This window comes from Sinohyriopsis cumingii, chromosome 13, assembly GCF_028554795.1.
Source record: "Sinohyriopsis cumingii isolate HCF-2022 chromosome 13, ASM2855479v2, whole genome shotgun sequence".
Lineage (NCBI taxonomy): Eukaryota > Metazoa > Mollusca > Bivalvia > Unionida > Unionidae > Sinohyriopsis > Sinohyriopsis cumingii.
In genome coordinates this window covers 78,971,114-79,259,471 of record NC_142973.1, presented here as the reverse complement: position 1 = coordinate 79,259,471, position 288,358 = coordinate 78,971,114, and the positions used below count along the sequence as shown (strand labels likewise).

Below are 288,358 nucleotides of genomic sequence, written 5' to 3'. Positions count from 1 at the left end.
AAAAGTACACCTCTCCCTTGATAAATCATGCACAACAGGGTCCACAATATAAGCAAGACGCGAGTTACAGAGGGACCTCCAAGAAATGAAAAAGAATCGCTTTGACATTGAGAAAACCAAGGGGGGAAGCAGCATTAGGGAACTGGGCTGTTTATTGAATGAATCCTCATTTTACAATCACGTTGATAATACTTGGTCAAATTCTGTTGAGCAGTTTACGAGATACTGTCAAAGGTTTCTCTATTATAGCAATGGCAGTCTATCTGATGATGGATTTTATATCACTGGATCAAATCTTCAAGACTTCCATAACAGGATACTTTGTCAAATTCTTCTGGGGCAGAGTTTAGAAGTGACTATAAGATTGATCTGTTTTTAGCCGCAGAGGAGATACTGGATGATGGATAAAATTTGAAAGGCACTGATGCCAGAAAGATCTCAGTAAAATCTTGTGCAATTTGGTCAGTCAGTTATTTTAGACTCAATTGTAATTAGTAACTATAAACACAGCACATGACGGACAAAGGACCATACCATCAACTAACATGGCCTAACATTCAGGTGCTATAGAAATACAGAAACCTACCACCAATGGAACTTGTAATAAAGATGACAATTCATCCTGATCCTCTATCTTGGTTTTGGGATGAACCTAAAAAACAAATACAGACACACAAATTATACTACTCAGAAAGGAAATTTTATAACAAACTATAGCATAAGAGATAGAGAAGTCAGTTTTTAAAAGATGGCCCCATGCTTACCCACCAGTGACAATTAAACCCCATGGCCAAATCCCTAAGCATTACGTTTGATCCAGGGGTCACTGTTAGAAACGTACTTGTATTTTCTTTTTCATGTTCAGTATATGGTTATAGACATGGTGCTCTTTTATAGTTTGCGATTACCATAATGGCCAATGGGCCAAGTCCTTAGGGGCTAAAAGTAGACCCAGGATCCAATAGCAGTTGCATTATGTAAAGTCAACTTTTCAAGCCATACAAGTACAAACCACACACACAGACACACATGGTTAAAGGGTGATATCTGAATAATTTCCAAGACATAACCCAGGATCCAAGTTCACAGGGGGTAAGGAAAGACCCAGGGCCAATATTAATTGTACATTTGAATTTCTATCTATAAGCCAGGTAAGTGTATATATAGTTATAGGGTGGGGAACTTAATAGTTTAAAAGTTATGACCCACTACCATAATTTGTACCCATGGAACTATGTCAGTTGCACAAGTATAAATATGGCTATAGAGTGGGGATCTCAATATGTTTCTAGTTAAGACAAAGAGTCTGGAGTAAGGGCAGACCCATGGGCCAATGCTGAAGTCATATTTCATGTCCGAAAAATTGTCTCCATGATTGTCAGTTCCATATACATAATGTATTTACCCCCTAACCATATCTATAACCATTCTTACTGATGAAGTGACCCATTACTCCACTATTTAATTTTGGGATACGAGGAAAAACATTTGTGCTGGCACTATGGATCATGAATGGTGATAACAATATTCAAGTGGCAATTCAGGGCCTGCATGTCAAGCCATTATCAAAGCATATGATCAAGATGCCAAGGTCCAAAGAATGGCACTGTATGATGTCTTAACATCATAATGATACATTAAAATTATGAGCACAATTCATCAAGAGCTTTATGAAATAAAACTCTAACCAAACCTTAACACCAATCTTCTATGACTGGGACCTGGATCCCAAGGTTAAATGGACAAGAGTTAGGAAATATAAGGAAATGAAAAAACACTCTTGAACTAAAAAAATTTAAAAACTACTGATGACAACAGAAGTGTTTTTTCTCACTTCTCATGAATGTAGGCTCAATAATAATAACATATCATATGATTAAAGATTTATGGAATATTTTTGCCTTGAAGTAGCTGACCATCATTAGCAAAAGATATTTTTAATATTGCATAAATGTTATAAAAGACTTACAATAAAAATGCAAAACAAGTCAATAAAATCACAATGTATGCAAAACTTTAGTGAAAGGGGGGAATTAAATCAAAATACATGTCAATTAAAGTTAATTACTAAAAATGTATCAGAATCCGATCCAGCATGGAAAATTTCAGAGTACAGCCCTTCCATGGCACACTAAATAATCAAATATAATCAGTATTTTTCTGGGGTCAATTTGTTGACTACTTGTGAAATTCAAGTGCCAACCTGGAAAATAGGTAAATAAAATCTACTCATGCTATCATGTGCAGCTTTCTTATTTTTGTTCCCTCTAAAATGCTAAAAAGTACCATTTGCTGTTCCTTTATTAGATATTTTCTTACTATAAATGATTAAGAAAATGAGATAATAATAATAATAATAATAATGAGGACTTTGTATAGCGCCTGATCTTTAGAAGTTCTAAGCGTTTTACAACATTTGACAACACCTATAACATAAAAAACATATATAATGATATTATTACAGAAAAGAAACACCATGAAATTAGAAAAGATAAAAACATGCTGTAAATATTTAAGGTAGGGAACATTATTAGGTCTTTAAGTTTGTTCTTGCAGTTGAAATAAGTGAGTTTTAAGAGTACTCTTGAACGGATCATGGTGTCCTTGTGTCTAAGATCAGTGGGCAATTCATTCCATGTTGCTGGGCCCTGGTATTCAAAAGAACGTTGTCCATATGACTTCATTTTCGTAGTGGGAATAATGAGTATATGATTGTCAGAAGAGGAGTGTAAGTATCTTGCTGGTGTGTACACATGGGTGAGGTCGGATAGGCATATTAGACTGGAGTCCGTCAGTGAAACGTAGCACAGAGACACATTTTGTGTTTGATTCTGAATCGAATGGATAGCTAGTGTAGGGTACAGAACAACGGGGAGGTGTCTTCTGATCGTGGTACTCTAAGTATGATCCGAGCAGCTGTGTTTTGAACCTTTTGAAGTTTCTGAAGTAGATACTGAGATGAACCAGACAGAATTGAGTTACAATAGTCCAGTCTTGAAAGTACTAATGAACATACAAGTGTTTTAGAGGCATCAACTGAAAGATATTTGCGAATGGAGCTGATGCGTCTCAGCTCAAGATATGCAGCCTTGCATATGTTCATGACATGTTGGTGCAACGTGTGAGTACTGTCCCGAGTGACACCGAGGTTTCGTACTGACTGTGAATTTAAAGTTGGTGTTACTAGACACATTAGACAGATTAAGCATTCTGGCAGTCATGATTATTGTACTATGCACAGGTAACTTACCAGTCCTCCTTGGTTACTCAAAGCACAATAACTGCCAACTAAGACATTATCAGCAATTGTCTGTCGGAAAACTTCTACATTTAATATATCTGTTATTATTTCTTCTGTTTCCTGCAAAACAGAAAATGTTCACAATGAGTAAATGCTCTAATAAAAAACATTTTTGGTTCAAGTGTGTATGTAATATGGTCATTCATGTACTTTGCAGTATGAAAACAGAAACTAAAGTTTTAATGCGAGAAATTGGAAAACTAGCACCTTCACAGACTATTTCCCTACAAACTGTTTGGAAGGTTGCATCCTGGTTATTGCTGCAAGCCACAGGTAATAATTAATTCTATTCCTTTATCACCTATGATCACAAGAGGGAAAATGTCCTTATTTCTTGTGAATATGAACATCTACTTAGCCAAACACTGCGAAGATGAGTAAATTTCCATGCAATTGTAAACCTACATGACTTTTCATGTTGTTTGAATCAGCCAATCAAAATGTCTCTTCCAAGCACAATCACTCAATAAAATAGGCACTTTCTTTGATGTATAAGAGATTGTTACACTGTATTGTTGATATTTTGTTTATGTGTACTAGTGAAAAACGAGGAAATCTCAGCATAGGCAGCCACTGCTGATAAAAGAAGATAAAGTTCTTAAGTGGCTTGTGACTACGTATTTTGGTTAATTTTGACATCTTAGCAGTTAGCCAGATGTTAGTCACTATTGAACTCAGCCTCAATTTGGTTCTTATACATAATTAACCCATCAAAAGACAATAATTAGCTCATCTGAGTCATTAGCTTATTATTTTACAGCTCCAATTCCTTCTAACACAGTAATCCAAATCCATAACACAAACACCAACTCCATGTAACACTGTAATCAGGAGTCCATAACGCCACATCTTTATAACACAGTATTCAGAGTCCACACCTCTCATTAACACTAATCAGTCCATAACTGCCACATCTCTATAACACAGTAACCTGTCCATAACTGCCAACTCTATAAAATAATAATGAGTCCACAACTGTCACCTCTCAAACTTACACCACCCTAAAACAGTGATCAGTCTATAACTGCCACCTCTGTATAATACAGTAATCATAGTCAACAAATGCCAGCTCTCTAAAACACAGTAATCAATCCATAATGGCCTCCTCTCTATTAACACAGTAACCAGTCCATAACTGCAGACTCTATGAATCTATCTGTCCATAACTGTCACATCTCTACAACACAGTAATCAGAGTCCATAAATGCCAGCTCTCTATAACACAGTAATCAGTCCATAACTGCCACCTCTATAACAGCAGTCAATCCATAGCTGCCAGCTCTCTAAAAGACAATAACCAACGCTCCAGTGGCCTAGTGGTTAGAGTGTCTGCCTCGGAAGCAGGAGGTCGTAGGTTTGAACCCCGGCTGAGTTACACCAAAGACTAATAAAAATGGTACTTACAGCTACCTCGCTTGGCACTTGGCATTAAGAGGTTATTGTTAGGACTGGTCTACCTGGTGTCAGGATAATGTAACTGGGTGGGACATTATGCTACATGACTGCTGCATGATGCCCCAGTGTTAGACATTCCTATACACTGTCACACTGCAGACATTGTAGCGACATGACAAAAAAAATGTTAAAGCTGCACTAAAATATCCAAAATAAAATAATAATCAGTCCATAACTGTCACTTCTCTACAAACAGTAATCCAAGTCCATAATTGTATTTTGCAATTATTTATAGATTTTTGCAAGATTCATTCTAGGCTATGCCCTTGTGCAAATGTTCTTTATTTGTTGCACACTGATCAAGAAATTTCCTTCAATGATGCCCATAGGGCTCATAAAAAGTCCCAAGCAAACAGAGATAAAAGATCATTATGGTTGATTTTAGACTGAATTGAGTTTATCTCATGCCTAATGAATAGAATGTTCTCATTGCCAAAGAAGCTTAAGTCAATCAATTTCATTGGCTGACTGAAATGTCTTATTGATTGGATTTGCATGAATTCCGGTTACATCCTAGGGGCTAAAACTATGTAACAAGATTAGGTAAAACATAATGATCATTCAATTTTCCAAAATAAACTTATTTCCCTAAAACATAAAATCAAACAAAGTGAAAGAATTAAAAAATAACTTACAGTATGTATGAATTCCTATATTTCTAAATGTACTATCAACTTCACAGTATTCTGGAAACAATCCAAAGGTATTCAGAATGAAGGTTTTAATGTGCTTATGTGCTATGCTAGCACCACGAAAAATCAGTTCTAAATCCAAAATACTTTTTTTACTTAAAGGTAATCCAGTGAAAGATGCATATCACTAAAGTCTGAGTGTTTCACATAATCCAATGAAATTATGAAAAAATCCCAGCCCTTGAATAATTTCACAGTAGCATAGCAAGGTACTATTTAGAATAAATGCTATTTCCGCTCTGCAATTTCAATGAACAAATTATAAATATATAAAATTTCCTCTCATGAACTGGAAAATAATGGAAGAATAAGAATGCGGTAATTTAGTTCTCTTATACAGTCACCTAATGTGCACTGAATCAACAACTCAGAACAACCAGAAAAGATTCCAGGTATTTAAATTATTTTTCCCTTGCTGAATTCCCTTGTGAAACACCTTCATTGTCAACAATACTTTTCAAAATTATTATTATCTAATCAGTGTCTAGGGCAGTCACGACATATCCAAGTACAAATGTACTCCCCCGATCACACTATGCTGACACGACCTCCATTCAACTAATGCATGGTGTACTGTTATGTATATTTAATTTGCTTTGTTTGTTAATTTTTTTAAAATTTCTTTCTATGCTACTATAATGTAACATCGTGTGTTGGACTTAACATTATCCAAAATCAAGTTTATTTTCTACCTGACCTGAATTATCGATTTTTAAAATTTTATTCTGGAAACAACTAGTACATAGCTAAAATATTCTGTGTATGGGTTTAATCTCAGGATCATTATAAATAGAAATAAATGTTTATTTGGGTATAGGTCTAGGTTACTGGAATTGCCCTACAGTTTACCTGGTGTACCTGATCTTGTCCAGGTTGTATATTATAAAGATTTTCTAATAATAACAAATATTTTATTTTGTAAACATTAAGAACTTTCTAGAAGGTTATTTTCCATTAGGAAATGTTTTTCTTTACATGCCATCACTTTTCATAAAATCAATAAATATATGCATTTGTCACAATAACTACTTTTCTTCTATCATTTTGTGCATAAATCTTTGTGTTTTTCTTTTATTTTCATATTCATATTTAAAATTATGTCTGTCTGAGGTATGTAAAGGGCATAATTTGTGCAATGGCAATTCATCTGAACATTTTGTTTCACATACATGTTTATTGCAAGGCTTGGGATTATGCATGGTATTTCCCATGTAACTATATTTAGCAATGCAAAGCTGAGAGAATGACCTACATTTTAACATCTTTATTGTGTAAATCGGTGTAGTTTTTGCTTGAAACTATACACTAAGATAACTTAAAAAGGACAATTTTTTTGGTAAATCTCAATTTTAAAATACAAATTTGATATCATTTTAAAGAGTGTTCATTATACTTTATTTCTGTATAAACAGTGGAATTTTCTGTGACATCACACAAGATCGCAGCGATTTTTAAAGTATGCTGGGAATAACCATATGCAATGGCTGGCCTTATGCCACATGACTTGATGTAAATCCAAGATGTATTATGACCTCTGATATTCCATCCATGGATTATTTATCGCTAGTTTGTAAGTAAAATGATTTGTTTTTAATGTTTTATATTTTTTTGGTCTTTATATCTGTATTTTGAGTAACTGAAGTCATTAATTGGAGGTCCTATTCTATGGTTCAAGGAAAACTTTTCAAATCCAATTTCCTCAGCTGTCATTTTTACACATGAAATATGCATGCAAAAATGGCCCCGGATGAAGCTTGGCATGTTATTTTACGTATTTAAAGTAAATTTGTTCATGTAATTTGTTTTTCTTCTTGTATGTGAATAGACTGAACTGGACAGTGATAAAATAAAATTTTGATCTTTCTGTCTGCAAACATGATTCACCAAAAGGAATATGGGCTCTGTTATCCGTCTTTATTTCTTTTCATTTTTTTTTTTTGGTTTTTAATTTTGAGCAAGGTGCAAAATTTAGGATAAGTGTTTATTAAAGATGAAAGGGCATTGTAAATCTGGCTACAGACTGGCATTTTAAGACATTAAAACTAAAAGACCTATCTGCAATTTCCAATTTTTATATATCTACATGGCATTTCTAATTTTTCCAGTCTGTAAAAACTCTGCAAATCTTCAGGTCAGCATCATTAAATGTAGCTAAAAGTACCTAATTCATTTTAAATACTTCATGTGAATTGAATTCATTTAGCCTCATTTAGGAAATCAAAGATCAAGCAGTGCTCAACCACAAAACAGGACCATTTTTAAAAACAAAATACTATTTTGGGCAAACAATTATTCTATACAAATTTATTTAAATTATTTTACTTCTTATTTTTCTTTTGCTTTGTTGCATATTCATCAGTTCAAGTGCATCTGACTTAACTCTTTCTAACCTTATACACTTCAGGTTTATGAGTGGATTAAGAAACTGTTCTGAGACATCCTATCCTCATACTGCTTCACATGGGTAGCTGTGTATTACGATGACCAATATTACACTGGAAAAGTGTTGGAAGTACACCAACCTGATCTGACCTCACAGTTTTTATGGATGGTAACAACAGCTTAGTGCTTTTAACTGTATTTGCTGATGCCCTTAAAATGATTGGAATACCTACTAAAATACGATTGAACACTAGCCAACTAACAGAGGATAAGTAGTCTGACACTAACCATTGGGGTATTGGTGGTCCAACACTAGCCAACTGTTTGGGATATGGGTGGTCTGAGGAAACACTTGGATTTATGTAAAGTAAGTCAATTTACTTAAAACAGGGGACAATATATAAATAAAATGAGCAATAGAAATATCAGAAGTGAAAAGAGGGTCTTCTCTACCTTGTCAATATCTGGATGGACCAAGGCAACATAGTCATTGCATGCTATGACATTTCCAAGGGCAGACAATCTTTCTTCTATTCTCTGTACTTTGACAGAGTCTGGCAATGCATTGCGAATATGTTGTAGCTCCTGATCAGTTGTGCTTATTGGGACTAAGAGACCATTTCTGTTGCCTGAAAAAGTAAAAATATGTGTTAATCATAAAGGGAAAAAAGGGGACAAGAGAGAGAGATAGAGGGAGAGCATTCCAAGTTCCCAGTCTGCAAATTAGGAACTCTTAACTTTGATATTTTGTTTCAACCAATCGTAAATGATGTTACTTTGAAAGGCTGCCCTTCTAAGAAAGTAAGGAGGTCAAGAAGCATTGGGCAGTGGGCATTTCTGTGTTCCTGATCTGAAGAGCTTGTGAGAACTATATGGCCATTTCCAATGCCTGTAAGAAAGTACAACCTTTTCATCTGTTACAAATAGTGAGTGTATTTAATGTTGTTTCTTTCATCAGGGTTCATACAGAATTCTGAATGATAAGTTCAAAGACTTTCCCCAAACTTTCAAAGACCACAAACATAGATTTCCAAGACCTCTATTTTTGCTAAGATTTTTTAAACTAGTTATGTTACATGAGAAAACAAATACAAAATACTACAATATTATTTAATGATGATATTCAAACTATTATTAATTTCCTAAAATTGCTTTGCAATGACTGGAAGATAGGTTAACATTCAGAAATATGTAACTTATGCATCAGATTTAATACAAAATAAATTGTTCTCTTAACAGACATCAGCACTACTTTAAATGCATTATTATAGTTGCTGTTTTTTCTCATCAATCATTTTGGTATTAGAAGCCAAGTTGATCGTCTTTTTACACAATGTACAAAACACATTTCATTTACATCTTTTATCCTTTTTCAGCCGTTCCTTGTATTTCTCTTTTTCAAGCCAGATATCGCTGAAAGAGCAAAGACTTGGCATTTTTATACATGAGGTTAAATAAAACTGAATAGATTTTGAATAGTGAGCGCTTGTTCAATGTAACCTAAATTCAATTGGTTGGGGGGTGGGGTGAAAACTATTATTTCACATCTGTTCAAATAACAACTTACTGTTGGTTGTTGATAGGTGAAGACTGGTCAATTACACCTACAAATAAAATGTTAATTTTCTTTTCTCAGCTTCCTCAGATTAAAAATTTAATATAACAATAAGTCTTACCAACACACATACGGCCAATAATTCTGCAGCCTGCCAGACTAGCATGGATAACTGGTATTGTGTCTGCCAAGTCACCTTCAAATACACTGAAAAAGAAAGCAAACTATCCAACTGTATATGGGGACAGATCCTGAGGGTAGTTCTGGGGAAGGTTGTCTTTCAAGCGGCAAGCCCCGTCTATGTTTCTGAAAAATGGGGAAAGTTGGCCATTTGAAGCAAAATTAACAGTCCTATTATAAATCAGATCCACACCATAAAAAGGTTGGACTTGCCTTAGTATATAATACAAGGCCTTTAAAATAGAATGTAGAGACATCTATTGACCCTTTTAATTCTTGTATAAAAGCAACCTGAAATTTAGAAGTGTAACAGCTTATGTCCCCACAGCAAAGCAAATCAATACCTCAGCTTGCAGCAATTATAGTATCGAAGTAATTCTGTACTAGCTTTAAATCAAGTGACAACTGCTATCAGATGATCTTTCACAAAAAATTGCGTGCGTGTGTGTGTCTGTTACATTTAAACAGTGGCTTAACGTACCAACTAAAGGTAAAACTCAAAATGTGAATTTATTTTCAATAAAGTTAAACTGTTTTTCATTTAGTGTAAATATTATTTTATACTTTTTTCTCCAATAACTTTCCAGCGTCAGAATCGTGCAGCATTTTATGATACTGAACACAATGATACTGCACACACACACGCATGTCATGTGTTCCTATAAATAGTATAGTGTATTAGGAACTACACTGTAAACAAACCATGTACACTCATGTAGTAGATGCTGTAGGTTTTAATTCATTAGATTTGTTTATGGAGAACTAAAGCTATTTGAAAGAAGAGATGATAAAGTGAACAATGTGGATGAGTTTACTGATTCACAAATGAATGAACGTGATATTTGCAATACACACAACAAACACGTGATGCTATAATGAAAATACCATTCTCGTCATTTAAACAATGAGAAATGTTCGTAACTTTTCATTAATGGAATTGTTTGGACTATGACCATTGCTCTCTGTTGTATACAGAAATAGCATAGAAAAGCATATTAAGCGCAAGGGATATTGCATACCTATCTGATACATATCATTTTATAAGTGAAAATACCAAGTTCATGGCAAAAAAAAATATGCTTCTTAAGGTTTCAGTAGAAAAGTAAGGACCTCAGAGCCAAAAAACCAAGGCGACAAAGAATTCTTATTTCTGCTGGCTAAATGGACTGTCACACACCAATAATTTGCAATTTTCCGCATTGACTTTGTTCATACAATGTTTCAGATTTATGCTAGTGATAGCCGCCATACAGGTCATAACATAGATGGGGTCCCTACAAAGGGCATGCAAGTGACCAAGCAAAGACATGTCTTCTTTAGATGGTAATAAGAATGGCAAAAAATATATACAGTACTTACATTTTTGCACCTTGAATTACCTCAAAATGTACTTTCTTAGTTATGCAAATCCTAATTACACGAGCTATGTCACAGGTTATAAAGCCTGAATGCACACAACTGTACTATAATTTCAACTTCATTTCCAACTGCAATAATATTCTCCATACTGCACTCAAAATGAAATGAATGTGATATTCCATGCGTTTTTTTTTATAATTACACTTCAAAGAGTTCATAATTTTCCCACATTATGATTCCAAACATTCAATGACAGAACAGAAAGACATATGCAGCTGAGCTGCAAGTCAAGATTTGTTCCTCCCCTCTGAAATCTCAGACACGTATTTTGTGAGGAACTGAAATCCTGTCCACAATCAGCAGAATTAACAAAAATAAAACCAAAATCCATTCATTCCAGACCAACTGGAAAATATGTTGCAATGCACATTCATTCATAATATGAATCTAAATTTCAAGTATACCAAAATGACAATTCTTTTTTAAACTGATGTTGACACAGGTGCTCAATGCAAGCTCGATGTTGAGAAAAAAATCAAAAACAATAATCTAAACGAGAAAAACATACAGAGTGACAAAAATACCTTAGATTACCCCCATGATCTGTTCTGACATAGGACCCTCTCTATCATAATATAAAAGAGAGAAGGTACAGAACTTCCAAATACTTCGTTCCACCCATGACCCTTGATTTCCTTCTGCTATTTATGTCTTTAAAGGCACATGTAAATACTCTATGGCTTGTTTTACTCCTGAGATATTTTTCTATCCATAAAGCCATCACTGACTTTTCTGCGTTGTACCAAACTGAAGTTACGGGCTCCAAAGCATGAAATTTTTGCGAATCTTTGATTTTTGGACAAGTGCATGCACATGTGAAAACTGGTGAAAAGAGCTATATGTACCATGTTTCAGCTCTATGGTGCATCACTTCTTGAATTACAGAACAGTGGTAGAGGCAAAAGTAAGTTTTTACTTACCATTAACTCGATTCAACTTTAGGAATCCTGTTCCATGCAAGAATTAGACATTGTCGTCTTCACCACACATGCATTGTATACATGAGACTATTTTCAAAATAGGTAAACTATGCGGCACACACGTCAATGGCGAAATATGATTGGGTCAAAAGGTTATATTTTATTATCACATGAGCTCGGACTTGTCTCAAGAGTAAAAAATCACACGTTTTGGAGCCCGTTACTTCAGATTGGTACATCGCAAAAAAGTCAATACTGGCTTGATGAATAGAAAAATATCTTAGGAGTAAAACAAGCCATATAGTATGGGTGTGTGTTTTAAAAAACGGAAATAGCAAAAGGAAATCGAGGGTCATGGGTGGAACAAAGTATTTGGAAGTTCTGTACTTTCTCTTTTATATATTATGATAGAGAGGGTCCTATGTCAGAACGGATCATGGGGGTAATCTAAGGTATTTTTGTCACTCTGTATGATTTTTTTCCTTTAATGGTTTTTTCCCTCAACATCAAGCTCGCGTTGAGCACCTTTGGATGTCGGGGTGCAACCAAGCTCAAAGGTCACTGTGCAGTACACCACTCCTTCGACAACTCGCGCCCTGATTACTTGCAAACCAGTTTATAATGCAGTGCCAGGTGTGGATCCCATTTTTAAATCAGAAAATATCACAAAAGTTATCCCTATTTGTTGAACTTTAAGAAAATCACAATCAAAATTGGTAACAAAAATTTTGTCATATCACTCATTTTATTGCTGAAAACGGTAGATAGGACCTGGAAATTTTAATTAACATTATGAAATATCAACTTTAAAAAGAAGTCATTAAACTTGTTACATTTTCCTTTCAAAACGACATTCTAAGTACACTTTAATTGATGATATTAAGGGAAATTTCAATCAATGAAAATGTCACTTACGCCTAGTGGATGCAGTACTTTAATAAATAAAAAAATACAAATTAAATATTTTTTTTATAAACTGAAATTTGTTTTGTAGTTCTATCTTGTAGCTCTTTTAAAGTGTAATCATCATAAAAGTATAATCATCATAAGTGCAATGTGTCCTTTTGTAATTAAATGTAAAATATGTCAATTTACATTGACAGCTATGTCCAAGAGCATTTCTCTGAGAACCTAATTAAGTGCCAACCGTGTATTGATATCGGACTAGCTGAAGCATTTATTGGCGCTGTGTGGCATGTTTTGATGTTGACTAACGTCGCTACGAAGTCAAATTTTCAGGAATATCTCACACAACTGGTAGCCAATAATGACACTTTTCTACAAAGTCATAATGTATTAGTCGGACTTGACTTAACTCTGACAACTTTCTCTAATTCAAATTCCAATTATCACAGAAGAAATAGACCCATTTTCAAGTTTCGGTGGCCTACATTTCAGTAGGCTGGAAAGCAATGAAAGCGGGGGAATGCCGAAATCAGGTTAAGTTGAAATACTGTTCTTTAACGAAATGAATAAAAATATATTATGCCTATTGGAACTGTAAGCAATGTTTCATTTCATTCCCCACATGAACCTACTTCAGCACACCTCGACTACCATTGCATTTCAACAAATTCATAAGTACAACAACAGAACATGAAAATGTGTCCATTTCCTAGTGTCAGGGTTTGATTCCACCAGGATAAAAACTGCACAGTAAGTATATTATTTACTTATCAATCTGTGGAAGAGTGTTGATATGGGCTGCCAAGTGTGTGAGATATTCCTGAAACTTTGACTACTCATTCCTATGTCAGCCGAAAAAGGAACACACTATACAAGGCCGTTATTTGGGTAGTAGGGCATAGCACTAAAACATAATGTGTCGATTCTTACATTGTAGTAGGACTAATGCTGTAGGACTAATTTAAAAATAATCTGGATTGAATAGACTTTGGTTAACAATATTAGTATTACATTTTAGGATGACAATATTATCTTTAAAAAGAGTAAATTTGCCTACATGATCAGAGTGACATACACACATACACAACATTATTTATCTAGGATGCAAGACCCTAGTCCTACAATGTAAGACATAGCACATGTTGGTTTTGCTTTAGTGCTATGTCTTACTATCCAAATAACAGCCTTGTATAGCATGTCGTTGACATCGAAACAGTAGTCAAAGTTTTAAAAATATCTCACATCTGGCAGCATATGTCGATACTCTTCCACTAATTTATGTGTAATTAATATACCTACTGTGCTGTCTTTATCCTGGTGGAACGAAAATGTGACACTAGCAAATGGATGCATTTTCATGATCCGTTGACATACATTTCAATTTGTTGCAATGTGACAGTAGTCGAGGTATACCGAAGTATGTTTCAGTGGGTTCATGTGGCAGATGTGTTTCTTGAACGAAACGAAACGTTGCTTTACAGTTCCAAAAGGCATAATATATTTTTATTCGTTTAGTTAAAGAATAATATTTCAACCTAACCCGATTTCAGCATTCCCAGCATTTATCACTTTTCAGCCAACTGAAATGAAGGCCAATGAAACTTGAAAACAGGTCCAATTCTTTTGTGAGAATTTGAATTTATTAGTGAAAAGACATCAGGGTAAGTAAGTCTGACAAAAACATTACAACTTTACTTTGTAGGAAAGCGTCGTTATTGGTTGCCAGTTGTGTGGGATATTTCTGAAAATTTGACTTTAGTTATACTGTTAGTTGACAGCAAAACATGCTACACAGCGCCGTTATTTAGTAGTAAGACCTATCACCCTCCAAAACAAAACTATCGGGTGATGTGTCTTACGTTGTAGGACTAGCAAGACCATAGTCCTACCTGTAAGACCCGACGCTGATATTTATGTTGTGGGTGTCAGGGTCTTACAGCCTAACTAATGGCGCTGTGTAGTGTGTTTTGATGTCGACTAACATCATTACAAAAGTAAATTTTTCAGAAATATTTCACACAACTGACAACTAAAATAATGACACTTTTCTACAAAGTAAAGTTATAATGTTTTAGTCAGACTTTACTTACTATGATGCCTTTTCTCTAATAAATTCTAATTCTCACAAAAGAAATGGACCCGTTTTCAAGTTTCTTTGGCCTACTTTTCAGTTGGATGGAATGGGATGAAAGCCGAGAATGCCAAAATCGGATAAAAAATATATTATGTCTACTGGAAACTATTAGCAATGGTTTGTTTCATTCAAGAAACAAATCCCAAACATCAACCTACTTGAACTTACTTTGGCATACTTCGACTACCGTTGCATTGCAACAAATTCAAATGTATGTCAACGGAAAGTGAAAATACACACTTTTGCTAGTGTCATATTTTCATTCCACCAGGATAAAGACAGCACAGTAAGTATATTAATTACCCATAAATTAGTGGAAAAATGTCGATATAGGCTGCCAAATGTGTGAGATGTTTCTGAAACTTTGATTCCTCATTCCGATGTCAACGACATCGGAACACACTATACAAGACCGTTATTTGGATAGTAAGACATAGCACCTCAACAAAATCAAAATGTACTATGTCTTACATGTAGGACTAGCAAGACCCAAACAACACATCACGGGCGTTTTAAATTCTTATACTAAGTGGCAAATGAAAGTACTCAAGAATATTGGACGCTCCTTTGCATACAAGCAAAATCTAAAATGGGAAGATGACAGCTGAAAACAAGAAAGAAAGAAGAAAAAAAAAAAACAGGCTACACTACCCTACTGTCATTCCAATTCAAATCCGTGAACTGTAGTGTACCTGTAGAAATTTTCTGATCCACCGATAGCCACGAGGCAGTAAGCGTTTGTCAGTTTTGCGAAGACACCAACATCATTCTGTCCCTCAAACTGTGCACGAACGGCCATAACTTTCTTCCGAAGGGGCTAGAGTAATACTACTTATACAAATTTACAGTTCTTGCAAAACCACGTGAACTCGTGCAATTTCACAATGCTATGGTTGAAGCCTTAGTGAAATACGTCACATTTTCTGTGTAGACGTCACAGAAAACTATGTAGTGTAAAATAATCAACCAAAATCAGATACGGGAACGAATTCTGAGATTATGCCACTAATTTAGACAAACGACAAATTAATTACAGCTATGGAACGTTTTTTTTAATGAAAAATGTATTTATACACAACATATTCATTGTCTAAACATTACTACTTTCCGATATGATGTGCAGACTTCTTTAACGGCTGTGCTTTCGTCCTTATATGATGTGCAAACTTCGTCTTTATATGAAACTTTTTTATAATGAGAAGCGGAACTTACACAGGCGCGCGAAGGGGCCAAACAGTCTTTCGACAAAGGAAATTTGGTCGACTTAAACTGAGTAATCAAATTTAGACTCTGTTATCATCACCCTGTCAAATAGATTACACACTACTTATAATTTAAACTGTGATCGCCACCAGGTTTTGTAACAAGATATCTACACACATGAGGAAAGAAAGTATATGTGCAATCACGAGAGAGAGAGAGAGAGAGAGAGAGAAAGTCTTTTAATGACAGTAGTTAAGTGGGGCGATATAGCGACAATGGGAATTAGCATTAAAAACTACCCTGGGCCTGTATAGCGACTATGTAAATTTAACATTAACCACCCTGGGCCTGTATAGCGACTATGTAAATTAAACATGGACGAAAAATCGTGGGCCTGTATAGCGACAAGGGGAATTAACATGGGGAATATATTTTGGGCCTGTATAGCGACAAGGGGAATTAACATGGGAATAAATTGTCGGTTTGTATAGGGACAATGGGAATAAATCGTGGGCTTGTATAGAGACAAGGGAAAATTAACATGGGATTTTTTTTTTTTAAAAAGAATTTTAAAAAAGGGAGGGCAATGGAAAGTCAATCTCTTTTCGAGACCTATGAGTGGCCCTGAAAAGGGCCTTTGGATTTATGTTAATATGCCCTTAACATAAAGGGCATCTGCGGCATCTTCTTGTCCTCAAGCTGCGTCTTACTCGAGGGCCATAAATCAGTGTCCTCTTGAGGCAACCTTGTCTCTCCACGTACACTCTTTCTATCCACAGACTGGTGTCTGACTTGTGGACAACTGTCCACTTGGATCGGACATACATTAGCATGTCCGTCCTAAACATCATTGAAGAAACAAGGGTGGATGATTCGACTGTGGTCCACATCTTGAGGCGACGAGAACAGGTGAATCAAAGCAGTGAACTGCGCTTATCTATAGGGGTAGGAAGGATTGAAATGGGTTGAGTTCATTGACCAATCCAAACACGCGTTACAAAATTCAGTCAGCCCGCATCCAATCCGAAGAGAACAGTCTGTGACGTCACGTGGTCTATATAGATTCGCTAGCGCCTGTGTGCAGTCAATCTATGCGACAGTGATTCAACATGACGGAAACTCAGAAAACGATTAACTGGGGTGCACCAGCAGTGGAGACCGCCCAAGGGAACCCGGACTTACTTTCAGAAGAGGTAAATTGGGATTTTGTGGATTTTCTTACCTCGCAAGAATTTGTTCCGGAACCTTCGTCTCCTTCTTCATTACCGCAATTGGAGAATTTTAGACAGAGACAGAAAGAAGAATTGGAGAAATTTATACAACGACAAAAGGAAGCGGAACAAGCTTTTCTCCTACAGCAACAGCAGCAAGAAGAAGAGGTAAGAAAAAACAACAAGAAGAAGTAGCAGCAAAGAAACAAGAGGGTGAAAATCAAACGGTCACGGTACTGTTGGACATTTTAGCGGAGTTAAGAAGTCTGAAACAAATGTATCAGACTTCTTTATTACGACCGAAGAGAATACGACCTTCCCGAGCTAAACACGTCAACCCTGTGACTAAGCCTACCGTACCACCCTTAGTGATTTCAACCAAATCATCATCATCAACAGTACGCAGTCCAGAAGTAGGCCTTGGCCGTGGCAAAGGCTTAAGGCAGTTAAAGTTGATTGCTTAAACTCACCCCAACACCAAAAAAAGGCCCTTTTCAGGGCCACCCACGTCTCTCGAAAAGAGAAAGACTTTCAATTGCCAATAATTAAAAAAAACAAAACATTTTACCCCTATAGTACGTGTATATGAGTGCGTGAGTGTACGTTCTTATTTTAAAATCAAAACTCAAAGACACTTACCTTATATAATTAATTTATTCTTTTATCAATAGTTACAATCCAATTCACAATTCACAACAGAACACTTTAGAAAAGTTCATGGACTTCTTCTGTCTCACTGTTTAGTCACTCTTTTCTTTCAATTTCTTCACCTTCACAGTATTTTCCTCTTCTTCCTCCTTCCTTTCTTCCCTTCTTCTTTTCTTCTCCTGTTTCTTTTTCTTCACCTGGCTGCTTTCTTCCTCTGAAGAATCCCTCTCTTCCTCTGAAGAATCCCTCTCTTCTTCTGAAGAATCCCTCTTTTCTTCCGACTCCTCTTGTTTCTTTTTTGGGCAATCTGGAGACCAATGTCCTTTTTCTTGACAATAATAACAGGTATCTTGACTTTTGTCTTTTCTAGCCCCTGTTTTTTTTTCTTTTGACGGTCTGGACACTCTGAAGACCAATGCCCTTTCTTTTGACAGATATAGCAAGTATCTTGACTTTTATCTCGAAAAGAAGGAGAGTATTCCGTCGGCTGTCTGAAGAGAATTTTCTAATGACCCCTCGCAAAGCTCTGATGAAACGTTCGATTTGGTTAGTCTCTTCCATCGTTGTGCTCGGTTTGAGAGTGAAATGAATAGTGAAAGGACAAGACACACACCCTTATACGCTGGTCTGCCATGACTATAAAATAGTCTATGGTGTTTAAACTTGAGTCATTTGATGTTTTGCACTCAAGATGAAACGATCCAATTCATTTGAGAAGAAAGAAGAAGAAGAAAGTAAGAGGCAGAAACGTGATCTATCGCCTCGTACCAGGGCTGAAGTCTTCGCACAAATTCATGCCAGTGATTTTGAAGAGGACATGAGTGAACCAGAATCCGAACCCTCTAAACAAAGTTCACCACTCTTAGTCAACCCTGAAAAGTACTATTCCATTCGAGAGACGGAAAAGCGCTCCTCTAGAAAATTTAGAACCACGGCTTACAAATACACGGTGAAGTTTAAAGATTTCAAGGCTGAAGTACCGTTAGAGAAAGCAGAAGGGTTCATCACTGGGGTGTGGGATTCTTTGCTCACCACACTCAAGCGACAATGTCAACCCAAAGAAGACGATCGCTTGAGACTTTCCATACAACACGATGGTTTGAAATCCCCTGTTTGGATCGAGTTTAGCAGACCCGCAGAACTAACTGCTTCCAAAGTCATGGACAAGATTCAACACGTGCAACAATCTAATAACCAGTTTGACATCACCGATGGAAAAGCCACACTGGACATGACCCACGTCTCTCCTCCTCAAGGGACCGGACAATGCAATAAGGTGTTATTGGTAAACGACCTTCGCAGCATTAAGCGTAGCCTCGTCCAAATTAACAACCCTCAAGACCAGATGTGTTTAGCCCGAGCCATCGTGGTGGGACGAACCTATGCCAACAAGAACGACACGGTAGAATGGAAAAGAACCTGGAAAACTATTCAACGGTCCGACCGGGCCAAACAACGAAATGAAGCAGAACTCCTGTTACAACAAGCCGGACTGTCCAAAGACACATCTTGTGGCATTCCTGAAATGCAAAAATTGTAAGATGCCCTGGCTCCACTCTACACCTTGAAAGTGCACCCTCAAGAAGTGCGCGGACCTCTGTTGTTTCGAGGGAAAGATTTTAAGGATGGAAAATACATTCATGTCTATTATCACGATGACCATTTTGATACCATTACCGCCATCCCCGGATTCCTGAGATACAGTTATTACTGTGAGAAATGTGACTATGGCTATAACAATCGAGAGCAACACAAACATTGCGGATTGAAATGCTCAGGATGTTTGGCCTCTCCACCCTGTCTGAGCGAAGGACAAGAAAGAGTACATTGTCCTGCTTGTCTGCGTACGTTTGTCAGCCCTGCCTGTTACCAACAACATCTGAAGACGCAAGGGTCACAGCAGAAATGTGCTTGTCAACTCCTGAGATTGTGCCCTACGTGTGGACAAGGCCTACGTACCAATAATGCCAAGGCACACGTATGTTCAGGAAAGAAAAAATGTCACATTTATCACCACATAGTGGACATGGAACACGAATGCTACTTGCAAAAATACCAACCCCCACCAGAGAAAGAGGACGGTCACAAGAAGAAAGGCAATTTCATCTTTTTCGATTTCGAATGCATGCAAGAGACCGGTATTCACATTCCTAATTTCTGCGTGGCTAGTAGTATATGGGGTGAGATTAGCGACAATGGGAATTAGCATTAAAAACACCCCCTGGGTAAGATTAGCGACAATGGAAATTTAACATTAACCACCCTGGGTAAGATTAGCGACAATGGAAATTTAACATGGGCAAAAAACCCTGGGTAAGATTAGCGACAATGGAATTTAACATTGGAGAAAGGAAAAAAAAGGAAATATCCATTCTAGCGACAAAGGCATTCGAACAATGGAAAAAAAATATCGATTCTAGGGACAAAGGCAATTGAACATGGGGAATAGAGTTTGGGTCAGTCTAGGGACAAGGGGAATTGAACATGGGAATAGAGTTTGGGTTTGTCTAGGGACAAAGGGGGATTGAACATGTTAGAAAAAAAAAACTACTTTCGGGACAAGGGGAATTGAACATGGGATTTTTTTTTAAAAAAAAAAATTAAAAAAGGGGTAGGCAATGGAAAGTCAGTCTCTTTTCGAGAAATGTGGGTGGCCCTGAAAAGGGCCTTTGATTTTATGTTAATATTAACATAGACGGCATCTGTCACATCTTCTTCTTCTTAAACTCCTTCTAACTGCAGGTCCATACACAAGTACCCTCTTGAGGCATCCTTGTCTTTCTATGTAAACTCTTCTCATCCATAGACTAGTATCTGTCCTATCGACAACAGTCCACTTGGATCGGACATACATGGGTATGTCCGTCCTGAACATCATTGTTGACACAAGGGTGGAAGATTGAGCGTCGATCCACATCTTGAGGCTCCGAGAACAGGTGAGTGATTGCACTGAACTGCGCTTATTTATAGGGAGAGGAAGGATTGAAACGGATTGAGTTCATTGACCAATCCAAACACGCGTGACAAAATTCAGTCAGCCCGCATCCAATCCGAAGAGAGCAGTCTGTGACGTCACGTGGTCTATATAGATTCGCTAGCGCCTGTGTGCAGTCAATATATGCGAGACAGTGATTCAACATGACGGAAATTCAGAAAACGATTCACTGGGGTGCACCAGCAGTGGAGACCGCCCAAGGGAACCCGGACTTACTTTCAGAAGAGGTACATTGGGATTTTGTGGATTTTCTTACCTCGCAAGAATTTGTTCCGGAACCTTCGTCTCATTCTTCATTACCGCAATTGGAGAATTTTAGACAGAGACAGAAAGAAGAATTGGAGAAATTTATGCAACGACAAAAGGAAGCGGAACAAGCTTTTCTCCTACAGCAACAACAACAAGAAGAGGTAAGAAAAAAACAACAAGAAGAAGAAGTAGCAGCAAAGAAACAAGAGGGTGAAAATCAAACGGCCACGGTACTGTTGGACATTTTAGCGGAGTTAAGAAGTCTGAAACAAATGTATCAGACTTCTTTATCACGACCGAAGAGAATACGACCTTCCCGAGCTAAACACGTCAACCCTGTGACTAAGCCTATCGTACCACCCTTAGTGATTTCAACCCAATCATCATCATCAGAAGTAGGCCTTGGCCGTGGGAAAGGCTTAAGGCAGTTAAAGTTGATTGCTTAAACTCACCCCTACACCAGAGAAGGCCCTTTTCAGGGCCACCCACTTATCTCGAAAAGAGATAGCCTTTCAATTTGCCAATAACTCAAAAATCAACAAAAAAAACCATTTTACCCTTATAGTACATGTCTGTGAATGAGTGCGTGAGTGTAGCTTCTTATTTAAAATCAAAACTCAAAGACACTTACCTTATATAATTAATTTATTCTTTTATCCATAGTTACAATCCAATTCACAATTCACAACAGAACACTTTATAAATTACATTCACTTCTTCTGTTTCTTTTTTTTACTCTCTCTTTTTTTTAATTTCTTCACCGTCACAGTCTTTTCCTCCTCTTCCTCCTCACTTTCTTCCCTTCTTCTTTTCTTCTCCTGTTTCTTTTTCTTCACCTGGCTGCTTTCTTCCTCTGAAGAATCTCTCTCTTCTTCTGAAGAATCCCTCTTTTCTTCCGACTCCTCTTGTTTCTTTTTTGGGCAGTCTGGAGACCAATGTCCTTTTTCTTGACAATAATAACAGGTATCTTGACTTTTGTCTTTTCTAGCCCCTGTTTTTGTTCTTTTTTGACGGTCTGGACACTCTGAAGACCAATGCCCTTTCTTCTGACAGATATAGCAAGTATCTTGACTTTTATCTCAAAAGAAAGGAGAGTAGTTCGTCGGCTGGTCTGAAGAGAATTTTCTAATGACCCCTCGAAAAGCTCTGATGAAACCTTCCATCTGGGTAGTCTCTTCCATCGTTGTGCTCGGTTTGAGAGTGAAATGAATAGTGAAAGGACAAGACACACACCCTTTTTATATACGCTGGTTTGCCATGACTATAAATTAGTCTATGGTGTTTAAACTTGAGTCATTTGACGTTTTGCACTCAAGATGAAACGATCCTATTCATTCGAGAAGAAAGAAGAAGAAAGTAAGAGGCAGAAACGTGATCTATCGCCTCGTACCAGAGTTGAAGTCTTGGCACAAATTCATGCCAGTGATTTTGAAGAGGACATGAGTGAACCAGAATCCGAACCCTCTAAACAAAGTTCACCACCCTTAGTCAACCCTGAAAAGTACTATTCCATTCGAGAGACGGAAAAGCGCCCCTCTAGAAAATTTAGAACTACGGCTTACACCTACACAGTGAAGTTTAAAGATTTCGAGTCCGACGTACCATTGGAGAAAGCAGAATGGTTTATCACCGAGATGTGGGATTCTTTGCTCAACGCACACAAGCGACAATGTCAACCCAAAGAAGACGATCGCTTGACACTATCCATAGATCACGACAGCTTGAAATCCCCTGTTTGGATCGAGTTTAGCAGACCCGCAGAACTAACCCCTTCCAAAGTCATGGACAAGATTCAACACGTACAACAATCTAATGACCAGTTTGACATCACCGATGGTAAAGCCACACTGAAAATGGCCCACGTCTCTCCTCCTCAAGGGACCGGACAACGCAATAAGGTGTTATTGGTGAACGACCTTCGCAACACCAAAAAGAGTCTCGTCCAAATTCACAATTCTCAAGACCAGATGTGTTTAGCCCGAGCCATCGTTGTGGGACGAACCTATGCCAACAAGAACGACACTGTAGAATGGAAAAGAGCCTGGAAAACTATTCAACGATCCGACCGAGCCAAACAACGAAACGAAGCAGAACTCCTGTTACAACAAACCGGACTGTCCAAAGACACATCCTGTGGCATTCCTGAGATGCAGAAATTGCAAGATGTCCTAGCTCCACTCTACACCTTGAAAGTGCACCCTCAAGAAATGCGCGGACCTCTGTTGTTTCGAGGGAAAGACTTTAAGGATGGAAAATACATTCATGTCTATTATCATGATGACCATTTCGATACCATTACCACTATCACTGGATTCCTGGGATACAGTTATTACTGTGAGAAATGTGACTATGGCTATAACAATCGAGAGCAACACAAACATTGCGGATGGAAATGCCCAGGATGTTTGGCCTCTCCACCCTGTCTGAGCGAAGGACAAGAAAGAGTACATTGTCCTGCTTGTCTGCGCACGTTTGTCAGCCCTGCCTGTTACCAACAACATCTGAAGACGCAAGGTTCACAGCAGAAATGTGCTTGTCAACTGCTGAGATTGTGCCCTACGTGTCGACAAGGCCTACGTACGAACAGTACCAAGACACACGTATGTTCAGGAAAAAAAAATGTCACATTTGTCACTACATCGTGGACCTGCAACACGAATGCTACGTGCAAAAATACCAACCCCAACCAGAGAAAGAGGACGGTCACAAGAAGAAAGGCAATTTCATCTTTTTCGATTTCGAATGCATGCAAGAGACTGGCATTCACATTCCTAATTTCTGCGTGGCTCATCGAGCGTGCGAGAAGTGCATTCAAGAACCTATCTTCAGTCATTGCCCTCACTGCAGCAAGATTCCCGGAGGGCGTGAAAAAATCTTTCGAGGACCGAACACGTTAGCCGATTTTGTCCAATGGGTCTTAGATCCCATCGACAAGACGTGGAGCCAAGAGGACATCGAACGTTACGGAGATTGTCATTGTCATGCCACAGTGATGGCTCACAATTTCTCCGGATACGATGGACAGTTTCTTCTCAGATACTATACGGAACAAGGCACCGAACGTCCTAAAGTCACTTTGAACGGAGCCAAAATCATTTTCATGCAAGTGGGACAAGTGCAGCTTAAAGATTCGATGAGCTATTTGGCCATGCCTTTGAGTCGAATGCCTAAAACGTTTGGAATGACAGAAATGGCTAAAGGGTACTTTCCACACTTTTTCAATACGGAAGCCAATCAACACGCCGTTCTACCCCATTTACCTGAGGCTCGCTATTACGACCCCGACAACATGCGTACCGAACAACGAGAAGCTTTCTACGCTTGGTACCAGACTCACGCCTCCGACCCTTTCGACTTTCAGGAAGAAATGCTAAAGTATTGTCGTTCCGACGTGGACATTTTACGGCGTTGCTGTGGAAAATTTCGAGAACTGTTCATGGAACACGGAGGGGTCGATCCTTTGAAAGAAGCTTGCACCATTGCCAAAGCGTGTTCCTTAGTGTATCGACAACGATTCATGTCTGAAAACACCGTGGCTGTCATCAATCCTCAAACGACTCACTATGTCAAACGTCAATACTCGGTCAAAGCCCTACGTTGGTTACATTACTTGTGCGACAAGGAAGACAAATGGATTCAGCATGACCGCAACGGAGGAGGCGAAAAGACCATCAGAACGTATTCGGTCGATGGCTGGGACTTAGAAAACCCCAAGATCGTGTACGAGTTTAACGGTTGCTTATTTCACGGATGTCTCGTCTGTTACCCTGATCGTAGCACTAAAAATCAGTTTTTACAACGAACCATGGAAGACTTGTACCAGGACACTTGTCAGCGACGCCTAAAGTTAGAACAGGAAGGATACCAAGTGGTGGAAATGTGGGAACACGAGTACGATCACCGTATGAAAACCGATCCCGAGTTTAAACGTGCCGTGGAAAGTTACAAGCTGATGGACCCCCTAAACCCGAGGGATAGTTTGTACGGAGGAAGGAACAATGCCACATGTTTGCTGTACCAAGCCGACGAAGAGAAAGGAGAAGAAATCAAATATTTGGACGTGTGTTCGCTGTATCCTTACGTGTGCAAATATTGTCGCTTTCCTGCAGGGCACCCACAATTGTTCACGGAACACATCGACCTGAAAAACATTCGACAATACGAAGGCTTGATCAAGTGCAAAGTTTTGCCTCCCACGAACCTATACCATTCCGTCTTACCTCACCATTGCCAAGGCAAACTGATGTTTCCTTTGTGCCGTACTTGTGCCGAAACGTGCCACCAAGACCAACCTTGTCAGCACACCCAGGAAGAACGTGCCTTGACGGGAACCTGGGTCAGCGTAGAATTGTTCAAAGCTCTGGACATGGGATACCAACTGTTAGAAGTGTACGAAATTTGCCACTTTCCCAAGACACAACAATACCACAAGGGTGACCCCAGTCAGAAAGGCATTTTCGCCGACTACGTGGATGCCTTTTTGAAACTGAAGCAAGAAGCCAGCGGCTATCCTTCCGGGTGTCACACTTCCGAAGACGAAAAGACATTCAAAGATAAATACTATGAACAAGAAGGCATCTCTTTAGACCACATCGAGAAAAACGAAGGCAGGCGGTCGTTTGCCAAAGTGATGTTAAATTGCTTGTGGGGTAAAATGGCACAACGACCGTGTTTACCCAAGACGGAATATTTGACAGAACCTTCCCGCTACTTTCAGATGATTCACGACAAAACCAAATACATGAAACACGTGGACGTTGTTCGCGAGGATTTCATCTTGGTCAATTACGAAGAAGATCTGGACTTTGTACAAGACGACCCTTTTGGAAATGTCATCATTGCGGCTTACGTGACAGCTCATGCTCGATTAAAATTGTACGAAGCTTTAGAACTGTTAAGGGAATGTGTCCTGTACTTTGACACGGACAGTTGCATTTACATCCATCACCCGAGTCAACAGCACCCTGTCATCGAAGGAGACCGTTTAGGAGCCTGGACAGACGAACATCCCGACGACAAGATTCTAAGTTTCGTCAGTGGCGGTCCAAAAAATTACGGCTACGAATACCTGGACCCACAAGGACAAGTGCACACGACGTGCAAAGTGAAAGGATTGACTCTGAATTATCGTACCAGTCGTGCGGTCAACTTTGGGGTATTGAAGAAGCCTTGCAATCCGGAGAGGATGAACACTTTAAAGTGACCACCTATCAACCGAACAAGATTGTACGTTTACCCACTCACCACATCGTCAGTCGACCCTTGGAAAAAGTGTATCAAATCGTGTACCAGAAGCGAGTGCGACTGCCCAATCATGTCACTTTGCCGTATGGACACGTTGGTATAAAACTTTGGTTGTAAGCGGATAGCCACCCACTAGAAGGATGACTTCGCCACAGCAAGAATCGAGTGAGAAACCCGATGAGAACTCCAAGTTCAAACCCTACCATTTTCCAGTCTTCTTACCTGACTATTGTGATTGTGCCCGTCGATTGGACACGTTTCAAGCATGGCCTACGGATAGGAAAGGATTACCTTCTTCGCATATTTTAGCTAGAACAGGATTTGTCTACTTGGGACCTGAGTCAGGATTGGGATATGAAGTACAGTGTTTCGCTTGTGGCCTGAAGTTACGAATGGATCTATGTATCTATAAAGATTCAGCTGTTCTGGAACATACTCGATGGTCTCCGCACTGCCCTTACCTTTCTATGGCCTTTCCACCCATGACATTACGGTACAATGATGACGGTACCTTAGAGACGGTACCTTCCAAAACAAGACATAAAAAACATAAAAAAAGGAACGATGTACAAGCTTGAGACTGCATTGCGACTAGTATAAAAAGGGGCTATGGTCAAGATCGATAGTTCATTGGAACTACCAAGACCGAGCGAACAAGATGAATACTTTCAGAGAAACACAAAACAAGTTTAGACAGGCACAATTCAAGTGTGGGGCTTCGGAAGTGGAATGCGATTGTGAGCCTTGCGATGGGTACGATGCTGTACGTTGTGACCTGAGCGATGCCGTAAAGCATCATGGGAACTTTGTTCTCACTACCCCTATCATAGAAAGTGATGATGTGCGTGTCAAACCTGAGGGATGCGAAAGCGATGCCGCTCGTCCTCTTGGACATTTTACTGGGTTTCGTTTTAAAGGGGGATGTTCACCTTCACGTTTACCTCCCTACGGATGTCATCCAGCCCTGAGCAAACTCCTGTCCATGTCACCCAACCCTCATCGAAACGAACCTGTGAAAGACGAATATTCGTTTCCTGTGCGTTTGTCGGAATACTGCGACTTTGAAAATCATCTTCAATCGTTCAAAGGAAAATGGCCTAAGTATCTGGGAGGACCGACCCCCGAAGAATTAGCCAGAGCCGGATTTTTCTACTTGGGCGAAGGAGATAAAGTCAAGTGCTTCAGTTGCGGTGTGTCACTTCACCACTGGGAACCGCAAGATTCGGCCTACGTAGAACATGCTCGATGGTCACCGAATTGTCATTACTTACCCTTAGTGGGACCGAGACATTGAAGTAATTTACCATAATCTGTTTATGGATACATTACAAGAGAACATTCGCACTTTGCCTGTGGAGTTGAGAGAAAGGATTTACCGAGAGCTGGTCAAAATACAAGTGAAACGTAAAGAACAATTGCATCCGTTACGTCACCGGTGTTTGAACCACTGGTACCTGAATACTATACAAGGACTGATTCAGTTGAAAGTGTTCCATTGGACAGACATTGATCAACGATCCCCTAGTTTTAAAAAGGATTGGTTTGCTATTGATGATTCTATCTACTACATTGTAAACTTACTGCATCGAATTCCAGAGGAAGAGTTAACGAATTACCGACATCTTGTACACAATGGCAACTTAGTGAAAGAGGAAACTTCTGAACGAATTGTAATGTGTAAATTAGTGACTAAACGATTTAAATTCGACACTGAAGTAAAACCATGTCTGTGCAAACGGTACATTTTTTATGTCAGAAAGAGGATTTAGTATGACCTATTCATGGATACTTTACAAGAGAACATTCGTGCTTTGCCTGTGGAGTTGAGAAGACGCATTTACCGAGAGCTGGTCAAAATACAAGTCAAACGTAAAGAACAGTTGCATCCGTTACGTCACCAGATCTTTAACCACTGGTACCTGAATGGTATAAGAGAACTGATTCGTCAGAAATTGTTTCAGTGGTCAGACCTTGTTCAATACTTTCATGACCCCGATGATCCACGTGTTGATTATTTTGGTTACTTCGAGATTCACCTACAGCAATACATTGAGGAAGACAAGGTAAAGGATTACAGACATATTTTACGTGGAATCTACTTAGCGGAAGAGGAAACTTCTAAACGATCTCTGACGTTTCGGTTACAGTATGCAACATTTAAATTCCCCACTGGAAAACGAAGATCTCTGGCTAGAAAGTACGTGTATTCTTTCCGAAACAAAGAGACTATAAAAACAGGCTGCCATGCCACGACTTTTATCACATGTAATCCAACAGATTCCGTGGAAGGAACTCAATGACCATATTCAAACCGTGGATCATTATCATCAATTATTACAAGAACTGTATCCATTCAATTTGGGTCGACAAGTGGTATGTGTCTTAGTGACTTGTTTTCTGGGATTTCGTTTATCAGCCGATTCCTTGTGGACTCTTTACGAACAATATTTACCACCCCATTCAACATGAAAGTGGTGCCTTTAAATGTTCACGAGAGACTCCTTTTGCTCAAAGCCTTACGTTTTCATCTGGATACTTCTCGACCTCTACGGGAAAAAAGATTCGTGAACTTTTAGCTACCCAAGACGTGTATGACGATGTGTGTGTAGCTTATGACTTACACCCCCATTGGACAGATGTCCGTGAGTGGAAAAAATGGGATTTTGAGGCTTGGACCCAAGAAGTGGCCCAGTATGCTCCAGAGTTGTAATCCTTCCTTTCAACGTCCAAAGAAAAAAGTTACTTTTCAACCTGTGTTAGTGACGGTGCCAGAAGAACCCGTCACCCAGGACAGGACTGTCGTGGACAGGCCTGAAAGACCCTTTCGGGAGGACACTTGTGTGACCTTACCCCCTATAGAACTGGTCAGAACATTACCCAAAACATGTTGTACAGAGAATTGTTTCTATTCCACGTTAATGATTTTCATGTGAATGTTATCCTTGTACTTAAGCCTTTGGCTTTTATGTAGTTTTGTCTTTCGTATTCATGTTTAAAACATTCAATAAACGTGTTCTGAAAAAAGTATATAAACTCTCGTCTTGTTTGTTTTCGTGTCACAAGTGACATTCCTGACACTATGGCTATTTCTGCTGTCTCTGCTCCCTCTTCCTCCACTGTCAAAGTCATCGACGAACACTTAGATCGTGCCAGTTGGGAGGCTTTGTATCTTCGTCATCCCTTTAACATGCTCATTGCTGGACCTAGCGGTTCAGGCAAAACCGAATTCGTCAAACGTTTGATCGAACATAAACATCATTTGATCGATCGGCCACCTCAGCGGATCGTGTGGTGTTACAAAGAGTGGCAATCGGCGTACAGCCTCTTGCGAGAAAGTCAAGGCGATTCCATCGTGTTTGTGGAAGGCATTCCTAAAGAAGACGACGGCATCGTCTCTGACTCCCGTCAAACCTATTTGGTCATTTTTGACGACATGTTAGGAGAAGACGAAGAAGAAATTAAACTGTGGTTCACGCGCAAAGGGCATCACCGTAATGCCAGTGTCGTTTACATCACCCAAAATTTGTTTCAACAAATTAAAGCCCATCGCACCATCAGTCTCAATGCACATTACGTGGTCTTGTTTAAAAGCCCTCGAGATAAATCGCAAGTGCAAGTCTTAGCCAAACAGTTAGGAACGCCTTGGCTGACTCAGGCGTACGACCATGCCACTCAGACTCCACACGCCTATTTACTCGTCGATTTGAAACCTACGACCCCCGAGGATTTGCGATTTCGTACCCACTTGTTTCACCACTGGTGCCAAGACGGAGGGCCTGTCCTGTACACGTCTCCGTCCTGGAGTTAATTTCACTCCACATAAAAAAATCTATAAAAACCTCAGACCCTTTTCGTCTGTCTCACAGACATTTTGAACATGACGTCCCTTCAGTCGCATCTTCCCGTCAAATTGATTCGTGCCTTGTATGGCATCAGTCGAGAAAAAAATCCACAAATACGAGCTCGTGTCTTAGAAGCTAGTCTCAAAGAAGTGTTACGATGGTTCACGGTGACGGCACGTCAATTACTCCAAGGGATCATTCAGATTCCTCATCAAACCAAACGCTTTTTTGATCGAAACAAAGTCGCTTTGACCCAACTGGCCGATCCCCGCATCGACACTCAAACCAAAAAACAAATCATTTTGAAACCTGGAGGGAGCGGTACTCTAGGAGGGGTCATCATTCGCTCTCTCTTAAGATGGGATCCTAATGCCCCCAAAGTTATCCCCAAGAAAAAAGTCAAACGAAGCTCCAAGAAGAAGGAAAAGACCAGGTCCCCAAGGAGAACTTCTCCAGTGGCGGGACCCTCCTCTTACCAGACACCACCCCGGAAAAAGGAAAGAAGCCCCCAGAAAAAGAAACAGAGATAAAGTCCCCAGAAAAAGAAAAACCCACAGAAGAAAACTAGTCGCAAGAGAGGCACTTCGGCCAGGACGCAACCTTACACTCGCAAACCACGACCTGCCACGGCGGTGACCGCGTCTCCGGCAGCCTCACGTTCATCCACTTCTCCGTTGATGACACCAAGAACTGAAGAGTACTTGGAGACGTTGATCACACCAAGAACTTCTCCGTTGATGACCCCAAGAACTTCCCCAGTGGCAGGACCCTCCAGTTTAGTGGCAGTGGCTGCTGCTCACAAAGTACCTTCTCCCAAAATCAAAGTCCAAGAAAGATCGCGCATGTTACAAAGTTTACTGGATTTGTCCAAGCAAGAACTGGCTAGATTTAGTCCGTTGCGTACCCCTACACGACGTGTCATGCCTGTCCTCAAATTGATACGACGTAAAGACAATCAGTGGCGACGCGTCCCAGTATAAAAAAGGCCTGTGACCAAGTCGGGGTATTAGTGTTTTTGGTGCTGAAGACTCAAAGATGTCACCCTCCAGAAAACATCCCTCTTCTAAACAGCCCCAAGGAAAGAAAAGAAAAGGACTGCCTAGTCGTTTAGTCAAACATGGGGACATGTTATCTGTCCTGTCCAAAGCTTCTCCACCTCTACGAAAAAAACGCATTCAATCTGCCTCCAAAGAGGTCATCGATACCGTGTGCGAATGTTGTTTGAACGTCTTGAAAGGCACGATCCCTTTGTCCAAACACCAGAAACAATGCTTAAGCAAACATCGTCACGTTCTTCGCCAAATGGTTCAAAAGAAAATTCCCATTCGTCAAAAGAAGAAGATGTTGGTCCAGCGTGGAGGCATTTTACCCCTCTTGTTAGGTCCCTTGCTGAAAGGAGTCTTGGGAACCATGTTGGGAGGACTGGTGGGAGCAAGATAAAAAGGCCCTCGGAAGTCCCAAGATCTCAGAATCGACCCCTGACAACCCCATGGAAGGACGAAAACTAGCTTTAGTGCCTTACAAACGATGGATGGAATACCATCGTTGACAAGAACAACGCACCTCGCATTTACCTCCCAATCCCAATTTGAGCGAGATGTCCCAGTTACAACACGAATTGCAGTCCTTGGTGGATCGCCAAGATTTGTCCGAAACAGAAAAATCGCAAAAGTACGGTTAACTCTTGCAACGACTGCAACTCTTTCACCAGAAAGCTTTAGACGAAACAGCTCTACCCACTCTGAAAGATTTTAAGACCTTGATGAAAAGTCCAGCACCATCACCAGTACCAATACCACCACTACCAGTGACCAAGACAGAAAAAGGAGAAGAAGAAGAAGAGGGTTTCAAACTCCACCAGAAAAAGTACGCAAGTTAACAACACCACCTACCTCCAGAACTGGATGGATTAAAAAGATGATGGCCACCCCTTCTTCATCACAAGAGAAAAAGAAAGTGAAGACAGAAGTGAAGTCAGAAGTTAAACAAGAACCGATATCCCCTCTTCACACATCCTCCTCCTCGACACGTATTGCCGGTCGCACACGCAAAGCATTGCAATCCAAGAAAATACCCCAAGAGAAAAAGAGTAGCATCCTCCAAGAGTGGGTGTCTTATTAACACACAAACACAAAAGATGGAAAAAGTCTTAGCCAGCATTTACTACGATCCCTCGCATCCTGCAGGTTACGCAGGAGTTCAAAAATTGTATCGTGCTGCCAAAATGCGACTGAAAAGTCTCCGTTTACCTCAAGTGCAACGATGGTTACAAGAACAAGCTACTTACACTTTACACGAACCCATTCGACGCAAGTTTTCCAGAAGTCGCACCCGAGTGGAAGGCATCGATCATCAATGGCAAGCCGATTTAGCCGATGTCTCTCATTTGGCCAGCTACAATCGTGGCTACAAATATTTGTTTTGTGTCATCGACGTCTTTTCCAAATTTGCCTGGGTCGTGCCCTTGACTTCCAAATCGAGCAGCGAGTTAGTGCGAGCCCTGAAACAAAGCGGTCGTCGCCCTCTTCGATGGCAAACGGACAAAGGCACCGAATTTCTGAACCAAGCTTTCCAAAAAGAATTAAAGAAACGTGACATTCATTTTTTTACCACCGAGAATCCCGAAACCAAAGCCAGCATCGTGGAACGTTTTCAACGCACTTTGAAAGAACGCATGTGGAAATATTTTACGCATCACCACACTCTGAAGTACATCGACATCTTACCGCACCTGGTGCAAGCGTACAACCAATCTTACCATCGAAGCATCGGACGTGTCCCGCAAGAAGTGACTCCCGAGAACGAAGTGTTGGTGTTTGAGCGCCTGTGTGGTACGTCCCCGACGAGGGCTGTCCCCGAGAAAAGTGGAGAGTTGTCCGTAGGAGATTGGGTGCGCATTGGCAAAACCAAACGCACTTTTGACAAAGGTTACTTACCTAACTGGACGACCGAATTGTTTCGTGTCACTGGACGAGTGCATGGCCGTCATCCTGCCGTCTATAAATTGGAAGACATGAACGGAGAAGTGCTCAAAGGAACGTTTTATTTGCCCGAGTTACAACGTGTGACCAAAAAAGAAGACGACGTGTACGATATCGAAAGCATTCTCGAACGCAGAACCCGTAAAGTAGGCAAACGACGTGTCAAAGAAGTCAAAGTACGTTGGAAAGGATATCCACCCAGTTTTGATTCTTGGATCGACGCTTCGCAAGTCATCGACTATAAAAAGAAGTGACCATCATGCCCTTTCACACAGACGCAGCTACGTCGACCACTCCTTCACCCAGTTCTTCTCTGCAAGATTTACAAAAACAACCCTTGTGGGTTTGGTGTGGAGAACGTGTGCCTAAAACGCAAATCGTCTTTTTCTGCCAAATCTTCGTGGTGTATTGTGCCATCGGGGCAGCCATTGCCAATTTGAGTTTGCAACAAGGAGACAAACAATTGTGGACCATTTTATTGAGCAGTTGCATCGGTTACCTGCTTCCCAATCCCTCCCTGAAATTCTCCTCGAACGGGAACCACGGAAACCTTGTGTCCAGTGCCAGTGCCAGTCACCACTCCAACAACAACCACAACCAGAACCCCATTTTGAGCGGAGACACGCCTCTGACGTCCAGTAACCCCTCCGACAGCCACAGAACTCTGGAATTATGAGTCACCAAAACCAATTTTACTTAACCTTACCCAGTGACAGTTCCATGGAGGTGTTTCCCCACAACACAAAGTGCTGTTACACGGCCAAATTACCTCAGGCCATCCCGTTAGATCACGAAGCCCATTGGGAAGTGGCTTTGGTAGAAATGATTTACCCAACACAAATCAAAAACATCACTGAAACTCAACATCACTGACGTCGAAATTCTGGACCCAACAGTGCAGCAAACCATGATGACCACTTCTCAACATAAATCACTTCCCAAGACCCCAATACCCCGCAGCAGCAGTGACACTTCTCCTCCTTTTTACGTTTATCACTTTAAAATTAACTCAGGTCATTATTTTAGTGGTCAACATCTGGTGGAGGCCATCGCTGACAAATTCTATGCAGCATTTGACAAAGTTCTGACCAAACTAAATAAACGTGTCACCATTGAGTACCATCAAGTGTCTCACCGTCTACTCATCAAATTTGAAAGTGAGGAAAAAAGTATACGTATTAAATTTTGCCCTGAATTGTATGACATTTTGGGTGGAGACCTCAATTTGGTCACGGATAAGCAGACCAAGAAGATTCACATGGCAGACATTGACATCAACGGGCATTTTGCAAGGTATTTTCGTTTCCCGGTAGAACTGAACCAGGGACTGAATTTGATGTTTGTGTACTCCGATGTGGTGGAGTACAACGTGGTGGGACACACCTCTGTCCCGTTACTGCGTGTCATTCCTTTCAAAGTGGATAGTGGCACAACCAATGACCAGGAAGGTGGAAACACTTATCACGTCCACCGCGAATTTGTACATCCTCACTATTTGCCTGTCAGCAAGTTGTATTTGGACACGGTTAACATTGCTATAAAAGGAGATTTGGGACAAAATATTCCATTCACCAAAGGAAAAGTCACGGTGAAACTCCATTTTCGAAAACGGTTCTCTCACGATTCGTAAGTCATGTATCCAGTGTACCGAGGGGTTGCTCGATAGCGAGGACACGGTTTAGGAGATATGTTAAAATCGGTCTTTCGTTCGGTGGCCCCAGTGTTGAAACCGATGGTGACACGCGGATTGCATGCCTTGAAAGATGCGGCACTGACACAAGGCAAAGAATTTCTCCAAAATGTCATCATCGACAAACAAAACCCCAAAGAAGCCTTCATGAGAGCAGGCAAAAATGTCTTGCTACAAACGGGTAAAGACCTTTTCGGCCGACGAGACACACCTATAAATGCCCTGCACGCTACCGAGTCAAGCATTTAGCAAGGACAAGGCAGAAAGAGACGACGAAGAAAACACCCTTTCACCAGACTTCACACGTCTAAAGCTAGAAAGGCAAAGAAAAGAACCGTTCGAGACTTAGACGTTTTCGATTATTGAGACACAGAAAAAAATGATGCACCGAGAGCCTTGCGCCTGTTCCAAGTCGGAACTGGATCTGTTTGCCATGCCCCCCCACCATGATGACGATGCAAGAATCCCAGTGGGTGGAATTTCACCCCGTCTCCTCACTGACCGATTCCGCTCCCATCGAGTTTGAAATCAAAGGACAGCCCGAAGATTATATCGATCTGAATAGCAGTTACTTGTACTTGAAAGTCAAAGTTCTAGATAAGGATAATAGTGGAATAGATGCCACTGCTGAGAATATAGCTCCCGTCAACAATTTCATGCATTCCTTGTTCAGCTCAGTGAACTTGTACTTGAATAACAAACTGGTCAGCAGCAGCATGGATACTTACCCTTACCGTGCCTACCTGGAAAATCTCTTGACGTACGGAATAGATGCCAAGAATACTCATCTCAATGCTTGTGTGCTATGGGAACCTGACGAAGCGACCAAGTTTCACATAATAAGTAAAGACAATGACGGGTTTGAGGAAAGACGAAACAAAATCAAAGATGGAAAGAGTTTAGCACTGATGGATCGTTTGCATTTGGACATGTGGTTGCACGAGAAATATTTGCTGAACGGGGTAAATGTTCGCTTGAGACTGAATCGCAGCAGTACCGCTTTCCATTTGTTGGCTGATGCTGATGCTACTAAGACTGGCAATCCTAAAAGCAAAATCGAGGAGGTCAAACTCTACGTACGACGCGTGGAAGTGTTACCCAAAGTGGGAAACGACATCAGTCAGACATTGAGCAGAACGTCCGCCAAATATCCCATACGGCGCGTGGAAGTGAAAACCTTCATCATTCCCACTGGACATCATTCCATGATCGAAGATCATCTGTTTCAAGGACAGTTACCCAAACGTTTAGTCCTTGGTATGGTCAAGAATTCAACCTTCAACGGAGACTTCACTAAAAATCCTTTTAAGTTTAAACACTTTAAGGTGAAGAAAATCAAAGTCAGTCGCGATGGCTAGACCTTGTGTACCCGACCTTTCGAACCTGACTTTAGTGACACGAAGATGAATTACTTGAGATCGTACTTGTCCCTGTACGAAGCCACCGGCCAGTTAGGAACCAACACCAGTCACGGCATTACGTACGACGATTACGCAGGAGGCTATGCTTTGTGGGCTTTCGATTTCACTCCAGACTAAGGCAGTGACGAGGGACATTTCCACCCTATAAAATCCGGCCAGATTCGTGTGGAAATTCAGTTTGCAGAAGAAGTGAAAGAGACAGTGAACGTCATTCTGTATGCAGAATTCGATAATACGATAGAAATCAACAGTTTGAGAGAAGTCATTCTACACTATTAGAAGCTATGGAAGACTGTCATCCCTCTATACCTAGTTTAGAAACTTTGGACATGGAATGTGAGGAGACCGTGGAAGGAGAATCCCAAGACAAAGACGAAGAAGTTGTCATGATGAAGTCGAGATGGCCAGAACAAGAAGCCCATTTAGTCTCCTGTTTTGCCAAACACTTGGTCGAAAAAATGACGGAATTGATCAAGAAAGATTGCTATGGATGTCAAAACGATCATCCCAGTCAAATTCAACACGATAAATGCCTGATGCTGAGTCAAGAAGAAAAATTGGACGAGTATCTGGATGAAGCTTGGAGTCTCATCTCGGACGAGTGTCGTGTTGCACCAGTGGTATAAAGACTTGCGTGAACATTCTTGTCCACCATTAACCACTCAAGAGATCGATCGTATCGAAGCTCTCCTGAATCAAATTAAGGAGACGAAACAAAGAAACGGTTATTTGTCAGACATTTTCAAGCAAAAAGTCAGGATCGAATTGATGACTTATTATTACCTGTGAAGAAGAAAAAAAACACACAAAACATGGATACCTGGGAACTTTATTACCTTTTGAACCACAGTTCGTATACGGCTTCTTGGAACCCTGTCGTCTGTGCTAAAGATGAACTCCCTCATCGCAAACCTCAAGACCATCTAGCTTATGTGATCAACACGGACGACAGTCATCTCCCAGGAACCCACTGGGTAGCCGTTTACTTTCCTCAAGAAGGATGTGTGGAATATTTCGATTCGTGCGGATTGCCTCCTTTGGAAGACGATATCATCGACTTTATGAGAAGAAATGCTCAGACCACTCGATTCAATAATGTGAAATTACAAGACACAGATTCCTTGGTGTGTGGACAATATTGTGTGTATTTTCTGCGTCATCGCAGCCTGGGCTATTCCTTAGAACATTTAGTGACTCATTTTGATCCTCGTTCTTCTTCTAGAAACGATGTGAAAGTAGATCAATGGTTTTGTGACCATTATGCTTATCTTTTGTCTCAAGCTAGGAAACGTAGTGTCCATCAATGGCCTAATGATTTCCAACAGTGGAAATCACAATTTCATTCACAACGTTGTCAGCCCTGTTTAAAGTAGAGTGTTAATTGAAAAAAATGTTTGATGTTATATTGTTGGATTATTGTTAAAAATGTTAGAGTTGTTGGTTAGTGTTAAGTGATTTTGAATAAAAAATGTTGTGTTTTGAAAAAAAAATGCCTTTGTCTTTTGTTTGGCAATAAGAATGTTGATTCATGCTCTTTGACTTCTTACTATCCCACTCATGACACTCATTGTACGTTGCGGCTCGAAAACCGTAGAGGGATGTTTTCCTTCACGTCCGCGCTTTGACTTTAAGAACCGGGGGAGTTTCCAGTCTAACCATCCGTTGTCGACTCATCCTCCTACGAAGATGCGCTCCAAACTAGCTAAGTTAACGAAGCCTACGTGAATTTGCATAGGGTCAGACACAGTCTGATACCGAAGCCAGAAGAGATAGAGAATGTGAGAATGTTAAAAGTCACTGAAGACCTGATAGAAGAGCTCTTCAGAGAAAAAGTGAACAGGGAGAAAGAAGAATGGACAGAGAAGTACAGACTTCAGAGACACCAGCAGCAGCAACAACAACAACAACAGCAGCATCAGCAGGAACCTGAACCTGACAGAGGCTTTGTCGATTGTCGTATCGACACCAAAGAGTTCTTCTTCTCTTTCCAAAGAAGCAGACCTATCGTCAGAAAGTCTATCCTCAGAGGACGTCGCATTCTTAGAAACTGAAAGATTGCCATAGCAAACAAAAAAAAAAACCCAGCCCTTTTCAGGGCTACCCAATACTCTAGAAAAGAAATAACAATCGATTTGCCAATGTGTGTATGTAGAGTAGTGTGAATATAAACACTCTTTTTTTTTTATAGTGTGAGTGTATGTGTTTGTGTATAGGATTGTGTGTTTGTAAGTGCTCACGTACGTTGGTGTGGATAGTAGATTAAGATCATGTTTTTGGCTGTTGGAGGTGTGGGGAGAGTAGATTTGGGGTTTGATTGGATTGCTTTGCGTATGTGAATAGTATATTGAAGTGATTAATGAAAATTTTTTAGAATAGTGACGGGCAGTATAAAAAAGTGAGTGTTTCTTTTAGGTCCGCGCGTTGTTTGGTCATGATCTAGGTAAGATCAATTTTGTTTTAGGGGGATGTTTTCCATCACGTCCGCGCTTTCACTATAAATTGAAACACGCTGGGCAGTCTAGCTACCCTGTTCATTCGTTGACAAGACAATGAATACCAGAACTGTGAAACTGCTAGAACTCCAGATGCACCTGGAATATGTCAGGCGCATACTAAATGAACTGGCCGCGGAGGCCATTGTCGAAGAGGGAAGGATGAAAGAGGAGGAGGAAAGAAGAAAAAAGGAAGAGGAGGAAAAGGAGAGAAGAAATTTCAGAATCCCAGAAACAGAAAATTGGGATTCTTAAGCCACTTATCCCTCCTCTGCACTCCCAAGAAAAAAGGTAAAAGGAGACTGGGGAAGAAGATGTGTGTGTGGTGCCAGGCCTGGAAGGTGCCATCATTAACCAGGTGTCACTGGAGTTCAAAAACAAACAGCCCTTTTCAGGGCTACCCAAACCTTTAGAAAAGAAATAGTAATCAATTTGCCAATGTGTGTGTGTGTGTGTGTGTGTGTGTGTGTGTGTGTGTGTGTGTGTGTAGGTAGAGTAGTGTGAATATAAACACTGACTCTTTTTTTATAGTGTTTGTGTTTGTGTTTGTAAGCGCTGACGTAGGTTCGTGTGGATGGTAGATTTGGGGTTTAATTTTAATGCTTTGCGTGTGTAAATAGTAGATTAGGGGTTTGTTTATTGATGCTTCACGTATGTTGATAGTAGATCATATGAAATGAGAAAAGTAGGGGATGTTTTCCTTCACGTCCGCGCGTTTTAAGTGATAATATAGGTAATATCAATTTTGTTTTAGGGGGATGTTTTCCATCCCGTCCGCGCTTTCACTATAAGAACCCACAGTATTCGTCGTTCGCACCATTCTAAGGAATAAACAAAGAAGATGGAGGTGACAAAATTATTTAACGATTTGAAACATAGCTATTTTTGGATCATGGATGGGATATATGTAGTAGAAAGATTGAATAAGGAAGGAAGATTTGAAGGTAGCCTGAACAATGTGAAGAGTCTTGGAGTAGCAAAAGATCAAATAGGGGGAATGATTGAGGAAGAAGTAGAAAGAATCAGAGGATTCATTGACCCACCTTACGTGAGAGTAGGTACTTTAAAGGAAGCCTTGGATCATATCACAGAAGTCAGGAGCTTCCTAGAAAATAGCTTTCATTGGACTGACTGGTGGTACGTAAAGTGGGGGTTGTAACCAGTTGATAAAAGCAGAAGAACTAATTAGAGAGGTAATGAAAGTAGAAGTGATGAAGATAAAAGAAAAATGGAGCAAAGAGAGAAAGGAAGAAGAGAATAAGAAGAAACTAGAGTTTGAAAGATTAAATAACAACTGGATGAAGATCCAACAGTAATTTAGAGAGATGGGCCATCCTGACTGGATAACAGAGGAGGAGAAGAAGAGGAAGAAGAAAGGAATTTTGGGAAAGATAAGGGGATGGTGGAAGAAGTGGAGGAGTTAGAAGAAGAAACCCAAGGCCCTTTTCAGGGCCACTCATAGGTCTCGAAAAGAGATTGACTTTCCATTGCCCTCCCTTTTTAAAAATTTTTTGTTTTTAAAAAAAAAATAAATCCCATGTTAATTTTCCCCTTGTCTCTATAGAAGCCCACGATTTATTCCCATTGTCCCTATACAAGCCCACAATTTATTCCCGTGTTAATTCCCCTTGTCGCTATACAGGCCCAAAATATATTCCCCATGTTAATTCCCCTTGTCGCTATACAGGCCCAAAATATATTCCCCATGTTAATTCCCCTTGTCGCTATACAGGCCCACGATTTTTCGTCCATGTTAAATTTACATAGTCGCTATACAGGTCCAGGGTGGTTAATGTTAAATTTACATAGTCGCTATACAGGCCCAGGGTAGTTTTTAATGCTAATTCCCATTGTCGCTATATCGCCCCACTTAACTACTAATGACGAAGGTATCTTAGTACTGATAATAATTATCGTAAAATATATTCTCAATGAATATCATTTAATTGCATATCAATCTTTGGTTAAATGAGAACCTTACCGACATTTTTAAATATTTGACTCGGGGAGACGTGACTTTTGTTTGAAGACCTTATAAATATGACTAAAAAATATTTAATTCAGTGTCCCATGTACTAGCCATAAGATTGGTGAACATATAACCTTCTGAATATGTGAAGACTTTATATGGAGTATTCCATGTGTGTATATTTTCTTCGGCTTGAATATATTTATACTTTGTTTTCTGTGACACCAAAGAGTCTTAAGTGATGATATCTATCATACCCTTGCGAAACAGGCTACGCAGTTCTGCGAATCATTACACTTTTCTTCATTGGTAGTGTAACCAGATTCCTCCCCACCAGGGACACCGGCAGAAATATTTTCGGAATGGGTGGGGGCATACATGTAGTGGTCAGTCATAATGTTTTACGCATGTAGACCAAATCATGTTTAGCGGTGACATCAGGGGGTGGGGCAAGTGCACCCCCCTTGCCACTATGTGCAGGCGCCCATGCTCCCCACATGAGGATCAAATGTCTGTATTTATTAATAATTTTCAAATCATTCAATGTAGAGAGGAAGCTCACGAACATTGCTAATTAAATCAATTGGTGTTCACCGATGTATGGACAAAAGTCAGTCTATGTAATCAACTTAATAGTTACACTGGATAAATATCATTAATTCGCTGTTTAATTTCGATTTATTTTAAGCTCTTGTACCACCCATTTGGTGTCAAATGTTCATTCTTGTATGTGCCACTAGTCCCACAGCTTTTTTCATCCAATTGGTGTCAAATGTTCATTTTTGTATGTGCAAACTAATCCCATATCATGTTATCACCCATTTGGTGTTAAATGTTGATTCTGTATGTGTAACTGGCATCACAGCTTTTTATCACTTTTAAGTGCTACATGTAGATTCTTTTATGGTCAAGTAATCCACAGTCTTTTATCACCTACTGTTCTTTATTTATAGAAAATATGTTGAGAAATTTCTTGCTTAAATAACACAAATGCTAACGTATGAACTTGGATTATATATATATATCGTTATGTTCTTATGTAAACTCATAATAGTTGTGTCGACTGCCGTTTCATCTCATTTTGTCTTGCATGGCCAAATTATTGATCAGAGTATCTCTCTATCTTTCTCATGTCTATCTGCTATAACAACATCATGTCTATGCGCTATACCAAGACCAGTCCGAGCTATACCAAAGTCGACTGCCACTTTGATCGAATTGATAACTGTGTAGTTGATGCAATAGTGTGCATTCATGAAATCCTGAATCTCTTTTGAGAGAGAGTTGTTGTTGCTGTTGTGGGGTTTAACGCCATTTTTCAGCACACGATAGGCTATACATGGCGGCCAGTATTAATGGTGGAGGAAGAACCCGGGAAAACCCCGGAAAGAACCACCGACCCGCGAGAAGCTACTGGCAAGCTTTCTCACATACCAACATTGGCCTAATCCAAGACTCGAACCCACGCAGATAGAGGTGAGATGGCAGTGATCCGTAATGGAGAGCGCTTTAGACCACTCGGCCACTCGGGGCCCCCTTTTGAGAGAGACAGAAAGAGAGAGAGAGAGCAGGCCATATTGACTATCTCCGGATTCTTGTTTTGCTCCACATACTAGCCATATGGATGATTTTATTTACAACAAATTAAAATCTCACTAAAGTGGTAAACATATGACCCTATGTGTCGGTGAAGATTTATAACAAGTCTTCCACCTGTATATATTTTCTTCTGTTTGAATATATTCTACTTTATTTCTCTGTGGCACAAAGAAAGTCTCAAGTGATGATGACTATCATCCTCTTGTCAAATAGTTTACACGGTTCTGCGAATCTAAACACTTTTCTACATTAGTATTGGAACCACATGGGGATAAAATGTCTGTATTTCTTAATAATGTTCAGGCATTCAAAACAGATTGAGACACAAAGAATTTATAAAGAGGGCCGTATTGTCGTCCTGAAAATAATTGTTGCAAAAATAATTATTTTAATGTTAAATTGATTCAATTGTTTAATAATGTCAGGTCAAGGGAAACATACTTTACTAATGCACGGTTGTTAATCGATGTATGGGCAGATTTCAAAGATATATGATAGTATAAACTTTGGAGTGGGGGTGGCGCAAAAAAAAAATAATAGAAAGGCGATTTCATTTTCTTGTTTCAGAGAAATTGTACCTACATTGACGATATAGATGTTGAATCAGCAATCGTACTAGCGGTCATTTCGTATAGTTTTATTGTATATCGAGTTGAAAAGATCAACGCCAAAATGGATGTGACTAAAAGTAAAATGACAAAAATTGACCCAGAATTTAAACTAAAATGGATAAATCTAGTAACTATTTATAATCTCATCTTGTAGGAAAGTCATATGAACTAACCTCATATCTATTTATAGCTACAACCTGTTGAAATTCCTATGAAATCCCACTATCTATTTATAGCTACAACCTATGGAAATTCCTATGAAAAACCCACTGTCTATTTATAGCCTCAACTTGTGTGAGGATCGTGGATAAACACCCACGTATCTATTTATAGCTATAACCTGATGAAATTCCTATGAAATCCCACTATCTATTTATAGCTGCAACTTGTGGGAAATTCCTTTGGATAAACACACTATATTTCTAGCCTCAACTTGTGTGACGTTCCTGTTTAAAAACCCTAATATCTATTTATAGCTTCAACCTGTGGAAAAACCCAAGTCTATATTTATAGTCTCAAAATCTCCAGCTTCAATGTCGTCACTGACTGAATACTAGGGGAATAATGGCAACAGTGTTGCGAGTGGCCGACCTGAACACCCGCTACTGTAGGTAGTTAGGTAGGTAAAATGTATTTGATAAGGATAAAGGGGGTTTTACAGAGACAAACAAAGACAAATACATACACAAACAAACAAACATACGCGCGCATACATACACACAAACGCAGAGACACATACATATACACACACATGGAAGAAGAAGAAAAAAAGCCAAAATATGCTACCCAAACATAAGAGAAGGGGAAAATAGACCTAATATCTACTATCAAAAATACCCAAATTTACTATCAAAAAAACCAATATCTACTAACCACACAAACGTACGCGCACGCATACAAACACACACTCTACTATCCACACAGAACGGAATAGTAAAAAACCCAATATCTTCTATAAAAAAATACCCTAATATCTACTATTCACACAAATGTACGCGAACGCATACAAACACACACTCTACTAGCCATACAAACCCAAATATACTATTCACACAATGTACACGCACGCATACAAACCCAAAGTGTACTATCTACACACGGAAAGAAGAAAAAAATATACTATCCACACAAACGTTCGCGCACGCGTACAAACACACATACTACTATCCACACAAATACACACTCTTCTATCCACACAAACACACACTCTACTATCCACACAAACACACACTCTACTATCCACACAAACCCAACTATACTATGCACACAAAGTACGCGCACACATACATGCCCCAACTATACTATCCACACACGGGAAGGAGAAACAAAAAACCCAAATATGCTACTATCCACACAAACGTACGCTCACGCATACAAACACACATTCTACTATCCACACAAACAGACTCAACTATCCACACAAACGTACGCTTATGCATACAAACACACAAATACACACACACACACACACATAGGGAAGAAGAAGAAAAAGAACCAAAAATATACTATCCACACAGAGGGAAGAGGAATAAAACACACTCTACTATCCAAACAAACCCAACTATACTATGCACACAAAGTACGCGCACGCATACAAACTCCAAATATACTATCCACACACGGAAAGAAGAAACAAACAAACCCAAATATACTATCCACACACGGAAAGAAGAAACAAACAAACCCAAATATACTATCCACACAAACGTACGCGCACGCACACAAACACACACTCTACTATCCACACAAAGGTACGCGCATGCATCCCAATACACACACACACTACACAGATCGAAGAAGAAAAAACAAACCCAAAATCTACTATCCACACAGAGGGAAGAGGAAAAAAAAAACACAATCTACTATCCACACAAATCCAAATATACTATCCACACAACGTACGCATACGCATACAAACACGATATCTACTATCCACAAAAACGTACGCGAACGCATACAGACACACTCTCTACTATCCACACAAACGTGCGCATGTATACAAAATAACAAATACACACACACTACACACAGAGAAAAAACAAACCCAAAATATACCATCCACACAGAGGAAAGAGGAAAAACACACACTCTACTATCATCACAAACCCAAATATACTATGCACACAACGTACGTGCACGGATACGAACAAACAATCTACTGTTTCATCAAACACACGCTCTATTATTAGCACAAACACACACTCTACCATCCACACAAACTCAAATATAATATTCACACAACGTACTCCCAACATACAAACCCCAAATATACTATCCACACACGGGAAGAAGACCCCCCTAATATACTATCCACACAGAGGGAAGAGGGAAACCAAAATTTAGGCATGAAAGCAAATCTTTTCGAGACATATGAATGGCTCTGAAAAGGGTATTTGTTTTTTGTTGTTTACATCATTCCGTTAACATAGAGAACATCTCATAGGCCTTCTTCTCTTCCTCAAACTTCTTCTGACTTTTAGACCGTAGACGAGGACTCTATTCAGAACGCCTTGTCTCTCCACGTGTATTCTTCTTTTCCAAACGCTCGTTTCGGTGATACAGAGATTGTCTTTGATGATCTCACATGAATGAAGTAAACGGGATTTTTATAGTGGAAGAGAGGATCGAAACCGATTGACCTCTTTCATTAATCTTAACACGCGTTACAAAATTCAGTCACAGTGTGGAGTCTGTCTTCCAATTCGAAAAGAGCTGCCTGTCACGTTGCATTCCCTATATAGATGAGATAGCGTCTGTCCGCAGTGAATCAAAGTCTTCAAACATAACGGAAACTAAGATGTCGATAAATTGGGGTGCACCGGTCGTGGAGATGAGAAGCGATGTTATATCAGTGGATACCAAAGTCAACAAAGTCTTACTTCCAGAAGAGACCGATTTTAATTGGAATTTAGTGGATTTTCTCTCTTCTTTGCAAGAATTTGTTCCGGTACCAGCACCTTCGCCACCTTGCCTTTCTTTACCACACGCCGAGGATTTTAAACAGAGACAGAAAGACGAATTGGAGACATTTTTATAACAGCAGAAACAAGCAGAAGAAGCTTTTCCCCTTCAACAGCAACAGCAACAGAGAGAAGAAGAGACAGAAAGAAGGAAACGACAGGAAGAAACAAGCATCAGCAGCAGAGAAAAAACAGGGTCTAGGGGAGAAGGAGGACAGTGACTGTCAAACGGTGACAGTACTCCTAGACATTTTGTCTGAGTTAAGGGGTATTAGACTTCTTTAATACGACCCAAGAGATAAAAACCTTCCCGGGCAAAACAACACAACTCTGTTACTACACCTGAGATACCAGTGATTTCTACTAAATCATCATCGACAAGAGCAAGCCCGGAAGTAGGCTTTGGCCGAGTTGTGTGTGCTGTGATGTGATTTGGCTGTTTTAACGTAGCTTTAACAATTTTTCAGTCATATCGCTACGATGTCTGCAATGTGGCAGTTTATAGTGATGTCTAGCACTGGGGCATCATGCTGCAGACGTGTAGCATGATGTCTCACCCAGTCGCATTATTCTGACTCCAGGCCAACCAGTCCAAGAACGACACGGCAGAATGTAAAAGAGTCTGGAAAATTATTCAACGATCGGACCGAACCAAACAATGAAAAGAAGCAGAACTCCTGTTACAGCAAGCGGATATATCCAAAGACACACCATGTGGCATTCCTGAAATGCAAATATTGCAAGACCTCTTGGCTCCACGCCCCACCTTGAAAGTGTACCCTCAAGAAGTGCGCGGACCTCTGTTGTTTCGAGGCAAAAATTTCAAAGACGGAAATACATTCATGTCTATCATCACGATGAACATTTTGATACCATCACCAGTATCACTGCATTCCTGGGATACCGTTATTATTATGAGAAATGTGACTATAGTTATAACAATCGAGAGCGACACAAGCATTGTGGATCGAAATGCTCAGGATGTTTGGTTTCTCAACACTGTCTTGACGAAGGACAATATCGAGTGCATTGCCCAGCTTGTCAGCGAATGTTTGACAGCCCTACATGTTACCAACAACATATGAAGACGCAAGGTTCACAACAGAAAAGTGCTTGTCAACTCCTGAGAGTGTGCCCTACTTGTGGACAAGGCATACGTACCTATAGTGCCAAGACATGCGTTTGTCGAGGAAAGAAACGATGTCACATTTGTTACCAAATCGTGCACATGGAACACGAAGGTTTCATTCAGAAATGTCGTTCCAAACATTATGAGCAAGAAGATGACCAGAAGAAGAGATGCATGCAAGAGAATATCATTCACATTTCTAAAATTTGTGTGGCTCATCAAGCGTGCGAGAAGTGCATCCATGAGCCTAACTTTAGTCATTGCCCTCACTTCAGCAGGATTCCTGGAGGACTTGAAAAAATCTTTCGGAGTTCTAACACGCTAGACGATTTTGACCGATCGATCGAGGTTTCTACGCTTGGTACCACACTCACGCCTCAGACCCCTTCGACTTTCAGGAAGAAATGTTAAAGTGTTGTCGTTCCGAAATGGACATTTTACGGCGTTGCTGCGAAACATGTCGAGAATTATTCATGGAACACAGAGGGTTCGATCCTTTGAAAGAAGCATGCACCATCGCCAAAGCGTGTCCCTTAGTATATCGCCAACGATTCATGCCCCAAAACACCCTGGCTGTCATCAGCCCTCAAACGACCAACTTTGTCAAACGTCGATACTCGGTTAAAGCCATATACTGGCTACATTACTTGTGCAACAAGGAAAACGAATGGATTCAACATGCCCGAAACGGAGGAGGAGAAAAGACCATCGGACTGTATTCTGTGGATGGCTGGGACTTAGAAAACCCCACGATAGTGTACGGGTTTAACGGGTGGTTATTTCACGGATGTCCCCTCTGCTACCCTCAAAATGACACTAAAATCAGTTTTTAGAACGTACCATGGAAAACTTGTAACAGGCCACTTGTCAGCGACGCTTGAAGTTAGAACGGCAAGGATACCAAGTGGTGGAAATATGGGAACACGAGTATGATCACCGTTTGAAAACAGATCCCGAGTTTAAACGTATCGTGGAAAGTTACAAGCTGGTACACCCTCTGAATCAGCGGAATAGTTTGTACGAAGGACGGACCAATGCCACCTGTTTGCTGTACCACGCCGACGAGGAGAAGAGAAAAGAAATCAAACACTTGGAGGTATGTTCGCTGTATCTTACGTGTGCAAGTATTGTCACTTTCCGCAGGGCACCCGCAATTGCTGACCGAACACATCGACGTGGAAAACATTCGACAATATGAAGGATTGATTAAATGCAAAGTCTTGCCTCCAACAGACTTGTACCATCCCGTTTTACCTCACCATTGCCAAGGAAAACTGATGTTTCCCTTGTGCCATACTTGTGCCGAAACGTGCCACCAAGACCGACCTTGTCAGCACAACCAGGAAGTTCGCGTGGAATTGTTCAAAGCTCTGGATCTGGGATGCTAATTGTTAGAAGTGTGCGAAATTTACCACTTTCCCAAGACACAAAAATACCACAAAGCCAATGAGACTCAGAAAGGCATTTTCGCAGACTATGTGGATGCCTTTTTGAAACTGAAACAAGAAGCCAGCGGCTATACTTCCTGGTGGCAACCTCCCGAAGACCAAAATAAATTCAAAGAGAAATACTGGGAGCAAAAAGGCATCGCTTTAGACCACGTGGAGTAAAACGAAGGAAGGTGATCGTTTGCCAAAGTGATGTTAATTGATTGTGGCGAAGAATTGCACAACGACCGCCTTTACCCAAGATGGAATATTTGACAGAACCTTCCCGCTACTTCCAGATGGTTCACGACAAAACAAAATGCATGAAACACATGGACGTCCTTCGGGAGGACTTGATCTTAGTCAATTACGAAGAAGAACTGGACTTTGTAGAAGCCTACGAATTTGGAAATGTCATCATTGCGGCTTACCTGACAGCTCATGCTCGCTTAAAATTGTGCGAAGCTTTAGAACTGTTAGGAGATCGATTCTGTATTTGACATGGAGAGTTGCAACTACATCGATCGCATGGGTTAACGTTACCCCTACATCGAAGGAGACCGTTTAGGAGCCTGGACAGACTAGTACCCCGACGACAAGATTCTACGTTTTGCTAGTGTCGGTCCTAAACATTAAGGCTACGATTATCGAGACCAACAAGGAGAAGTGCACACCGAGTGTAAAGTGAAAGGATTGACTCTCAATTATCGCACCAGTCGAGTAGTTAACTTTAGCGTACTGAAAGAAGCATTGACGTCTGGACATGATGAAAACTTTAAAGTAACCACATACCAAATGCACAAGATTGTACGTTTACCCACACACCAAATCGCCAGTTGACCTTTACAAAAATTGTATCAAATCGTGTACCAGAAGCGAGTACGGCTTCCCAACCACTTCACTCTGCCGTACGGACACGCCGATATTGGCCAGCATGTAAAGGGGATGATGTCCAATGTAATTTAATGTAGTGTGCAAGAAAATGGCATTCTTTTATGAAATGTAAATCTAAGCGTTGTATATGAAGTGAAGATATGAATGGTAATTTTTAAAAATACTTTTCTAGGACCAAGAACTGTGTTTTTAAAACAAATAGGGGATATATCTAAGTGATAATTTTTAGGCTTTTTGGTCATTGTCCGGTTAGCTTCCTTGGAATTAACAAGGAATGGATTGGAGTGAACGTTCCATTACGTGATAGGAATGTAACTAGTGACTAGATTGCAAAGAAATAAACCGGACAGTTGGTGTCATCAAGAGGGATAGAGACGGTACTGTGCCGCTAGGACACGCACGTACTCCAGAAAACCACGCTACTCGACTTCAGTGTCTCATTCTCTCTGTCACGTTTACTTTGTCGTTGATCACAATGTCTACCAACCCTGTGTTCAAGACTAGCCAAGCTGAACGAAGCTTACATGAATTTACATCGTGTCAGGCAAAGTCTGATACCCAGACCTGAAGATATAAAGTAAGTCAGAATGTTAAAAGTGACCAAAGACCTGATATAAGAGCTCTTCAGAGAGGAAATCAAAAAAGGAGAAAGAAGAATAGACGGAGAAGTACATACTTCAGAAGCAAAGAGAGCAAAGATAACAGCAGCATCAGCAGCAGCAGGAACCAGACAGAGGATTTGTCGACTGCCGTGTAGACACGAAAGAATTCTCCTTCTCTTTCCGGAGAAGCAGACCCTATCCTGTGGGAAAGACTGCCACTAGACGGGGACGCAATCATAGACGATGAAAGATTGCCATTACTCCATGTTCACAAAATAGCCCTTTTCAGGGATACCCCAATACTCTAGAAAATATATACTAGTTCAATTGCCAATCATGATATTTTGTGTGTCTATAAGCACTTTGTTTATTTGCTTTATGTCCAAAATATAGAAGTGCGTCTATCAACACTTCCTTTCCCTGTCTTGTCAAATAGTCAGCGTGTTTTTGTTTGCAGTTTGTGAATATAGGTAAAATGTGAGCGATGGTTTCTTTTAGGTACGCGCTTTCCTTGTTTTTTGGTAATGATAAGGGTCTTGCAAGTTTTGGCATCATATGATGTTTTCCTTCACGTCCGTGCTTGACAAATATAAATACAAGCGCTCGTCAGACTGGCTACACAGCATTTACTCGTTAATATTCAAGATGAGTAGAATCAGCAAATTAATGGAGGTTCAGATGCACCTGGAGAATGCCAGGCGTCTCCTGGACAAGCTGATCATGGAGGCAGTTCAGAAAAGTTCCAGGCTTGAAGAAGAGGAGGAGAAGAAAAAGAAAGAAGGGGACAAGGAAAATAAATAAATTATCCTGCCTCACCTGATGCTAAGACAGAGCTGTGAAGTCAAATCGATGGTGAGGACATCTCCACAGAGACGAACACCACAGCCACTACCAGCACAGAGACCCATGGTCCCACAAATTGAGAACTAGGACCAAGAATTGGAGAGACAGAGGCAAGAGCTGGAGCCTCAGGGTCCACAGGAGGTAAGGAGGCAATATTCACGGGTGTGGAATAGGAGAAGGAGGGAAGTCTTCACGATCCCTCAAAGTGAAATCTGGGATGATGAGGCTACTCAAGCTGCCTCTGCGCTCCCAAGAACAGCTGTGAATTGGGAGCAAGATTGGAGCCGCCGTTGTATCTGTGGTGTCCGGCCTGGGAGATGTCATCATTAATCGGGTGCATCTGAAGTTTAAAAAAGAAAACACAGCCCTTCTCAGGGCTAACCAGAACTCTAGAAAAGAGACTATTCAAGTTGCCAATTTTTGTGAGTGTGGAGTAGTGTGACTATAAGCACTAACTCCTTTAATGATATGTGTGTGTGTGTTTGTGTTTGCATAAGTTCACGTAAGTTTGTGCGTTTGTGTGTGTGCGTGTGTGTATGCGTCGGGTACGTATATGTGGATAGTAAACTTGAGGTTTGTACGCGTGTGCGTACGTTTGTGTGGATAGTAGAGTGTGTGTTTGTATGCGTGCGCGTACGTTTGTGTGGATAGTATATTGTTTTAAATAGTAAATATTGGGGTATTTTCGATAGTAGATATTAGGTTTATTTTTCCCTTCCCGTATGAGTAGGTAGTATATTTTGGGGTTTTTTCTTCTTCCATGTGTGTGTGCGTTTGTGTGTATGTATGCGCGATTATGTTTGTGTTTGTATGTATTGGTCTTTGTCTCTATAAAACTGCCTTTATCCCTATCAAATACATTTCACCTACCTACAGTAGCGCGTATTCAGGTCAGCCACTTGCAACACTGTTGTCATTATTCCCTTAGTGTTCGGTCAGTGACGTAATTGAAGTTGGAAATGTTCAGACTATAAATATAGACTTGGGTTTTTCCACAGGTTGTAGCTATAAATATATACAAAGGTTTTTAAACAGGAACGTCGCACAAAGAATTTCACACATATTGCACCTACACCATTCCTTCGATAACTCGCGCCCGCTTATAACGTGGGGTCAGGGGTGGATCCCATTTTTTATACCAGAAAATACCCCAAAATCGATCCTTATTTGTTGAACTTGAAGAAAATCGCGATTAAAATTGGTAACGGAAACTTTGATGTATCGCTTGTTTTATCGTCGAAAACGGTAGATAGGACCTGGAACTTTTAATCAACACTTTGAAATATCACATTTAAAATAGGTCATCCAATTTTTTACATTTTCTTTTCCAATAGACATTCCTAGTACACCGCAATTAACAACATGTAAAGTGTTAAACGGGGGGAGTGATTGTCCATCCGTATTTGATTTTCGTTATCTAGGGGTTGACCGCCCTCGATGTTATTGCCCGGTTCGAGTAATTGTAAATATAAGTGGTGAAACTTATAGGTGAAATAGATAGAGATCTGAGCAGGTATATAGAACAAACCAACACGAGCCCCCGTACATGTAAACAAACAATTTAATCAATTACATACAAACACTGTGAAAATTCATTACATCAGGAATGTACTCTGCTTTTAGAAATTTAACTTTCACCGAAATACAAAGAAAACGCAAATAGATCTAAATAAGATAGCCGATCTGTTACTGATAGATTTAGTTCATCATAGGATCGAGTGAACAATCGAAGTCAAGGTCTTGTACGATTTCATAACCTGCTCGTCCTCAGTCTGTTTTTGCTTCCTCTGTCGCTGTTCAGACCCTTGAATCTCAGGATGATACTTTCTACCATCCGTCTCAGGATATTCTCAAAATACTTCTTCAGAAATTAATACGTCGCAGGATTGCGTCACAGGATTATACGTCTCACTGCACTCTTCTCTATACTTGTCCGTATAGGTCTCAGAATAACATCCCTCATTCGTTCCATACGTCTCTGGAGCTATTTTCTCCCTTTGCTTTCAGCGTTCCCCCCTCTAATCGGTAAATTAGTTCGTCGGTTCCTTTCGACAATCGTCCCCTTTTTGGACAACAGTTTTACGGAAATTTCTTGCAAATTCCCGGAGTCGTCCATTTGGGTCCCCTCTTGTAGGAAAAGCTTAGACTGACTAAAATTCGATGCGGGCGATATTAAAACCATGAAATTTTGTGTTGGAACACGCCCTCTCATTTAACGTAACCAATCAGAATCAAATATCTCTGCCGCCTTTTTCCAGAGGCGCCAAAGTCAGGGTCAACTTGACCTGGTAGTTTGAGTAACAGAGTTTCTGCGTTCTCTCAGTTGTGACAACTTTACCAGGAAAATGAAGTTTTCCTTGTCCTAAATTTTCCGCCTGGCTGCTGTATAAACAAATGTTTAATTAGGAACGGAATTCTCCCTCTAAAGGACATTACAGTACACGGTAGTATGGCGATATGATACGCGCCTGTCTCAATAAATCTAATTAATGGTTGTCTGGTCTCAACTAATGTATTCTTGTTTAGATCGACATAAAATTTGCCACTTCACATAAAGAAATTTCGATCAATGAAAATGTCACTTACGCAGAGTGGAGGCAGTATTTTAATAAATGGATACAAATTAAAAAATTTTTTATCAATTGAAATTTGTGTTCTAGTTCTATCTTTTAGTTTCTTTTAAGTGTAATCGTCATAAATGCAATGTGTTTTCTTGAAATTAAAAGTAAAATGCGCAAATCTACTGTAACAGCTATGTCCGCGAGCGTTTCTCTGAGAACCTAATTAAGTGCCAACCGTGTTTTGATAACTGACTTCCATAAGTATTTGTTGTATTTTTGCACCGAATTCAAAACTGACCTCCTTTGTATCACGTTAATTTTATCTTTTGAATAACATAAAGGAGGTGGAATAAAAGAAAAGTTAAAAGACACGAAAACCCAGCATACTTAAAGACTAGAGGCCCCGGTCGTATGTCGGGTGAACTCACTTCATTTGATCAATCGAACACTTGCAAATGTTATTGTGTATGTAATAAAAACTACCTTAAATTAACCGACTCTTCCACAACTGTGATGAAAGATAACAAAGCAGCCAAGCGAAATTAATACTTTGTAAAATAAAGAGCTTGATTTCACAGATACGGACCATTGTGGGCAAGCGACTTTCAGAGAATTCTTGAAGTGGCACATAGAGATATCCTCAAGGATGATAAGAAGTTTCATTATTACTTCCAATGTAATCACGACATCAATATTGAACTAATTGAACATTACAAAAATTTAGTTTCGACGTAGACGATTGTCTAACGAAATAAATTTCGTGTGTTTTTCAAACAAATAAATCTTGTTTTGTGGTGTATCAACAGTTAGTCTAGTTTCCTGCATGGGGACTCGCGATTTGGCAGGATAATATTTTAAGACCACTACGGGAACCAGACTCTTCAAGAAAACAAAAAGCAGTGACGTAATACTCATATTTTTGTGCACATGTGATGGTTGTTGCAACCAGTTGGAACGATCTTTCATATGTTGGACATTTTGAAAGTCAATGTTATTTAAACAGAACAACGAACAACTTCATTGGAAAAAGCACGTTATTACAAATTATTATCGACGTGAGTGTAAAATGAGGATTCAGTTAATAAATAACCCAGTTCCCTAATGGTGCTTCCCCCCACACACGGTTTTCTCGATGTCAAAGCGATTTTTTCCCAATTTTTGGAGGTCCATCGGTAACTCGCGCCTCGCTTATAGTGCGTTCTATGTTTGTGAGAGAGAGGTGTATAAGTAGATAGTGGGATTTCATAGGAATTTCAGCAGGTTATAGTTATAAATAGATACATGGGTGTTTATCCACGATCGTCACACAAGTTGAGGCTATAAATAGAAAGTGGGTTTTTCATAGGAATTTCCACAGGTTGTAGCTATAAATAGATAGCGGGATTTCATGGGATTTTCAACGGGTTATAACTATGAATATATACTAGGTTAGTTCATATGACTTTCCTACAAGATGAGATTATAAATAGTTACTAGGTTTATGCATTTTAGTTTAAAATCTGGGACAATTTCATTATTTTAGCGTTACTTTAGTTACATCAATTTCGGTGCTGATCTTTTCAATGATTATAGTTATTTGTAGCATCATTACAATTATGCAAATTTATGAACACCGCCAACATAATTTCAGGTCTAGGTAATGTTTATTATATATAAATCCCGGGCTTGTATTAGTATATGTCTGTCTCTGTCTCTGTTGTGTTTGGCCCATCTACCATCCTTGTCCCTAAACAATTTCCCCATTGTCCCTAGACAGGCCCATCCATGTTCAAGGTCCCCTTGTCCCTACATAGTCCCATGTTCAATTCTCATTGTCACTAGACAGTCCTAATCCAATGTCTCTATACATTCTCTATTTCGATTCCCCTTGTCCCTATATATTCCAAACCGATGTTAAATTTTCCCTTGTCCCGCTATAGTCCCACTCATGTTAAATTTCCTCATATTAAATTCTCCTTGTCCCAATACGTTCCCAGGGTGTTTTCCCATATATGTTCTCATTTGCCCTACGGTATGACTCTATGTATATGTGTTGTATGTGTTATATATGTCTTTATCTCTCCTGTATTTAACTCTCCTTAGGGTAGCGCCTATTCAGGTCAGCCTCTTGCAACATTGTTACCAATGTTCAGTACCGTGACGTCACCTCACGCCCATTTCTATTATCCCTACACAACAACCACACTTTCCCTTGTCGCTCAACAGTCCCAATATTCCCCAAACTCAATTCCCCTTGTCGCTATATCGTCCCAGTGTGATCCTAAAAGTCTTGTCGCTAGATCGTCTCAGGGGGTCTGTAATGTATTTTCCCATTGTCGTTATATCGTACCCATACACTACTAACATATAACACCAAAGGGTAATAACATGGTGTGGGATTAGCTCGCACATACAAGAATAAACATTTGACACCAAATGGATGAAAAAGGTTGTGGGACTAGTGGCACATATAAGAATGAATATTTAACACCAAATGGGTGACAAAAGAGCTGAACATAAATCGAAATTAAACAGCGAATCAATGTAACTGTTATGCTGGTTACATAGTTTGCACTTTGTCCATATATCGACGAAAACCATATAATTTAATTAGCAATGTCTGCAAGGTCCCTCTTTACTTTGAATGATTTTAAAATTATTAATAAACACAGACATTTCATCTTCACGTGGGGAGCTTGGGCGCCCACACATAGTGGCAAGGGTGGGGGTGCACTTGGCCCCCCCCCCTTCCGATTTTGCCTCTAAGCATAGTTTGTTCTACATCCGTAAAACCACTACATATTTGCCCCCACCCATTCCGAAAATATTTTTGGTGGGGAGGAATCTGGTCACAATACCAATGAGGAAAAATGTACAGATTCGCAAAACCGAGTAGCTTATTTGAGATGGGGGTGGGGTGATCGGTATCATCAATTGGGTGTTTTTGGTGCCACAGAAAACAAAGTATGTTGAAGCGGAAGAAAATATACACAGATGGAAGACTTGATATAAAATATTCACTTACTCAGAGGGTTATATGTTCACCAATATTATGGGTAGCAGTGCATGGGACATTCAATGACATATTCTAGTCATATGTAAAGGGTATTCAAATAAAATCATTTCTGCCACAAATTAAATGAATAAGATTGTCGGTAAGGTTCTCTTTTAACCAAAGATTGTTATGTGATGAAATTTATTTATTGGGAATATATTTTGCGATAATTATTATCAGTACCAAGATACGTTCGTTATCATTAACTCTCTCTCTCTCTCTCTCTCTCTCTCTCTCTCTCTCTCTCTCTCTGAAATGGATCCAGCACGCCCGAAACAAGGATGTAAAAAGACCATTCGAAGGTATTCGGTGGATGGTTGGGACCTAGAAAACCCCAAGATCGTGTACGAGTTTAACGGGTGCTTTTTCACAGATGTCCCATCTTCTACCCTCACCGTGACACTAAAAATCAGTTTTCACAACGTACCATAGAAGACTTGTACCAGGCCACTTGTCAGCGACGCTTGAAGTTAGAACGGCAAGGATACCAAGTGATGGAAATGTGGGACCACGAGTACGATCACCGTTTCAAAATCAATCCCGAGTTTATACGTATCGTGGAAAGTTAAAAGTTGGTGGACCCTCTCTACGCACGGGACAGTTTGTACGGAGGACGGACGAATGTCACCTGTTTGCTGTACCACGCTGACGAGAAGAAAGGAAAAGAAATCAAATACTTGGACGTGTGTTCGCTGTATCCTTACGTGTGCAAATATTGTCACTTTCTCGCAGGGCACCCGCAATTGCTGACTGTACACATCGACGTGGAAAACATTCGACAATACGAAGGATTGATCAAGTGCAAAGTCTTGCCTCCCACGGACTTGTACCATCCCTTTTTACCTCATCGATGCCAAGGAAAACTGATGTTTCCCTTGTGTCGTACTTGTGTCGAAACGTGCAATCAAGACCAGCCTTGTCAGCACACCCAGGAAGAGCGCGCCAGGAACGTGGTTCAGTGGTTAATTGTTCAAAGCTCTGGACCTGGGATACCAGTTGTTAGAAGTGTACGAAAGTTACCACTTTCCCCAAGACAGTAAAATACCACAAGGGCGACCAAATTGAAAAAGGCATTTTCTCAGACTAAATTGAAGCCGTTTTAAAACTAAAACAAGAAGGCAGCGGCTATCCTTCCTGGTGGCAACCTCCCGAAGACCAAAAGAAATTCAAAGAGAAATACTGGGAGCAAGAATTCATCATTTTAGACAACGTGGAGAAAAACGAAGGAAGGCGATTGTTTTGCCAAAGTGATGTTAAATTTCTTGTGGGGTAAAGTGGCACAACGACCATGTTTACTCAAGACGAAGTATTTGTCCGATCCATTCCGCTACTTCCAGATGATTCACGGCAAAACCAAACACATGAAACACGTGGACGTCTTTCGTGAGGACTTGATCTTAGTCAATTCCGACGAAAACTGGACTTTGTCGAAGCTGATGAATTGGGAAATGTGATCATTACAGCTTATGTAACAGCCCATGCTTGCTGAAAATTGTACGAAGCTTTAGAACTGCTAGGAGATCGCGTCCTGTATTTTGACACGAACAGTTACATCTACATCGATCGGCTGGGTCACCGGCACCCTGACATCGAGGGAGACAGTTTAGGAGCCTGGACGGACGATCACCCCGACGACAAGATTATACGTTTTGCTAATGACGGTCCTATAAATTACGACTACGAATACCGGGACCCACAAGAAAGCGTGAACACGGAGTGTAAAGTGAAAGGATTTGCTCTCAATTATCGCACCAGTCGAGTGGTGAACTTTGGCGCATTGAAAGAAGCCTTGCTGTCTGGACAGGATGGAAACTTTAAAGTGACCACCTGCGAACCACACAAGACTGTACGTTTACCCACACACCAAAATCGTCAATCGACCTTTGGAAAAAGTGTATCAAATCGTGTACCAGAAGCGAGTTTGACTTTCCACTCACTTCACTTTACTATAAGGACACGTCGACATTGGTCAGCATAAAAAAAGGGAAAACGTCCAACACCGATAGTTCCTTGTAACTACAAAGACCAAGCGAGAAAGATGAATACTTTTAAACAGACATCATTCAAGTTGGGGGATTCTCAAGTGGAGTGCGATGATGTACCTTGTGGTTGCAGGGATGCCGTGTCTGACGCCAGTCAAACTCATCTGGTCATTTTCAACGACATGTTAGGAGAAGACGAATAAGAAATTAAACTGTGGTTTATGCGCAAAGGGCATCATCATAATGTCAGTGTAATTTACATCACTCAAAATGTGTTTCAACAAAGTAAAGCCCATCTCACAATTAGTCACAATGCTCTCAGTGCTTATTACGCGGACTTTTTTAAAAGATAAATCACAAGTGCAAGTCTTAGCCAAACAGTTAGGAACGCCTTGGCAGACTCATGCGTACGACAATGCCATTCAAACCCCACACGACTATTTACTCGTGTATTTAAAACCCACCTATTATTTGCGATTTCGTACCGATCTGTTTCAGCAATGGTGCCAAGACGGAGGGCCTGTCGTTTACACGTCCCCGTCGTCGGCTTAATAACAACAACAAAACATCTTTAAAAACCGCGGTCACTTTGAGTCTGTCTCACGCAGTGTAAACATGACGTCCCTTCATTACAGTTTACTAGATTTGTCCAAGCAAGAACGGTCCCGATTTAGTCCGTTGCGAACCGCTACACGACGTGTGATGCCTCTCATCAAGTTGATACGACGTAAAGACAATCAGTGGCGACGCATTCTTGTATAAAAAAGGCCTGCGGTAAAGGATGGGGATCAGTGTTATTTTGCTCATGAACCAAGAAGACGTCTTCTAAAAGAAGTGAACACAACTCTCTAGCTAAAAATGGAAAGAATAGGAAAGGACTTCCTCCTCGTTTAGCCAAACATTGGGACATGTTGTCTGTCCTTTCCAAAGCTACTTCAACTATGCGAAAACAACTCATTCAAATAGCCTCCAAAGATGTCATCGATACCGTGAGCGAATGTTGTCTGATTGTCTGAATGTCTTGAAAGGAACGATACCTTTGCCAAAACACCAGAAAGATTGTTTAGCATCGACACGTTCTTCGCCAAATGGTCTAAAAGAAAATACACATCCGTCAAAAGAAAAAGATGATGGTGGAACGCGGAGGATTGTTTTAGGACCTTTTGTCAAGGAATAGCGGGGGCAATGCTGGGAGGACTGTTGGGAGGTGTTGTATCCATGGGTCCAAGATAATAGGGCCAAAAAGAAAAGATAAAACCTCTGGAGTCAAAACATCTCAGACGTGACCTTTCGAATCGAATGGAAGAACGAACAATGGCTTTAGTGCCTTACACACGATGGAATGAATACCATTGTTGGCAAGAACAACGGACCTCGCATTTGCCTTCCAATCCTCAATTGACCTAGATATCCCAGTTACAACACGAATTTCAATCGTTGATAGATCTCAACGACTTGTCCGAAACAGAGAAGTCGCAAAGGGACGGTCAGCTATAGCAACGACTGCAACTCTTTCACCAGAAAGCTGTGGACGAAACAGCTCTACCTACTCTGGAATATTTTAACACCCTCATGAAAAGTTCACCACCACCACTACCCCCAGTAACCAAGACAGAAAAAGGAGAAGAAAAAGAGTTTCAAACTCCACAAGAAAATGCAGGCAAGTTAACAACACTACGAGAGAAAGTACGCAAGTTAACAACACCACCTACATCCAGAAATGGATGGATTAAAAAGATGATGGCCACCCATAATTCCACAGAAGAGAAAAAGGAGGTGAAGACAGATGTGAATCAAGAACCGGTTACCCCTGTTCAGACACACTCCTCCTCCTCGACACCTATCGCTCGTCGGACACGCAAAGCATTACAATCCAGGAAAATACCACAACGAAAATAAGAGTAGCGTCAGTAAAGAGTGGGTGACTTATTAACAAAAATGGAGAAGGTGTTAGCCAGCATTTACTACGATCCTTCTCATACTGAGGAATACGGAAGAGTTCAGAAGCTGTATCGTGCTGCCAAAACCCATCTGAAAAGTCTCCATTTACTCAAACCCATCCGACGAAAATTTTCCAGAAGTCGCACCCGAGTGGAAGGCATCGATCATCAATGGCAAGCCGATTTAGCCGATGTCTCTCATTTGGCTATCTACAGTCGTGGCTACAAATATTTGTGTTGTGTCATCGGCATATTTACCAAATTTACCTGGTGCGTGCCATTGACTTCCAAATAGAGCAGTGAGTTAATGCGAGCCCTCAAACTGGTGTGAAAACAAAGCTGTCGTCACCCTCTTCGATGGCAAACCGACAAAGGCACCGAATATCTGAATCAAGCTATCCAAAAAGAAGTATAGGAACGTGACATTCATTTTTTCACCACCGAGAATCCCGAAACCAACGTCAGTCACCACTGCAGCAGTCACCACCCAACAACAACATTTTGGGCGGAGACACTCTGACTTCGAGTGACACCTCGGACATCAGCAGAACTCTGGAATTATGAACAACAGTAATCAACATTACTTAACATTACCCAGTGACAGTTCCATTGAGGTGTTTCCCAACAATAGTTTGTGTTGTTACACGACGAAATTACCTCAGGCCATCCAATTAGATCATGAAGCCCATTAGGAAGTGGCATTGGTGGAAATAATTTACCCTACACAAATAAAAAATATCACTGAATCTCAAAACACTTTCCAGGTAGAAATCACGAACGTCCAATTGCAAGAAGAGATGAATAAAATCTGGTTTTCAGGTGATACAAAGTCAGCAAGCAATCCGTTATTAAGCATCTGTACTGTGAAAATTCCGGCAGGCTATTATTTTCGTGGTGAATATTTGTTGGACACAAATGCTGACAGGTTCGAGGCAGCATTTGGCAAAGCTCTGAACAGAGCCAACAAAAGTGTTAAGATTGAGTACCATAAAGTGGCTCGTCTCCTTCTGATGAAATTTCAGGACACCGAAACGTTGTCCATCAGGTTTAATGGTACTTTGTTTAAAATTTTGGATGGGCATCCGCAGTTGGTTGCACAGAATTTGATCCCGAAGATAAACAGTAGTATGGCTTTTTACAGGGCTTTTGGATCCCCTGTAGAACTGAACGAAGGACTCAATTTGATCTTTGTGTACTGTGTGTCATTCCTTTCACAGTGAATTCTACCATGGTCACTGACGAGAAAGGTGGAAACACCTCTCACGTTCACAACGAATTTGTACATCCTTACTATTTGTCCGTCATTAAGTCATATTTCGCCACTGTTAACATTTTTGTAAAAGGAGATGTGGGACTAAATATTCCTTTCTCCAAAGGGTAAGTCTTGGGTAAGCTCCATTTTCGAAAACAATTCTCTAACTAGTTGTAAGTCATGTATCCAGTTTACCGAGGAGTCGCTCGACAGCGAGGACGTGGTTTAGGAGATATGCTAAAATCAGCCCTTAGTTTGATGTCTACCGTTTTGAAACCAGTGGTGACACAAGGATTGCACGTCTTGGAAGATGTTGCAAGAATTTCTACAAAATGTCATCATCGACAAACAAAACCCTAAAAAAAAGCTTCTTGAGAGCAGGCAAAAATCTCTTGCTTCAAAAACGGGTAAAGAGATTTTGTGTCGGAGAGAAACTCAAATAAATGCCATGGACGGCGCCGAGTCAGGCATTCCTGCTTCCCTGACGCCACAGTAAGGACAAGGCAGAAAGAGACTACGAAGACATCCTTGCAGAGGACTTCACACCCCCAGAGCTAGAAAGACTTAGAAAAGAAGATACATCCGAGACTTAGACGTTTTTGATTATTAAAAAAATCACATAGAAAGAAAGAAAGACGATGCACCGAGAGTCTTGCGCTGTTCCAAGTCGGAACTTAATCTGTTTGCCATGCCACTCATTATGATGACGATGCAAGAATCCCAAAGGGTCGAATTTCATCCCAGCTCCTCTTTGACTGCCTCGTCTTCCATCGAGTTTGAAATCAAAGGAAAGCCCGAAGATTACATCGATCTGAATAGCAGTTACTTGTATTTGAAAGTTAAAGTGAACGATACGGATGGTAGCGAACTAGATTCCGATGAGGCAGTAGCTCCCGTCAACAATTTCATGCATTCCTTGTTCAGCGAAGTCGATTTGTACTTGAATAACATACTGGTCAGCAGCGGAATGGATACTTACCCTTATCGAGCGTACATGGAAAATCTCATGACGTACGGAAAAGAAGCTAAAACCACCCATCTGGATGCTTGCGTGGTATGGAAACCTGACTCCGCGGGAAAGTTCGACGAGGTGGCAGATAAAGATTACACCAATAATGGATTCGACTCACGTCAAAAAACATTTTTGGAAGCCGGAGTTTAGAACTGATGAACCGCTTGCATTTGGACATGTGGTTGCAAGAGAAGTATTTGCTGAACGGCGTTGATGTTCGCCTGAGACTGAATCTCAGCAGTACCGCTTTCCATTTGATGGCTGGTGTTGCCGATTACAAAAACTACATCGAGGAAGTCAGACTCTACGTGCGACGCGTGGAAGTGTTACCTAAAGTGGGAAACGACACCAGTCACACTTTGAGCAGAACGACCGCCAAGTATCCGATACGACGAGTGGAAATGAAAACCTTCACATTGCCATTGGACTCCGATCGAAGATCAAAGATTATCTGTTGCAAGGACAGTTACTCAAGCGATTAATCATTGATATCGTGAGCAATGCATCCTTTAACGGAGCCCCCAATGAAAATCTTTTCGAGTTACAGCACTACAACGTGTTCAAGATGGAAGTCAGTCGCGATGGCAAGACCTTGTGTACCTGACCCTTCGAATCTGACTATAGTGTCAAGATGAATTACTTGAGATCGTACTTATCAGTGTACGATGCCACCGGACATTTAGGAACCAACACCAGCACGCATTGCGTACGAAGATTATGCAGGAGGCTACGCTTTGTGGGCTTTTGATTTCGCTCCACACCAAGGTAGCGACGAGGGTTATTTCCACCCTATAAAATCCGGCCAGATTCGTGTGGAAGTTCAGTTTGCTAAAGCTCTACCTGAGACGGTGAACTTCATCCTGTGTGCTGAATTTGATAATACGATAGAAATGAACAGTTTGAGAGAAGTCACTCTAAACTATAAGAAGCAATGGAAGACAGTAATCCCTCTTTGAATGGTGGAGAATCTATCGAAATGGAATGGGATGAAACCGTGGAAGTAGAACCCAAAGACAAAGACGAATAGGATACTATGATGAAGTCCAGATGTCCAGAACAAAAACAACATTTAGTCTCCTATTTTTCCAAATACCCGGCAAAACAAAATTGCGGAATGAATGAAGAAAGGTTGTTATGGATGTCAAAACGATTATCCCAGTCAAATTCAACAGGATAAATGTCGGATGCTGAGTCAAGAAGAAAAATTGGATGAGTACCTGGACGATGTTTGGAGTCTCATCTCGGAAGACGCCGTGTTGCATCAGTGGTATAAGAACTTGCGTGATCATTCCTCGCATCCATTGATGGCTCTAGAGATCCATCAGATCGAATCTCTCTTGGCTCAGTGTGCAGAGACGAAGAGAAGAGAGGTTACTTGTCAGAGATTTTCAAGCAAAATGTTCGGATTGAATTGATGACTTATCATTACCTGTGGAGAAAAAAAACAACACAAAAACAAAACAACACAGAAAAGGGATACCTGGGAACTTTATTGCCTTTTGAACAACAGTTCGTACACTGCTTCCTGCCGTGTGTGCTAAAGATGAACTACCTCATCGCAAACCTCAAGACCGTCAAGCTTATGTCATCAACACGGACGACAGTCATCTCCCAGGAACCCACTCGGTAGCCGTCTACTTTGCTAAAGAAGGTTGTGTGGAATATCTTGATTCGTATGGATTGCCACCTTTTGAAGACGGCATCATCGACTTTATGAGAAGAAATGCCCAGACGACACGATTCAATAATGTGACATTAAAAGGCACAGATTCCATGGTGTGTGGACACCATCGTGTGCATTTTCTTCATCAACGCAGTCTTGGATATTCTTTAGAACATATAGTGACTTATTTTGATCGTCACTCTTCTAGAAACGATGACAAAGTAGATCGATGGTTTTGTGACCATTATGGCTATCCTTTGTCTTGAGCTAGGAAACGTAGTGTACATCAATGGCCCAATGACTTCCATCAGTGGAAGTCTCACTTGACTTCACAGCGTTGTCAACGTTGTCAAAAATAGTTTGTTTGTATTATTGTTAATTTTTGGTTGTTTGAATAAAAAATTGTTGTCTTTTGAAAAAATGTGTCTGTCGTTTGTTTTCAATTTTTATCATTGCACATGCTCTTTGAATTTTCTCTTTCCCTCATCCTAAAATCAACTATCATAGCGTTCGACCCAACAAAAGTCATCTTGATGTTTTCTATCGCGAACCATATAAAGCAAGGCATTCTCCAGTATGTCCATCGATTGTTGACTCATCCTCCTATGAAGATGTGTTCAATACTAACCAAGCTGAACGAAGCTTACGTGAATTTAAAGCTTGATACCGAAGCCTAAAGAGACAGAGAATGTCGGAATGTTGAAAGTGTTGAAGACCTGATAGAAGATCTGTTTAAAGAGGAAGTCAAGAAAGAACAAGAAGAGTGGACGGAGAGGTACAGACTTCAGAAGCAAAGAGAGCAAAGAGAACAGCAGCAGCAACAGCAGCAGGAGCCAGACAGAGGATTTATCGACTGCCGTATGGCCACGAAGAAGTTCTCCTTCTCTTTCCGAAGAAGCAGACTTTATTCTGTGGGAAAGCATGTCGCCAGACGGGGATACAATCTTAGACCATAAAAGGTTGCCAAAACTCCCCGTCCACAAAACAGCCCTTTTCAGGGATACCCCAATACTCTAGAAAAGAGATACTAATTCAATTGCCAATTTGTGTGAATATGGAGTAGTGTGATTATAAATACTCACTCCTTTGCTGAATTGATTGTGTGTGTGTGTGTGTGTGTGTGTGTGTTTGTTAGTATGCCTGCGCATACGTTGTGTGGATAGTATATTTGGGTTTGTTTTTTCTTCTTCCCGTGCGTTGATAGGAGAATGTGTGTTTGTTTGTATGTGTTTGCGTACATTTGTGTGGATAGTATATTTGGGTTTGTTTCTTCTTCTTCCCGTGCGTGGATAGTGGAGTGTGTGTTTGTATGTGTTCGCGTACGTTTGTGTGGATAGTATATTTTTTTCCCGCTTCCGTGTGTGGATAGTATAATTTTTTTTTCTCCCCCTCTTCTCGTGTGTGGATAGTAGATGTTGGGGTTTGCTTTTTCTCCTCTTCCCGTGTGTGGATAGTATATTTGTGTATTTTTTCTCCTCTTCCCGTGTGTGGATAGTATACTTGGGTTTATTTTTTATTCTCTTCCCGTGTGTGGATAGTATATTTGGGGTTTGTTAAGAAAGTAGGAGAAATATTAAGAAGTATGTGGAGAAAAAGAAGAAATTAAAATAACAAAAGAAGAAATGCAAAGGCCTTTTTTCAGGGCCACTCATATACCTCGGAAAGATATTTGTTCTCTTTGCCTAAATTTTTTAAAGTCGATTTTATAGATTAGGGGTTGTATATATTTTATATGTCTATGTCTATATCCCGTCAGTTCCGCCCCCGCCAAGCGTTGTTTTATTGGTATAGTTTATGAACTTGCTGAATTTGCCCGCCACCCGCTACCGCTGCACTAGCTGAACTTACCCGCTACCCTATACAACAACCCAACTTTCCCTTGACGCTATACAGACCCAGTAAATCCCCATGTTCAATTTCCTTTGTCGCTAAACGTGCCCAGTGTGTGCTAAAAAGTGTTGTCGCTAAACGTGCCGAAGGGGGAACTATAATGTATTTTCCCATTGTCGCTAAACAGCCCCCATTAACTACGTGTGTGTGTGTGTGTGTGTGTAAAGGCTTTATTATACCGACCATCGTCCAATACTGTAAAATTTTCACACTTTGTGTATGCCTAAATGTTTAGGTGTAACAAAGTATTTACCACCTTAAAAAAGAGAACCGATTTTGAATAATATAAGCGCTAAATTAAAAAAAAAAACATTTCCGCTCAAGAAATCTTTCTTTTACTTGACAATAAATAGGTAATGGCTTGCACTGCATGTATTCAACCTTGGGAGAAAAGAAAATATGAACAAATCGGTCTTCTAGACTAAGTCAGATATACCAATGTATGAAACTTAATTTTTTTTGTTGCAAGTTGATGTCAAATTGCCAACAGATTAAGACATGTTCTTTTTAATATAATGTTCTCGATCAGCTATCATAAAGAGAATTTTGTAACACTGTGATTTTCTGCAGGCGTGCGCAGCTAAACATGACATCTTCACATTTTGAGACATACAGCAAATGCTGCTGCAGTCATTAGACAATAACTATAACATACAAAAAAAAAAAAAAAAAAAAAAAAAACCAAAAAAAAAACAACAATACAACCTGATGAAGGAATTAAATTGACAACGAACATTTTTCACATAAAATTTATAGTTGTCTCCATAAACTCATATAATTGGTTACCATTCTGTTTGAACTAAACCATAGGGGTTTTGGAATTTTTTACCGTGTTCATTTGATAATTATTGTACTTTGCTCACAGTAACTATTCATGTAACTGGGTCAGAACGACCTATGTGAGTGACAGTAAACTTTAGCCACCAATGGCGCCCGCACAATTTGGCAAGATGATGCTACTCGAAAAACGTTCCAGTATTCCTTTTCTTTGCATCGTTTAAAATAAAATAAAATGAAAATGTATGAGAAATGTTATTTCCCTTTAATGTGTTACAAGTTCTCTCCCCTGGATAGGATTTCCTATTTGTATGATCGATATCGCAAGCGGCATATTTAGTTTAGAGATGAACATGGCGCAGACCGGTGAGGGTGATTCTTCAAAGACGGATACAAACTTTCTTTCATTACAGGATGTACTTCATGGATTTAATAGCAGTATCAACGAGGAGCAGGCTTGGGCAGTGTGTTATCAGTGTTCAGTTTACTTTTTGTCAGTTGAGTCACATGATAAATACAAGGAAATATATTATTATGGAAATGTTGCCATTCAAGTTCGCAAGGACGGCGAAGTGTTCATTGACAGTGCCCCAAACACAGGTTCTGGAAAAGGCCCGCCTCGTAAGTAGATTTTCATTGAAATAAGAAATATTAATACCATTGTTGTTGTTTGTTTTTTTTTTGGTGGGGGGGAATACTTATTTTCATCCAAATGTCACCGACCATGGAACACAAGAAACGGAACGGTTAGATCTTTGACTATTCGCGGCTAAAGGTACCGAATGCAATTTTGATACTGAAATGGATCAAAATTATGAAGACAATGAATTTGAAACCTGTTAATAAAGGAACAGTTTGATAAATATATAGTTTTTTGTTACATATTATCAAAATGTTGTAATTCCGCTGTCTTCGTTCTGAGTATAACAGTATTGTCATGATATTGATACACTTCAGAACCAAGCTTGTCACACAGTGAGCTACTAGAAAGCAAGAGAAGCTAAATAGTCTATCATCCTATTCGGGTGTCTCTTTTCATAATGGGTACATTCGCATTCCGCTTAAAGGTGCAACACAAGCGATGCACTGGATGCTCGTTTTATATATATAAGTAAAAGCTAATTTTGTAAAATAAAAAAAAAAAATGGATTTAAAAAAAAAAACGCGCATAATATCGATTAGTATGAGTTGCCTCTTACCATTCCCACCGTTGATGATGCCAAAATACATCATCTAGGTTTTGGGTGGTTACTTTTTGCAGAATAGAACCCAGATTGGAGGATATAATTTTATTCTTTCTTAGGTGTTGACACTAGGTAATATATTCCTAACAACGGTTATTTTTCATATTGCTCACTTGAAACTTTGTAGATCTATAAAAGCATGGATTACTGCCAGTGATTTTCTGCCAGTAGTGTGACTTCGTTGATCGCTCGAAAAATACATTGTAGACATTCTTTTGAAACCGACAGGTTGTTTGCCAACGACTTTTTCTTTTCTTTCTCAGCTGCATTGGCAGATAGAAATACTATAATACTAGTAACTGCACATAGGTTTTAAAGATAAAGGTATCAATCTTAGGTGACGACAGTGGTATTGGCAGCAAGTGTTGAGTGTATTCTACCATGATTTGAAAGTAAAATTGACGGTTTTTCTTCATTGGCAAGACATTGGATTTTTTAACCCTGTTTACATTTTTTAGATAATAAAGGCTTGTTTCATATACTACATGAACAGCTAGATGTAACAGCAATACTAGTAACTATAATGTGTTTGTAAAATACATACTCCCATGCTAAGTTGTTCTCAATGACATCTCATTCTACTTCTTGCTATAAACATTGGCTGAATCTCTGAATTTATTGGTTCATTCCCAATTTGGTAATTAATTTTAATATCTGTACCCATTAATTTTTCTATGCACATATTTTTAAAATTAGTAATAATTTTAATAGTATATAAAATTTTTGGATAACATTTATATTAAAAAATTTTACAATAGATATTGGAAGAAAAATAAAGGAATGCATTACATGTTCTCAAAAACAACAACTGAACTATATGTAATCATCAGAAATGTTTCATGGAGAACTAGTTATCCCCATTTGAACAAACTGATGCACAGATAATGATTATGTCATAGTGTCCCTTTTTAGCCCGTAAATTCATCTGTTATCATGTCTCCTGTGTGGTCAAACATACCATTTTAAAACAGGGTATTATAGGGGCTGTTCTGTAGATCTGCACAGTGGTTTTAAATTTGAGTGTGCCCTTGGAGTGTGGCTGGTGGTTGGGGAGTTGGGTTTTTTAAACACTCTAAAAATTTCTTAGATATATGATGCAATCTGAAGAAGAAAAAAAATGAGAGTATTGTAATCAAGGTTTGGGCTGCAACATATATAATAGGATTTTATATTAAACACTCACTGGCTGATATGAAATGTTGTTCCTGGGTCATAATGTGGAAACTATTGAGGTCACCACCCTATAATGAATTTAGATTTGAAAGACACAAGGAAACAATGTCAGTCATATATCCAGTACAGGTCCTGGTTCATGCTCATGGGCAGGGGACTTTTTCCTGGACTGTACATTTGATCCCCACCCATTAACCTTATATAGCTTTGATGGTCATGTCAGGCCTACAAGAAAATTAGCCTTTTCCAGTTTCCAGACTATGTTTAAAAATCTACCAATACATGAAGTTTTCCTAGCCATGCAAATTATGGAATTTGTTAACACATAATTTGTTTCTAAAAGTATTTTAAATCACTCTCATTTGGATGCTTGTTAGTTTCAAAATATTTTTTAAGCACCTAACTGACATACTAGAAAACATTATTCACTTATGGCTGCTTATGCATGCTGCTTGTTACCAAACTTTGTTGGCACCTTGCCTTTGGTATAAGGATAAAGTCTATTGATTTTGGCAACAAAATGTCAAGATCACTTTGACTTACAGAAGAAAAATGAATTTCCACATGACAACTTTTGTATCTTGTATGGCTGCTAAACTTTGTGGATGGCCTGCACTCGGGGTAAGGAAGAACCTTTTTGATTTCAGGATCAAAAGCTCCAAGATCAAAATCACTCTGACTGAAAGAATACAAAATGATTTCTGCACAGTAACATTATTTCTACATCATACAACTGGACAAAACTTGTACAGGTAGCTTGTACTTTGTGTAAGACCAGTAGCTTCTCGTAGGTCGATGGTTCTTTCCAGGGTTTTCCTGGGTTCTTTCTCCACCATTAATACTGGCTACCATGTATAGCATATCTTGTGCTGAAAATGGCATTAATTAAACCCCACAACAACAACAATAACAACAACAGCTTTGTGTAAGGAATAGTCATATTGATTTTGGGGTCAAAAGCTAAAAGGCCAAGATCACTGCAACTTAAAGAAAAAAAAACAATGATTTGATTACAAGAGCAATAGATTTCATTGCAGACCTGGACCAAAATTTATGGATGGCTTACACTTTGAGTAAGGAAGAAACCTATTGATTTTGGGATTCAAAAGGTCATAGGTTTTCAAATTTGTACAGATGATACCAATCCTCAATCAACTATGACTGCTATTTCTAAGTAGAAAAAACCTGTAAATGACATTTTTTAAAGTCACTAAGCAGAATTTGATCAGTTTGACAGAAATTATCTTGGCTTTGAGGTCATTCAGATTTGCTTTCATATATAGTTACAAATTATGCTAATGCATCATCAGATATGGCCACCATTAATAAAGACAGAATTATTTAACCACTTGTCCTCGGTAAAGATTGTACAGAATTTGGCCAAATTTGATAAAGTATTATGGCATGAACAGCTTTAAAGTTTATACATATGATGTAAATTCACTATCAGATATTGCCACAGAAAATCATTTGAATAACTTTATCTCAAAACCTGCTGAACAAAATTTGACAAACTTGAAATACAGCAGCCTGGCTTAAAGACCTTTTAATATTTCATAAATATTTCTGGTATTGCCATAAAATCTGGATGAAGATACAAAAATAAAGAACCTTGAAATAATTGATTATATAAGATATGCAGTCAGCAGCATTGGAAAGACATTTCTGCCAAAAGCATCCTTTTGACCCAGAATTGCTAAGTGCTTTTATGTATGTCTGTTAGGCAGATGTTTGCCAGGTGAGTGATCTTTGGCACATTTGTGTCTCTTGTCTGTAATAGCTTGTGAAGATGATAGCAAAAAACAAGTATGAATTAATTTGTGTCAATTTATGTTGATATAATTAAAAAAACACTTGAAATGATATATCAACTCAGTAACTTGGGTTTAAAGGAAATAAATATTGATTTAACCAAACTATATCTACTACACTTATCATTAGAACATGTCATTTAAGGAAACATTTGTTCTTTCCAGATTTGTGTGTGATTTGGATTTTTAACATAGTTTTAACAATATATTCCGGTTTGGTAAGTTGAAGTTTCTCAAGGATATCTGAGATTGTTGCAGAACTCAACAGTTGAAGAAAATAAAAGTACATAGGAAATAGATATAACATGTCATCCTGCTAAAATTGTTTGGCTAGTAGTGCATAGTATCATTGAGGTACTCTAGTTTTTAAGGAAGTTTATTTCTTCTTTCTACAGAAATGTCATGATATTTGTTATTTCCATGGCCAGACACTAAATCAGTGATTCCCAATCCCCAGGTTGTCATCTAAATCAGGGTCACATGGATGTTCAGGATTTATTAGGGTTTATTATTATTATTATTATTATTATTATTATTATAACAAAACTTATGAAAATGTGGAAACAGAGTCACGAGGGTCATAAAAAGTGGTCTTTTAGGGTTGTGGCCATATATGGTGGGAAGCCACTGCTCTAAATAAGCATCATGAGCATGATTGTACAAGTTGCATTGTTTTACTTGATTTATACCTTGAAAGATTTTATACTGGCAAGCCAGTGCTGAGTAATTCAAACATGGCAGACACAATTTTCAATTTACTGTGCTGTCAATGTTGTCCTTTTCATGAGGCAGTCTACAGATATGTCAACAATGACAGTCTGTGTGTGCTTCAAGTCTCCCAGGGTTTCCCCTGCTACCTGATTGTATCAAAAAGCATTCTCCAATCCATTCACACCTTGAATAGGTAAGTAATAATTTGCTGAAAAAGTAAATACAGTTACCTGACAAAACAGGTACAGGTAAAATAATTGCTGACCAGAGGCCTTTAGGCTCCTGCCAAGTGTGTCTTTCTGTCAGTTTCCACTTAAGGTTTGCTGTAAAATAGGACAAATTTTGTCACATAAATCACTTTACTGATCATAGATCTAATTATTTTATTCATTGGGCAAACCGTTTTCTCATGTTTATTTAAAAAGAAAAAGAAACAAGTTTAAAAAAAATAGGGTAGATGTGATTAATTTGTTCTTTATGTTACTATAGACAACAGATGGAATATTAAATTGAAGCAGACCAAATCTATAAATTTGATAAAAGATTTGAAGAAAAAAAAACATTTTTTTCAGAATCTTAATTTTTTAAAATTGTTTTATTTTGATAAAAAGGCATCTGTAACACTTTGATTGGACTTTGGAGTAGTTTAGAGAATTGGAAAACATCCAGGCTTCACTAAACCCCCAGTCTGTTTAAAGTGTCTTAGAAGTGTGATAATGTCTGATTGGTTTGAATCCCCTCACTTTGAAAAATGGAGGGGAGAATTTCCCTCCTCACTGTTTATTTGTAGAACAGACAATTGATCCATATAATATTGACCGTGACCCCCACGTTTTGTGTGTTTGTCATTTGCTTGTATGAACATTTGTTGAGGTAAGTAATTAATTAGTAATAATGCTGTAACTTTGTTCTTAGTCACTTTATTTGTGTGATTAAAATATGCCATTTAGTCAGACAGAAAAAACTTCTTGATATTCAGTTTGATAGACTTGGATGTATCTATCCTTCATCCATTTGCTTATCCCAGACATGAATTGGAACATATGTATTTTTAAAAGTATGCAGAAAGAGATTTAATATTTGTGGAGTCAGAGAGAGAAGGAGGGGATATATCAAAAGAGCATTTAAATTATAGAGTGGGTGTTCCTGTGATTAAATAGTTAATTTACAATAGCAATAATCTGATAGGCATCCTGTCAAAACAAGCCTCACACTAAAGGAATTTTAGTCATTCCACTTTGCATGACCATTAGACCAAGTCAAACAAATTATTGTACCGTACCTGTTGAAATAGCTTCAGTTAAAATCAGTTATATAAATTTCCAAGTGAAGCACACCATTTTACCCAATTGCACAATTACATAAAACTTGTAAGAGTTGTAGAGTTGAAGATCACATATAAATCAAATTGTTCATCATACTGAAATTAACAGGGACTTGTACATCAATTATTAAAATTTCCCACACTTTATAGAAAAGGTGGGGATTATGGTATTTGATCCTGTCATGTGTGGAGACATTCTAATATTTGCAGTGTCATGCAACTTCTTGCACATTATTCAAGATATAGATTTCTGACTTTGATATACAATTGTAGGTAGTCTGTTTTAATGTTTTTGTGTACAGTGAAGTGTTACAGCTTGAGGGAGCCATAGAGGCATTCCCCCACCCAGGCTGTCATTGTACATGTAAATGTAACACATGCCCAGACTATCATCAGTATAAGGGGATAGAGTTTTATTCATGTATATTCAATGAATTACAGACAACTGACCCTAAGTGAAATATTGTAGTGTGTGTGTGTGTAGATAACTCAGAAATGTGTTGTGCTGCAGAATTCTGTTTCACTATTGGAAAGTTTTATCCTCTTTCTTGAGGTCAAGATCACCATTACATGTAATAATGATTTATTTCCAATTTTTCTGATTTATATAGCTTTGGTTCCTTTTAGCCTACCAGATTTTTAAATATTTTGGAAGTTTAAACCTGTGAATAGGACATTGTAGTTGGTCATGCTAGAGCATTTGTATGTGTGTAACTGGCGGTCTGTTTTTAATATCATCATTTATGTAAGGGGTCACAATTGATTCAGGGGGCCCAGGGTTGCAGAGAAGTTGAAGATTATCACCTTTACAGCTCACATATTCCACCTGTTTCCATATGGGATTGAGTCTTGGCTCAACCAAAATGGATATGTGAGAAAGCTTGCCAGTAGCTTCCGATGGGTCGGGGGCAGTGATTCTTTTAGGGTTCTCACCAGGTTGTTCTTTCATCAAATGTATATTGGTCACAATGCGTATCCTACCATGTGTTAATAAACAGCATTAAACTCAGACTAATCAATTACTTTAAGGTATACACCAGAATGATTGTGGTTTTCCTGTTTACCCAACTGGGAGATACTTAATGTAGATAGGTATAATACCATTAGCACCTTAATGTGGTTGTTCATACCAATGGTATTACCATATACATATTAGTTATGATTTATGTTAGCAAAATGCTTCTTACAATGCATCCTGTCAGTGTTTGTGCCAGACTTGTGACCAGAATGGTACAGATTTGAATCTTTAGTTGCCTTGGTGTTTCTTTGAGTCAGGCACTTTATTGTTATGGCAAGAAATGACCAATTTTTTTATTAAAATTTTATAAAATTGTATCAAATGTTTATATTGGCTTATTGCTCCATATCATGGTCAGGAGTATATATCAGAAAGGATCTCTGTCCAAAGTGGTAAACCTTTTAAATTATTGTATCATGAATGTGCAGACAGCATTTGCTGATTTTCTCTTGCATCAGTTCCATTTGGCTAAGAGGTGTCAGTCATAAACTGGGGCAGAATAAAATTGTTACATCTGTAATTTTTGGCATTTATACAACAATGTGATGTCAGTCTACATTGTAACTGAGAAAATTCAAAGCATTTTGTCCAACGATTATTAAATTCACTTCATCTGAATCAGAAGAATTTAGAAATATAACTAATCACTTGACAATAGGTACTTAATGTTAAGTTGACATGTAGGGGAGGCATCGTATGATAACACTGACATGTCCAAGTACAGGTCTCACAAAACTGTTTGAATTTATTCTCTTTTATCAGGTAATATATTTCAAAATAAGAGACAGTCTTTATAGAATCCTCTTTTACCTCAGATTTCATAGGTTTTTTAAATATATAAATTGGCAAAGAGAGGATTGTATCTTGTGCAATACTTAAATGAAATTGTAGCATCTTCAAATGATCACAATAAAAAATGGATGTAAACATGGTACAGGAAGTGAATTTTCACACTTAGCTTTAAGGTACCTGTTAGGTAGCAGTGTTGTACATTAATATAAATATGTGACAGAGCATACTTTTTTTTGTTGGTTAGTTGGTCTGGGCGTGTATCAAAACACAAGTTGTGGATTCTGAGTCAGGCGCTCCACCATTTAGGCTTCTGTGGCTCCCCATTGCATGAAAAAGTTCTTGTTGATTCCTTGGCTTAGTGGCACACTGAACAAAAGAATGGGTGCTAATTTTTATCAGCCATGTTTGAAGGGTCACCAGGAAAATGTGTTGTATTAGCTGCATCATAGGAAAAAGCACCTGTGTTTGACTATCATTAGGCAAGATGTACTTTGCAAAATTCTTTGTTTGGGAAGAAACCCAATCTGGGCACTGACATTTCTTGATCTGTTTATTTCTTTGGTCTTAGAAATACAATAACGTTTAACAACAGTGAGAATAAAAATAATTCCCACACTTGCTCACCATGAAAAGAAAATTTCATCTTAAAATAGTGTACATGACTTCTGCCCATTGTGATTCAGAATTTTTAGAAATTCTTTCTCGACCAAACAATGAAGTTTTGTTAATTCTTCATTAAGCTAATAATGGTATCTGCCAAGGTTCTCATTTGCTAACCCTGTCTACCAACACCTTGGCAGATCAATCAGATATTTGAGTGCTTTGGAACAGCGACATCTGTTGGATTTCATGAGTTGTCTCCCTCAGTATGTAATGCCAACTAATCAATAGCTTATGCAGTGCATTGTGACTTTGTAAGAATACTTTGTAAGTTTAACATCGAAGTATGACTTTGTACCAGAGAGAAGCCATTGCAGGTGCATTTGAGGGAAAAGATGTAGTTGTACAAACATGAACCAGTAGTGGGAAAGTGCTTATTTATCAGTCTATTCCATATGTGTGTTGCCCTTGTATCTATCTACAGTGTTCCGATTTGAACAACTTGATTTTGATTGGATGCGGTTGTCTGCTGCCGCATCCAATGAAATTCACAGACCCAAAACACAGAATTATCTGTTTGATCTGCCAAGATGTAGATACATGAACTGTTAACACATCGAAGCTTGCAAAGATATGATTTATGATTCTTAATATGTTACAGTTTTGGACTAATTTAAAAATTAAATAGAATTCTGTATGTATAATATGCACACACCCCACTTTACAGTTTAGAACGTTGCTCCAAAATATAAGACTCTTGCATAGGTCCATGAAGGAATGGACTGCCCCAGAGGCATATGTCAGTTGGGTATGTGCATTGGTTTCTTCATGCCCATTAAGTGTGTGTGTGTGAGTGTATATATATATATATATATATATGTGTGTGTGTGTGTGTGTGTGTGTGTGTGTGTGTGTGTGTTTTAAGATCAGAATCGGTGATCTGGATATATATTAACTGCCTCTTGTACACTATTTCGTCATAAAATTAGTTTGAAACTGTAAGTGATCCAGTAGGCCTAACAGGAAATAATGGCAGATTTCGCTAAGTCTGGGATGTACCAGTTTATTAGATTGTCTGTTTTCTTAAATCATCTGGCAAATATTTTCAGAAAAATATACAAATCATTGAAAGCAAAACCAATGTATTAGTTTATTAAAGATTTAGCTTTAAAATGCAAATTATGTCGGTCAGAAACGTATATGGGACAAAGCTATTTTGTGGAATTCGTGAGATGTGCTTTAAGGTCTTAGTTGTTTTCTGACTTGACACGTGTTTGTGAAAATACAGGGACAAAACAGCAAATCAGATACTATTTAACCATTGCTTAAAATTACTACAAGGACGTAGACTAATAAATAAACCATATATTTGCAATCCTGTCAATGGACTGTTGTAATGAAGCTATATTAAAGTGAGTGATTACATTACGAAAACCTCTCCATCTAAAAATAGATGCACTCATGTCTATTGATTCTGTAGGAAAGAAGGGACTGCAACTTTTGATGATGGGACTCCTATTTTTACCACAAAAAAAAAAATATATATATATATATATATATATATATATATATATATATATATCTGAAATGGGAGCAAAGTGGCTTTCACAATGGTAGCTAAGTCTGGCGACCCATTCTGGACTGGGTTTGTATCAAACCTATGACCCATGGACCAATGATGCTGGCGTGGTTCCCTATGTACATGTTTAGTTTCATATGTTGGAATCTCTATAATTATGTGGCTGAGGTTCATTGTTATTTCAATTTTTTTTTGGGATTGGACTGCAGGGTTTTAAATTGGTCTTTTTGTGTCCAGAAAGTGCATATATGTTTATAGTGTGAGTACTTGTGGCATAGAGGGTCCAGTCCTTGGGTTACCAGAGTCATTTATCATTTGCATGCATCAGTTTGTCGTTTTATGCTCAGTAAGAGTTCTGTGTGAGGGAGTGTGCGTGTGTATAAGGTGGGGATCTTAATACTGTACTGTATAGTTCCTAAGTGACTGCCCAGGGATCACGTTCAAGGCAGTAGGGATGGACTTGGTAGTTAATGTCATTGACTCATTAGGATGCATTCCTTTTTCATGCGCAGTTAGATTGTACTATGTTGGCACTAAAATTTCCCAAGTAGTCCCCACATTTTACACTTAAAACACTGACATGTACAATTAGTTCATGTATCAGAAAAGGAATTTTCCATTCAGGATTGCTCTTATTGTAGTTTAGACCTAATCCATTATCTACTAAGGTGTTCTTCAGTTCGTTTTTAATTATTTTTTTTTAAAACCTGATATGCATTAGATTTTTTGTAGAATTGTAGAATTATGTATTTCAGCAAGATTTTCTTAAGGTATCGTGTTTGATTGGAATGAGTTACAATAGAAATACTTTGGATATTTCATTAGTTTCTGTGACATGATTGACAGTGGTTGGTAGGGATGGATCAGTGGGACAAGACTCAGGGATCCTGGTATGATGACTTGGGTCATTGATTACACGTCAGTTCTCAGACATGTTAGACATACAACTCCAGAGTTAAAATTTATGTAAAATTATCCCCAAACTCCCCCTTGCCCCCAGAAATGGCTGGCACAATCTACAATCATTAACCAAAGTCACATGTAACTTTAACTCTTAACAAAGTTAAAGAGGTCACATACATGTACACCTGACCATATATATTACATTATTGCAGATGGATGGATAAACTTATTACAGTATGAGTGTGTAAGTGGTTCCGTACATAGCAAAATGTCTAAATGTGTGCACCTTTACAGTATTTGAAATCATGCAGTTTGATCAAAACAATTTGAAACCAAACTTTCCTCCCATCTGTCTGCTAGACTTACTGAACAGCTGACAGCTATCAGAATGTGTATGCTATACCATTGGCAAACATCCATTTGATGTGTAGTCTTTCCCTTCTAGGTCAGAATTCATTTTGTTAGACTGTTTTTAGTGTGGAATATATCTGACAATTTCAGTAAAATATCCCTGGTAGTTTCCTGGTGAAACAATCTATAATGGAACCAGATCTACTGCTTGGATATGTGCATTGGGTGCTATCTTGGGATCTACAGTTACTAAGAAACTTTGTATTGGCTTACAAACTTGAAATTGCTTTCTTTAAAAAAAATGTTGCTAGTTAAATGTTCTGTTAAGAAACATGTTGTTTAATAGTTATTGTCAGCTTCTGTTTTTTTTTTTTCAAGTGATACCACATTTGGTTTAAAAATTACCATATATGCTCACGTATAAGTCCATTCACGTATAAGCCTACCCCGAAACTGAACAGGTATAAATACTAAAAAGTGCATGACCCATGTATAAGCCAAATTACAACTCCGAGGCGTCTCAAGATGCATGAGGTAGGTTCTAAATGTATTTATTTAGGCAAACTTGATTTTAAAAAAATTACATGTATACTTATGTAGAGGATGGCGTGCATGATTATTAAAAAGAAATGGTATAAACTTGTTTGACAAGTAATTTATTTAATTTTCTGTTTTCTTATGAAGTTTTGGAAATAATGCTTTGAAAATTATGCTAATACCGTAAAAGCTGAGTTGTAGTTTGCTTTGATGTAAGCGACCTTCACGCAACTTTCACGCCGAGAGGAGAAAAAACGATTTTTGCAGAGAACTCCTGATTATTACATTATGTCTTCGATTTTCATTTCTTCTAAACAAGAAAAGTCCTACATGTTCTGTTGTATCACCTGTAATTTATTGTTGTGACAAAATAATTATTTTAGTATAAAGCATTCGCTTCTTCACTAAACAGAATGTTAAGTTTAAACATTATTGACGTAAATTAATTATTATTTTTACATCTACAATAATAAAAAAATAAAAAATTAAACCAGAACAAAAAGATACACCACAACAATAAAATCATCCACAATTAATTTCAATCAGAAGAATGATCAATACAAATGCTTTAACTCCATATTATATCGCACTGCTCCCACAAAAGAAACATGCGAGTGAACACCTGGCATTTTTATACCGTATATAACAATGTTAAACTGGTGTAGTTACCGGTCAAAATTCCCTCTTATCACAAGCCAGTTTCAGGGTTTAATGATTAACTGGCCTGTACTGCTGTCACAAAATGAAAGACAAATTTGCCAACTTAACATAGATGACACCGAAACATCAAGCTTTCCATTGTGTGGAAAGTTATGTTTGTTCAGCTAAAACACAAAACTAAAATTGATTGACGTTGATCTTAGTTGATCTCTATGAGAATTTTAGCCTTTATTATTAACACTTTTCGTGAACATGTAAATTATGATGATTATGTGCCTTGCACAAATAAACATGCATACCTTTTTAAAAATATTACCTCAATTTGTAGGATCGTTTATATCATTGAAAACAAGTAACTCGTGAGTGCATGATTCAACGTAAATGAAACAGCAATTAAGGGCTAGCTGAAATGTTATCTGAAAGAATGCAATTTGGTCGAAACAATGAATAAGGCAAAATCTGCATCTATGTTTGGGAATAAGTAAGGATTTAAGTGATGCTATGCAAGCTTTAGACTGTGTAAATACTGTACATTATAGATCAGCATGGTTTCTCTGGTAAACTCAACCGACCTGCGAATTATGAAGTCTGTATATACCTTTATTTAACTTTGTGTTGGAGAAATCATAAAATATGCACATGCAAAATAATAACAAAATCAATCATAGTACTTTATAACAGTTTAATAATTGTCGGGTCACAGAAAGTTACTTTTTTTTTACAAGTCTATGTCCTAGGACACTGAAAAAATTATTGTTTCGTGTCCCAAGATTTACAGCCATTAAAGTAGTCAACAAAAAGACCTAAAAGCATTCAAGTTTACACATTGGCTTGCGGAGAAGCCGATCGCCTTTTCCAGGCCTTGTTTTTTTCCTGAATTTTTCAGATTATACATGAGTATATACGGTATAAATTGCTGCTTTAAGAAAATAATTGACATTAAAGTCCTACTAAATAGTCCTCTTTAGCAGAGATTTACAATGATGTAATTTAATTGGAATGGGGAGTTAATTTAATTGAAACTGGGAGTTCCTTCCTCAATAACAGCTGCATGCATGTTCATTTACATGTTTACCAGTTTTTTAAATCATTAACAGGCAGTAAATTAAGTTACATGCGTAAACCTTGCAGCCTTGTCCCCGCATTTCTTTTGAAAGCATGGACATAATTACAGTAACTCAGTTCATTCTTTTGTACATCGACATGCATTGGTGTGTAGGTATAGATTTTATTGATCATTATCAATACAAATTTGGTTCTTGATCATGATATCTGGGGTCACATGAATAACCTTATTGATATTTATGCTGCATGCCTGAGTTACCAAATGATTTAGCAGTTCTTGAGCAATGGTCAATGTAACTTCATCGGGGCTCATAAAATGTGTAGAGATTTACTTCGTCCACTGTACAAAAACAGTGTTGATGGAATAAATTGTGAATTTAGTATAGCAAAGACAAAATATGTTTAGTTATTTCACCCCATGAGTTTCAAGGAAGTATATTTTACAATAATCATACCATTATGTAGAGGAAGACAATCATTTTCAAGAACCATGTGTTGATAAGTTTAACTGCCATTATAAAATTAAAATGTATCCATTTTGTGAAATGCTTTAGTGAAAACATTTTATTCTTTACTTTTATTTAGCATTGTTGGGGCATATGAACATTGTCTTAAGTGAGAATTGAAATCTAGCCATGCAGAGATGGACAGTGCCTACTGTTTCCGGGTAGACAGGACACTTCTTCTGCAGTGCTGAAGTTGGTTGTAATGTTCGTGGTTCTCAACAAGAGTCATTTGACCTTGACCCCAAAAATATCAAGTGTCAAAATCAAAAGTCTCAAGAGTCAAAACTGAATTCTTATGAGTCATTTGTTTTTTCAGTTGTGAGCTTTTAGCAGGGATTGTTTATAATTCATGGAGCAAACTGATGTTTAAGAGTTCTTGTCTCATTGAATAACAAGGAATAGATCATTTTCATATGCTATTTTTAGCTGGCCCAACCTTTCCCATAGCCGCATTCGGTACAGCCATGCACATTTGACACATGGCAACTCAAGTGACCTACACTTCTTACATGAATAGAACACTTGTCATTATAGATCGCTGCAGATAGTAGTAAACAATAATATGCCAGCACACAAGTATATTAGTTGAAATGTACGTATTCATCAAGTATTTTTAACAATAAATGAGTATATATTGCTTTATGTTACTGCATCATGACACTCATCTAAACTCCGCCCCCGCCCTCTCTTATGACTGCATGGTAATAAATAATCCGAAAATAAACAACTTGTCTAATTAGCAGTAAACAATGAACACCAAAGGCGGCACATCACATATTAAGCAGATTCCTCAAAGATTTGCCATTTAGTTGATAGATTAAATGGGAATGAATGTGGATCCCAAAACTGCTTATGATACATTGGATTGGCTAAGGAATTTATTCTCTTTCTCTCTCTCTCTCTCTCTCTCTTTCTCTCTCTCTCTCTCTCTCTCTCTCCTTAGTTTGCTAACTCCATGAAAAAATATGGATAACTCATCCTGCGATACATTGCAATGGCCAGTTGCTACAGTATTGTGTAACTCATGTGGCTTCTCGGATTGGGCTTGAGATCTGGTTATGCTGGCATTGCTAATACTGTGTTCACCAGTATGCATCCATCCACTATGAAATTAATTATATGCAACAGAGAGATTTTTAAGTCCTCATGCTTTCGCAAGTATATAGTCTTGAAGAGTCATCTAAATACACATAGATTTGTACAAATTGTAATTCTGGTCACATATGAAAATTGTCCACCCACCCCTTTACTTTCAGAAATGGATCATACAACTTTGTAAGACCTGTCCAGGACTGCAGATGGAGTAGGACAAATTCCCCGGGACCACAACGGTCAGGGGGTCCACCATTGTTTCAATTTGTGATTCATTGGGGCCTATTGGATAATTTTTTCCTAGGGCCCACAAATCCTGTCTGCTGCCCTGGTCCTCTTTGATGCTTTTTGTGCTTATGTCTGCTTTTCTGTTTTAGGCAGGTTACTGAACTATTTACTCATGATTTTTAAACACACTATTTCTGTGAAGTTTGTACAGATGTCAAACCTTTAAACATTTGTTTGAAACTTTCTTTACGAACATCACTATGTTCATGACAATCGCTTAAATGTTGCCGTACGTTGATTGTGCATGCGTTAAATATTGGTGTGGAAAACCCAATATTCAACTTCCTGAAAAAGGTCTATGCTAGTACCATATTTTGTAAGAAAATGACAAGTACTGGCAGACTGAAATTGTCATTACTGACTGACTGTTTAGTATGACTATATATATTTAGTATATTAAACAGAGAAAGATTATTTTATAATTTTTTTATATTTCTAACTGCAAAGAATATTTCATTTTTATCCCCTCAAATTATTTTAAGTCCAAAAATATTCCCAATCAACTATAAAAGTTTTATATGAAGTAAATATTTAATTTCATTATGCATCAAACTAATGCATACATGAACAAGGCATTACCAAGTATAATCATTGCACATCAAAACAACATGAACAAGGCATTACCAAGGAAAATCATTGCACATCAAAACAACATGAACAGGGCATTACCAAGTATAATCATTGCACATCAAAACAACATGAACAAGGTATTACCAAGGAAAATCATTGCACATCAAAACAACATGAACAGGACATTACCAAGTATAATCATTGCACATCAAAACGACATGAACAAGGCATTACCAAGGAAAATCATTGCACATCAAAACAACATGAACAAGGCATTACCAAGGATAATCATTGCACATCAAAACAACATGAACAAGGCATTACCAAGGAAAATCATTGCACATCAAAACAACATGAACAAGGCATTACCAAGTATAATCATTGCACATCAAAACAACATGAACAAGGCATTACCAAGGAAAATCATTGCACATCAAAACAACATGAACAAGGCATTACCAAGGATGATCATTGCACATCAAAACAACATGAACAAGGCATTACCAAGGAAAATCATTGCACATCAAAACAACATGAACAAGGCATTACCAAGGAAAATCATTGCACATCAAAACAACATGAACAAGGCATTACCAAGGATGATCATTGCACATCAAAACAGCATGAAGAAGGCATTAACAAGGATAATAATTGCACATCAAAACAACATGAATAAGGCATTATCAAGGATGATCATTGCACATGACAGTTACCAAGGATAATCATTGCACATGAAAACAACATGAACAAGGCATTACCAAGAATAATCATTGCACATCAAAACAACATGAATAAAGCATTACCAAGGATAATCATCATGCATCCAACAACATGAACAAGGCATTATCATGGATGATCATTGCACATCAAAACAACATGAACAAGGCATTATCAAGGATAATCATCATGCATCCAACAACATGAACAAGGCATTACCAAGGATGATCATCATGCATCTAACAACATGAACAAAGCATTACCAAGGATGATCATCATGCATCTAACAACATGAACAAGGCATTACCAAGGATGATCATCATGCATCTAACAACATGAACAAGGCATTACCAAGGATGATCATCATGCATCTAACAACATGAACAAAGCATTATCAAGGATGATCATCATGCATCCAACATGAACAAGGCATTACCAAGGATGACCATCATGCATCAAAGAACATGAATAAGGCATTACCAAAGATGATCATCATGCATCCAACAACATGAACAAGGCATTACCAAGGATGATCATAATGCATCCAACTATATGAACAAGGCATTATCAAGGATGATCATCATGTATCAAAGAACATGAACAAAGCATTACCAAGGATGATATCATGCATCCAACAACACGAACAAAGCATTACCAAGGATGATCATCATGCATCCAACAACATGAACAAGGCATTATCAAGGATGATCATCATGTATCAAAGACCATGAACAAATCATTACCAAGGATGATCATCATGCATCTAACAACATGATCAAGGCATTACCAAGGATGATCATCATGCATCTAACAACATGAACAAAGCATTATCAAGGATGATCATCATGCATCCAACATGAACAAGGCATTACCAAGGATGACCATCATGCATCAAAGAACATGAATAAGGCATTACCAAAGATGATCATCATGCATCCAACAACATGAACAAGGCATTACCAAGGATGATCATGATGCATCCAACTATATGAACAAGGCATTATCAAGGATGATCATCATGTATCAAAGAACATGAACAAAGCATTACCAAGGATGATATCATGCATCCAACGACACAAACAAAGCATTACCAAGGATGATCATCATGCATCCAACAACATGAACAAGGCATTATCAAGGATGATCATCATGTATCAAAGACCATGAACAAATCATTACCAAGGATGATCATCATGCATCTAACAACATGAACAAGGCATTACCAAGGATGACCATCATGCATCTAACAACATGAACAAGGCATTATCAAGGATGATCATCATGCATCTAACAACATGAACAAGGCATTATCAAGGATGATCATCATGCATCTAACAACATGAACAAGGCATTATCAAGGATGATCATCATGCGTCAAACAACATGAACAAGGCATTACCAAGGATGATCATCATGCATCAAACAACATGAACAAAGCATTACCAAGGATGATCATCATGCATCTAACAGCATGAACAAGGCATTATCAAGGATGATCGTCACAGTTGGTGACTTTGTATATTTGGAAGTCATTTGTTAACAGAAGGTGTCAGCTAATTATTTCTTCCTATTTTTACTCTGTATAATATTAGCAACAACAATCTCTGCATCCAAGTTTTTGACTGATGGACCTTCGTTGCATATCTTAATGAGTTTTATTAACTTCTATAAACAAGTTTGTGTGATACCCTTGTTTTCAAATGATTCTGGCTAGACCCACAAGTCACACTTGCAAGAGGTGCTGTCAGATGGCCAGTACAAAATAATCTGGAAACATGTCACTGTATTTGTCAATTAGTTCCCAACACACACAATTCTTTGATTTTATATCGAGTACAACTTTTAAAAAGGTCATGTTTAATTCTGTCGGTGTCAGCATGTCCATTATGGTCTTCCTTAGGCCCAAGCCAGTCACAAATAATTATGATCTCCCTTCGGCCCAAGCCAGTCACAGATAATTATGGTCTCCCTTTGGCCCAATCCATTCACAGATAATCGTCAAGTGCTGCTGTCCATGAGCTTCTTTAGGCCTTTCTGATATAACAGTTTACAAATGCATCAAATATATAAAAATATTTCCATCTCATTATACAGTCTCATGTAATTCAAAAGCATGAAATCAATCACTGAGCATAATGTCTGGTAAACTGTAATGAATGATACTTTCGTTGAAACATAAGATTTTTTAAAACCATTCTGCAGATTGAAGCAAAGTAATAGCCCATAAAACATTTAAAGTTTGTCCACATAACTTTGAGAATTGGCTTTGCAAGCTGCCATAATTTACACCACTTTTTCTAATCGATTAACAGTTGATGGGAATAAAACCGATGCTGACATTTAATCAAAAGTTAATCCAACCAAGTCATAATTGATTCCCTCTTCCTATAATATAAACATTAAAGATAATCTCAATACAAACAATCTAATCATGATTCAGTTATGCACACCTAAGCATGACGCCAGTGACCTGTTAACTCCACCCACATCATACTGAATTTACATTTGTGCAATATTATTGGCCTATAGGGTGTAAGTAGTAGTCTTGCAAAAGTGGTCAAGATTAAATTTGTTATGGACAGTGTGCAATAAGTAGGAAATTGTACCAGAGGCAAATCAGGGTTAGCTAAGACTGATGCTCTGGCCATAAAAATGCACAGCTTGGAATTTCCATGTATCAGAAATGCAGTTAATTTAAATTTCAAATATCAAAACCCAAGGGTACATGCCTACGAAGGTCCCTGATGTCAAAATAATACCCTATACTTTGACCTTTATAGACTCCTCATGTGCCAGTTTTAAATTGGGCATATTCAGTTAAGGTATTGTCCCTCTCCATTCATTCATTAACATTTGTTTGTCCAACCCATTTGATAAAAGTTGGGCAAAGCTTTAAAAACATTTCCTAAGTTATCATCAAGCTTCTGGATGAATTTGATTCTGAGCAAGAGATTGTGCATATTAATTATGACTTCGGAAATTTTAAAAAATCAGACTGTCATGAAAATGGGAATCAGTGTGATGTTTGCCATATACTTTACACAGGATTGTGATCTTGTAGTACAGAAGTCTGCTTAGTGTAATTGGTAGTTATTAAGTTATGAAAGCCAGGTGACTGATATCAGACTCTTTTGGGCCTCTTGTTTAGCAATTTAATACTTTTATGTGCAATTTAAATAATGAGTGTAAAATGACATTACAAAATTCTGTCTCCATCCAGCCAATTGTCATGTGACACTGTCCACACTCTTCCACTTACACAGAATGGATAAACATTCAGTTCTCAATAGAATAAGATGTTTATAATGGGTTTAATTTTGAAGATAGTCTAGCCTAATGTAGAGAAGTCAAAGTTTCTTCATCTCTCTCTTTCTCTGTCTCTACACACACAGACACACACACACACACATATATATATATATATGAAATCTGTGTGGGTTGTAATTTGTACAATATTTTTGCCAAAATAGCTTTCTTATGATTTGTGAATGAGGCTCATCCTACTTTATGATTTGGCCTGTTGGAGCTGATAGCTCACAGTGTAAGCTGTCTACTGATAATCACATTCCAGAATGACTTTTATGTATCACACAAAAAGAATGATAGTTATTCCCATTGTCATGAATAATAAATAATTTTTTACAGGTTACACTCAATTAGTACAAGACTATTTTCTTTAAGGCATTCTCTATAATGTTATATATATATATATATATATATATATATATATATGCAATAAACTGGCAACAGTGCAAAACTAGTATCAAACTAGCCTGAGCATTTTGACTCTTAATGAGTCTTTTTCAAAGGCAAATACAAAACATAGACAAGACAAACAAATCAAACAGATAATAATGTTTTGTTTGCAAAACTATACGTGAATTTTTCTGTTTCATTTGTTTGTCTTGTGTACATTTTGTATCTGCCTTTGAAAAAGACTCATTAAGAGTCAAAAGCTCTTAGGCTAGTACAATACTAGGTTTGCACTGTTCATTGTCAGTTCATTGCATTTATCTTAATCAATCCCAGAAACACATGATCCCTTGCTAGATAAGTGCACTTGAAAGGACTGTTATTCGCCATATGATTTGTATTCTTTATATATATGGCCTACGTCCAGTTTTAAGCTAATCGAACTTTTCATTAAGGAAAGAGGTAGCTTTCATCAAGAAAGCAAATAGATGAGAGAAAACCTGAACAATTACATGTTTAAATGAAGGGAATAATTTTCAAAATGGCAGTTAAATAATGACAGATGAAAGAAAAAACCCCACTTAAAAACAGTCCTAAAGTGAGCAAACTATCTATTTTGTTATTGTCTGAATGGCAATAGTTAAAGATTCAGGGATCAGTGTAATTCCGTATTCATACTACAGAGAACCAATTCCATATTTATACTTGAGAACCAATTCCATATTTATACTAGAGAACCAATTCCATATTTATACTACAAAGAGACTGCTCCAGTGGCCTAGTGGTTAGAGCGTCCACCTCAGAAGTGGGAGGTCATGGGTTTGATCCCCGGTCGAGTCATACCAAATACTTACAAAAATGGTACTAACAGCTGCTTTGCTTGGTGCTCAGCATTAAGAGGTTAGTATTAGAACTGGTCGGCCTGGTATCAGGATATGACTGAAAAATTGTTAAAACTACGTTAAAAATCCAAATCACACACACACATGCTACAAAGAACCAATTCCATATTTATACTACCGTGAACCAATTCCAAAATTATACTTGAGAACCAATTCCATATATATATATATATATATATATATATATATATATATATATATACTAGAGAACCATTTCACTATTTATACAGAAACCAATTCCATATACTAAAGAGAACCAAATTGTTTAGGCCTGATTCCAGACTATGTATATTGACACTTGAATATTAAACAGAGAGGAAAGCCCTTATACATGTACCTAGATCCCACATTCATTGTTTGGATATATGATTCTACCTGATAAATTTAAATGGAATAATATGATACCAATATAATTACACCTGTGCTCAAGTCATGGCATGCATTGCCTACCTCTCATGTACCAGAGCCCAAACCCACTCTTATTACCTCTGGAAAGGACAGAACAAGGTTAAATTTCAAGATGTGGTGGACAAGAACTTGCTTGCTCTGCAAGTCAAAATTGACACTTTATTTGCACCAACCCATTTGATTTCAGCTGAGAAATGCAAGGTATCTGCATGAAATTATAAATTGACACCTATATATCATAGATGAAAGTGGGCCGCTCCAGTGACCTAGTGGTTAGAACATCCACCTCAGATGCAGAAGGTTGTGGGCTCAATCCCTGGCTGAGTCATACCAAAGACTTTTAAAAATGGTACTAACAGCTGCCTCGCTTGGCACTCAGCATTAAGAGGTTATTGTTAGGACTGGTCGGCCTGGTGTCAGGATGATATGACTGGGTGGGATTTCATGCTACATGTCTGCAGCATGATGCCCCAGTGCTAGACATCACTATAAACTGCCACACTGCAGACATCGTAGCGATATGACTGAAAAATTATTAAAGCCATGTTAAAAATCCAAATCACACACACTCATAGATGAAAGTGTATGTGTGGTACAGTTCAACATGATTTCTTAGAAAGACATGCATCTGGCTGCATAAAATGGTAAAATATGAATGGATAAATAACATTGGCATATAATACTCTGTGTTATTATAAGTTGTTGTTGATGTTGTTACAGGGTTTAATGTCATTTTTCAGCACAAGATAGGCAATACATGGCGGCCAGTATAAACGGTATAGGAAGAACCTGGGATAAACCCCAGAAAGAACCAACATCCCACGAGAAGCTAATGGCAAGCTTTCTCACATACCCACATTGGCCGAGCCCAAGACTAGAACACGCACAGACAGAGGTGAGATGGCACTGATCTGTAACACTGAGTACTTTAGACCACTCAGCCATTCGGGGCCCCCGGTATTGCAAGTAAACAACAATATAGAGTATAGTATGCAAGTTATTGATCAGTTGCTATTGCATGTCAATACCAGTATGTACAGTAGTGTACAAGTGATTGATCTGTATTACATGCAAATATCAGAATGCACTGTGGTATGCAAGTGATTAATCTCTCTGTATTGCAGATGTTATGACTCTCTGGTCTAATTAACCTAAATTAGAAAGTTAAAAATTAAAAATAACTTACAGTTTGGTGAGTAAAGTTCTAAATAGTCCTAAAAGTTCTATCACAAGTCTAAATGTACTGAGTAATCCATAAGAGTTCCATTATGGTAGTCCAAATGAAGTCCACTATTGTACTGATGTGCCAATAGTCTTAATGTACCATAGTGATATAATCCAAAATGTTTTAAAATGAAATCACATTAATTCACTACAGCTTTTACATCTGAAAAGTCTGTTGACTTCATAATTTCAATGAATAATTTAAATAAATCCACTAAAATGATTGCAGCTATTTGTCTCTTCTAAGATTGATGATAATGCTATATTATTCACATACCCTTCCATTTGCTTGCACCCCCCGACTGATTCTAAAAATAAAAGCATCAGTGATATAAAAAAGGCACAAAACTTAGTCATTTGTTTCAATGAATTATAATTTCTAACCTGATTGTTGCCAACTGGTCCCCAACACTTTCATATTACATTTATGTATTGGTGTTGCATTGCAAATGGAAGCTCCCATTGTAAACAAGCACACCGACTGCTTGCTTTCCATATCTGGTTTTTAGAATAGACAATTTCTGTAAAAACTCTCACTGCATCCAATATTTGCAATATCTAGTTTTAACATTTCTAGTAAATAGGCAGAACTCTTGTATACATCTGATCAAAAAGATGTTACAGACTTACTGAGATTTTCCAATAATTCATCACTTACATAAAAAATGAGACACAATACAGAAAGCAGAAAGAGGCTCAATTAAACATTTCAGAATACTCTAACTGTAAACAAGGTCAAGAATTTTAACAGCTAGCCAGTTATAAACTAGGTCAGCTGGATTTTCCTCGGGGGAAATCCAATGATCTGTACTGAATTCAGCAACATATTTACTTATATTAAAGCATGTTTCACTATTCTTGACATTATGAATATGTTTATGAGAATGACATCGTCTTAGAGTACAATCTTATAACTGTGAAGACTATTAGTATATACTATGCTATTTAGTAAATGCCCATTTTAATCTAGAATCTTGAAAATTAACACACATGATATAGATATACATAACACCGGCAAATACGAGTTGGTACTTCAATATGTAACCTATTGATAATGATACTCAAAGAACTTAATGGATCATCAGCCAAGTAATTTGCAAAGATTTTGGTGTTCATCATTTCTTGTGCACCATGTGTGGGGGTTTGAAGTTATTTTGTATGCCCCTCCGTGAAAGTAAAAGGAAGTATATTATTTTTTATGCCTGCACTGAAACAGTAGAATGGGATATATTGTGTTGTATGACCCAGCATGAGAGCATAAGGGGGTATATTGTTTTGCAACTTTATGTAAATCTGTCCTGGAAACATTTTAGGAAAAAGAGCACATAGGCTATTTACCTTCGAGTTGTGGCAATTTTACACACTGTATCATTGTCCTAAATAGATAATCTAATCAGAATTTTAAGCAGTTATAACAATTTTTCAATTTTGTCACCAGTTTTCTTTTTAAAAATCTTTTAAAATAAGCCTTTTTAATTGTAAACAGCATTATTAAGCAAAAACAACTCGAGATATATCAAATTTGATCACAATGTTTGTATGCATATGCACATGATTTGATTATATTTGCAGGCCATTGTCACAGCTTTCAGGGGGTGGGGGGAATTTTAACCTTTATGTCTGCAGAGTAGTCTAGCAGTGGTGGCATATGAGCCTAGCTGTCCTGCTTTTTGAGCTCAGTGATGGATTTATGGAAAGAGTTATTACCCATTGCGTATTTTCAATAGGAATGGTTGCTTGGTTTAGCTCAAGAAACATTCAACATATTCTGATGCAGTTTGGTATGAAAATGAATGTTTTCTCATTAACTTAATATGCCTGTTATGGGTCTAGTTTAGTATGCTCTAATTTGGACAGAGTTATGCCCCGAGCGCATTGTTGTCTTGATATGGAAAGTTGGAATGTTGCTCACAATCAACATGCAGTAGCTAAAAAATGATTCATTATATTCTGTTAAATCTGTGTGTGTATTTTATTGAAGTTGTCTCATCATCACCATTTTGGATGCTGTTAATGACCCATTCAAATCAACTTCTTAACTTTGCATGGGATTTTGCCTGTAAACAGCATAGGTCAGAGAACCTTTTGTTTTTATGTGAATGTAGTTTAATAGACATGTGTCTTGTCTACTGCATTTTAGAAATGGAGTTATGACCTGTGCTGATCAGTTTTAGATCCTTATCTTTACTTAGGATGTTTGCTTGTAATGATGAGATCATGAAAGAGTTAAATATCAAGCTTTCCACCTCATCATTTAGAGGAGTTATGGCTCCTGGTTGCCCATCTTACCCTATGGCAACTTTGGTTTCTCAACATAAGTTCATCAATTTAAAACCCTGCGGAGCTAGTTATATTGAGCAGGGTTCTTACAAAGCACACGTTGATAAGTATTACAAATTTATTAATTGATTTCATATAGTTTGTGATGACAACCGGTGGCAATTTCAAAAACTGATTTTTTCCAATTTCTAACCATTGTTTTTTTTCTTTATAGCAACAACAAAGTTGAGCTGGAATTATTTCCTTACTTGCAGTTACATGACAGCTATTACACACATTCTTTGAAGTATAACATCTCTAAGGTTAAGGTGTGAATGGCCAGAATTTTTTTTATTTAGGTAAAGCTAATCCAGAAGCTTTCAGATAGATAGCATATCATGTAGCATTTCAAATGAGATTGAACAGTCTTTTGTCATTATCCAAATACACTTCACTGTTGTCTATTTGAGCCAGTTGAAATAAAATGAAGCATGTTCTAATCCTGTCAAGCAACTTGTGGCACATTTGAAGTCTTCTTACCTGTGTGGATTGCACAGTGCCATCTATACTCGCTTATAAGTTGAGTTAGACTGCATACTGCATAGACCTAGCTCTGCTGTTGTGTAATGTGCCAGCGGATCTGTGTCTGTGCATCATGTTAGAATTAATGTAGACCCTGATCTGCAACTACATTGTATGACAACAGAACAGGGTCTGTGTTGTATGTCAGAGAACAGTTTGTGTTAGCTTATTTAACAAATCATTTCCTTCCTTCCAAACTTCATTTGAAAGAATGGTGAAATTTGTGATAAATGGTGGAATTTAGGCTTTAACAGTGGACATTTTGTCAAAATCCAAAAATAATTGGTATTAATGCTGCACTAGCCCTTCAAGCAAGCTAGGAAGAAAATAATAAAGGTTACATTGTACCTTTGGCATCCATTTTACAACCTTTTAAAAGTTACAGATATATTTGTCCACCACTGAGTATGCAGTGTTCTTCAGTACAGTTTTTTGTACTGATATATTCCGGGGGGGTGGGGGGGGGGATAAACTGAAACAATTGAGAACTTTTAATTTGTCTTTTGCTTTTTCCATTCATCTGTTCCGTTACACTTTTTATATCCAGTTTTTTCATTCTTCATGGAGTTTTCCCTAAACATGGATCAAAATGAAATGTATTGTTACAGATTGCTGACACAGAAGTTGGTGGAATACTTGATGATTTTTTTTTTGTATCTCTGTGTTGTAGCTAACATGCACACTCATACACATATCCATTGCAAATAAAAGCAACGAATAATATTTAATTCATTTAGCATTAAACTCATTTACTTTAGTAAACTTTATAACATTTTTTTAGTGCATTCCCTTAGTTATTAGTTCATCAGAATGAGAGAATGTGTTGTTTGATGTTTCACACCATTTACAGCACATGATAGGTCATACAGTATGTTTGCTGGAGGAAGAGTCCAGGAAGAACCACTGACCCACAGGAAGCAGTCTGATTAAAATCAGATTGCATCTATCCTACATGATAATCTGTCAGGGACCGCTTAGGGTTCAAGTTCTTTTGACCTGTGATATTACCATAATCACTAATTTTATAAGCCAATCAGATGAAATCTGGTATCTTCACATGTGGGAGACTGAGCAGTATAGCTGAAGAGTATCAATGTGGGCTAAACGATTTGATTCACTTTCAGATTTCTGCATTTCCATTGGCAATTAAATGATCACCAAAACATAATCCGTAAGTGGCTGCAGTCAGATCTTCATGTAGGACATTGGAAATCTGATTTTCAGACATATTGGATGGTCTAAACATTTTTTTAGTTAATCAGGTAGTAACAAAAAAATTACCAGAATTTAAGGTTTTGGTTTAGTTTGATGGTTTATAGCAAAACAACACAACAATGTTAAATGTATTTTGTTCTTAGACAATTGGAACAAAGTGCTTTGCCGAAGGAAACACCTTGGTAGCTAGTTTAAGTTCATCCATTGGTGGGAATCTAACCTGTAACCACCAAGACATTGACTTCTGACTCCAGTAGTTGCCTCTGACCACATCCAGATGGATGTGTCAGGTCTATTCTACAATTGCAGGCCTGCATGGGTTATTACACAATCACATTTGCTCAAATAGAACTTACTAATGCCAACATTTAAGGGCTGGTGTACAAAGCCATCAGATGAATGCCTGTATATTAATCAGTATTTCACACAGACATCTGCTGAAATATATATATATATGTTGAATTATATTAACATGGGCTGCAAACCTAAGAATTCAACTCCAGACACAAAATTCTTACCTGTGCTGAATAGATTGAAACCTTTTGAATGAGATTGAAGAAAATTGGGGTCTTTTGACTGAAAGTTTTTATCAGTATTGATCACAGTGCAAGGAATAGATGCATTGTATGAAGTATTAGCAAAGTTTGTCACCACACGCTTAATAAGAGGACATTACCATCCTGTGAAATTGTAGGTCTGAGTGTATTGATATAATTCTGGTATCTGAAAGTAATGCTGATGTAACAAACAGAAGCAATGGTCATGAAAAAAATTGGAATAGGTCAGCTTCCATAACTGATGTAAATGTTGTTTCCTCTGACCCTTCCCACCAGATTGTACATATCTTGATATTTATTTTGGGTGTTTTGGTATGTTTGATTTGCTCAGTTGATTTTCAGATTAGATCTCAGCTTAGTTTAAAATTTGAGAACCTCAGCAAATTTAAAAAAAAAACATCAAGTTGAAACGTTTATTTCATCCCATTGAAGCTCAGTCTTGAGCAGTTCCGTGTATATGGATTCAGTTTGGAAGGCATACACTTTTGGTGTCCAACACAGTGAGTATGAACACTCATTTTTGAGAGGTTCCCTCAATATATACAGTACTGTTTTGTATGCTTAGATCCAGTTTGGAAAGCATAAAGTTTGGTGTGTCACACAGTAAACAGGCTACATTCATTTCTAATTGGTCGTTAATATTTACCAGGGACTGGAACAAACAATAACTACCAATTAAAATTTAATGTAGCCTGTTCATTGCATGACACACAGGAAGCATAAGTCTTCCAAACTGTATCCAAGTAGAAAACACAAAGCAGTGGAGAAATTTAAGTAAAAGTGCTCATTAAATGATAAGTAATTTTCTTAAATCATACATGAACAAAAGTTTGGAATGTCTTCATTATGGGGATGGAAGCTCTAAGTGACTCAGTGTGCTGATGGTACAAGAAAATTAGCACTAAATTTTCAAGGGGTCAGATTTGAAATCTTGTAAGATAGTCATTTTGTTAATTGGTAGAAGAGGAGTGTGTGTGTTTGTTAATAACAGTAATGAGTATCTATTTTATATATAAAAAGTTTTAAATTGATTTTATAATTAGTGTCCAGATGTATTGAAGACATATAGAACCAGATTGTGCTGTCATGGAGAAGACTGAAAGCCAACCTTTTTTAGAGCTCTGTTTAATATAAATCCTGAATATTAACAATGTTTGGAATGAGTACTTGCTAATTAAATTTACATATGAATTTGCAGTCTTACTTCTAATATCTCAGATTGACAAAACATGAAAGAAGATTTTGAGAAATTACCAAAGTTAATCAAAAGAAAATATTCAGGTTAAACTGTGCCCCATGCAGAGCATGAGACACCCACAATTTATCGGTTTATATCAAGGAACTACTTAGGAATGAAGTATAAAGTTCTTTCATCAGGGTAAATATTTCACATTGAATTGCATGAAGTTATTTGTGTAGAAATTTGTTATATAGGTATGTCACTGGGAGGCCAGGCTTTAACCTGACCTTGAGCTGGGAAAACGTAGATTTATCCCAGGTCTATAGTTAGATAAACTATATGGGCTGTCATTTGTGGACATTATTTCTTTGGATTATAATTATTGCAGTTGATGAATAAATCAAAATTATGTCAAGATATTTTGGGAAAAAACATAACAGTTTAGGCTCTGTTAATTTGCACAAGTTGACTGGAGATTCTTAGGCACTGAAATTATGTAGTCTGCATTAATTTACAAAATGGATATCAAATTTCCCTTGTAATCTCAGACATTTTGTCTGCCATTGGATATGTCTCAAGCAGTGCATGCTACTGACTCGTATTATGGAACTTTTTAATCAAATAAAGAAAAGTATCTGTAGGTAATTGTCTTTGATTTGTACATGTATCCATTGCACTGTTTTCTTTAATCCTTCATTTAAAGATTCTCTTTAATTTTGTACTGTCAGCAATTTCCAGAAAACTGAAAATTCATGGATGTGTTGAAGGAGGATTTTCAGAAATCACTCCTTTAAAGTACTTGTGATTCCACTAGATCAGTAAGGGGCAAAATACCATCCGTGGGACAGATCTGGCAAGTGTGGCCTGGATTTATCCATTAATTTGCATGATAGGATGTGGATTGAAAAATTGTTTATCTGGCCCGTGCACTGAAAGAAGTTGCCCATGCCTGCTCTAGATACAGCCCTGGATTGTGTTTCCTATGGTGAATTTGGATGCAGTGATGGAAATCCTATTGAATGTTTTGTTTATTGATTGGCAAATCTGCTTCCGCTCCTGTTTGACAGTCATGATTTTTTGTAAGGGTGGTAATCAATATAGCTAAGATGGGAGTCCAGATTATAATGTTCAATCTCAATCAAGGAATAATGCTTACCTCAAAATCGATACTATCACAAGAGATTACTTGTTTGGAATTGGAAATTGCTGAGTTTGCAATAAATTGATGAATCAAATGCTGCATTTTTATCACAGGAGCTATGAAAACTGTTTTTTCTCTGAAGTTTTTAGTCATTTTGGATTACTTATATAATTTTAGAGGTTTTAATTTGGTGTTTTAAAATACATACAAGGAAATTCGGGTAAAGGGCCTTGCCATAGCATGCACCACAGTACCCATCCCGGGTTGATCCGATTACGAGACAAGTACACAATCCACTGTATCAGCATGGCTCCTCTCTAATTAATTATATTCCATGTTTAGATTCTAGTCGTGTGCCATCAACATTTACAACTGTAACATACTCATAAAATCTAGATTGAACCACACCCACCCTTTGGCTCTGTGATTTAGGAAAGTCCTAATGTGACCTGCATCTTGAAAGGGTAGATGTATGAAGGCAGCTGTTTGGCTAGCAGAGAAAGCCTTGCAGTTTTTAAGAGTCTATTTAAATCAGTAATTTGAGGTTGTTTTTAAAAGATGGATTGCTCCCTATTTTTCCTTTATCTTTGTATGTCTCTTTTGGGATACCCAAGTTTCCTCAGCACTTTATAGCCAGGATTGTAAGTGTCATTAAATATATATTCATCCATGTTTTCTGTTGTCCAGCAAGCTCATATCAGTATCTGAATTCAGGACCAAGTCTAACTGCCCTGTAGTATTTGTGTTCATTGACCCTGAATTTTCATCTTTGGTGTAAAAAAAAGTTGCCTCAATGATGCCCTTTGTTTGGCCATATAAAAATGATCCCAGAAAATAAAGATAAAAGATTGTTATAGAACAGGCCTAAGACGGTCAATTGCATTTGCTGAGATAAATGTGTGATGGTTTTGGATGGCTTTGGCATTAATGAAGAACATACTTGTGGATGATAAGAGGTAGAAAATGTAAAGAAGACAAGGTGAAATCTTGGCAAAAGCACTCTTGCATTTATTTCTAAATGACATTCAGGTGAGTCAAAAATGTAGATTCGAATATCTAAATAAAGTGAGGTAAATCTTTAGTCAAGCATAAAGAATTAATTCAAATCTGAGTTTGGAAGGCCTTCATGCAGGGGAGGCTGATAAGTGATAATTACATATTTCAGTTGTCTTGAATAAGCAAGAAACAAATAATGATATTTATCGTCCCCCCCCCCGGCATTTACCATTTCTGGAATAAATATTATTTTTGGCTATCATTGTTGATATATCTTTACGTAATGTATATATCTACTTAACTGAACGTACTTGCATATAAAACAAGTCCAACTGCAAACCTAATATGCTGACAGATCAGGGTTTGTGCTTGTTCAGCTGATTAGTCCTAACAAACTGCATAGACCCAGATCTGCTTGCACATTATGTGATGACAGGTCAGAGTTTCTGCAGTTTGCATTTGGGCTTGTGAGTATACATAGTACATTTTTGACTTAGTGATCAGGTGTTAGTATTGCCCCTAAATTACCATCAGTTTTAACATACTTTGTCTATAACTCGTCATGTAAACTTAAAACAACTTATTCATTTTTCACTTTCTCATTAACCAAATTTGTTATCCCATTTCCAACCACTCTTGTGGCATACGTGGTTAGAGTGTCTGCCTTGGATGTGGGAGGTCATGGGTTTGAACCCTGACTGAGTCATACCAGACTTATAAAAATTCTACTAGCAGCTGCCATGCAAGGCACTTGGCATTAAGAAGTTAGAGTTAGGACTCAGGTCAGCCAGGTGTCAGGATAATGTAACTGGGTGGGATATCATGCTACATGTCTGCGGCATGATGCCCCAATGCTAGACATCACTATAAACTGCCACACTGCAGGCATCTTAGTGACATGACAGAAAGATTGTTAAAGCTAAATTAAAAAAACAAATCCCACACACATTCATTGTCCCTTTTCCTACATCACAGTTGATTCTTTATAGGACTTTATAACAGTTTTATATTCATTCATTATGTCTCAAAATATTTGCAATCATTGGTCCAAGAAAATGTTTTCTTTGATGCCCGCCCTTCTTCTACTTCATTTTTGGTGTGGACTGTTGATTGGTCCTTGTTTTTAACTACAATTTTAAGACTTCATTGGCTGTATCATGCATGGGAAATAGGATCAAATTGCCATTTGCAAGGACTTCCACATAGGTCATTGACCTGGCATGGTCTTGGTAGGTATCAAACCCATGGCCCATAGATTACTAGTCGATTGCTGTACCAACTGAAGTAATGTGGCAGTCTAAAATGGAATGGATAGCCAGAAAATGGCTTAATTGACACTTTCTATGAGTGATGACATTGCACAAGGCCCGAGATCATTCAGGGTGCAAATACATCATGTTCATTGGGGTGTTAATTGATATTTGTTATAAAAATTATTTAAGCAAAAAACATGCAAAACTCGGTTCAGTCTCAGGTTAAAGTAAGCATAGGCTGATGTAACAATTTAAATCTGCATTATTTAAATACAAGTATATAACTGTAAAAATTCCTTCTAAATGAAAATGGTTTTCAAATTCTTTAGTGGTCTACGAATGTTTAATAATCATACCAATCCATATTTACTAATTATTGAATATATTGAAATCAGTTTTTATTTCATAAAGCTTTGTGGGTGAGTCATCCTGGGTTTAAAGTATAATAAATACTGTAGTGTATAAAGTACTCCCCGTCTTGACAAAAAATGTCTTCCTAACTGACAGTTTTAAAATGTGAGCTTGACTAGGAATTGGAATTACATTTTATAATGTTCATGACTCGTATCTTTATATATGAGACCAAGATAAGTATTATTACTTGATATACTGGGGAACATGGAAAAGCTATGGTCACTCACTGGCAGTATACAATTACACTAATGTTGCAATTACACTAATATAATGTTGCAATTACACTAATACAATGTTGCAAGAGGACGTGCATCATATGGTTATGTTACAATTTTTAACAAAGTTTTCAGGCTGAATGGGCAGTGTTTAATTGTGCTTTTCATCGTAACAAATAATTTCATTTACCTGGTCAGCTACAGGTTTATGTATACATGTGTATCCAAGTTATTTTGAAGTAGAGAAAGACATACATTGATTCTGAATGGAAAAACCAGGTTAATGTACAGGTTTTAGAATGTGAAAGGGGACACTGTCACCAAGAACTTGCATTGGGGGTGGGTTGGTTACTTTATTAAATTTTGTGGAAGCATCTAAAGGACATACTTATTAATTTGAAATATCTTTTTCATTTTTAAGCTCAGTTAATTTTACACTACGATCATATGCTAAACAACACTGGTCCTTATGTACATGCTATTGAGCACTGGTCATTCTGTACATGATATTCAGCATTGGTAATTCTATACATGCTATTCAGCATTGGTAATTCTATACATGCTATTCAGCACTGGTCATTCTGTACATGCTATTCAGCACTGGTCATTCTGTACATGCTATTCAGCATTGGTCATTCTATACATGCTATTCAGCAGTGGTCAGTCTAAACATGCTATTCAGCACTGGTAATTCTGTACATGCTATTCAGCATTGGCCATTCTATACATGCTATTCAGCACTGGTCATTCTGTAGATGCTATTCAGCACTAGTAATACTATACATGCTATTCAGCATTGATCATTCTGTACATGCTATTCAGCACTAGTCATTCTGTACATGCTATTGAGCACTGGTCATTCTGTATATGCTATTCAGCACTGGTCATTCTGTACATGGTATTCAGCATTGGTCATTCTATACATGCTATTCAGCACTAATCAGTCTGTACATGCTATTTATCATTGGTCATTCAATATGTGCTATTCAGCACTGATAATTCTGTACATGCTATTCAGCACTTGTCATTCTGTAGATGCTATTCAGCACTGGTAATACTATACATGCTATTCAGCATTGATCATTCTGTACATGCTGTTCAGCACTGGTCATTCTCTACATGCTGTTCAGCACTGGTCATTCTCTACATGCTATTGAGCACTTGTCATTCTGTACATATTAATCAACCCTGGTCAATCTGTACAACCATTAGAAAACAAGCTAGATCTGTGATTCCATGCTAATCAACACTGATGAATCTGTTATTTTAACCATTTGAAAGCAGCCAAGGTATGTATGTGGTCCCATGCTAATCAGCTGGTCATTTGTTACATTAACCATTTGAAAGCAGCAAAAGCATGTGATCCCATGCTAATCAGCTGGTCATTTGTTACATTAACCATTTATAGCAGTTTAGGAATGGGGTTTGAACTCCAGCCAAATCATACCAAAGACTTATAAAAATGGTACTTGCAGCTGCCTTGCTTGGTGCTCATCATTGAGCTGAGTGTTAAGACTGGTTGGCCTGGTGTCATGATAATGTGATTGGGTGGGACATGATGCTACATGTGTGTGGCATGATGCCCCAGTACTGGATATAACTGAACTGTCACACCGCAACCAGACAACGTAGTGATATGACTGAAAAATTGTTTAAAGCTACCTTAAAAATCCAAATCACACACACACAAACAGCTTTGGTATGTCATCCCAATGCTAATCAACACTGGTCATTCTGTACATTAACCATTTGAAACCAGCCTAGGTATGTGATACATTGTGTTTATACTTGTAAGTAAACCTGAACTCCATGTTATACCATAGTGGAATTTGTTTAGCAGTCTACTCATTGTTTGCCTCTTGACACTTACTGACTGATGTTCTGTCACCCAATGTTTGCCATGTTCTTTAAACTCTGGTATTAATTTACACTTTAACTAAATGCAAGATTTTATTTGGAGAGAAGATAAAATGTTTTGAATTCTAGTTTCTCAAGTCTGGGCAGTGGAAGGACATGTCATAGGCTTATGTTGAAACTGTGTATGCCAGGACTTCCTCAGAGCCAAGTAAATACTAGTATTAGGCTCTTCCTTGCTATAAAGGCCATCTTTATAATGTGATTCCATTGTGGCCCCAATGACCAAAAAATTAATCATTTATCCTTGAAAAGTCTATCAAATATAGGATATTATGGGTTAAAAGAAAACGACATGAAGGCCCCCTCCCCATGCATTCATATATAATGTTATCGCTACTAATACATGGATGGTCATATCAGCATGGGGTTTTCACTGAAAGACTTCGTATGATGACTACTTGTCATGGCAGCCATCTTAAAAATCTTATTACAGCTCTGCTTGAACAGAAAGTCATTATGATGTGGGATATGAGGTTTTCATCAGAAGACTTTTTATTTAGTTGATTTTTAAATGAAAATGATCTGATATCCAGTAATACACCACAGCAGCCATCTTGAAAATATTGTTATCCCCACTCCTCCCAAATGGATGGCTATGTCAAGATGAATTTTTGACCAATAGTTGGTCCTAAATGAAAATGGTTCCAGTTGTACATCAAATATGGCTGCCAAAATAAATGTCTGAAAAATCTTGTCACTATGCTCATGATCATCAGGGTTTTTTCACCAAAGCACTTCTAATGAGGTTTACATTGCTCTAAGTGAAAATGGTACCAAACACATCCAAAACATACACCACAAAAGCTGATTTGAAAATATTTTGATCACTAACGAATATTAGAGATGGTTTCAACTTTCAACAGATATAAAGAAGAAATTGTATTATTTTGGATTCCTGGAAATTCTTTTCCCATTAGAGTGTCAGTCCCTTTTGAAGGACTTTTTTTTTCTTCTTCAGATTCAGCAGTTAACTTTTAGTCTACCATCATTCAATACTTGATGATGAAGATGTCATTTAAAAATCAAATAATGAATTGATGATAATGGTTCACTGATTATTCTTCAGTTTGTAGTAGTTTTGTAACTGAAGAAGTAAATGTTGCCATGTGAGTTTCAGGTACACTATTTTCCCATGACTTCAAACGCCCTTGTATCTTTGTTATACTCCATTTCTCTTTATGTTTACCTGTCAGGTGAGTTGGCATAGTTGTATAATTATCTATCTAGCTCCATTTCACAAACATTCCATCAATTATTTATTAAAGTGCCTCAGCTCTGTAGGAGTGTTGTTTTATTTGTTAGAACAAAACTAAAATTGCATTGGCTTGAAAACATTCATATATAATTATTGAGTCATGGCAGTTCTTTGGAAATATGTTTACATTATGTATTTAAATATTGCTGTGTAAGTGACTGGGCTTTTTTTTGTAGATGGAACAGATTTATAAAATTACATGAAATGTAAGAGATGATAAAATAAATAAATATTGATATATGGCCTCTTATTAATCACATGGGAATGTTTGTTCACTTTCCCACTTTTTTTAGTAGAATTTCACATTTTATTTTGGAGTATGTAATTGTTGGTAGCAGGTAAATTAGAAAATCTAGGGAACAACAATGGCTTCACTCAAGATCATAATTGAAAGTGGAACAAAGTTTTCATTTATCCACAGCTATTTAAATTTTTCAATAATTTTAAAGATTTTTATCACATGAAATTAAGGTTTTTTCTTCCAATTTTATATTAGTTTGAATGAGGGTTCTATTTTGTTTTTTAATATGTAAAATTGAAGAAAAAAATATTTATGACTTAATGTACTTATTGATACATCCAGATTATTTGCTACAGGAATTAGTAATCAAATTACTTGATCTTCTGACCTGTATTACAATTTTTAAAAATATATTTTTCTTATATTTTCTTGTTTCATTTAATGTATTCCTTGTCTTAAATTTTCAGTTATTGATCTAACATTTCTTTAAATACTTCAGACTTTTTCTCTGACCCACTATCAGTAAGTACTTCAGTCACTACACAATAGAAAACTGGAGAACCCATTATTGACAAATATTCTCGTCATAAATACTGAGCTGAGTACCTCCCACAATATAGTATACTGCTGGTTACCTAGCCATATTGGTATTAAAGGTAATGAAAAAGCAGATCACGCTTCTAAAATGGCCCTATCCCTCGAACCATCCGATTTTAAATACTGTATACTGATTTTAAACCTAGTATCAAAGAGTCTTTACGTCAGAAGTGGCAGACATCATGGAATGGGGCAGTGAATAATAAACTTCACACCATCAAGCCAACCCCTAGGAGAATGGACTCCTTCCTACAGAACCATCAGTAGGGAGGAGGTAGTCATTGCAAGAATTTAAGTTGGTCATACAGATATAACCCACACCCACATACTAAAAGGCAAAGACCCACCAGAGTGCATTTCTTGCAATGAACCATTCACTGTTAAGCACATTATGATAGAGTATTTCGACCTGCAACCTATGCATGATCAGTATTACAATGTGCATGTCATGAAGGAACTTTCTGATACAATAAACATCGCTTGTATTATAGAATTCCTGAAAGAAGTAAACATTTACTCTAAGCTGTAACTTTTTGGGCATCACCTTGAGCTTTTTTATGTAATGTATATATCGTCCCTTATGTTCAGTAACTTTTCATCTGTCTTTATTAGCATATACCATTTACATTTCCCCATTGATTGGGAAGCCTTATATATTACCCTTACAGTCTTATCATTTTACTTTCAACTATTTGGTTTTGATATCGCTGGTCGATATGAAACATTTTATAATTTTTAAATAATCCTACACATAACCTTTTGTATGGCGCTTAATAGCTAACAGTGCTGGTGCACCATAAAAAGACAGTCAAACAAACAAACATTGTACTGTAGTCATTTCATGATAATAACATTGTTCCATTGTCATTTCATGATAATAAGTGTACTTTTGTAATTTCATGAAAACCTTGTACTTTTGTAATTTCATGATAATAACATTGTACCATTGTCATTTCATGATAATAACATTGTACTGTTGTCATTTCATGATAATAACATTGTACTGTTGTCATTTCATGATAACATAGTACTTTTGTCATTTCAGGATAATAACCTTTTACTCGTGTCATTTCATGATAATAACATTGTTCCATTGTCATTTCATGATAATAACATGGTACCGTTGTCATTTCATGATAATAAGTGTACTTTTGTAATTTCATGATAACATTGTACTTTTGTCATTTCAGGATAATAACATTGTACCATTGTCATTTCATGATAATAACCTTGTACTGTTGTCATTTCATGATAATAACCTTGTATTTTGTTATTTCATGATAATAACATTGTACCATTGTCAGTTCATGATAATAACATTGTACCATTGTCATTTCATGATAATAAGTGTACTTTCATCATTTCATAGTAACATTGTACTTTTGTCATTTCATGATAATAAATAACATTGTACCATTGCCATTTCATGATAATAACCTTGTACTGTTGTCATTTCATGATAATAACCTTGTATTTTGTCATTTCATGATAATAACCTTGTACATGTATTTTGCTATTTCATGATAATAACATTGTACTGTTATCATTTCATGATAATAAGTGTACTTTTGTCATTTTATGATAACATTGTACTTTTGTCATTTCAGGATAATAACATTGTACCATTGTCATTTCATGATAATAACCTTGTACTGTTGTCATTTCATGATAATAAGTGTACTTTTGTAATTTCATGATAACATTGTACTTTTGTCATTTCAGGATAATAACATTGTACCATTGTCATTTCATGATAATAACATTGTACTGTTATCATTTCATGATAATAAGTGTACTTTTGTAATTTCATGATAACATTGTACTTTTGTCATTTCAGGATAATAACATTGTACCATTGTCATTTCATGATAATAACCTTGTACTGTTGTCATTTCATGATAATAACCTTGTATTTTGTTATTTCATGATAATAACATTGTACCATTGTCAGTTCATGATAATAACATTGTACCATTGTCATTTCATGATAATAAGTGTACTTTCATCATTTCATAGTAACATTGTACTTTTGTCATTTCATGATAATAAATAACATTGTACCATTGCCATTTCATGATAATAACCTTGTACTGTTGTCATTTCATGATAATAACCTTGTACATGTATTTTGCTATTTCATGATAATAACATTGTACTGTTATCATTTCATGATAATAAGTGTACTTTTGTCATTTTATGATAATAACATTGTACTTTTGTCATTTCATGATTTTACTATACATTTCAGGAAAAAGAAGCTCCTTTTCCTCTAGTCGAGACTTCAAGGAGGTGGTAACACAAGTTGATGTAAGTAATGCACACATTTTTTTTTACCTTTAATCTAGTTTTGTGTTCTAATTATGCAAAGAAGCAATACTTACTACTGTGAATGTTTTCCGACAAAATACTTAAATGGAGGCAAAGCCTTCATTACCTTAAATGTTCTGTTGAAATTGGCATTTTAAGAAAATGGAAAAGGGCATCTTCGCAACTTTCTTAATATATGACTATAAGTACATGTCTATACCAACAGGTACAGATCTAGACAATGTTGGACCAAAACTTTTTGCCATTTTATAGAAGAGGTCATAGTGTGCAGGCTTGGGAGACATAGCAGTTTAGTGGTCAGCATGCCCAGCATGCAACGTGTTGCTGTGCCAGAAAACAAAATTAAATCATTGTGCGCAGATTTTATCCAGGTGAAAAAGGCTTTATTGGAACCAGAATCTGTGATCAGTCTGCATAGTATGCCTGTTACAGAGGGGCCGGATTAGGGAAAGTTTCACTGACAATGCTGGGCCAGATTAGGGAAAGTTTCACTGACAATGCTGGTTACAGAGGGGCCAGATTAGGGAAAGTTTCACTGACAGTGCTGGTTACAGGGGGGCCAGATTAGGGAAAGTTTCACTGACAATGCAGGTTACAGAGTGGCCAGATTAGGAATAGTTTCACTGACAATGCTGGTTACAGAGGGGCCAGATTAGGGAAGGTTTCACTGACAATGCTGGTTACAGAGGGGCCAGATTAGGGAAAGGTTCACTTACAATGCAGGTTATATAGGAGCCATATTAGAAGTTTCATTGACAATAAAAGCAGGGCTCGAATTTAACACAAATTTCTTTGTAGCCAGAAGGACTAGTATATTGAGAAATTTACTAGTCCTGTCAAATCTTGACTAGTCCTGCTCACAAAACAATGTCACACAGCTTTCATGTACATTTACAGATTCAATTTTAAAGTTCGCACAACCCGCAACAAAACTGGATGTTTTCTGTGTGTTTGTTTTTGCGAATTGCATATACCAGTTACACCACATAACGTTCCTTTCCTCGTCATAATTCAGCCATTCCCTGTCTTTTGTCCATTTCTTCTGAAACTTTCCATTATGCTTTTCCCTGTCATAAGAATTATTCCTCATCATTCTCATTCAACTTTTGCTTTTTTTAACAGTGGCTGAATGCCTTCCATCAAATGCCACATTTTGCCTGTCTTATAAGGAGGGAATTGTGCCTTGTTTTGAAATACGATATGTTATAGTATAGCTGACGCAAATTATTTAAAACAAGAAACAGAATGGCACAGTGTCTTTTATATAAGAAAGTCAGAGCAAGAAATACGTTTTAAAACGTGTGTCTTTGTCCCCTCCCACAATTAAATGGCTTCTCCCTAACAAAGACTTAACTTCAGTGGATGTTCTGCATGATCAAAGCAGTGGCTATTGTAAACACTGTTATAAAATATTAGCATCAGAAGATAGTGTTAGTTTCAGCTTGGAAAAGGTGTGTTCCCATCAAACAAAGCCATCTGACACTCAGCACATTGTATTCAACAGCTCCAATTACGGTATCATAAGTCGTAAGTTTGGTAATTGTTCCTACTTAATCAAACCTCAGTGTATTGTTGAAATTAATAATAAGGCGGAAAATTTTCAAATCTTAGATGCCCTTGCTCAGAGATTTTAATTCCCAACAAATGTACAGTATTCTGCTTGGATATCTCCATGTGTATTCAATTGTTTGTTCATTCTTGTAAGGGAAAAATATAAAACCTATTCTTATCATCATAGAAAAAGTAGTTGTATGGAAAGGATGTGTCAATAACGTAATCATAATAAATTGATCTAATTCTTATAATTATTTCGATGGAAATGTAAAATATGTAGTTTCCTGCTTGTGACTGTTGGAGCATTTGGGTAGCGAGCAAAAAAAAGAACCTTAAAAAAAACCGTGCAAACTAATTTCTTTGAATAGTTTTTGCCATGTTCTTTTGTGTGGTATACCGCTTTGTAGTTTGTTACTGTGGTCGAGTGAATAAAGTGTGATACCACATCATTTTTTCATTTAATTCTTTATCAGATTAATTAGGATCAATTACCAAACTTCCGTTGTTAATGATGGGACCATAATTTGCGCTGTTAAGTGAAATGCACAAAATCGGATGGATTCTTGCTATAGAAATGCACCTTTCCAAGGCAGAAATTGACTTCATCTTCTCATGCTAATATTTTATGACTGTGTTTACAATGGCCACTGCTTTGATTCTACAGAACATCTGCTAAGTCAAGTCTTTATTAGGGAATGGCGTAAACAAACACTGACTATTGATAACCAGAACTTACTAGCCCATCGGATATTAACATTATGAAATTTACTAGTCCGACTGGAAATCTGCTAGCCTCGGGCTAGCAGACTACCGCAAATTTCGAGCCCTGAAAAGGATATGAGAAGTCATGAAAAGTCGACTAACCATGAGTTTTTCTATTAAAGAAGAATGTATTGTTGTCATGGAAAAACAAAGGTACAAATTTCTTCTTTTTTTTCTTTCTTCTAAGTTTTTTCTCTCTTTTTCTTTCCTTACGGTGATTGCTTGCATACAATTTTCGTCAGTGGTACAGCTGGCTGGGTGTATACATTGAATAGAAAATTTGACAAGATTTTTTGACATCAAGAGCAGGCACAGTGACCCTTGTTACTATGTAGTACTTTAAGTTTGGAATATTGATAAATTTCCAGTAGTTTCAGTTTTGTTTTTTTCACCAAAGAAATTTTGTTGCTTGAGGAAGATGATAACAATTGGAAATCAAGCTTACCTGGACCTGCGGTTGTTCAGCAAGATATTTGATCCATGAATCTTACTCATTTACATATTTTATCCTTGACAAGAAATCTAAGGATGTCCGTGTCTGCAAGATCAGCACTTGTTGTGGAGCTCTGTAGATGTTTATTACATTATGATGTAATCAATATGGTATTAGTCATTACCTAAGTGTAAAGTGATGTGGGTGCAACTAATGAAGTTCAGTCAGTATTGAAAAGAAAGAAATTGTAAAAAAAATTGTGATACAGTTGTAATTTGAAAGAAACCGTTATACAATTGTAATTATTGCAGCAACCATTGTGTGAAAGAAATTTTTATACAGTTGTAATTGTAATAATCTAATAATCTAACTAGCAGTCCTGTGAAAGAAAATGGCAAAGCGAGTATGAAAAGTATACAAGACTTTTAGAAATCTTTAGCAATTTACAACCTGTTGTATATTGGCTGTGTGGTTGTCAGTTATAAACAGATGTGATCCGAGTTGTTGTTTCTTATTTAAAAAAATAACTTTTCTGTAATCTTCAACCTGTGCAAATTCTATATTTTATGTTTGACAGATGGCATTTTTCTGTGTAATGATCAGTGTTTGGAGAAAGTTTGTCATAAAGATAAAGGTTCTTCCTTAGATCAGAATTTGTCACCTGATATGCAAAGTGACAGATAAAACCACCATCATAGTGGTGTAAAATGGAGTAACGGGTTGAACTTCCCTTGTGGCTTAGGTTCCTGCAGGCTCCTGGCTATATGGTCCCTGATATTTTCCTGTGACTTCAGAATGTTAGCAGATTTTAGTATATCCTATGTTTGCATGTCTATTTTTGTGTACTTGTTTGTTTACATAAGTTTATATAAGACCCTTAAATGTTTTGTAATCTCTCGAAAAAAGAAAAGTAGAAGTATATAAAAGTGCAAAGTGAAATTTTATGGATTTGTTAGTGATTGGTTATGTTTTTCTGAGAAAAGTACAATTTTTTAATACTTTTTTTAAAACTCATTGGAGTATAATCTGGGCAGATTGGAGGGGGGGCAGGAGAGAGAGACATAATGTAGGGAAGGAGAAAAAGCTGGAGGGATGGAGAGCCAGAGCATATTTGCACTTTGAAAGGAAAAAGACCAAGACAGACAGATGATGGATCGATAAATGGCTTTTTAACAATGAAATAGATGTAACAATGCTTGCTTTTAAATATATGCAGTATAAATTTAATTGAAATCTTAGTTGTCAGCAGTATAAGTTGAATCTGTATTCTTGTTCAATGCAATTTACATTTAATCTATACCCCCATGTTGTTTGCAGTATACATTTAAGCTATATCCTAATTGTCTGCAGTATATATTTAATCTAAATCCTAATTGTCTGCAGTATGCATTTAAGCTATATCCTGATTGTCTGCAGTATATATTTAATCTAAATCCTAGTTTTCTGCAGTATACATTTAAGCTATATCCTGATTGTCTGCAGTATATATTTAATCTAAATCCTAGTTTTCTGCAGTATACATTTAAGCTAAAACCTAGTTGTCTGCAGTACACATTTAATCTATATTTTAGTTTTCTGCAATATACATTTAATCTATATCCTAGTTGTCTGCATCATACATTTAATCTGTAGTGTCCAGAATACAAATACTGAGTGATTGGACAGCTATTAGCTGATCAGATTCATTCCAAAATAATACAGATATAGAAAGCCAGTCAGTAACTTCTAACATAGCATTGCACTTGTATCCCGTAGTCAGATTAGTTTATCCCTCAATTACAACTAACTCTCAGATGCTTTCATGATGAACAAATGGTGTGAGCTTAAGAATTTGTAATCACTATGGTAGCCATGACATGGCTACACATACATTTTCTGGGGATCTTCAAGTTTGCTTGTTGTTAACATTCCAACATTATTATCTGCATAGGCCCCTCTTAAGCTGGAGTGTTATGCTATAGCAATGCCCATCGATCCATATGTGGATTTGCATGTCAGGGCAATAACCTTTGAACCACTGAACATATGTATCATGAAGCTTTCTTCAGATATACATCAGGAATGGACAACATATCATGTACTACTGTATTCTCTGTCCTGTGTCCTTGTCTGCGCTGCACTTTTTAAACCACTGAAATGCTAACATGTTGGCTTAACAGTGTTGTATACCATGGTCATGCTCCTCGTGAAGGTAAAGGGCATGGCAAGGGAAAATGTAACTCTTTATGTATTTTTTTTTGGTCAGGGCTGCAAGCTTGAAACCATTACAGATATTTCTTTGAAACTCAACCTGGATTTTTGTTGCATATCTGGTGCACTTTCATATTCACCTTCCACAAGGTCATGGTCATGGCAAGGGAAAATGCACTTCTACAAGGATATACACTATACAGTACCTTGACAGCGTTCCACATGCATGATAGTCAGGCCCTGGTTTTGTTAAACTTCTGAAATTTTCTACCTCAAATAAAGAATTTTACATATGTCTTATTACTTGTTTGGTAACTGAATTTTTTACTGCACATTGAGGAGGCGTCCAAGAGCAAAATGAAGCCATATCTTGAACTAACCGAAAACAAAATTTGTTTAATATCTGAGGAAGACTGGAGAATTCCTCAGCTCCTTTTTTTAAGAACAAAAGATTTGCTTATGTACAAGTTGAAAACAAGCTATTTTCAGCCTTTCTGCAATCTCATCCTCTGACTACATGAACAACATAGTTCAATTTATATTAAGCAAGATAATGTAAATTGAGATATTGAGGAAAAATATTTGAGTAATTTAGTGAAATGGGCACCAGGTCCCAAAACTTGGAGCTCAGAGTTATAGTATGGGAAATCATAAAAGATCTAGTGCGATCTTACTTTTGTGGTAGTCTTGTTTCTAAATATCCAAGTTCAATATTCAAACCAAATGGATGATATAATTAAGTGACTGTGATAATCATGATCTGTCAACATGAACAAGGGCAGATTGGACATTTTTGTGTAGGGTTTAGTTTTGAGAATTAATAGCTAATGTTGCTTAAAATGGCTAACTTTCTGTACAGATGGTTTACATTAACTAAACAGTTTTCATGTGTTTCATTTGCCAACATACCTTTCAGTCGAAAGTGACCTTTTTATCTTCTCTAGATAACATTTTTTTTATTGTATTTCAGAAATACTTTATTTCACAATAAGAATACATGCATAATGTCTGGGGCTAAATATTTCTTATACCAAGGTCTGTGAACCACATTTTTGACCTTAAGACCATGCATTGTCTGGGGCTGAAATTCCTTATACATGCAACAGGGTCTGCGACCCACCTTTTTAACCTTGAGATCATGCTTTGTCAGGGGCTGAAAATGTATTTACAGTTGTAACCAATTACAGCATGGAATGATATATAATATATTACATGCTTTGTGTGACACCAATTAAATATTTTACACCCAGATGCCATAGGACCAGACCCAGCATAAATTTAATTCAGGACTGTTGAATCCAGGGATGAAGAAATACTGTTCAGAATGATTGTTTCACAGCAGTAATTTATCTTATAGTGATATAGGGAATCTTGGGGATGTTCAGAATTTTATGTAGGATTTTGTTTTCAATGTTGGATATGGCCTAAACCTTCCTATTGTAAAACTAAAAAGTGCCCATACAGTTTTTGAATGGATCGGAGTTAGGTTACTTAAGTGAAAGGATCATATGCAGGAGACAGTATCTGAGCTACTTAAAAGACTTGTGACCACCTTGCAGACATTGTAGCATCTACAAAATGTGCCAAAACAAACATCATCTGATAAGCATGTCAAATTAATGGCCATGATGTACAACACAATTGTAATTTGTCTGACACTTTGGGGGAGATTTTCTTTAAGAAAAACATATCTAAAAACATGGGTACTAAATGAGCTTAGTAGATTAATCAATGGCTTATCATGATGGTCTTTCAGTAGCTTGACCAATGACAGTAATAAGCAGCTTGATATTAATGGTAACGTCTTTGTCAATATTTGTCTGTGGACTGACAATTCAGCAGGTGTACAGGCATCCTGGAAATTAAGGTATGATTTCATGCCAAAGTCAAGACTCGCATGACAGCTGCCTGTACTAATACTTATCTGAACTACCTTCCAATAAATGATTCACCAGGTACATGGTCAGATAGCAGAGAAGTCACTCAGATTGATGGTTCCTTTTTGCTCATGATCAGTAAATGCAATTACCAGCAAAGGTTGAGGCATAACTGTTCAGGTAATCGGTATATAGCATGATCCTTCCATGGCAGGTGCAATTAATCCAATAAGGTGTGTGTGTGTGATTTGGATTTGTAACATAGCTTTAGCAATTACATTTTTCAGTCATATATGCAGTGTAGCAGTTTATAGTGGTCTATCTAGCACTGGGGCATCATGCTGCAGACCTGTAACATAATGTCCCACCCAGTCACATTATCCTGACACCAAGCTGACCAGTCCTAACACTAACCACTTAATGCTGAGTGCCTAGCGAGCAGCTGTTAGTACCATTTACATGTATGTAACTCTTGTTATGACTCTTGGGGGATTCAAACCCATGACCTCACGCATAATCCAATACAGAGTTAATCAGTTGATAAAACATCAAAATTGATTATCAGTGCCAAAATTCAGTATTGTTTTTAATATAAATCTCTCAGCATTAAACATAATTACTTGTTTACTCTGTTGAGGTCATTTTTGAACATATAAAAATTAAGTTTCCTGGATATCTGTCCAGAAAATGAATATCTCTATTGTCAGTTTTGTGCATTAGTGCGACTGGAAGGTTCAGTGATGGCTTGAAGTGAATTAGTTAAGTATGTTGCATTATATCTATGCTAGCCAATGAAGAAAGAAAAAAACCCATCGTTTTAGGTGTTTTCATTTATAAATAAAGAATTCTAGTTGCAGTTCTGGTATTTATTTATTTTGTAAAACACATTCAGTTCATGTTTATGTACTGCCATTGGTGATAAATGTGCACAATACATAAATACTAAGAGTGACTGGCCCTGAATGATATAATTACTGTTATTTCTGCAAACTATGGGCAAGTTCACAGTGGCCAGACTATCATGTTGCTTAATGTTTCAGTGGACACAAAGTATTAATAAAATCAATTGATTAATGTCCCAGTCATTGTTAAACATTGATCTATAATGGTGAACATGACCTGATTATAATAATAATTTCTAATTGGAGATAGTTCTAATATTGAATGTGTTTTACAGTGTAAAGCCTGCAGAAATATTTTCTTGATTCAGATTATGTCACCTCTGAAAATTTGAAAGTTAAACTTATTTTCTTTCAGATACTTGAAATGATCTCAACACTCTATAACACTATTATAGCACCGAGTATCAGAATGAGCTTATGAAGGGAAAATCTGCCACTGAATAAAACTCAGATTAAAAAAACTTGCAAGACTCATTGCTTTTCTTAGGGACTGCATGGTTATGAGTTGTGGAGCATGTCAACTGTGTTTTCTGCTGCATACTTGCAATACCTTAAGTTAATCTAGACAGTCCAGTGTAATTAGTGTAGTAAAAGTGTTTGAATAGCAGCAATTGCTTACATATCACTGTTACTGTACAGTTTACTCTTTTGCATGTTATAAAATCTTGTCCATCCATTGTCAATACATCTGGCTTAAAATAACAGAGGATCAGGTGGATGAATGTAATGCAAGATGAAGTTTTGAAGTTGGAACTGGATACCACATTTAAACTCGCAACAGGCAGTATTTCTCTTGAAATTTTGTCCTTGAAGAAAAAAAAGACTGGTTCTGCATACCCATGTGTGAGGTGCATGAATAGTCCTGGTCTTACTGACAATTCTCCACTCTGTGGGAGGATGTATTCAAAAAATTGAATAGATGAGATTTTTTTGACATGAAAAGAGTAAGCTGTGCAATAGTGATGGGTAAATATTGTATAATTAGATTTAGTTTTATCTTTCTATAAAACTACATTTCACAGTCTGATGGTCATCCATTCTATCACCAGTTTTTGAGTATGGGTAAAAGATTTTTTAATTTATCTTCCAACATGAATTTGTAATTTTCATTGGTTTGAAAAAGCATACTTCACATTCGGAAATATTATGTGCTATAGATTGTTATAAATTCTGAAAATTGATGTCGGTAAAAATTAGGGTATAGATATTGACATGAACAATAGTAAACAAGTTTTTAGGAAAACATTGTACCTGCCTTAAAATTACTCTTTGATATTGATTCTAAACACCTTGCCTAATCTCAACCACTGAAGTTGGGTGTATAACAAAAGTAAGTGGTAACTGTATATAAGAAATTATTGGAGTGAAATGCACCATTTCAGAGAAGTACAAGTCGACAAAAATTAAAGCTCTCTTGTGGTGGAGAGTTGTTTTATTGATTCTACCATAGACAAACATGGATGGCAGGTGGAATGAAAAAATCAGTCAGAATTTTATTCAGAAATATATATTACGATTATATGAAGCCAAGTAAATGTTGTGTCATGTACAAGGTACACCGTGCAGGCCTATCGAGGCAATAACTTTTATGAAACCAGGCATGTGTTATCATGTAAAGAGTACACTGTGTAGGTCCATCAAGGCATTATACGAAGCCAGGCATATGTGGTGTCATGTACAAGGTGTGCAGGCCTATCAAGGTGATTACATTTATGAAGCCACACACATGTGGTATCATTTAAAGGGTACACTGTGCAGGCCCATCAAGGCCTTATATGAAGCCAAGCATTTGTGGTGTTATGTACAGGGCATACTGTATGCCCACACATTAACCCCTGGAGGCTTTTGTTGTTTTCGCCTGAAATTCGAGTAGGAAACACATTTTGAAAGCTATTTCTGAATACATCAACTTCCATGTGATTTTCACATAACCTAATGCCTAGTTGTGTTAGAAACATCATTTTTCATTGGCCATTTGGCTCACGAATGAGCGGAAGGGTAAAAAAAAATTATTTTAAATTTTTCTCTCCACTTAATGGACCCATTATTTTCATATCAAGACCACTCTTTATTCCAAATGCCCATGTTATCCTACTTTTTGCAAAGGTTCATCTGTCTGTTTGCAGTTCATACCGGTCTACCTTACATCTGTGACCAAAAAGTCTAAAATCCAGACACAAAATCAGATTACAACCATGGGTGAACTTTGGGTGGAAAAAAATCGGTCCAAAAAATGAGGTTTTTCCCTCTGTATTTTGTAGTGCAACTAGAACTTCCAGATTATTTGATATCATTGTAGATCTATGTCTGTGTATCATACATGACCATGACACTACGGAGTTCTGCAGTAGGTTTCTACCTCCTGCCACGTAAACTCGTCAGCAGGGTTTAATGTGTTAAGGCTATATATGAATCCACTCACATGTGACATGTACCAGTTACACTTTACAGGGATTTATATGAAGCCATGCACATGTGTCATATATTGGGTACACTGTGCAGGCCCATCAAGGCTTTATATGAAGCCACGCACATGTGTCATTTACAGGGTACACTGTGCAGGCCCATCAAGGCTTTATATGAAGCCACGCACATGTGTCATATACAGGGTACATTGTGCAGGCCCATCAAGGCTTTGTATGAAGCCACGCACATGTGTCATATACAGGGTACACTGTGCAGGCCCATCAAGGCAATGTCATTTATGAAGTGGTGTCATGTACAGGTACACTGTGCAGGCCCATCAAGGCTTTATATGAAGACAGGCACATGTGGTGTCATGTACAGGGTACACATTGCAGGCCCATCAAGGTGATGACTTTTATGTTGCTTTGAGTCTTATTTCTCTACTCACTGAAAAAAATGATTAAAAATCAATTATGTATTGATATAAAGAGACTGATAATTGATACTGATTTTGGGTTGGTCAGTTGTTCTCATTATTTATTTACCGATGTATGTTCAAGATTTTCAGCATTCTCATCAATTTCTTTTGATGAACTTTTTTGTTTTGTTTTATGGGTATAATGCCATTTTTCAGCACATGATAGGGCGTACATGGCAGCCAGTATATCTGGTGGTGGAACAATCCATGAAAACCCCGGAAAGAACCACCAACGTATGTGTAGCAAGTGTTAAGTAGCATGGTCCGAGCCTGAGACTCGAATCCATGCAGGTAGAGTTGAGATGTCAATGATCAGTAAAGGGCAAGCACCTTAGACCACTCTGCCACCCTGGGCCCTTTCGATCAATTGCTTTGTCTAGTTCAGTTTATGTAAACATGTCAGGTTATAACTAATACAATACTAGGACACCAGTCATTGTTCTGAGTCTTATTTTTGGATATAGTGATATACAACAGTTTTTAGTTTTCTTCTTCTTTTAAAGTTACAATTTGTTTCTTTTCTAAAGCTTAACAACTGAGTCTAGCATTTTGATATAAATTCTGTTTGAAAGTATTTTTATGACATTTTAGTTGCTCTGCTGTGACAGATTCCAGTTAATAAGAGCACGTCTTTGTTTATAACTGAAATCTAAAACTTTTTTCCTCAACATGCGTACATTCTGCATCTCATCATGACTTGTGGAAGGGAAGCTGTTGCTTAACTCATTAACCCTTAAAGGACAAAATTACCCCGTAATTCTGTATACCCCACTCATCAGAGGTACATACAATTCACTTATGTTATTCAGAGCATGTTGCTATCCACACGCTGCGTAAATTCTGACTTAATACAGTAGGACATTGACCTCGCTTCCAGCGGCAAGTCTTAAATTACCATGTGAGCTTCTATCGACTACTACCATATTCTTTTACATGCTACTACATGCACGATAACTGCTGCATGAAATTCACAAATTGTAACTCACAGCAATCCTTAACCTACAAGATTATTCAAAATTTACAAAATCAGATATAATTAGGTAAGTATCATTAACCCACGATATCTGTGCTAACAAACAAAGGAAGTTATTTCATATAATCCTATGAAATCCTACACATATGAACATCTGGATCGCATGCAGTCAATTCTACCAATGAACTAATAACTGTAAAATTAAAAGGTAAATTGCTTAACAATTCTAGCATCAACACTTTTCCATGAATTGAATAAACGATACATAATTTGGAAACCTAGACATAGGAAACACATTTGTGTAAAACAAAACAATAAAATAATAGAATATTACGTGAAACTAAAATTGCATACCTTATTGCTGTTCTCTTTCAGAACCTGTGTGTCCTAGCACTAAACCCTGTCTTTCATTTTACAAGACGGCCACCTGGTCCCTTTCTTGTTTAATGAGGAAAGCACTAATCTCTTTTTGCCTCCCCGGAGTTGACTACACTTCCTCCTTCCAAGAAATTTTTGGACTAAAGAATTTCGACTAAGGTCATCATTTTAAAGTCTGATTGCTCTAAAGTGTACACCTTAATTTATTCTGCCAATCGTAGGCAGCTGTCCCTAATTTTTCCCAAAAAAATAGTTCCTTTCATCAGGTTTATGACAGTGTGTAACAATTTCCCTTTGAAAAAGTGATAAGTGGATTTAGGTTCCTACCAAGCGGTTAGGGTTGGTAGCTCAAATGTTTACTTTCTAAGGACCATGTTAAGAACACTGACATGGGGGGAGATGAATGAAGAAAGCTCGAAGTGACCCTTCACAAAGACTTTTCTGGCTTGAATGCAATAAAATGTAATGCTCAATGCATTCAACTTTAAAGTTGACTGCAATTCAAAATTCGACACTTCACAGTGTATAAATGTTGTTTACTTCAAAATTACTCAATCCTGTCTTAACATGCAAAATGGAACCAGTCTTATTGTTAAATTTTAATCTGAGACAATTTATTTATTTAAATTATTCACTGGAATTACAAAGTGCTCATTAATACTTTTTGGATTAACCCTTTACCTCATAGAGCAAAGGTACTCAGTGCAGTGCGCTATAAATAGAACACCTGTTACCTATTCGACTCCATACCCATAGGCCTGCCTGTTAACTGTTAAGCAATGTAGTGTATGTTATGTTTAACAGCAATTTTAACCATTTTACATTTTTGGTACACATCTATTATGTATGGAAAAATTTAAGAGTAAAGCCTGATTGTTATAGCTGTGTAATTATTTTTCATGGAATAATTTTTTATGTGCTTTAAAGTCATGAGAGAACTCATTCACCATCAAGTCAGTGAAGCTGCATGACCAACCGTAGCTGCCATTTCTCATACTCGAAATGTACAAGTTTTTTTTGTCTGCGTCTACATCACCGAGTCATCTGAATTTGATAATTTATAAAAACTAATTGCTGCCTGCATCAGTATCGGAGGAGTTACCTAAGTTGTTGAAGCTTTCATAGTTGTGATTCTAATAGTGAAAACTTTGTAAGTACTGAATGAAATCCATGACCTCTATTTTGGAGAGTGGAGAATACAACCCAGTTACTTTAAATAGCAGATTTCGACCAGAGCATAAACAGTGACCACGTGATCTGATGTAATGGTCATTCGCAGATATGAATGTAGTATCTAATAGGGGGTTTTCCCTGAAGGTGGCGCTACGAAAACCCGCATAAAATGGCTGATGTTTACAGCAGGTGTCAGAAGGCACTTACATGCAAATGGAGTAAAGGGTCAAAAGGCGCTTCCAAGTGAATGGAGTAGAGGCATCCAAAGGCACTTGCATGAGGTAAAGGGTTAAATCACTATTTTGGAATTATTGTGAATTCATTCAAGGACATTTTTTAATTATATTATTGTGATACATCAAGACTGTTGGGATATTCCAGACTACTGGCACATCAGCACATTCTGTGTGTGTGTGTGTGTGTGTGTGTGAATTGGATTTTTAACTTAGCTTTAACAATTTTTCAGTCATATTGCTACAGTGTCATTAGTGTGGCAGTTTATAGTGATGTCTAGCACTGTGGCATCATGCTGCAGACATGTATCATGATGTCCCATCCAGTCACATTATCCTGACACCAGGCCGACCAGTCCAAACACTAACCTTTTAATGCTTAGCACCTAGCGAGGCAGCTGTTTGTACCATTTTTATATGTCTTTAGTATGACTCGGCCAGGGTTTGAATGTATGACCTTCCACATCTGAGGTGAATACTTTAACCCATATTGGAAATTCGTTTGGAATGCCACTTGAATTCATCAGAACTCTATACATTTGGACTTGTGATAAAATGTTTAGGACTATTTGGGATTTACTTCATAATATTGTATGTTGGGTTTTTTTATTTTCACTTTGTATGCTAGAGAAATAAATTATTTTGAATTTTACCAAACTTGTTGCTTTTCACTCTATTCTTTTACTAGTTTAAGACCATAGAGTTTTGACACAGGCCAAAATTTAAGATATAAAAGAAAGGAGTACAATTTTCATCCATTTGCCCACAAAAGGTGACCTAACTACCCTAATTTTAAAGCCAGTGCAACCGGAAACCGATATTATTTTGTTTGACCTAACAAATATTTAAGCAAGTATACACACAGTTTCTGCAAAATTTCAACCCTTGGCAATTTGATGAACAAAACCAAAGCTTTACCCCTTAACCTGTTTCACATGACACAGTTATCAAACAGAACTCATTAAGAATCATTCATATCCCAACCATATGTATTAAAGCAGGGGCATCCTCAAACATGATATGGATTTAATTCAGTGCTAAATCACATACCGGTATATCAGTTTAATATTGCATTGTGTCATAATGACACATGCAAAATTTGTTCACTGTGTGTTACAATGACATCTGCAAAATTAATACTGTTACACTGCAAACTAAATCTGTCTTTATGATATTCCTGCCAGATTTTGTTTGGTATGACAAGTCATTGTACTTGATTTAAAATGCTGTTTGAGATACATATTGTGTACAATGATTTTTCCCTTCTTGACTCATTAATGACTGGTCTATAATCAAATGCTGACATAAAGTATTATGTTATCTGACAGTTGAATTGCCACCTACTGATACCAGCCCATAGTCCCATCCATCACCTACTGATATCACCCTCTTGTCCCATCCATCAACTATTAGTAAGCAAAACTCCTAACTGATAATCAGTACTATATTATTAAATAATGCAGCTGTTTTTGAGCAGAATTTAAGTAAAATTTTAAAATAAAAGTACTGCTGATTATAGACATCACTTATTTAGTAAGTATGGATGCATGTCAATGTTATACATAAATTAGATTTTTTAGCAGATTGCCAGCATGACTACTTTAATGTAGTCTGCATTTACAGTGTCATTTCTTACTGAAAGCATGAATACTTTAAGGTAGTTTGCATTTACAGTGTCATTTCTTACTGAAAGCATGAATACTTTAAGGTAGTCTGCATTTACAGTGTCATTCCTTACTGAAAGCATGACTACTTTAAGGTAGACTGCATGTTCTGTCTGAACCTGAAACAGTTAGATATGGAGTACCACAAGGCTCAATTCTAGGTCCACTACTATTCATTTTATTTATTAATGACCTACCACTTTTACTAAGAGACTCAATATCATCTACAGATCTCTATGCAGATGACACAACATTGTCAGACATCCAAAACACAAAGCATGAGCTCGAAATTTCTTTACAGAATGCACTAAACAAACTGGAAAACTGGTGCACATGTAATGGCATGGTGGTAAATACTGGTAAAACTAAAATATTACTTATCTCAACACGGCAAAGAAGGACAAATCTTGATAGTGATAAACTATGTCTGACATGGAAGGATACAAATCTGCAAATAGTCTGTCATGATAGGCTACTTGGTGTTCTGGTAGATAATAACCTATCATGGACTGAACATATCAAACATACCAGTAAAAAAGTCAATTCAAGTTTATGGCTTCTCAGTAGGATAAGACATTTTCTCCCAGAAAGGCACAGGAAACTATTTTATAACAGTTACATACAACCCTATTTGGACTACTGTAGTACATTATGGGGTAATTCAAATGATAAAAACATAGCAAAGCTGGCACATCTTCAAAAAAGAGCATTTGGGCTAATATCAATCCAGAAAGAAAGCAAGGAAAGTTTAGCTGGTAGGTTAAAAATATTACCTATTAAAGACCCAATCTGTTTGAGAAAAGCCAAATTAATGTACAGGATATCTCAGAATAGTGCTCCTGAATATTTACAATCACTATTCCAGTATAGGCTACCTGGTAATACTCCCCACCTGCGATCCATGTCTACCAAACAGTATAAAATTCCCAAACCAAAAAAGGAGTTATTTAAAAAAAGTTTCCAATACTCAGGAACTCTGCTCTGGAATAGTATTCCAGCTGAGATTAGAAATGCCCACTCTATTTCCTTCTTCCAAACCCAATATATCCAGTGGCTTCAGAGATGCAGCTTAAATAAATAAATTCCTTTGTATGAGGGCCTCAAGGTAGATTAGTTTTTAGCTAATTGTGTTACCCTCTTTAAATAAGGTCATTATTATTATTATTATTATTATTATTTTTACAGTGTCATTGCTTACTGAAAGCATGAATACTTTAAGGTAGTCTGCATTTACAGTGTCATTTCCTACTGAAAGCATGAATACTTTAAGGTAGTCTGCATTTACAGTGTCATTTCTTACTGAAAGCATGAATACTTTAAGGTAGTCTGCATTTACAGTGTCACTTCTTACTGAAAGCATGAATACTTTAAGGTAGTCTGCATTTACAGTGTCATTTCTTACTGAAAGCATGAATACTTTAAGGTAGTCTGCATTTGTTGTGTCAGTGCTTACTGAAAGCATGAATACTGTAAGCTAGTCTGCATTTGCAGTGTCAGTGTTTACTGAAAACATGAATACTTTAAGGTAGTCTGCATTTGCAATGTCAGTGATTACTGCAGTCATTTGCTTGTCAATGCTTACTGCACAGCTCGAAACTGATCATTGCATTAGGACATCATGGATGTCACTTTTTACCATGGTGTAAAATGCACTATGAACTCTGTTAGAAACTGGAATTAAAATAATCTGGTTCAGGGATCGAGCTTGACTTGAATTTTATGGAGAAATGATTTCTCCTTTTGGACCGAGCAGGGAGAAGTGTGAGCTAGAGAGGGAACAGTAGGAGCAAGGCAAGAAACTCTGTGTATATGTGTGTGTGTGTGTGTGTGTGTGTGTTCCTTCTCTTATTTGATTTATACTCTCTATTCCTCAGTATCTATACTTGCATTTAACATTGGTTTTAAGAGATACTTTATTTAAATGTGTTATAAACACATTTGGTATGTGTGTAATAATTTATCACATTCTTATTTTGGCCATGTTACTTTAAAAGAGAACAATAATAGCTATATATTGTAATGAATTTTAACTGAGTAACTTGATTGCAGTATTGCAATTGCAAGTTAGTAAAAATGCTTTATCACCTACCCTTGATTAAGACATTTTTTTTACTTTCTGAAAGTTGACTGTGAAATGGCACTTGAAAAGATTTCTAAACTTATATCGTTTGTTATAATTTCTTTGTTGCTGATAAATATTGCCGTAAATATTCATAGGGAACATGCTGAGTATTGGTATATGGATGAACTAAGCCCTTCCTTTGAACTGAATCGACACATTACCAACATTTGAATTCATCTATTTTTAGGAAAGTTTTTTTTAATGTAACCACTCACTTTACAGCGTCATTACAATAGTTCATTGATAGGATTGCAAACGTGATGTTCTATTTTTGTCTGTGTACTTCTAGTAATGTGAGGCTTTGCTTAAATAGTATTTGCTTCGTTTTTTGTTTTCTTAATACAAAAATGAATAAGTCAACAACAACTTTGACCGTACATTGATTCTTAAATTCAGTATAGTATTGTACCCAGTATAGTATTGTCCCATATGTTTCAGGCCTACATAATTGCATTTTAAATACAAATCTTCAGTAACATGATAGTTAGACTTTACTTTCTATGAATTGTATAGCTTCCTAAATATTATTTTCCCAATGGTTTTTGAAAACAGACAATCTAATAAATTAGTACTTCCCAGACACAACGATGTTCGTTCAAACTGATTTTATGAAGAAAATAATGTACATGCAGCAGCTAAAATATTAATTTCACCAATTCTGTTCTTAAAATACAAATTGCTATTTACATACAATTGTTCAAGCTTCAAAACACAAGTGTGTTGGTTATAATCAGAAAGGATAACTTGAGAAAATCTTGCAGTCATAGTTGCTCACTTAACTGGGAAAAGTATTAATGGTCAGTCAGCTATCAAAACACATGCCTGTAAATGTTGAGAGTTTTGTTGTGGGCACAGTTGATATCAACACAGGCTATTTGCTGGCCTTTTGCACACAACAGGAACTAATTTGGCTAAGGTGAAGGAGGATTGAAAACCCGACGGTCACTCAAAGTGCATCTAAAGAATCACTGGGTTTTCACTTTCCTAACAGAAGATGAAGTTTGCATTTATTTTTTTGGTGACTTAGTTGCACACTTTGCCTGGTAGTGTAACCCCGGCTGGTTGCAACCTAGGTCTCATTAACTTGTTAATCCCTTTACATTCTTGTCATTTTCAGTACATTTTGGGGGTTTCTACTGAATACATCCAAATACATTTGCTTTAGAGAGATATTCATAGCTGGATCAGTTTAGGTCTATTAAATGCATTATTTTGGATTAGCATGTGCATATAAAGAAGGGTAAAATTGGTCTTTTTTGCTGTTGTCCTGTTGGACCCATCATTTTAGTGTCCTGGCCACTTTTCTACTCCAAATCTCACACTTGTCCTACATTTTGCAAAAGTTCACGGGCCTGTGTGTGGTTCAGACTGGTTTGCTGTAGATATCAGGCCAAAAAGTCTAAAATCCTGACACAAATTCTGGTTCTGAAAAAAATCAGGTCCAAAAATTAAATTTTCCCACTGTTTTCTGCAGTAAGAGTAGAAAGCCTACATTATTTGGTATCACTGTAGACATCTGTCTACATTTCTATAATACCACCCACTTTGGTGTATTGTAAATGATGTTGACAGGTCAGAGTTTAGAAGTAGGGTACAACCTCATGATGCATAAATGTGGCATGCAGGGTTAATGAGTTAAATAAGAAAAAGAGAATGATGCTTATATTGCTTTCGTAATCACAATACCTGTCAAGTGAAAAAAATGAAAAAAATCAACTAAAAGTAGAAGAGTCTGTGTGAAATCTTTATTTATTTACAACCTGCCATAAGTTGACAATGCAGGCTTTCTTGTGCAGAAAACCGTTGTGATCTCAACAACTGCATTAACCTTCACCGTTTTCATTGGGTACCACCAGTTTTAGTAGATTTTACATTTGGTACAAAAGATTACGACTTTAAAGACCCAGTGAACTTCAGTGATCTTCTTTTCATGGAAAGAATAGGATACTTTATCCAACCTACAAAAATTAAATGAAACGTTATGTCATCTTTTTCACAAAACTGGCAAAATTGATTTCCATGAAAATAATTGAATTTACACTTTACAGAACAAAAATTTCACCATCATACCATTTTCTTTAGTTGTTTCTTGCAAGTAAGATGCGACAGCAGACCCAGATCAGCTGGTGCTTTATGCAAAGGCAGATCAGGGTCTGTATTGTTTGTTCTAATGATTAATCCAAACTACATAGACCCAGACCTGCTGGCCATGGCAGATCTGTTTCTTTGCAGTTTGCTGTGGGATCAAAGCTTTAAGTGAGTATAGATGGTACTTCATAAGAGGAGTTTCAATTTATTCTTCAACCTGAAATTTAAATATAGTATACATTCAGGTATTGTTGTATGGAAAATTTGTGATGGGACTTAGAATAGCACATGCAAATGCTCATCAACTATTTTCATGATTTTGGACAGCTTGGACCTTTAGCTATATAAAGATACCAGTATTTCAGAAAGTTAAATGCTCCAAAATTTACCAAGCTGGTGATAGGGTCCTGTTATTTCCACAGGAGGATCATTGTTCATTGGGTCTGTAAGTTTGTTCTTTGGTGATAGGGTCCTGTTATTTCCATGGAGGATCTTTGGTCATTGCGTCTGCAAATTTGTGGTTTATAACAACCATGAAAGCCATAAGAATTGGTATCCCATTAAAAAAGTGAATGTACAGTAATTGCTGGCTGCCGATCATCATCTTGTTTTGTCATTAAACTGTCTCATTTATGCTGTCAGGTCTGATGCACCCATGAACTGACTTGTCTTTGTATGATATATTGGATAATATTGCTAATGTCGGTCAGGGCAGTAGACTGCTATAGGGATGTCATATTAACGTGTTCCTCATTATTGTGGCATGCATTTTTCTGTCAGATAATGTATCATTGAAATGTTCTGATCAGGTCAGACTAGAAAAGATGATTATAAAAGAATTTGTATGGTGCAAGTTTACCCAAAAATTATGCAGGTTTTTATGGCAAGAATGTCAGGAAATACTTTGCCTCAATTTTTTTGTATGTCATTACAAGGCAGAACATATTATGTGCTGATGGTCTCTGTTTATTCATCCATCTGTTAACCATTCCATCTGTACACATTAACTTGAGTTGTCCTCCATTTAGTTACCAAACTTTGTGCATGACTTACTCTTGGGCTATGGAAGAAGCCTTTCTATTTTGGGGTCGAAGATCAAGGTCTCTGACAAAGAAGAAAAGCCATAGCTTTTGTTCTACACCATGAACTTTCAGAGAAGTTTGTGGAGGGCTTACACTTAAGTTATGGAAGAAACCTGTTAATTATTGGGGGCATAGATCAAAGTCATTGTGGTTAGTTTAAAAATGTACTCTGCAGAATAGCAAATGTTCTGGAGTAAGTTCATCAATGAAACTTTCTGGATGACTTGGATTTATGGGGGAAATGATACACCCCTGCTGTGAATCATTGAGATTCGCAATATACAGCCTATAATATGATACATTATCAGCATGCATTTAAAATTTGATGATCTTTTCATCTTTAGAAGGAGTATCTTTGATGATGGCATTTTTTATGTGTTGTCATATTGGTTGTATTTCCAACATGCAGAAAATGACACACATAGACTTGTCATCTATTCATATGTTATTCTCATCCATGAGAAGATATCAGAAGTAATTCCAAACAGACTAGCAGTTAGGCATCTGATTTTTAATCAGCCATTTAGGTCATCTCAGGCTGCTCTGTTTGTTAAGGTGCAGGTTTCAACTTGGATACAACACCCTTTGTTTTGCATTGCATGAATGAAAACATGTTATGACCAATTTTATGTCTTCACCTAAATTTGGAAGTCAGTTCAATGCTGTCCTAAAAAAAACGAAGAAACAGGAGAGTTTCCTTGTGCAAAGAAAATCTTGTCTAGAAGAAATCTGAGAGTAGGAGCAGAGATGACTAACAATCAGATTCTTGACATTGCAATTTCTGCAGATGCAAAACAACGGTCATGGCCATTCTTGACATTGTACTTTCTGCAGATGCAAAACAACTGTCTCGGCCATTCTTGACATAGTACTTTCTGCAGATGCAAAACAACTATCATGGCCATTCTTGACATTGTACTTTCTGCAGATGCAAAACAACTGTCATGGCCATTCTTGACATTGTACTTTCTGCAGATGCAAAACAACTATCATGGCCATTCTTGACATTGTACTTTCTGCAGATGCAAAACAACTGTCATGGCCATTCTTGACATCGTACTTTCTGCAGATGCAAAACAACTGTCTCGGCCATTCTTGACATTGTACTTTCTGCAGATGCAAAACAACTATCATGGCCATTCTTGACATTGTACTTTCTGCAGATGCAAAACAACTATCATGGCCATTCTTGACATTGTACTTTCTGCAGATGCAAAACAACTGTCATGGCCATTCTTGACATTGTACTTTCTGCAGATGCAAAACAACTGTCTCGGCCATTCTTGACATTGTACTTTCTGCAGATGCAAAACAACTATCATGGCCATTCTTGACATTGTACTTTCAGCAGATGCAAAACAACCGTCATGGCCATTCTTGACATTGTACTTTCTGCAGATGCAAAACAACTGTCTCGGCCATTCTTGACATTGTACTTTCTGCAGATGCAAAACAACTATCATGGCCATTCTTGGCATTGTACTTTCTGCAGATGCAAAACAACTATCATGGCCATTCTTGACATTGTACTTTCTGCAGATGCAAAACAACTGTCATGGCCATTCTTGACATTGTACTTTCTGCAGATGCAAAACAACTGTCATGGCCATTCTTGACATTGTACTTTCTGCAGATGCAAAACAACTATCATGGCCATTCTTGACATTGTACTTTCTGCAGATGCAAAACAACTGTCATGGCCATTCTTGACATTGTACTTTCTGCAGATGCAAAACAACCGTCATGGCCATTCTTGACATTGTACTTTATGCAGATGCAAAACAACCGTCATGGCCATTCTTGACATTGTACTTTCTGCAGATGCAAAACAACGATCGTGGCCATTCTTGACATTGTACTTTCTGCAGATGCAAAACAACTGTCATGGCCATTCTTGACATTGTACTTTCTGCAGATGCAAAACATCTGTCATGGCCATTCTTGACATTGTACTTTCGGCAGATGCAAAACAACTGTCATGGCCATTCTTGACATTGTACTTTCTGCAGATGCAAAACAACTCATGGCCATTCTTGACATTGTACTTTCGACAGATGCAAAACAACTGTCATGGCCACTGACAAGATCTGTTTAGTTGATGAACACTCGGATCTGCTGGGTAGATATTTATCTTATCAAGATATATTATTTGTTGAGATTGATCGAGAGATTAATATTTATGGTGTAACCAGTCAGAGTTGATGGTTTGTTAATGATGAGATAATAATCTTGTTAAAGAATGTCCTTGATAGGTTTACATCAATTTGTTGAAGCAACACAATACTTGTCTTTCTTCTTTCAACATTCACCAAATTTTTCATTGATGTAGTCATGCCATATGTAAGCAATCATCCAGAGGACCAACTATAACTAGGATCCAACCCTATCTGAATTGCATGTGTCGTTGACACTGACATTTATCCAGATTGCCAAAGTTTATATAGGGGAAGGTGTGGAGTATGAAGGGATTCAATCAATCTGAGCTAGACTGAAATTGTCAATTTGTGCCAAGTAAATATTTTCTGAGATTGAAATTTGGGTACAATTCAGAAGGGGTTGGATCCTGACAGTAGGATCCATTGGTCTAAACAATTGGTATTTGTGTTCGGGTAAACACAATGGAACCTGTATATAAAGGACACTCCAACACCTAAAACTTGTCCTTATGGGCAGTTGTCCATTATATTGAGTCTAATAAATAGTGAAATTACCATAAGAAGAACAACTTTTTTTAATCATTGTTCTTTACATGCCTGACCTGGTATCTGTTATATGGAGCAGTCCACTACAGCAGGTGTATGGGAGGGTGGGTGGGTAGGGACCTTTTGCACTTGGCCTTAGTATATTGGTGGTTGTTGTAAGCAACTACTCAGTAGTCAGATGTGACTGTATTTTGACTAATTTATGGTAATATGCTCAAAGATGGAAAAAAATTGGAATTTTAAAATTTTGTTGCATGGAATTTATTTTTCTTCCCATTGCTCATTTTGACTTCTTTGTAATTTGATTGCTGAGATATTTTTATAAGGAGTATTTGTAACTAGGAATCATTCTTAAAAGAAATCAGGTCTTGCAACCCCCTAACAAAACTTTCTGAAATGTAGCTGTAATTAATTTGTATCACTGTCCACTGGCTTGGCCAGTAATGTTCAAGTCTAGCAGTAAGTTTTATAGTTGAAGTTTATAATTTAATTCTTGACTCACCGAAGCAAAAAGAACAGCCTACAAATCCCATATATCGCTAAATGAATAAGCTAAATCATATTTTCTCATCAAACCTGACGTGCATCATGCACGTATTTAGTGTAATCAGACCCAAAAAGTCACCAGGCAAATTGTGGGAAAATGTTGAAATAGAACACTCCTTTACAGTCTGCTGTATATTAACCAGAAGTTTCCATTCATGCCTTGCCATAAGTAGAACTTTTATTTTTTATTGTACTATAAGCAACATCAGACCATCAAGTTTATAAGATAATTAAATATGACCCTGCTGGTGAAATGTGTACTGTTATAGGTAAGTCAAATTAAAAACCTTACCTCAGTATGACTGCCATAGTGTTGAATGCAGTCTGTTCCAGATGTCATATTAGATATTGTCTTGGTATGACTACCATAGTGTTGAAATGCAGCCTGTTTCAGATGTCACATTTAATCTTGTATCGGTATGACTACCATAGTGAATGCTGTCATATTATACCTTAACTAAGTATGACAACCTTAGTATTACAATGCAGGCTGTGTGTGTGTGTAATTAGGATTTATAACGTAGCATTAAGAAGTTTGCAGTTATCACTATGATATCTGCAGTGTGTCAGTTTACAGTGATGTCTAGCAATGGGGCATCATGCCGTAGACATGTAACATGATGTCCCACCCAGTCACATTATCTTGACACCAGGCCAGCCAGTCCTAACACTAACCTCTTAATGCTGAGCCAGCCGTTAGTACAATTTTTAATAAGTGTTTGGTATGACTTGGTCAGGGTTCGAACCAACAACCTCCTGCATCCAAGGCGGACATTCTAACCACTAGGCCACCAGAACAGTCACAATGCAGGCTGTTAGTGATGTCATATGAGCTCTTATCACAATATGATTACCATATTGTTGAAATGGAGGCTGTTGGGTACATCATATTAAGTATCATCACATGTATGAAATCCATAATGTTGAAATGCATTCTGTTAGGGATGTTAAATGAACTACATGGATGTGTACTACACTATGGCTTTAAATTTTGAACACATTGTTTAAACTGGTCCAAACTTCTCTCACAATGGAACAGAGGTCAAGCCATTTTTTTCTGTCTCTACCACCCTCCTCCTAGTCGAAAAATCAAGCTGACTGAATCTCTGTGTTTGGAACAGTTTCCTAACATCCAGGAATATGGAAATTTGGTAGATGGCAACCTGATTTTTTTCTTGGAGATTTCACTTTTTACTTTGTCTTGTCCTGGAATCCACACATAAAAACTCCAAGATTCTATTCACATTTTCAACCTCAGTCAGTTATCCAACCCACTGATAAACATGGTTACCTTTTTTTGGACTGGATTCTTGATAGATCTGATGATAATGCTATTTTACAGTCTTCATTGCTGTCACATGAACTTGCATCAGATCACCTCTGCATCATATGGAACATCATTTCATGTGTGATTACCAATGTGTTGAAATGTAGGCTATTAGTTACGTCATCTGAAACATCATTTCATGTGTGATTACCAGTGTGGTGAAATGTAGGCTATTAGTTATGTCATCTGAAACATCATTTCATGTGTGATTACCAATGTGTTGAAATGTAGGCTATTAGTCATGTCATCTGAAACATTATTTCATGTGTGATTACCAATGTGTTGAAATGTAGGCTATTAGTTATGTCATCTGAAACATCATTTCATGTGTGATTACCAGTGTGTTGAAATGTAGGCTATTAGTTATGTCATCTGAAACATCATTTCATGTGTGATTACCAATGTGTTGAAATGTAGGCTATTAGTTATGTCATCTGAAACATCATTTCATGTGTGATTACCAGTGTGTTGAAATGTAGGCTATTAGTTATGTCATCTGAAACATCATTTCATGTGTGATTACCAGTGTGTTGAAATGTAGGCTATTAGTTATGCCATCTGAAACATCATTTCATGTGTGATTACCAGTGTGTTGAAATGTAGGCTATTAGTTATGTCATCTGAAACATCATTTCATGTGTGATTACCAGTGTGTTGAAATGTAGGCTATTAGTTATGTCATCTGAAACATCATTTCATGTGTGATTACCTGTGTGTTCAGATGCAATCTGTTTGTAACTACCTTTTATCAGTTTCAATCACAAAGCCATTTAGATAAACTCTGCTTGGGTTGTATTGTAGTCACAAGTTTGTTGGAAAATCTTGTCACAGCGTATTACTTCACAGGATATTTTTTTCTTAATCTGAAAACAATTTTGGACAAAGTCAACATAAGATGATACGAGTTACATGGGAAACTTTAAAACTAAACTGTAGTTTTCATTCTGAAGACAATTTTCGTTGTTTTCAAGTGAAGTTTGATTTCTTTACAATGTATATACACATATAGGAAAGATCTGGTTTTCAGTGCTCAGGATAAATGTAATCAGAACTGAACCATATGTTAAGAGTTTTGCACATTATACTACATGCAGAGTATATTTACCAACTTTAATAGAGTCACAGAAGCTCAGTTTGTAAAGTAATGGACTTGTGATCCAAGGTTATGGGTGCACTACTCACCCAGGTCAGACCTAGTCAGCTGCTGCTTTGTGTCATTGGAATAGATGCTTAAATCCCACGTTCTACAGATGATATATCCAATAATGTGTCAAAAGTGCCACCCCCTTCTCCCTCTCAGTTCAGTAATAGGTCATCTTTCACTTGCGTGGGTGTAGATGTCACCTAAAATTGTAATTACACACCCCTTGTCACTATGTAAGAGTCCCGTGTTACTGTGAAATTTGGCCTGTACTAGAATGTGATTTGGGTATTAACCTGTGGTTGATTTACAGCAGGCATTACCAGTAATTACAGGTGGACCCCAATTTGGGTTTGTAATGTTGGGTGGAATTAGCACCTGTTGAGTAAACTACAAGAATTGCCTGAAATAAACCATTGTATGTTGCTTGACTTTACTCTCCATAGCAGAAGTCCAACACTGTACACTTTGTACTGTATATTGTGTTTTCATCATAGTTTCTGGTACATAAATGTCTAAGCTAAAATTGCACATACTTTCTGTTTTTGGTATGAAACTTATTTTTGTCTGTTTTTCTGCATGTGTTTCATCTGTATTTCCAAAAATATCTCCATGACCTGGATAAATAAAACATTTGAACCAGAGATGTAGATTAAAGAGAAAAATACTATACAGCTGATTGGTACTGTAAAATGGATTCCAATCCAAATATACTTCACACAATGGATGGGGGGGGGGGATTACTGGAGTAAGCCTGGAAGCTGAACATGTATAAATTAGTATTTTCATATTAACACTTACTCAAGGGGCACTCTTTTAAGATCAATTCAGTCATGTGAGATCTGCAATATATGACATTGTATCCATGTCATAACATTTTAAACTTCTCTTCTCGCTAAGAAGAAATAACATTTGGGTAGAAAATGTCGTCAGCAGAAGGTTTGATACATGCTCAGCCTCAGGCTTACTCTGATAATGCCCCCCCCCATCACATCAAAAGTAATCTTGGTTGGGGGCATATTATTTTTTGTAAGCCCTCATGTATATAAATTTTTAATTTTAAAGGATAACAAAACCACCCTAAAATAGACTACTGTCATATCATATGTAAAACCACTTGTACAGAAGTTCTGATGTAAATGACTTTTAAATACTGGACTTCAGTATTGAATGATGTGAGTCACTTTTAAATACTAGACTTCAATATTGAATGATGTAATTGGCTTTTAAATACTGGATTTAATACCAAGCATACAAGATTTTGTCACAACTGTTTTTTCAGACACATTATAAGGACAGCACACACACACACCCCAATGATAAAGTTACACATCGCAAGGTAATATTTTTGTGCCTTTCTCTCTTCAGTTGCAATTAAGATTAAGAGCGTTTGAAGAAAATCTAGTATTTGGAAGTTTGTCCCCATGCAACCACACATTTTTTGCACATTTTCCTTTAGAGCGCACGTCTCTGAAATTTTGGAGTTATTAGCATGTCCTTGTGTCTTTGGAGCAACTCTACATGCAGTGATGAAAGGAAACAGATGGAGATGGCAAATATGGGATTACTATATGAGCTTTAACCACTTTGTCACTCATGATCATATTGATAATTCCCTTGATTTGTTCTAGTTCACAGAGGATACATCCAGTGCCAGTTTTATTGAACCCTGCAAAGTCTGACATCTCATTTGGCTTGAGTGGCAGTAGAGTCCTTGTTGCTAGCCATAAGTTAAACTGAGCATAAATCACGTATAAATTGACCTGAACAGCATTGGTAGGTTGGCAACTTTAGTAAAAGTATCACAGTATACTAAATAGTATCAACAATGTAATACACAGCAAGCTTATTTATTTATTTTGAAGCAAAACTCACAAAATATCAACTTATGCAGTTGAAAATCTGTGTTTTCAAGTATCCTTGCCACCTTAGTGTGAAGTGAAATAATGGTCTGCAGTTGGTACAATGAATCTTATATTGCAGGTGTCATGTGATTTTATTGATCTTTAGGGAGCACCTCTGAGGCAAGCATTAAGGTGAAAATGTTAATTTATGCATGTGAGGCTGAAGGTTTAGGAAAAATAATGTCAGTTACCAGGACATGCAGTTCACACAGATTATTCTTGGAAAATGGTGTCTTGCTGTACTTCCAGTTTCAATTTTGACTTCTTTTTCTTCATTTACAGTAAATGCAGATTTTCTTCCTAAATTATAGACTAAAAATAAGGATTTTTGCTAAATCTCTGTAGGTGCCCTACTTGAGTGTTAATTCTGTGTAGGTGCCCTAGGTGAGTGTTAATTCTGTGTAGGTGCTCTACTTGGGTGCTAAATCTGTGTAGGTAGGTGCCCTAATTGATTGCTAAATTTGTTGGTGCCCTTAGTGAGTGTTAATTCTGTGTAGGTGCCCTGTAACATGACTGCTAAATCTGTGTAGGTGTCATACTTGTGCTAAGTCTGTAGGTGTCCTAACTGAGTGCTAAATCTGTAGGTGCCCTAAGTGAGTGTTAATTCTGTGTAGGTGCCCTACATGAGTGCTAAATCTGTATAGGTGTCCTACTTGAGTGCTAACTCTGCAGGTGCCCTGCATGAGTTCTAAATCTGTGTAGGTGTCCTACATGAGTGCTATATCTGTGTAGGTACCCTGCATGAGTGTTAACTCTGTGTAGGTGTCCTAAGTGAGTATTAATTCTGTGTAGGTGTCCTACATGAGTGCTAAATCTGTGTAGGTGTCCTGCTTGAGTAGTAAACTCAAAGCTCTAAGAAACTCAGTTTTTCCCCAGTTCTGTACCACATGCAAATTAACAGTTGTATAGAAGTTTCCTGATGAGAAGGGTTTCTTTTTTGCTAAACTCAAAACTGTCTTGATCCTTATTGTGTTGAATTAACAGTCGTCAAACATTTTGACTAATGAGAGCTTCTTTAATTTTAAATAACACATTTTAAATTTTTTAATTATTGTAGGTTTATACATCTTAACATAACAAAGTGCTGTACATTCTATCAGTTCTCAAATCTGCAGTTCATAAATTTATAAACATTTCAGATGTGCACAGACTAAATTCATAGCTTTTTTTCTGAAACAAATAGTTTTATACTTAGATAAGCAGGTTCTAGCTTGTTATCACATGACAGTCAGTTAAATTTATTGCAGTTTCATATGCCAATTATATTTTAAGAATACTCCTTTATTTCTGGGTTAGTAATTTGCAAGTTATGGTTGAGATGATCTTGAAAAAGTTTCTTCTTTCTTTTCTTAATTTTTCTAGAAGAATCAGGAGATTCTTTAAACCCCCAAACTTTGCAATGGAGTTGAGATCTTTCAGTGTGAACCCTCCCATTTTGCCATGGGATTGAGATCTTTCAGTTTCAACCCTCCCACTTTGCAATGGGATTGAGATCTTTCAGTTTCAACTCTCCCACTTTGCAATGGGATTGAGATCTTTCAGTTTCAACCTGCCCACTTTGCAATGGGATTGAGATCTTTCAGTTTCAACCCTCCAACTTTGCAATGGGATTGAGATCTATCAGTTTAAACCCTGCCACTTTGCAATGGGATTGATATCTTTCAGTTTCAACCCTCCAACTTTGCAATGGGATAGAGAGTTGGTTCAAGCAAATATTGTACCCAAGCACCATCTCAAAGTTATAAATGAACGGACATGTTCAGATGCTTCTGCAGTCAGCTTAATTAGCATCTGCACAGTTGCTTCTTTGCGGTGGTACACTGGGTCTTTCAGCCATTTAAAACTATTAGTTGCCATAGCTTGCTTTAATTGATAGATTCATTCACATGATTGATTGATTGATTGATTGATTTTTTAGGCTGTGGAGGCTTTGGGTTCAGCCATTTATCAGGCACTAGACTATGGCCTCAGTGAAACAGAGGAACCCAACCTCAGCCATGACCTGGAGGAGCTAATTGAGTTAATGGTCCACAACAGTGATGATGATGAGGGAATTGGTATTGAGAACAACCGTTTTAATGATGAAGGACAGGTGGACAGTGACAAAAGTCTGTTTGAGGAAGTCATTGAGGTAAGTTTTTGTTTTACAATTTAGAGAATATGGACTGTAAATAACATCTCTTTTTGCACTTTAATTGTATTAATCTCTTTTGTAAGAAAAGGATCTTAATGTATGATGGCGATATTTAAAGTTGGAAATCAAGACTTTGTCTTCAGAACATGGATCAATGTTTGTAACTATAGTATTTTATCTAGATTTAAATTGACATCAAGTTTTCAGACTGCTGAGGGTTACTGATAGTGGAATGAGTTCTCATAGTCTCTTGTTTTAAAGCAGTTGTTATAAGGGAATAACAACTTTATAAAACCAAATTAAACTTAAGAAATGTTTTCTTGTAACTGTCTTTTAGAACAGGGACATAAGGTTACTAACATGTTCTTAACCAGGTTTCACTGATGAAGGAAGTGCTGCATTAGTTCACAAGTCAACATGAATGCATTTTTAATTTAAAATGACCATGTTGTAGGTTTACTGTGGCCTAATGTAGTACTGTTAACTTTCCATGCACACCTAATGTTATGGAGGCTATATATTGGTTGTAATGGTGCAAAAATTTGGATATAATTTTGCAGTATATTCTGTCATGGTCAGCATGACATGTAACCACTGAGAATGACAGATTGGCTAATATAAGTGAATTTTAATTAGAGTCCATTTGATAACAGTGAAACTGAGATGTTAATGTAAGCTCATGTAGCAGGAAATAACAAAGATAAGACAAACCAGAGCCAACATTTTGGGGAATCTTGGTTCATTTGAAACGGGTGTCATAAAATGATTTGTTTTTTCAGAATGGTAATTAATAAAGAGACAGTTATTCTGACTTTGATGGGAGTGTTAACAATTTTTAGCAGTAAGATAAAGTAGTCCTGATTGGCTATGCTAAATGCGGGTGTGTATGTGTTCCCAGATGAAATTCAAGGTTTTAAGTAATCTCCCTTGCAAAATTAGTAAGTCTTAGATTCTTTGGGGAGCCAGAATTTAGCTGTGGGAAATAAAACAAGTATTTCTTGTTAGAGTGTCCAAATTAAGTTTGTCGGAAAGTTGAGGACATGAAAAGAGAGAGATTCGGCTGCATATTAAGAGCAAGTCTAAATAAACCACAAGGAAAAATAGCTCCATACCTGTAATGCACAGTGGAAATGAGTGCAGTCTACAGCCAAGATGGTTGATGACCAAATGAGGCTAAGGAAGAGTGAGAAGGATTAGAAATAATGGTAATGCCGACCTATGACCAACAGTGAGTTACAAAAGACTGCCCACATCTCTGTTATTTCATCCATTAATTTGATATTTTATTTTATTGTTTACTCATCCAGGTGATAACACCATGGCTGATCATCTCCTAGATAATGATAACCAAAACACCATAAGGAGTGGATATCTCACATCAGCCCACCTTTGACATTGGTTTATGATCTATTTATGACATAATGTCTACTGTGCGCATTAGTACATAATAGAGAAACAGTGACTTCCTGGAGTTTGTCATTACCTCCCATTGTTTCCTGTCACGATTTGAAATGATTTAACTTCATGCATTTAGAAGGGCATTATACAAAATTGAATTACAGATAATGTTTATTGTGTTCTGAAATAGTGTAGAAATTATAGTCTGTTGCCTTCTTGTTGATAATCAACTTTCGGAAGCTGCTGCATTTAATACAAAAAGCTTAAGCTGTACTTGATTTAACTATGTTTAGATCATCAAAGCCTATATGGATGGATGATTTCTTTTCTTTTCTTGGCCACATAGAGAACTAATGCTGTACCCGACTAATTAGCATAACTACAGGATTCATGTCACAGTCTGTCCTTGACAAAAATCAGGTTGATGGACAGATTGTTTATAAGTTTGTTTTGAAAATGGTTTCAAAATTAGACAAGAGATGTTTACCTTATAGAAATATGACATTTTTGGTAATGGAGTGCAAACTGATTAAATAACCCATTGGGCACCTCTCCAGTGATTTGATCAAGCCACAAGGGGGAGTAAAGGTAAACATTTCACATCTATCTGGGTAATTAAAATTGGTCTGCAGGACAATCAAGTCTCTCTTATGCATGTTTGACTGACAGCTGTCATGCTCATCTAGAGGCAGATTACATGAAGTTGCTTTGTATCTGACTTGTTTCTAACAGCTATATTAAAATAATAGTGGTTATCCACAGAGTGAGATTATTTCAAGAATTAGTAAGATCATAGAACATAAAATGTAGCCAAATAATAAATAAATCATAATTAAATCACAAGTAACTGCAGAATGCTTACAGCTACTATATTTTAGACCAGCATGTCACTTTTTATAGCAGCCCTTCCACATCGCTTCTAGTAGAAAAAGTGTCTCAGTTTTAGCGTTGTATGGTAGGGGCCCTCCCTCCTTGTTTGTTAGAGCATCTGCCTTGGAAGTGGGAGGTCATGGGTTCGAATCCCTGCCAAGTCATACCAAAGACTTACAAGAATGGTACTAACAGCTGCCTTGCTTGGCGCTCAGCATTAAGAGGTTAGTGTTAGGACTGGTCTACCAGGTGTCAGGATAATGTGACTGGGTGGGACATCATGCTACATATTTGTGGCATGATGCCCCAGTGCTAGACATCACTATAAACTGCCACACTGCAGACAACATAGCGATATGACTGAAAAATTGTTAAAGCTACATTAAAAATCTTAATCACACACACACACGCACACCCTCCTTGTTTCTGGCAGAAAAAGTGTCTTATTGTTAGTCCTGTATGACACTTTTGCTTCTGATTGCTTCTAGTAGGAAAATTGTCTTAGTGTAGGGAGGCTCGAAGTGTTTGCACTCTTTTATTAAGGACTTTCAGTTTCACTGGTTGTAGACTAGTGTTGATCTTACCCCCAGCATGATACCATCCATAGTGGTCATCAGGGACATTCTGTTATCACTATTTATCTTGTATGAATGGTGGCATTGGCACAGGTTTTTCACAAAAACACAACTTGCAATGTTGATTTGGTTGTAAAAAAAATGGTACAGATCTGACCACAAATATATCTGTACTTTGTTAAAGGAGTTTTGAAAACCGGACCCAAGTGACCTTGGGTGCAAGTCAAAGACCATTGCTTACATTTCTGTACTTCATTAAGCTTATGAACACACTGACTTATACATTTACACCTACACTTGTGAATTTTGACCAAACATTGTATTAAGCTGCATTCTAGTAAACAAACTAATTGCAATCAGAAATTTGAGGGTAGTGTGATATGATATGATCCCCCACCTGTGATGGTGTTTTGGTTACCTAGGAATTGATCGACTATGCCACTGTGTTATTTCCTGGATCAAGCAAACAATAAAATATGAAATTAAAGGATGTAGACATAGACCTGAGCAAAGATATAGAAAAGAACAACACAAGCTCCTGTATATAATATACATGTATATCAATTTTTTGAATAAACAAAATGAAAATTGAACATGACATTTGAATGAAACACTTTCTCTTGAAATATATATACAAAATTTATGTGAAATGTAATTAGCTATTCTGTTAAAGCCATAAAACAAAATTTCACAAACTCAAATTGCCAGCATGTCAGTGTAACCAGGTTGCTTCCGTTCCTTTCCAAAATAGTGTTGGTGACAGGTTAGTGTTGTCATATTTCTTTTCCTTCTCTCTCTCTCTCTCTCTCTCTCTCTCTCTCTCTCTCTGTCTCTCTCTTTTCAGGTCCTTAACCACAACTTGGTTGTAGTCTGCACTCCTTCCTACTGTGTAGCACAAGTATGGAGCTATCTTTTCCTTAAAACAAAAAAAACACAACCAAAATATTTGTCCATTTTTTTCTGCTGTCAAACAATATTCCCACTCATGTTTAATATTGTCTTTGGTAACTGAACAGACTAAAGCTATGGTCACTTTGCAACCTGACACACACACATGCACACACACACATACACACACATGAAATAATGTCTTTTTCCTAGCTGATAGCCACAATCCTAACTGGATCCATGACATAACTAGAAAAACTATTTCATCCTAATATAGGCTATAAATTACTTGCTGAATGATGTTGGTTGACACATTTCAATTTTCTCACTTAAGAGAATTCACAATTTAATTACACAGATGAATTGACGCAATTCACATCTTGACTAAATTTTCTTGCTAACTAGCGATTGATTGACACAGACATTGTAAAATCAATTCTTTGCATAGATGCTACATATCATTTAAGACAGATAAATTAATTCCCACAGTTCATGTCAGAGTAATGCATCATATCCTTAGAATACAAGATTCCTATTCTCTCCAAATGGACTCTAATTAAAATTCACTCATGCTTCCCAAAAGAGAGGTTAACCACTGCAAGCTAGCAATTTATTGTGAGCCTAGCCCATACATCAATCATAATAGAAATGTGTCATGCCGACTACAACAAAATGTGCTGCGACAAAACATCATCAAAATTTTGCACCATTACAGACATACACTTTAAAGTAAAAAATCTTGCCTCAGGTTTGCATCTGTACTGGTTTATGAACTTCATTAACACAAAAATATTTGGATTTCTATTCTTTCACCCAGTTTGTAGGTTTATCTGAGGGTAAATACGAATGATATTATTTTAGTAACTTTGTTGGGTTTTTTCCCCTCCTTGTTGTTTTTTCCCCTCCAAAATATATTTTGTGTAGATTTGACCAAACTTACCTATGGGTATGTCTTGACATTGTCCGAAAAGTCGTTATTCTACTCCAACAAAACCTTCTTGCTGAGGTATATGTGTTCACGCAATGAACAGGAATACCCTTACACCACAGATATCATCAGTATCATGCAGAGACCAAATTCTGGTTATTATTATACACAGTATGGAGATTGTTGTTGTTGTTGTTGTTATTGGGCTTAACGCCATTTTTCAGCACAATATATGCTATACATGGCGGCCAGTATTAATGGTGGAGGAAGAACCCACGAAAACCCAGAAAGAATCACTGACCCATGAGAAACTACCAGCAAGCTTTCTCACATACCCACATTGGCCGACCCCAAGACTTGAACCCATGCAGGCAGCTGTGAGATGGCAGTGGTCCATAATGGTGAGCGCATTAGACCACCTCGGTCACTCGGGGCCCTCCACAATATGGAGAAATATTTAATCAGATCTGCAATTTTGTTATGACACATTCTTTACATCAGTCTACCCCAAGCCCTTCCACTATGCTTTACAAATAGGTAGAAAAGCTAGTAGCCTCTGTGTTAGAGCTAAAATGTACTAGCCCTAACCCAGCTTTAACAGTCAAAAATCTACCCAACTCTAACAACAGGGATTTTTCTTTCTGTGGATGTACAAATCCAAACTGTTTAAAGTTCTTATCCTAAATTAAATTCTACCTGTGAAATCCAAGGCCACAGTAAAATTAGGAATGTTATTTATCTTAGTACATGCTCCAAATACACTGAATAAACAGGTGATATTAAATTCATATTTCAAATTCTAATTAAAGAACTCTTCAGGGACACCACCTTTAAAGAGACACTTTGTTCTTCATGACCATTCTAACATATCCTTTATTGAATAATAGAGATTCTAGGTTCAGATTGTGTATATATATATATATATATATATATATATATATATATATATATATATATATATATATATATATATAGATAGATAGGGGGAGAGCGAGAAGGAGAGGTGGTTAAATGGTATGTCACAGACTTCTGGCTGTTTAGTGCTTATTAGATCTTAAACAAATAGTCACACATTTAAATCAGAATACTCCTCTACCAATAAGCCAATAGAAAATCAGTATTTTAGTTATATTTGCTTACCTTAGCAGCATTAGCTAAAATAAACAATCCAGGTAAGATGTTAACTTTACAGTGTTAAATTAGTTTACAAGGAAACAACTTGGAAGTTGTTAAATAACCTAAATTCAGAAGCACTCAGGTAAGGCCAAAAAAAGATATTTGTGTTTCTGGTCAGCCAGCCATCCCTGTTTCTCATTGTCTATCCTTGAAATTTTTCGTTATGGTTGAAAAAACCCTGCCTACCCTAATTTTAAAACCAGTGCAATAGGAAACATATTTTTGGGGTGGGTGGGAGTGGGGAGGCTAATTATGTCAAAAATTCTTATTAGTCACATTGCTGACATAACCCTTTCTATTTGATTGTTATTCAGGTCCACTCGAAATGATATATAATACTACAAGTTGAAATGACATTGTATAATACTACAAGTTGAAATGACATTGTATAATACTACAAGTTGAAATGACATTGTATAATACTACAGGCTGAAATGACATTGTATAATACTACAGGTTGAAATGACATTGTATAATACTACAGGTTGAAATGACATTGTATAATACTACAGGTTGAAATGACATTGTATAATACTACAAGTTGAAATGACATTGTATAATACTGCAAGTTGAAATGACATTGTATATACTACAAGTTGAAATGACATTGTATATAATACTACAGGTTGAAATGACATTGTATAATACTACAAGTTGAAATGACATTGTATAATACTACAAGTTGAAATGACATTGTATAATACTACAGGTTGAATGACATTGTATAATACTACAAGTTGAAATGACATTGTATAATACTACAGGTTGAAATGACATTGTATAATACTACAAGTTGAAATGACATTGTATAATACTACAGGTTGAATGACATTGTATAATACTACAAGTTGAAATGACATTGTATAATACTACAGGTTGAAATGACATTGTATAATACTACAGGTTGAAATGACATTGTATAATACTACAAGTTGAAATGACATTGTATAATACTACAAGTTGAAACGACATTGTATAATACTACAGGTTGAATGACATTGTATAATACTACAAGTTGAAATGACATTGTATAAATACTACAGGTTGAAATGACATTGTATAATACTACAGGTTGAAATGACATTGTATAATACTACAAGTTGAAATGACATTGTATAATACTACAAGTTGAAATGACATTGTATAATACTACAAGTTGAAATGACATTGTATATACTACAAGTTGAAATGACATTGTATAATACTACAGGTTGAAATGACATTGTATAATACTACAGGTTGAAATGACATTGTATAATACTACAAGTTGAAATGACATTGTATAATACTACAGGTTGAATGACATTGTATAATACTACAAGTTGAAATGACATTGTATAAATACTACAGGTTGAAATGACATTGTATAATACTACAGGTTGAAATGACATTGTATAATACTACAAGTTGAAATGACATTGTATAATACTACAGGTTGAATGACATTGTATAATACTACAAGTTGAAATGACATTGTATAATACTACAGGTTGAAATGACATTGTATAATACTACAAGTTGAAATGACATTGTATAATACTACAAGTTGAAATGACATTGTATATACTACAAGTTGAAATGACATTGTATAATACTACAGGTTGAAATGACATTGTATAATACTACAGGTTGAAATGACATTGTATAATACTACAGGTTGAAATGACATTGTATAATACTACAGGTTGAAATGACATTGTATAATACTACAAGTTGAAATGACATTGTATAATACTACAAGTTGAAATGACATTGTATAAATACTACAGGTTGAAATGACATTGTATAATACTACAGGTTGAAATGACATTGTATAATACTACAGGTTGAAATGACATTGTATAATACTACAGGTTGAAATGACATTGTATAATACTACAGGTTGAAATGACATTGTATAATACTACAAGTTGAAATGACATTGTATAATACTACAAGTTGAAATGACATTGTATAAATACTACAGGTTGAAATGACATTGTATAATACTACAGGTTGAAATGACATTGTATAATACTACAGGTTGAAATGACATTGTATAATACTACAGGTTGAAATGACATTGTATAATACTACAGGTTGAAATGACATTGTATAATACTACAAGTTGAAATGACATTGTATAATACTACAAGTTGAAATGACATTGTATAAATACTACAGGTTGAAATGACATTGTATAATACTACAGGTTGAAATGACATTGTATAATACTACAGGTTGAAATGACATTGTATAATACTATAGGTTGATAAAGAAACTTGACAAAGCTTTGATATATCACTCAAAATATCATAAATTAAATAAATTAAATTGCCTACATGTCAGTGTGATTTAAATACCAATAATACCATACCTGTTACTATCACAAAGCGGGTTCTTTTCTGTGAGGAAAATAATCTGACCATATAACGAAAATTCATACTCCTGTTAGGATGAACTAGAATATTGCGGAATCCCTGGGACACGCTGCATATTGCCCATGTGTACTCCTGCTTTATTGATTTCTCAGTCAGCATGCCATAAGATCTACATTGTCTATATTGTCACTTCGTTGGTCAGCAGATGAATTTATTATTTCTCTTGTGTACATATTCTTTGTAAATGTTAGAATTATACCTCTGATCTAGTTTTGTTTCTGTTAATTTAAGTTCTCTTGAGAGTTGGTAATATGACTTCGTGTGTTTTTTTGTTCTTTTTATTTAAAGTTTTTGAAAACACCTATGTAAAGTGAAATTATTATATTAGTCCACACTTTATCATGTGTATAATTTTTGGTTGCATACAATTTGTTTTGGTATTAAAATCTCCGTTTCAGCTTTCTTTTGTTGGAAGAATTACTAAGGGTGTGTGTGTGGGTAGGTGTGATCATGTGAAATCTAGTGGGACTGCAACACCACTTGCTTATCTTGCACACATTTTGAGAAGATAAATGGTTGGCCCTTCTGCAGCCTATGGTTGCATGAGGTCTGAGATCTCTCAGAGCATAGACATACCTATAAAGGGAGAAGGTAGGAAGGTTCCTTCCTTGTCTTCTTCAAGTTTCCAAGGTTCTTATTCTCAGAGTCCTTCAGATTTCAGTGAAGGATTACACAAGGCTCTCCAGAGACTCTTGGAGTAATGTATCCCCTTCTAAGGGAGGTTATAAATGGGTAGAGTGAATCATGCTCTCCCATTAGGGAGGAGCAGTACCCTCCCCATTCTTTGATTGCAGAGAGCAAGTTGCACCCTCCCCAAGTTTGAGGAGCAGCACCCTCTCTTTTCCACTAGGACAGTGAGCAAGTCATGCCCAGAGGAGCTGCACCATTTCATGTCCAGAAGGGCATAGACTTTAAAAAGTCACACACCGCTCTAACCCCCTCCCCAGCTCCAAAAGGGGGGAGCAGCATTTTTTGCTGGTCCATGGAGGAGTGTCTTAAGAGAGTAAGTCTGCCCCCAGTAAGTGGGCAGCTGCATTCTTTTCTTCTCTCTGCTGGGAACCTTGAACTCTGCAACACACCTGGTTCCCCTAGACAGACTGCACTTGCATCCTCTCCAGTTTCTTCTTTTGGCAGTGTGTAAGCCCAACAGGAACCCGTTGAGTGCTCCAGTTTCTCTTAGTCAAGAATTTTACCATCATGTGTTCTGATGAAAAACACAAGTCAAGACTGGTTTCAGGCTGGAGTCCACATGTACACCCCTAACCCCTCCTACCTGTTCAACGGTGAGTCAGACTAAGGATGGGCGAGCAACAGTTAAGTATTACATCATTAAAGTTAGTTTTACCACACACACACACTCACACACACATTTTCATTTTGAAGAGATCATTTCCCAGAGAATTGATTGGAGACAGCCTCCACATTGAACTATGAGCTTTGCATGTATACAGAGACAAATGCTTGCCAAGTTAGACCCCCCCCGGAATTTCATATTTGCAACTTTGGAATACTTTTTTTTATTTAAAAAAAACAAACACTATAAATCATGTTGTTTTATTTGCCCTAGGTGTAAATGTATCATGTTCCATGGGATTTGCATTGCATTGGTGATGACATTTTTATTGTTCTTTTCTTTTTGATGAAAGATTATTTACATGTTAACCGTCATTGATCACTGTCCCTTTGGCCATATGAAAGTATAGTCTAGTTATAAAAATTAACCGTCATTGATCACTGTCCCTTTGGCCATATGAAAGTATAGTCTAGTTATAAAAATTAAGTTATTACAGTATATATGTATGCAGCAGTTTCTATAGAAAATGACATCTTTGTGTTTGTGTGTTTATGTATATACGCTCACACATACACATATGCACACACAGAGAATGCTCCTTCGTTATAATGCCATTCATGGGAGACTTAAAATAGATCCATATTATAAGTAAGGGAGTCTTGTACAGAGCGGTGTTATTATATATCATGTATCTGTTTACAGTTATCTTACCACAGTAGATAATCTCTATTCTACATTTCTCATTATGATGCCTTTGATTAGTAAAAAAAATCCTTTAATTTTGAAATTAACAGCTGATTAGGGTCAAGCCTGTCTTGACACAGAAAACAATTAAAAAAAATTAAGAAATATAAATTTCAGTCAGGTATGGTTGGCCTTTGGACTTGTTTCAAGGTCAGTTTTACCAGAAAAAGAAAATCAGTTTCCATGTGCATCCATCTCCTGGATGAATAAAAAACTATCTCTCATACCTTTGGCTGCTAGTTTTCTTTTGAAATTTGGTTTTATGTAATGGAAGTAACAAGTTTGAATCTATTTTTGACCTGATGCTTTTAATAAGAACAAGAAAAATGTCTCATAGCTGTTTATGATAAAATACTTCTAGAGTAGCAGCGACCTTTGAATCAGTCAGAGGAAGAAGAATATACACATTTGGACTTGTCATTTATGATAGAATATTTTTTGACTTCCATACATGCCTTTCAGTACACTTTTGGCACAAGCATTATGATTTTTTTTGCACCAAATTGTGTTTTATGCTTGCCTGTTATAGCATATGCTCTCTTGGTTCATTAAAAAATAAAAAGAATAGTCATAAAATGTTTTTGTTTTTTTTTCATTTTTATTATTATCTCTTTAATTCCACTCATATAAATTTTAGAGTATAGTTAAAGGAAGACTTATGTAAAAATAGCGTCAGAGTACTTTCCTTATTTGCTATTTATGGCAACTATATATGACCCGTTTCCAAGATTTACTTTGATTTATCCCCCTTCCAGTATGCATCAACCCAGTATAGCTGTAGTAAACGATGCATTTCAAGTTAGAACTACAGTTTTTGTTTTGTCTGTATTAATCCAATGTTGTTTTCGTCAGTGTGATTATAGCAACATATGAAGTGTAATCATCAATTTTTTTATTTATTAGGACCACAAATCACCAATTTTTCGCTCTGCTGGTCACTGACCAGAAGAGTTTATGGGATGGCCTGTTGTTTGTCTTCCATTGTGTGTTGTCCATTCATCAGTTAGCACAAAGTTTTCCTACATCTCCTTCTAAAATACTTTGAGGATTGCCATAAAACTTTACACATTTTGTGGGATTCTTCCTTAAGTAGGGTATGATTTCAAGGGTCAAGTCACTTCATCATTGAAAACGATTCTCTTCAGTACCAGAGTTGGGTATGACACGTTATTGGGGTCAAACTTTATGCTCATGCAGTGTTGCCTCAGAAAATGAAAGTAAGTTTTATGCGGTAAACTGATCTTTCCAATATTTGCCAACTGTTCAGCATCATATACCATATTAGCTTTATCTGGCCATAAAGAAGCTCCTGGGTGTAGCAAAAAATAAATGGTTTTCATTACTTTTATAAAATCTAGTGTACCTCTCTGGTGGCCTAGTAGTTAGAGTGTCCGCCTTAGATGCAGGAGGTCGTGGGTTCGATCCCTGACCGAGTCATACCAAAGACTTACAAAAATGGTACTAACAGCTGCCTCGCTTGGTGCTCAGCATTAAGAGGTTAGTGTTAGGACTGGTTGGCCTGGTGTCAGAATAATGGGACTGGGTGCGACATCATGCTACATGTCTGCGGCATGATGCCCTAGTGCTAGACATCACTATAACCTCCACATTGCAGACATCATCACAATATGGCTGAAAAATTGTGAAAGCTCTGTTAAAAATCCAAATCACATCACATCAAATCTAATGAAGGATCAGAGTAGTTGTGGAAAGCTGGCAGTGTCAGACTGGCTGATCTGGCTGCCTATAGGTTTTAGGTATTATTATGGGAACAGTGTCACCATTGGTCATCATGATGTTAGGCTGCCTGATAAAAAGGGTGATTTGTATTTTCGGCCTAGTCCCAAACTGAAACCTGATTTTTAGCTCAAGTAGTGGTTCTATACAAATTATCTATTTTTCTGGATCTATATAACTAGTCTGACCTGTATGTGCCTGCATGTATTTGTATGTCCTAGATATCAAATATAAAGATGGGATTCCATCTTTGACAAGACATATCATTAGCGGCTGATGGATTGCTGGTTATTATATCCTTGGGACAGCGTGTTCTAGTTACCCTTCAGTTAACCCATTATAAAGGCCAATTCTTTATGCAACACCTAGAATCAAGTTCGTTACTTCAACCAGAACAATTTTGTAAATGTAGGATAAAAGTAATTTAAATGGAATTGAAAGGAAAAAACTACCTTAGTCTGTTCACCATTTGTAGCCATGCAAAAGATTTTTGTTGTTGGCCTAAACACAAATTATGCCATATTGTTCTAAATAAAAATATGGAATTTAGTGATGATACAACTTGCATCTTGACAACACTGTTTATACAAACAGTAAAGAAGCTTATGTGTGCTAATGTGTGACAGCTGCATTCAGCGAACTTGCTTTGTTATATTGTTTTTATATGTGAGTCAAACTTGTTCTTATAAATGTTATGTTACCCTATATTTGACATCACATATATGTTTATCATTAATTAAATCATCATATGCAAATATATAGGTTTCATTTTTCGTAAAGAAATCTGTTTTAAATATTTGGCAACTTTGGTAGAATATAGGTACCAATATACAAGTAGTGTGCTGTAGCAGGTGGTGAGCATCAAATGCATCTTCAGAATATGTATGCAGATACTGCTCTCACTTTAAACAATGACTTTGGCAACCTAGGTCCTGGTGACCTACTTCTGCTTCATGACCAGCTTAAAGTATTGATTACAGATGAACACCAACATAGTACTAATTTTTCCTACAGTAGAATATATTTTCTGTAGGGGAAAAATTTGGTACAGACAAAGTTGGTTTGTCACATTGACAACTAGTGGTACGGAAATACGCTAATAGAGGCTGAACTGTATGACTCTTTCTTTTTTATTTCTGGCTTGAATCTCACTCTTATAAACTTTTTTGTGCCATTGCATTGTCTGCATCATAAATGGGTGCCTTTGTGAATCACATGATTAATAGTACGCCAAAATGGCTGATGATAACTCTTGCTTAAAATTCAAGTCATATCAAGGTACAAAATGATACCATCCAGGCTTATATTACAGCCTTTTTTTTCATCCATGAACAATTCACTTCAATAGACAGGAAAAGGTGGAAATAAAAGCTGTGTTGAGATAATTGCTTTTTATAAAAGATTTAATTTCTTTGGTTTGATATTTATCTCAGAAGTTAATGCAGTCACTGGGGTTTCCCTGAACTGAACTACAGTAGCTAGAAATGTGACTCATGGTTGGGGAACTTGTAAAGTTTTTCTCATAGGGTTTGTACTAATTAGAACCCATGAGTAATAATGGCCTGTGATGTAATTATTCAAGTCCAAATGCAGTTGCTGTCATTGTTTTGTAGATGGAGCCTCTAGCACAGTGTAGCTTAAAAACTGGAGGGTTGAAGAAAGTGCCATTATAATCTAATTTTGAGCTTTGAAAAAAATGAAGCTACAAAGGCAGATGTTTATTCAAAAGCATAGCTGAGATATAACTGGAATCATAATATGACATAAATTGACCTTACCCCATGAATTTTGAATATTGTACATTTTATATATGAGAGCATATTTACAGTGTCTCTTCCAGTGAAGTTGAAAAATTTTGGTAGTCAATTTTCATTGTGTCAGGTATATAAAATATAGTCCTATAGTTTATAACAGCTATTAAAGAGCCATTCAAAATCCATGAAAATAACTTATAAACATATTTTCATTTAGAAAATTAAATTTATTTTTCATAAAGGCAGATTCTTGAATGTTACATACTGGTATACTTTGTGTATGTTTAAATGTAGCTATTTATATAGGTAGATAATAAGGGTATTACTTATTTGACATATTTTAAAAAAGAATTGTTTCAAACTTTAAATTATATTGGAATATTACTAAAATGCTAATTGTCCCATCTCTCCTTGTCTGAAAAGATGAGGCCAGAGATTTTTAGAAAACAATGTCTTTGCTGTTTGATGTAGCTTACAGATCCTTCATGTGCTATTTTTAGAAAATGATGTCTTTACTGCCTGATGTAACTTAAAGATTATATATACATATGATTTGTGATGTTATGTACAGATCATGTTACGGATGCTGTGTGATGTAACTTAAAGATCATATGGTACAAAAAAGTACCGTGTGATATAACATACAAATCATATGGTACAAATGCTGTGTGATATGACATACAGATCATATGGTACAAATGCTGTGTGATGTAAATTACAGATCATATGGTACAAATGCTGTGTGATGTAGCTTACAGATCATATGGTACAAATACTGTGTTGTGACACACAGATCATTTGTACAAATGTTGTGTGACGTAACTTACAGATCATATGGTACAAATGCTGTGTGATGTAGCTTACAGATCATATGGTACAAATGTTTTGTTATGTAACTTACAGATCATATGGGGGGGAGGCCCAAGTGGCAGAGTAATCTGAAGCGCTTTCCGTTATGGATCACTGCCATCTCACCTCTGTCTGCGTGGGTTCGAGTCTCGGATTCAGCCAATGTGGGTATATGAGAAAGCTTGCTAGTAGCTTCTTGTGGGTTGGTGGTTCTTTCCGGGGGTTTCCTGGGTTCTTCCTCCACCATTAATACTGGCCGCCATGTATAGCTTATCGTGTGCTGAAAAATGTCATTAAACCCTACAACAACAACAGATCATATGGTACAAATGCTGTGTGATGTAGCTTACAGATCATATGGTACAAATGCTGTGTGATGTAACATACAGATCATATGGTACAAATGCTGTGTGATGTAACATACAGATCATATGGTACAAACGCTGTGTGATGTAACATACAGATCATATGGTACAAATACTGTGTTGTAACATGCAGATAATAGTCCCCTTTGTCAAAACTGGTTTGGTTGATTTGGTATTTCATAAGTAGGATATTTAGTGCCTGGGTACCTTGCCAAAGGACACTCTGTGTGGCTGACACCGGCTAATCCAATGGTAGGGTTTAAACCCACATACTTTCAGTTGGAGTCCAGTACACTAACCACTGAACTATCATGATTCCTGCCTCCATTAGTCACCTGTTATAACTTAAAAAGAGGACACACAAGGCCTATTCTACAAGCTCAAAGGATTTACAAGAGGACAGTCATCAGGTCTATTCTACAGCCCCAAATGACTTAAAAGAGGACATGTCAAGCCTTTTTTACAGTCCCAAATGATTTACACAAAGACAGTCATCAGCCCTATTCTACAGTCCCAAATGGCATACAAGAGGATACATCAGGTCTATTCTACCATCCCAAATTACTTACATGAGGACAGTCATCAGGCCTATTCTACAGTCCCAAATGATTTACAAGAGGACATTCATCGGGCCTGCTCTACAGTCCCAAATGATTCACACAAAGACAGTCATCAGGCCTGTTCTAAAGTCCCAAATGACTTATAAGAGGACAGTCACAAGGCCTATTATACAGTTCCAAATGCCTTACAAGATATCAGGCCTATTCTACAGTCCCAAATGATTTACACAAAGACAGTCATCAGACCTATTCTACAGTCCCAAATGACTTACAAGAGGACAAATCAGGTCTGTTCTACAGTTTTAAATTATCTACAAGACATCAGGCCTATTCCACAGTCCCAGAAGACTTAAAAGAGGACTCATCAGGCCTGTTCTGTGGTTCCAAATGACTTGCAAGAAATCAGACCTATTCTACAGTCCCAAATGACTTACAAGAGGACACATCAAGCCTGTATTAATTCCAAATGACTTACAAGACATCAGGCTTATTCAACAATTCCAGATGACATACAAGAGGACACATCAGGCCTATTCTACAGTCCTTAGCTAGCATCAGGGCTTGATTAATGCTCCTTTATTTCACAAGCATACCTCTGGCCTTGACTTCTGCACAAGCAGCATGCACACGTGCTGGTATATATTTTTTCTATTTATAGAATTTAGCATGGACTTTACAAGATGAAACTGCTTATAATATTAGTGATAAGATAATTGGTTCTAATTAGCAACAGTATTTTATATGTAGTTCTGTAGAAAATATAAGTATTATACTTAAGGCATCTTTACCAGGCCTCTGCATTTTAACTACAAGATTAATTTGCATATAAGTATTTTGTTTCTAGCATTGAAAGTGAGAGTGTCATCAGATATGGAGTATGCAAATTAATAAATCAACTTTTTGACATATCATTTGCTGAGAAATTCAAGACTTAGTTTTGCAATGAAAACAGATCACAGTACCTGAAAGATTAAAGATATTAAGAGAAATAGGATATCAGGGTGTGGTGTGTGAGGTCTGCTGATGTAATCACTAAGAGAGCAGCTCTAGTCATAGGGAGGAGTATGTTTAATTTGAGTTAGCAATTAAACAAGTGTAGCTTGAAGCTGATTTTAATCTATTTTAAAGTAATCCCCCATGTAGCATACCACCCTAACTACAGTCCTATTTCTCTGTGCTTTTCAAGTCACTTTCAGTTTCAGAAGGTAGGGATTTTTCAGTTACACATGAAAAATTTTCTACCATTGTATTTCTGAACATACTTTGATATGTACCACTGTGTACCATAATTATATTAAGAACCAACAATTTAATTTTTAAGGGCAGGGACCCAAGATTCGTTTTAATTTCCAACTCGCACATAGTTGAGAAGCATCTTGCTCTGATTTATAGCAAGATAACAAAATGTTGTAACATTATTTATATAAAAAGGAATTATCATGAGATTAAAGAAAAGAAAATATCCCAGCTCAAAAGAAAATTGCAGCCACCCCTCAACCCTGGAAAATTACATGGTCAGTACCTTGTAGTAGAAAAATTTGCCTTGTGTATTTTAATTGTGTATAAGTTGTCTTCCAAAACCTTACGAAAGTGAGATGATGACACTATAGCAGACACATTGTAAAACTGTTACTAAAGTGAGATGATGACACTATAGCAGACACATTGTAAAAACTGTTACTAAAGTGAGATGATGACACTATAGCAGACACATTGTAAAAACTGTTACTAAAGTGAGATGGTGACAATATAGTGGACACATTGCAAAAACTTAATAAAGTGAGATGATGACATAGTGGACACATTGTAAAAACTTTTACTAAAGTGAGATGATGACACTATAGCAGACACATTGTAAAAACTGTTACTAAAGTGAGATGATGACACTATAGCGAACACATTGTAAAAACTTACTAAAGTGAGATGATGACACTGTAGCGGACACATTGTAAAAACTGTTACTAAAGTGAGATGATGACACTATAGCGAACACATTGTAAAAACTTACTAAAGTGAGATGATGATACTGTAGCAGACACATTGTAAAAACTTACTAGAGTGAGATGATGACACTGTAGCGAACACATTGTACAAACTGTTACTAAAGTGAGATGATGACACTGTAGCAGAAACATTGTAAAAACTGTTACTAAAGTAAGATGATGACACTGTAGCAGACACATTGTAAAAACTGTTACTAAAGTAAGATGATGACACTGTAGCGGACACATTGTAAAAACTGTTACTAAAGTGAGATGATGACACTGTAGCGGACACATTGTAAAAACTTACTAGAGTGAGATGATGACACTATAGTGGACACATTGTACAAACTGTTACTAAAGTGAGATGATGACACTATAGCAGACACGTAAAAATTGTTAGTAAAGTGAGATGATGACAATATAGCGGACACATTGTAAAAACTGTTACTAAAGTGAGATGACACTATAGCGGACACACTGTAAAAGCTGTTAGTAAAGTGAGATGATGACACTATAGCGGACACATTGTAAAAACTGTTACTAAAGTGAGATGACACTATAGCGGACACACTGTAAAAACTGTTAGTAAAGTGAGATGATGACACTATAGCGGACACATTGTAAAACTGTTATTAAAGTTACATGATGACACTATAGCGGACACATTGTAAAAACTATTAGTAAAGTGAGATGATGACACTGTAGCAGACACTGTAAAAACTGTTACTAAAGTGAGATGATGACACTATAGCGGACACTTTGTAAAAACTGTTACTAAAGTTATATGATGACACTATAGCGGACACTTTGTAAAAACTGTTAGTAAAGTGAGATGATGACACTATAGCGGATACATTGTAAAAACTTACTAAAGTGAGATGATGACAGTATAGCAGATACATTGTAAAAACTGTTAGTAAAGTGAGATGATGACACTATAGCAGACACATTGTAAAAACTGTTAGTAAAGTGAGATGATGACACTATAGTGGACACACTAAAAACTGTTACTAAAGTGAGATGATGACACTGTAGCATACACTTTGTAATAACTGTTACTAAAGTGAGATGATGACACTATAGCAGAAGCATTGTAAAAACTGTTACTAAAGTAAGATGATGACACTGTAGCAGACACATTGTAAAAACTTGCTAAAGTGAGATGATGACACTATAGTGGACACACTGTAAAAACTTACTAAAGTGAGATGATGACCCTATAGCAAACACATTGTAAAAACTTACTAAAGTGAGATGATGATGCTATAGTGGATACACCGTAAAAACTGTTACTCAAGTGAGATGATGACACTGTAGCGGACACTTTGTAATAACTGTTACTAAAGTGAGATGATGACACTGTAGTGGACACATTGTAAAAATTGTTACTAAAGTGAGATGATGACACTATAGCGAACACATTGTAAAAACTTACTAAAGTGAGATGATGACACTGTAGTGGACACATTGTAAAAACTTACTAAAGATGATGACAATATAACGGACACATAAAAACTGTTAATAAAGTGAGATGATGACACTATAGAGGACACATTGTAAGAACTGTTACTAAAGTGAGATGATGACACTGTAGCGGACACATTGTAAAAACTGTTACTGAAGTGAGATTGTGACATAGTGGACACATTGTAAAAACTTGTTAATTAAAGTGAGATGATGACAATATAGCGGACACATTGTAAAAACTCTTAGTAAAGTGAGATGATGACAATATAGCAGACACATTGTAAAAATTGTTACTAAAGTGAGATGATGACAATATAGTGGACACATTGTAAAAGCTGTTACTAAAGTGAGATGATGACAATATATTGGACACATTGTAAAAACTTGTTAATTAAAGTGAGATGATGACACTATAGCAGACACATTGTGAAACCTGTTACTAAAGTGAAATGATGGCACTATGGTGGGACACATTGTAAAAACTGTTACTAAAGTGAGATGATGACACTATAGTGGACACATTGTGAAAACTGTTACTGAAGTTGAGATGATGACACTATAGCGGACACATGGTAAAAGCTGTTACTAAAGTGAGATGATGACACTATAGCAGACACATTGTAAAAACTTACTAAAGTGAGATGATGACACTATAGCAAACACATTGTAAAAGCTGTTATTAAAGTGAGATGATGACACTATAGCGGACACATTGTAAAAACTGTTACTAAAGTGAGATGATGACACTATAGCGGACACATGGTAAAAGCTGTTACTAAAGTGAGATGATGACACTATAGCAAACACATTGTAAAAACTGTTACTAAAGTGAGATGATGACACTATAGCGGACACATTGTAAAAACTTACTAAAGTGAGATGATGACACTATAGCGGACACATTGTAAAAACTTACTAAAGTGAGATGATGACACTATAGCAAACACATTGTAAAAACTGTTATTAAAGTGAGATGATGACACTATAGCGGACACATTGTAAAAACTGTTACTAAAGTGAGATGATGACACTATAGTGGACACATTGTAAAAGCTGTTACTAAAGTTGAGATGATGACACTATAGCGGTCACATTGTGAAAACTGTTACTAAAGTGAGATGATGACACTATAGCGGACACATTGTAAAAACTGTTACTAAAGTGAGATGATGACATTATAGTGGACACATTGTAAAAACTGTTAGTAAAGTGAGATGATGACACTATAGAGGACACATTGTAAAAACTGTTACTAAAGTGAGATGATGACACTAGAGTGGACACACTGTGAAAACTTACTAAAGTGAGATGATGATGCTATAGTGGACACATTGTAAAAACTGTTATTAAAGTGAGATGATGACACTATAGCGGACACATTGTAAAAACTGTTACCAAAGTGAGATGATGACACTATAGTGGACACATTGTAAAAGCTGTTACTAAAGTTGAGATGATGACACTATAGCGGTCACATTGTGAAAACTGTTACTAAAGTGAGATGATGACACTATAGCGGACACATTGTAAAAACTGTTACTAAAGTGAGATGATGACACTAGAGCAGACACACTGTAAAAACTTACTAAAGTAAGATGATGACGCTATAGCGGACACATTGTAAAGCATTAACATTAGAGGGCTTGTTGATAAAAATAGGAAGTATTGACACTGAAGCCTGTAATTTACTAGCTATGCAGTTAATATAATAGAAAGGAGTTGGGTGTCAGCACCCGGTTAAGACATTTATCAGAGAGGGCCAGTAACACACTTACTCAACAAATCAGAAAATATTTAGTTGACTACTGAAATTATGTAAAATTCAAACAGAAAAGAACTGGTCTTCTTAAAATCTAATGATTATACTTAGGTCTTACAAAGGAACACATATACTTAATACACTAACAAATAATAATAAAAAATGACTTTTTTCTCCTTTTACGTTCTGAAACTTTTCAAAAAGTTGGATTTGGTCTGAACATCTTTCAAAACATCCATTTTTATCCACCTTGATGACGTACATGACACTTGTTGTACATGTGAATAAAGATTGATAAATTTAATTGTCTCTGTTAATATTCAGATTAATTTGTTACAAATACAACTATTTTGTAAAAACTAAAATAATTTTTGGAATAAGTTTTCCATGAAAAAGAAAAGATACTTAAAATATCATTAAATTTGTTACAAGTTTTCTCAGGAATTTCTGTACATTCCTTATTGATGGAAATTACAGAAGGACTGGTACACTGAAAAAAATACTGTGGTTCGTACCTCAGGAAAAAATGCTTCAGTAGATTAGTATATCAGCAATACAGTACACCTCAAATAAATACCAGTTTGCCGCTGTTCTAAATGCACATGTACAATGTCATCATTGCAGTTTTATGTAATGTTACATAGTGGTCTTACTGGACTGCAGAATGTTTAAGGAAGTATAAACGATCCAGTGACTGGACACAAGGATATGACTTTCATTGGGAATCAAAACATGCAACATTAATGCAGGTACTAAAGAACAAAGCAGCGTTAACAGTTCATTGCTACCAGTGTTGTGAAGCATTCAGGGATAGAGTGAGACCATCACCACAGCACATGATAACTCTATCCATTATGAATAATATCAAGATTGTAGCAACACAAGAATCTTTTTCAGACAGGCCAGATTTAAGTATAAAGTGTCCAGAAAAACCATTCATATCTACCTAAACAATATCTTTCACCAAAGAGATGCTGATGGTGCTACAAATTTAAGGTCTGTTAGAATTAAAAGTTAAGTTATACCAAGGCCAAAGAAGGAATGGTTTATAAGTTTCCAATATACTGGTATGGAACAACATTCCCAGTGATGTGTGCATGTGTTTTGGATTTTAAATGTAGCTTTAAAAAATTTTTAGTCACATCACTACAGTGTATGCAGCGTGACAGTATATACTGATGTCTACCACTGGGGCATCATGCTGCAGACGTGTAGCATCATGTCCCACCCAGTCTGTACTTTTACATCATTTGAATTTTCAATACAGAATGATATTTTAGATATGTTTATGTGTTGCACAGATGCCTGTACATATGTTCCAGGCTTGATACTTTGATTTTTAGAATCACATAATTATTTAGTGTCAAGCCAGATTCTTCACATCATGTTGTATATACTCTATGTACATAAACGCTAGAAGGCCCCAAGATAGATTAGTTCTGTAACTAATCAAGTTACCCTGTCTAAATAAAGTCTTTATTATGATGATGATGATGATCATCATCATCATCATCATCATCATTATCATCATTATTATTATCATTATTATTATTATTATTATTATTATTATTATCATCATTATTATTATTATCATTATTATTATTATTATTGATCAGATGGATCATATTATGTGATGGACCTTGCAAGATTGACTTTGACGTCTTGGAGGATGCTGAGTGTTATGTATGCTATTAGTACTTACATATGTTCAAGTGCTACAGACTTTTCAGCACCAGCAGATGCTTATACAGACATCAGATAAATACATGTATCTGAATGCTGCAAGTTGCAGTACAAAGATGACCTCCTCATTGTGCCTCTAGCTTCCACTCTGGTTCACACAAAATAGTGTCTGAGATCTAGGCATGGAGTGTAAAAGGTTCCCATTGCTGGTACATACACATCTATAGTATTAATATTAAGCTAAATCAACTGATTTTAGTCAAATGAAAATGATGTATATATTCTTGATTTATCAAAGCAGAGCTGAGTGGAAGTTATGTGATTTAGATTTTTAACATAGCTTTAGCAATTTTTCCATCATGTCACTATTATGTTTGCATTGTGGCAGCTTATAGTGATGTCTAGCACTAGATTATCATGCTGCATACATGCAGCATCATGTCCCACCCAGTCACATTATCCTGACACCAGGCCAACCGATCCTAATTCTAAATTCTTAATGCTGAGCGCCAAGCAAGGCAGCTGCTTGTACCATTTTTGGAAGTCTTTGGTATGACTCAGCTAGGATTTGAGCCAGCAACCACTGGTACTAAAAATAGACATTCTAACCACTTAATGGGCCATCCGAATGGAAGTTATAAAATGATCTGTGTTGATAGTTATGACATACCAACTAGAAGAGATGGAAGCCTTTCCTGTTTGAAGGTGTTGCTTATGGTCCATACCTGCCAAATAGAAATTTTGGAAGACTGATGAAATGATTGATGAACAAAACAAACTCTGTACCCTGGTTGACTTTAACAGAAATCTAATGAATATTCAGGTAAATCAGAATTGGTTGAAGTTCAGTAAACCTTTATGGCATTATGCAATTAGCAAATTAATCAACGTGAAGAACTTATCACTCAACTCAAACAGATCACATCTATACAGACATGCAAGAAAATGTGACAAGCATACATATCCCAGGGGTAGGTTCAAGTGACCACTTCTTTGTGTTACTTTCAAGGAAATATGGCCTTTAAGCTGAGAAACCAAATACTCTTAAGGGTCTTCCATTAGATTTAAAGTTGGAGGGTGAGTTGCCAAAGTAGGTGGGGAAACAGTTTTTTTAAAAAAGTAGCCAGGTATAAAGTAAAAGTAGCCAGGTAAATCAGTTGGTACCTGGATGATAAAGAAAAGCTGTGCTGATAAAACCATTACATATGGATCATTTTGGCATTTTGTCGATACCATTTCCAGGAGGACATAGGTAATCTTCCATGAAATATGGTATATATGTTTTATGATTTTGATGATGATTTTAATAGAAGGACTCAGATTTTCGTGCAGATTGTGGGTAAAGATACACAACTGAAAACAAGTTGAGCAAGAAAGGACATCAAACCTGACTGGATAAATCCTAACATTCTTGGTTCTCTAAAATTACAGACTGCTTTGAATGTATAGGTAAACAAGCATTCTACAGAACCTGGAGAAACAGGTTCACAGAAATGATTAAAATGGACAAGAAAACACCATCAGTCAGAGCTAAAAGTTATACATAATGTGAAAAAAGTTACTCCCATTCATAAACTGGTTAATACAAGGATGCAAATAACTACAGACCTCTATCTTTCTTACCATCTGTGTTTAAACGTAGCAACAAAAACACATGTTATCAGAATTGTATAACATACTTATAAAACCACAAGAAGCTTCAGCAAAACAAATCTGGACTTGGGGGAAACCACTCAGACAGCCTTAGTTCCCATGGATTAGAGTCCTTGACCATGAAAAATAAGTAATACTTGTTGACCATAGGAAGGCTTATCTCCTTGTGCATCATGATAATTTTCTAAAGATTATAAATGTGATACAACAAAGTGGTTTATCTACCCTACCTTACAAAAACACTACAGTGTATCATAGCAAACAAGAACCTTTCAAAAGAGAAGTGAATAAAAATGTAGAGTACAACAGGGTTCTCAGCAGTATCCAATCCTTTTCTTCTATTCATTAATGACCTACATTTGACAATTGGCAAATGCATACATTCCTCTGATCCGTATGTAGATGTCATAACCCTGTCTGATTATAAACAATGCAAGTTGAACCTAGATGTATCATTACAGATGGCACTGGATAAATGAGATTCCTGATGTAAGGAAAATGAAAATGGTAAATACTGAGGAAAACAAAGTTGTAATAATTACTGATAAACGAAGGGGAGCAAAACTGGAAAATTAGACTTAAAGTCTTCAGTTGAACAATGCATGATGTCCACATATGATGACCCAGGACATAGTGCAGAAAGTCCTATGGTCAACAGCAATATGCAGTAGGATTAGCATATAGAGGTTCTGCATAAAAAATAAATTCTTTGTTGTAGTAAACCATATCTGCCAATGAAACAGGATAGTGTACTATAAAACCTATATTCAGCCATATTTATATTACTGCAGTGTTGAGAGAAACATGTATGAATGGAAAAAGCACAAATTTGTCTGCATCAGATCAACTTGTCATTGGTTACATTGACAAGATGCTCTGACAGTTTACATGTGATTTATGGGATGAAGGTACAAATCTTACCATTTGATCAGCTTAGGTTTTTTACCATGATGTGTCCTTGAGTAAGACACTTTAGGTACAGATCTTACCATTGGATCAGCTCAGGTCGGTTACCATGGTGTGTCCTTGGGTAAGACACTTTAGGTACAAATCTTACCATTGGATCAGCTCAGGTCGGTTACCATGGTGTGTCCTTGGGTAAGACACTTTGCTCCAATTTGGATCCTAAATGGAAATGGTGTCTCTCTTACAGTCATAGCCATCTTTAATTTTTTTAACTCTCCGGTACACCTGAATGGTTGGTTGTAACAACGTTGGGTTTTCACTAAAGGACTTGTGATGTCTAGATTGTTCTAAATGGAGATTGTGCCAGTCTTATATCCAGTACAGCCACCGTACAGTTTTAGCACTCAGCAGATAAAAAGAAGAAACAGTTTTATCTTTGATTCCTGGAAATTCATTTTGGGCAGTTAGTGTTGGTTCTTTCATAGGGCTGTTGATCCCAGTGCTTCTTTCAGCACATAGTAGCAATCTTTTGTGGTAGGAAAAAGACAAGCATGAAGTTTGACTAATTCTTCCATATCAGGTGAGGCAATACATGTACGGTGAAAGTCATACTATAGTTTAGATCATGATAACAATACATAACAATGCCATTAGGCATTATAAATGTTTTGTTTGTTAGGGTATAAATTTTAAGGCAGCCTCAGATAGACTTATCTGAAGTGGCACGAACTACATAATAATAATGTAGGAATAAAAGCAATATTTAAAAAGCAAAAAGACACATTTTTAGCTACAGTCCTTATTTGTAACAATTGGCTCATTTGTGTTTACAAAAGTGGTTCAAATTACTGTAATAGATGTGCTGTTATGGATTGTCTTCCCTTGGTGATCATGTTGGTTGACCAAAACTATAAATTAACCTGGAATTACATAATGAATTGCTTCCAGCTGTCAACATTCAGACAGGAGTACATAGATTGCAAGCAGGCAAGCTGATGCTTTGCTTACAGAGTAGTTGCATTCTTTGATAAATATGGCATGACAACAATAATAGGTTATTTTGTGCAGATGTGGATTAAAGTGCCTTGCCCAAGAACATGCTACTGCTGACCCAGGCTAATTCAGAGATAGGATTCAAAGTTGCAACATTTGTTTATGTGAATTGGGCACACCAACCACTGAGCCACCAGTTTCCTTTGTTTATCTGTGCAAACAGATGCCCAAACTGCACAGATTTAGATCTCCTGTCACACAATGTATCAGCAGATCTGGGTCTACACTGCTCACTTGATATCAAAAATAGAATGAATAATATTGATTCTTACATGATGAAACAGTATACAACAGTCAGTATTGCTCAAAATTAAGTTTTACAGACTGGTATATGCACTAGCTTAGATGTTGAGAGAAACTGCAAAGAACAAAGATCCTGATTTGCCATAGCATAGTGTACCTGCTGATGAGGGTCTATGTTATTTCTGCTGATTACTTCCAACAAACTGCACAGACATAGGTATGCTGGTGGATTATGCAACATCATATCTGGGTCTGTGCAGTTTGCAGTTGGACTTATCATATATGTGAGTATATATGGTAGTTAGCACAGCAAGTCTGGAAATTATACACCTTCCATTTGCTGATTCAGCATGTTTGGAATTGGAAGCTTTAGAACTGTCTGTTTTTTCTCTTCTTAACTGAGGCTGTAAAGTAGTCGAAAGCCCAAGTGGGCACTCCGGCCATTTCCAGAGCATTAATTAATTCATCAAAATACATGATGTGGATCAAAACAAGTTGTCTTGCCAAGGGTTTTCACTCAGAAATTTTGGCACCTAGTACTCTCTTATGCATAGTGCCATGGGAACAATCCATCTTCAGGTTCTAACCAGTAACTTTATGCAAACGAAATCCGTTTGTTTTTTGTTTTTTTGGGGGGAGGGGGGGGGGAGGGGGTTGTCCTTTGGAAAAGCAGTTAAGTGACAAATTAAGTAAACCAAACTTTGTTCAGATACTTATCATATGCCAAATCAGGTAAAACATTTACACTTAAAAATCTAGAAAATCTAGATTATTCACTGGACAGATTGTTTCTCCATAACTTTTGCAGGATCACAATTCCTTTGTCATCTTGGTACAGTTACATATATATTTGATTACTTTGTTCCTGTGTTAGGTCACATTATCATAAATTTAGACACTTGTATTAAAATCATTTTTGTGAACTTAAATAACAAGTCTGACCACATACACTACAACTTCTTTATAATACCTTCATGGATGTCCTAAATGTGATCCATGTTAATAGATGATGGAACCTTGCACTGAGGGATACTATAACAAATCTGTGTCAAAACTGCCCAGAAGACATCAAAGCTTAGTGCTGTGAAGTCACATTGTATTTTGTTCTTAACAGCCAAAACCAAAATCAGTTGTAGTTAAATGGGATATATGAGATGCCCGTGTTGCATGAGACGCACATCTGCAATTTGGTGAGGTCATTTTTGCTTTCTCTTGTTTTGGTCTTGCAATTTGGTAAAGCCATTTTTGTTTTGTCTCATTTTGGTCTTGCAATTTGGTGAGGCCATTTTTGTTTTATCTTGTTTTGGTCTTGCAATTTGGTGAGGCCATATTTGTTTTGGTCGTGCAGTTTGGTCAGGCCATTTCCATTTTTGTTGTGCCTCGTTTTGGTCATTTAATTTTGTCAGGCCTTTATTGTTTTGTCTCATTTTGGTCTTGCAATTAGGTCAGGCAAATCTTTGTTGTGTCTCAGTTTGGTCAGGCCATTTTTGTTTTGTCTTGTTTTGGTCTTGCAACTAGGGCATGCTATTTCCATTTTTGTTTTGTCTCATTTGGTCTTGCAAGTTGGTCAGGCCATTTTTGTTGTTTCTTGTTTTGGTCATGCAATTTGGTCAGGCCATTATTGTTTTGTCTCATTTTGGTCTTGCAATTAGGTCAGGCAATTTATTTTGGTGTCTCATTTTGGTCATACAATTTGGACAGGTAATTTTTGTTTTGTCTCATTTTGATTTGCAATTGGGTCAGACCATTTCCTTTTTTGTTTTGTCTCAATTTGGTCTTGCAGTTTGGTCAAGCCATTTTAGGTTTGATTCATTTTAGTCAAGAGTAAGTGCTAACTGTAATAATTGCATACAGCATTGTGAATTTACCATGTGACTATAATTTAATAGCATCTCCTGTATCAAAATCGTCTTTAAATACACTATCTTTGGAATTTCCAATTGTACGTATAGTATAAGATGTTTGATTAGGAAACATAGGGTACAGGTAATCTTGATGTGCTTCAGATCAAATCTTTTGTGAAAATGTTGGGTAGCAATTTGTATGTTATGGATTTGTCAGAACAGTGCATTCACTTTACCACTGCAGAAGCCCAGTTATCCATACTATCAATTCTGACTGGCTTTTTAGTTGGTTCTGACTTGGCAGGATTAACGCATATTGTAGATGACACCACACAGGTCAAGATACTGTATCTATCCAGTGTTAAGCCCATCCCTATGTACACATTTTAGAATATATTTACTAAGTGAAATGGGGCCCCAAGTGGCCAAGTGGTCTAAAGCTCTTTCCGTTATGGATCACTGCCATCTCACCTCTGTCTGTGGGGGTTCGAGTCTAGGATTCGGCCAATATGGATATGTGAGAAAGCTTCCCATTAGCTTCTTGTGGGTCGGTAGTTCTTCCTGGGGTTTTCCAAGGTTCTTCCTCCACCATTAATACTGGCCACCATGCATAGCCTATCATGTGCTGAAAAAATGGCGTTAAACCCAACAATAACAACAACAACTAAGTAAAACTTTGATAATAACCCCACCCCCACTTTTGTCAAATTTATTAGGTTGGACCTTTGATCTTAACATGGGAGAAATGCTGTATGTGATAATCTTTCAGGACAAAGTTTTTGTGCTTTCAAAGCTTTTCTTTTGCTAGTGAGACTGTCTTGTTTAATACTTGTTCACGTATATTTATTTGGCATTCATTTTTGGGTCAGACTTCATAATTAGGTTATTACTTTGCAAAAGTATATCATTTATTGTTTACCTTGTTCATGGTTGCAAATTGTTCAAGCCAGCCTTTTACAGAACTACATTTCAGTTTTCATGCAAAGTTTTGTCCTGAGGAGGTGCAAACTTATGGAGTCCAATGAAATGCGAAGACCATGAAATAGGTAAAACCATGATAGCAGGGCAGGAAAATTTGAATACTTGCCAGAGCTAATAGGTGTTCAGGTGCATAAGGGTTATTGAAGATATTCACAATAAGTCCAAAGACTTTTAAAGATATGTTTCAAAAAGATCTTTATTATTGCAAAGCATGTAATATCAAATATCTTCCGCTATTGGCACTGACATGATATGGCAATAAAATGGAGAGTGAACGTAAAACTACTGGAAATGACATTTTGACATTCATAGTGTTTACAAATGCTATGATTAAATGATATACCAGTTCTTTTTTTTTATAATGCAAGCCTGTGAAGAACACAACCTTCCCATTATGGTTTTAATCTGTACAAGCTGTAGTAGTAAGTGTTGATTGGAGAGCTGATATTGGACATTGTAAAAAGAATTTTAACTATAAACAACTAAAACCTTTTATTTAGGCAGATTTATCTTCCTGTCATCAGAAAATGAGGTGTGAATACATTTGTGGAACTAGGTTATGTTTTTTTCCTCTCCATTGCTTGCTTGAGATGAAATATAAAGAGAGCAGACTTGCATTTAAGGAAAATAATTTGTAACTTGTTTTACATTTCTCATATTATCGTAATATTTGTCTTTCATGGTCAGTATGTCATATTTGAAAGTAAGTCAAAGTTTGGGGCTCAGCATTAAAAAAATAATAATGCACACAAACATACTATAATGCGAATAATATATTGAAACCTTTATTGGCTGAAAAATCTGCTTGTTCTTTACTGAAAATGGTCCCAGTTTGTTATCCATTATGGACACCAAGGCAGCCATCTTGAAAATCTTTGTTATTGCTGATCAGTATGAATGTAAAGTCATATCAACATGTAGGTTTCACCAGAAGACATCTCATGATGTGAATAGAATATTGAAACCTTTTTTGGCTAAAAAAATCTGCTTGCTCTTTACTGAAAATGGTCCCAGTTTGTTATCCATTATGGATACCAAGGCATCCATCTTGAAAATCTTTGTTATCGCTAATCAGTGTGAATGTAAAATCATATCAATATGTAGGTTTCACCAGAAGACATCTCATGATGTGAATAGAATATTGAAACCTTTATTGGCTAGAAAATCTACTTGTTCTTTACTGAAAATGGTGCCAGTTTGTTATCCATTATGGACACCAAGGCAGCCATCTTGAAAATCTTTGTTATCGCTAATCAGTATGAATGTAAAATCATATCAGCATGTAGGTTTCACCAGAAGACATCTCATAATGTCTAGCAGCTCCTGAATGAAACGGTGCTGATCTGGCATCCAGTGTGGCCATCATGGCAGCCATTTTTAAAATCTTGCCACTATTCTTGAACAGAAAGTGACATTGACCTTGGGATTTCACCAGAAGACCTCTTATGAATTCTAGTTTGTTCCAAATGAAAATGGTATTAAAACAACCCCAGTATGGTATTGGTCAGCTTAAAAATCTTGTTGTAGCTACTCCTCTGAGACAGGTGGTAATATCAATAATGGGTTTGCAGAAAAGAGATTTCATGTGATGGCCCCAAATGAAAATGGTGCTTATCTGACATCTACTATGGCTGCCATGTCTGCTTCCTTGAAAATCCTGTTGTCACTACTCCTCAACAGAAAATCATATTGGCATTGTGTTTTCCTAAAAGACATGGTATCTAGTTGGTTTTGATCATAATTGTACTGATCTAAGCACCAATATGGCTGTCTTGGTGACCGGTTTGAAAATCTTGTTGTTGCTACCAATCCTAGGTGATATTAACATGGAGTTTACACAAAAGACTCAATATGATGTTTAGTTTTTTCCCAAATGAAAATGTTGCTGCTTTGACATCCAGTATGGCCACCATGGCAGTCATCTTGCATGGTTGGTCATGTTCACTTGGGATTTTCACCAAAAGACTCAGCATGATGTCTTTATCATTTTATTCTGAATGAAAATGGTTCCAGTCAGACCTTCTTGAAAATATTGTCATCACAGCTGCTTCTGAATGGATGGCCATATTAACATTGGGTTTTTACTAAGCAGCTTCTTCTAATATTGGTCCTACAATGAAATTTGTGCCAATCAGATGCTGAATATAGCTGCCTCCGTGGCCATCTTGAAAATGTTATCACTATTTCTCCAGAATGAGTGCTGACATTAGCATGAGATATTAACTAAAAGACTTCTTATGATGTCTAGTTGATCATAAATGAATGTGGTGCCAGTCTGACTTAAGATACAACTGGCACAGTCACCATCTTGAAAATCTCATCTTAGTAACATTGTGCTTTCACCAAAAAACTTCTTCTGATGTCAAGTTGGCACTATATAGAAATTGTGTAAGTTTGATATCAATGATGGCCACCATTGAATCCATCTTGAAAATGTTGTATTGCTGCTCCTTCAAAACAGAAAATCAAATCAATATTTGGTTACTAGCTGATTTCTTATGATGTTTTGTTGGTCCTAAATGATAGTGGTGCCCAGTTTACATCCAATATGTCCACCACAACAGTTAATTTGAAAGTCTTGTTATTGCTGTAGAAAATCAAATGTGGTTTCAACACTAGGCAGTTAAAATTAAGAAATGGTCTGCTCTTGAATTCCAGGGAGAAAAAAAATTCAGCCAATAGAACATAGGTCCCTTCATGCACAATTCATTTCACTTTCAAAGATTTCAAAATAATGTGTTCTATTTAACATGTTTTGTTCTTGCAGGAACAGTTTCTTTGAAATTTCAGTCAGATTCCTGTATTTTCTCGTGCACTACTGTATAGATGCAAGTATCGGTATCAGGAATCAAACATTGCCACAGCCTCACAATTCACCAAATTTGCTTTTGGGTTTTTCTTGCTTTTTTTCTTGCAGTGGAAAATTTTTATCTACACTATAAGCTACTGAATCCTTAAACATGTGTACAATCACTAGACTAATGCATGAAATTTATGACATTGTAAATTTTGCAGAACAGGCTTTTGACATAAATGTCTCCATAAAAGAGTTTGATTAATATTGACATAGTGATTAGGCTAAGATTTTGGCACTCGATAGCTCTCAATGTGCAAGACAACAGTTCCTTGAGTTTGGCATGTGCTGTAAACTCTTCTTGACAGTTCAAACAACAGGTCATCATTGATTGATATATCAGTGGACACTAACTCAATTCAGATAACCTCCTAGCTCACTTTATTTTTCTTTAATGCTTGAATTGTGCGTTTTTTTTAAAGCTTGAATTGTGCAAGCCTAGGTTTGCAGAATCCCCTAAGATTTGGAAAATCCTATATGTAACAGCCTTTGACAAATGTAAAACTGTAATGGACAAGTCAAATTTGTGACAGCTTTTTAGGTGTGTTTAATGCTATTTTTCAGTACATGATAGGCTTGTGACAGGTTTTTTTGTGTGTTTATTTTTCAGTACATGATAGGCTTGTGACGGTTTTTTGTGTGTGTTTATTTTTCAGTACATCAGATAGGCTTGTGACAGTTTTTTCGTGTGTGTTTATTTTTCAGTACATAATAGGCTTGGGACAGTTTTTTGTGTGTGTTTATTTTTCAGTAAATGATAGGCTTGGGACAGTTTTTTGTGCTTATTTTTCAGTACATGATTTGCTTGTGACAGTTTTTTTTTGTGTGTTTATTTTTCAGTTCATGATAGGCTTGTGACAGTTTTTCTTGTGTGTGATGTGAACACTGGTATGCACTTGAAATAACTTAAGCATCAATAGTATTGGAGAACTAATTCGTGTGACTATAAATATTGTGAAATTATTAAAGTAAAGTTGAACCTTTTTGGTAAGTTTATTAGTTTTTCAAACAATTATTTTGGTTTATTTTATGATCATAAGTTGCACCAGGAGCAGTTTTTTATGAGTGTAAAATGCATTTTTGGCCCCCTGGTCACCCGGATCCGGGGTGCTGCCCCTCAAGACCCCATTGGTGGACAACCCCCAAACCACCCTTAAAATTTTTTAGCTTTTTTTATGGAAGACTAAAAAATCATGTCTGTATGTAGCCTTGTATCATCAGGATCAAGGACAGGCTGGCTGATGAGCAACATCCATGCATATTAATTAGGTAATCTCAAATTAGATTTTTAACTCAACTGGTCATAGTCCACAATAATTTCTGGAATGGACTTATGTCATTGTCCATCTGTGAGTGACCATGTGTTTGTTATCACTACTTCTAGCCTACTTGGAGAATTGCCATGAAACTTGACACACACATTCATCCCACAGTCTAGTTGGTCCTAAATGAAAATGGTACTGTTCAGACATCTGGTATTATATCCACAATGACCAGCTTGAAATTCTTATCACTACCTCTTTTGAATGGATGATCGTATCAACATGTTTTTTTTAATACTAAAAGACTTCTTATGATGCCTAGTTGGTCCTAAAAGAAAGTTGTGCAATCTCATGTCCAATATGGTTGCCACAGTGGCCATCTTGAAATACTGTTATCACTAATTATGATGGTCATATTAGCATTGGGTTTTTACTAAAAGACTTCTTATGATACCTGGTTAGTCCTAGATCAAAATGGCTCTGATCTGACTTAAGCACTCAACAGTTTAAAGGAAGAAATTTTCTTATTTTGAATTCCTGGAAATTATTTTTGCCTAGTAGAGCTGGAGCCATGGTGGCTTAGTGGTTAGTGCACCAGACCCACTTCCAAAAGGGTGCAGATTCAAATCCTACCATTGGACCAGCGTGGGTCAGCTACTGTGATGTCTCCTTGGGCAAAGCACTTTACACCAAACTGTCTCCACACTAAATAACCTACTTGTGTTGCTGTGCCATAAAGTACCAAACCAAACCAGAATGAAACTAAACCCAGTAGAGCATCAATCCATTTGAGGGTCTCTTGTTTTTCATCATTGTAAAGGAACAAAAATTGATTGTGCTTCAAAATTTTGCCTACCATTTTTTAAGTTCAAGTTCAAGATAAATTTGGAAATTAAGGTACTTGGTTGTAGAGTCTGACTATGGGGTTAATTACAGAAACTATTTTATGTCAGTAAGGTAGACATGAAGTATCAGCCCCACTTCTTGTTTCTTGTTTGCAGGCATTTATGGAGTCATCAGCTATTATATACTCCATCTGACCCTGTAACCCCAATATCACTGCCTGGTTTACATGCCTAGCTGTTAATTCATTATGTCTCCGAATAAATAGATTTGTGTCATTAATTTCTGCTTTATGTCCATGTCTGAATTGTACTTACATTGTGTGTGTCATCCTGTGATAAATCAGCTTGGCCTATAATGGGGAAATTGTAGATACCTAAATACTCATCAAATCATTACACAGTGCACTATTTAAGAAAGAGGAACATTAGAAAAATTCTTTTACACAATAGAATAAAATTTTAGATAGAGGCAGTTTATTGTTTGGCTGACAATTCCTTAATTTCAATAATGATTGAGGAGATAAAGTTGTTTACATGAATGTGTGAGTTTAAGAAACTCATTAAAATATGGCAGATTGGCATAAAATAACACATTGAAATATAATCTTTACGCAGTATTTGCAAACTAGATTTGCGTGATGTATGATACACGTTTAGATTTATTAATTTCAGTGATTAATTCTGAATGAGTTACTGGAAACTACACAATTCATGAAATTCATGTAATTCCCTTATGCTTTCCCTTAAAAAGTAAAACCTGGACTGAATTAAAGTCAGAAATGGGTATTTCACACAAGATTTTAAATTCAAGTCATACCTAGACCGAATTCAAGCTACAAATGGATCCTTCACACTTGATTTTAACTTCTAGTCAAACCTATACTGAATTCATGCCACAAATGGATACTTCACACAAGATTTTAAATTCTAGGCAACTTAATTATTGTTCGTTTTGTATATTTTAAAAGAAGGAGAAGCATCGATCTTTATGAGGAAACAGAAATGTATGGTAGAACATTTACAAATACTGAATAAGTTTATGTTATGCTAAATTTAATTACTGTGCCGGTAATAATGAACATCCAGTTCTTTTAATTGGAAATCTTGCTAATCAATTAAAGTGACATCAGAAGAGTACAATGAAAATAAAGAGCAAATCTGGATATCAACAAAAGTGGAATTTCCAAAAAATTCTGTTAAATATTTTTTGGCGATACATTTTTCAGCAGGTCAGTACTGTCAGACTCAAAACTTTCAGTGAGGCCATACAAAAGCTGAATATATTTTAAAAAATATAGGCCTCTTCTAAGACTAGTAAATGACAATCATGTTTCATTATTGAAGTGAAGAAAATTGGGATAGACCTTTGCATCATAATTTTGATTATTTATGTATGCCAACATTTAAATTTTAAATAATTCTGATAAATTGTAATCTTAACAGTCAAAATTATTTTTGAGAGATGGTTCCCATATTTGTTTAAACTTCTTTGAAGTAGATGTGCTTGTCACAGACATAGTCAAATAGAAAATTCATTTTTTTCATTTCTCCAATTAAGTCAATTTGTTTTTTATTAATAAATAAAATCATACTTGCATTCCTCTGTAATATAAATCGTATTATACCTTCTGAAAAAAAAAATGCTTTTCAGTATAATTAACTCAGTGTAAATGTGTTGTAAAAATTCAAGAAAATTAAAGTTTTTTTAATCTATCTTTAAATAACTTCTTACAAATTTTTGGAATGTGTTTTCTTACAATTAGAATTAGAAAACTAAGGTACCTTTCCTGATGAATTTTGAAATTCTCAAAACTTATAAAATACTTGTACGATTTTGATCAGTTTTTCAGTGTGTTTTTTTTAATCTCGAGATTGTCTTTTTCATTTTTGTTACGATTATTGTCTTTGAGGGATTGAAATTTTAAACACTCAAAGAATTGATTAGGTGAAATGATTACCTTTTCCTAATTTTGATGTTGTCACAGATGAGGAAACATAATTCTTCCATGTCTTTTACTTATTATCGATTTTCTTTTACCTAATACAGTTTGCATTACTAATAATAATGAGCTATGGTGTTACTAAAATTATTGACAGCACAGATTAAGTGACCTTTTAGGTCAGTTTTAAGTCAAGGAAGGTAACTCAAGTTTAGGTAAATGGTTACACCTTTTAGTTATCTCCCCTGGATGTTCTACTGCTGGTAATACTTGAAACGATAATGTTTCAAATGTAATATAAGTTCTTTAGTGACAAATAAAGAAAATTTGAAGATCATACAGATTTTTAAGAGCAGTCTTTTGATGATAGTAAAAAGGACCATGAATAGCAAGCAGTGCCTCTGGAGTTGTCTTTTTTTGATCTTGTGTAAATATCTCTTCAATCCATCATTTTCATTACTTGGAGTTTTAGACATAAATGCTTGGTACACTTCTCAGATTGAAAAAGAAATTATTTAACGCATTAGCCAGATGAATTAGCTATTACTTAAAAATGGAAGATCACTTAAAGGAAGCAACAAGCCACTAGGATTTAGAAAATTAAATGAAATAATTTGGAAATCCACTACTTTGTGGTCCTTTGCTATAAAGCACCACAGTATAACACAATACCTGATATAACAGAGGCATGGTCATAAATCCCATTATAAAGTATATCAGTATAACATCATCCATGATATAACACAGGTATGGTCATGAATCTCATCCCTGATATAACACAGGTATGGTCATGGATCCCATTATAAAGTACATCAGTATAACATCATCAATGATATAATATAGGTATGGTCATGGATCTCATCCATGATATAACATAGGTATGGTCATAGATCTCATCCATGATATAATGCAGGTGTGGTCATGGATCTCATTATAAAGTATAACATCCATGATATAACACAGGTGTGGTCATGGATCCCATTATAAAGTATATCAGTGTATCAGTATAACATCATCCATGATATAACACAGGTATGGTCATGAATTTCATCCCTGATATAACACAGGTATGGTCATGGATCCCATTATAAAGTATATCAGTATAACATCATCAGTGATATAACACAGGTATGGTCATAGATCTCATCCATGATATAATGCAGGTGTGGTCATGGATCTCATTATAAAATGTATCAGTATAACATCCATGATATAACACAGGTGTGGTCATGGATCCCATTATAAAGTATATCAGTGTATCAGTATAACATCATCAATGATGTAACACAGGTATGGTCATGGATCTCATCCCTGATATAATGCAGGTGTGGTCATGGATCTTGTCCCTGATATAATGCAGGTGTGGTCATGGATCCCATTATAAAGTATATCAGTATAACATCCATGATATAACACAGGTGTGGTCATGGATCCCATTTTAAAGTATATCATTGTATCAGTATAACATCATCCATGATATAACACAGGTATGGATCTCATCCCTTATATAATGCAGGTGTGGTCATGGATCCTATTATAAAGTATATCAATATAGCATCCATGATACAACACAGGTATGATCGTGGATATCATCCATGATATAACACAGATATGGTCATGGATCTCATCCCTTATATAATGCAGGTATGTTCATGGATCCTATTATAAAGTATATCAGTATAACATCATTCATGATATAACACAGGTATGGTCATAGATCTCATCCATGATATAACACAGGTATGATCATGGATCTCATTCCTGATATAACACAGGTATTGTCATGGATCGCATTATAAATGATATCATTATAACATCATCCATGATATAACACATGTATGATCATGGAGCTCATTCTTGATATAACACAGGTATTGTCATGGATCACATTATAAAGGATATCAGTATAACATCATCCATGATATAATACGGGTATGATCATGGATTTCATCCCTGTTATAACACAGGTATGGTCATGGATCCGATTAAACTGGTTGAATTATATTTTTCCATTGTACAAGGCAACCTTGCCTATGTACTCTAATGGCTACCTTAGCAGTGTTGTCATGAGGGACTTCTATATTGATATTGCAGAAGTTGGGAAATGGGAAGCAAAGTCTGTGGGCCCACAATGTTTTGTTGGACTTTGGGTGTAGTGTTTGGAGGTCAGTGACAGGCAAGAGAATGCTTTCTACAAAGACTGACTGCATGATGAAATATAAAACATAAACATTTTTAAAGTCATGCTAAATTTTGTTATTGGTTATTTTACATTTACTAAATATCAGAGAAGTTAAAATTTGAGAAAATAATCATCATGATACATGAATTATGATTTGCCAAGAAATAAAGAAATTTATAGAATCTGGAGTCTAAGGTCAGAGATCATGAGTATGGTAAATCAGTTCAGCAGATAATGGTTTCTGTAAAAGGGGCGCTCACCAGTTATTATGTACTTTTGAGAGAGTGACGTATGTAAGGTGAAGTTGTTTGCATTTAAAACATGCACAGTGGAGAGAATGTTGGCATACCTCTATGCTACATTAATGTAATGTGGATGATATGTCTTTGGATATTGTACTTTTGGAAATTGTACATGATCTATGCACACTGCTAACTAAAATGACTGCTCCCTTGTGCTAAAAAATCAGCCTGAACTAGTCTAAAGTACATTATCCATAGCAGCTATTAAAATAGGGAAAATGAACGTTGCCAGATTAGACAGTACCAGCTTCTGAAAGTGCAATGAATGAATTACCAAATATATAAAACGTAAAAAAAAGTTATCGGCTCTTTTTTATACAATTTACCTTTGAAGTTCAGGAAGTGAAAATGACCAAGTGGAGCTAGCACTGTTTTGAAAGGTGCACGTCTGGAGTAAGGCCAAGCTGTATACTCTATAACCCATATTACACCCATCAATCATACACCAAAATAAAGGGAATTAAAGGTTCTTTGAATTATACCTAAGATATACAAAGTCTTTTTTAAATAGCCAGTATAACCAGTGAGGAAATCTGGGGAAATTCTTTTTCTTTAAAATTCTAACCCTATACAAAATGTGAAACTGTAGAGCGTCACTAAATAAAATTTAGTTCAAGTCTCGTAACTAAAGGTTGAGGTCATTGAGACCCAATGGTCAATAATCATCCATGACAACCATACCATACTAGGACTATTAAATTTGGGTTGTGTCATTGATGGTACTCTTCGTTTTCTTCCTCTGAAAACTTTTTAAGATTTTCTTAGAAGTTGGAACAATTGTTATATTACTTTTCTGCCATGTTCAGAAACGTTTCATTAAACAAAGTAGAGAACCCTTTTTTGTTGTTGTATTGGAATGATTTGACTGTGCACGCTATTGAAGAAGGTAGCACTTGTAGATAACAATGTACAGTCTTCATGACTCAGTTTCTAAGTATAAACCAGCTGAATGTGCTTGTTAACAATGAATCATTCTTAAGCAAGGACATTCCTTTTCTTGTGGTTGTAACTGTTTACTTATCTGCCTATAAAGCAGTTTATATCAACATTAGATATCCAATTTCTATTTGATTCGAGGCTTTAAAGAATCCTTACAGAGATTTAGAAGTGGAAAAAAGGAATTCTGTGTGGGTTTGAACTATAAAGTTGTCCTGGTTCATAAAGTATCTTGTACATGTTTTTTTATTTGAAACTTACTAATGGGGTAAATGTTCTGACTTGTACACACAAATAAAGTTTACATTTGTTTATAACTTCTTGACTTAATTACTTGTCTCCTGGTACAAATGAAACAGTTTTCTAATATTAAATACCTGTACAGAAATAGATGTTTTATTTTGGTCGTAATTAATTATAAAGTAGTATACGTATATATGCATTTTTAGCAATAATAAGTATATCAGCACAATCCTGTCTATACAGTAATGAATAAGTTTTAAGTGTCCCCCCAAAAGCGGGGCCCCGAGTGGCCAAGTGGTGAAAAGTGCTCTCCGTTACAGATCATTGCCATCTCACCTCTGTCTGCATGGGTTCGAGTCTCGGATTCAGCTAATGTGGGTATGTGAGAAAGCTTGCCAGTAGCTTCTCGTGGGTCGGTGGTTCTTTCCGGGGTTTTCCAAGGTTCTTCCTCCACCATTAATACTGGCCACCATGTATAGCCTATCGTGTGCTGAAAAATAGCGTTAAACCCTAAAACAGCAACAATAGTCCCCCCCCCCCTCCAAAAGCACAAAACAGAGCCAGATGAGTAAATTTCTTACAAAGTCTAAAATAAACTGCATTCTTTTAAAAAGCTCTCAGGTGGAGCATCATCATAGGATGCATCCCAGGGCATCAACATTATCACAGGATGCATCCCAGGAACATCATCACAAGATGCATCGGGGGGGCGGGGGCGGGGCGGGTGAGGGGCATTGAACACATTCTTACCCATAAGCCAGCAGGGAGCCATTAGCTTTTCAGACATCAACTTCTATTTTGCTAATGATTTATTTTTTTTTCTTTTGTTGAGCATTTACTGTATTAGCAAAAATTCACTAAGCATCTTTCTTTCTCAGTAATGCCTGGTGAGGAAATTTTTTAAGATTTTGTGTTTCAAAAATACAAATTAAAACTACAACCCTGGCTCACCATTTAAACCCCACCTGACTGTTTACTGCATATTCTAGTAACCCAAATACCAAAAACATATATGCTTTCACACCCCAACTCCACTTGAGAGTAACCCAGTGATCATTCTGTAAAATTTCTTAACAAATATGATGCGTCTTTCTGCACTAATCTCAAATATAAAGTTTGATCTGAAAATATTTACAAATATCAATGTAATTATCATTGTTAGCTCACCTGCCAGTTAGGCCAATTGAGTTTATGCTATGAGCCTTTGTCCATTGTGCATCAACTCTTCACAATTATTGTTTGCAATTTCTAAAAACTACAAAATGCAGTTTGCACATGATATTACAGAGAGCATTATCATGCATCAAGGCCTTTCAGAACAACATTTTTTCAATGGCTGCCAGTCCATGATCCAATGTGGCCACCATTACTGACAATACAAAAAATTAAAACAGCTTCATATAAAAAACTGCAGCAGAGCTGGCCCAAAATGGAATCAAAGTTTCCTCGCAGGAATGATTACTATTACACATATGGTGCTGATCTGCTATCAGACACTGTGAATACATTTATTTTCATTGGTTTCAACTCTTAAGGTTTTATGAAAGGAACCTTTTCATTGGAATTTAAATAAGTGGATTGGGGGAAAGAATCATATTATTTCCCGAGCAAAATCATTGTTAGATCTTTAAATTCAGGGTTTGTTACAACATTAAAAAACGCTAAAATTGTATTCCACAAAAAAGCCAGATAATTCACAGTATGGCTGTCATTACTAGAAAAAAATTTTTTTTTAATTTATTCTCAAAACTGCTAATGGTATTTAACCAAATTTGACATAAAGCATCATGTCATAAATTATACAAGCAGTGGCAAGCTGCCATCAAAATATCACCACCATTGCTAAAAGCAGAAAATCTTTAAGAAGCATATCTTCTCAAATTCAGAATTTGGTCAAATTTGTACAAGTAATACCAGTCAGCCCTTCAAATTTATATCCATTTGATGGAATGTATCCTTGTTAGTGAAGGCCTGTAAAATTAATACCAGTGATGCTGATCTGTAACATTTAGCCACCATTACTATAAACAAACTCGCTGATAAGCAGTTTTTATCTTTGAAAATATAGCAGCTGAAAAGAATTTGACTAACTTTGAAAGAAAGCATCCTGGTTTTGCAGTTTTTAAGAGTTTGACAAATGATGTATCATTAAATATGGGTGAAGATACAAAATACAGAGAACCTTGCATTAGTTGTTTTCATAATGTATGTAGTGAACAGCATTGGAAGAAATTTATCCAGAAAGCATCATACAAACATAGATATATATGGCCAACTGCACTTGCATGAAGCTGTTTGTCAGCAGGTGAGCAACACCTGAGTCACTTAGGCCTCTTGTTGTTTACTTGACTTTTGATTCTACTCCCCCACCACTATAAACTGCCACATTGCAGACATCAGATTGATAAATCTACATAAAAATCTTTCCAAATACTGTCATTATGTTCATTTATAGCAGTTATATGTACATCAGATTTTCATGGGTTTCTTCACTTTAAAAACATCTCTTGGAGAGTCATTATATTAATTAAAGAGAATTGGTTAGAGAACAAATCTATACTGTACACACTGGCACAAAATGTTAAAGGAAGTAGGAATGTTAAATGATCTTAATCTTTTTTAACTTTAAAACTGTTGGATCAGGAAAATGACATTTGTAGTGCCTTGGAAATTTAAAAAATGGTAATGTCAGTGTCATAAAATAGCATTCATGTTTAGGACATCACCAAGCTCACTGCATGATTTGTGAAGTTGACTTTGCGATCATTCAGCAAAAGTTACACATTTACACTACTTAAAATGTGTTGTGTATATAATTTTTCAGTATGGTTTGGGTTTGTATTGTGGTACTAATCCATGTGGATTTTGCCCATTTGTGACAAAAACTTTAACCAACTCTAGGTCCAGGATAGTAGCATAGGCGATGAAGATTTTTCATGCAGCTTATTGCAGTTATGACATGTAATATATGGATTATACTTTTCGCCACTTAGATTATGCATATTCTAACGGTGGGCAGTTTTGTAATAGGCAGTGTTGTTAGTGAGTGGCATGGTGCACAGGTAAATGGGTTCCATATCTTTTAGTTCCAGAGTATCTGATTTTTAGTTCCAGAGTATCTCACTCTTAATTCCAGGGTATCTGGTGTTTAGTTCTAGAGTATCTGACTTTTAATTCCAGAGTATCTGGTGTTTAGTTCTAGAGTATCTGACTTTTGGTTCTAGAGTATCTGATCAGTGAAAGAGGGTTTTGCATACAATAAATATAATACTACTGTATTTACTACATGCAGGGTATGTAATGTACTATTTATGCACTAATTATTTTTGACTTCTTAGAACAATACAGCATTTTCACTAACCAGATGACTGCTGTTATTTTCATTAATATACCAATATCATAACACATGTAATAACACCTCATGATGTCACAAATGATTACATAACAATCTTGCAAAAGAAAGGTATAATGACTGAGGCATCCACGTGTACTTAAGTCATTTCTTTACACTGTTCTAAATTGCCTGGTTGAATGTTTGGTTCTCATTTTGGCTAGAGAACCAATTTGATAATATCTATTTAATAACTAACCTAATTTGACTTGGTACCGCCGTATAAATTCTTATACTCAATTTTAAACCATGCGTGACTCAAACTGATACAAGTCATTTAGACTTTACTGATTGGTTTTTATTTCATATTTTATGTACACTTTGTACACTAAATCCAAACTTGTTCGTAAAAATTTATTCAAAAATTGATAACTCTTTAATTTGAATAATTGCAGAGGTGGTCTTACACATTATTGGTATTATTATTGTCCATTAGTAAAACTGGACTTAATTTGAAAAAAGTACAGGCTAGCGTTTCGGGAAGTACACAACATCCATGGCTGGCTTGCTGAGTGCTTTTTCCTTCTTTACCACACTCAGATATCGTACACATGGCAAGATGTGGAATGATTTCCACTTGCCACACGACCAGGTGTCCTAATGTGATGCCATCGCAACCGACCAATCGGAGCGTGCGTCACATACTGCTTGGTTGACACCTGGGGCATTCAGAAAGCAACTGAAAAATAGAGTGTGTGCTGGGTCTAATCCCACTCTACCTAGGCCTTACATTCAGATCGTTATGTACACTAAAGTACTTCGATCTGATGGCCCAATCAAAAAGTGTTCTGTGAACACATTAAAGCCTGGAGGAAGTGGCACCATTCCTTCCTTCAGGAGTAATCAAAAAGGTGCCTGTGGTACCATAAACTAGTGGTACATGCTCAGTGCGAGCGCACACCACTTTAATTCATTTCTACTACTACTACTACTACTGTTCTGTCCCCAAGTGGCCTAAAGCACCCACCATGATGGATCACTGCTGTCTCACCTCTGTTTGCGTGGGTTTTTGCCAGTGTGGGTGTGAGAAAACTTGCCAGTAGCTGCTTGTTGGTCGGTGGTTCTTTCCGGGGTTTTCCCAGGTTCTTCCTCCACCATTAATACTGGCCACCCTGTATAGCCTATCTTATGCTGATAAATGGCATTAAACCCTACAACAACAACAACAACACTATTATGTGGGTTGGTAAAATAATATCAGTATTTTTATCATGCAATAAACAGCATCTTACATTTTCGCTCATTTCAAATTAAATTTATGAAACTGGTCAGACAATTTCAGTGATTTGGTTATTAAGGTAACAAATATAGAAATTATTTGACATTGTTCATAAATTTCATTTGAAATGATCACTTGTTTAAGATCCTATATTTACTGTAGGATGCAATTAATTTGTCTTTTTTATATCAGAAAACAAAATGTTTTACTAGCAACAAAATGTTGATGTTATTTGTTGCTATTGGTAAAAATGGGTTTTATTGCAGTTGTCTGTTGGCAAATAGAATGGTTTCCAGGTAATACTCCAACAGGATTATGACATAAGTTATCAAGATTAGTGTGAGTGTGATCATGTCTGGCTTGTTGGCAGATGAGATCTTTTTCAGGTTATACTCCAACAGGATTGTGACTTATCGAGATCAGCATGAGTGTGATCATTTTCATGTCTGTAAAGGAGATTTATCTTCTTCAATTTAAATTCTCCAGTCAGTCATTTTTTCATTGCTTTTCACATCAATTCCCCAAGTATGCAACCATTATTTGGAACCTAAAGTTGAAGAGGAGACTGATTTCAGAATATTTGTAAAAAAAAATGTCTGCATGCAGTAAATGAAAATAGATTTATGCCTGATTTTGGCACCATGGATATGGATCATTTAAATTAGTTTCCATGTATTACATGTATTTTGTACATTTCTTTTCCTATCATGAATCTAATTATTGGAAATATTGAGCTTGTTATCTCAGCAATCCACAAAAATGTGGTTTCTTTACAAACAAATGCTTAAGGTGGCGCTCTACAGTTTCGTATTTTGCATAGGGTTAGGATTTTAAAGAAAAAGAATTTCCCCGGCTTTCCTCACTGGTTATACTGGCTATTTAAAAAAGACCTTGTATATCTTAGGTATAATGCAAAGAACCTTTAATTCCCTTTATTTTGGTGTATGATTGATGGGTGTACTGTGGGTTATAGAGTATACAGCTTGGCCTTACTTCAGATGTGCACCTTTCAAAAAGGTGCTAGCTCCACTTGGTCATTTTCACTTCCTGAACTTCAGAGGTAAATTGTATAAAAAAGAGCCGATAACTTTTTTTTACATTTTATATATTTGGTAATTCATTCATTGCACTTTCAGAAGCTGGTATTGTCTAGTCTGGCAGAATTCATTTTCCCTATTTTAATAGCTGCTATGGATAATGTACTTTAGACTAATTCAGGCTGATTTTTTAACACAAGGGAAGTCATTTTAGTTAGCAGTGTGCTTAAATCATGTAAAATTTCCAAAAGTACAATATCCAAAAGAAATATCATCCACATTACATTAATGTAGCATAGAGGTATGCCAACATTCTCTCCATTGTGCATGTTTTAAATGCAAACTACTTCACCTTACATATGTCACTGTCTCAAAAGTACATATTATCTGGTGAGCGCCCACTAATTAAATAAGATAAAGCTAACACACATTATTTATTCAGAATCTTAAAAATTATTCAAGATTTCTTTTTTTTTCCTTCTATATATTTGTGTTCATTATTTTCAATGAAAGAATAGTTTTCCAACCATGTACATAGGCATATGCATACAGGCAACATACCTTTCCATCTGCTACCTACTTGCATACATATTTGCTTGTTACTTTCTTGCATGGATGGCCATTATTAGCTTGCACTGGACAAAACAGTGCCCTTCCCCTTTCAGAAACAAAATACCACAAACTCTTCAGAATGGCCCCCTGCTGAGCTTTTTGCCACAGGCAGTTGCCCATTTTGCCCAACCCTTATGAGCCCTCTTTGCATATATTTTCTCCTCTCTAACGGATTCAAGGTTATGAAAATGTTATAAAAAGAACTTGAATATCTGCCTATGAATGGAATTGTTTGACTCAGAACATTGCCATAAATTTCAGCTTGGTAGGTCGCAAATGCTTTTATGCAGTGAAGTAAAATTTGATATAAGACTTTACATTAAGAAGACGGAAGTTAGGTTTGATTTTTACTGGTATAATTGTATTTAGTTTTGGACCCTGTTTGATCTGGAACTTTGCCATTTAATTACATGATATTAGCAAGCGCATTGTTTAATCTGGAGATTTGCCATTTGATTTCATCATGTTTGCAAGGGGCATCATTTTGATCTGGAACTTTGCCACTTAATTTGATCATATTGGCAAGGGAATCCATGGCATAGGGAGATATTTCTAGGGTCTACAAAGTTCATTGTATGTAAGGGCATGCTGGGCGGATTGTAATGAGTGGGTTTGTGTATGATGCAACCATCTTAATAGCTGTTTGTTTTTTAAATTTTGACCATTTTAGAAACAGTATTCCATTGCTATGTACACTGAACAATTTTGATTACTTAGACTAATAATAAGGTTTTTGTTCTGCTTTATTTCAGCACTGTGTCAAACATTGCTCCAATCAGCAGGATGCACTGCACCATTACAAAGCAGTTTGCCGAGCCCTGGTGGCAGAGGCCTTCGAACTTCTCACCTTCCTGGATAAGATGTCCAGAGGAAGAGAGGTAATTGTCTTTTCTTTATCATTTGGAAAACTGGCATCTTATTATCAACCAAATATGCGTACTTGCTAAAAATTTTAGCTTCATGTGGTCAAAGAAATACATAGTCCAGAATTTATGTTCCATGTATGAATAGGCCATGACTGTTAAAATTGATCTAAGGTCCATTTAAAGTTTTTATTTGCTCACATGTCCATCAGTATATACTAATATCAACTTCTGCTAGAAACCCACTGGATCAGTTTCAGACAAATTTCTCAGTCTGAGTACTCTGCCATTAAGGCATTTCATCATTTCAGTTTCAAACAAATTTGGCAGCCTGAGCACTCTGCCATGAAGGCATTTCATCATTTCAGTTTCAAACAAATTTGACAGAGCTCTCTGCCATGAAGGCATTTCATCATTTCAGTTTCAAACAAATTTGGCAGTCTGAGCACTCTGCCATGAAGGCATTTCATCATTTCAGTTTCAAACAAATTTGACAGAGCTCTCTGCCATGAAGGCATTTCATCATTTCAGTTTCAAACAAATTTGGCAGTCTGAGCACTCTGCCATGAAGGCATTTCATCATTTCAGTTTCAAACAAATTTGACAGAGCACTCTGCCATGAAGGCATTTCATCATTTCTGGTTCTTACATATTTGGTCACATATAATGCCATTATTTTTAAAATTTGAATATTCCTTGCATATTTAATCACTTGTGCATCGACATTGCACATAAATTACAAAGTTAGCGATTCCTTCACGATTTTTTTAAAAATTAAAAAATCCTTGTTAAGACATTAAACCTTGGTGACAAGTTTATGTGGCAAGAGGTAGTAGCATACTGCCAAGCTCTGTAGCATCAAGGTCATGCATGATACACTAAAGTGGATGATATTATAGAAAAGTTGACAGATGTAGCTCTAAAATGATACCAAATAATCTGGAATTTCTAGTTGCACTACAAAATACAGAGGGAAAAACCTAATTTTTTTGACCCAATTTTTTTCTATCCAAAATTGGCCCATGGTCGGAATCCAATTTTGTTTCCGGATTTTAGACTTTTTGGGCTCAGATCTAAGGCAGACCAGTATCAACTGCAAACAGACAGATGAACCTTTGCAAAAAGTAGGATAAGATGGGCATTTGGAATAAAGAGTGGTCTCGATAGAAAAATAATGGGTCTGTTAAGCAAAAAAAAAAAAAAAATCCAACTTTTACCCTTCTGCTCGTGCGTGAGCCAAATAGCCAATGAAAAACAATATTTCTAACACAACTAGGCATTAGGTTATTGGAAGATCACCTGGAAGTTGATGTTTTAGGATGTATTCAGAAATAGCTTTCAAAATGTGTTTCCTACTCAAATTTCAGATTTCAGACGAAAACTACAAAAACCTCCATGGGTTAATGTGTTAATCCACCATTCACTTTGGCTGCCATTGCCATACAGTAGAACAGCTTTTAAATGACTTTCACCCAATTTGACTGCAGATTGACATGAAAGCCTGTCAGTATTCCATTAAGCCAATTTACCGTCTGATATGGATACTGTTTTTAAAACTAAATAACTTGAACCATCTTCTGAAAAAGCTGTTAAACAGAATTATAAAAAATTTTATGAAATATTCCAGGCATGGAGACCTTTCAATTTTTTTACAAATACTGATGATAATCCATCATCATGTACATCTGTCATAAAACCTTTAAATGACTTAGCAAATAATGCTTAGTAGAAGTTCAGCGAAATTAATAGCATCATGTTTTGGATGACTTCCAGTTTTCTATACATGAAATTGATCTGTCATTAAATATGGCTGAAGATACCAAAATAGAGAAACTTTAAAGCAACATTTTTCATTACCAATCAACAGAAAATGTTCACAAAAGGATCCTACTAGATTAGCTATATCATTCTTGCATGGTCTTCTTTTTTTAAATTTTGTAGATTTTACAGTCTCCCACCACCACCATGTTACTTTCCTATAAGTTGGACCCAAGTGCAAACAACGTAGACTCTGATCTGTCATGCATAATGCACTGGCAGATCAGGGTTTATATGTTTTTTAGACTAGTCTTTACAAACTACATAGTCCCAGATCTACTGGCACATTAGGCAGTGGCAGATTTGGGTCTGTGCATTTTGCACATGGAACCGATTTGTAAGCAAATATATATGGTAACCTGATGTATTGGGAGCTGAGTATTATTCATCTGGGATTCATGTTTTAGTAGAATTCGTATTGATCGTGTTGGGATAGCATTCAAAGTTTCTAAAAATAATGATACACTGTATAAATATATATATCAATATACATCAAGATAATGATGTAACTTGCAGTGAAATGCTGGAAAAGATCCCCATTTGAGAGAAATTTAAATTATAGCTCGAGATCCATGTGTTTCAGCAGATAATGATGACTTTATTTCATGCAGTTGTACATTAACCTGGAAAAATTTAAAAAACAGAATGATTTTTTCTTTTGTTTGTTGAACTATCATAGTTTGTATAGTACATCTTTGATTATTCAGACAAATGGGGAAACATGGATTTTGTCCAGATAACTTGTGATTTTTGACCTAATAGTGCATCCATGGATACTGTGTTAGTCATACAATTGACAAAGTCCAGATAACTTGTAATTTTAGGCACAATAGTGTATCCATGGATACAATGTTAGTCATATGATTGACAAAGCCCAGTTAACTTGTAATTTTAGGCATAATAGTGTATCCATGGATACTTTTTTAGTCATTCAATTGACAAGTCCATATAATTTGTAATTTTAGGCATAATAGTGTATCCATGGATACTATGTTAGTCATACAATTGACAAGTCCAGATAATTTGTAATTTTAGGCATAATAGTGTATCCATGGATACTCTGTTAGTCATACAATCGACAAGTCCAGATAACTGGCTTTTGGTTAATCAGTAGTTTACTGTACTTAGACTTGATTTACTTTTTGACTCATCTGAATAAACTTATACTGTATCCTTTTGTATTCACTTTCGAAACTTTTGTAAATATACTTTATCCTTTCTTACCTATACTTTATCCTTTTGTTACCCCTTTAGAAACTTGCCAAGGCTCAGCAGGATGAAGATATCAGTCTGGATGAACTGCAGCGGTCAGACTGGGTTAGTGTACTAAACATAACTTTGTAGCCCCAGGAATGCCATTAGTGTACCAGTCAAAGAGCATTTTATGAGACCTTGGGTTGAAAACTAACTGCATAACAGCTCTGAGTTATGATATTGTAACATGTATGAATGTCATATCATTAGAGAATACTGTATATTATATTAGTGCATGTTTTTGTTTTTTTAAGGTTCTGATTGTTACAGTATGATTGGGAATTTCCTTTTAAAATTGTCTACTTGATCTATGTCGCTGATGCTACTGTGTGTATATGTGCAAGAAGATATATTTTTTATACAGAGGATTCTGTAAGGTGCACATATCTAGTTAATATGCAATAACTTTTTATAGGCTAGAGGGGCCCCGAGTGGCCGAGTGGTCTAAAGCGCTCTCCGTTACGGATCACTGCCATCTCACCTCTGTCTGCGTGGGTTCGAGTCTCGGATTCGGCCAATGTGGATATGTGAGAAAGCTTGCCAGTAGCTTCTCGAGGGTCGGTGGTTCTTTCCGGGGATTTCCCGGTTTCTTCCTCCACCATTAATACTGGCCGCCATGTATAGCCTATCACGTGCTGAAAAGTGGCGTTAAACCCTACAACAACAACAACAATTTATAGGCTAGAATTATCATATCCTTCTGCTTAGGCATCATGCATGTTAGGTTTTACAGCCTTCTCCTTCGCTAGGTTGTATACAAGATGGCAGGCTTTATTTCTATCATTCGTGAATTGATTATTTATTGCTTTATGAATTTATTTTTGTCATTGTTGCATTCAATAAAGAGAATTTGTATTCTTCTGTTCAAGTATTGCTCCTCCGGTCTCTCTTTTAATATGAACTGAATTCTATTGTAAACTCTTTGAATTAGTCATACTGGTACATTTTGCTACATTCCTGCAAATTGATTGGTCAGTTTTGTCTCTTGGTCAAGTTTCATTTGACTAGGTGTCTTTGTAAAAATGAAATCAGGAATAAAGGTCAAAAACAAAATGGATATTGAATAAAAATACGACAGCATTAATAGCACAAACTTTCTTCTCAAATTTTTGGTTTTTCAGTTTTTCCCAAATTGTTTCTGTTTGTATTCCTTTTTTTTTGGTACAATGTATGGTACTATATTGAGATAAATATGTTCTATGAAGCAATAAACCTATTATTGACCTACTTGAACCGCTCCAGTGGCCTAGTGGTTAGAGCGTCCGCCTCGGATGCGGGAGGTCATGGGTTCGATCCCCAGACCGAGTCATACCAAAGACTTACAAAAATGGTACTAACAACTCCCTCACTTGGCGCTCAGCATTAAGAGGTTAGTGTTAGGACTGGTCGGCCTGGTGTCAGGATAATGTGACTGGGTGGGGCATCATGCTACATGTCTGCAGCATGATGCCCCAGTGCTAGACATCACTATAAACTGCCACACTGCAGACATCATAGTGATATGACTGAAAAATTGTTAATGCTACGTTAAAAATCCAAATCACACAGACACACACACACACACACACACACACACACACACATGACCTACATGAAGCAGAGGTTGTAAAACCTTATATTCATGTATCCAAAGGTCTATAATTGTTTTTCATGATTTAATGCAAAATTGGGAAATTTAGCTTGTTTCAATTTAACAAAAATACCATTCAATTGCATGATGCAATTAAAAAATTTGTATGGTGTCACTATGATCCAATATCATGAATTATTGCCAATCACATGACATGTCAGCCAGTGAAAAAGCATTTAACAAGAATGACTTAACTAATAAATGAAACTTCAGTTGAACTAGGATTACTCTAGCCCTTGTCAAACCCAGTTGAACTAGGAGTACTCTAGCCTATGTCAAACCCAGTTGAACTAGGAGTCCTCTAGTCTATGTCAAACCCAGTTGAACTAGGAGTACTCTAGGCTGTCAAGCCCAGTTGAACTAGGAGTCCTCTAGCCTAAGTCAAACCCAGTTGAACTAGGAGTACTCTAGCCTATGTCAAACCCAGTTGAACTAGGAGTACTATGAACTGTGTCAAACCCAGTGATAAATCCTTTCAAATAATGAATCATATTTCATATCCAAGTGAAAAAAAGATATAAATTTCAGTGTTTTAGCACATTGTGCAGTCTATTTGCACCAGTTTATATGTCTACAGGTGCATTCAATCTATTTTGAAGATTATTACAGCTTGAGTAGTCTGTAAATGTCAGTCGTCAAGGAGATTTACCATATTAAATTAATTTACTGACAGCTAAAACTCTGAACATGTGTGCCATTTAATGAACGTTGTAATAAGGAGTTGGAACTGAACTTAATAGTTTTGGTTACAGTGAGAGATATGCATATTTTTGAAATTTTGTAATCAGTGGCATTAGGTTGAACTGTTGTATAAACACTTTCACAATCCAAGTTTTGAAGGCTCCATCAAAGTTTTTTAATACAAAAACGCAGTTTGATTATTCCCATGCTGATTAAGCTTGTGATGTGTATTAAGGCAGCATTTTCCTCCAGGTAAAAATGAAATTTACTTTCATCTTTACCTGCAGGAAAATGCTGCCTGCCTTTGTTGAGTTTTGGACTAGAACAATGCACTGTGCAGTTTTATGTATGCACACTGGCGGGTCATTATGTCAAAGCAGAACCCTTGTTTTAATGATATGGATTTGAAATCTGCGTGAGGCGATGGCATTTGACCATGATGGTTTTGTCATTTGTTTTGACTGCACATTTTTGCCTTGTTGCTGTATTGCACATAAGATCCCAAGGGTAGAGGGCATTATGGCCTTATTTCCTCCAGATTTGGAGGACATACATCATTTCAAGAAAATACCAGAGAGTACTTAATGCTCTGGTAGTGGTAACAAATTGAAATGATCTTATTTGCTTTGATAATTTAGCCACCTTAACTGTTGATATCAGCTCTGCACTCTCATCTTTCTCTTGGACGATTGAATTGTTATGTATATTTTATCAAGTGGTCAAATAATGCCTCAAAAGGATTTTCGTGCTAGATGTTTGAATATCTGCTTCACCATTGGAATTTTCCATTTGATATCTTACTCTAAACTAGCTTAAGTGTTAATCACCTATTATCAACCAGTATTTTATTGTAATAATTATCAGCCAGTATTTATTGTAATGATTATCAACCAGTATTAATTGTATTGATTCCAGTGTTATCTTATTTTTCTTTTCAGACTAATAATTCACAGGTTACAGATAAATGCCAAATTCTGTATTTCTACAAGTTTTTCATGCCTGAAATTAAATATCTTTTGTCAATAATTCTGCCTTAAAAATATGTAAGGTCATCAGCAACTTTGCAAGCTATTTCAAACCTTGACTGTTTGGTTTGCCTAGAGTTTGTTTTAAAATCGATAATAACCATCATATGAAATATTTACTACCTTTAGCGACCTTGGCCATTACTTGGTCCATCATAGACATGGACAGATGTACACTAAAGAAAATTATTAGGAACATTTTTTGTCTATGACAGAAAGGTGCACACATGAGCCTAAATTTGGGAAACATAGCAAAAATTGCAGTAAACACCTGCAATCCCACTTTCAAAGTGCAACACTGCTGTTTAGTGGTAATAGAAGAAGAGCACACTGTATTTTTTGTTTCCAAATGTTCTTGTGTAATCATATAAGCTCCAGCAGGTTATAGTTGTTATTTTGTGCTATCAGCAGGTGTTTGATTTGTTGATTTGTTGTTTGTTTATTTATTTGTTAACTGAATATACAAATTTTGTGATGTATAAAAGAGTTGCTAGAATGCTAAACGAAATAAAAATCATAAAACTTGAGTGTTCAGATAGGGATCCATACTTGTGCCCTCTGCCTAAAGGTAAAGATCATGGCACAGGAAAGTATAAATCAGAGATTTATATGCATGAACAGTCCTAAATATATCATCACTTGACATTGTCTAGCATATTCATTCATGTCCTTCCTTAAGGTCAAAGTCAGAACAAGGGATAACTGAAGTCAGGCGGTCACTTTTTGAGTATTTATCCAGGCTGTCACTTTAACACATTGAGATATTTATCCAGGATGTCACTTAAACACATTGAGATATTTACCCAAGCTGTCACTTTAACAAACTGAGATATTCATCCAGGCTGTCACTTTAATACCATGAGTATTTACCCAAGCTGACACATTAACACATTGAGATATTTATCAAGGCTGTCACTTTAACACATTGAGATATTTATCCAGGCTGTCACTTTAACACCATGAGTTTTTACCTAAGCTGTCACTTTAACAGATTGAGATATTTATCCAGGCTGTCACTTTAACATTGAGATATTTATCCAGGCTGTCACTTTAACACCATGAGTATTTACCCAAGCTGTCACTTTAACAGATTGAGATATTTATCCAGGCTGTCACTTTAACAGATTGAGATATTTATCCAGGCTGTCACTTTAACACACTGAGATATTTAGATGAACGTTTTGCCAGATTCACACCTTATCATCCGGTGGTCAAGTCCCCAATTCATGGATCAAGGTCATTAGTAGGGAAATGTCACCAGATGGGTGTATTATCTGCTGTTTGTGTGATCTTGTTTGACATTTATATAACATGTAAATTGACACTGGCACATGTATCCTTTATGTGTGCTTGTAATTATTGGAATTGGCTTGAATAGCATTTCTATTGATGGCTTAACAGCACTGCTGTAAAGAGCTTTATATAATGGTAGTAATCATAAGATGTTATGATAAGATGGACATGTTAACAGTGTACATAATAATCATACTTTCTTTGATTTTTTTCATGATAAATTATTTCAAATTTATAATTTGACATAACTTAAGTTGAAAATAATGAATACTTACTATCTAACTCTTAATGCATTTATATGTGCATGTCCTGTAGATTTAGATGTGCATTTCACCATAGCTGTTTGCTTCAATATAAATCCTAATAAAGTGCCCATCACAGTGACCATCTGCTTTAAAATAAGTTCTAATATGTATCAATAACAGTTGCCATCCTCCTTCAGATAAGTCAAATAAGTACTAATACAGTGTTAATTACAGTAGCCCTTGCTTTCAAATAAGTCCTAAGAGGTGTCAATCACAGTGTCCATCTTTCTTCAAATAAGTACTAATACGGTGTTAATCACAGTGGCCATTTGTTTTAAAATAAGACCTAATAAGTGTCAATCACAGTGGCCATGTTCCTTCAAATAATCCCAATAAATTGTCAATGACAGTGACCATCTTCCTTTAAATAAGTCCCAATAAGGTGTTTTTTAATCACAGTGACCATCTTCCTTCAAATAAGTTCCAATAAATTGTCAATCATAGTGGCCATCTTTCTTCAAATAAGTCCCAATAAGGTGTCAATTACAGAGGCCATTTGCTTTAAAATAAGTCCCAATAAGGTGTTAATCACAGTGACCACATTCCTTCAAATAAGTCCCAATAAGGTGTTAATCACAGTGACCATCTTCCTTCAAATAAATCCCAATAAGGTGTCAATTTTCAGAGGCCATGTTTTAAAATAAGTCCCAATAAGGTGTCAATTACAGTGACCATCTTCCTTCAAATAAATCCCAATAAATTGTCAATCATAGTGGCCATCTTCCTTCAAATAAGTCCCAATAAGGTGTCAATTACAGAGGTGATTTGCTTTAAAATAAGTCCCAATAAGGTGTTAATCACAGTGAACATCTTCCTTCAAATAAGTCCCAATAAGTGTTAATTACAGTGACCATCTTCCTTCAAATAAGTTCCAATACATTGTCAATCACAGTGGCCATCTTCCTTCAAATAAATCCTAATTAGCTGTCAATTACAGAGGCCATTTGCTTTAAAATAAGCCCTAATAAGTGTCGATCACAGTGGCTATATTCCTTCAAATAAGTCCCAGCAACCTGTCAATCACAGTGGTCATCTGCCTTCAAATATGTCCCAGTAAGGTTTCAGTCACAGAGGCCATTTGCTTTAAAATATGGCCTAATAGGTGTCTATGATAGTGGCCATCTTTCTTTAAATAAAACCTAGTAAGGTGGCAACTACAGTGGCTATCTGCTTTAAAACAAGTCCTAATATGTGTCAGTGACAATAGCTGTCTGATCTTAAATAAATCCTAATAAGGTATCAGTTACAGTGGCCATCTAAAAAGAAGTCCTAATTAGGTGTCAGTCAATGTAGACCTCTTTAAAATAAGCCGTAATATTGTGTCAATCACAGTAGCCATGTACTTTTAAAAAATGTCTTAATATGGTATTAGTTCCTCTTAAACAGCCGTTATCTTCTTTGTATGGTGATGCAAACAAAACCTCTTCCCCCGTTAAACTTGAGATGGTAATAATTCATATGATTTTAGAATTTGATGATTGAGAGCACTTAGATTTTAAAATAATGGCTAAAATCAGATTTTCAGAGCATTTATTGAAATTGTATTTGTTATTTTTGTCTGCAGTGTATTGTGTACTTTAAGATAGTTGTAGCTCGTATATGCATGCATGTTCTACTGACATTTTCCAGGCCCGGCTGTGGGTACAGATCATGCGAGAGCTGCGTAATGGAGTCAGGTTGAAAAAAGTGGAGCATGTTCCACTATCTCCCATCGAATTTGAACTTACACCTTTTGAGATTCTCTTGGAAGACATACGGTTAGGACGTTTCAAGCTCAACAGAATAATGGTGAGATTTCACTAGCATCAGATAGGATTGGATAGCTCTAACATATTGACCTGGTGGTTTAACATTCCACACAAATAGTAGATGGATTATTTTGTTCAGTCAGCATATGTATAATGTACACACAGCAGTACCTCTGTTTTGGTGGTGGACTAGGCCCAACATAATACTCAGCCAGACCCAACTTAATACTCCAATACGAGGTTAACTGGTTAACTTGCCATGTAACCTGGGTCCTGCCATATCATGCATCCATTGCAGAGAGTCATTTGATTTCAAACAAAATGTGCTGTCGTAGAGTGGGATGCAGAAAAAATATATAGTTATAAGCAGTGTAAGATTATTTTTGTGATCCAGGAAAGGAGAATAATGAGATGAAGATTTGTGGTGCAGCAATCAGTAGAATTATAAGCAATGTTAATACTAATATTAGTATCCATACCTCCTTTGTCAATGAGGTACTAATTTGATCCTATATCTATCAGTGGAGCAGTTGTGTGTGATCCACTAACAAGTTTTTTTCCAGCACTTTTACTCATGTTCATAATAAAGAATACCTTTGTTTATTCCACTTTAAAATAAATGCATGGTCTTAGCTTACATGACTCAAAGTGTCCTAAATGATTGAAGTGTATGTAATAGGCCACCATTATGAACATATCCTCAGATCAGATGAGTGTGACACACAAAACAGTTCCATGTCATATAGATGCTCATGCTTTGTAAGAAATGACACAAACTGTTTATTAACTTGGACAGTAATTGTGCTTCTCCATTAACATATATGGGATCATTTTATAGCCTCAAATTGCTGTAAGTGGTGCATGCTTTAAATGTTCAATAGTCCAGTTAGGCTCATTGGCTTTGTATTGATGGTAATTTCTGGGTATCCTATGGCCTCCAGGTGAATACAGGAGCTGACGGTCATATACTACAGAAATGGTTACTGGCTTTTAGAGACCAGAAATAAAGTTTTAGTGATTTTCAACTTGAATTGTATCATTTCATAAATTTTTCATGTTAATTGATAGTTTTATGAATAACATTTATTTATATGACACCTTTTCATGAGGTACATGGTATGACCAGATTATATCTGGAACTTGCCTTATAATGAGCAGCTCTGTAATGAAAGCGGCCAATGTGGGTATGGGAGAAAGCTTGCCAGTAGCTTCTCGTGGGTCGGTGGTTCTTCCTGGGATTTTCCCGGGTTCTTCCTCCACCATTAATACTGGTCTTCATGCATAGCCTATCGTGTGCTGAAAAATGGCGTTAAACCCCACAACAACAACAACTGTAATGAAATAGAGCTGTCTGAGGCATTTGTGACTGAATTACAGCAAGTATTGTAATAACAGATATATTTCAGAAGTCTTGGTAGTGACACACCTATAGAGTCACACCTGTTGTAAGCAGTCCCTGTTGAAAGTAAACTTAATGTCCTCCTAAGATGATTGGTGGCTTAATAAAGGTCATTTATTTGGTGGTACAACTGAACTTGAAAATGTGGCTGTTGAAGAACAGTGGTTAATGAAGGTGACCTCCCAAGCAGGTTTGACTATGTTCTTCATGATGGAATGTGACTCTAGAAAACTGCCATCTGCATGTATTTTGTATCCTCTGTTTTGAAATATTTTGCTTTGTAAACGTTCTTTTGCAGTGACTGATTCAGCATGTGTTTGGCTTTCAGGTGAATGGTGACATTCCACCTAAAATCAAGAATGATGCTCATGCTGTGATAGTAGATTTCATCCGATCTCGACCCCCACTCAGATCTGTAAGTTTCCCATGCACTAACCTGACCAAGAAGTTTTTTTTTAAAAAATCAATTAAACATATTATCAACCAGCCCAAGGAGAAGATTTATATCAAATAAATATATCTTTTAATTTTTGTCCAGTCAGATACCATTACTAAATTGAACAAGAATTAATTTCCTTTTAAAATGAATATAACATGCCTGGTGTTTGATTTTAGACTATGCATTGACATCCCTGCTGTCTTTAAGTGTTCTTAAGTGTATCATTTTATAACCACTGCCTGGTGTTTGATTTTTGACTATGCATTGACATCACTGCTGTCTTTAAGTGTTCTTAAGTGTATCATTTTATAACCACTGCCTGGTGTTTGATTTTAGACTATGCATTGACATCATTGCCGTCTTTAAGTGTTCTTAAGTGTATCATTTTATAACCACTGCCTGGTGTTTGATTTTTGACTATGCATTGACATCCATGCTGTTTTTAAGTGTTCTTTAGTTCATGCAATGTACATGTTAATGTTTGAAATGAAAATGAGCATTCCTCAATTCTTTTTTAGTTTCATTACTTATTCGTTTTGCAATTTTACATCTCTTAAATTTTTAAGTAAAAATGCATTGCCTGAGAGAAGTAGGATTCAGTGGAAGAAGTTTATTTTTGGCTTACATTGGGGTGGAAGTCAGTTATACAGTATTGATTCAACTCCTGGGTTTCACATGGCCATGATATTTTGTTATAATTTAAAAGAACGAGAATCATGCACTCACATACTCCTAGAATGAACATTGTATAATAGATGTCAATATTGCTTATATTGCTTACCACTGCTTACTTCTCTCAGTCTAAATACATTTCATTTTTGATGAGGGAAAAATGTAAAAAAGACATGGATTTAATACAGGTCTTGGTAAACGCTGATTTGGAGTAGACAAGAAGGTTTTTACTCAGGTTATACAGGACTTAATTGAGATCAAATACGAGGTGGTATTGCTCTGCTCACATATAGTACACAAATGTCTAACAGTACATACTTTGCCAGTATCCACCAACAGTGCAAACTTTGCCAGTGTCCATGAAAATGCATACTTTGCCAGTATCCCTGGACAGTGCATACTTTTCCAGTATCCACTGACTGCATACTTTGCCAGTATCCACAGACAGTGCATACTTTGCCAGTATCCACTGACAGATCAAAACATTCTAATTGAATATTTCAACTTCACCCAGTAAGACAAAAGTATTTTATATAACTTCAGTTACAAATCTTTATGATGATGTACCACCAGGGAAAACCTTGGATTTGTTTTTAAAGAATGTGAAAAGCTTGCCAGTGTTTTCTCAAGGGTCGGTGGTTCTTCCCAGGGTTTTCCCGGGTTCTTCCTCCACCATTAATACTGGCCGCCATGCACAGCCTATCATGTGCTGAAAAATGGCATTAAACCCTACAACAACAACAACAATGTGATTCCTATAACAAATTTGGCATTCATTTTGAGGATTTTATATTTTTAACCTTTATGTATTTTATATACTTTTCAAAGAATTTTAACATCTTTACCATTTATCTCACAGGACTGGTGTTAACATTTATTTGAAAGGTTTTATCTTCATAAAGTATTTCTGCAATTTTGTATGTTTGCATTATTGGAAAAAATGTTTTAATCAGCACTATGTATCCAGTATTGTGCTGACATGTTAAACCCTATACATACATCCATATGTTAACAAACTGTGGTACGTCTGACTTGTATTATATCAATGTGGTTTTTTAAATTTATTGTTTGCATGCTGTCTTTGAAGTATGTACCTGGATGACACATTCTTCTGTCACTGCTTGCTGTAAAAGCATATTCAAACCCACTTTAAGGCATTAAGTTCCTGGGGATTTTTAAAATTTATTTTGTGTCATGTGTATGTTTACTTTATTGAATGACATTTGCTTGTGTCAGCATAATATGCAATTCAGCCTTTGATTGTTGACTGTTCTTATCTGTTTTACAAAAAAGTTCCCAACTCATTATTGTACAGTCATAAAATTGATCATAGGTATAAAAAAAATCCAAGAGTTATTTCATTTCCCATAATTTAGTAGAGATGATAACATTGTACCATGCAGAAAATAAATATGAAAATAAATATATTCCATCATTTGGTATAACTGATTATAAATTAAAGTATAAAAACAAACATTCCTCACTTTTAATAGTTTTGAACTGGTATTGTTTTTGAACTGGATTCATTTATTCTCACAAAGATTGTAATGTACCTTGACCAATTAACATAACACCTGTCCCTATAACATTGTAGTGTACCTGACCAATTGACATAATACCTGTCCCTATTACATGATCCGCCTTCGTAACTCATCATGGATCCAATAACATTAGCTTTTTAAATTACTGCCTAATTTATTTAACTTGTTTGTAGTTTTGGCTGATAAGAAACAATGGGAATGTTGTTTTACATGTAAAATGTAAATTATTATGCCCAACTTGAATGTTAGGAGGGGAATTTTACCCTCATCTCTAAATTACATCCTCCATCCATCAGTCCATGGCTGTTTGGTCAAGTTTTGCATGTAGGTCATTTCTCATGCACTTTCGCTGCAAGATCATATGGCTTTATTTGGAGATAGTTTGTGGTGAGTGGCAACAGTGTGTCCATCAAATGTAGGTTGTGTGACCCAGATTAGCAATCAAATTTTACATCTAATGCTTTCAGGTATTTTATGGTAACATGTGACCTTAAAATGTAGGTTGTGACCCAGATTAACAATCAAATTTTACATCTTGTGCTTTCAGGCATTTTATGGTAACACTGTGTCCTTAAAATGTAGGTTGTGTGACCCAGATTGGCAGTTCATGCTTTCAGGCATTTTATGGTAGCACTGTGTCCTTAAAATGTAGGTTATGTGATCCAGATTGGCAATTCATCCTTTCTGGTATTTTATGCAATGAGAGGTACTGTAGCTGTTTTAAAATAGCATCACAAATTTTAACTGGTGCTACATCTAACAATATATTTCTTATATCCTGAAAAATGGACAAAGAGAACTCTTTTGACATGGGCTTAAATAAATTTGTACGATTCTTTTCCACATTGTCATGGACACTGGCTTTCATAATGCAGAAGTTTGGCACCAGAGAAGAGGGGGTTAGTGTAGCACTGCATGCTTGGCAGAAGTTGGTATAACACTCCATGGGTAACTTATCAGAAGTAGGTATAATGCCATGGGTGACTTTCCAGAAGTTGGTATAACACTCCATGGGTAACTTATCTGAAGTAGGTATAATGCCATGGGTGACTTTCCAGAAGTTGGTATAACACTCCATGGGTAACTTATCAGAAGTAGATATAATGCCATGGGTGACTTTCCAGAAGTTGGTATAACACTCCATGGGTAACTTGTCAGAAGCAGGTATAATGCCATGGGTGACTTTCCAGAAGTTGGTATAACACTCCATGGGTAACTTGTCAGAAGCAGGTATAATGCCATGGGTGACTTTCCAGAAGTTGGTATAACACTCCATGGGTAACTTATCAGAAGTAGGTATAATGCCATGGATGACTTTCCAGAAGTAGGTATAACACTGCATGGGTGACTTGCCAGAAGTTTGTAGAACCCTTGGGCATGGGTGACTTGCCAAAAGTAGGCATAACACTGTATGTGTGACTTGCCAGTTGTTGGTAAATCCTACATGGATGACTTGCTTAAAGTTTCTATAACCCTAGGGCATGAGTGACTTGCCTTGAATAATCATGTGCTACTGTTATCTGTATCTTAATTTGCAACCACATTTTTTCTGTAATAATAAATAATTATTGACCAGAAATCAGCAGGAAGGTAGGACTTTGCTTACAGCAGCAAGGAAACACCATTTGACAACACTGTATCAGTTTTGACATTACGAAGGCCTTTATGCTTCGAGGGTGAATGGAATGCATACTAACCCAATAATTGGAAATAAACTGAAATTAAAGCTCTTTGTTCACTTGTGAAGTCAATTACTTTAATACATTTTTAGATTCAGCACTAGGTACCTTTTGCATGGCCACTGTACCCCAACAAAAGCCAAACAACACTGTAGAAGAAAAGTTCCCAAGGAAGAAGCTAATAATAGAATAAGAATAATAATTGGTGCTTCATTATTTCTGATGCTGCATCTGTAAATTACTTTGTTAATGCAAGGGAATAATGACTTTTATTATTTAAGTTATACATAACTTAAAGATCTGTCAGATTAAGCATGACCGCTTGGGTGGCCTAGTGGTTAGAGCATCCGCCTTGGATGCAGGAGGTCGTGGGTTTGATCCCCGGCTGAGTCATACCAAAGACTTACAAAAATGGTACTAACAGCTACCTCGCTTGGTACTCAGCATCAAGAGGTTAGTGTTAGGACTGGTTGATCTGGTGTCAGGATAATGTGACTGGGTGGGACATAATGCTACATGTCTGCAGCATGATGCCACAGTGCTAGACATCACTATAAACTGCCACATTGCAGACATCATAGTGATATGACTGAAAAATTGTTAAAGCTACGTTAAAAATCCAAATCACAACAACAACAACCACAGATTAAGCACATGGTTACCTGATGACTTAATGTGCCTGCATATCATGATCATAAGTAGAACAAACAGCTCAGACCCTGTTCTGCTGGTACATTATGCAATGTCAGTCCTTGGCTCCATATTGTTTGTTGTTGGGCAGGTTCTAAAAATCCAGACAATACATACACAGTGAATTACCTCCCCATGGTATGATAACACTGCTGCTATAATGTTGTAAATTTCATTGTAAAATGCCATGTGGAGAAAAATGTACCCATTGATAACTTTGAAAACTACTTTTAATTGTATTTAATCTGATCTTTGCTCTTATGTTCCTTTGGTGCAGAATCAGAAGATTTTGTTTAACATTTTGGAGAGAAAAAAAACAGGATTCTTTACTTTCATTGATGGAACATGAGACTAGTGATATTATATGGTAGTAAGTGAGCAGGTGTCAAAATGACATCACAATGCTGTGCATCTGAGTCACCATATTTAGTCCGATTCCTTTACCTTTATTCTTATCAAGATTTCAATGGACACATATGGAACAACAGTAGGAAGCAGTCAAGCTCTTTGTACACTAATCCACAAGACAGTGAACTAAGACATAGCTGAGCTAGGGCCATTACATCATTACAGTTTCGATATATTAAGAAAGATGACTAGTACTGGTTATTTTTCACACACTCTCCATTCTGTTTTTGTGCATTTCAGGTTGACAAAAGGAAGATGAACACTCCACCAAAGAGGGAATTGGATCCCATAGAAAAGCTTATGGCAGAAATCAGACAGGGATATGACCTACGCCCAGTTCAAGATGGCAGGCGTGTTGGTAATAACCTGATATCCCTATATGACTTGATTTCAAACTTTATACTCTGATCATGGTCAGTACTCTCTTCAAATATGTTAGCCCAACCATAATACCTTAGGAGAGCTATCACTACCTTGCAAATCCAGCCATGCCAGACTAAAATGTTTTATCTAAAAAGCAAAAAACATTATTTGCCCACATATGTGGTAATTAGAGTGATCTCCCTTTGATACAGGGATTGGTGCCAAATCCTGTGTATACTTAAGTTACAACTTCCACTGAGTAGCATGCTGTCTACAGAGAGTCCTTGCAGTCCACATACAAATATTTTGGACGTTTTTGACCTTAAAGCAAGTTGGAGTGTTCTCTGCAAAGGGAAGTATACTTCTTTCAACCACAAAGTGTTTGGTTTTTCAGTATCATCACTTTGCCATCCTCACACACTTAGGCTCCCTTGGTATGAACCTGTACACAGTTAGGCCACCTTGATATGTACCTGTACACAGTTAGGCTCACTTGGTAATACCTGCACAGGATGCTAGTGAGACCTTTCACATTGTTATTGCTGTATTTAAATAAGTGCATGTCTGGAATATGATTTAGAAAACTCGTATAATATTTCTGTATAATTTCTGCTACAGTGGGATACAGGTAATTTTTACACCCATGACTGCCATCAAATTTGAAGCTGGCTTTCCACAGGTCACATGCACCAGTTTTCACAGTTAAGTTCCTGTTTTCAACAGAGACATTGCAGACCCAAGAATGTCAAGACCTTCCTCTATGTGTTTTGGACCAGGAGTCCTTCCTTGACATGGAATAATTGGTTAAGAATATGATTGTGGATCTCCTCATCCGGGCTTCTGTTCATGAGACCACTACAGGTAATTCTTGTATCCGAGTGGCATCCAAAAGTTTATCCACAGGAACAAGCAATACAATTTTCTGAAAGTACAAGGTTGCATCTCAGCAAATAGATGTATCCGCTGCAGAATAAACCACACGAAATTACAATCTACACAGACTCCATGACAGCAGGTTGGGGTACCCACTTCCTGCCTTCCTTCCATGTGACTACAGTTTGGCCTCTTCATGAGCACCAATTATGAATCAATCTGCTGAAGATCAAGACCATAGTGAATGTCTTTCAACCATGGCAGGAAACACTGTCTCGAAAGGATGTTTTCTATCTGACAACTTAATTTTGTGTCAGTTTTATCAGAATGTAAGGGGTAACCCAGTAACCAGACCTCTTCCATCTGGTATGGAATTTTCTCCGATTGTTTTGTCATCAGTCACTGTCCTGACAGAATCAGCCATTTCACACCAAATGATTCATTCACCCCTTGATCTTCAATTGAACCTGTGCCTAGAGGGGTCAACTGTTCTTGGACCTATTAGCAGTGAGGTAGAATGTCTTGTCAGTTCAAATGTGAAAGCCTAAGCAATCAGCTATCACTGAATTGGAATGTTCTCAATGCCTACACGTCCAACTCATCTGATTTCAGAAATCCTGCAAAATACTGATGGAACCTACCTGTTAGGCTCGTATCAAGCAAGCACTCAGAAATTATTAGTTCTCAGCATAAATTGTGGAGAGAATTGATGGTTACACGCCCACCACACTGAAAGCCTGTGTGGGTTAGTGGATATTTATCTTCCACTGGTGTGAGCAGAAACACCTCTTTAAAGCCTATGTGGGGTAGTGGAGATTTGTCTTCCACTAATGTGAGCAGAAACCTCAGTACAGCACATAGCTGACTTCTAATACAGTTCTTAGAGGAGAAGATGTAAGCTTTTATCATAATCAAGGGGTCCTGGTTAATGATTTCTGACAAATTTTAAGATCATAATAGAGGATATAGACCAGAACAAAGACCTCTCTGACCATCTTGCAAACTTGTCTTGATCAAAGGCTTTAACCACCTGATTTCATTACGACCTCTGCTTTCAGTGAGAAGTCTTCTGCTCACAGGTTATCAGTCCCTTGTTGTGGAACTGGTGTCTTTGAGACCTCTACCCAAGGGCATCTCATAGATTATTAGTACCTTGTTGTACCACAGTCTTTGAGACCTCTACCCAAGGGCATCTCATAGATTATCAGTACCTTGTTGTACCAGTCTTTGAGACCTTCTACCCAAGGGCATCTCATAGGTTATCAGTCCCTTGTTGTGGAACCACTGTCTTTGAGACCCTCTACCAAAGAGCATATCATAGGTTACCAATCCCTTGTTGTGGAACCACTGCCTTTGAGACCTTCTACCAAAAGCATCTCATAGGTTATCAGTCCCTTGTTGTGAAACCACTGCTTTGAGGCTTTCTACCAAAAGCATCTCATAGGTTATCAGTCCCTTGTTGTAGAATTACTGTTTTTAAGAATTCTACCCAAGGGCATCTCATAGGTGTCTTTGAAACCTTCTACCCAAGGGCATCTCATAGGTTATCAGTCACTTGCAATTGGGTTAGTCTTCCCAGGTCATTCAGCAGTGCAGTTTCTTGACTTCCCAGGTCATTCAGCAGTGCATTGGGTTATCTTCCCTAGTCATTCAGCAGTGTATTGGGTTATATTCCCAGCTCATTCAGCATGCACTGGGCTGTCTTCCCAAGTCATTCATCATGCAGTGGGTTATTCTTCCAAGATCATTCAGCAGTGCAATTTCTTATCTTCCCAGGTCATTCAGCATTGCAATGGGTTATCTTCCCAGGTCATTAAGCATTTACTTGGCTGTCTTCCCAGGCAGTTCATCTTGCAATGGGTTATTCTTTCAAGGTCATTTATCATGCAATGGGTTATTCTTCTCAAGTCATTCAGCAGTGCAGTGGGTTTATCTTCCCAGGTCATTCAGCATGCACTGGGTTATTCTTCCCAGATCATTCAGCAGTGCAATTTCTTAACTTCCCAGGTCCTTCAGCAGTGCATTGGGTTATTCTTCCCAGTTCATTCAGCAGCTTCATAATGATGCAGATTACTCTACATCTGCTGTATTTGAGTAAGTGGACATTTTTTCTCCAACTGCATAAATAAATAAATCATATGCTAACCCTTGCTGGTATCTGACATGACTTGAAACTGCTTTACGTGCATTAGGAGACTGAGGGCAGGGTCATCTATTGGGTAAGGGAATGTAACTACCTCTTAACTATTCTATTGTCATATTAGCATGGTACAAGCACTCCCTGCAGTTACAGCCTCCAAAGAACATGCACATCTCCTCCAGCATGAACTGGTGATTGAAGAGATTTTTTTTCCCCCACTTTCTTTCCAAGGGGGAGACCACTCTATTCTGACTTTCACATTGGTAAGCAGATGACTTTTTAACACTATTGCTGCTAAAACAAGCCAGAAAACGTGGCAGAAGTCTTTTTAATTTTTGGATGGCTGGATTTGCAGTGTGGTGAATTTGCTCCTTAAATATTATGAACAAGTAAGTATTATCACAGCAAAAATATTTTACTGCCAAACATTTTTATCGCCAGTGAAGGCCTTGATCTGGTACATTGACTGTACTTATTATGTTGCCAGAGCTGCATGTGTTCCACATCAGCTGATGTAAAACTTTCAGTTTATGTTAGCAGCTTACATGGGACCAACTGCAAAGATCTGTTGAGAAATAACTTCTTGAACAAAATTGTTGAGCAAATCTCTGGAATGCATTTGCATGAAATTAAAAATTCAAAACCATATGTTTACTGACATGCAAAAAAGAAAATACCATTATTTTGTTCAGGTTCCATTAAACCCTAGGGCATATTGTGGAGCAGACAAATTGACCCCATTGTATGTATCCTTTTTTTTGGTCAAAAGAACATGTTTTATTTCCCTACTGGTAAAACTTTACACTTCTATGCAAATGGAGACTGTAATAGAATTACATGCTTTCAGCCAGTACGTTCATAACACAGCCAGGCATCAATGCTTTGTGAAATCTGATGTTGATATATGGATATCGCAACTTTAATACACCTCATCAAAAAAATGTTGGGCATGTATTTTTATGTAAATATAATTTCTGAACGATCTTGTGCATTGAAATAAAAAAAATTGTGTGCTTGATCAAGTTTATCGCCTTTTTTCTGTCAAATTTGGAGTTATGACCCCTGTTTGGCTTAAAAGTCTGTAATAATAATAATAATAATAATAATAATGACCTTATTTAAAGAGGGTAACACAATTAGCTAAAAACTAATCTACCTTGAGGCCCTCATACAAAGGAATTTATTTATTTAAGCTGCATCTCTGTCACTGGTTTACACTTGATACTTTTTAAGGACTTAATGTAATTAAACTGGATTTGGAAATGGCTTTAATATAGAAAGACCAATGTCAAGTTTGTAAAAAAAAAATTTAAATATCAAACTTTGCTGTACAGTACATGGTTTCCAGATTAATTCCAAGTTTTTTATGTTTCAGTTTGTGATGGTGATAAAAGCACTCCAACAGCAAGGAAGGTGATTAAACCAGACTTTAACCTGCTCCTCAACAACAGCTTTAGTGTAGGTATCATTAATTCTGTACTGTATGGAAGTATCTATCATTAATGGTAATTTAATTGGTTAACTTGTATGCTGAAGGTATGTTTTGTTGTAAATTGCAATATAAGCACAGGTAATGAATAACTGATAACTAATGCTTAATAATTGAAGACGTTTGAACAGGCTAGTAGTTAGCATGCCAGACTATGAACCAGAAAAATGCAGTTAAAAAACTGCTGTCAGACCAGCGTGGGTCAGCAGCCCTGGTATGTCCCTCACTCTGATTACCTTGGCATGATAACAGCTTTCATGTGTTGCTGCTGTACACACAAAGCAAAGTTAATCAAAGCATTAACTTGGTAAACTGAGCATTTTCAGAACAGATTTTTGGGCTGTCTGATTTACTCTATACCTAAATTCATCTTTGTACAATTCTAAAAGTAATATTTCCCTGTGGTACCAATAATTTGTCTCATGCCTTGTTTACAATACCATGGAGTTGTGGTTGATGATTTGCCTGATGAACTTAATATTGTTACCTGGAAACTTGTATCCTTGAAAAGGGATCAGGACAGCTGGAAAAATAATGATGCAAAACGTGAAAGCATACATTTTTCGGTACTTTTGACATTATTCTAAAATCTGTAAGAGTATCAAATGAAATTCAAGCTCATAGTCTCATAATTTTGACATTATGTAGCTTGAATCATAGAACATTTATGATTTTCTTAACTTTTGGCCCTCTACTAAAATAGGGCCCATGACAGTGTTCCCTCTGGCTAATAGTGTGGCAGGTTACAACAAAATATACGTTATTTTTCTGATGACATGCCCACCCATGCACCACCGCAACCATGGCAAACATGACCCCTTTTACAAAATTATGCCCAATATTTACTATGGATATTTTTGTCTGACAATAAGCCCATTCCCTAATTTTGGACAAATGTATAAAACTGCCCCATACTGAAGTTAACATGAGGCAGCATACACAAACTACACTGTCATTTATTTTTTAATGTGAAACAATATTATAATGAATTATTAGCAGTCAGGTACTAAAATTTAGTTAAATAACTAAGGAGCAATTTCAGATTAAAGTCGCTGTAATAAATGCTATTATTAACTAAACATTACAATTGAATTTGGGAGGCACTAAGGTACCTTACGTTGAGATACCAATATATAATTGGCAGATAAACCCAACTGTATGATGTTTAATTATTTATTTTCATATTAAATAGTTTGTCCCATTCATTGCATCATATGAAAGTTTTGCTTTGACTAACCAAAGTATAATTGATAAGTGAACTGTTTTGTAAACCAAAATAGAATGTTTTAGTATTGCAAGCCTTTATATGTATTTTCAACTTCAACAAACCATTTTTTTGTTTCTACATTTATGAAAATATGCTAATTTAACCACCAGGTTTCACCAACAACACAGGAGGTAAGTTGTTAGGTGGAATTAACAGGTATTCTTTATATACCGTGTACTTGTATTGCTAGTTCAACAATTCTTTAATCTTGTTTCTTACCTGTTACCAATCCAACAGTTGTATACACTATTATATATATAAAAAATCATCGGCATTACTCTGACTTCAAGATTTTCATGTACAAGTTGGAGGCCTATTTCTTTTACTCATGTAAAAGTGTTGTGCATTTGACAATACAGATATCGAAATTCTTATTTAATTTTTTTGTTAGTAAATATATTACTCAAGGCGATGTTAGAGATTTTATTGTTTCTTTACTCTTTGCATAATGGCACATTCTCAGAATAAGCTAATTTGATCATTTATACATAAATAAATGTGACTATTGTGACCTATGGAATCCGAGACATAAATTCAGGATGAATCTGCATTAAACACAAACTTTAATCCAGGAGTTCCTATTATATCAAACAATACACATGCTGCATACTTATTCCGAGGTTCTAATTAGTCCTGTATTTGTTTACATTTCATGTAAAAATTAAAAATTCCTATCAATTGGAAGGATTTTCCCTTGCAAGACTTCAGCATGCTGTCTTCTCTCAGTTACTAAGAATAGCTTGTAGTTATAGTAACAGCTTTTCTCTTTTTAGCTTTATTGGCCTTCTGGCCTTGAATAGTGAGGCTGTCTATCCTAAGGACAAAATCTTAATCATAAGAGGAAATTATCTGACTGAGATAGATCATCTCCTTGATGTAGTTAATTAGCTTCATTGCTCTACTTGTAACAAAATCATTTCAATAAAAATGCTTATAAAGGATAATTGATTAAATAATGAATTTCAGAATGCATTGTGAATATTTTTACCAACTTTTTCTTGAGAGATAAAATAAAGAAAAAAGAAAAATTTAAATTTGATGTTTTTAGAGGAATATTGCTATTTGGTTGTGATCATTTAAATAAAACACAATAATCAATATTTATCAATTTATGTTCACTGCTTTGATTGCATTTAATGTAGCAGATTTACCATAACCCTGCAAGTGAGCAGTACTCTCAATACTTTGATTTTTTTTTTTGATTACCATATATACTCACTTAAAAGTCTTGCCAAACTGAAAACTGCACAGACGCAGATCTGCCATCACATAATGCGCCTGCATATCTGGGTCTATGTTATTTGTTCGAGGTAATGAATAGAACAAACAACATATACTCTAATCTGATGGCTTATCATGCATTGGCAGAATAGGGTCAATGTTGTTTGCATTGGACTTGTGCACAAGAATATATGGTATTCAACCTAGGTAGGAACTTTTCGAGTTAGTGCTGTGGATCTTATTCTTTTTACTAACTTAAATACATTTCCTGTCAACTGATGTAGATAGTAAACGTAATTCCCTTTTTGATGTCACTGGATGACATTTTCCATCAATTTATTCCTCTGCACTTCCTGGTCTTTTTTTGTAGTACGATATTATGCATGCCGTTTCCTAAGATACTTTGAGAATATTGAAGTCATTAATATAAATTGTCTGAAACATTTTATAATTAGAGTCATTATAATTAAAGAAGGAAATATAAACAGTGTTATATATTTAGAACTGTAAAAAAAAAAAAACTTATTTACCATATATGTATATATGTAAAACATTCCAAACAAGAAACAGAATGACCTCAGACCTTTCATTACACAATGCACTGGCATTAAAAACATTCATTTACCATGTATGTGTATATGTAAGACATTCCAAACTAGAAACAGGATTACCTCATACCTTTCATTACATAATGCAGTGGTAGGTATAGGTATATTCTGTTCACGATCAGGCAGCAGTTATAAATGAGCAAATACAGGTACATAGTTTTCTCTGACTTCATTTACTAGAAGTTCATTAAATTTGTGACATTTGTGCATTATATACATGATGTAAGAGGAGATTCAAATGCTTTCCCTTCCTTTCTGAGAATGATAATTCCTGATCCCTGGCATTGAATGTTATGCTTAACAGGGATCCAGTAGAAATTCTTGTAGGATCTTTTTTCAAGAGAGCATTCTTTCAATAGCTTTACCTTTGCCTATTGTAAGTTTTGCATTATTTAAATTATGGCATAATTTGGCATGAAGAAATTAATTTCTCACTTTCAGGGCATGGAATTTATTTTACTTAACTTAATTGGAAAGCTTCTTTCCTTTTCCTTATTGGAGTAGGTGATGGTATCTTTGCCTATGCATTATTTGAACAAGTTGTGTCCATGCTGACTGCCTTGTTCTATAGCAACCAAGAGTTCATTAGTATTTTTTCCAGCCCATAAGAATTTTGACTCACCGTTGCCTTAAGGTTTAGAATACAGACTTCCTCCAGCTAAGGCAGTTTTATTGTTAAGTGTACAATTTTCCACACACATTCTTCATTTGGACAAGAGTGCTTTTTTACAGAGGAAATATAAAGGGTCCTTTACAGTATCAAGACATGAATTTTGTCAAAAAATATCATCCAGCAAAGTTATGAATTGAAATAATATTTAAGTTTCGGAGCAGACCTGTTGTTTAGAGTTTTGTCAAGTGATGCCCACCCTTTGGTATATTCTTTTTAAAGACATTTTCAGGAATTATTAATAAAATCCCATATATTTGTTCTTTAATTAAGGGCCCCATTGTAAAATCAATCGATGAATTGTAAATCTTTGTCCAAATGCATATTTTTTGTAATGTAAGGAACATTTTAGTTTGCCTTAACAATTACACCCATTAGACTAAATATGAACTTTACTAAGGTTTGACGATGGATGGATGAGTAGACATACATGGGTAACACCTGGCATAAGGGGATATACCTTGGTAACTCTAGACTTAAGTGGGATGCATATTGGTAACTCTAGACATAAGGGGATATACCTTGGTAACTCTAGACATAAGTGGGATGCATATTGGTAACTCTAGACATAAGGGGATATACCTTGGTAACTCTTGACATATGTGGGATGTATATTGGTAACTCTAGGCATAATGGGATATACCTTGGTAACTCTAGACATAAGTGGGATGTATATTGGTAACTCTAGGCATAAGGGGATATACCTTGGTAACTCTAGGCATAAGTGGGATGAAACTGACCTCAAAGCTAAACTTAAACATGATGGATAGACAAGGACAACACTACATTCTGTTGTGGTGGAGCATAACAATACATTTAAAATAATGTCACAGAAGTGGTTTAGTTTCAACCACAATGATGCTGTCAGTGAAAACTTCTTTATGAATAGGGGAATACAGACTTATCCTTGAACATCATCTATTTATCTGCCATCACAGTTTGGTTACAAAAATATTTCAAACATTTTATTATTATTACGGTGTATAGTGACTTTGAGGGTTGAGTCCAACCGCAAAGAACAAAGACCCTGATCTGCCATAGCATAATATACTGGCAGGTCAAGGTCTATGTTATTTGTTCTACTGATTATACCTAGCTGTACAGATCCAAATCTGCCAGTATATTGCACAGCAGAATATATGGGTCTGTGTAGTTTGCAGTTGGAGTCCATTTGTAAGTGAGTATGATAAGTGGTTTAGTTTGAACCATGTTGTCAAGAGTAGAAATTGCATCAGAATGACATGAACATTAGCCTGTGGTTCATTCTCCTATTACCTTGTTCCCCTTCTACAGCCTCCTTGAGCCTAGTGTTACTCATGTACATTCCCCTTATCCCTAGTGATAACTATGTACATTCCCATTATGTCTAGTGTTGCCCATGAACACTCCCATATTCCTATTATTACTTGTGTACATTCCCCTTATGCCTAGTATTACTTGTTTACATTCTTATGACTATTGTTACCTATGTGCATTCCTCTTATTCCTAGCGTTACTTGCATACATTCTTATTCCTAGTATTAGTTGTGTACATTCAGGGGCCCCGAGTGGCCGAGTGGTCTAAAGCGCTCTCATTTACGGATCACTGCCATCTCACCTCTGTCTGTGTGGGTTCAAATCTAGGATTCAGCTAACGTGGGTGTGTGAGAAAGCTTGCCAGTAGCTTCTCGTGGGTCAGTAGTTCTTCCCTAGGGTTTTCCCAGGTTCTTCCTCCACCATTAATACTGGCCGCCATGCATAGCCTATCGTGTGCTGAAATATGGCATTAAACCCCACAACAACAACAACTTGTGTACATTCCCCTTATGCCTAGTGTTGCTTGTGTACATTCTTATAACTAGTGTTACCTATGTACATTCCCCTTATGCCTAGTGTTACTTGTGTACATTCTTAAGACTAGTGTTACCTATGTACATTCGCCTTATCCCTAGTGTTACTTGTGTACATTCTTATGACTAGTGTTACCTATGTACATTCCCCTTATCCCTTGTGTTACTTGTGTACATTCTTCTTATGACTAGTGTTACCTATGTACATTCCCCTTATCCCATAGTGATACCCATGTACATTTCCCTTATGCCTAGTGTTACCCATGCAAACTCCCATGTGCCTAGTGTTACTTGTGTACATTCTTCTTATGACTATTGTTACCTACGTACATTCCCCTTATCACTAGTGATAACTGTACATTCCCATTATGCCTAGTGTTACCCATGCAAACTCCCATATGCCTAGTGTTACTTGTGTACATTCTTCTTACAACTATTGTTACCTATGTACATTCCCCATATCCTTAGTGTTACCTATGTACATTTCCCTAATCCTTAGTGTTACCTATGTACATTCCTCTTATCCTTAGTGTTACCTATGTACATTACCCTTATCCTTAGTGTTATCCATGTACATTCCTCTTATCCTTAGTGTTACCTGTGTACATTCCCCTAATCCTTAGTGTTACCTATGTACATTCCCCTTATCCTTAATGTTATCCATGTACATATTCTTTATCCTTAGTGTTATCCATGTACATTCCCCTTGTCCTTAGTGATACCTATGTACATTTCCATATGCCTAATGTTACTTGTGTACGTTCTTCTTATGACTAGTGTCACCTATGTACATTCCCCTTATGCCTAGTGTTACCCATGCACACTCCCATATGCCTAGTGTTACCTGTGTACATTCTTCTTATGACTAGTGTTACCTATAAACATTGCCCTTAATGTTACTCATGTATATCTCCCTTATGTCTAGTGTTACCAATTCCTCCTTACAAATAGTGTTATCAATGTACATCCCACTTATGCCTAATGTAACCCATGTACATTTCCCTTATGCTTAGTGTTACCCATGGACATCCCCTTTACAAAATGCTACTCATGTACATACCTCTTATGCTCAGTGTTATCCACTTACATACTCCTACGCCTAGAGTTACCAAGGTACATGTCTAGTGTTATCCATGTACGTCCCACTCATGCCTCGAGTTACCAATATACATCCCCTTATGCCTAGAGTTACCAATATACATCCCACTTATGCCTCGAGTTACCAATGTACATCACCCTTATGCCTAGATTTATTCATGTACATCCCCCTTATGCCTGGAATAACCAATATACATCCCACTTATGCCTAGAGTTACCAAGGTACATACCCTTTATGCCTAGTGTTACCAATATACATCCCCCTTATTCCTAGTGTTACCAATATACATCCCACTTATGCCTGTTACCAATATACATACCCCTTTTGCTTGGGCACTGTGGCAAGTCATCCACCACTATAGCATACAGTGTTATCCTTGTCTATCCATCACACTTAAGTTTAGCCTTGATGTCAGTTTCAGGCACTGTGGCAAGGCATACATATTCCATGAGCAAATCTTTAGTTCCTTGATGCTTTTACATTAGTAATGTATATTATAGGGTAATAATTTCAGAAAAATATTGGCCATAACAAACTGTATATAATACTTTTGAATACAGATCCAAAGGTAAATGTCTGAATACAAGAAATTGAAAAGGAGAAGAACAAAAATCATATTTCAATCACACAAAGGAATGCCATGTAAACGTTTGACTATCAAAAACCTTCCACTCTTTAGCTTTTATCAGCATTAATATTCATAAAATTTGCACAGTTTGGTTTATGTAACCTTTTTTGAGAAAAGAGACAATGTTTCTATTTCATGAAGTTTTTCAGGTCATCTATGGACACTGTGGAAAGATTTGCCAAAATAATTTTGTATGCCTTATATTTTATGAACATCATTTTATAAGAATTGTTATTTATTTACTGGTGTTTCTGGTTTGAGTGGCAGTATCTGGGTATTGATGGGGTCGAGAGATAAGTCTTTGTAAGTGCGAGATATTGTCCAGGTGTTTAGAGTACCATCATGGGATAAACAGTAACACAGTGATATTGTCTAGTTGGTAAATCTGGTTGATTTTGTCTGCTTAATGAGTAAGTTTATATGTTTCAGATATCTGATGAGGACTCCGATGGAAGTGAGGATGGGGAATATGCTAGCCATTGTGTGGTGCCAAACCACATGTCTCCAGTGTCACCTGTGGAAGATGCCTTGATGAATAAATCCTGGAAACGAACAGGTAAAGTACAAGGTAGAAATTACAGATAGAGTACTCAATTGTATCCAGTTTATAAGTTACTTTGGTGGAATTTTAATATATTCATCATGTAATTGTACATCAGCACAATTATTACTTTTATAATCATTCTATGTTATTAATGAATATTATTTAAAATTCTTTTGTTCAAAAATGCTTAAATTATGCAGTGGTTCATTTATAATACTGCATTTGCCACGTATCTTGGGACAAGATAAAAGAATTGATTTTTTTTATATCGTTAACTTATGGAGAAACTTTTATTATTAATCAAATGTTTGAAAACTTGAGAAACGAAACAAATTGTGTTGAATTTCTGTCAACCCACTGCATGTTATAGTAAAGTAGATATATAGAATACTTATTTATTTAAGACACTTATTTTTAAAAGAAACTAACCTTATACTATTCTTGTTTATTTCCTCTTTATTCTTGTTCTTCATATTGCAGTTTATATGTAAAGGACACAAATGTATCTTTTATCCAAACTCAGCATAGTCCTGTAATTAAGCGTATACATCCATAGTATATATCACACATGTCAGGTAAAAGCATTGATATATTGCTCTATGGCCTGAAGATATAAACAGATCATGTTTGGTTGTTTTTAAAGGTTTGAATATGTTATCAAACAGAAAATTTGATCCTACAAAATCACATATATTAGAAAGAGATAAAGGGAGAGAGGAATAACAACTGATTGATTTAAGACACAAGAATGGATGATTCTTATGACACATTATTTTTACCAAATGTCATCTGGTGTCTAAATAAATATAATGCCAATCTGCCAACGAATATGTCCACCACTGCAGCTAATTTGAAAATCATGTTATGCTGAAGAATATCAGAAATGGTTTCAACACTCGGCAGTTAAAAGTAAGAAAAGGTCTTGTCTTGCATTCCAGGAAATTCTGTTCATCCAGTAAAGGACAGTCCCTTCAAGGGATTCATGTTTCATTTTCAATTGATACGTTTTATTATTAATTTTTACCAACCAAGCATCAATATTATGATTGAAAAGGTGTAAAAAAAACTTATGCTTTGAAAAAAGATTTGTCTCAGAAAATGTAGTGCACAAAAACAAAAACTTTAAAAATTAATTTATTGTGTCCCAACATATATGGTAAATATGGTATGCCTTTTACGGCATTGCTCATAATTCACATTTTGAGTGCAAGCTCTTAAAAGAAGAAATGCATGTAATTGAAAAGTACCTTTCTATTATATTGCTTACCATATATACACACTTACAAATCAACTTGACTATAAGTCAAACACCTGATCCCTGGGGCTACAGTTAACCAATTTCTCTTTGACTTGCTTATAAGTTGTGTGTGTATTTTGCAAGTCAGATCCGCCTGAAGGAGTAATTTGTTGGAAAAATAAACAAGTCCAACTGGATACATAGATAACTAGGATAGGTAGGAAAATTAAGGACGCATCAGTTTAAAATATACTTGTTATGTTGAGTGGAATATGCCAGAAATAGACAACTTACCATTTGTTCAAATTAAACCACTAAAATCAACAATGCTTCACATTTTAAATCCATTTATATGATAAATTTATGAATCCAGTGATAGGTCATATACAGGTATAAAAATTGTTCTGAATGATCCAGTGCACATTATTCCGTAAAATGTTAATTCCATATATTATACAAATAAAGAATGAAAGTAAGTCCATGTTTTTGTGATTTGCAATATCTTATACAAGGTTTTATGTTATCTGGTACAAGGTCCAAAAATTCATCCTCATCAGATAAAGTTCTGAATTCCGCCATCGTTTTCTAGTCAGTATAAACTGTAGTCATCTGGTCATCATAAATATTGCCCAGCTCCATTTCCTTGGCTTCACTGCCATATACAGGTGCATATCTAGAGACTGAGATTGAAACAGGGTGAAATCTATTAAAGGTTACCACTGAATATGCATCAGATGTGTGGCAAGATCAAATAACCATCGTCTGTTACTTTCAGCTAGGCAAGTATCACACTCAGACTCAATCATATGGTTGTCGTACGAGAAAACAAACTAAGGGATTAAGCTCAAACAATTTACTGGAAGAGGCAGAACTCTGCTTGGCACTGAACAAATACATTTATTAACTTTGTGGCTAGATCAAAAGGATGGTCAAATTGAAAACAAAGTGACTGCTGCCTTTCCAAGCCAAGGGCTTATGGGGCCATGTGCACTCACAGAAAACTTGAGAAATATCACTTCAGAATTAAATCAAACTCATTGAAAAGGAAAGTACAACAAAAATCAAAACTTTTATTGGATCAAGCAGAGCAGTTATAAAGTAAAACACAGCTATTAATAAAAATACAGGTTGTTTGTTCTTGCACGAAAATGGAAGCAATATACTTTCTGGTAAACATTCATGGTAATTGATGGACACTTCACTTTGATATGGGTTGTATTGAATTTACCAATAACATTTCAGATTATTAAAATCCAGATAAATGTAGATACATGTATTTTGTAATGAATACCATCCTGAAACTGATAAACACTAGGCATACAATATGCACATTTCTGAATTGGAATAGAGGCAGGAAAATGTAAAAGTATTTGAATGACAGTATTTTGGTGTACTGAAGACATATAAAGGCATGAAACATAAAATTATTTGAATTGGCAGTATTTTTGTGTACTGATAGAGTTTGCAACATTACTTCCAGATTTGTGAGATTTTCTTTTGTATTTCATGAAGACCCTTGTTCTGTGTTAATCAGATTTTAAGTAATAAATGTTGACTTATGAGTGAGTGTATGTAGTAATTATTTCACTGTAAATCATGTTTAGCAACATCTAAATTTCATTGATTAAAAAAATTCATTTTATCATCATCTAAATTTAATTTATTCAAGACATATAGCATATTGGAGCCCAAAAATCTGTTTTGCTCATAAGAAATATAAGTAGCTAGTTTGTAAAGTGATTTAAAATTTCACTAGTTTAGTTTAGCTAACTTTTTCCAACTTCTCTGCTTTTGAAACTTTTGTGATTGATAATACATGAGTAATAAGATTGAAAGATAAAGTAAAAAAATGTTAAAATCTTATTTTTTGCAACAAAAATTGTGATTCAGGGTTCAAATTTGCCCATCTTGAAGCTTGAAATATATGTCCTTCTACATAGAACCAAAGAATTTAATTCATTTTTCTTTTCAATGTTTTAGTTGCCAAAGACATTCTGATGCAAGATGGGAAATGTTCAAAGGTTGTCAAAAGGAGACATAGTATAAATGTTTGCACCGAGATACTCAATTCCGCTAAGGTACCGCCTGCAACATTTCAGCATGATGTGTCTGTACATGATGAGAATGAGGAACTAATTCAGTCACATGGTTTTCAACATGGGCATGCTTTTCGACAAGCACAACGACGCAGCTCACACCAAGTGCATGAAGCGCATAATCATTCTGTTTCGCATGTGCATGTTTCAGACCATCCTTTCTCCCCCTCTTGCAAAGCAGTGTCACCTGGACAGCATGTTGGCAGGGTAGCCTCTTTTAGCCACATTTTAGCCACATCACAACGAATTCCAAAGGAATCTGTGTCACTTGGACACCAGTCTTGTCCAGTACATAATTCTCAATCCCCACTTCAATCAAGATCAAGTTGCAAACATGCCCAGCAGTGGCCACAGACTCCCTGCAGGCACAGTTGTCTATCTGAATCGCCATGCAACCATTTGTCTCGATCTGAGTCCATGTCACATATACCTGTCCCTGTTAAATGTAGACATTTATTCCGATCAGAAACATTATCACCACGCTCTCATTCACCCTGTAGACATTTACTGCACTCAGATTCGTTTCCATCGTCAGGATCAGGGTCTGTACAAGATTGCCTGGATCATTCCACACATGCAAGCAAGTCTCACAGACATAGTAGGGCCCATTCACCTTGTCAACATGCTCTGCATAGGGATAGATCCGAGTCCCCATGCAGGACAAGATCTCGGTCTCACTCTCCTTGTTTGCAGCATCCTAGCCCAAACAGAACTGTTGTAAGTAAGGAGAACTCTGTCATTGAATCAGATGAATCAGTGGTTGTAGACAGTGAAGGAAATGGTAAACAGAACAAAGGGTCTTCTACACCTTTTGTTTGTGCAGGTCATGAAGTAAGGGCCAAGTATGAGAACAATAGCTCAGGACCAGTAGTGAAATCTAATACTTATGAACAAACAAAGCAAAGTAATCAAAGTAAGTCTGAAAAAAACAAGTCAGAAGGGTTTGTAGAAATGAGATCTAGGACAAAACCAAATACAGATATGCTGTCTAAGTTAACTGATCAAACAGTGTTAGAAGTATTATCAGAAAATAAATCAAGAGCATGTATTAAGAGATCTGATGCAGATGTTGGCTTGCAACAAAATGATCAAACTTTGCCAGATGAGGTGAATGAAAGGAGATTTAGGACAAGGATTAATTCTAAAGATGAAGCTAGAATTATAGGGGAAGGAAAAAATCACAGACATGGTTATTCTAGAGAGGAAGCTAGACCAATAGAGGAACAAAATAGTCACAGACATGATAATTCTAGAGGTGAAGCTAAGCCTATAGAGAAAAGAAAAAGTCATAGACACAATAATTCTAGTGGTGAAGTTAGACCTATAGAGGAAAGAAAAGGCCACAGACACAATAATTCTAGCGGTGAAGTTAGACCTATAGAGGAAAGAAAAGGCCACAGACACAATAATTCTAGCGGTGACGTTAGACCTATAGAGGAAAGAAAAGGCCACAGACACAATAATTCTAGCGGTGAAGTTAGACCTATAGAGGAAAGAAAAGGCCACAGACACAATAATTCTAGCAGTGAAGTTAGACCTATAGAGGAAAGAAAAAGTCACGGACAGGATACTTCTGGAACAGAAAATACATCCCAGGAAGAAATGAGAACAACAGGTCAAGATAAGCTTTCACTTAGTAAAAGTATTAGATCCAAATCAGGAATGACCGACTGGAAAAAATTGCGTTCTCAACCAACTAGTGCAATTTCAGAAATGGAACAAAATCATACTGACATAGCAGTTAAGTCGGATATTAGCATTCTTAGAGAAAGATTATCAAATATTAAAATTCCTCATTCAAGTGATAAAGGGAATGTTGAAACCAATGCAGGAATTAAAAGTTCAAACAATGCAGAAGAGAAACAATTGAGACCTATCATCAGGACTTCCCAGTCACATGTCTCTGATGATCTGGACCTCAATAAACAGACAGTTTATTCAATTAATGAGGATTCCAGTAGTATAAAACTATCCCGTTCTCACACAGTGACCATTGCCGATGGACTCTCATCATCATTTCATGTCAAAAGGTTACAAAACGGAGCTGCAGAAGGATTTTTACATGCTGGTCAGGAGATGGAGGGTCATGGAGAAGGAGATGGTTCATCCGTGTCTAATTCTTCAACTTCCACACTTGATTCCATCAAAACTAATTTGTTGGAGTTAGATGTTAAAGAACTGCTGCATGTAAGTTGGAAAAACCCTTGTTCCCGAGTTGATACTAATGAACCTTCCACACCCTGCTCAGACTGTCGACCTGTTTCTGTGAGTACCTAACACACCTGTTTACTAATACTTAACAAGAACTGTCAGATCAATAAATCTGTTATACTTTGGTAATATTGAGAGTATGTAATCATGTTGTGATCCAATCAATGTTTGCTGTCAGAATATTATGCAGAATTTCCAGAATTGAAAATTGTACATGCCACTAAAATATTTATTATCCTAACAATAGATTGTGACAAAACAGAGTTCACATTATTCCTTGATAAACCTCCCAAACATAATTAGTCATGATCCAATGAAGGCTGTTCCAACCCATATATCCTTGCCATCTCTATAATATGGTCTGGTCCCAAAAAGTCTGTTACAACCCATATATCCTTGCCACCTCTATGATACGGTCTGGTCCCACGAAGGCTGTTCCAGCCCATATATCCTTTCCACCTTTATAACATGGTCTGGTCCTATGAAGTCTTTTCCAACCCCTGTATCCTTACTACCTCTATAATATGGTCTGTTCCCATGAAAGCTGTTCCAACCTATATATCCTTACCACCTCCATAAATATGGTTTGATTATTGAAGGCTGTTTCAGCCCCTATATCCTGGTCACCTCCATAACATGGTCTGGTACAATAAAGACTGTTCAAGCCCCTGTTTCCTTACCACCTTTTTAACATAGTCTGATCAATGAAGACTGTTCCAACCCATATATCCTTACCACCTCTTTATCATGGTCTGGTTGCATGAAGGCTGTAACCCCTATAGCCTTGCCACCTCTATAATATGGTCTAGTCCCATGAAGGCTGTTCCAACCCATATATCCTTACCACCTCTATAACATGGTCTGGTCCACTGAAGGCTGTTCCAACCCCTATAGCCTTACCACCTGTATAACATGGTCTGGTCCATTGAAGGCTGTTCCAACCCCTATAGCCTTACCACCTGTATAACATGGTCTGGTCCATTGAAGGCTGTTCCAACCCCTATATCCTTACCACCTCTATAACATGGTCTGGTCCAATGAAGGCTGTTCCAATTCCTATATCCTGGACACCTGTATAAAATGATAAGGTCAAATGAAGACTTCCAACCCCTATGTCGAAGCCAACTATATAACAGGACCTGATTCCCATAAAGCTGTTTAAATTCAGATATCTCGGGCACCACTATAACTTGGCATAGTGTCATGAAAGTCATTCTAACCCCTGTATCCTAGCCAACTCTTTAATTGGTTTTGATCCCATGAAGGCTTTTCCAAACTGCTTTATCATGGCCATCTCCATTAGGTTTTGGTCCCATTTGTGTTATTCCAACCTCAATATGCTGACCACCTCAATGAAAGTGGACACATTTTTGTCTTCATCAATGTTGAGTTTAGGTTTTAGTCTAGGTTTAAGTGAATCTTGAAATTTGGCCATGACCATTTCTGCCGTAAGCTGATTTAAAACAAATACTTCACTCTGGTTTATTCTTTACATTTGTGAAATCATTTTTTCAGTCTTTACCCTTGGGATTATCTGCAAGTTAAGTAATAGGTGAAATGGTGGTTGTTCATACCTGGCTTTACCTTTTAATTGCATTATGACAGTTACCTATATAAATTAGCCTAAAGATAGTTTTATATATTTACGAAATACAGATATTGAGGTTGTTGTTGGTTTGTTTATTTTCTTTGTAAGATTACTGAAAATTGTGTTTTTTGAAACACATTTTTGTAGGAATTAGGGAGCAAACAAAAAATTAATTTTTCAGCTTGACACATCATGTTATGGCAAGTATGGAAGATTTCAGTTATTGCACACCTAATTTCTCTGCACATCTCTATAAGTACCTTGGGGTTCCAGTATATTTGGCGTGAAATTTTTGAAGATGGAACTTAATGTTCAGATAAATTAAATGTTACAAATGTGGTAGAAATGGCATCATAACAAGACATTGTGTCAAATTGTATGAATTAACACCACATTTTGACCACTGTTGCATACTATAATCATGACACTTTGGTTAGCCCACTTTCAGCCATCGCTGTAGTGGCTTCTGGAGGTTTTAAATTTATTTCAGTTACTCAAATGATACAAATAACAATAAAATATACCAAACATTTAACATGGATTCAGGATTCTTCCTTATATCTTTATCATAAATGAACTTTTGGACATAATCTTTAAACAGCCATTCAATATGACCAACCAAAACATTAAGCTTGACCATTCAAACAGCCATTAAACATGACCTTTCAAACAGCCATTGAACATGACCCTCCAAACAGCCATTAAACATGACCATCCAAACAGCCATTAAACATGACTCGCCAAACAGCCATTAAACATGACCATTCAAACAGCCATTAAACCTGACTCTCTAAACAGTCATTAAACATGACCATCCAAACAGCCATTAAACATGACCATTCAAACAGTCATTAAACATGATCCTTAAAACAGCCATTAAACATGACTCTAAACAGCCATTAAGCATGACCATTCAAACAGCCATTTAACATGACCATTTAAACAGCTATAAAATATGACCATTCAAACAGCCATTAAACATGACTCTCCAATCAGCCATTAAACATGGCCACCAAGCAGCCATTAAAAATGACTCTCCAAACAGCCATTAAACATGACTCTCCAAACAGCAATTAAACATGACCCTTCAAACAGCCATTAAACATGACCCTCCAAACAGCCATTAAACATGACCCTCCAGACAGCCATTAAACATGACCCTCCAAACGGCCATTAACCATGACCCTCCAAACAGCCATTAAACATGACCCTCCAAACAGCCATTAAATATGACCCTCCAGATAACCATTAAACATGACCCTCCAAACAGCCATTAAACATGACCCTCCAGATAACCATTAAACATGATCCTCCAAAGAGCTATTAACCATGACTCTCCAAACAGCCATCAAATATGGCTTGATAAGAGATAGTTCTGACAGTTCTTGTTGTATTTCTTTGTGTGTACTAAATGCCCAATGACTGAAGAATTTAGATCCAGGCCTGGAAATCATACAACTCTACAGCCTGAGTTGAAAAGTTCTTTCTGGTTGACTGATAGTGGAAACACAATCTGAAACTCGGGTTCAGAGTTTTATGACCTTCAGGCCTCTTCTACTGTCACATAATATGCAAACAGATGAAGTCCGAATGTCCCAATTTAAACAAATGTCTTAATGCTGCATGCAAATCTCAGTTTAAGTTTTGGATATAGATTAAATATTTGTAAACTACAAATAGATAACTCACATTAAAAGCTTTCGGGGGGGGGGGGGGGCAGCTAGAAGGTTGTTTATGATTTAGATACAACAGATACAACTTGCTGACCTTTACTTTGTCCTCAGAGGAATTCAACGAAGAGAAAAGAATTTTAAGTTGAGTCCGTAAGTTTGGAAGTTGTATGAGGCCAAAAACAGATGTGTTTCTGGTTAGCCGATTCTTTTCAATGCCGACCCTAGCACTTTTTCCTCCCCAGGTGTAAAATATACAAAAAATATATTTTTTTAAAATTAGTAAAGAAATCTCGAAATTAATTTTTGCATCTAATTGTGATGGTTTAACCCAGTACTTGAAGTGTTTAGTACATTATATATACTAATCATTATAAAATATATGTTTATTTTAAAAAAAACAATAAAAAAAACCTACTTACCTACCCTAATTTTAAAACCAGTGCAATAGGAAGCACATATTTTTTTTGGCCGAACAGCAGGGCCAGAGTCTACACTGTTCTACTGGGATTTCAGTTTAAAAGTACAGACCCTAATCAAATAGTACAGTATGTGACAGCAGACAGGGAAAATCCTTTTTATACTTGCCTGGAATGAAAGCGTTAATACAATCATACAAAAATATAGATTTTTTGGTTGATAAGCGTAATTTTCTGAGCAAGTGACAGAACATTTTACTAGCCAAGCTAGCATGGGTTACCAGGCAAAGGATTTTACCTCCCTTAGATTGGGCTCTTCAGTGTTGACAGTTGGGTTCATGTTAAATGAAGGAAACTTTTGTAAAACATTGATTAACCAGATGCCAATTTTTGGGAGTAAGTGGTTATATGGATATGCATCCACAGATAAACAAGTGTTTTAAATATCTCTTCTCCAGACAAGGAGTTATCCAGACAAAATTCATGTCTATTGATGGCTGTGGATAAATCATGTTTTGCTATAATACAGTTTATCTCTCAGTAAACATCCTTTTTTTTTCAAATAACTTTTCAACTAGACTTTGCTAGAGAAATCATTCTTCCTGACAGGTGTTACATTGCATGTGTAAACTTTTAATTGAGCACCTATTTTGTCTTTGCAAGAAGAAAAAATATTTTATTAATTTCAGCTTTGCTTACTGGTTTAAAGAAAAGTATTGAACTACAGGGGAAAGAATGAGAAGGGCAACTGTTGAACATGAGGGAGGGATGGAGATAATTGTTGGAACATTTTACATAGAAGTCTAGTTGAAAGAATTTATATGCATGCCTTTTGAAATTAAATTAAGGCTATTTTCTGCATTGTGTTTCAAATCTTTGACCAGTCATTTTCTTTCAGAACGTCAATGTCATGGTATTATTTAAGCTTTTAGTTGAGTTTTTACTTTCCATCTGAAGATTGGTCTTACCTTTTAGTCAGCTTAAAAACATGCTTACCCTGAGTTTTTCTTGGGTTCTTACTCATCTTTAAAGCTTAAGAGAGGTAGTCCTCTCTTTCTTGCTCAGTAGAGAGTAACATGAAATGAGTGGAGCCCTCACTTTCTTGCTCAGTATAGAATAACACAAACATGAGTGGAGCATTCTTCTTAGTAGCAATGTCTGTTGAAATCTTTAAGTCTATTGTATTGATTTTCTTAACGAGTCTAACACTGTCTGTTGAAATCTTTAAGTCCATTGTGTAGATTTTCTTAATGAGTCTAACACTGTCTATTGAAATCTTTAAGTCTGTTGTGTTGATTTTCTTTAAGAGTCATTTATTTCAAATTTAAGTTCTGATTCTTTTACTTTCATATATATATATATATATATATATATATATATATATATATATATATATATATATATATATATATATATATTCACTATTTGGCTCAGTATCCTAATATAACAATTATATATTCACTATTTGACTGCTTAAAGACTTATTTTATTAATATGAAATTAAATCAAATTACATAGAATTTGAAAACTACTGCATGAAATAATTATCCCTTACATCTTGTTATGCAATTCATAATTGAGACACAGCACCATTATAAAAGCCAGTAAATTAGTATAGAAATATACTTCTCTTTCTTTTATATACTTTGCCAGTCTAGTAACTCCATTCTTTGTTGTGTCATGTGTGTCTAGTATTTGTCCACTACTAAAAATTTGTATGTTTTAATCAGATGTCTCATTCTTACTGTATCATGTGTGAAATGGACCTTATCAGAAATTTGCAAGCATCTTGGGTAAAAAATGTCAGACAAAATGATGCAAGTTTTGTCTACTGTGATATGCATATAAATATATTTAGTCTAACATCTGCTTTGATAAGGGTTGCATACACTCCCTTTTGGAAGTAGAAAACTATAAATGAAGAAATTTGAAAGGAAATCAATTGCATTGACATGTTGGATGAAGCAGAGACATTAATGGCAAGTCATAGCCAATTAATTAGGTCTATTTTATTATAGATATAATTAGCAACTGTTATCAGTAATGAGTATAAGTGTTGTGAGTGTGCACACCTTTATCTTTGTGTGGACACATGTATGTATTGTATCTTTGTGTGGATACATGTATGTGTTGTATCTTTGTGTGGACACATGTTTGTATTGTATCTTTGTGTGGACACATGTATGTATTGTATCTTTGTGTGGATACATGTATGTATTGTATCTTTGTGTGGATACATGTATGTATTGTATCTTTGTGTGGATACATGTATGTATTGTATCTTTGTGTGGATACATGTATGTATTGTATCTTTGTGTGGACACATGTATGTATTGTATCTTTGTGTGGATACATGTATGTATTGTATCTTTGTGTGGACACATGTATGTATTGTATCTTTGTGTGGATACATGTATGTATTGTCTTTGTGTGAACATGTATATATTGTGTGTTTGTGTGGATATTTGTATGTATTGTGTGTTTTTGTGGACAAATTGGTGTGTATTGTGTATGGGAAGGTTTTAGATATTGCCATTTTCCATAATAATAAAAAATTAGCAGAATTGAATTTACTGGTAGTAAGAAAACATCTTGATACTTGTTCAGTTTACTGTTGAACTTGAAAAGAGTTAATCCTAAATGTAGACTTACAAAAAAAACCCAGTTAGATTGTGCATAAATCTGCAATCGTGGCTATAGTCTATGGGCTTAAAACCACTGAGACTGATTATAAATCTGCTGTCATAGTTAGGCTTAACTTCAATTACTCTGTATAAATCTGCAGTCACAGTTAGACTGCAATCCAATTAGACTGTAGAAATCTTAAGTCATAGCTAGACTAAATCTAGTTAGACTGTAGAAATCTGCTGTCATAGCTAGACTTAAATCTAGTTAGACTGTAGAAATCTGCTGTCATAGCTAGACTTAAATCAAGTTAGACTATAAATCTGCTGTCATAGCTAGACTTAAATCTAGTTAGACTGTATAAATCTACTGTCATAGCTAGACTTAAATCAGAGTTAGACTGTATAAATCTGCTGTCATAGCTAGACTTAAATTGAGTTAGACTATAAATCTGCTGTCATAGCTAAATTTAAATCCAGTTAGACTGTGTAGAAATCTGCTGTCATAGCTAGACTTAAATCCAGTTAGACTGTATAGAAATCTGCTGTCAGAGCTAGACTCAAATCCAGTTGGACTGTAGAAATCTGCTGTCATTGCTAGACTCAAAAATAAGATCCTGAGTTTGGTCACACTGAACTAGTCCTCTGGTCAGACTTTATACATTTTTATGAGACGTTTGTTTGAAGTATTAAACGTTTCTTTCTCTCATTTTTCTCAATCCATAGTGTCAACTTGGTTTTACATACTTTATTTTTTTTAGGAAAACTGAAAACTATTATATTTTCTTGTCTCTTTACTGACTGAATAATTATTTTTAATATAAACAATGAAATAAACAAATAAACAGTTGCACATGCCAGTCTTAGTTGATACAGTCATCATTTTGTCCTCCAATTTATTTTACCCATGATGCTGATTTCCAATAAGGTCTGTTTAATTTTTGAATGCCTAACCTTGCTCCATGAATTTTTCTTCTACGTGTTGATTTTTGTAGGGAGAATGACTCCAGTATCTGGATGCAACATACCTTTACTGTTACAATTTAACAAGTAACTTAAGCATTTATCATCAAAAAATGTAGGTACATAATTTTCCAGGGCATTAAATTTTTTCTTCAAACTATTTTCACATTTACTTGTGTATCATTAAAATTGTCACCCACAAGATACATCTCCTCACCTTCTACGCATACCTCATTATAATGAAATTCTGGATATAACACAGTGCCACTATGGACCCCATGACCAAAATTATGCCAGTGTATAATAATATGGGTTGGAAAAACCAAGGTGAAACTTATCTTATATTTTCATATCCTGTTCAGTACACATTTATTTTTAAACATTTGGCAATACATGAAATACCAAATTATCTGCTCAGTATGGAAAGTTTCAAAACCAAATAACCTTTGTGCATTACACAGTGCTTCCTTATAATAACACTGCTGATGGAAACCATGAAAGTTGCCTACCTTACAGGTGAGGTTGCCTTATATTGAGGTAATTTTTATACATTATATTACTGTTCAATAATTCATTAGGATCCATAATCACACCTTCCTTTTAAAAGGGGCACCTTATGGTATGGGGAATACTACATCATTATCTTATTATAATTCTCACAGTATACATTAAACATATAAGCAGTCATAAAATATTTGTTGATACTCAAGATATGGTACATTTTTTTTCTAATTACTGTGAATTTTCCAATTTTCATGAGGTACCAGTTTAAGTGGATTTCATAGTTACCACAAATTTGAAGGCAGTGAACAATTCTTGGACTGTACAATATGACCCCTTTTACAAAGCACAAATGTAAAGAAATTGAACAATTCTCAGACTGTACAACCAATAAGACCCCTTTTCCAAACCACAAATGTAAAGAAATTGAACAATTCTCAGACTGTACAACCAATATGACCCCTTTTCCAAACCACAACTTTAAAGACATTGAGCAATTCTCGGACTGTGCAACCAGTATGACCTTTTTTTTTATACAAACCACAGGTTTATGTGCTGACAAAGATATAATTTTCCCCAAAACCACAAAATTGATTCCCACAGAATTAACAAATTCAAAGTAATTTATATTGATTAGTGTTTTACAAAAAGTATTTTATGTGAGAAAAAACAGAATTAAAACTTACATTTGTCTATGCAGTCACAAAGCAAATCTTTGTAAATATATAGGTTTATATATGTCAACTCTTGAAGAAATTTTGTCATGATAATAACACACCAGAATATGAGTATTTTGTCTTTTGTTTGCAGCGTAAATGGAAGAATCCTATTGAGTGTTTATCATTGACTTTAAAGGAGGTCACCCATATTCGTATGGTGCTCACAAAAGCTGAACTAGAGTCCCTTATCACTGATCCAGAGCTATATAATCTAGTCTCCAAGGGCAAGGTATTTATATCTTTATCTGTCTGTCTTTGTTTTTGTCTTTGTCTCTCCCCCAACTCCCATCTGCAAGACAATTAAGTGGAGATCATTGATATGCACAGAGGTTTATTGGTCATATCTCAGAACTTCTGTAAGAAATCTTTAGCAAAATGTAAACTGTGCTTTTCTTAGGGGTCATAGCTCAAAAGCTAATTGGTCATCAAACAATATTGCATAATTTGAGTTAAAAGTTCTTTTTGCACACCTTGGACAAATGAATAATTTTAGCAGTATGTAAATATGTATGTATGTATGTATGTTGTTGTTGTTGTTGTTGTGGGGTTTAACGCCATTTTTCAGCACGATAGGCTATACATGGCGGCCAGTATTAATGGTGGAGGAAGAACCTGGAAAACCCCGGAAAGAACCACCGACCCACGAGAAGCTACTGGCAAGCTTTCTCACATGCCCACATTGGCTGAATCTTAGACTCGAACCGCCGCAGACAGAGGTGAGATGGCAGTGATCCGTAACGAAGAGCGCTTTAGACCACTCGGCCACTCGGGGCCCCTGTATGTATGTATGTATGTATGTATGTATTACATTTTGAAAAGATGGATATAGAGTAGGATGGGTGTACTAGATAGACGGATGGTGACAAAATTAGCATAGTATATTAAACAGAAGCACTGTACCAGTAAACCAATTTCATTTTAATCAAAAATCTCTGGAAGAGTAAAATTACAGGAATAGACTGTTGTAAATATGGGACATAGCATGTGATAGCTGTACTTGTTCTTTACTTTCAGAAAAATGCATTCACAGAATCTTGATTCACATTCATCACTAACATTGTATCAACACAACATAAATGATTTCAGTATTTGGCTATTGCTACTTCGTAGTGTACTACCTATGCATGATATTAATTAGGATGTTACAATAGTTAATTGACATGTACATGACAGGTATGATGAGAATTGTCAATCTTTCCACCTCAGTGATGTTTTGTTTTTTTAATCACAACAGTTAACTGACTGGCCTATATCAAGGATGATCAGCATCATGTCAGATCTGACCCAGTGAAATTTGAACAGCATGTCAATTGGGCATTAAAACAATGCATTTTACAGCATAAGACGTTCATGAATAAAATCCCAAATATCTAGTTCAAATTACATTTTCCAACACTTTGTGGGAGTTCTTCCAATAGAACGTTGCATGTTTATGGAAATATATATTGATAAAGGAAGAAAAGGAACTTGTAAATTACAATTCACATTGTTCAGATACATTGTTCAGAGCAATATTTGTACATGTACTTGATAATAACTAATTGATAATTATGACAATAGCAATAATAATTGCTATAGTGTTGAAACCATCTCTGATATTTTTAGCAAACATCAATATATTCAAATATGTGTGGCATCCATAATGGATGTCAGCTCAGCAGCATCTAGGACCAATCAGACATGCGAAGTATTGTGCTGAAAACCCTGTTACAAGGCAGGATTCATGTTAATTTCTCAAGTGTGAAATTAGTGCATCCTATTTGCTTGCCTTACCTTTATTCACAGTATTTTTACATTCCCATCCAGCCTTGGTAGATGGTCAATTGTCTGTCATTGATTGTCTATTTGTCTGTTAGCACAAGTTTGTTATCGCTGCTTCTCCTAGATTACTCAGAAGAGTGACATGAGACTGTGTAATATTCATTCCAAGGATTTTAATGATCCTAAATAAAGATGGCGCCACTTGGACATCAGGTATGGCGAGCACAGTGGCCATCTTGAAAATCTTGTTATCACTTCTCCTTCAGAATGGATATTCACTAGAGGACTTCTTAGCTGGTCCTAAATGAAAATGGTGCCAATCTAACATCCAATATGACCAACATGGCAGCCATCTTGAAAATATTATCAGTACTCCTTCTGAATGGAAAGTCATATCAGTATGGGGTTTTCACCAGAAGAGTTCTTAAGATGTCTAGTTGGTCCTAAGTAAAAATCATGTTAAAAAGCTTGTTCTGGCTTCTCCTTCTAGATGAATGATGTAATTTACATTTACCAAATGGCTTCTTATAATGTCTAGTTGGTCCCAACTGATAATGGTACCAATCTGACTTTTAACATGGTCTTCCTAATGTCTATCTTAAAATCTTGTTATAACTACTTCTCCTTGATAAAAGTTTTTATCTACTTGAGGTTCTCTAACAAGAATTCTTTTGATATTTAGTCGGTCCTAAAGGAAAATAGTTCCCAATGTTACCACAAAATATGATCGCCATTGTGGTCATCTTGAAAATCTTATTGCATCTACTCCTTGATGGATGGTCATATTGGCCTTGGGTTTTCAGCAAAATACTTCTCATGATGTCTGGTTGGTCCTAGATGAAAATGATGCTGAGCTGACATCCATTATGGATGCCACACATATTTGAATATATTGATGTTTGCTAAAAATATCAGAGATACATGTAGTTTCAACATTAAACAGTTAAAAAGAAGAATTGGTCTTATTTTTAACTCCTGGAAATTCTTTTTTGACTTTAGAGCCTTAGCCCCTTTTTGGGACTTTTATGCAAATGAAGGATTGGGGGTGGCACATTTTGCTCAAATATTTTAAATTCAAGAATAGACCCAGAATAAATCAATATCAATACAACTAATAACTAACATGCTTCCTGCTGTATTCAGTTTAACATGAGGTCATTAAGATTCACTTTTGTAATTGTTAGAATACTGTATTTACTCATGCACAACATACAGCCACTGCAAACAACGTAGACCTAGATATGACATTGCATAATATACCAACATACAACTGTTGCAGTCAACATAAGCAGGGATCTGACCTTGCACAATACAACACACAACCTTTGCAATGAACATAGACTGAGATCTGACATTGCACAATACAACATACAACCTTTGCATTGAACATAGACTGAGATCTGACATTGCATAATACAACATACAACCTTTGCATTGAACATAGACTGAGATCTGACATTGCATAATACAACACACAACCTTTGGAATGAATGTAGACTGAGATCTGACATTGCAATACAACATACAACCTTTGCATTGAACATAGACTGAGATCTGACATTGCATAATACAACATACAACCTTTGCAATGAACATAGACTGAGATCTGGCATTGCATAATACAACATACAACCTTCATAATGAATATAGACTGAGATCTGACATTGCATAATACAACATACAACCTTTGCAATGAACATAGACTGAGTTCTGACACTGCATGATACAACATACAACCTTCATAATGAATACAGACTGAGATCTGACATTGCATAATACAACATACAACCTTTGCAATGTACATAGATTGAGATCTGACATTGCATAATACAACATAGTTTGCAATGAACATAGACTGAGATCTGACATTGCATAATACACCAGCAGATCACGGTATCTTCTTTTCACTTATAATGCTAAGTCGAACAAAGTACATAGACCTCAATCTAACATTCCATTTTGTGTGACTGAAAGTCAGAGTCTGTGATGTTCAGATAGACACATGCCATATATTTGCCAACTAACACATCATATACTTATTACATTTTGGCTTTAAGACCACAGATACTAACAAATGCCATTTTTAAAAAAATATCCCCAAAATACATAATTGTTACTTATGTACTGTGCTGATTGTTGTTGTTGTTGTTCAAGGGTTTAACTCCATTTTTCAGCACAAGATAGGCTATACATGGCGGTCAGTATAACTGGTGGAGGAAGAACCCTGGAAAACCCAGGGAAGAACCACCAACCCACGAGAAGCTACTGGCAGGCTTTCCCACGTACCCACGCTAGCCGAGCCTTGGACTCGAACACACGCAGACAGAGGTGAGATGGCAGTGATCCGGAATGGTGAGCGCTTTAGACCACTCGGACACTCGGGGCCCCTGTACTGTGCTGATGTGAAGCTACAAGATATGGCAGTTGGTGGGGGGATTTCATGAATTAGACATTATTGGAATGATGTCACTTATATGTGAATGGCATCGCTGACTAACTAGTCAGGAGACAGAGATTTTACTAACTATAGGTCTATTATATAGGCTTGCCAAATTAGACCAGGTACCAGCAAATTGTAATACATTTATTTTACATTTCAGATTTGTTTTACCTGCAAAAAAACCAGGTTTGGTCTGTTTAGTGCCTGGGGAACCAAATGCAAATTTTGCCAAAGGACAGTGTGTAATTTCTGTCTGCGCAAGGTAGAGTAACAACAGTAGAGAGCATGTGAGCGAAGGAGTGAGAGAATGGACTGAATCCGATATATCTTCAAATTAATGAATACTGAGCAAACATTTAATGCATTTTATATTTCTGTGCCAATTGGCATATATGGCATAGCCTTGCTATTGTATGTTTTGTTGAAAATAGGCATTTATGGTATAGCTATGTTGTTATGTAATTTGATGCCTAGAAGTATTTATGGTACATATATGACTTTGTGCATTTTGATGCGAATAGTCATTTTGGCATAACTGTGGCATTGTGTAGTTTGATGCCAATAGACATTTTGGCATGGCTGTGGCATTGTGTAGTTTGATGCAGATAAGCATTTTGGCATAGCTGTGGCATTGTGTAGTTTGATGCTAACAGGCCTTTTACCATATCTGTGGTATTGTGTAGTTTAATGCCAACAGGCATTTTGGCATAGCTGTGGCATTGTGTAATTTGATGAAGATAGGCATTCAGGTATGAACCATGTTATGTAATTTTATGCTAATAAGTATTATTAAGTAGTGAAACCTGTCTTGTGAGACCACTCCTCCTGCCAACAAAAAAGTCTCAAAAGACAGGTGGTCTCTGATCACAGGTTTATGCAAGATTACCATTATTCAAGGTCATAATGCAGCAGGTTTAAAATTTAAAGTACATAGTGACATGTACTTTAGTCTGGTTCCCTGTCTGTAATATACGATGACTACCTGCATCACTGTAAATGTTTGGAACTGGTAGCAAGATTAGACTTGTTTGTTTGTTGTTGTTTTTGTAGAATAGCAGTATTCTTTTAAAACAATCTGTTTTTGTAGAATAGCAGTATTCTTTTAAAACAATCTGCATTTTGTCAGCATATATTCCTAAGTTGTCATGGTTACAAAAGATTTTTAAAAATTAGTCGTGTTCTTTTTTTTGTGAAATGGTCATTCAAAGCAGTGTTAAAATGCATTTTGTGCCAGAAAATTATGGTTGCTGGTCACATTTTGCAGGTGATCACTGACAACAGTGTATTTAATTAATAACATCTATCCATACATGATGATTTTGGTTTTAAATGATGTGGTTGCTTATAGCAGAGATCACTAAAGTCAGGTTCTTCTGTATAGCCATGGCATTGTTTTTTTTATGCCAATAGTCTTTTATGGTATGCCAAGGTATTTTGTATATTGATGCCAATAGTCTTTTATGGTATACCAAGGTATTGTTTATTTTGATGCCAATCATCTTTTATGGTATACCAAGGTATTGTTTATTTTGATGCCAATCATCTTTTATGGTATACCAAGGTATTGTGCATTTTGATGCCTTTAGTCTTTTATGGTATACCAAGGTATTGTTTATTTTGATGCCAATAGTCTTTTATGGTATACCAAGGTATTGTTTATTTTGATGCCGATAGTCTTTTAGGGTATACCATGGTATTGTGTATATTGATAATAATAATAATGATAATAATAAGCCTATTCCCCAATAATTAAAAAAAAATTAAATACACACACAGCCAAGCAAATGAGAAAAATTCTCTTAGAAATTGGTTTTATACCAAATATTTGTTTTAGAAACTATTTGATCATATTTTGCACTAAACCAATTTGAGCAAGTTCTATTCAAGTTTTAATAACATTGGCAAATCGTGTTTAGAGGTATGTATTTTAAATAAAATTTAACTGTCTGCCTGAGTTCAAGTCTCGGGCTTGGCCAACATAGGTACGTGAGTAAGCTTGCCGATAGCTTCTCATGGGTCGGTGGTTCTCTCAGGGGTTTTTCATGGTTTTTCTTACACCATTTATTCTGGCCGCCATATATAGCCTATCTTGTGCTGAAAAATGGCATTAAACCCTATAACAACAACAACAATTAGTAGAAAAACAATCACTATCCTTGCAGATTCAGAAGGCAGCAGCTATCCCCACCCTTTCTGTCGAATTTAAATTTAAATTAATATTTTTGTTAGTCCCATTAGACTAATACCAATGTACAGATTTAAGTCTGTAGTGAAATATACAAGCCTCTGACTAACAAGCTGTCTTGTTAGTTTCAAACCCAGATAATGTTTACATAAACCCATTTTCACACCCTGATAATGTTTACATAAACCATTTTCACACCCTGATAATGTTGACATAAACCATTTTCAGACCCTGATAATGTTTGCATAAACCCATTTTCATACCCTGATATTGTTTGCATAAACCCATTTTCAGACCCTGATAATGTTTACACAAACCCATTTTAAGACCCTGATAATGTTGACATAAACCATTTTCAGACCCTGATAATGTTGACATAAACCATTTTCAGACCCTGATAATGTTTACATAGAACCATTTTCAGACCCTGATAACGTTGACATAGAACTATTTTCAGACCCTGATAATGTTTACATAAACCCATTTTCAGAATCCCGGATCTAAGTCTGACAATTATCTAAACAAAGTCACTTTCAGTGACATTCATGTATAAGCTGCTGGCTTTTTTGCATTTAATTGAGGTTATTCACAAACTGAAAAAAGCAACAAAACAATTAAAATGTACTTCTAAATGATTCTTTATATGTCTTTAAGAAATTCTGTCTCTCTGCTAATGATTTCCCACTACTGTCCATCTGTCATTTTCTCTGTACATCTGCTGGCTGTGACATATGCACATCTTAAATTAAGTATCTACTCATACATAACTACATGAGATAATACATATATTGTAAGTGTTACAACTCTAAGTCTTAAAATAAATAACTGAAAGAAGTGAAACCAGCAATTTAACAAAAATCAATGGTCAGTTTATTTCTCAGCATTACAAAGTGCAAATTTAAGAGACACTTACAGTATTGTGAATTAATTCACAGATATGTCCAAAAGTATAGAATGTTCCAAATGAATTTGAATAGTTTTGAATGTCCTGATGTACACATCAATGCAATCCAGATTGTCTTTTAATGAGGTCTCAATAATTCCAAAATAATGTGCAAATCCAAAATCAATGAGCAGTTAACAATTCTGATAAGTAATTTTAAAAAATAATTCCTCTTGAACTATATCTGAATGCGGCTGTAAAATCTGATAACAGATGGATTCCAGAGATGGGTCAAAGACAGGAAATAATTAATCCGGTCCCTATTTATATACATTTTCACTTGACATAGATGTGAGTCATTCCAATGGAAAATTTTAATCAAATTGTAAACGTCTAGTTTCTAGAATAACCTAAACTCAAAAGTTATGTCGACATGGTATTTATAACTTAGCATCATAATTAAAAGGTAACTGTGTGAACATGATCAGTGTCATAATGTAGAATCTACAATCATGGACAAAAGTTAGCACACAATATGGATATATATTAAAGTAAGACAGATGTAAAAATATGGGATATTGAAGCAGTGATAAAAAAAGTAGAATATGGGGCAGTTCATTTTAAATTTCATCTTATGTATATCAGATAAACCCTTGTTATTAGCATGATTTTTTTATTGTTTTTCCAATAGCACACAAAAAGAATTGAAAATTATTTTAATATGGAATTATACTAAACATGCAATACTTTGTGTTTTAGATGAATGTGCCAACTGAACATTTTGAGAAGATCCCAGTGTACACGTTAAGTCCGATTCCACTGAGTCAAGAGACCCTGGATATGTTAAAAGTCTATGAGAGGTTGGTATGAATAAAATATAAAACCCCTACAATGTATTATCTTGGTTGCATTCTGTATGCTTTCTTAATTATTTATTGGAACTGGGGGATAGAATATCACAGCCACACATCAGGTTATCATTTTGTTTGACATTTTAAAATAATGAAACCAATAACATTGTTAGTTCTGATGGCCTAAGACAAGACGAGGTTTTGTGGTGGCTTTAAGACCAGCCTAGCTTGTGTGATGGCCTTAAGACAAACTAGGCTTGTGTATTGGCTGGCCTAGCTTGTATGATGGCCTTAAGATCAGCCTAGCTTGTGTGATGGCCTTAAGACCAGCCTGACTTGTATGATGGCCTTAAGATCAGCCTTGTTTGTATGATGGCCTTAAGACCAACCTTGCTTGTATGATGGCCTTAAGACCAGCAGAGCTTATGACGGCCTTAAGATCAGCCTAATTTGTATGATGACCTTAAGACCAGCAGAGCTTGTGTGATGGCCTTAAGACCAGCCTAATTTGTATGATGGCCTTAAGACCAACCTTGTTTGTATGATGGCCTTAAGACCAGCAGAGCTTTGTGACGGCCTTAAGATCAGCCTTGCTTGTATGATGGCCTTAAGACCAGCCTTGCTTGTATGATGGCCTTAAGACCAGCCTTGCTGCCTTAAGACAAGCTGTGCTTGTATGATGGCCTTAAGACCAACCTTGCTTGTATGATGGCCTTAAGACCAGCAGAGCTTTGTGACGGCCTTAAGACCAGCCTAACTTGTATGATGGCCTTAAGACCAACCTTGCTTGTATGATGGCCTTAAGACCAGCAGAACTTTGTGATGGCCTTACGATCAGCCTAGCTTGTGTGATGGCCTTAAGACCAGCCTAACTTGTGTGATGGCCTTAAGACCAGCCCAACTTGTATGATGGCCTGAAGACCAGACTAGCTTACATGGTAGCTTTAAGACCAGCCTAGTTTGTACGATAGCTTTAAGTCCAGCCTATCTTGTATGATGGCTTGTTATTTGGCATCTAGCATCTATCAGCCATCTTTTAGCATGAGAACACAATTTTACTCCAAAGAAGTAGTCTAGTGACCTGTCGGCATTGGTTTGTTATTGCTACTTCTTAACTACTTGGAGGATTGTCATGAAACTATACACATATATTCATCTCATCATGTAGTTGTCCCTAAATGAAAAATGTGCCTCTTGGACATCTAATTTAGCTGTCTCAGTGGCCATCATGAACATCTTTGTTATCACTACTTGTGCTGATTTGTTGGTCATATCAACGTGACTTTCACTAAAAGACTTCTTATTATGTCTAGTTCTAACTGAATATGATGCTGCTCTGATGTCCAATATGGCCAACACAGTGGCCATTTTAAAATCTTGTTAATGCTGCTTCTCCTGAATGAAATGTTTATTGCCATGGAGTTTTACTGGAAGACTTCGTATTTCATCTTTCTCTTATCATATTTATCCTAAATGAAACTGCCGATATGATATCCAATATGGCTGCCACAGGTGCCATCTTGAAAATATTATTTCTAATCCTCCTCAATGAAATTAATATTGCCATATTCAACAGAAGACTTGTTATGATGATATAGTTGATCCCAAATGAAAATGGGATTGATCTGATGTCCAATAAACTCCTCGTCCATAATGGATTGGGCCTTTTTTAAAATAATTTCTTATGTCTGCTTAGTCCTATTGGTGTCATTCTGACATTCATTATGCCTGACAGTGGTCATCTTATAAAATTTATAACTATTTCTTCCGAATGCATGGTCATATTAGCTTGGAATTTTCACTGAAAGACTTCTTATTATCTATGCATTGCTGATCGTAAATAAAAAATGGTACTGATCTGAATTCTAATATTACTGCCACAATGACCGTCTTAAAAAAATGTTGTTACTAGAACTCCTCAATGGCTGGTTATGTCCAACTTATTTTGATATCTAGTAGGTGTTAAACAGAAATACTGCAAATCTAATATCGAATATGCCATCATTGTGTGGCACCCATTTTGAAAATCTAATATTGAATATGTTGTCATTGTGTGGCACCCATTTTGAAAATTTAATATTGAATATGCCATCATTGTGTGGCACCCATTTTGAAAATTTAATATCGAATATGTAAATCTAATATTGAATATGTTGTCATTGTGTGGCACCCATTTTGAAAAACTGATATTTAATGTGCTGTCATTGTGTGGCACCCATTTTGAAAATCTGATATTGAATATGCTGTCATTGTGTGGCACCCATTTTGAAATTCTGATATTTAATATGCCGTCATTGTGTGGCACCCATTTTGAAAATCTGATATAGAATATGCCATCATTGTGTGACACCCATTTTGAAAATCTTGTTACTCCTTTAAAATGGAAAGTCATATCAAGATGAGGTTTCCACCAGAAGACTTATTATTTCTTGTTGAGCCTAAATGAAATCATGTGTCCACTACAGCAGCTACTTTGAATATCTTATTATTGCTTAAAAATATCAGAGATATTTTCAGCAACCCACAGTTAAAAGGAAGAAATGGTCTTCTCTTGAATTCCTGGAAATTTAGTCCAGCAGTAGAGTGTCAGTCCCACTGATGGACTCTTCTTTCATTTTCTTTTTACTCTTATTCCCATCACCAATAACATGACATTGCCACAATTGCACTTGAATAAATCCACTCGCTTAAAGTTCATCAGTATGGCAGAAGCATTCTCTTTGTTGATACAGATATCTGTTTTAATTTCCGTTACTCTTCCTGACTGATGGCATTTGATCAAAGAATTTTACATCAAGACCAAAAAGATTTGTTCCGATAAGTGTCAAGAGCATCCAAGCTAAGCTTGCACTGCAGTTTTGTTTTGATAAATTTCTGCCCTCACACTCCACATGTGACTCTTGAAGTATCAGAGAAATGACAATCAAGTACTGCCCTTTCAATTATACTAGCTTGTCAGTAATTCAGTTGCTAACAGTGCTCTGTAATTATTGTACGCAATGTATATGAGAATCCCACACTCACTGCGTCATTGGCACCAGTGACTGCATCATTGTTTGCTTTTTGTTTACCATAATGAGCAATCAGTGTCCTTGTGATCATTATTACCAAACTGTGACACATCACTAACATTTTCAGGAAAAGTGTTGATCTCCTATTCATGAAATCATGATCTGGGAATAATCCATCCACTCTGTACTGCTTTGGCTGACAAGTCATTGTCATGTGACAAACACTATAGTTCTATCACTTTGAGGTGACCATGCAGCTGTAAGAAACTTACTGCCATGGGGCCCAGAATGGGGTGCATCTCCTAGGACATAGTGACCTATTAATATTGGCACCTTAGCTTACACATCAACAATTTGCAAATTCAAAAGTTGACACTATAATATAACTTTTTGAAGATTCGTTTGACAAATTCCATCTCACAAATCTAATGTGTGAATCATTAATGTTTTATTACATTAATTAATGAATTAATTATTTTTTGCATAATCAGTGATGTTCTTATTATTTATTCAGTCATGTGACTTTCTATGCAAATCCATTGCATGATATAATCCATAAAATTTGGCACTTATTTGACATTTTCAAGCACTTATTGGTTAATGTTATGTTCACAAAGGACCCAGCAAGTTTATTCCTGCATGCCATAACATGACAGCATATCTGTCATATCAAGTTAGCATGGAAACATGGGTCATGTTATATAATGTATTTATGCACAGTCCAGTGAAAAAAAATGAATTTAAAAAAGACTTTTTTCAACATTATTTGTTATTTTGTATCTCTTTTAATTTTGTACACGAAAATTTACATACGATTCTTTACTTAAGAAATAAGTACAGTGTATAGTGTTCTTGACTCGCCCAAAGGATATTGGGTTTTGCAAGCTTGTACTTCAGTCTTGGCCAAAGTATCCAACAGTACAAATACTATAATTAATAAATAGGGGGTCCTTGAGACAAGACTGCTTTCATTATGCAGCCTGATTAAAAGATGATGTATTTACTCAAGTATAATGCAAAAGCCATGGACATAGATCTACCACTGTAAGGATCTGCACAGTTAGTTACAAGGAGTGTGCATGAGTTGCCACACAAAACCAGTTGTCACACAATCATTATTTATTTTCAACTCTATTTAGTATATTCTCAACAAGGAGAGGGAAGCGTTAACTTGTAGTGCAGCTTATGATTTGTACATGCAACTGACACAAATACTGCATAGAAATTAGAATAGTTAATTGTCCTGTGACAACTGATACAAATACTGTATAGAAATTATAATAATTAACTGTCTTGCGATAACTGACACAAATAATGCATAGAAATTAGAATAAAGGTCATGTGGCAACTGACACAAATAATACATAGAAATTAGAATAAAGGTCATGTGGCAACTGACACATATACTGCTTAGAAATGAAAATAATTTAAGGTGATGTGGCAACTTCTTTGTGTGATATTTGGTGCAGACAATCTATTTATGACTTTATGGGAACAGTGTAGTCATTGATCTACCATTACTGTATTTGCCTGCCTATAAAATGATACTTTTTACCAGAAAATCTTAGCTTCATCTCTTACTCTGAATCAACTTATATATGGATTATGTCATCCTAATTGATTTTACATATGTCACACATTTTTTCATATGGAAAAAGTTCTCTAACAAGTATGAGAAATTATGTGTAAATAATATTTTATTTTAGGGAAGAGATCATTGAGGAAAAAGTAGAGGACCCCACACTAAGAAGGATTTAAAAAAATCACATGATTGCCAGTTTTAAAAATTAAAGTATATCAGATGTAATTGTGCTAAGGCAGCATATACTAGTAATATATGTTGTTTAAATTTGATTACATAAATGTGCATTAGAATTGACAATTTAGAAGATGAATAACCATGACAAAGACAGATATTCCATCACACTTTTCTTCTTGCATTACCACTGTGTGGCCAAGTGGTTAGAGCACCTGCCTTGGATGCGGGTTCAGACCCTGGCCAAGTCATACCAAAGACTTATGAAAATGGTACTAACACCTGCCTCACTTGGTGTTCATCATTAAGAGGTTAGTATTAGGACTGGTTGGACTGGTGTCAGGATACTGTGACTGGGTGGGACATCTTGCAACATGTCTGCAGCATGATGCCCCAGCACTAGACATCACTACAAACTGCCACACTACAGGCATCATAGTGACTACGATAGGACTGAAATTTTTGTAAAGCTACATTAAAATTCCAAATCACACACACATACATCACTTCTTGCACTTCACAATCAAATAAAAATGATGCCCCATTATGAAAGAGAGAGAGAGAAATATCCTGATGATTGTAATATGTATGGTTCTCTCTCTGATATCAAGCGATATTTTATTTTGATCATGAGGTACAAGAAGAAAAATACAATGGAATACATATCTCTCTCTCTCTCTCTCTCTCTCTCTCACCCTTCAGAAAAGAACTGGAAGAAGCATTTTAGCATTAATGATGCAATTTCTCTAGTGCTGGTAATTTGATACAGCATTTTAGCATTAATGATGCAGTTTCTCTATTGCTGGTAATTTGATACAGCATTTTAGCATTAATGATGCAATTTCTCTATTGCTGGTAATTTGATACAGCATTTTAGCATTAATGATGCAATTTCTCTATTGCTGGTAATTTGATACAGCATTTTAGCGTTAATGATGCAATTTCCCTATTGCTGGTAATTTGATACAGCATTTTAGCATTAATGATGCAATTTCTCTATTGCTGGTAATTTGATGTAGCATACATTGATAACTTTAATATTTATGAAACTGGAAGTTGTTATGGTTTTATTCCACACAGCATCGTGAATTTTATCATATATGTAACTCAATAAATTTTCATGTCAGCATCATTATATTTAGTTAAAAGTACATAAAGCATTTAAAATACTTTGTGTGAAACAAATTAGGTATTTTTAGTTACATTTTATGATCCTGACCTGAAAGGAGTTACATACAGGATAAAATTTGCGATGCTGTGTGGAATGAATTGAAAAGATGAAGCAGGGTTAACGACTGGACTTGTCTTTACTGAGCATCAATTTATATATGTATAAAGAATGGAAAATTTGCCAAATTTGCTCATTTTTCGACTTATACTTCTCACTGACTTATAGGCAGGTAAATAGGGTACATTATAATTATCATGGTAGATTTGGGTGTTAAATAATAACAGTTGGATGTGCACTAAAGACAGGCAAATACATTATTCATTACGCACTTTTAATGTACTTGCCAAGTTATTTTGTTTCTTGCTTTTTAGAGAGTTGTGAGTTGTACTATTTTGATATAAATGACATTCCTCTGCAGTAACATGTTTCCCAATTCCAGCACTGGTTCTGTTCCACAAAGTCCAGCCAGTCAGCGTAAGCTTTCTCAGCAGTCACAGCAACAACAACAGGAACAGCACCAGGAGCAAGCAGAGAGTGAATTAGAGGATAACAAGGCATCAAAACGGCGATCCCTTCAGCGTTCCTACACAATGTCGACAGGGACAAGACCCCCACCCAATAAAGCCCTTTTAAAAGGCCCACAAATGAGCATATGCTGTGATTGTAAGACGATGATAATGGAGATTATTCGTGCCAGCAGGACTTCCATATCTGTTGTAAATAGTGGAAAGCAATATTCAGAGGAAGAAAAACCAGAGGAGGAAAAGAAACCAGAGATCAAACTTCGACCCAGATCCTCCTTATCTCGATCAGAGACAGTTACATCAGACCCTAGACCACGGCCCAAATCTCTGTTAAATATGCCATTTCATTGGCCACCAAAGTGATTCCTAAATGTGATGTTGTAAATATGCCATTTTATTGGCCACCAAAGTGATTCCTATATGTGATGTTGTTTGTAGTGTATTTGTTTGATATGGTGAAACTATGCAGTGCCATAAGTAGTCAAAGTCCACCGTAACCAGATTTTCCATTATTCGTGTCTGAAAATGTAACAGAAACCCAGTCTATACTCAGAATCTTTTTTGCAACTCTAATGAAATTAGCTACCAGCTGTCTATTATGCTGGTCAGCTATAATGAAATTGGCCAGCATCTGTTTTGCAGGTTGGCTATAATTAAATTGACTACCAGTCTACTGCTTTGCAGATCAGCTTGAAATGTTAACTTGTTTTTATTTCTAATTATTGCTTAAAAGATAATGTCTCATTTATTCAGTAATAATGTTGTGTTTTAGCCTTTGCAGCTAAAATTGCATTTTGTAAGTGAATGACTGACAAATTAAAATTTATTTCTACAGTAAAATCTATCCTTATTGAAATGGCACTTTCTCAATGAAAAATATAATATTATGAGAGGAGAGTCTTTTGGAAGAAAAAATATCCTTTATGAATTATCTGAAGTGACTGTATGTGTGTGTTTGCATGTGTGTGTTTTTTAGTTGGCTTTCTTTGATTATTGGAAGGCCTTTCTCAAGACGGTACTGCTTGTTTCACTTATGGCACATCACATGCTAGTGTCAGTTGCATTAATTTACTTTTATTAGATGTAACTTAACAAAATCTAACTAACCAGGTTTTGTCACAATTTATTTAAAAGTAAACTTGATAATATTTCAGATTCAACATTTCTACCTAACATTTACAATGATATACTCATTTAACTATGAATGTGAAAAGGTCTCACTTCATGATTTCATGTGGTATAGATAAGGAGGTTAATTGGTATAGATATAGAGGTTAAATACAATCTGGTATAGATAAGGAAATGAATTGGGAGGTTAATTATCATTTGCAGATAATAAGGCTTGGATAGTACTTTTTTATTTCTGTTTTTTTTTTCTAACAGATAATATAAGTGCCAAGTACTTCAATATTTCATTGTCTTGTGGATTTTATGAAATAAGATTTCATGCATACTTATAATTTAGTGCAGTTATAAATGGCTCTTATGTGATTATTTAACATGCCCTATTTATTGATTTTCTAGGTTTAAGTATTCTTATGTGCATCAAGAGATAACATTTTAAATGTTACTAAAATAACTGAACAAATTTGAAAAGAAAGGTTAGGTTTGGTAATTGTACAAGAACAAAATAATTGCCAATATGGGTGCTAGAGTTTGTAAAGCCTCTGTTCTCTGGTCTTTCATGGTTTTCATTGATATTAGGTATTATAAATTGTTGTATAGAGATTTTTATTCACTGTACTATATTTATTTTTTTCTTTAAAAGATGCTTCATATACAATTGCAAATGTATTCTGCAAGATCTGAGGATGTTTTAATTTACAAGTTATACATGTCTTTTTAATTAGAATTTCACATAGATCAAACATGATAATTATAGCATCCATATGAGCAAGTCGTGTGATTTTCGGTTGTCATTACTAATCATAATGGTGGCCAAAAATGTTCATTCAAAACTAAAAAATTCCAGAAGGCGGGGTTAAAATGTTTTTCTACAATTGCAGCCAATCAGTAAAGAGGATATAGTACAATAATTTCATGGCCTTATTTAGACCAATCAGAATCACATAAAATGATATTTTAACATGTGGTAATATAAAAAATATGAAACTGCACGAACTGTAGGAAAACTGTACTGACTGTGATAAATAACTATTTTACATGACTATAACAAAGACTAGGTTTGGACCTATTTGTAACAAACGTCATTTTTTTACAGATTGTTACAAGGATTATTTCTGTTATTGTTTAGAGACTTTTTTTTTACTGAAAAAAGATTAAATTTAGCCTCAGGACTTGAAAATAGTGTTGATGGATGGCAGGTCAGAGACCTGTTACCCTCAGGGGGGTGAGGTCCAACATGCATATAAACAGGTCAGAGTTGCTGAGCTGTTGTGAGGAACATCAAATTCAATACAAAAGGTCCAACATGCATATAAACAGGTCAGAGTTGCTGAGCTGTTGTGAGGAACATCAAATTCAATACAAAAGCATAGTTATATGTATAAGGTTTAATAAATGAAGAAAAAAAAGTTATTTTTAAGCAGTGCAGTTTCCTTTGTTCACAGACTCGAAAAAATGTCCTGTAGTCATAAATGGTTTTTGTTTCAACTTTCACAGGACTCTAGATTAATTTAACTAAAGTCACATTGACCTTTAAGTTATCAGGACACTGAACCTGTTGGCTAAATCAGGGAACTTAAGAAGCTGGAACACATTTTTCCTATATCCCAATCATATTCGACCTATGACCACTTTGTTTTCCAGTGTTCTTTAAAAGGTGTGAATACTTGTATTTTTTGTGTTTGTCATACTTTTCATCCTTGTTTAGCTTATTTTTTTTTTCATGGGGGGGGAGAGCCATTTTCATTTTTGGATTCCTGCAGCTTTTCTGATTTGCCAGTGGATGAGAATCCAAATAAATAAACTAATGACTCACATTGATTGTCTTCTCATTGGCACGGAACTAAGTGTTGCAGGTTGGTTCGCATTTTAATGTTGTAGTCAGTGGCTAATTCAACCTTATGGTATAAGACCAGTCCTGCAGTATGTGTGAACACATTATTTTAAGCCAGCCATTACATCAGAAACATTGAGACTCGTTGAATGAGGCTTCACGCAAATGACTTTGGAATTATCTCATTCCAAGTAATAAGGTGAAACCCCTTTGAATGAGATTAGAGATTAGGTCATGGGACTTTGAAGATTTTAAGTCATGAGACTTTTAAGACTTTAGGTCATGAGACTTTGAATACTTTAGCTCATGGAACTTTGAAGACTTTAGCTCATTGTTGGTTGTTTAAACTTGTATATACAACCATTGGTTTGGAGTGGAGAATTTCAGAGGCCCCATGAAAGGAAGCCACAAACTTGATATAAAATGCACTGAAATTTATCTGTTGTAACATAAACAAGTTCTTTGCCTATATTGACTAACCATATAAACAGTGCATTGTTATATCATAATCCACTTATCTTTACAGCTAGCATGAGTACTGTATGTTGTGATATATCCGCTATTTTTGTTGACATTTCTGGTAATGGAGATCAATCGGACGAGGCATTATCTCATAATCTATCTTTTGTCAGATTCTTGGTCGCTTGCTAGTAATTAATATAACATGGCAGCAAGTATTAATGGTGGAGGAGGAATCCAGGAAAGAACCACTGACCCACGAGAAGCTACTGGCAAGCTTTCTCCAGTACCCACATTGGCTGAATCCGAGACTCGAACCCATGCACACAGAGGTGAGATGGCAGTGATCCATAATGGAGAGCACTTTAGATCACTCGGGACCCTGTTATATTTGGTACATATGGTCGTCATGTGATGATGTGTATGCCGACCAACCATTTTCCTTTCATGAATTTTGCCTTAGTTGTTACCCTTTTTAGCCTGGAACTGGAATACGATAGCTTCTGAGGTGTTTTTGCTTGACACTATATAGTTATCTCGATCATGTGGTACGGGTAGGAGGCAGGAGAGTCATGGATATATTTATATGAGCAAATTGCTCATCATTCCTCAGGTTCTAACTAAGCATGCACAGTTGATACCTGGGTCTGTTTGTCACAGTAAATCAGTTAATATATTTAGTATATATAAATATATTGTCTTCAAATACCTTCCCAATACAGTTATATGCATAGTTTGTCAAAGATTATTTACAGCACTTGTTGACACTTACAAAAAAGCAATATAATCATAGGTGAAAGTTTTCTTCCAGGCATTTCATAACTAATTTATACAAAATAAAATTAATTTACTATATGAGTGACTGGCTCATTGAAATTTTTAAAGAGAGTAAAGTTTACTGTAGACACAACAGATCTTGTAAATGTGAAAATTAAACTGTAACTTCACTTCAGTGCAGCTTTTGCCTCCCATTTCAAAAGAAGAGAAATTCAAATTCCAGAATTTAGTTCTATTGTTTTTGACCAGCTAAAGAGGAGAATGAATCTGGCTGTGTGTGTAAGGTAGCAAATTAACAGAAGTTAAATATATTAGAAATACGACAAGGAAAGTGTGAGGAATGTAGCAAATTAACAGAAGTCAAATATATTTGAAATATGACAAGGAAAAGACTAGAACATGCGCTGCCATTGTTAATGACAAACATAGGAGGTAGGTTAAGCATCCCTAAGGTATCTAAAACATTTCTTACAAATACAGAAGTTACTGTATTAATACTCTGAGAAGGGATTCTTTTCTATATTCCACTTGGAAGGAACACAAGCCAACAAGCCAAAGTAGATGTAATGGTCAAAATTATTCTTTTCATTATTCCACTTCGAAGAAATATAAACTAAAGGTAGATGTAATGGTCAGAATTGGGGGGAGGTAAATTTAAATTGGATTGGTTTTTTTTATCACGAACATCATCTCATTCTCGCTTACAAACTTGAGATTCAAAAGAGAAACTCCAGTGTTTCAAAAAGTACTGTGTATAATGCTGCTGGCTGTAGTTTTCAAGGTCATACAGGTCCCGGAAAGTTAAGGAACCACAAGAAACTGGAAGCTCATTTTTAAATGTCCTTTGGGTTGAAATCATTAATCCAGCACAGAAACTTAAACTCATCAGGTGTCAGAAATTTTGCTGCTTCATTTTTTGTTGCCCATTGTGTTAGAGTGCTTGAAGAATGGAGACTGAAATGAACCTTGGTAGCTTTAGTCTTCTCCATAAACCTTCCCTTCACAGCACCTCTCCAATGCAGCACATACATCCATTATGTTTGATACATTGATGACCCTCTTCAGCTAACTGTCTAATGGAGAGCTGGTGCATACAATAATACCATGCCACAGTTACCTGATTATCAATGTCATGTATGTGGATACATGTTAAACACAATTCAAATGTCATATGTCAACCATTGTGCACTGCACAATAGCATCTGTTTTCCATGTAACGGCATAGATAGATAGTGAGTCTGCACACATAATGACTTAACCAAACTTTTATGATATAGTAATGAATGTTCAGCTGTATCTACTTCTTTTGCTTTGGGACGAAGTTCATCAAGATTTTGTAAAAGTTGAGTTTAAACACAAGAAATTTAATTAATCAGATTTTACATGTAATCAGATTTCATCGAATCATATATCGCAGTTTGAAACTCTGGTTTGAGTATGCACTTAGGTTCCTGATGAATTCCATGACATTTAGGATGCTGATGAATTCCAGGTCAAAAGTTTGAACAATAATTTAAGAAACAAAAGAATTAGTCAAAAATAAGCTGTGTACCTTCACTCATTCATGGACAAAGTGGGGTATGGAATCATTGGAACGAATGTACCTTCAGACTTGACAGGATGGTTATGCAAGTTTTTTTATTTTATCCTGTTTTTTGTCATTATTTTTAAAGAACATTTGTACAGTAAGATAAAAAGTAATGATAAAAAAATTATTGAAAAATATTAAAAAAGAAATATTGCTTAATTGTTATAATTAAACCTATTCCTAGCCTAACTTTTTGCTATGTTACCAAGGAATACAAGTATTGCACATGAGAAGAAATAAAATATTTATGAAACTTGGATTTTAATTAAATGTTCATAGTTCTTTAAAATTAAAAAGTTATGTAAATTTTGCTTTATATGCTCAACATGAGAAAGAAATAAAAGATTTATAAACTGACAAAGGCTATAGTAGAAAACAAAAAGCAAATAATTTATTGTCAGTGTAAGGATCTTGCTCTCTAACTTCCATGAGATGTTTGTAATGAAAACATGTAGATTTTAACAGTTTATTTGCAGTATATAATGTCTCTGTGCAGTGTGTAAAGTGGTAGAGAATATGTGTTATTGTGTACAATGGTAGAGAATACTGTGTCATTGTGTACAGAGGTAGAGAATGCTGTGTACAAAGGTGGAGAATACTGTGTCACTCTGTACATTGGTACAGAATACTGTCATTGTGTACAGTGGTAGAGAATACTGTCTTTGTGTACAGTTGTAGCAAATACTGTGTCATTGTGTACAGCAGTAGAGAATACTGTGTTACTGTACAGTGGTAGAGAATACTGTGCCACTGTATACAATGATATAGATTACTTTGTCACTGTACAGTGGTAGAGAATACTGTCACTGTATGGTGGTAGAGAATACTGTGTCATTGTGTACATTGGTAGATTACTGTGTCATTGTGTACAGAGTTTAGGAATACTGTCTTACTGTGTACAGTGGTAGAGAATACTGTGTCACTGTATACAGTGGTAGAGATTACTGTGTCACTGTACAGTGGTGGAGAATACTGTGCCACTGTTTATAAGTGGTAGAGAATACTGTGTATGGTGGTAGAGAATACTGTGTCATTGTGAACAGAGTTAGATAATACTGTCTTCTTGTATGCAATGGTAGAGAATACTATGTCACTGTGTACAGTGGTAAAGAATACTATGTCAATGTGTACAGTAGAGAATACTGTCTTATTTTGTACAGTGGTAGAAAATAATGTGTCACTGTACAATGATAGAGAATACTGTGTCATTTTGTACAGAGTTAGAGAATACTATCTTATTGTGTGCAGTGGTAGAGAATACTATGTCACTGTGTACAGAGGTAGAGAATACTGTGTAATTGTGTAGAGGTAGAGAATGATGTGTCATTATGTACAGATATAGTGAATACTGTGTAATTGTGTACAGAGGTTGAGAAAACTAATTGTGTACAGAGGTAGAGAATACTATGTCACTGTACAGAGGTGGAGAATACTGTGTAATTGTGTACAGAGGTAGAGAATAATGTGTCATTGTGTACAGATATAGAGAATACTGTGTAATTGTGTACAGAGGTTGAGAAAACTAACTGTACAGAGGTAGAGAATACTATGTCACTGTACAGAGGTAGAGAATACTGTGTAATTGTGTACAGAGGTAGAGAATACTGTCTTATTTTTTACATTGGTAGAGAATACTGTCAGAAACAAATCAATAACTGTGTTCTGTGAAAATTAATATGCATTAATATTGGTTGTGACAGAGTCTCTATTATCAGAGACATACTTACACACCTGTTGATGAAATAAACATTTCTGAAAAGTTATTAGCATTTTGGTTTTTGTATCTTTTATATCCTCAAGAGGTTTCTTCTCAATGTCTTGTACCTCTTTTCAAAGTCAAATCAAGAATGACTTCATCTTTGTAAACTTCCAAGTTGTATTATTTAAAAGAAATGTACATGCATACCAAGATGAAGTTGTGCTCTTTTGGATTTTTTTATATGGGAAAAAAACACTTCAGAAATCTGTACATATCCAAGAAAGACATGCATGCACATACACAGACATGCTTACATACCCAATCAAGACTTGTATCCACATACAGACATATATACCAAAGCAAGACATGTGCACATGCAAAGACATGCTGACATATCCAAATAAGATGTGTATGCTCATAAACAGATATGCTTACATACCCAATCAGGACATGTATCCATGTACAGACATACATACCGATACAAGACTTGTGCAAATGCAAAAACATGCTGACATATCCAAATAAGACGTGTATGCTCATACATGGTCGTGCTTACATACCCAAACAAGATGTGTTCACATACACAGATATGTAGGTACCCAAACAAGAGTTTTTCAGATTGCTATTTCATGACTAATGTTTGATACAACAACCCAATATTAGCTCTCCTTTGATAATATTAACATTGGGTAATATAAGCCTGCTAGCTCCGAATCCAGCCCAAATAAATAGATGAGAATTTGTTGTTAATGTTAATGTCGTGAATAGCTCTTGCTCATTACCTTCCCTTGCCACCACTAGGTGTTACCAGTATTTAAGCTTCACTTTTGTAAGTCAAAATTGTTCAAGAAACATCCTGTAAATCCATGCCAATATTCGTGTGAATTTTACTAGGAATAGGGCTATTCAAATTTTAACAAACATCTACCAGGAACCTGTCACTGCTAATGATCAGCTACCCAGGTACCTGACAAAATGGAAATTGTATTAAATGTATACAAACCTGAACTGCTTTGTTGTATGATGACGCTGGCATGAACAGCTTGCAAGGTGTATATTTTTAGTGGCTGAAGTGTAAATAATAGAACTGCTCATTTTGTAGTTATTCGTAATTAAATATGCAGTAAATAAAATGAACAAATGGTTGACAAAGTCCAAGAATTCATCCTCATTTTCTGATAAAGTTCTGAAATCCTCCATTCTTGTCTAGTAAATTGATGTGGTATAGTCATCTTAAATATTGTCTGACTCCCTTTCTTTGGCCCCATAGTCATATGCGGCTGCTTTTGTAGAGCTCGCGTTCTATAAGTAACACTGATAATACAGTTTGTGAAATTTATTAAAGGTTGCAACTGAACATGTGTCAATTGTGCAGCAATATCAAACAACCACCCTCTGTTACTTGCCGTTCAGCAAGTATCACACTTGTGGCTCAATCAAAGGATTGTCATGTGGGAAAAGAAGCTAAGTGATTGAGGTCAAACGTTTACTAGAAGAGGCAGACCTCTGCTTGGCACTAAACAAGTACATCTATTAAATTCGCGGCTATATCAAAATGATTCTCAAGTTTAAAACAAATTGAGTGCTGCCTTTACAAGCCAAGTGTTTATGGGGCCACGCTACTGGCAGAAAACTTGTGTAGGGTAAACAGGTACTGGTGGCTCATTTTATTAACCGTGTCATTATCAACGTGCGGGTACCAGAGAACCGTTGGCAGGGCTAACTTAGAAATTGAATTTTTAGCATGTATTAATCATTCCTCTCTATGTGATATATATTATTTTTGAATTTATTCAATATTTTCGTCAACTTATCATATTCTAACTTTTTCTATTCAGACAACATGGACTAATATGCTATCTTTGATGCATGATGTGTTTCACATTTTAGCGGTCACTGCCGATTGTTCTGTCACTCAATAACGGATGTTGTGTTAACTTATTAACACAATAAGTTGTTAATTTATCCATTTTTAATATTATTTTGTTATTTCAGGGAAAGATGTTGAAGAAAGGCAGTAAGTGCAAAAAGTTCAAGGCTAGGGAAGATATGTGCGAATCTTGCCTGCTGTACTAAATGCACTTTGTATGGGCCGCATTTTTGCAAAAGTTTACCAAAGATAAAGAAAGAAAAGAACATTTTGAACAACGCGAACGTACAAAATTTTCCACTGAAGACAGAATCTCTGTTGAGCCTTGCTGGGGGACTTTGCTGCCCCATAGCCTCATGCAAACACCTAGGTGGCCCGGTAGGCGTAAATACCCCCTCCCCCCACACACACACACATGTCTGAGCATGGACTTCAGGCTTGTAAGTCCGGACGCATAGGTTTCTTTAACGGATCAATTGTACCCATCCTATTCTATGGTATCGCTGCGTCGGCCATCCAGTCAGTCCAGCCATCTCAATCAGGGGATAGATCCGTCCATTTAGCCATGCCTACCGTTTCATCTCTCTACAAGTACCGGGATAGCAATGACAGATCCGTCTGTCTCACCAGGCCTGCTGGTATACATACTTTCCATGATTGTGATTTTGGTGATAAATCCGTTCATACCCACTGCATGGCTGGTACCTGCGCAGACTGAACGAATTTCCACACGGCTGACCATGCTACCAGCGAACCGGCCATCCGTACCAGGACGACAAGTTCGTACAACGGAGCCAGCTAACCTTATGTTAACTGGATATTGAGGAAGAACCTGAATAGGATACTACATACACTGAGTGTGAATATACCCCTGAATAACAGCCTTACACACATCCAACCGCGGGGCAGACCAAGTTCAGCTTTTCGGTTGCCCTCAAAGACATATACTGGATGTTGTCAGATTTAGAGTGCCTTCACCGGGTGGCCCGTGATCACCTGTACAGATCACCCACACGTGTCACTTCAGATCGAGTCTCACCTCAACCAACATGGGCAAATGGGAAAGATTTCCAGTAGCTTTCTTGGGTCGGTGGTTCTTCCAGGATTCTTCCTCCATCAAATATAATGGCCACCATGTATCATGCACTGAACAATGACGCTAAGCTGTGCAAAACCAAACTCTACCATCACACATGACTATAAAGTCAAGGCTTCGGCAGATATCGACGATGACGAAGAGGTTCTGCCCTTCCGGCTGCTTCCCCCATCAGCAAAGATCAGAAAGATTAGTTACCGTCTGTCTGTAAGAATATGTGATGCGACAAATGCTAATGCTTTCTTTTTCGAAAGATTTGTCAGCGACGTTTTCATCACTCTGGTACAAAACACACTCGATCACCTTCCATACAGAACTCCTGACTCTGGATAGGAATTTAGATGTGATCCACAAGTCTGCTCCACTTTTTCAACAAAGTTGATAATATGTTTCATGCCATACACAATTTTTGAAAAATCGGCCAGTGAGCATGCCTGGGAGGCAACCACCCGAATTTCTCAGGTCATTCAACAAGGCAGCTCGTCATCGTATGGCAAATGCGCTGACAGCGTCTGCGAATATCAACCTGATACGACGATATAAGATAAGCTGAACAAACAAACGTAAAAACAAATTATATGTTACCTACCAAATCACCCACCTACAGCTACCACCGAACTGTAGTACAAAATAAAGCTTAAAAAATAGACAAATCACCCACCTACGTATGTAACCAACTCACTACCACCGATCTATAGCACAAAATAATGCCTTAAACATATTTCTAAAGAGAGAAATCACATGAAGCTATTTGATTGCATAAATGTTTTACATTATGTTTCTTATTACGTTATTTAGAGCCAATATTTTCAAACGTACTAATATCATATTATTTATGGACTTTCATCATATCAGAGTACATGAATCCTAACGAGACTTTTTGCAACGTGATCAGTGATATATTTTACATATTTGCCAGCGTCTTCACATTTCAATCAGTCCTAACTGGTCCAGATGCACTATGTCTCAAAGATAATATTCTCTTTGACATTTTTCTCTTATGGCTTGAAAACCATGTGCTTTTAATATCTGTAGTTGTATGTCCCATAAATATGGCACTGGTATACAATATCTTGCTGTATGTCCCATAAATATGGCAATGGTATACAATATCTTGCTGTATGTCCCATAAATATGGCACTGGTATGCAATATCTTGCTGTAAGTCCCATAAATTTGGCAATGGTATGCAATATCTTGCTGTATGTCCCATAAATATGGCACTGTTATACAATATCTTGCTGTATGTCCCATAAATATGGCAATGGTATCCAATATCTTGTATGTCCCATAAATATGGCAATGGTATACAATATATTGATGTATGTCCCATAAATATGGCAATGGTAAGCAATATCTTGTTGTATGTCCCATAAATATGGCAATGGTATACAATATTTTGTTGTATGTCCCATAAATATGGTAATGGTATACAATATCTTGTTGTATGTCCCATAAATATGGCAATGGTATACAATATCTTGTTGTATGTCCCATAAATATGGCAATGGTATACAATATCTTGTTGTATGTCCCATAAATATGGTAATGGTATACAATGTTTGCTCTTAGAAAGGATCAATAATTTTACTGACAAATTAAACCTTCGTTGTGCATTACAACTAATAGGCCTAGTAAGTGAAGATATCTCCAAGAAATGGGTGAGCTGATTAATGCATTGGTGACAGCAGAACTCGTGATACATTCTTTCATCTTAGTACTCGAGAGTGGATTCAGAATATTTAAGTCGCATGCTACAATTTATCTTTAATACCTGTATCAACCGCAAGACGAATACAATCGTTTATCACTGAAGCTTTGGATCGGGAAGAATATAAAATGTTGTCTATCAGACAATGTCTAAGTGAAAGTTCGTTCCGTTCAGTCAGTTCACATATTTTATGACACAACAGCTAGCATCGCCTACTCGATCATTCCTAACTGGATTGCAGCAAGATAGAAAGAAAGATCATCAGATGAAATGGATTGTTTTACCCAGTTTTTGGAACTATCCAGTGTATCATATTCCGACAATATATCACATCACATTATGAACACTGTGGCACGCAAGATGATGTTAAAAGTCAAGCAGATTGCGAGAAGGATACGACGTTTCGTGTGATGAGTTACTAAACACTGTCGGTTTTGGGCTCGGACTCTGGTAAATGCAGTTGGCTAATATGAGTAATTTCAACAATCATGTGATCGCAACGGAGGTAAATATCATGCGCACAAGAAAATATCTTAAGATGGTTTTACTTAAATATGCTTTGTTTGCTTGAACACGTCAAGAGTTATCTATGAAATCGATACCATAAAATATAAATGAGGACTAAATAAATACTATAAACAACATCTAGTAATGTCCTTGAATCTTTTCATCATGAATATAATCAAAACATAAGGCACCAAAAACAGGTGATATTGGAACGGTAGGGTCTCGTGATGGCCCGAATAATTTTTCGACGAAATCTTGTGCAATTATCATAAGTCGACGAGGAAATAAATGAAACACCACGGTGAAGATGCGTCCTACCAAACCTATTATTTATTTATTATATAAATATTATAAATATACTGTGATCAACAGTACCATGTCAACTCAAACGCGTACGGTTTCTCTTCACAATGCAGAGAACAACAGTAAGGAATGGAGTACACTGAGGTGAAGAAGAAAAAAAATGATGCAACTCAAATATAATGAATAATTAGACTCCATATTCCGTAAAATGTCTTTCATAGTCATAAAGTAGTCGAAATTTGGGGATCTTTCAGATATGTACACAATAGCGTTGCAATATGAACCAAGTTATCATTAGTGATTTCATTTCAGCTTCACTGGGGTCTTGTAAGAAAATGTTGCAAAGATTCATTAGAAGAATTTTGGCAAAGGAAGTATGATTGTATCACCTAGGTATAAACAGAGAAACAATGCACACAATAGTTAACACGTAAATTATAAAACCATAATGTTTTACAGACATTTATATCGAATATGTGCCAGGATGCCTGTCTATATTGATATCTGATGAGAAGCTTTTATTATGCATATTTTTAAATTACACAAAAGTACAACAAATGTGTAATGTCTCCATACATGGACTATCATTTTCTTTGCAAATTTGCAAGGGAATGTTGATATTTTGTATTTGAATCTGGACCAACTTGGACTGATTAAAAAGTGAATACATTGGTAAAATATACGAAACATATCACTGATCGCATTGTTTGAACATATGACCTGTTTACTGAATAGAACTGTTAAACTAATATAACCTCATGGATCAGAACGGCAATCTAAACGTCAATACACTAACCTATGAGCTCATCGAAGAACTGAGCAATGTAAAAAAATGCCACGATTTGAGACGCATATAGCCATTCAAGAACAAATAAATATTGGTTAATGGTTTTATGATACTAACAAATATTGTGAAAGTGTTCATCGAAGTATCGCGCGATGCCACCAAAACCGAGCTCAAAATCTGTTTGCTTTTTGATTATTCACTCCAGACATACAATAACTTTAAATTAAACTAGACATGTTCCTTTCGACCATGAATCATGCCTCGATTTAATTTCCCAAATATATTTATTAATTTGAACTAGCAACTATAATTTATGTTGCGACGGCCTTGTTCGCATAACTTTATTTTTGGTGGTCTCTTAAGTGTTCATTTCAAAGAACCATGCTTCCGATTTGTGGTCTCTTAAGTGTTCATTTCAAAGAACCATGCTTCCGATTTGTGGTCTCTTAAGTGTTCATTTCAAAGAACCAAGCTTCCGATTTGTGGTCTCTTAGTATCGTATTAAGATGCAACAAAGAAGAATATAAACAAATAAAACTGATCATAAACAGATGTTAAGAGGAAAACGGTAACATAATTTAACACAGAACAAATCGTTGTTTCCTTTTTCAAGAGATGTTCCAGAAAATAACACCATTATTCAACATTACAAGATGCTGATACATAATTAAAGAGAGAGAGAGAAAAAAAAACGGACAAACATTTGTAACGTTGTGAACTTCACAGAAATTAGATTTAATTATTTTACAGTTAATTACAGAAGAGGAATGCATAAAGCATACACATATGTGAACTAACTACCACCGAACTATATCATAAAAACTGCTTAAAACCCCCTAATGGAGGAAACTACGTCACGTTAGTTGATTGTGCAGGTGCTTTACATTGTTTTCTTCTTATGCTATTTAGATATCGTATTTTCAAAGATATCAATATTTTCGATTGTTATAATGTCAAAGTTCAGAAAACATGATGCTATTTATTCTTTGGTGAAAAGAGAGAAAAAGTCCAACATAATGTTTATTCACGAATTAGAAAGAAACGAAGTAACAAGTAACGTGTAATTGAAGAGCTGTTAGATGAAGATATATTAAATTGCAAACTATTTGTCAATTTTAATTGCATGACGTATCTAATGTGCGGCAGTGACCATATTATTCCCACAAAGGACACAAGAGCATGTTTTCTACCGAATTATTCCGTGGATTCGTTGAACATCATCTGTTAACCACAGATATTTACCAGAAAACCTCCTTAACAGGTATATCTGAAACTATGCTGTGCTAGTATCTCACCTTTGACCCTAATCACGTGGTCAGCCATGCAATGTAACACCTTAAGGTAGCATTCATGCCTTCATCTCTTAATCTGCACATTAAAAAATTTATTTCCTTTGAGTTGCAGAATCATCAAAACTGGATTTTCGACCGAGATTCTCGAACACAAAATACATTGCTATATGATCTCCGTCTTTCTAAATTTAGATTTCGTTTATTGTTCTGTCAATATGCATAAGATAGAGGATATCACATTTTGAATCCATTATTTAAAACTTACACCTGTCTAGATTTGTATATGTTTTAGTTGCTATATTATCCGGGTATCTTCGAAAATATAGTTCCTTTATTTTATCAAGAGCAATCTTTTTATTTTGCCTCCAGTAGCCGCATCAGACACTGTATGAAAACTGTTTTGTTTTTTGTTTTCAACACTTTCAAACCTTGGCTACATTACCGACATTTCATTTCAGTACAGAGTTTAAAAATTTGTCGATATTGCTTGCTGAAAATATGCACTTTGATCTGCGGCCTATTTCTATCAAAACACGTGCACTCAGGGCACCTGAACGTTTTGCGTTCCGAGCTCTTTACACTTGAACCAGATCGTTCTCCTCTTCCAGTTTCTCGATTTCGAATTCTGTCTGCAGCACTATTGCTATTATTCTTTGTCTCTTCCCCTCTGAGTGCAGTGCTACTTGATTTAGAACAATTTAAGATTAGCAATTGTCACGTTTGCTAAGTCCCAGCTACAAAGTCATGTATAACCTATAATCTACCTGTTTTGAAATAGTACCGCGGCCATGTGTTTGATGTCTAAAAATTGTCGCGGGCAAGAGTTAATTTTTTTACGTAAGGTTAATGTGACCCGCAGAAGACCCGGAATCTTGAATCGCCACAGGAGTTAGATCGCACGACATCTCACCTATGTGTTACAGCTTAGAGTTAAGATCAGATGGAAGCCCGCGGGGGAGGGGGGAGCGATGCGTGTTCTCATCCGTCCCCACGTTGACAGAACGCGAGAGGGACATTGTCCGCTAAGTTCGATTGGATCGTTTCACAGCGACATCCAATCGGAATTGAGATAAACGGTGTGCAAACAGTCTAGATCCGAAATATAACTTTCAGAACTCTGAGAAAAAAATTTAGTATTCGCCTTGACAGATTGCTAATCAAAAGGGTTACTCCGAGAACGAAGCCACTCGTAGTTTGGCGGTAAAACTTAGAGAGGTTTCTGAGGAAAGACAAAGCTTCGAAAAGGTCAGTAAGTTATTTGCTCGATTTTTGCAGAATATTACGGCATCGTAATTGTAATTATTTGTAGTATGTATACTTAATTACTAGCACCGTTTAGTATGTAGAATTACCTTTCTAGTGTTTCATTTACATTCGTATTTGAGAAATGAAATTGAGTATTGTTCAGAGAAATATGTAGATTGATAGCTTTTGATCAGAATTAATTTTCTAATTCGCTATTAGGTTACTTCGTAGTAAACTTGTGCACTGTTTTTGTATATTCAATCATTTAACTGTCAGCAGTGCTGACTGGGGGCTCGGAGCTTTACATCTATCTTTTACTAATTTAACATCCAACCAACATCAAGCCTGGGTGTGACTTTTATAATATCGTAAATAAAATATTGGGAGCACCCCAACCCAACCATATCAACCCTCCACAGTGGCGGCATCGTCCGGGATCTGAATTAGTCATAAATATTTTCTTTACGACCTAAAGTGTTATTTGTTAGGAAGTATTAGTGAACAGTTGTGGGATATTTTCCATCATAATAATAATAATAATGATGACTTTGTATAGCGCCTAATCTTTAGGAGCTCTAAGCGCTTTACAACATTAGACAACACCTATAAGATAAAAAAAACAACATATATAATGATATGATTACAACCACAAACACCATGAAATTAGAAAACATAGAAAAAACATGCTGAAAATATTTAAAGTAGGAAACATTATTAGGTCTTTAAGTTTGTTCTTGCAGTCGAAATAAGTGAGTTTTGAGAGTACTCTTGAATGTGATCACTCTGTCTTTGTGTCTAAGTTCAGTGGGCTATTCATTCCACGTTGCTGGGCCCTGGTATGCAAAAGAACGCTGTCCATATGACTTTGTTTTCATAGTGGGGATAATGAGTATACGATTGTCAGAAGAGGAGCGTAAGTATCTTGCTGGTGTGTACACATGGGTGAGGTCGGATAGGTATGTTGGACTAGAGTCCGTCAGCACAGCGAACAAATTTTGTGTTTGATTCTGGATCGAATGGATAGCCAATGTAGGGTACAGAGCAGTGGGGAGGTGTGCTCTGATCGTGGTACTCAAAGTATGATCCGAGCAGATGTGTTTTGAACTTTTTTGAAGTTTTTGGAGTACATATTGAGATGAACCAGACAGAACTGAGTTACAATAGTCCAGCCTTGAAAGTACTAATGAACACACAAATGTTTTAGTGGCATCAACTGAAATATATTTGCGAATGGAGCTGATGCGTATCAGCTCAATATATGCAGCCTTGCATATGTTCATGACATGTTGGTGCAATGTGGAAGTACTGTCCAGAGTAACACCTAGGTTTCGTGCTGATTGTGTGAATTTAATGTTGGCGTTGCTGATATTTATTGTTTGAGGTAAATGATGTGAATGAGAAAGTCTTTGTGCTGTAATCAGAATGGCCTCAGTTTTATCATCATTCATCTGCAGCTTGTCATCCATGATTTCACATCAGAAATGCACCTCTCTACACCTTGGATGGTAGCATCAGCTTCAGTTGGGTGGCTAGATTTGTATAGTTGGGTGTCATCAGCGTACAGTTGGTGAGACACTGGATGATGATCTATGACACTTGAGAGCGACTGAGTGTATATAATGAAGAGAACAGGTCCAAGAACAGACCCCTGTGGAACACCACAACATACATCAACTGGGCTGGAGAGTATTCCATTTGCAGATACAATTTGTGTCCTGTTGACCAAGTAGGACTTGAACCACAGTAAGGCTGTATCATGAATGCCAAATACATGCTGGAGACGATGAAGTAATATATCATGGTCTAGTGTGTCAAATGCTGCAGACAAATCAAGGAGGTTGAGGACTGTAATCTTTCCGCTATCCAACGCAGAGAGAATGTCATTAACTACTTTTAGAAGAGTAGTTTCAGTACTGTGGCAAGGGCGATATGCAGATTGTACATTGCTAAAAAGACTGTTTGAATTTAGATAGATACAAGCTGGGATAGAACAACATTTTCTAAGATTTTTGATATGAATAGGAGATTAGAAACTGGGCGGTAGTTCTTTGAATCGTTATGGTCTAGTGTTGGTTTCTTCAGCAGAGGCTTTACAATGGCAGATTTGAAAAATGATGTGAATTCCCCGGATGAGAGAGAGGTATTAATGACATCAGTTAGTGAAGACAATACTGGATCTAAGCACTCAAGCAGCAGTGATGTTGGAATTGGATCAAGTTCACATGACTTTGGTGCACTCTTCAACACGATTGTACGAACGAAATCCATTGAGACAGGTTGAAATGCTGCTAATGGTTGCTACTCAAATTATGTATCCCAACTGTATGGTGACGACGAGTCAGTTGAAATTGTGGTGTCAAGCTTATCTCTAATAGTTTGTACTTTGTCACGGAAGAAATTTGCAAACATGTCCAGAAGGTCGACTGGAGAGAAGGTATTTGGAAGTGGTATAGATTTGTTCCTTTGACATTAGCTTGCTAGTAATCTTGAAGACCTCTTTGCAGCTGGAACTTTCCATGATCTTAGTAGTGTAGTGGGCTGATTTCGCTGCATGGACTATATTTGTGACACTCTTCTTAGCGGCTTCATATATCTGTTTATGAATAGTGAGTCTGGTGGAAAGCCAAAGCCTTTCACCTTTACGGCGGTCTCTTTTAGCTGTGCGAAGCTGGTCCCTAACACTGCCATACCATGGAGAACACTTTTGAATTGATACTCTGCACTTGGTAGCTGGGGCATGTTTGTCGAGCAATGAACGCAGGCAGTTATCGAATTGTTCTGCTGTAGGAAGTAAGCAAGTATTTTGAATTTATATGATTTTGAAATTGTGTATGTTATACTTTGATATTTGCATGTTTGGTAGATTTCAGTTACTTGCAGTAATCGTAAAGCAAATATCGGGCAAAATATCATACCGGGGCGAAAATAGTTATTGTAAACAGGTAAATATTGGGTTAAGAACGTGTAACATATGTCAATTGTTTAGTAAGTCGAGACAGGGTATCACTTACTGGTAGTATCATCAGAACATGGCGACTAAAAGACAGATGATTAAAGAGTATCGCGCAATGGGCTCGGATGATCTAGGTTACGAGGGAGATCGCCTAGGAGTGTTCATAGAGGATATAATCCAAGAATTGAAGGCCGGAAAAGCAGCCGAAAGAGAGAAGGATCTGCCAAGATAGCAGTGGACAGTGAGACACAGAACGAGCTGGAGCTGGCCAAGATAGCAGCGGAGGGAGATAGACACACACAGAAAGAGCGTCAGCTGGCCAAGATATCAGAGGACAGAGAGACACAGAAGGAGCTGGCCAGGATATCCGCGGCCAGAGAAACACAGAGGGAGCTGAAGCTGGCCAGGATATCAGTGACCACGAAAGAAAGAGAGCTCGCTCACCCTCTCAAAATGGAGAAATTAAGGGTAGAAGCTCGGACCACCGAAAGGGACGACTCCAGTAAGAGTTCTTGAGAGCGTACAACCGAATATCGACCACCGAATGATACAGATAAGTATTCAGCGGTTCATTTGCCAAGACGCGTGATCGTCTCGTCAAGGAATTCTACTGGCCAGGGGTCCAAGGAGATGTTAAGTGGTTATTTCTCTCATGTGACAAGTGTCTGAGAATGGCACCGAAAACGGATCATCGACCCGTCCCCTTGGGGAGTACATCCTTTATCGGCGAACCATATCAACACGTCGTGATGGATTCGATCGGACCGATAAACTCGCGTCGGCTCAGAGAAATACATATATATATATTTCAACGGTCGGATATTACGCTGCACGCTGTCCGGACGTTGCTGCGTTGCGTACGGCAGTCGGAAACTGTCTGCTGCCAAGTAGAACTACTTCGTATCGGAGAGGGAATGCCTCGGAATCGTGTTCAGGATATCACGGTTCGAGCGGTACTTATACGGGCGGAAGTTTATATTGGAGACTGACCACCAACCCCTCGCCTATCTCGCGCAGGCGAAATTGTCTAATGGACGCTTGATGCGATGGTCGCTGTTCTTACAGCAGTACCTGATGAAAATCAGATACGTGAAATGAACTGAGAACGTATGCGCCGATTTCATGAGCAGTAGCACTGAAATGGCATAGATCGCGCAGTAGATAACCGTATGTTGTGTGTATATTCGTGTCCGTGGTCAGCGTGAAACGTCGTTATGGTTTTGTTTCTTTCATTGCGTGTAGTAACCCACATTTGCATTTGGAGCAATTTTGGGGGAATAAAATCCCGATTTTATTCTCAAGCATGGAATGGGGTGTCACGTTCGCTAAGCCCTAGCTATAAAGTCATGTATAGTCTATGATCTATCTGTTCTGAAATAGTACCGCGGCCATGTGTTTGATATCTAAACATTGCCGAGGGCTAGAGTTAATCTCTTACGTAAGGTTACTGTGACCCGGCGGTGACCCGGAATCTTGAATCTCCACAGGCGTTAGTTCGCACGACTTGTCGCCTATGTTTTACAGCTTAGTCCTAAGATCAGATGGAAACCCGCGGGGGGGGGGGGCAGCGATGCGTGTTCTCATCCGTCCCCACGTTGACAGACAGCATGAGGGATATTGTCCGCTAAGATCGGTTCACAGCGATATCCAATCGGAATTGAGACAGAGGGTGTGCAAACAGTCTAGATCCGAATTATAACTTTCTGAACTCTGAGAAAAAATTAAATATTCGCCTTGACAGATTGCTAATCAATTGGGTTACTCCGAGAACGAAGCCACTCGTAATCTGGCAGTAAAACTTAGAGAAGAGATTCTAAGGAAAGACAAAGCTTCGAAAAAGTCAGTAAGTTATTTGCTCGATTTTTGCAAAATATTACGGCATCTTAATTGTAATTATTTGTTGTATGTATACTTAATTACTAGCATCGTTTAATATGTAGAATTACTTTGTAGTGTTTAATTTACATGCGTATTTGAGAAATGAGTTTGAGCATTATGTAGAGAATTATGTAGAGTGTTAGCTTGTGGTCAGAATTAATTTTGTAATTCGCTGTTAGGCTACTTCGTAGTAAACTAATGCATTTATTAAAGTGCTATGTTAGAATTTGCACGTGCTTGAATTGTGAATTTGCAAAAATGGTTGAAGTGTGTACGATTAGTTACTATGGATGTATGAATATGTCAGAGCATGGATATTTGAAATATTTGTGTACTTTGTATTAGTTGTAATGCAAAGAAATGTGTCTAATTGTTGTGATATTGTTTAGTTTAATGGGATTAGGAATATGTACTGATATGTCGCAATTTATTGATGTATGTATGAGAAGTAATTGATACCGTGCTTTTATTATGACGATGTTTTACCATATAAGAATGTATGAGTATTTCGATGTGAATGAATGCGTGACCAAAGAAATGCAATAGCCGTTATCTGATGATGGGCTGTGTGTAGTGTGAGATGAGAGGGCTAATGAAAAATACTGTACCGTCCTTGTGTTTTCACATGAAGTTTTTTACGGGACAGACCTTCCGGTTCAATTGAGTGCCGAATCTCTAAGAGGGGAGATGGAAATGAGACTAGCAGAGCAGTCGGAGTCGAAAAAGTATAGTCGGTGAATATAAGGTGGTGGAGGAGGAAAAATAGTCTGGAGGAGAAAATGGAGGCGGGGAGGAGGAGGGAAAAGAGTATAGAGGAGTCGAGGAGTAGGAGGAGTATAGAGAAGTCGAGGGGAGAAGAAATTTGGAGAAAGACGGGAGGAGAGTAGAGGGAATTGGGAGGAATAGGAGAGAAGAATACACAGATGAGTAGAATACAAGGACAGGTGGAAATCTTTCTCACACTACTAATCAAGTGATGCAATAGGCTCGAGCGGAAGGAGAGTACTTGCGAAATTGGAATAATTTGACTATTGAATTGTTATTAAATTGTTATTCGATGAATTTCACTTTTTTATATACTCAATCATTTAACCGTCTGCAGTGCTGGCTGGGGGCTCGGAGCTTTATACCTATCTTTCATTAATTTAACTTCCAACCAAAATCGATCTGGGTGGGACTTCTATAATAATTTAAAGAAAATAGTGGGAGCGCCCCACCCCAACTATGACAAGCCTCCACAGCAGTCTATATCAGAGATCGAGAACGTAAACGTGCAAATGTTTGTTTGTTTCTTAAATGGCTAAAGAAAGAATTCTATAAAATTGAGTCCTGGGAATCCACGATACAGACGCTGATAGATGTGTCTCAGAAATGTAATTCGGCTTTGACTCGACATAAATGGCATTGACAGATAAAACAGAGTCAAGCGTAGAGGCAGTTATACAAAACCAAATGGTATTATTATCAAATCTGCATCCCTTGGTGCCAATTAGTAATTGTATACAACACGCACGGATATCAGAAATAAGGATGCATATAAGTCTTTATTAATAAGGATATAACTAGATCAAAACGACAGAGATGGGTCCAGATACAGTCTTTGTTAACAAGGATATGACTAGATGAAGAATGAAATAGAATGGTTCAGTTACAATCTTTGTTCATAAGGATATGACTAGATGAAGAATGAGATAGAATGGTTCAGATACAATCTTTGTTAACAAGGATATGACTAGATGAAGAATGAGAGAAAATGGTTCAGATACAGTCTTTGTTAACAAGGATATGACTAGATGAAGAATGAGAGAATGGTTCAGATACAATCTTTGTTAACAAGGATATGACTAGCTGAAGAATGAGATAGAATGGTTCAGATACAATCTTTGTTAACAAGGATATGACTAGATGAAGAATGAGATAGAATGGTTCAGTTACAATCTTTGTTAATAAGGATATGACTAGGTGAAGAATGAGAGAATGGTTCAGATACAGTCTTTGTTAATAAGGATATGACTAGGTGAAGAATGAGAGAATGGTTCAGATACAATCTTTGTTAACAAGGATATGACTAGATGAAGAATGAGATAGAATGGTTCAGATACAGTCTTTGTTAACAAGAATATGACTAGATGAAGAATGAGAGACAATGATTCAGATACAGTCTTTATTAATAAGGATATGACCAGACCAAGAAATAAGCTAGTTTTCTTTACTTAAGTTTTCATCTTTAACAATATTGCAAGCTGTGTTAGTCTGCATGCATGCACGACACCCACTTGTTTCCATTCGGTACGAATAATATTGGGATATTTAATAATCACTCAGTGTCTTATCATTGTACATTTTCGTAGCTTCCTTTTTCTGTTTAGCTGCTTATTTCGCAACCTAATGCCATTTTGCAAAGTGCTAGAGGGCATTTGTATAAATTAGTGCTGCTTTAATTTTAATAGATGATGTTGATAAATGTTATTTATATGTTATGTATATCTATATTGCTGCAACTTTTGACACATGGCTGCATCTATAGTGTGCATTTTTTGTTAATGACTTAATTTTAGGGATCAACTATAAGCAAGATATTAGATTGCTAATTTATGTAAACGGACATCTTGGTTGAATTATGCATCTATTTAATGTCGCTAAAACACTCCTCAATTTATAACCGATCACTCCTGATTAATTGAGATTTCATACCAGTTTGTTTCACAATTGGTATCAAAAAGAAGGTTCTGCAATTTACACGACACCTTTCGTGTCTGACTGAAGGGGGAAATACCTATCAGAATATAATGAACATTTTCATTTATAATATCATAAAACATGACATCCTTTCAATTCCTTCCTCCTGCCAAATTTATTCGTGCACTTTATGGCATCAATTATGAAAAATGCACATTTGTTAGAAGCCAGTCTCTAAAAAGTATTACTGCTCCGGTGACCTAGTGGTTAGAGCGTCCGCCTGGGATCCAGGAGGTCGTGGGTTCGATCCCCGGCCAAGTCATTCCAAAAGCAGCAGGGAGGGCGAACCGGCTCTAATTGGTTCACCTGTATTTCGCCAAACTAAGCCTTCCTGGGGGATCACAAAAATCGTATTAAAAAAAATGCGCGATTATCAGCGACGCGTTGAGAGCGTCGCCCTCCCTGCTGCTATACATTAAAATTTTTATCTAACCCGATTCGATACCGTGTTCGAGGATCGTGTAAATTTATTGTTACAAATCCGTGCGGGTTTATTTTAGCATGACTAAAGAAATTTTTAAATTTATTCATGTCCATATCACCGCTGCACCAGGTCTGATGAATATTTAGTAACGTGTGAGTATCAACTCCGTTAAACACAGTAAGAATATTACAGTTATCCCTGATCACTTTAGGAATTTGTGTATACCGCTGGGTTACATAAATTACATCTGTATTTTTGTGTCTACCTCTGGAAAATATCCTAGCTTGATTTGATTGTCTATCCAACATTACATCATCGTAAACAACTAAATTATTAATAAATCCATCAATATCATCGATACTTGGCGCTTCATTAACATCGGTAATAAATTCAACAACATCGTCTCCGTTCTCATTTAACGATTTTGCCCTTTCATTAAAATCATTTATTACATCATAGCAACGCTGATCGTCTACAGATGGAGCTACCAGATATAATTTATCCCATTTCATCCACTTAATTATTAAATTAAGTAACAACTGCGTCTTACCACTCCCAAATGGACCAATGATAATCATTCGAATAGAATTTGGTGAAGCAGCAATATGCTTAACTGGTTCCCATTTCCTTGTAGCGGAAAAGTCAGTGATCTCCATTAGAATAATATAAAATAAATATGGATTTATATTGTGTAAAATGCAGGGCGCGCACGCCAACAAGTGATCCGACAACATTACGACAAAAAATAACAGATCTGCGGTTACGGGCAAGTGTGAGCGATGCGGTACAAAGAAATTTAAATTTATTTCCACTGACAAGTCAGTGCAGTCAGGTGAAAAACCAAAACCAAAGAAAGAGTCAAAGCCAAAGTCAAAGCCTAAACCAAAACCAAAGCCAAAGTCAAAACCAAAACCAAAGTCAAAGCCAAAATCAAGTAAAAAGAAAAAAGCAACACCGGGGTGACATCGCAGCAAAATTAACAAAACTTCCTCGGACTCCGTGGGCTAAATACCCAGGAGAAAAACATCTTCCATGATATAATTACTGTGGCCCTGGAACCAGACTTGATATCAGACTTGATGACCAAGATCAACCAAAACCAGGTGAGTATCCGATAAACGCTATTGATAAGGCGTGTCATGCTCATGATGTAGCTTATAAAAGTAAAGATCTGCAGCATAAACATCTCGCTGATGTGAAATTAATTCACGCGCTAAATTCCATTACTGATAAATCTTTCAAGGAGAGGTTAGCTAGTTGGATAATAAAGTCCGCAATGAAAGGTAAATTAGCGCTAGGTGCTGGTAATTAATTATAAATGGAGTCGATTTATTATTCCCCAAAAGGGGTGCTAGTTAAGTGATCTGGGCGGTAATTGTGTATCCTCGGGAATTACTTGTAGTTGTTCACGTGTAAACCCACGTTGAGGAGCAGTCGAATCCAGTCTATAGATTGCTGGTCTACCAGTAGATCTGGTTATGTTAGATATCTTGTGTGTGGTAATACTCCAAATAGGATCAGTCGCTCTTTTTGTACCCTTTCCAAGTTCACCTGGTTCATATAAATATCTCACAGTGACATCACCCAGTATTGGTTGTGCTAATTCCCGAGGACACCCAATTACCGCCCAGATCACTTAACTAGCACCCCTACGCCGGTTGCACTCAAGACAGGTCAACATCACATTCTCTCGTGTATGACAAGACGATTATCTTTTCTATCTACGGTAAATTGTCTAGGGTGTTTACTCGAATTCTGCCATAACATTACACAATTACAGCTTGCACAGTGATTATTCTGTTGTTGCTTCAGTGTCATGATAAATTCAACATCAAGGTCAAATTCTCGATTATTTTTTTTGTCACTCTGTTTGTAACCAGTTAATTTTTTTCTTATCATATCATTGCTGTTTTCATTATTAATTTCATCAGCCACTGACTCATCCAAAATAATCCTTCACAGTTGAGATATTCTTCTAACTCTGGACACAGCTAAGCAAACTAAGTTTGACCACTCGATTCGATCATCAATGATCCAAACAACTGTATCAGAGATAGCCAGTCTTTGAGATGAATGAATCGTCATTGCGTATCCTAGCGTCCACCGGGATTTATCGGCGCGCAGTGCATCTTCAATAACATTGACATCAGCTGCAACAACATCATTTAATACGAGATTCTGCTTCCTCCCTGACTGTCCTGGTATATCAACGTCAATATTCTGTAACCGCGCCAATGTGGGTATGTGAGAAGCTTGCCAGTAGCTTCTTGTGGGTCGGTGGTTCTTTCTGGGGTTTCCCCGGGTTCTTCCTCCACCATTATTACTGTCCGCCATGTATAGCCTATTGTGTGCTGAAAAATGGCGTTAAACCCCACAACAACAACAACAACTGTAACCGCGAATCAGCTGGTCTATAACACAATGGCACTGGCAGTGTTGGAAATTTTTTCTTGTGTAATTGAAATAACTGCTGTTGAAGTGTATCTCTGACTATCTTTCTACTTGACTATCAAATCGTTTGATCTCCACGTTTTCCAAAAGTCGTTCAAGGAAGTTTCTGAAATCACTTTGCGCATAATTTCACACTGAATTTTATTCGGTTGTAGTCTGATTAATGTTTTAAATTCTTTTAATTCTGCATCAAGAGATCTGTGATCATCAGTCACTACTTCGTAATAATCAACAAAATTCTTCAACCAATCGTGTGGAGATGGTCCAACAAACGGAGGTTGCTGACCGTGATCGCCGCATATAACCACTGCAGTATTTTTTGTTAATAACCAATCGAGAAATGTTTTTAATGTTTCTAACGGCACTGTGCACACTTCATCCCAAATAATAACTTTTGGAATATATTTCTCTCCCCTTCGATCTGGAGTCCACACACCACCGCTTTATTTGAAAAAGCTGCGATAAGTACAAGAATTAACTCCTCGTTGTTTCATCTCCCTGGCAAGTCTGTATGTTGGTGTTAGCACATTCATATCTGAATTCCGAAATAATTCAATCGCTCGAGTTGTCTTACCAGACCTTCCCGCCCCGTTCAAATAAACGGTTTTGTGTCTGGATACTGGATCATACACAGATGGTGCATTCGACATTTCTGATAATTCTGATTTGCAATAACTATCCTTAACCGCAACATCAGCGGATTCACAATAACAATGTAACATTTCCTTTTTTATTCTCCACGAACTCCATGTTTCATCATTGCTTGTGAAACGAGCCAGTAATTCTGAATATCTTTTATCGATATAAAATGAATCCGTTGCAACTCTAACTGCAGTGTCAGGAAATCTATTTATCATCAATAGCAAATTTATAGAAGCATAAGCAAGCATCGAAGATCTTAAATGTGTGTACTGAGGCGATTCTCCATTGATGTAACTAACAATTGTGCCCAACCGTGTTCCGACAGACAAGTAAGCATCTTCCCGATTACAAAGTATATTTCTCGCAGTGGCATCATTAATTATAAAATCTAATTCAACATCATCCATAATCAATCGTGAGTGATGTCGTTTATCATCATATGCACCACCCTGAGTAAATTTACTGATTATTCTTCTACCGAGATCTTCTACGGTTTTTTCGTTGTTGTTGAGTTTAATCTTAAGAATATTAGAAGCATCATTAACAGTGACATCCGCGGACAGGTCCGGATATTCCCGCGAATATTCTTCGATGACTTCATCGAGACTGATACGCTCCGGTGTTGGTAACCAAACCGAAGTCTGCGGTCGATATGATAACACTGACAACCAACGATATCAATATTTTACTGTCAAGCATATATCGTAATAACACTATTGGCGCCCAACGTTTCTCCGAGAAGTGTCTGCCAAACCAAACATAACAAATAGCATGAAGATTCATAGTGAATTCAAACGACACCACACGAGCAAATCCTGTCAGGTCAAAATCAGGTAATGGACCATTAATTGATACTCTTACCATCTCATGACAAGGATGACCAATTTTTTAAAATGTCCAGCACACTCACCCATCCCAAGAAAACTTCCGTGATAACACGCGGTCATGTCTACGGAAATCATCTCGCTGATATTATACTCGGTGTTCCACAAACCACCGTGTCCGTATTCGATACAACTATCCTGGACATCTTCAAGGAACTCAGCGTGTGTTGGTCTCCATGAATTTCTCTCTCTCGCGGCGTGGGCAGCAACTGACGGAATTGTAAAATAATTAGTTAATAATTGCTCAGTATTTTCTGAATATCTCTGTGCGAGTTTTCTCATTTCTTCGTGGAGAGATTCTTTACGATATAATTCACCGTTAGGTCTTGCAAACTGATCATACTCGCCATCTTCGGAACTTTTAAACAACCACACTGACACAGGGTAGTGTCTGCTTATTCGGCTAATAGCATCAAACATTCCACTCCAAAAGCTCTCTGACGAGTAATATCTCACAATACGATTTCGTGGAAATATTGTTACTGCGTTAGTCCAAGCATGAGCGTTATGGTCAATAATTTCAATTGGTGCTCCCATTGACTGATTTACTGATTCATGTAAAACCTCCCCCGTTAATGTTTTTACTATCATTGGAAATTTTAATTTACTTGATAACTCAGCGACATCGTTTATTGACGCTCCTGTGTCCTTAACCGATTCAGCCCACTTCGCTATTTTTTCACGTCGAAGATCAGTTAAACCGTTTCCACGCTTCGTATTTTTAAAATGTTCCATTACTCGCTCGGCTACACAATTCAGCTTTGAAAACCTCATCGGGGTAAGATCATTAATGTTAGGTCTATCATTTAGCTGATAGATTCCATAAATGACCGCGGTCACAGGATATAATCGAGCGTAATATGGTTAATCAATCCCAGTTAACATTCCTGGTTTGGAATCTTTACTTAACAGAGCGGTTTTTCCATTAGCAAGGACAGGGTCACGTTTGTCATGGATAATCCACATATCGGAATCTGCTTGCACAATAAACTTTATTCTGAAATGATATTTTTGATTGAGGTAATCGATAATTGTTTTCGCTCGTGCATCACTCATTGTAGCGTCCTTGACATCGTTGTTGCGTATAATTTTGAATGTATACCACACGTGAGATGCTTCATCATTACGAAATTCTTCTTTGGCATCTCTGATAATATCAAATAGACTAGTCAGGGCTTGCCTCCGTGAATCAGGGGTTAGTCTGTCAAGATCGATTCTAGAAGCTTTCCGGGGCTTGATTGCAGCTAATCTCTCAAACTCCTCCATATTATATTTAAGACAAACATTTAAATAAAAAATATTATATATATAATGCCTCTAACCAATCAGTGCAAGTGGCTCAAGGTAGGATCTGTAACTCCTTGTAACAAATCCTGCAGAAAAGAATTCTGCAGAGAACATTTACAAAGCATTCAGAAAGGTGGTTTAGGACCAATACCGTGTCTACGATATGGTATTGGAGTCAGGGGTAAAACACAGTTATGCTCAAGTTGCGAAGGGAAAAGATATCGTGAACTTAAGCGATATTATAACAAAACAAATAACAATGACGCGTTGAAATGTGAGCGCGATTATATAACTAAGTTCTCAGACAAATATAAACTAGATAAATAACATTATTATATAAAATGAATCAAGAATTTGTCCCACACCCCATCATCAGGAATTACGAAGCGAATCGTAATGGTGATATTAGAAATTGTAGGTTAAAAAAAAAACAGTTGGTGCTGTTAATAATACTGGTTATCTAAAGTTCAAAGTTGGATATAAAAACTATTATAATCATCGATTTGTATTCGAGGTTTTTTACGGAGAGATCGAAGACGGTCTTGTGATCGATCACGTTGACAAAAATAAACTTAATAACTCTCCTCAAAATTTACAAGCCATCACACAGAGCGAAAATTCTGCACGAGGAGGTACTGGTAAATTTAAGAGCGTTACAAGGAAAGTTGTCAGATCTTTCAACATAAGTACCCGTGAGTCAATGTATGCGGCTGGCAAGTATTTCGGTATTAACCGGAGATTAGTCCAATTTGTTGCAGAAAATATAATCAAATCAAATTTTTCATACAAGTTTAATAGCTGGATTTTCTTTTGTTATATAGATGCAGATAACGGAAGTAACTCTTCAGCGGCTGTGTAAAAGTCAAAGATGCAATTATCCCCCTGACTCGTCAAGGTCATTACCTGTAAAGGTAATATGCATTATCCTGCGGCGGGCAGAGCTGTATACAGTTTTCTTTTTACAGCCAATTGTAACCGTCTTATTGTATACACACTGCGCCGCAGTCTATTTTCGCATTAACACTTCCGCGTTTGATAAAATCAACAATTGTCAGTACAGGTAAATGTTATTTTCACAGTAATATTTAAAATCTAGTTCAGAACTTAAATTCAACAGTTTAGAATCTAGTTCAGAACTTAAATTCAGCGGTTTAGAATCTAGTTCAAAAATTCAGCTGCAGACTGTCAATAGTTACCTATATGACAATTTTTAAATCTTATAACATTAGATAAGACCATGGTGCAGTGCTAGATCGGCTGACTCTCGTCCCCGACTTTGTCAATGCTAATGGATCGAATCTCGTAACGGACTTACTGTAGACGGTGCCAATAAATATGGCTTTTATAATTGAGAAGCGGCAGCCGAAGCCGTTCATGTACATATCTCTCCCACGTCAAATCGTGGGGGTGACGTTTTTCACCCCTGGGATTTGATCCGGGGGGGGGGTATGTACATGAATGCAATACACAGACAGCCTTCTGAATACTCTAACATTTCGCTTTACTTTCGCTTAGAGAATTCGCTGGAGATATGTTTGTGAATGCGCTTCACAAAATAAACAGTAGCCTTGGATGCATAAAGCTCTACGTCACATGGGTCCCACAAAAACAAAACATTCAGAAAGAATGCGGCCAAAAAGAAACGGTCACGAGGATTGCCGAGAATCTGCAAGAAAAGATCTGTAAGACAAAAGTCTCCGAGATAAAATCTCGGGACAAAAAGTCTGAAAGGACCTCGTGGAGTACACATAGGCCATGATTGATAACCGCTCATCATGGATACTGTTTATTTTTGTTTGTTTTTTTTTTCTTTTAAATATATAATTATATAAATAATGAATTACGAAAATATCAATGATGTAATTGTTGCTATTGAAAAATTAGAAGAAAACGGAATTAATATATCTGATGAATTAAATCCTAAAACAATTATTACTGATTTTGAAGCATTGTATGAGGCTAAATTGGAAGGTCGGTATATTTTGCCTGCTCAGTATAAATTTATAAAGAAAATCCAGACAGAGTTATATAAATCACTAGCTACAATAGAAGAACAGCAACTGGATGAATTTGTCCCTCTCTGCCGTGCAATCGAAAAAATTAGATCAGCATTATCCAGGAAGGTAATTCATACTCGTGCAAGACAGTTGAAAACAATTATACCAGATCGTGAGTTAAATCCCTTGATGAAATCAAGGTGATTACTGGGAAATGAAGTCAGGTACGTGGAAATGAAATTGAAAGTAGATGTCAGTCTGGTTGCACTGACAGAACAAAAAATATTTTTTACCTACATCAATCTGATTCTTTTTTACCTACATCAATCTGACCTGCATCAATCTGATGAGATATTTTCACTTGTATCAATCTGATCTGCATCTGATGAGTTATTTTCACTTGTATCAATCTGACCTGCATCTGATGAGTTAAATAATATTTCCATAAGCCGATCAAATTTAATGCATGAATGCGCGTAATTTAAAATCTGGTCTCTGTCACATGTGATCACACAAATACGTTTGTGCCGCAGTTCATCTAACTGTCCCTGCGTTAATAAAAAGTCTTCATTACCGAATACATCAATAACTAAATCAACTGTGCTGACCGGGGACTGCATAAACACCTCTTTGATGTAGTTTTCCTGTGTTTGCTTGTCTTGTATAAAAACTTTCACGTGCTGATACATTATATAATACTCGTTTGATTCATTAGAAATGAGGGTCTGTCAGGAAAAAATAAATTTCTCTGCAGATATTTTTTTTTTACTGAATTCGCATGATTTTGACTAGTAAACATCCCTTCAGAATTAGCAAATCGGTCGATTTTTATGATTCTGTCATGCATATTACCCTTCAGAATTAACAAATCGGACGATTTTCATGATTTTGACTAGCTAAGTACCCTGCAGAATTAACAAATCGGATGATTTTTATGATTTTGACTAGCTAAGTACCCTGCAGAATTAGCAAATCGAACGATGCGCACAAAATATATATAAATTAAATATTTTTACTGTTGCTCGTGCACAAAAAATAAAATTATTATACTTGCTTGTGAATTTCAGTCGATTTTTCATGATTTTGATTAGTTAAGTACTTTCCGAATTAGCAAATCGGACGATTTTCATGATTTTGACTAGCTAAGTACCCTGCAGAATTAACAAATCGGTCGATTTTTATGATTTTGACTAGTTAATTACCCTTAGAATTAACAAATCGGACGATTTTCATGATTTTGACTAGTTAATTACCTATCAGAATTGAGAGCGTTTACAGTTTTTCAGTAAAAAATAAATTTCTTATAATTCTGAGCGACAGTAAAAAAACAATATCCACGCTGACTGTCAGGAGAATTATTTTTTTTTTAATGAGATCTTTTAGGATAAACGTCTTAAGACAAAATCCTTAGGATGAGATCTTTACGATGAGATTTTTAGGATTTCACAAGTAAATTAATATACAGTGTTTCATGTCTTAAATCCAGAAGGTGGCCAGGTTGGTCTGTTAGTTTGAAATTTATTCTTGATAACAGTGGATTATAACACTGCAAATAAACCTGATTGATCGGCTCTTGCACAATCAGATATCCAGGTGGTTCTTTCGGGGTGAATGAATAAAGAACAAATCCTTGATGGGCTTGATTTGATACTGTTGTGTCTGTGCTGTAGCTGCCGTCAATGACATCACACAAGATTGACCTCGACCACAGGAGTTATATTTCCGATTTCCGGGGATACATGTCGGCCTGTCCTTCTGGGTCATTGTTATGCCGAAGAATAGTTGCCGGTGGCAGTGTTTTTTTGTACTGTGCGAGTATGTCAGGAAAGAACTCATCAATGATTTTGGTGGTGGATTATTTTAGTTCGTCTGCGTTATATCCGGGAAATTTAAAATTCGGTAGATCAGCCTCTGTTGTTTTATTCATAGTTAAAAACTGTTGTTTACTCCATCCCACTGCTGTTTGTATAATAGCTTGATGAACGGTTTCCATGTCGAATATAAGCTGATTTAATATTTCAATTTGCTTAATAATTTCATGTTTTGCCGACGATGTGTCAAGGAGATACTCAATAAATAATTGACGTAATTTTTTTTGTTGCGTCTCATACTCGTGGCTAATATCCTCGAGAGTAATTTTGATATCTTGCTCGAGATACGGTCGCTGCGGCGATCCATAATACCACCCCCAACATTGAGCATCACCCGATGTAATATGAAATCTGCTATTATCCGGTTTAATATTTACATCTTTCCATAACGGATTATTTTCATATTTTGGAATATAACTATGATACGATCTTTCGTCGGAGTTAAATCATATTTTTTCGGTTCTGGTGGTATTGGTGGTGCTTCAGGTGGAATTTTAGGCCATCCTAACACTGTTCTGATCGAACTCTGATATATATTCACAGCGTAGTCTGGGGTGCTTATTTCGATTGCCTGAGTTGGTTCATGAACGGTTATTTTAATCTTGGATTCTTTTCCTGTGATATTTTTTATTCGACGTTGTAATTCCTCATCGATTTCTTCGATTTGATAAGACCCGGTTGGTATCCCAATGAAGTTCCAGTCGGCTGTACCATCTTCTTTAGTTTTATTTGCAAACACAAACGAATTATTCGCTGGTAATCCACCGAACGATTTTGATCTGATATTGGGCCAACTGTGATATACTCGTAATTGTGCTAGTGCGATTTCTTTCACGGGAATTGCAGTTGGAAAATTAATACTAAATTCAGGGTTAGTCGAACTTACCGTTATCATTGAAATTCTATTGGGGCTTGTATTTTCGACTATCTGTTGAAGTAATTCTGTCATTATCTATTTTTGTTGTTTTTAAATGGCGGGTGCAGTCTTCGTACATCTTAACCATTAACGCGAATTCGGAATCTGATATTGTTGTATCGTCGATGCTTGATGATATCAACGACGATAATTTTGAGTATGCGGCTGTGGCTGCGTTTAGTTGTATGATATAATCGTGCAGTTTTGTGCTCGTGCACGAGGATATTTTTTTTGCGATTATATTAAAAACCCCTGCGATGGCAGTTGATGAAGAGACGCATATTGTTACTGCGATTGTTACTGGCGTTAGCGCTGATAATACTACTACGGTGGATGCAACTAACGCGGATACTGAGTATACTAACGTATCCAGGATGACTACTCGTCGTTTATATTTTTTTTACCTTTAGGTTGTATTTGTCGATGAGGGCTTTTAACTCTGATTGCTATTCGCGTACCTGATCGTATCTATATTGTTGCGCATCTAATGTTGTCGTTGATGCTGTTGTCCTTAACTCTGTTAAGGATGCCATTTATTATTTTACGCAGTAACCAATCGAGGTGTTTCAGCTACAAATTCCAAAAACCACCAGTAAGATGTTGCGTTTAATGTCTTATCGGCTGCTTCCAGTATAAATTCCTCTTCGGTTCCCTTGTTTAATATGATAGTTACAACCCCGGAAAATTTGTCGGTGGAATGCCTCCAAAGATATGTTGTGAAAATCTCAAATTTTGCAGCACTGAACACAGACAGTCTGTACATACCAGTAACTATTGCGGTATATTTGATAGTTTTATTTTGTTTAGACCATGTTGCGAATCCAGATAATACCGTGTATACTATGTTGGTAAAATGCCCGGGGGTAACTCCAGGTGGAATTTTAATCAAACTGGTTTTGTTAACAATTTCCGGAATCCTACTTACGATATCTTGTTGTGTTTGTTTGATCGTGTCAATGTTGGTTTTGATATCAGAAAGTTTTATGTCAACAGTGAGTGGATCACCAAAGAATTCTTCTGCGGTTTCATTAATTTTTCTAAAGTTTCTACTAAGATTTAAAAACGCGTTTACGTGAACGTCATACTCGGCCCGCAGCGTGGATAATTTATTGTCTACGTTGTCAACATATAGTTTGTTTGCAGCATCTTTGTCGGATGTTGGATCCGCTAACACCAGTATTTTGTTTTCGTTCATGTTGAGTTCACCTGCTATTGTGTCACCAGTATTTTTTAGGCGATTAGTCACACTTGCTGCGATTTGATCTCTGATGGTTGTAAACGATATACTTGAGTCTCTGATTTTTCCGCTATCAGTAAACACAGGAATGTTATCTGGGGTAGCTCCAAGAACCCTGCGAACTATGTCATTCCATTTGATATTGCTGGTTTTTAGCTTGTCATGTCGGTCCTGAAAAATAACAACCTCATCTGGGTCTATCCCGGATAACGTTAAAAGATTGTCGATTTCATTTTGGTCGCATATTTTGATAAATCTACGTAGCCGCGTTTTTTTTGTCTTTGTTTCGATGATAGATCTTCCGTAAATATCTACCATTATTCTTTAAGGATTGTTTAAAATGTTAAATCGAACCGCGGTATATTCGTGCACGACTTTGTGAGGCGGTTTGGTTGATTTTGATAACGCGTCAAGAACATTTAATACTTCACGGCCACATATTGGTGGATCAGTTAGTGTTTGTGTTGGTAGCGTTGAATACCAGACTGGAATGGGAGTGTTTCGTGCGTATTTGAGGAATTCAACTGGCGGTGCTAACCCATACGAATCGAAATAGATAATTCCACGTGGTTCGATCGCGTAAGCAACCCAGTGAGTTCCTGGACCATCGCTGTTATCGAGATTAACAATTCCAGTTTCTGGATTATTTGGTTCTTGCGGTAACTGATCTCGCATAAAAACACCTCTGAAATTTTTTATTTTAAGTTGTTTAGCAGCATCGAGCAAATCAAAATTTGACATCGGTGCGTCTTCGTATTGTGTTAAAACCGTTTTGGGTACCATGAGGGCGGAGATCCTGGAAGTCTTAGACCCCGTCCTTTTTTCTGTATCCTTTTCCAGTTGCTTTCTTTAATGCCATTCCAGCAGCTGTTCCAACAGCTCCTAACGCGGCTGCTTTTGCGACAACTGGGGCAGCAGCAGCTATCAGCGCTGGTATTGCTGCGAGAAGTGGAAATATACCACCGGTTTTAATCATATCCTTGATGGCTTTTGGAGCGAAATCAAGTTGAACTCCAGTTTTTGCTTGCTTTGCCTTATTGAAATATTTTAGTTGGGTTTTAGTCAGCGATAACTTGTTTGGACCACCATTAGCGATTTGATCATTTTTTAGTGTTATCGTTGCTCCACATGAGCTCGCGTTTTTTTATTGTAATTTTTTTATCTGACCAGGAGTCAGAGTGACATTAACGTGACTATATGACATTTTTATAATTAACGCGATTGATCTAATTGTTTACATGTTTTCTACTGGTACATCAACGACTCTCATTCGGCCACCAACACCTTCAAGTAACATTGTCTTATCACTGAGTATAACAGCAATTGCTCTGTACTCAGCTATTCCCCTCTCTTGTCACTTGAGCTCTGAAATGCACATCAACGACAGACTGTCTAGTTAAATCAAAATGCTCTAGTGAGAAGTAATAGATTGGATAATGTGCCATAAAATCCAATTGTGATATTTGCAAACCAGTATCGATATTTATATCACGCGCTAGATATTTCATCAAGCGATGATATACACGTGCAACATGATAACTGGCAAAATTTAACTGTACATTTTCAGTTAGTTCTTGATGCCCGTTTATTCTTAAAGAAACATCAGTAACACCAAGTTGATCAAATATTATGTGACTACGTGTTTGTGAGTTTCTTCGTGTAATATCTTGAAGAGCAATGAAAATATGTCGCGGTGCAGAAACCCCCTGCTGTGATGCTACATGGCATGTAAACAAACCATTAATGGTACTCTGAATGCTATCTGTGGTTATTGTAAGCCATGATAACAACCTTTTACCACCTTGATCCATAAAAGAAAGCAGTCGCTGTTCTTCAGCAATTGTCGGAGTCATTACCGTCATCCACAACAAAAGTTTTGTTATTAATACTTTACCAACATCAACATCAATACCAACTTCTCGCCATAAGGCATCATTGTCATCATTTTTTCTAAAAAGCACAACCGTATGTTTTGCTCCAAAAATTACCTTTTTGATATATCTCCAAAATCCAAATATTTGCGACAGCGGAATAGCACAAGAAAATTTTCTATCAGTCCTACTCAACATTTGTTTACGTGTATGAAATCCTAGATTAAAATGATTATTAGAACCGTGAACCACAGGATACACATCAGCGTCGGCGTTGTTGGCAAAGTTTCTTTGTCGTCTAATATCGTACTGGTTATCGTCAGGATGATCAGTAGTGTCCTTGGCAAACATCATTGATGGACCAGCTGATTTTGTATAATCATCGGAGTATCTTGCTAAACCTATTATTGTTGTAGCCACATCAACATTGTTCTCAATTGACTCAATTTTTTTTCCGTCAATGAGATACGCAGCGCTTTCAAACAAGGCCATAATTCCGTTATTGACAAAATCAACTTTAAATCCCTCATCATGTTTTGCATTATTTGTTCTTGAAATTTCACCCTCTACTTCGATAAACGCCTCAGCGGGCAAGAAATATCTACTTGTGTCTTGAACCTGCAATTCATTTCGTCCTCGTTGATTTGAATGTTGTATGTCATAAGAATAACACTGAAAATCACGCACTGATTCATCCTTAAGTACTGGTGCGTCCATATCAAATGCTGGATCGGATTGACGTTTAAACATTTTATTATAATTTGTTATCTTCTAAAACGAAGACCACTTCCTGACACCAGACTTGTATTTATTTGTTCAGCCCCTTGATTTATCAACTCTGCTAGTTTTTTGTTTGCAGCTTGATTTATTACTTTACTGACATTTGCCGGCATCACTTCGGTGCTTGGTAATTTCACCGGTGGTTTTGGTCTGCGTATTAATCGTGCTAGTCTGTCTTTGATTGCCAAGAGCGCTTTACTGGCAACGTTACCAACAGCACCAGTAGCTTTATCACGAATAACGTCAATAGCTTTCATTGAAAATTGTTTCACGATCGGTATTGCTCTAGGAGCCATCCCCGCAAATAAACCTTGAACAATATCACCAAATCCATCTCCGTAAGTCATCTTGTATACTGGCAATCGTGAATTTACCACCCTGACCATAACTGACCTACGATGAGAATCGTGTATGGTCATTTTATTTAATTATTTATTTATCTAACAACTAGTCACTGTGATAGTCATCAGCAAGCTCATTAATAAGTTCTCGGTAGATATCGATATCCATGGTACCACCTTGAAATAATCGCTGACAGATATCAGCTGCTTCATTAATTATTTCTAGTGAGTTATTCCCAGCTCGCTTTCCTCCTATGAGAACTTCTAGCCATTGCGCATCATTGATGATATTGTTAGGACAGTCAATAAAACCACCCCCCCAAACCCTTGCCAGTAGCACCAAGGAGGTCAAGATCCTCTAAAATATCTTTTGAAGGATCTGGTTCATTATTTGTTTGTGTTTTCTGCTCCCGCGTTTGTCGTCGTTCTGTTTGCTGCAGTGACGGAGGAAGTTGAAAAGGCTCTTGCTCAGGTAGTGAATAAGGAGGTGGTGGCGGTCGTGATGCGAGCCTATTAAGTCGGGTCACTTCCTTATCCAATTTAACATACGTCTCTTTTTTGACTTGTGGTTTGTTGTGATACACACGATACATACATTTTATAAATTTTTCTCTCTCTACGTTGACATGTTCTGGTTTTAAAATTTTATCTTTTTGATTTAGACCTTCTAGTATTTCAGCAGGTAAATCCCTTTCATTTATTTCTTTGAGTCGTTTAACAACACCTTCGTTAAATTTTCCAATCAGCTCAACATTTTCTTTTACTGGTTTGGGTTTAGGCGCGAGTTTTTCTTTCACGTCAGTGACTTCAGTACGAATTTCGTCGGGTCGAGGTTGAGCTGCTATTTTTCCAACTTGCTCAGCGGTCTGTTTTAATATTGGAAGAATACCTTTTTTTCTTTCCTCCTCATCCTTAATATCTCCCAATAAAGCTCTTTCAGTGACCTCAGCAGCTTTTTCAGTAGCTGTTGTAACGGGTTTAAATGATTGTTCTGTACCTGTAGCGTATTGAACTTGTGCTTTTTGCCGCGCTTGTAGTTTTTGTCTTACAGAATCTCCCACAGGAAGAAATTTTTTTATTGCTTCTAATCGCTCTCGAGCTAATCTAGTGGTATACGCTTCTCCAATATTTGCCATTATCAATAACATAAATTTTTAATTCATAGCAGCAGGGAGGGCGACGCTCTCAACGCGTCACTGATAATCGCGCATTTTTTTTTATACGATTTTTGTGATCCCCCAGGAAGGCTTAGTTTGGCGAAATACAGGTGAACCAATTAGAGCCGGTTCGCCCTCCCTGATGGTCCAGATACTTACAAAAATGGTACTAACAGCTGCCTTGGCGTTCAGCATTAAGAGGTTAGTGTTATGAATGGTAGGCCTGGTGTCAGGATAATGTGACTGGGTGGGACATCATGCTACATGTCTGCGGCATCATGCCCTAGTGCTAGACATCACTATAAACTGTCACACTGCAGATATCGTGGCGATATGACTGAAAAATTGTTAAAGCTACGTTAAAAAAAAAATCCAAAATCACACACACACACACACACACACACACACACCAAAAGGTATTGCTATTGTTTATTTTGACAGCACGTCAGTTATTTCAAGGTATTCACATACCCCATCAAGCCAAACGCCTTTGATCTGGTTGAAAAATACAAAATAGCGTTGTCACAAGCGGCAGTTCGAAGAATCGATACTCAGCCCAAGATACGATTTGACATCTGGTGGATGTGGCTCTTCGTTCCGTTTTAAAATGGGACCCTATTAATGCCCAAGCTAAAACAAATAAGATAAATCCCCCCAAAAGACGGCGGCAGACCCGAGACAAGAGAGGTGGTGCTGAAACTTTTAACAAGAGAAAGAAAAGCATCGAGAAAAAAGTCGCAATGAAACAAACAAAACCTAAACAAACAAAAATTCTCCTGCCAGAAAGAGAGGTAGTGCTGCTAAGACGCGTACGTTCTCGAAAATAACCACTCCGCTCGGCAACAGGGTCTCCTGCCAATTCTGCGTCACCGTTCACGATAATGCATGCCGAGCCGGGTATGTGAGAAAGCTTGCCAGTAGCTTCTCGTGGGTCGGTGGTTCTTTCCGGGGTTTTCCCGGGTTCTTCCTCCACCATTAATACTGGCCGCCATGTATAGCCTATCGTGTGCTGAAAAATGGCGTTAAGCCCCAAAACAACAACAACAGCATGCCGAGCCTGGTTTATTAGCCGTGTTCCTTATTTAATTAGAAAATACGGAAACCCATTTCTAAAGCAACTCCTACTTCTCAGCCTGCGGAGATAACGACGTCTTCTGCTACTACAATAGCCAGTGGTGCAGCTATAAAATAAAAAAAGAGGTCTCACCCAAAACAAAAGTACAAGATAGAACAGGTGTATTACAAAGTAAACTATTTTTTTTCCAAACGCGAACTGTTACGATTTAGTACTTTGAAGGCATCTCATCATCGAGGTCTACCCATAGTACAGTTCATACGACCTTCAGACAGTGGAGACGAATTCCATACGTAAAAACGAAGTATGTGATACGATTCACTTCAGTTTTGTTTGTTCCTGCAACAAAAGATGTCACCAAGAAGTGCATGCCACCACCCTTCTCGTCGCCCCAAGACACAAACTTCATCCAAAAAGGGAAAAGTAAGCGACTCTCTCCTCGTTCAGCTAAAACATTGGAATGTATTGGCAGTACTGATTAAATCCAACCCTCCGGTGCGAATACAAATCATTTAAAAAAAACACACACACAAAGAAACCATCGAGCCTCTTTGTCTCAAAACTAAAATTTCCGATGCCTGAAACATCCATACGAGTGTGCATGCCTACCCTCCTCCACCCCAACCGCCGAAGGCTCTTTCTTATGTAAAGTGTTCTCACTTATCCGCATTAACCTCTGAGTTTTCTGCATGGTTTGTATTTTTATTTTATTAATTTCTTTTAGATAAAAGTTCACTTAAAAAGGTTTATTTAGTTATAATTAGCAGCTTGAGGCTTAGTTTCCGTAGTCAATCCTTTTAGGGGGGAGGAGGCTATCCCAGTTTGATCTTTTCAGACCAGTTAGGGTGCCCTTTTTATGGTTGTAAGATATTGCCAAGTCTTTTTGAAAACTGTTATTGTTACCCGAATAAGTTAATTTATTATTATAAAATTGGAAATGGTATAATTTTTTCCTGAGTTCTTTTCATTTTATTACAATTTCAGATAATTAGTACATCTCTCGACTGTTGTGGACTGTCTCTTCTAGGTCTTCATCGTAATGTAGATGGTAGTAGCTTTTTCTGTCTTGTTCTTCCTGTTTCCTTTTCTTTTTATACTCTCCACTCTCTCCGTTCTCCGATCTCTTCCTAAGTTTGTCTTGCTTTTATTTCATCTTCGGGTTTCGTCTCCCTTTTTTTCTCTCTCTCTTGTTGTAGTTATTAACCCTCTCTAATTGTGTTATGGATATTTGATTTAATTTATATTTGATTTAATTTAAGTGTCTGTTTGTTAGTTTTATTTTTTTAATTACATGTTTTTGTAATGTAACTTTATTTACTGGATTTGACATTGTCTAGAAATTCATTTCAGTTCTGTTTGACTGTTAATTTTGACGTAAACAGCTAATAATAGAAACATTGTATCTAATGCTGACCTAGTTCCTGACTTTGATTCTGAACCAGTAAGAGTTTTTAGCAAACAACTTTTAAAAATATTATATTCTTTCTCAGAGTAAGATTCATAAAGTGAAATCGAGGCCATACTTGGAGTACGTGACAAATAACATGTATCAATTAGTTATTTCCAGAGGACTGACTCACATCCAGGCATCTGTTTTGCGTTGTAGCTAGATTTATTATTGATGTTTTGAGAAAGAATAGTCATTAGTGCCTTAAGAGTTGAGAAGTTAAAATGTTTTCTGTTGCGACCAGTTTTGGGGATAATTATTTCATTTATCTTTAAAGTGTTTGGACTCCACAAGATTATTTTTCCCTGGAAATACTTGTGCTCTAAATTAGTTCTTGGACAAGGACAGTTATCAAAATTTACACTGAATTCAGACACTAGAATATTATTTTCTGTGATTCAACAAAGAACTGTTGACACATAAGTACGACGCTGACCACAACATAGTTATCACCTTCCATTTTGGATTTCATCGAGATTCAAACTCAGTTTCGATAGGACTTTTTATTACTAGAACTTCTATTTTTTTCATTCTTTGATTATTCTTGGATTATTTTTGGATTTGATTCGTAGAACCGTAAGTTCTTGTTCTCATTTTTACCTTGTTTTTCTAGGAAAATAAATTATTTGTTAAATTTTACAACGCTTTTTGTCTTCACTTTTTCTTGTTACATTTTGTAAAAGCCTAAACACGTAACAATTTGTTTAACTTCTTTTTGTTGTTCTTCTTCTCTTTCTTGTCTTTCTTGTTGCTGTTGTTGTATTTGGTGCTGTTATTGTTGTTGCTTACCACTTTGTTCTGATGAACTTTTCTTTAGCTCTTGGAGTCTGTATTTCTTTTGTTGTTGCGGTTGTTGTTGTGCTTTTTCCTTTGTTGGGTTCGGTATATGATTTGATTACTGTTCTTCCTTTTTTTCCTTTTGGGTGGGGAAGATTGTAATTTCTGAAACATAAATTTGTTCTTCTTTCTCTAAATTCATTGGACATTTTTTCTTCATGTGTCCTTTTTTCCGCAAATCTTGCAATTCCGATGGTATATACATCCCTTATACCATGGTTCTAGTGGAAACCCATATAAGAAGAAGAGTCTGACAAGTGTATCTCTCCCGTCTTTTTTATATTTTCCTTAGTATTGGTGATTTTTCTCTTATCAAGGCTGTTTTCCCTCCAATATCCATTTCTTCGTAAGGGATTATCATTTGTTTCCCCCATTGGTCTTAAAATATAGCCTGCTGTTCCCTTCCTATTTAGCCCGTCAGTTAATTTGATAAAGTCTTTATTTATCCGTTTCATAGCGGTCATTATTGATACCATTGAAGGTCTTCTTTCCAAATGAATTCCTAATAGAGATATTTCCTGTGTGCTCTCTATATACGCGCATTCTAGGAACGAGCCTTTTGTTGTTTCAACTCTTCTTGTTTTGAAATATTTCTCCAAATCTGTGAGCTCTCTGCATTACTCCATCTTGCACGTGCGGCACGATTCTTACAATTGAGTTAGAGTCATGTAGTCTTGTAGGTTTGTAGTTTTATTTTCTATGTTATTTTTACTGGTATCTTCCATAGTTAATACTTGTACACAACGATTAGAACTCTTACGCAATCTAATATGCCAAAGTAATGTCCGCAAGGGGTCACTAGATTAACTGGAATAAAGGTATTTACCGGAATAAATACCGGAATAAAAGTTATTACCAGCATAACTGTGGAATGCCAGACTAAAACAAAGATCTAAGAGCTGAACCGTATGCATTTGTAATCGAAATTGTGGTTTTGTGTGCATCTCACATTTGCAGTAAAGACGATATCGGTATTTAACGTAAATTACATTGGCCACAGTAGATACAGTCTAAAGACTTCCTTACAAATCTGACAGTGAATTGGAAGGGAAAGATGAATTACATCCTACAATCAAAAAAAAAAAATATGAAAATCAAAACTAATCCAGAATTGTTGACAAAAAGTGTGGTCATATTATTATATTCATTTAGCAGAAGCAATGTTTTAAATGAGTACCCTTTCGCCAGTGAAGATTCAGAAACACGTACGCGCTATTTTTTTTATATTTTTTTTGTTCAACGCTCAAACTCACCTGATATAGAAGACAGTAGAAAAATTAGTTGTATTTTACCACCCAAATTCTGCTGAAAAAAATAACGATAAACGCCTGATTATTTGATTACATTGATTGTGAATTAGCTTAAATCAAGCACACAATGATACAAATTAAAATACGTGTACACTATAGAAAGAAAATAAAAGCTGGTATTATTAATTTTCTTGGAAGACAATTGACGAATATAAATACACGTGATATATTAAAAACATTAAAATATTGTTTTATGACATCGATATTGGACACCAAATACTTCACTCCAATAATAAGCTGTGGCCTTAGTCTACGCCATAAGCTTTAGATTTCCAGATGTTATTTATCAGTTTTCTTTCATTCACGCTACTTTTTCTCTGTTCAGGCTTTTTATCTTTGCTCTGAATGGCAACTACTGCCTTCGATCCGTCGGTTGAGGTTACGTCAGAGGCGTCAATAGGGTTGGTGTCACCCAGTGCGGTAACTCATAGTGTCACCCTCATGGACCTCCTTCTTGCAAACAAATTAAAACTTTTATTAGACAGTCATGTGCGGTAATTCATGGTGTCACCCCCATGGACCCCCTTCCTGCACAAAAATTCCAAAATTGTATAGACAGTCATTTGAGGTTACTCATGGTGTCACCCCCATTGGACCTCCTTCCTGCACAAAAATTCAAAATTTTTATATACAATCATTTTGGTGTCATCCCCTCTGATGGTGTTACCCGGTGCGTTCCGCCCCCCTTAGTGACACCACTGGGTTACGCATTTTGAGTCCATTCTGGCAAATCTCTGAAACTTCAAGTAATGTGTCTGTCTGTCCCTTTTTGATTTTGAGACCTAAAGTATTTTCGAGACCCAAACATATACGAGTTTCTGCTAGTTTAAATTGTCTGGCTCCGACTATCGCCGACATAGTCCCTCGAATTGCCTTTCAACTATTGCCTGAACGCCATTAGCTCAGTTAGCGACTGCGATTTCCACTGTCCGACCGGTTTGAGCGTGTGATTGACAGCCTCACTATTGTTTTGTCTATTTTACCTTAGCGCGAGAGTACTCATACATTTAGCTTTATTTGAGCTTATAATTGTTGATTTATTTGAGCTTCTAATTGTTGATCACTGTATTTGAAACAAATTGCCGAAATAGTAGAAGTGAAGCCATGACTATCTTCACATTTCAGATTTCACGTCTAAGCAAACACTGTCGTAAGCAACTGAGTCCGTTTTACTAAATATGTCATCCTTTCCTGCAAATGCTTCAGTAACCTAAATTTCCCTTTCAAATGCATACATTTTTAATAGTTGTGTACTTTTACTGCGTTAAAAACTAAGCCAAAATCTGCTTGAAAAAAGATAAAAACTTTGTATTCCCCAATTATTCCGGCAAATAGTTCTTCTTCCGTAATTTATTCCGGTAAATAAATTTATTCCGGTTTTAATACTAGTTAATCTAGTGACCCGGCCATAAGGGACCGATCAATGTTTAGAAAATCATCGATATTCCTTAGAACCACCTTTGTTTTTTATCATCAAAATATCTTTTTCTAAATATTACAGTATAGTTTAGTAAAACGAGAAATTTTTCGAACTATCTGGCTCTGATATTTATTTTTAAAAAATCCCTAGCTACACAAACGTGAAATCTCCCGATCCCAAAATTCAAAATGGTCGGTCGGTAACTAGCAGTGAAGTTACAATGCTGGTTTCTTACTCCGAATCCAGCTCTGACGAGGGGGAAGACACGCAGACTGAGCTCCAAAGCAAGAATGTGCCTGCTCAAAAGAGACCTTTGGAGGAGAACGAAAGCAAGCAGTCACAAAAGTAAGCCACTTGAAAGATTTGGATGAAGGACGAATTGCCTCCCCTTTTTATCGGTGCTCGAAATGACCAATATGTGTGTGTGTGTGTGTGTGTGTGTGTGTGTGTGTGTGTGTGTGTTTTATCTACAAATGGCTTTATGTAAGTCATTTGACTCATCACGGTACCCCCCCCCAAAAAAAGTCAAAATCCAAACCTATGAATCTTATTCAAGCCAGTGATCAGTTTTCAGTAGTTTTCAAAAAATTAATCATATTGTTTAAATACACAACAAAATATATTAGTTACATAATGTGACTAAGGCCAATAAGGCAATCCTCTGGCCAGAAGCATCTGAATATTCTATATTTGTTAAAAAAATCTTGATGGTTGCATGTCATCAGAATAATCTGAGCACATATGACAAGGCGTTTATTGAAAGCTATGTCAATGCTTTCATCTGCCATTGCTGTTGGAAATGACAAATTTTGCAGGTCATATATAAGACTATCCTCAACAACGTTTGACAGGCTCTCTAGTAACTCTGAACAGGTAGTAGCCAAGTCAAACTGATTGGCAGAATTCTTCAAAATGCCAATGGCATCAATTTCTTCAGCCGCCAAGTTGTGTATTAAATTAAGAAGAGATTTGAATGTTAAAAAAGGATGTCATCTACACTCAGTCAGTGTACACACTTAAGTAGCACTTTCACTGCTATGCCTTGTTTGGAAGAAATTATGTTTTGCAAACCTGCATTCAAATCTGCCTTGTTGTGGACCTTCAATTAGCAGTTTGATTTCTGGCAACCCAGCATGCCTTGCCAGTGTACTGTTATCATTTTTTGCACACTTTTCATCATGAGTTTTTTTCATAGCTTCTGTACATATATGGCAAAATGTAAAGGTGTCTTCACTGTCACATTCTGAACTCAACTTAATTTATTGTTTTAAAACATAGCCAGCTGTGTTTTCAGCAATGGCTGCACAAAATACATTTTATCTTGAGTTACCATTACCTCATCTTTGGATGATGAAG

The 288,358-nt window shown here is 36.7% G+C and overlaps 3 protein-coding genes across 10 annotated transcripts in view; 2 read left to right on the top strand and 1 right to left on the bottom strand.

The window, feature by feature from the left end:
* The window catches only part of LOC149785873 (eukaryotic translation initiation factor 6), a 19,244-nt gene extending 3,379 nt beyond the window's left edge, over positions 1–15,865 (bottom strand). For both annotated transcript variants that reach the window (XR_016425472.1, XM_089979857.1), the window contains exons 1-5: positions 15,637–15,865; positions 9,507–9,592; positions 8,284–8,459; positions 3,251–3,361; positions 587–652 (exon numbers count right to left, since the gene is read on the bottom strand). Coding sequence is in view for 1 of the 2 variants with exons in the window: in XM_089979857.1 (XP_089835983.1) it covers positions 587–652; positions 3,251–3,361; positions 8,284–8,459; positions 9,507–9,592; positions 15,637–15,743 (546 nt within the window). In the remaining variant the exon portion in view is untranslated. The remainder of the gene's footprint in view (positions 1–586; positions 653–3,250; positions 3,362–8,283; positions 8,460–9,506; positions 9,593–15,636) is intronic.
* Positions 15,866–67,417: 51,552 nt separating this feature from the next.
* Positions 67,418–248,739, top strand: LOC149785872 (protein spire homolog 1-like). Of its 7 annotated transcripts, XR_016425471.1 has the most exons (17): positions 67,418–67,686; positions 106,304–106,362; positions 136,237–136,449; positions 183,160–183,285; positions 186,343–186,405; positions 192,906–193,064; positions 194,752–194,838; positions 200,093–200,210; positions 204,604–204,686; positions 206,095–206,115; positions 212,469–212,595; positions 215,801–218,181; positions 226,703–226,840; positions 230,973–231,074; positions 234,640–234,740; positions 241,109–243,617; positions 243,687–248,739. XR_016425471.1 is itself a non-coding variant. In XM_089979856.1 (16 exons), exons 1-16 carry the CDS (start codon positions 67,419–67,421, stop codon positions 241,554–241,556), a joined length of 2,211 nt encoding a protein of 736 aa, XP_089835982.1. In that variant the 5' UTR covers position 67,418; the 3' UTR covers positions 241,557–248,739. The 7 variants fall into 7 exon arrangements, 6 of the variants coding, with proteins under 6 accessions (XP_089835982.1, XP_089835979.1, XP_089835977.1 ...); XM_089979856.1 differs by having other exon boundaries at positions 215,801–215,898; positions 241,109–248,739; XM_089979853.1 differs by having other exon boundaries at positions 215,801–218,103; positions 241,109–248,739.
* Positions 248,740–287,178: 38,439 nt separating this feature from the next.
* The window catches only part of LOC149785871 (U6 snRNA phosphodiesterase 1-like), a 16,694-nt gene continuing 15,514 nt past the window's right edge, over positions 287,179–288,358 (top strand). The window contains exon 1 of the mRNA XM_089979850.1: positions 287,179–287,347. Within this exon, the coding sequence (XP_089835976.1) occupies positions 287,223–287,347 (125 nt within the window). The 5' untranslated portion in view covers positions 287,179–287,222. The remainder of the gene's footprint in view (positions 287,348–288,358) is intronic.

What these genes read in the sequence shown, in the direction of transcription:
- LOC149785872 (XM_089979851.1), top strand. Translation starts at nt 67,419, where the DNA reads ATGGCGCAGACCGGTGAGGGTGATTCTTCAAAGACGGATACAAACTTT. An exon ending in AGGTGGTAACACAAGTTGAT is followed by an intron (nt 106,363 to 136,236) that starts GTAAGTAATGCA and finishes TTGATTTTTTAG; the next exon opens with GCTGTGGAGGCTTTGGGTTC. An exon ending in CTCGACCCCCACTCAGATCT is followed by an intron (nt 194,839 to 200,092) that starts GTAAGTTTCCCA and finishes TGTGCATTTCAG; the next exon opens with GTTGACAAAAGGAAGATGAA.